We start from the raw sequence: 226,041 nt of genomic DNA on the forward strand, positions 1-226,041 counted from the left end.
ACTGACAACAGGCATACAAGGCTGAACTTGTAAACTATGCACTTGCAATCATGTAAAAGATGTTTTATGTAAAACTTTTCATACAAAACCATTTTGTATTTTGCAGAGTTGCAGTAGTAAGGCTGTAAATCTTAAGGTTACATGAGCTTTTCATCAGTCCTGCCTCCTTGTGTATATTTGTTAACAATTTTCAGAAATACTCTTCCTGTAGAACCTTCTTCCTCACTAAGATAACTTCATGAGACAGCTATTGACTGTATCAGAACCATTTCCTTCATTTTGCTCACCAAAAAAGTCTCACAGTGAATAATGCTTCGCTTTGTAGAAAATTAGTGATTTGTTTTTCTTGTGTTTATACACAAGGAAGCAGACTTGAACTGTATGGACATGATCGGTGTCTGATGCTTCTTCATTATCTGACTGTTTTTGAACAAGGGCACAAGTCTTTGTTTCAAACACGTGGAACTGTTTCCTGGTCAGCAATAAAAGATTTTGTTGCACTGTTCTTACATTGCAAGATACAGGCAATCTTTTATTCAGTGTGCTTCCAAAAAATTGAGGGGCTTTGTAAAGAACAGCCTTGTTCCAACTTGAATCTTCATTTACAGATAGGGTTTGGCATCTGGATTGCTGCTGTAATAGTGAAAGAAAGTAGTTCTCTAGAAACTGAGGAATTCATTTGTTCTGGTCATGTGTGGTGCCTGTTCAACATTGGTAGATTTAGGGGTTTCACACTGTAATAATGTTTCTGTTCATAAAAAGGCAACTGCAAGGCAGTAGCTGCTGGGATTTTTTGTTTCATTTCAGCCAACTGTTGTGAATCCAGTCAATTAAAAAGAAAAAAAAAAAGTAGATTCTTGTGCTTTTCAGTATCACATGAATAAAATCCTCCCCTCCTTCACCTTTACAATTTCAAATCAAAGAAAATGTGGAAATGTTTGCTGAATGTGTTTTACTTTAAAAAGAAACAGGACTTTATGTTGATGAGTGAAAACCCATTCTGTCATCTTTCTGGGGATGTCTGCTGATCTGGATGATGGATGCTAATGACATGCTCTGCTCCTGACATTTAAAGGGTAATGACTCAAAGTAAATTTGACAGCAGTAATGATTATTTGAATACAAGTTATTCTTGCTTAAACACACATGCTTTGATTAAAGCTGATCTGAATCTTCTTGGTTATTAAAGTATTCCTGATATGCTGGGGGAAGAAACATTGCTTTGCCTTATATCTTGGTATTCAGGCTGTCAATAAGACATCAGAGTTGCAGAGATAGTATGTTTTTTTGTTCAGAAGAAAAACTCTTTGTGGAGTTGTCAGGGAATTCAGTGTGAGCTGACCATCTGTAGTGATGGGTAAAAGCATTTGAATATTTCACAGCCCTTTGAAAACAAGGAATCAGTCACTGTTATTTGCATGAACCCAGGTTCTCACTGATCCCAGATACGCAGCACCTATCTTTCTCAGCTTCTTGCAGGGAAGGGAGGAGGAAAGGGAAGAATGGTGGGACTAACTGGTGCACAGACAAGTGTGCATGATGGAGCAGCAGCAGTGCCAAGTCACACTGTCAAACACATTTAAATTTATAATAGGCTTACACAGATAACGCAGCAGTGTCCAAAGGAGTGTGAGCAATCCAACACAAACTTGCTTTATCTCCTTCCTTTAAATAATGTTACTTTCAAAAATAGAAAACGTAACCTTTGCCCATTTTCTTTTTGATTTCTGGGAAAATAGATGCACATTAAACAGACTAGAATACGTAAGTGACTAAGCAAATAAAGGAGTGAATTGCATTAAGCATCTGAATTTGTAAGCCTTTGCTTAATTTAGACCTCTTTGTTTGGTATTTTGTTGCTTCCCCTGATTGACCGTTTTGTTTGTCAAACTGAAGTAGTGTGAGGTAAGCACAGCTGCTTGTTGAGTGTCTTCCCATTCTTTAAATGTATAATTTCTTGAGCAAGGGTGGGTAGATGATATAAGAATCACAAGTTACCACATGAAACACTGAATAATGCTTACATTTCCTGGAAATGGGAATCACTAGAGCCAACTGAAGTTAAATACCACATGTGATGATGAAAAGCAGCCATCCTCCTTTTGAGTAGTGACTTTGACTGGTGAAGGGAGAATGACTGTTGGGGTGTGCTGTTCCATGAAAAATTCTCTTTGTGGTTTCAAGCAGATCTTTTTCATTCCACAAGTTGTTTCCTTTAATATTGGGTTATCAAACATGATGTGGAAAAACAATTGATGCAATTCATTCTTAGTTCAAATCTTCGAACTCGGGTACTGACTTATGGGGAAAATAATCCTATTTGTTGTTAAAAGAACCATTTAATTTTGCTATATACCCTTGTAGAACCGTTCCTACTTGGGTTTTACTTGAACCTGAAAGCACAAGGAGGCTACATGATAGACTGTAAAGATGGTCTCAAACTGCTGGGGCTGCTGCTATGTGCTACAGCTACTGTTGTAGAGTCAAGTGCTGGAAGCATTTATGCCTTGCTGATTGCTTTCAGTGTCAAGCTTGTGTTCTGTAGAGAATAAATCTGTCCTGTGTTCTTGCAAATATTCAGAGAAGGCTGAGGTCCAACATTAATTTCTGAGCTCCTGCTATCTTTATATAAGTTACAGATTCATTTATGCTGTGGATTTTTAGGAGAAATTTCTGTTATATTTGTGACTGATTGTCTAAGAACATGGCTAATTTCAGGTGGACTTGAAGACAAAATAGGCATGTTTCTAGCATACTGTGTTCCTATGTTAATCTTCCCTCCCACTCAAATTTGTGTACTCCATGGAATAAGGATTTGTCCATGAAACGTCTTTCAAGTTGCTTAAAAGACATTTTCAGAAGCAAGCAAGTTACTATCAACTTGCAGTGTGCGTATAACAAGACCTTGTTCTAGAAGTGTAACAGCTATTCATAATGTATTGCTAATATATTTTGAAAGGTCAGTAGCTGAGGTCAGAGGACCAACGTCTATTGCTGAATGTATGTTGCATTTTGAAGAAGGTGTCAGGCCAGTATACAAGGTGATGCAGTGTTGACATGAACTTCTCGGGACATTCCTTCCAGCATCTTTTTGCTTTATGGCTTTTTAAGAAATGGTACAGAGCCTGTCCACCAAGATGTATGCAGGGAAATTTGGCAAAGTATGGGATATTTTGCTTAGAATCTATTTTACAGGGTCATCACACCATCTAGCAACAAGTGTCTGACAGAAGTGGCACAGAATTAGAAAACTGATGTTTCACTGAAATGCTTCTACAGTAAAATCTTACCTGGAAGGTGCTGCTGGAGTCTTTTCTGCCTGTATGACAGAAAAGGAAGGTAAGATGCAATCTCATTAGAAGTATCCAAGGATATCCAGATCTCAGTCTGCAGAGGCTGTAGACACAGGCATTTATTTCTGTCTATTGTAGAAAATACAAATGGAAACTTAAATTGTGTGTTGTGATTCTGTTACTGTAAAGGCTTGATTTCTTTTTCATACCCTGACTATTTTGCTGTGTTTCTTTTTATGTGTTTGTTTTGTTTCTTTGCTGTGTTTTAATTATATATGTTTCTAGTGGACAGAGCTGTACTTGTCTTTCATGCACAAGGAACCAGCCTGTTGTATTTCCATCTGGTTCATACCAAAAACGTACACTGTCCTCAGGTATCACCTTAATGTTCCCTTGTATTGCAAAAATGTTCATGTTTTAATATTAACAGGTGTATGTTGAAAGCATGTGTTAAGTACCTTTTTTTCTTTATATATTTTTAATATCTTCAGGTTCATACCAGACTGGACATAATTCACCAAGCCTGTGCCCACCCATCAGTCCTAACTACATATAGTCCAGAGGTGCTTAGAATGCTTTTAATTTTTTTGTTTATGATCTCTTAATTTCTAGCTGGATATATGAATGTTGCTTAACCAAGTAAAAATTTTTGTCACTGTAAAATGGGTTATTGAAAACTATATTTCTTCATCTCAGGTTTTAATTTATGGTGCTGCTTTATTTTCTGAAAGCCATTTTGAAATCCTGGAGGTACCCTGGGGTTGAAACACTTCCTTTTTTTGCCATTGAAAGGCAACATAAAAAGAAGATAAAATTCCTTTACCTTCATTCTTTTTTATATATAGAACAACGTTAAGAAACTTGAAAAGATTTGATAAAAACCTTGCTGCTAAGCTAACTTAAATATACATTTAATACTAAGCTAATGGGACACTTTTGCTTCTTCACTGTCAGATGCAAAGAAATAAAACTTTGTTTAAAAACAAAATCACTACTTAAATTGCCAGCTTTGAAACAATTGCTGTAGTTTTTTCTCTCAGTGCAGTTTATGAAGAGGGGTAGCGGTAACATAAGGCAGGAGCACGACTGAAATTACTTAGCCTGTAGTTCAGTTTCTGCATGTTAAATGCCTCTGCTAGAGTTTTGCAGTCTGTGTTTTGGCACGGGTAACGCTGCTGGAGCTGGAGGTATTGAGGAATGTTCCACAAGACTAGGGATAGAAGTTGACCCTGTGAGCCTCCTTACAGCAGAAAGTATTGCACAGCAGTGAGTCAGAGCTTTCTGGGAGTTCAAAGTGAGGCGTGCTGGGCGAGTTCCCCTGATGGACTTGGGGAAGCCTGAAATAGAATACAGTTCTCTACCAGAGTTCTCTTCAAAGCTCTTTTATTCTGTGCACTGTACAGGAAGGAGATGTTTGTATTTTATCTGTGTCTTAGTAAATGATCAAAACCACATTTTGATACTTGTTCTTTTACTGTGGTATTTGTGAATCTACAGCTTCGTAAATGCGTTTATCCAAGACATACAAAATTTGATTTGAAGCTTGAAATGGCATGCTGATTTAAGGGCAGTACTGCTAAAAAGCAACTTCTGGCTTTGAACTGAAAAAAAGTACCAGATCTTAACATGAAATCATGTTTCTTTCTCCAAAAGGAGCAGGTTTAACCACACTAGTGTATTCCAGCAGTGAGCCTCTCACTGATTTCTTTGTGTTTAAACTGAAAACACAGGAGCTAAAATATTGAGATTTTTTTAAAAAATCATAGAATCTGAGTCCCTCTGGGTTCATGATACTCTGCGTGCATTTCAGCATTGGCTTATTTGTAAGGAAAAACTTTAAAGCTGTGTTTGCCAAACCATCGTGAACACTAAGATGAATGTTCATAAAGTTTGAAAGGTGGTTTTATACACTGAACCTCGGGTGCTTTGAACAGTCTGTGATTTTTATGTGTGTATTCTTGTGGATTAAAATGTCTTGTGTTTGCTGGCCAGAACACAGTTTGCAGTGGGGCATCTAGTACTATTTTCTACTGTTGCCTATAACGTCACGTCATATGAGGCTAGATTTGCCCATCTAGAGTTTATTAACAGATCACTTCTCTTTAAATTCACGTGAAAGATATTTGGGCAAAATGCTGAACTGTAAGCAAGATTCAGAAAGTCCTTTGAAAGGCATAAATTTAAGTAATGTTGGACTTTGCTTTCTGAATCTCTTGTAGAAGTGAGGGTGAAGTGGTTAGTCCTTGGGTTTGAGTGAAAAGAAATTTTCTTAGAAATCAAGAGTCAAAAGCTTGCTCGTTTGCTTTAGAGATTTTGAGGTAACTTAAACATCTTGTCCTCTTTCCTTTCAGGTCATAAAACCTCATTGCCAATTATGAGACAAGATTGTTAGAAGGAAAAAAACCTAAAACTCTTGCAAGGGGATGCTCTGGCTTTAGTAGTACAAGCAGGAAATATCCAGTAGAAATCCCAGTGCATGGGCTTTTGAATCACCTCAGCTCTAGTTGAGCTTCTCACGTGAGTTCTGTTTTTTCATAGTGTCTGTTCTACCACTTGCCCTGGCAAAGAACATGGTGCTGGGGACAGTGTAAGTCTTGAGGGAGCCTGAGGACGTTTCCAGGTCGGACAGGAATGTGACCCGGCATCTGGAGAACATGCTGAATCAGCAGCTTCTACCGCTGAGCTCCAGTAGGAGTCAGAGCTGTTCCTGGGTAACTGGAGGAAACTTGGCAGCAGAAACACTATTTATGCTTGTTGAGTGTCGCCTCCAGAGCAGGTGGCTTCAGTATAATGCAAACCACGCAGGGTCTGTGAATCTGGCCTTTAATGTCTATAGTAGCACCTGTGCACTGCTGTGTTCTTGGACTGCTTTAGAAACAAGTGGAGTGTAACTGGAAAATAGGCTTTAAAACTAGATGAAAAAGGATTGGGTTTTTTGTGTAGCGCGTAAGAGTTTCCTACTTTGAAGGCCTCTCATTAACATTTCAGATTCTAGCTTCTAGCTGAAATCAATTGCATTACGTTGGTGTAAGAGATGAGGGCTTTAAATGAGCTGGGTTTCTCATGCTCTGTTGATCAGTTTGTCTGTCAGCTGCAATTTGGCATTGAAGTGAGCCATATCCTATGAAGATAGCCATGATGCTCTCTGTTCCAGAATAGATTTTTGCAATTGCAACAGCTAAGCACAACTGCCCCCATTTATTTTCAAAACCAGCTATTTTAAAGGTAAGTCCACTGATTACACTTCAGGATACAAGTGAAATTTTAAAATAGAATCTTTAATATCTTTGCCTGAAGTCATGGACTTATCAAGTGTGCTTATAGCTTTTTGGGTGTCTTGCACATTCTCGCCACCACCCCCCACCACTTGAACCCCTCTCATTCCTACTGGTATGTGAAATCATGTATGTGCAGAACGGAGCAGGAGATAAAAGGCTCATGAAAGCTTTTGTGTTCAGTTTTAAGTGAACTTTACTATTTGAGTAGTGTTGGAGGCAGAACTGAAAAGCTGAACGTAAAATACGATTTGATGATAGGGTTTGGCATGCGGGCGCTGGCACAGGACGAATGAAATCATAATTAAAGCTGCACGTGGCTACATCCAGGTGTTGCAGCCTATTCACAGGAATGCCAGCTGTGGTCCAGATCCTGTTGTGCCTGTCTCGCACGTCTGCTGGGAAGCACCACGTGCAGCTGGTGAGCAGGTCCCTCAGCAGCGCAGCAAACTTTTGTTTTAATCCACACCGAGGGCCAAGAAACCTTCACCAGCTAACACAGCTTTTGGCCCTGGTACTGAAGGCAGAGGTCCAGTGGTACACAGGCCAGATCACTTCAGCTGGAAGGTATTGTGCTGTTGTTTATCGTGGAGTCACAGATGCAATGTCTTCTTGTGTTCAGTGTTCTGGTGTCACCAGTTCCCAGGAATGAAATCTTGGCCTGGGCGTGTAAAGTGGGAAATACCCATAGATTTCCAGGAGATGAGGAGCCCCTCTGGGTTCCCTCTGTGAACAGCACCAGTGACAAGTGTGTTTCTGCGTGTTTAGGAGGGGATGTGGCTTAGGTGGAAATAAAACAAGTGTTGACTTGTCTGCTAGTGCTGGTTTTTCTGACCTTTTGAGTATCAGTGCTATTTAATTTTTTTTATTAAACGTGTCAGTAAATAAGTGAAAATCCCTTTGTTTAAAATCTTGATTGTGCTTTTCGTGTTGAGAAATAATTGTTCTCTGCTGTCTTGGAAGAGCAGAGGAGTCACTCCAGCACAAGAAACTCAGGCATTTCTGTTTTGGTAAGAATATTCATAAAGGTGACCCATCTCAGGGAAGTGTTTTTGTTTCTTGCACCTGCTCAGCAAAGACTTAATGGTGAACGCTGGGTGGAAACAAGGGGCTGGTGTCCCAGAGCGCGATGGAAGGAGCAGGCTGGAGCCTGGGAAGAGGCGGGAGAGAGGAGATGGTGGCGGGGAAGGGGGATGAGGTGGAGGAGGCTGGAAGCAGAGCAGCCGGGGCACACAGCCGAGGGCTGCGGCGGGGAAGGGGAAGGCTGCTGTTCCCCGCAGGCACTGGAGGGAGGCTGAAGCCTCACACCGTTGCCACGTTGCAGTGGACGGCTCTGCGCGCCTGACGGTACCGGAGGGAGCGTGGGGGCAGGTTCGGGGCACGGCCAGCAAGGGCCGCTCCTCCGCCGTGCCGGCCTCCCCGGGGGCGGCAGCGGCAGCGGGCGGTGCTGCCGCCCCCTCCGGCCGGCGGGCAGGGCGCGGCCGCGGCCCGTGAGGAGGAGGAGGAGGAAGAGGCGGCTGGGGGGGCCCCGGGGCCGGGGCGGGGGGAGCGGGGCGGCCCCTCCGGAGGGGAGCGCGGGCAGCTGGGGGCCGCGCCGCCGCCCCCGCGATGTTCAACCGCGCCGTCAGCAGGCTCAGCAGGAAGCGCCCGCCGTCAGGTAAGGGGGCTGGGGGCGGCCCCGGCCCCGGTGGCTGCTGCCCCGGCCCCGGCCCCGGCGGCGCGGCGGGCAGGGGAAGGGCCGCGCGGCTTCTCCCGCCGAGGCGGAGCGCGGACCAGCCCCTCCCGGCGGGGAGCGGGGCCCGGCAGCCCGGGCTGTCCGCGGCGCGGGGAGCCGAGCCCGGCAGCGCCTCTTGCCCGGGTCCGGGAACTGGGCCGCGCCGGTTCCCCCGCCCGGTCCCGGCGGGCTGGGGCTGCGCTGTGGGACCTGCCCCTCGGGTGTCCCCTCGTGTCCGAGCTGTGCTCGGGGTGAGGGGCAGAGACCCGACCCGCCGTTCTTCCTGCTCCAGCATCTGCACCGAAGAGGGAGCGGGAAATCTGCTGGGGAATGACGTCTCACGAGCCGCGTTTTTAATTGCGAGCTGCTGCCGGTCGCTGTTCCCGCTAGCGAGACGATAGCGCAGGGCGTCAAAACGTGGTTGTTCAAGCTCTTTAAGTTGCCTTTGAAGAGTTTGGCTTGGGGGGGAGAGCCTAAAACGGGAGTGGAAGGCGCCGAGAAGAGTGCGGCTGGACGGCTCCCCCTCCAGACAGACGGCGCGGGGTGTCCGTGCTGCTGCGGGTGCCCCAGGGCGGGTACCTGTCGGTCTGTCGGCTCCGAGGGGCTTCTCTGCCGCCTTGCTGGAGCCGCGGGGGCCAGCCCGCCACCTCAGGATCCCAGGAAATACTGCTGCGTTTTGGGAGGTGCAGTAAGAAGGCACACCCTGCCTAAGGAGAGCCGAATGTGGTGCTTGTCTAGACTTGGGGTTGGGTTTTTGTTGTTGTTGTGTTTTTTTTAAGGATATGTGTCTGGTGAAGACTTCCAGAGGTGCTACAAAAGCGGAACGTCCCTTGGGTTTCCTTCCTTATAGTTAAAAGTGGAATCCAGTAGCCATCTGTTGTTAGAGGCAGTCAAAAGAGGATGTTGAGGCTCGTGCTTTGAACAGCCCGAGGAGGAGAAGGACAGCCCTTCTGTAGGTGGAAAGGTCTAAAATCCAGCTGCTGCTAGGAATAAAGTTGTTGTGTGAGGATTCATCCAGCGGCGCTTGGATACATGGAAAGTAAGGGGGGTTTTCCCTTTTTTCAGCTGCCTTCTTACGAAGTTTCCCACATAACCTTGGATTTATTCATTCCAGACTGGTGATTGTTGCTGGATGGGCATTCTGGTGACTGTAGGAAGAGAAGGTATTCAGAGTACTCTTAAATTGATAATAAGGGTTCATAGCTTTATGATCCAGGTGAGCAAGAAGGGGAGGAGGCAGGTGGTGTCATCAGAAGTTCTTCAAGAAGAAATCGAGGAGGCTTTTCTCAACGCTGCATGTTCACGTTGAAATACAAAAGAAGGTATTAACATGCTGCTGTTGTCCCATAGACTGTGTGTGTGCTGGTTTGTCTTTTACTGAGGAGTTTCCCAAAGGTGCGTGCGGGGCAGAGGGAGCTAGAATAGGCGTTTAGGAAAGGGATGCATCCAGCAGGGTTCTGTGCAGGCTGTGCTGCTCGGGGTGGTGCCTTGCTGCTGCTGTACCAACAGTTTGGGAAGTACAGCAGCTTGGGAAGCCTCTGCAGCACCGAGCCCGTCTGGAAGACAGACGGATTAGCATGTCTAACTCAATTAGCTGTGCCTTCATCTCTGAACGTTTGGTGGGTTTCCACATATATTTTTTTTTTCCCCTGTGTTTGTTGACAGTAAAAGGCCAAAACTGTAAGTTTTGACCTGCAAAGTTGTATATTTTGATAGTAGTGACACTTTATGTGGTTTCAGTCCAAGTTCCTGGTTGGAGAATGCAAGTATTTGCCAATTTTGATACCGCGCTTCAACTGATAATTACGTTGTTATTAGTGCTGCAGTTACTGTGGCATCTGTTCCTTACAAAGAGCTTTTATCCACAGTGCTGTTGTGTGATAGGGGAAGGCAGCTTCCATGAGATTCTCCTCTTGAAATCGTGCTCCAGCTAATGTAACTGCCTATTTGTGGGCTTCTCTAAAATAATGGCACTGTTAAAATGAGCACTTCATGGTTGTTAGACTCAGTGGAAAGTTTGCTTCAGCAGAAGCTCAGCAGCTGCGTCTGCTTTGTTGGCTTTGCCACTTGGTTTCTAACCCGTCTGAAAGATACCAAGTGCTCTCCTGTGACAGTAAGAAATGCCATTAGCACGTTGATCATCTGTTGTGCATTCTGTGCCTTACTTTTACAGAAACACTGCTGGAAGAGCTGCCCTTTAGTAATGCCTTTTTTGATGCACAAAATTATCTCCCAGTTTTCACCAACAGCAAGTGTCTGCCCTTCCTCATTTAAATCAGCATACTAATGTGTACAGTTTGGTTGTTAAATATTGGCATTGAGCTTGTTATTTCCAAGTGTATAATACATCACTTTGTCACTAGTTTATTTTAACTGGAGAAAGTTACCTTTATAAATAGCAAACAGAGATAAATAGGTTTCAAGGGGGTCATTATTGTAATTACATTTATTGCAGTATTGCCCTCTACAATTCATTGTTTCAGACTTTCACTAAATTCTGCTTCAGTGGAGGGACCCTTTTTAAGGTAATTTAATAACATGTTATGGGGTGTGGATTTGGGGATTACCTTTGTGAGTAATTTGTGGGGAAAACCTCTTTCCTATCTTCCAAGCTCCTAAAAAAGTTCTAGAAATCACACACCACATCTGCTAAATTAAACCAGCGTGTGGAGTGGGAAGTTATGGTCCTAATTGGGGGTGGGGGGGGGGTGTGATTTTCCTATTAGAAAAAATGTTTGCGACGGCGTATTTAATGGGATGTAATCAAAGTACCCAGCAGGTTTAATATCCTCGTAAAATTTCAGGGTGTTTCCTGCTGTCCTGTGTCATGTGCAGCCTATTTACATCTGCGCTGAAGGGGAACATTCCTGTTCTGTGGTGGTTGCAGAGGAACACTGAACGTGGGGATTCATGGTACTCAGCCTGGAGGGAGAGCTTTGTCAGCGCCGTGCCCAGCTCACAGACCTGAGCCCTCTGGAGCTGCTGGCATGTTCCCTGGCACAGCTTTGGCCCTGCCAGCTGTGTTGCCCCTGGCACAGCAGGCAGGGTGGTACCAGCCAAGGGGTGTCCCCAGCAGGCTGTTTGGGTGCAGTTTGGGGGGAATGCTCAGGACAAGGGATGTGCTGCACTGCCTGATGGCAGCACCCGAGAGTGTTCTTTGGCCTTTTGTGTTTATCATGTTTGGGCAGTCTGGAGCGTCTGGCTCCATCGTGACACTGTGGCTGGTGTCCCCTGCCTCTGCAGGAGCTGATGCTGGGAGCTGTAGCCCAGGCTGAGCTGGGGCTGTGGCTGCCAGTGGCACCCGTGCTGGCTGGGCAGAGCTTGCCTGTGCCTGCACCATCCCGTGGCTCTGCTCTGAGGAACTCCCAGCTTTATACGTGAGGCAAGGGGGAATGGAAGGGTTGTATTGTACAAGCAATGGGCAGGCAAGCATCCCTTCAGGGCCACAGTACTTTGGGGGTTGTGTGGGGAAAGAGAGTAACAGAGTCCTGTACTTAGCAGAATGGATATTGGGAAGGAGTTGTGTAGGTTCTCCCTTCAAAACCAACATTTACTCAAAGGAGGAGGAAGAGGTAGAGAGAAGGGGCACTGGGTCACAGAAGAGAGCTGTAGGGTTTGGAGGGTGATGAAGAGCAGCAGGGGAATGTAAAAGGAGGATGGAGTTGCGTTGGGCTAGGTAGGCTGGAAGTGGGAGGAAGCTGAGGAGAATGGAGAGACAAGACACCAGTGAAAGCAGCTGAGGGGAAGCAGATGGATGTATCCTGGGTGCATGGAAGCACTTGTTCTGGCCTTTGTCTGCTCACCTGCGATTTTTTTTAGGTTCTCATGGCACTGAGTCTGCCCTATTTTGCACTGGCTCACTGAAATACATGCTTTTCACAGTAACCATTGAAGTCCACTTATAATTTGGCTGGGAAAGAAACACTAGAACAAAATCTCACTCCCATGTGTTCTGTGCTAAGTCATATATTAAATAAGGGAATGGCCTTATTCTTCAGGCCATTATCTGCCATACACACAGAGCTGCTTTTCTGCTTGCAGGTGAGAGCGGTCATAGCAAGAGATTCAAGCTTCTCAGAAGTAATTGTGTTCTGCTCCAACGTACTTGGCTATTCCCAATGAAATCTCACAGAACTTACTGAGATTAGATGCCCAGATACTTTGAGTCAGGTTCCTAACCTAAATTTTGCAAGCGATAAACAAGAACCACATCCTTTTGCATGAGGGGAGACCGAGGCACAGTTAACTGGTTGCTCTCTAGTGTCATGTGTGAATTCTGCAGTAGGGGTTTGGAGACAGTCCTCAGGTTCTGACCTTGGCCTTTAACTAGCAGACTGTGTGTTTCTTACCCAGAGCTATAGGTACACTTGCTGCTTTGGAGCCCAGGCTGTAACAGTCCTTACCCAAATTGGGTGTAATTTTGGATCCTGAAAGGTTTGGTGCAGACACACAGTCCTCCTGTCAGTGTGTAAGAAATTTCAGGTTGGTGCTGCAGCTGCAGAGGAGAGACAGGATTTACATGTGAAAAACGGATCCTGCAGTGACCATTTGCTCAGTCATTTGAGTTGTGTTCCTTTCTTTTACATCTTTATTTACTTGGGGAATGAGTGTAGATCTCTCAGTATTAGGCAACAGGTGTGGAACCCACAACTCCAGAAAGTTTCCCTCTCTTCCAGCTTTGAAATTTCTTCTGAGTGAAAAAACCCCTCCTGTCAGGAGAGAAAAGAAGATGTTAATTTGTTGAAAGCAGTGGTCCATCACTATTAGAAAAACAAATAGACTCAACAGGTCCCTACCAACCAAAACTCAGTAGGCTTTGCTGTCGTGCCAGTATTTTGTAGGGCTTTAACCTTTGTATTTATCATTCTAGCTACCAGCTGAAAAGGGCATCTGATAGTATAGCTCTGCATAGATGGGGTTTTGAGATACTTGCTGAGGTTTAGTTTCACGTTGGAGGAAGGGGTTTGTTTAACGGAGCTTAAGCAAAAGTTACTAAGATCCATGTAAGTTGGTAAAGGGGTTATAAAAATAAGCAGAAGCTGTATTGATTACAGTTCAGAGTTTTGTGCACCTTTCCAGTGGGTAGTGGTCTGAGGTGGAGGAGCTCTTAGCCTGACTTCTCATGGCCTGTCTTCCCTGGGCATTTTGGGTGTGAGAGCAAAGGAGGCCAAGCGCTTTACGTCTGTTTTAAAGATTTTCAGATCAGCAGTAACATTCCTGGAGCCTTCCCAAGTAAAAGGTTTTCTGATGGGCAGCCAGCCGACAATGTTTTTTGGCATCAACAGCCTTGGGATAGAAACATGTAAAAATGTCTATGTTCCATCTTTCCTATCTGTGAGAAGACTGGCTGGCAGATGTGTCACTGACAGTGCCAGAACAAAAGGCAAACGGTCCTTTTACTACACAGGCTTCGGTCACTGTGTTCCACATGCTTGAACTCCTATAAAACAGTGACAGTGCCCACTTACACGCTCATGAATTATCCAACTGCAAGGCATTTTTGCCTCCTTAAAGGCAAAGCAGAAATAAAATACGTGTGTGTGTTTATTTTCAGTTTTATGGTGTCTCCTTCCAAGAGAGCAGCTGTAATCCAAGGGTGCAGAGGGCAATGGGGAAGAACTTCACATGATGTTCATCACTTCTAATGAAGATGATTTTTTTTTTCCAATCTTTTTTTCCAGAGATAAATGACAGCGAGGGTCACCCAAGCAGCAGCCAGCAAACCTTGAAAGGAACCTCCAAATGGGCTACATCTCTGGAGAACCTCCTCGAAGATCCAGAAGGAGTGAAACGATTTAGGGTTGCCGTATTAACTGTGGATATTTCTATAAACCAAAATTAGGATTTAAACCTGAACGGGTCTCAGCATAACTGGTGCAGCTGTGCCAGTGCTGCAGGCACACAGGCATGCATCCTGCTTGATGCCTGCCCTGAGCAGAGGTGCCAGGGTTGGAGCTGTGGCATTTGCTGAGCTTCTCAGATGGTGCCTTTTGCCTGCTGCCACTGCAGCTTGCTCTCCTAAGCTGCAGAAGACTTTTGGTTGCATGTTTGTAAGAGGATCTATCAGCTGTTGCAAGGATTAACAAATTACTCTTGGATAAACTACAGCCCTTGAGGCACTGATCTCTCTTACCAATCATTAATTATCACTGAGGACTGATCCTGCTCTCTGTGTTCTCATACATTGATATGACATATTTTCCTTCCTTAAGCAATGAGTTACCACTAACAGCTCCTGAGCCTGATAACTCTGTGGGGCTTTTACTCTGTGTTGCAGCAGCTGTTGTGAAAATAATTCCCTTTAAGTTTATGGCAAAGTGGGCTTGTGCAGCTCAGAATACAGGCTTGAGGCTTAATTAGGTGAGGGTGGGGAGTGGATTTTTCAAGGCCTTCTTGCCATTTAGCTACAGGAATAGAAACTAGCTTACTTGAGTGTGGTTTTGCCATACCAAGCACTGGTAAAATGCACTGGGATAGAATTAATTCTTGCCAGTCTGGTTTGAAAGGTGATGCAAACCAGAATTATAAAACACTGATTTAGAAGACTTAAAAAAAACCCCACAACAACAAGTATTTTTTTTTGTGCTATTTAATTCTTGGCATTATGTAATCAGTGTTTTCTAACACTTGAAAGTGAAAACTGATGATCTCAAGAGCTATAAATAATTTATGTAATTATTTTTTCTAAAGAAATCTAATGTGCTTTTTTTTCCCCATTTTAAAACATGCCTCACTTTTGAAGGAATGTGCTTTGTTTAAACACTGTCAAGAGAATGCAAATACATCTTCTGCTTTAGTTTACTTAAGTTAATTTATTGCCACTGGTGTTGTTTAGAAACACTTTTTTTGGTAGAGATTTTGCTCATTAAAAAACCAGAAAGGTAGTGGATGAGTATCTTAAGTAATCTGTGACTGTCATTAAAATAGTTCATTATACTCACCTGCTAATGAATTAATATTTTTTTGGATTTCCCTTTGAGTAATGGCTATGAAATTGCTTGAGTTATTTCAGGGAGACTGAAGAAACTCTCCTTGTTAGTTACTGATACACTCTGAGATTTAATGTAACTCATCCTTCTCCTGGATTCCAAGTGCTGAATATATATATGATTGTTCATTTGTGTCTTGGTAGTGTGCAGGGACCTTCCTGCAGTGGTTCTGTTGCACTGTGTTATGTAAACCCACTCCCTGGTAAAGCCGGTAGGCTTCTAGTTTTAATAACTACAGTTAGGAAGAGGGGAAAAAAAATTGAGGAATTGGATCCTCACAATTGGTTGTTTGTTTTTCTTTTCCCTAGGAGTTTTTAAAGAAAGAATTTAGTGAAGAAAATGTTTTGTTCTGGCTAGCATGTGAAGAATTTAAGAAAACACAGGGAAAAAAACAGGTATGTTTCCTAAATCCATTTTACTTGTCAACAAAGTTTCCCTAGCAGAGGTGGAGCTCGTAAGGTTTCTGTTGCATAACCTGCTGCATGTGAGTGCAAATAAAGGTATTTGAAGGAATTGCACTGAAATCACAGTGGTGGAATTGTTTGGAAACAAAGCCGGTTCTATTTCAAATCAAAACAAAACAAAATGCTGAAATTGTCAAGTTTCCCATGTTTTGAAAACTGTGAACTTTTTTGTTGTTGCTTGGGAATAGCAAAAAGTTGAATTCAGTGATGTTGCATCATCTTGCTTGAAAATATAAAGACGTTTCATTCAGGACTTTTTTGAAAGCATAGCAGCTATTCTATGAAAATATACACCATTATACTATTTTAGTGGAACATAGAAACAACAAACAATGCAATCAAAATGTTTTACAAGACCAAAGTGAAAAGTTTTGTCTCAGCAAATGAAACGTGACAAAACAAAAGATAATTTAGGCTTCTTTGCTTAAATATTTATTCAAATTGATGTATACCTGCAGAGCATTTGCATTTTCATGAATGCTGTCTTTTTCCAGTAGAAAATATTCTATTGGAAATTTTTCAACCAGCCACCTCCAGTGAGGTTTTTTTCCACAGCTTGGGTCTTGGTCTACACTTAGATCCACCAGGAACACAGGATCCACTTTCACATTTAGGCTTCAAAGCCTATAGAGTCAGACCTAAATACACACTGTGGATTTTTTGCCTGTTTCTGAAAAGATTTTGTGATTTATTTTTTTTAATTATTATTTTTTTGGTGAGAAATTCCGAATGGATTTATCTGTGAGATGCAGATTCTATGAGCATGAAATGAAGTAGTTGTAAAACTCCAGCTGAATATCACTGTCCTTGAGACTCAGGCTCCTAAATCCTATAAGCCCTTTTTCTGAAATCCCAGTGTGATGCTTTTGATGTGTGCAGCTCTTGCTGCCAAAGGAATCATTTGTGAAGGCAACGGGTGGAAATGCACAGCCCATTTTGTCCTCTTCTTCCCCAGGTTGATGGAGTGCCATGAGGATGTGAGGCTGGGAAAATCCCAGTTAAACCTCCTTCAGATGGGACTCCTCAGCTGGTTTTGAACTGTGCATGCTAGGAGAGGAAACAGTAAACTGATGTTTAGAGGTAGTAACTTAGGGAATTCTTGAATGAATTGCCAAGTGAATGGACAAAGACCTAACTAGGTTTCACTTAGCTTAATTATGGAGTACCAATCATTACACACTGTGGACAGTCTGGGGGCTAGGACTGCCAAAGCTATTTGAGCCAGCTAGAGTAAATATGCTTTAGAATTACACAGAGTTACAGTAAATTTTTATAGCTACTTCTTATGGATGGCTTTGTTTAGATAATTTACAAAGCTAGAAAAAGCACTAAAAATAGAAATCTTTCCAGTGTTTATGATAGCATGAAGGATGGATTTATCCTCTGAACATGACTCTTGAAATCACTCTATGTCTATCTAACGTGAGTAAAGTATCCTAAAAGCTACTTTTAATTTATTTTATAACCTGCTTCTCATTAAAACTGGTTTACCACAGAAACTAGCTCGCAGACACTTAGACTTTTGGTCAGATGAAGCTGATCTCAATTTAACCCAGATTGAAGGGGATTTTTTTTCCCCTGTTTTTGAAGTATAAGATAAACTTTTCATTACTTGATGTGAGGATGTTAGTGTGGAGTTTTTCTTGGTCAGTTTAAGCTTGCACAAAAGTCACCAGCTGGTCAGTGGATCAAGTGTCCCTTGTGCCTAGTGTTAATGTCATCCCTTCAGTGTCAGCCTGGAACAGGGTCTGGTTTGGTGTAGGCTGGTAGAGCATTGAGGTGGTTGGCTCAGTAAACGTGCTCTCCTTCCTTCATGCCCTTTCTGGTCTCCTCAAGTAGATGCAGGCTCCTCCTGCTCCTGCTTTCTGTTGGATGCAAACTGTCTAGCTGTGTTAATGCCATTCTAAGAAAATATCCTCGGCCTTTCCTCAAAGCTTATTAAATTTGGTTCAGTGGTCACAGTCACGTGGGCTCTGCCAAGAAGCTGGCATATCAAGCCAACACAGGCAGATCTTGCAAGATGCTGTGCTGATAAATCTTGTCTGTCTCCTTCCTCTTTAATGTGAACCTCTGTGCAGCCAGGATTGCTGGATCATGGGAGCAGAGGGAGCACAGGCAAGAAGCAGCCAGGCTCTTGGCTGTTGTGTTGGCTGTAGGCTAGTGCTGGGAGTGCTTGGTCAGAAGTAGAGTTCAGACCAGACTGGTCCAGGAGTTGGTGTTTATTTTCCTGTTTGGGTGAACTATAACAAAATGCATGCAAATTTCAGGGAGTGGGGGAGATTTTCAGCAGAGCTAGGCAGCAAGCAGGCTACATTACTGGTTTAGGCAGGTTTTGGATGGACTAGATTCAACCTGTCTTCTCACAGGATGGAAGCACAAACTCCTCAACTCAAGGCACATCTCTGTAGGTTTTTGTTTTGTTTTTTTTTAATAAGGATATTCTTTCTTTATCATTCCTTTAAAATTGAAATGAAAACAGAAATGTGTTTTTTAGTGAGGATTGAGGAAGGAATTAGGTCAAGTCCACTGTTGCAGTAAGCTCTGCTGCCACCCATATGGTCCTCATCTTAGGACACATTTCATTATTGAAATGGGAGTGGTGGGGATAAGTGAATAAAACTTAACTTTAAATATTTTATTGCAGTTAGTCATATGCTGTTGTGTTTGTGACTGTTAATGAAATAAACAACATGTCCATGGTGCCACTTCCCAAGGTTTAAATGTTTCTTCTCTTGCTGCTGAGCTTTAAAAATAAAATACAGATTGAAATAAATGCTGTAAACACCAGGAATCTTTTCAGCTATCACTAAAATCCACCAAAATACCCGTGTCAAGAAATTTGGGGAGAATAATTTGGGAACAAAGTGTACATATTCAGGAGTTTCTTCTGCCACTTCCCATGAGGAATGTGGCAATGATTAAGCAGGACTGGGTAATGCTGCACAGCTGCTAACTGCTGGAGCCTGTTCTGATGAGCATCTGGGACTTCCATTCCACCTCATTTGGGAACCACACATGCTTGAGAGCTGGGTTTGACCTTAGGAAAGGAAGTGGGAAATAATGTTGTATCCACTTGAAATGGTGTTGGGGATTTCTGTAGACAGAACTTCATATTCCAAATGGGAATTTGGCAGGGATGCTGGGGCGAGCACACAGATGTAAGCGAAAAATGCCAGAAAACCTTTAATAACCACCTGTGAGCAAGATCCCAGTTTAAGTGTTGTTTAAATTCCAGAGTAGAGTCCCCTGTGCGGAGGCATTAGTTCAGGCTGACACAGAACAAAGAATGCCACCCACTCTGCTTGGACGTGGCTCTCCCTGAATATTAACTGGGGGATGTATGAACACACTGGCAGCTTTAACTGGGCTTTTTAAAAAAAATAAATGTATTGTAGTTAAACTGATGCTGTGCTACTGAAGCATGGCAGTTGCTCCATGTGCAGCAGAACCTGTAACATCTAGCTGTGCATTCCATATTTCCTCATTACTGTAAAGTCAGATCCCCTGTGTCTCTCCAGCGACCCCCTCTCCCTGCCACGGCGCTTTCACTTCCTTCCTTTGTCATTCTTTCCCAAAAAATTCAGAGATCCTTCCCATTTCACCGACCTCCCACACAATCCTCTTGTTCCCCACGTGTTCTTTAAACTTCCTCACAGTACTTCTAGTTTCATGTTTCCCCTCAGGCTTTGCTCTGTTCTTTCTCTGCAGTGTCCAGCTTGCTCCTGTGTTCCTTGAGCAAGCAGCACCTTATGTTGTGGCTGATAGGAGCTCTGTGTGCATGGATTAGGCAGCAGCTAAGCACATGCTGGCAGTTCAATAGAGTAGATAACTTTTGAATGTACACTGTGGCTTTTCCCTTGGTGCATGTGCTGCTTTTTCTCTCCCTTTCCTTTCTCTCACCACTCTTTTTGCATTGAATCAGTAGGAGGGTAATTGTATCTCAGTCTTTTGCCCCTCTTTTAAATATGGTTGAAGTTAGACAGCAGGTTCAAAAGTTATCCAGGTAGAATTGACAGTACAATCACTTGTGCTTGCTCATGCCATAACAGCTGAAGGTACCTGTACTGTATCTGCATTAGGGTATTAACTTTACCAATTAAAGCAGTCACATCTCTGATTGATTGGATTAATTGCTCATTGCTGACCAAGTCCCCCCTGATGTGTGAAACTGAAAAGATCACAATTTGTTCTAAAACACTTCATTATGACCTAGTGCACCTGACACATGATGAATACTCTGTATTAAAAAGGAATACTTCTGGAAAATGGGTGCTCCCATCAGCAGTGAGAGAGTTAACTCCTTAGGCCTTGTGAGTTGTCAAACACATGTAGCTTTTCATCTAATTATCCCCAAATGTTGATCCTCAGCTGTAAAACATGAAAGGAAATCTGTGACTCCTTCATGGGCAAGAGTTTAAACGCTTCCTTCTTCAAGCCCACTTCCCGTTAAAGATGCAGCCCTTTAGTTGGGGTCTGGAGATGTGGTTGCTCGTTAGGTGTTCCATGGGGAACATGGACAAATATCCTTGGCTCAGGACTGTGCAGAGCCTGCTGCTGCACAGGGCTTGTTTTCAGTGGGCAGAATTCAGATTGCAGCAGGGCAGCTTGCCTCCTGCCTGGCTTGGCTCTCCTCTCCCCCACTGGCTTCCTCTTATCCAACCTTCTGGTCAAAGGGGAGCTTGTATTGTCTTTCAGAAGGTTGTGGCCACTTGTTTAGTGCTTTGAAGCCTGAAGATACTGGGTAGGGTCAAAATGTTATCGCTGTTACTGGTTTATCAAGAGAAGACCACTGAAAAAGGATTGCTGAAATCGGGGCAAACACTCACAAAAACCTGCTTTATGCAAGTCAAACCTACCCTTATTTATCAGCTTTCAGAGATCCTTGAGAGTCTTTGCCATTGGCCAAAAAGATACTTGCTGGGTTTTCTTAATCATGTAGCCAGTGTTGCACATGAGATGCTCTCAGCTAGCATGGATTATGCACTAACTTTGCTTAGCAAAGCCTGGCAGTAAGAGTAAATTCTCCCAGTGCTTTCTCCCCTCTGAGTTCCTTGTGCATGCTGGTTATCTGTTAGTAAAAACAGTCTTCTGAGGAGAGAGGACAAGGCCCAGATAATGTTGAGCAATTTTACATGGATTCTCAGATTCAGATGTCATAACCTCCTGTTTAACCTAGAGTGCCAAATACTGGTACCTTCCACTCATGTCAGTGCAGGAGTTGGCCTGCAGAGATGTTTTTCCTCCAGTACAAATGAATATGCACAAATAAGATATTCTATGCACATTTGTTTTGTTGCTTGTTTTCTTTTTTAAATTCAGACTATGTTTTGGTTTTAAGATGTAGAACCTCAAGAATTAGGTGACCCAGAGAAGTCTCCAATGTAATGTTAACAAATACTCCCCCAGCAAGCAGTTCCTTAAATAAATCTGTTCTTTTGCAGATGCAAGAAAAAGCTAAAGAAATTTACATGACTTTCCTGTCCAGTAAAGCTTCCTCCCAAGTGAATGTTGAAGGCCAGTCCCGTTTGAATGAGACCATTTTGGAGACACCTCACCCTCTCATGTTTCAGAAGCTCCAGGACCAGGTGAAGTTATTTTCTTCAAGAACAGGGTTTCTTTAGTTTTTGTCTGCTTTTAGTGGACTCTGTTTTCTAAGCAAAGGCTTAGAAAAAATGTAGGAAAGTTGGGAATTTGCCTACTGCTGCCTGTGGTGTGAATTTAATAGGTAGGCACAGACCTGGGTTCCTTCCATATTGGGGTCATCAGTGCAGCTGCCCTGAAGCTGGATGTACAGTACCCCAGGTTACTGGCCCTGTCTAAATAGGACCATTTAGTTAAAATACTCAGCACAACTGTGCTGATTCCAGGGATTAGTAATACTTGGATTGGAAACATGCTAGAGCAGTGGTGGAGGAATCCCATTAGTATGGGAAGAAAGTCTGTGCACTTCTAGAACCAAATGCAGAAGGGGTTATTGCAGGTGTCTGTGGAGTTAAACTTCTGTTTATTGCTGTTAGGTAACAGTTCTGATCTTTTCTAGTTTTCAACCCTTATAAAGTTATGAAGAGTGGTATAATTTATTCTTTAAAGAACAGTGTTAACTACTTCTGGCACTGTGTGTCTGAGGTACAAAAAGGCAGAGCTTGAAAGCCACAGGCTGGTCCACAATGTTACTGGTACTGCACTTCTGTTCCCTGGGGACCTCCTGATTGAAATGGGGCTGGTTGTGAGGTCTGGTGCTGTGCTCCTGGGATGGCCTTGAACAAATAGCTTGGAGGCACTTGTTCATGGGGGATGAGGTGGTGTTAGAGTGCTTCATAGAAAGGTGTAGATTTCAAAATACTTACAGGGTAAATGTTCCTGCTTCATGGATGCAAGGAGAGGAGGAGAGAATAAAATTCTGCCTTTGCATGCTGTTACAAAATCTGTCACTTCTGTGCATTTGGCTGGCCAGCCTCCAGCAGATTTTTTTATCTTGCTCTTTCTCTCTGGGAGATGCTTTAAATGATACCAGGAACAAGAGGTGTCCAAGTTCTTAATGCTGACTTAGGACATTTTTTCAGGCAATGTCTTCCTTACAATTTCTTTTTCCCTTAAATGTAGTTAGGTTGTAGTTGGCAATGCCAGGAGGTGTAGATTGACTGTGCTTAACTGCATTGATTTGGGTTTACATTGAGAGGGTGTCCAGAGATTTTTAGTCTTTCCACTATGTAGCGTATAAAGCAAGATTTCCACTGTTTTAAATGTGAATTTGAATATGTAAAGAAACAGTGGTTAGTAAAATGCATTGTGTAATTTATTTGCAAGGGGGATATTTCAGCAAATACAGACAAGAGCAGTCAAGTTTTCCCTGTTTGTGTTTGCCCAGGTTCCTTGAGGATGTGAAGTGAAAAAGCAGCTTGAGATTATTATTAATTTTTTTTTCCTCCTTACAAACTGTTGTATCACCTATTTGTACTATCAGTTAAAAATGAGGCCAATAAAGGTAAAGTTCCAGTTACCCACACATGGATTATCCACACATGAAGGTCAGAGACCAGAAATTCCTCTTGGGATTTCAGTTCCTCTGAGTCCCATAAAATGTAATCACTCATGAAACCTGACTCAGAGAGGCTCCACCAGTGAAATAGTAGGAAGAGGGTGATGTAGGCTTTGGTTTAGCCTCAGCTACAGTTTTGAGGTTTACATTTTTCCTTCCCCTCTGCTCCAAGACCAAGCAAAATATAGTCCTGACCTTGATACCTGAAGATATTCCAGGCTCTTCTCCTAAGCCCTTTTGTTTTCAGAAAACACCAAATGGGTTCCAGCTTTTTTTTCATCCGAAGTGGGTATAAATAGAAGAGCAGTTGTGTTGAGGGACAAGCCAGAACTCAGCCCTGGGAGAGGAGAGCTGTGCTCAGTGCTGACTTTGTGCTTCCCCACTGGCTGTGGGAATATGGGCTGGTTCTGGGCTAGTGCAAAGCCTGATGGCACAAGATTTAGCCCATCACCAATTTAAAATCACACTTTAACTGGCAAGTTACACCTGTACCAGATCAGCTTTTTGTGGCAGGTACCTGCAACATTTCTGATCTAGCCTGAGACCAGTCTTGTTAATTGGCTGTGTGGTAATGTAAAAATCACCAAAGGCTTGGCCTAAGTTTAAGAAACCTTGGTTAAACCAGTTGTTTCAGTCTTGGTTCAGTTTGCTGTTTCAGTATCTGTGTAAATGATTTAGAGGCTTTTCTTGATGATCCAGTGCTCTGTGTGTAGAAGGAGCTATTCTGTAATGTTCAAGAGTAACTGCAGTCAGGGAGTTACCTAAAGGGACCACTGAAGGAGCAGCCAAACATTGGAAGAGGCTGCCCAGGGAGGTGGTGGAGTCACCATCCCTGGAAGCTTTCAAGCAACGTGTAGACGTGGCACTTCAGAACGTGGTTCAGTTGGCATAGTGCTGCTGGCTTTACAGGTGGACTTGATGATCTTAGATGTCTTTTCCAACCTTAATGATTCTGTGATTCTATGAAAGGTACCTCTTTTTCTTCAGCTCTGCATTATCCCTCTGAATATCTTCCAGCTACCCTGCCAGAGGACACCCTCACTAGGTGTCACTCCTGGTGCCTCTGCAGAGCTATGGCTGCTGTGGGAGGGGACCAGGGAATCTCCTGGTTTGTCCACATGTGCAGTTACCTGATTGTCAGCCATAAAATACCACCTAGTGACCATGGCATGTGACCTCCCCACCTTCAGTATGAGGTTTCCAAAGTTGGTTATTGTGAAAACCATAATCTGATTCTTAAACTGTGGAGCCTACAATAATGTTTGCTACATGCAGCCCCTGTTGAGAGTTTGAAATGTATTTTAATGTCATGCTTTTGAGTAATGCTTTAGTACCTCCAGAACAAAAATACTTTAGAATTCATATACTGTCCTTCTCATGTAAAATCTGGTTTTACTCAGGTCATTGTTTTTGTGTTCCCCCCCGCTTGCCAGATCTTCAATCTCATGAAATACGACAGCTACAGCCGCTTCCTGAAGTCAGACATATTCCTAAACCATAAGAAATCCGAGGAGCAAGAGGAGAATTCATCAGAGGCTCAGACTGCAGCTAAAAGAGCATCGAGAATTTACAACACATGATACAATGAATCTCTTCAGGAGAGGCAGTACAATTACTGAATTACACTCAGGAACAGTTAAGGTTTATAGCAGTTGCATTTAGGGCTTGAAAAGCTCAAAACCTTTTTAGGAGATACTTACTTTCTTAATTGCTTGAACAACTAATTGTTTTTTGCATGATAGCTAATAACCAAGCACCCAGGGAAAGACTGTTTCCTAGTTAAAAGGCTGAAGTAATCTTCCATAGCATGAATTGCATTTCATATTTCACAAGTTAAAGTGCTTTCAATTTTTGTATTTTCTTGTGTGAGGCATCATGATGATGAGAAATGGGAGACAGGATGGTTGTTTTTTTTACTTTTGCCTTGTAATTTTTATTTGTGACCAGCTTTTACGTTCTGGATTGCTGGGAGAAGCCATTACTTTGTGGATGAGTAACTCATAGCAAACTTAGTCATGAGGGGATAGAATCTTTCAGGGTTAGCCTCAGTAGAATCCAACCCCTTCCTGTGTAACATTGTTCGTTCCCGGTGATGTCTGTTTTGCTTTGTCTTTATTGTTGAATCAAAACACTTCTGTAGTCATGACTTTCATTTCTGTATTTCTTAAATTTCCCCTGTGTTTTTGCAGTAGACAATCATGTTCTTCAGAAGATGGAATGACTTGCATTCCCTTGGGAACAAAAGCTCTAAGATAGACAGAATCTCTGAAGAACTTCTAAGAGCCATTAGGAAATATCCCACTCAGGGCACACAACTTTCAGCAAAGCTTGACCTGGGCATGTCCTGCATGTCAGCAAAATATCAGCATCAGGTGCTGGCACTGGGAGGCATCTGATTTCCCTAGGTCTCCTGGGCAATCCTGCCCTGTGGGGCAAGAACACTTTGGCAAAGGACCAACCAACAAAGTCTGGCTTTGTTTTACTAAAATCTTTCTACTAAAATCATCCTGCCTAATGTTGTTTGCCCAGAGAAGTATCTCAGGGTTTCTTAATCCTAACTTTTGATAGCTGCAATGGAACAGGTGGTTGATGTGATTTAGCCATTCTCACATCAAGCTTGAGAGGAAGGGGAATTTATTTCTGCCCAGAGCAATCAGATGTCAGGGAGGTCAAGGAAGACGCTCCCAATGAGCTTTCCATATCATCCTGGGACTGTGTCAGAGCTGCAAAGCACATTTTGGTGTACAATTTTTCCTGTGTTCATATAGTTTTGAATTAATTCACTGCTGTCTTACTAAATTGCAGTTGAAGATGGGAAAGCATATTGGCTCCATGGTCTATTTCCAAGCTTTGCAGTGTGTAGTCTGGCTGTTTCACATGCTCTCATTATTTACTCTTTCATTTTGTGCACTGCTTTTCTTGAACATCTGTTTATGTGCTGTCTAATCTAAATGCACAGTTAGCTTTTGATCATTTTATAGTTCTTTTTTTGTCAGAAAGGCCAGATGTGTTTCATGCATTACTGTCACTATCAACATTTTTAAAACAAAGTCTAGACTGTAATTTTTGAGGATGCAGACTCACTTGGTAGACTTGATTAGTTCTTTTAACTCTGAGCCACTCTTGCAGATAATGTGTAAAGGATATGGTTTCCATGGGCTCCTCCCTAATTAGATGGAAGTGTAGGAAGAGGAGTTCTGATTCTTCCCCCTGAATGGCCTGTTAATTTATGGAAAATCAAAGAAGAGGTCAGTGCCTCCATGTGCACGTTTTAAGGTCTAATTCTTATGCACTGCGTTCATTTTCCTTTTATGCTCTCAAAAGATTTAATGGTGAAGTCATAATCTTGCTCCAGGCACTTTCAGTGCTATTTGACCTCATGCTTGAGTTGCATTTAAATGTTTTGCTGAAAAGGATGAAGTAAGCACGTGCATGAATCCTTCTGTTGTGCTGGGAAATAGGACCATCCAGGTCTGGACTTGCCAACTCTTTGTAATCTCAGGATTGCCTCATTTGAAAATTCACTCTAATAATGAACTCTTAATGTCTGCCACAGCAGAGGATGGAACTTCTGATACCACTGAGGTCCTTGGGAGCGGGCTACTTAAACACATTGAAGAGGTGGGATTTCTTTCCAGTTAATGCAGCAGAAGTCTTAGTGATACAGGAAAAATGCAGGATGGGGACCTTCATGGGAGAAATGCAGAATGAGCTCTTACCACATTCATCACATGGATGCACAGTAGGTTCATTTTGAATCATATTGATTTTAAAAATGCATCATTAAGGGAAAAGGGTCTTTGACTATTGTGTTTTAAAATGATAATAACAAAAAATTAAACCAGAAGCTCTATGGGTAAGGGTAGGGCATTAAAGAGAGAAGATACTCATTTGTAGCTGCTTATAAACAAAGTTTTCTTTGGCAATATGCTCCCTGCCAGGTACTGTATCATTTGCTTCTTAAGAGATGTGCCATAGGAGTAGACAAAAGGTGCTTTACACTTCTGCCACCCAAAAGTTTATCAAATGGAAATGCATTTTTAGCAGCATCTCAGTGCCTATGATGTTTGTTTCAATCCCTGTGATGTTTCTAAGGTTATCTGCCTAAATGCAAAAAATTCTTAATCTTTGAATAGCTCTTTTGCCTCAGCAGGAAAATTTTCATTGCTCCTTTGTCTGTTTTGTTTGTAGCATCTGGTTTTGGTTTGTTTTTAGAAGAAAATCAACAACTGGCAAGGTACAGAAATCAAAGGTGTTTTCCCCCCCATCCATTAGATTATTTCTATTTTCCAGTAAAAGAGCAATCAAACCATGTAAGCAGATGTCATTGCAGCATGTTTGTAAGTGGAGAAGGTTGTTTTGCTTCTGTTGATCTTGTCACTGATCAAACTTACTTTGTGAAGGATGTGACATTTTCTCTATGTGGCATAGAACAAATCGCACAGAGTAAGAACTGAGTCTCCCTCTAAGTAAATCCTGCATTCCAGGAACAGCTGTAAACGTTGCATTGAACCTCGGGCTGTAAGTGGATACTTAGAGTTGCTTTAGTTAGAGATTAAAGATAGGATCTACTCCTTTTCATAGAACTTACACTGAAGATAGGAGCACAAAAAGCAAAACAAGTTTCATGCCTGATTGCATGCCTTAAGCTCTACCCTAGTGTGTGTTTCTGAGCTAAAAATTAAAATATTCTACAAATACACCAAGTCCATGTGCTGTTTTATGTTCTGAACACAGTTTGGGCCAAGATCACTTTGTATTCCTTAGTTATCCCATTTTCTGCTTTCAGTCCCTGTTAATCCAGCTGCTTACATTCTGTCACAGTATGTTTTTCTCTGCTAAGAGAGGAAGATGGAATGACACAGTGGGTTTCACTTCTGAGTGAGCTGTTGTCTGAACTGCTGGAAGTCACTTCAGCAGCAGAAGATGCTGCTTGTGCCTTCTTCATCTCCTCCCATGTCTTGGTTCCCATTGCATTTCTTCCACTGCCCTTGCTTCAAGGTGCCAACCTGTTGATGTGGAGAAGGAGTGTTTGAAAAACTGTAGGGAGGGAGAGAAAAAGGTTTGAATATTCAAGTTTGGGTAAGAGTTTGGAACATGCTTCTATTTTGACTGAAGGTTCAGATTGATTTTAAGTGGGTAGCATTTGCATCTTGGCTTAAAAACTGTTTAGTTCTGTGATTCAGAGAGAGGTCCCAGGTCATCCTATGATTCTATGACTGGTTCAAAGCTGAAAAGGGCTGTATTTCCCTTTGTATAAACTGTTTATAACTTTTTTGCTAGCAGAAATTTCTACAAAGTCACCCAGTTGTGCCAAATGTCTGCCCCTGACCCACCAGAATGGTTGTTTACATGAGGGTGGTCGTTTCCCTGTGGCAGAGGCAGTCCCTCTGGTTTTAAATCCAACACAGCTAATGTCCAAGGGCTTCCAATGCCCTTTTGGCAGAGCCACAGTTGGAAGCAAGCCGTGGGACATCCTTTATCCAAAGGATCCGTGTGACTTCACTCCGTTGCCATACATGACTTCTTCTGATCACTCTGGTTTAGGAGCTTTGCTGTCATGAGGCTCAAGATGCTGGTTTCATCAGTGCTGCTGCTCATATCCTGGCTGGTGAGTGACAAACCCCTCGGAGTCTGGAGTTCAAAAGGGCTTGGGATGGTGGGGGAAGAAATAGGGAAAGGCATTTTACAGAACGGGGTTGCTCTCCGGATAAATGAAATTATAGCCAAATTTACCAGCACCCTCTCCTGGCTCCTGGCAGAATAACATGTAGGGATGCTGGTCTTAAGGAGTACGGCTGCAAGCACAGCAGGGTCACAGCTGCTTGGTTCCTAGAACGCGATGGACTCGGAGGACTTTTTGTAGATGATAAAACAGCTAAGCTAAAATACTAAAATGGCTCTGGTTTTGGTTGAAGGCAGTTGGTGTTGCTTTGATCAAAATCTACAAAAAAAAAAAGGAGGGGGGGGGATGGCTGCGTATAAGAAAACTGATGAAAAATGGCTTTAAAAGCTGGCATTATAGAGTAGATAATGTCTTTCACCTGGGCATGCTTCGTCTTCAAAAACAGCTTCAGAAAAGGTCCAGCAGTTGTCCCTGCCCCCACTGCTGTTCCTGCCTTGGGCTGTGCTCACTGGAATGGCTCAAAGCCTGGCATTTCCTAAGGGAAGCAGTGACCTGAGTGCTGAGTGTTGTCTCCCAGACACGGGGAGCAGATGCTGTTACACCCTTGGTTCTACCCTACTGTTCTACTGCTTTAGCTCTTCAGAGGTAACACATTTCAGTGCCAAAAACATTCCCTGTCTGTGTCCCCTGACACTCTCTGGCCTTGACCAGCTTGTTTCACTTGAAAAATAGGTTGGCAGTGAAAAGCCAGGAACAGGGGAGGGGGAGCATTACCTTGGGCAGACACAGAATTGGGGTGTCCTGACACTGTGCACAGGGGCTTTCTGTTCTCTTTGCAGTATGAATTTCCAGCTGTTTGTTTCCCTGCTGGAGCAGGGCTGCAGCAGCCCCTGTGTGTGTTTTCCTGAAGGAATCCCAGGTTTGTCTGCAAGCTCTTCTGCCTGGCCAGACCCCTCAGCCATGGGCAAATCGTGCTGATTAGGAGGGCTTCAGCAGCAGGACGTGCCAGGGTGCAGTGCAGCTGGCAGGAGCAGAGCTGGGGTTTTATCAGTGTGAACAAACGTGGTTTCCGTTTTCATCAGGCCTATCTCAGCTGCCCGTGGGATGTGACTGCTTGTGAGTCTTTGATTAGATAGATTTCAAGTTTTTTTCCATGTCATTAATGACACAAGGTGGGAACTTGAAATATTTGAACAAGTTATGCTGACAATAGCACTAAAGCTATTTTTTTTGTTACCAAGAATACACTAACTTGGAGGTAAGTTAAAACCCTCACCTTTCCCATGTGAAAGGGGAATCCATTTCTGCTGCTTCTCTTGCACTGTTCTGTTAACCACTAGTAAAAGCCAGGATTCTCAACATCCTGGACCAGGCTACTTGGCAAATCCACAGGCCTGGAGAAGACCTCTTGGATTGAAATTCCAAGATACCATGTAACGCAGATAATCGGGCTCGCAGAACCCCTGGGACTGGCACTCATTCCACATCTTCAACATGGTTTCCCACTCAGGAAGTATGAAATTACCAGGGTTTTTTTTTTTAGCGCAGAGTTTTCATCCTGAAGCCAGAGGAGTGTGATCTGCATGTTTCATCCTTTCATTCCTTTTCCCCACCCACTTCCTTTTCTGCTGCAGAGAAATAAGTCAAGCCTTTGTGATCTCTGCTCTCGTAAGGTTTCATCTCCCAAGCTGCTTAATAGCTGATCAGGGGTGTCCCGGCTCACAGATGGCTGGAAGTGACAGCAGTGCTGCAAAGAACTGAGTAAATTGTTTCCATCTTGGGATTGGTCTCATTCACTGTTGTGGAGCTTTTAAGCATTTTCCACCCGCTCGGGTGAATATTCGTGTATCACTTACGGAACCACGGACTAAATCTCTCTGAACCAGAATTTCCAACCTCAAGGCGATTTGTTGTTTCTGGAGTCATCCTTAGGCCCCGGGCAAAGACTGAAGGGAAATCCTATCCTCTGTAGTTGGGCCAATAGCACTGTAAACTTACAGAGGAACTGTCTTTTTCTGAGCTCAGGGTTAGGCAATGAACCAACCTCTTACTAGCAGCCGTCAGAAAAACTACTGAGTGCGGCGGTTTTTTTCGTAATTGTTTGTGTTTGTTATTTTGACTTTCTGCTCTGGTCTGCTAAAAAATCCCTTTCATGTGCAAGTGTGGAATGTTCTTCTGTGAGAGAAGCCAAAACCTGAATCAGTCTTTTTTTTTTTTCTTCTTTCATTTTTCTCCCCACTTCAGAAGGGAGGCTACAAGCTAGAAAAACAGAACTGAGATGTGATGAGTTTCTTTCAGGGCTCAGCATTTTCAAAGAGGGATTCCCAAGGATGTGACTGACCCCCCCAGCAGGGTGGGGTGGGAGTGGACAGAAAGGGAAAGCCCCACAACTGGGTGCTGCCAAGAGTAGCTTGTGTCCAAGGTTATGCTGTTAAGGTTCAGCTGTCCTTGTGTACACAACTGCTGTCCCAGCAAAGCTCTCACACTGGATAGGAGAAGGGAGGGGAAATCAATCTACATGCTAAAAGGTCTTCATGGTGTGCTAAAGAACTCTGAGATGGCCAAAGCAGTGAGCACAGTGACATAAATCAAGAAAAATGGCACCCAGCCATGGTGTTCAGCCAAGCTTCAGTTTTGGTCCCCTGTGAAATGACCAAAACTGTTAGAGCAGGGTGGCTGTATCTACGCCCTGAAAACCATTATTCACTTCACCATCCTTAGGTCACCTATGGGTGAGTTCAGCTGGAAGCTAAGGTCTCCAAAAGCATGGCAGGGGTACATCCTGCAGACTTTAATTTTGCTTCTGTGGCAGCTACCTCATCTTAAGGAGCATTTTTCTTCTGGGCATGTCTTGCATCACCAGGTTGGGAGATTTATGAGCATCTGGACTACAGCAGAATGAAGCCCCCACTTCCAAGAGATGTGCAGCCCTCATACCCTCCCTCTCTTCACTCTCTGTGGTTTCTCCCCTGCTACTTCACCCCTCCAATTTTGTGTAGGCATAACCCACACCGGGCTAATTACTTCCCCCCCCACCCCCCGCCCCTTGATATTTTCCTTCAAAGCTTATAAATGCAGTGGATAGGGATGGTTGTACCTCTGGAGGACTTGATGAATCACAGGCTCTCCTAAATAACCTATAAAAATTAACCAATTTTCGTCACAGGAAAAAAGTGCTGAGAGAAAGAAGTAACTGTTACTGAGCTTCTCAAAAAAAAAGAAAGGAAAATCATGGCTCCCAGTAATGTGAGTATCCCTGTTTTCCATTGAAAAGCATGTTGACTTGCTACAACATGTAACCTGTTCCATAATGTGTTCCATGATTCTTTATTTCCCTGTCACTCAGGCGTGTTACACAGTTCTGCTGCATCCATGCAGCTCTGTGGTGACTTGTAAGAAGTTAAAGCACAGGTGGGTCACATCACCCCCGAGAATATAAGGGATGTCCCTACATGCTGTAGGTGCTTGCCTGGCTCCCTTAGCTCATCAAACATAGAATCACAGAATTGTCACAGCTGGAAAAGACCTCTAAGATCACCATGTCCAACTGACAACTCTCCCCCCAAAGAAAGCCCACTAGAACATGTCCTGAAGTACCTCCATCTACACAGTTTTTAAATACCCCCAGGGATGGTGACTCCACCACCTCCCTGGGAAGCCCATTCCAGTGCCTGACTACTCTTTTCAATTAAGAAATTAATCTAAATACGTCGTCTAAACCTCCCCTGTGGCAACTTCAGGCCATTTCCTCATGTCCTGTCGGAGAGAAGAAGCCAACACCCGCCTCCCTACAACCTCCTTTCAGGTAGTGGACATTTGGTCCAAGCTGGGTGATGCTGAGCCTTGGTGACCCCTGAGAAGAATCCCTTCCAGGGAGGGAGTCTCATGGAGTGGGAGATACTGGTCAGAGCTTCAGAAACATGGTGGGAAAGTGTATGAATCCTGGCTGGTCTGGTGAGCTCCTTGGGAACTGCAGCAAGGGGGATGGGGCAGGCGCCTGGGGCTGGGAGTCCGTGCCTGGAGGGGAGAGCTGCATTCAAAATGATGAGATTCTGCTTGTGGGTACTGCTTTAATTCTATCCTTTGCCAGTGAGACTAGAAACTAAGTTGTTGGCCTGTTCTTGTTGCAGCTGTACTGCTGCAGCTGGGGCTGTGGCAAAAGTGGACTGGCCCGACCTCACGGGGCATCGATCCGCGCAGCCTGGACGTGCTGCAGCTTTCACGGCTGAATTTGCTGGGTAGGCTTAGGAAAATGCCTGTTCCACCAAGGCCGCAGGCCCGTTTATTTCTGCAGATAACAGAGCTAATTAAAAGGTGATTTAGTCGGGTGGCAGCTTTTACATCTGCTGCAGGTTTCATTAGATCAGCACCATTAACAGATCTGCGTTTTGGGGGGCCCCGTCTTGGACGCCCATTTGAATTGGCAGAAGCCAGAGAGGTACAACCCCCAGCCCTACAGGGAAGCCGGGGTTTTCAGAGGCTCAGGCAGCACCTGGAATTGTAGCCTGGAGCCAGGGAGGGGGGTGCCAGGTGCCCTCCCTGCCCTGCTGCGGGAGGGAAGGCTGCTGGCCAGCTTTTGTGTGCCACATCTTGGAAGGCTCAGTCAGAAGAGCATAGTGCCAGGGGCACGGCAGACAGGGGGCACTGCCTGATATTCACTGGGTGGAAATTAATAATAATAATAATAATCATCATCATCATCATCATCATCATCTTCCCTCCCCTCCCTGTGACATTGGGGGGGTCAGCTCCTGGGAAGCCCCTCTGGAGGCTGCATGTGGCAGGAATCCAAACAACCCCTGGGCTCCAGCCCAGCTCCCGCAAACCCCAGGGCCCCCCAGCAAACCCCGAGACCCCCCCAAACCCTGGAAGCCCCTCCCCAAACCCCGGGACCCCCCCAAGCCCCGGGACCCCCCCCTCCCCAAACCCCGGGTCCCCTCCCGCCGCCCTTTCCCTGGGCTGGGCTGGGGTGTTTTTTGGGGTGTTTTTGGGGGGGATATTTTGGGTTTAGGGGGTGCTGTGCATTGTCCTGGGCAGCCCGAGGTGGAGCCACAGGCATCCGGGGTGTGGGGGGCAGATTTTTCAGAGATCACCCCTGTTTTAGTTTGTACCTGGAAAGAGCAAACAGGCCTTGGTTCCAGAAGGTGCGGGTGATGGGAGCGCCGGGCCCTGGCTGGAAGGCAAAGGGCATCGCTGGTTAGAGCGTCAGCCCGTTGTCCCTGAGGTGATTTATGTGTCGATACCTCTCTCGGCTTGTTTGCCACCCTTTCTGCAGGTGTCTTGGCTGACTGGGGGAAAGAGGTACCAGACAGGGTGGTTGTGGGAGCGGCGGGAACTGAGGGGACGGGGGCAGTTTGCGTGGCTCTGTGAGGAAGGGGAGCGGGAAGAGAAGGAGCAGAGCTGAGGGGAGGGAAGGAAGCTTGTTACCAAGCACAGCAGGCAAACATCAGGAGGAAGAGAGTAAATACCGCCCGGAGACAAAGGAGACAGAGAATCAGAGCGTCTGTGAGCAGGTAAGGCAAGAAATCACCTCAGTTTTTGAGGTGATTCCCCAGGAGAGGAGAAATAACCTCAGCTGAGGATGCAGGGGTCCCAGGAGGTGGATCCTCCCCACCCTTGGCTCTGTGTTGCTGGTGTCACTCGGTGCAGCTGATGAAGCTGTCAGCTCTTCATGGCTCTCATGCTTTTGTAGCTCAGTTTGCCCCCGAGAAGCAACACCTGATGAGAGCAGAAATCCAGAAGTACGGTAGCCCTGAGCCTGCTGAGATGGACACGGGAAGGTCCTTCATGGACACTGAGCTTCAGCAGGGGTAGCCTGCACATGGTTTGTAGCTCAACACAGTACAGATACTGAACAGAGATGAAGATATCTGGTGTGACAGATCTGACCAGATCTGTGTCTGGTGACAAGCAGTCACCTTCCTTATGACTTTCAGTACAACTTCTGCTCTGTTTTACCTCTACCCTCGATTTTCCTCAGCTGTAGATTTGTTAATGCCTCCTTGTGCTTTAGAGAGTGCCATGAGATGAAGGTGGGTAGGTGAGGCACTTTGGGCTTGTGGGATAGGCACATTAGCTTAATGCATCTGAAACACCAGGCAGTGACAGCACTGTCAGTAAGTGTCCACTTTTAGTTTCCAGAATTCATCTCTTATAGAAGGTGGAGGCTGCTTTTATACTCCTTAGAGAGCTTTCCTTTAAGATGTGCATCGTTGCAAATGTGCTACAAAACTGCCACCAGGGTCAACAGGTTCAGGTAGATTTATTCTTAACAACAGACCAGCTGCAAGCAGAGACAAGGAACATCCCAGGCTGAACACTGCTGGCCCTGAGGGAGCAGTGCCTCCTGTGCTTTTGCTCACCCAACAAGGAAGCTCAGAAACCTCACCTCAAAAACAGGAAAAGAAACAAAGAAATAAAACCCCCGAGAGCCTTCTTCTGGGGAACAGAGTGGCAAAGCTCACAGCTTCCCAGCTGCTTTATTCCATGACACAAAGGGTCCCACCTGCCTGCTCCACTTGAGGTGCTGATGTGGGAAAGCTTGTGCAGAAGGAGAGCAGAGTTAGCAAATCAGAGGATTCATCACAAATGCCCCCAGCACTGCTCCCAAGTCAGCTTCACAGGTACTGAGAAAAGTGAGTCTTCTCTTGTAGCTCAGCTCTTAGATTGCAGTTCCCCTCCTTGGAGAGCAGGAGTTGCATTTTTCATTCTGTTTCCATCTCTTACTGAACATCCACTTCTAATACTCTACTTCCTGAACTCTAATCACCCCTAATCCTTTGCCTGTACTCCAATCTACAGTTGATTTAAAAACGAATCAGAAGCACTGAGAGATACAAATGTAACTGTGGCTCAGGCTAGTCAGTGAATGTTTGCTTCAGGTTTAAAGCTGGTGATTATGACAAAAATCTGGCTATATGGGCCAGGAGACTCTGGTGGGAATCCAACAGTAAACATGCCACGTGAGGAAAGGGTTTGACATCTGCAAACGGGTGCCATCTGTTTCTTCTTTTAAGAGTATTAGTCATCTAAGACAGGAAAGGAGATGCATGAAACTTGCTCTGAGGTCAAAAGAGTGCAAGTGAGATCAGGGGTTTGATTGCCAAGTAAAATGATGTATGGATTCACAAAATCAGATTGCCCAAGTTGGGGGGCAGCCTGGATGCAGGGTGATACAGCCCAGGCATCTTATCGTGCCCAGACCAAAGCCTTTTCTAAATGAGGAACTGAATATTCTCAGAAGGCAACAAATTTTGACTAACATTTTGCAATTCTGCTTCTGTGCCCACCCCCAGCCACTCACCTCTGGGTGAGGAGCAGCTCATTGCACCTCTTCGTGACGTACCTTGCTCCCAACTAGGAAAACCTCTAACTCATTGAGCAGAAGGTAACGGGGTTGGTGGGCTGATCTCTCCTCTTTCCCATCTCTTGGCATTGCCTCAGCCCCCTTGGTTGCCACGGGAGCTTCAGCACTGCTTGTCTCCTGTGCAATCCCACCAGGGTTTACCAAAGATTTGGATTCCATGTCTCTGTTCTTAAATATTAAAACCCAGCACTTTTCACAGTGGGAGGAGAACTCTTCATAATTTAAAGGCTTTGCTTCACGTAATGCTGGAGTTCTCCTGGTGCAAGATTGATGGCTGCAGGGAAGACCAGCCTGTCCTGTAGGCAGCAACCACCAGTGCAGGTGGCAGCTCAGGGAGGTTTGGTGGGCTGCTGCAGCAGGATGGTTGCTGGTCCTTGGGCAGTGTGTGTAGTGGTAACATCCCTTTAACTGCAAGGAAGAAGGGATTTGCTGTGTAATTCACTTTCCTCATGCTCTCAGTCCTACACTAGAGCACCTTTCTGGTGAAGGAATTAGATGGAAACTTCCAGCTTAATTTAAAATTGAAAAAAAATAAATTAAGAGAGCAGTCCTGAGGAAAAGGACTTGGGGGTGGTATTAGATGAGAAGCTTGACATGAGTCACCAGTGTGTGCTGGAGCCCAGAGGGCCAACCACATCCTGGGCTGCATCAAAAGAAGTGTGGCCAGCAGGGTGATGGAGGTGATTCTGCCCCTCTCCTTGGCTCTGATGAGACCCCACCTGGATTACTGTGTGCAGTTCTGATGTCCTCAGCACAGGAAAGACTTGAAGAGGGTCCATAGAAGGGCCACCAAGGTGATCAAAGGGCTGGGGCAGCTCTGCTCTGGAGACAGGCTGAGACAGTTGGAGTGTTCAGCCTGGAGAAGAGAAGGCTCCAAGGAGACCTTAGAGCACCTTCCAGTGCCTGAAGGGGCTGCAGGAAAGCTGTGGAGGGGCTTTTGATGAGGGCTTGTGGGGAAGGGACAAGGGGTAATGGTTTTAAACTGAAAGAGGGGAGATTTAGGTTAGACATCAGGAAGAAATTCTTCCCCATGAGGGCAGGAAGGTGCTGGAACAGGTTGCCCAGGGAGGCTGTTGATGCCCCCTCCCTGGAGGTGTTCAAGGGCAGGTTGGATGAGGCTTGTGCAGCCTGGTCTGGTGGGAGGTGTCCCTGCTCATGGCAGGGAGGTTGGAACCTGATGAGCTTTAAGGTCCCTTCCAACCTTCACCATTCTATGGTTCTGTGATTCTAAAAATAAACAACAGCAAATGCCCCTCGACTGTGGTTAGCTCTAAAATATTAATGACACCATCACTGAATGGATTCAGCTCATTTGGGATTTTTGCCAGACAAAGCAGCCTGTGTTGGGAGCAGCAGGTTGCAGAGCAGGGCAACTGCCCTGCTGTGCAGTGACAAGCCAGGGGGAGGCGTGGGGGGAGCACCAGTGGCCCTGGAACATGAATAGCATTAGCTGAGTAGGTACAAGCAAAAAATTAGTCTCAACTTAGTGGAAAATGTGGTCACAGATGACAGCTTGGCTGCAGGAGTGGTGGGGTGGAGAAGACCCAGAGGAACCCAGAGCGAGCAGCAGGCTTAGGCCTGTGACCACTAAGAGAAGGCCAAAGCACATGTGAGCATTTGTTGGGTGCCCACTCCAACAAAAAGGGCTGGTTATGTGGATGGAGGGATGTAACACACCTTGACTTTGGTCAGGTCAGGAGATCAGAGTCACAGAAGTTACCCTAGTGGAGATAGTAGGGGGAGAGGTTCTTTCCATCTGGTGCACAGAGCTGTGCAGCCTTCAAAGTGTTCTAACTTCATGAAGGTCTTACTATGGGAATGATCCCTACTTCTGTAACACAAATTAGTTATCTTTAACTAGGAAAAATATTCATCCATTAATGCAAACTATCATTAAATGAGCATAGCTTTCCTTTCTGCTGCAAGACATTGAATAATTTATATAAGAAGTGTGGCACCAGGTATTTGTTACTTGGGTTTAGATCTGGTTTTGGGCCCCACATCCAGTTTTGGATTTGGACTTGGACTTTTATTAACATCTGTGTCATTCAATGGCACTTTGAAAAAGAAAACACTTGTGTTTTGCAATTTATGAATAATTGTGAGTGTTATCAGTCGTTCATCTTATTTACAATCCTTAAGTTTGGATATAAAAATAGACCAGTTCTTATTTTTTCAGGGATAGTGCAGAAAAATGCAAATGTTGTAGGGGTTGTAGAAACCTAAATAATCCCTTGCTTGGTTTTTATTTTATTATTTTTTAATTTTATTTTTTTATTTTTGAGTGATTTGCTCCCATGGCAGAAGAACCAAAGTTTGTGGCCACCACCTCTTCAGGCAAACTGCTGTAAACAATGCTGGCTTATCAAAGATGAAGAATGGTATTATCATGTGAGCCAATGCTAAAAAAAAAATAATACATAAAACATTCTTTTTTAAAAAGTCTAAAGGTCAGGATATAAGGTGGGTGTCTAATTAAGCCTACACAGTGCTGAAAAGTCGTGTTTCTTTTCACCAGAGGATCAAAGGATAATATAAAGTTTCATGTTAAACAGGCTGGAGAGCTTTGCTGAAGAGAGAGAGTTCCCTTGGCCTGCTGTATGCAGGAAGGATGTGGTACAAGAAGGAGCACGGGATTATAAAAGAACAGAATCCATGAGCTCTGCTGTGAGGCTGTGGGAGCAGAGTCAGAACCTCCTGTTAACACAGGAACGGGGGATGTTTTTTATAAAGCTCCGTGCAAGTCACACATGGGATGTAGCACTGGCATGTTTGTTAAGCACAATGAGCAATTACAGATTCAAAGCTGCTGGGGTCTCACTTCAACCAGGCAAATGCTTCCATGGGAGAAGAGGGAATGAATTTTGATAATGAGAGGTTTTCAGGCTGCAAATTTGAATGGAAAGAGGGGACATGAGTTGGGGCTGTTCAGCCTGGAGAAGAGAGACCTTGTAGTGGCCTTCCACTACCTGAAGGGGCTGCAGGAAAGCTGGGGAGAGGCTCTGTACAAGGGCTTGTAGTGAGAGGACAAAGGGTAATGGATCAAAACTAGAAGAGGGGAGATTTAGGTTGGACATTGAGAGGAAATTCTTTAGTGTGAGGGTGGTGAGACACTGTCCCAGGTTGCCCAGGGAGGCTGTGGCTGCCCCATCCCTGGCAGTGTTGAAGGGCAGGTTGGATGGGGCTTGGAGCAACCTGGGCTGGTGGGAGGTGTCCCTGCCCATGGCAGGGGGTTGGAACTAGATGATCTTTAAGGTCCCTTCCAACCTAGACCAGTCTGTGGTCACCAGAGAAATCAGTTTCACTCCTGCTGCTGCTGTGTTTTGTTTTATGTTACAGTTTCTTTTCTGTTCACAGGGTAAGGCACATTCTGCCACCATCACCTCACACACTCCTTGTCTCTGCATGGCTGAAGCAGTGTAGACATGGATGTTAATGACTTGGCCTAAAGATGTGTGGACCAGACCCACCTCCTGCCTGTCCACAGTGACTTACTGGACCTGGTTTGTCTGGAATACACCCCAAAGACCACTTTGGCTCTGTGAATATCTAGGAAAGATCTGGGAAGGCAAGTGGTAAGTAATTTTTTTTTTTTTTTTTTTTTTTTCCTGCTAAATTGGATGGGGAAAGTCTTTTAGGGGGAAATGTGGTGCCAAGAAGCCTTGTTAGTGCTTTGCTAATTTTTCTCAGGTACTACTACCAAGGCCACAATGTACTTATATATTAAGGTACTATTATGTATAAAACAACAACGCAAATAATCAAGGCTGCATCAGGGATGACTCACAAGTTCTGTTACTTTGTGAGCATCGTGACATCTCTCCATGCAAATTGTTGCCATCAGCCTCATATCTGAATGTGTGTGGGGCTCACACAGAGCTGTGGTTCGCTGGTGTGGCTGAAATGGTCACTCACCCTGGCAGCTTTGCTGTCCTTGTGAGAATTGTTTTACCCTCAAAAAAACCCACAAAACAAATGCCAGAGGCAGGGCTGGTAAAAAAGGGTGTTGCATCTTTGCATTTGGCCAGTGAAGAGCTGGATGTCACTGTTTACGTGAGTTCTTTATCGACTCCTGACCTGGTTTTGTCCAGCTGCCAGGTGGGTGCTGCTCAGCCCTGAGCCTGCTGAGATACCATCTGCCAGATGGTCCAAAGCACTAAGCCCAATCCAAGTGATGGTCTCATGGATAAGATCCAAAGCTCTTTACAGCTCACAGTCAGTGCTCTGGATACGTGCATGCAAATACTTATGCATACCCTGGAGGGACAGAGATTTCTAGCTCATCCAAGACATCAAAAAATATTTGCATGGATGAATTCAGAGTGTGCAAATATTTATGGATACATTGGATGAGCTAGTAGTCCTGGAGGTTAAGGGGACTGGCTACCTCCTCTGTCTACCTTATACAAGCACCAGTGAGCACAGTAATTACTCCACAGACTGGCCCAGGTTGCCCAGAGAAGCTGTGGCTGCCCTGTCCCTGGCAGTGTTGAAGGGCAGGTTGGATGGGGCTTGGAGCAGCCTAGGCTGGTGGGAGGTGTCCCTGCCCATGCAGGGAGGTTGGAACTAGATGAATTTTAAGGTCCCTTCCAACCCAGACCAGTCTGTGGTTCTATGATTCTACAATCCCTCAGAACCAGTGGTTTGCATGCAAAGTGTCATTGGCAGGGCAGAGGATGGAGGTGCTGCCCTCCAAAAGCAGGAGACATCCACTGCTGCTGTGGGCAGTAAGGAACCCCACGCTGCCAGAGTTCATGACATGCCAACTATCACAAGTACAAATATTAATCTGTTTCTAGCAGATGATGCCTCCAAAGTATCTTTGAATCAAACCCACAGAGCTGGTTCCCTGGCTGGGCTTCATCTGTGGTATTTAGGTTGTAAGTGCCGGGGGCAGCTGTTGTTTCTTACTGTGAACATTTTCACAGCTTTGGCTGAAAGGAGTCTTGCTCTTGCCAAACCTGGGCTGGTGCCAGGCTGTGTGAAGGCAGTTTGGATCTCCTCAGATCTCCAGGGCTGTGGTCCATCTCCAGCCACACTGAGGAAGCCTGGTGGTAAGGGACTTCTTGGAAGGAATGTTTTATTACAGCCGTCTACACTGTCTTTGTTGACCTGTTGGTTGTGCTGACTTGCTCACCTTTTGCCTGCTGAGCAAAAGCCCTTGGTGTTGTGCTGTCAGGGTTCCCTCATCAGGAGAACAGTGACCTCCTGCTCCCATTTAAGCCGAGTGACAACTCCTGCTGATCTTCCCAAACTGCTGCTGCGTCAGCAGCCACGTGAGGCTGCCTGGGAGGAGGGGGTGAGACTGTGCAATCCCTGCAAATCCATTTCACCTGAACCATTTGCGTTCATGGTGTGGATTTACTGACTTTCTGTGAAGAGCTTTCTGAGGATAAAAGCAGCATGAATGGCTGGAGGGTTCCAGTCCTCTCTGAAGGCATCACCTACCTAGATTGTGAGCTCTAACAATCCAGGTGAGCAAGAGCCATCTTCCCCAGAGCTGTCACACTGTCTGTCCTCCAGAGCTCACCATCACAGCTCGCCCAGGAGCTCATCAGGGTGAGATTATGAAGGAAAACTAGGAGAGCTAGTCCGGAATACACACCCCTTCCAAGATCTTCTCAATCGTGCAGAAACTGAGGGACCTGCCTCAGGGATGTGCCTGAGGACTTGCTGTAAAAAAGACTGGAAAATCACTCCGTTCCACTGAAAATCCATCGGAGCTGGGACAAGCCCATTGCCCCTGGAGCTGCGTCTGCTCCCAAAGGCCAATGAAGCACAGGCGGTCAAACAGCACTGGCATGTGCACCTTGCCCATCATCCCGGAGTACCCAGGCTTCCAGGACTTCAAGGTGTGTGTGCAAAATCTCTCTTTGCAGTAGATAACTGTTCTCCTCTTACTGCAATGACCCTTCTCCCTGCTAAGCTGGTATTTGATTCGATAGCAAGTTTTGGGCTGTGTTTTGGTATAGAACAGCTTAACTTGAAATACTTTTTATTCTGCTGCATTATGAAGTTGATTAGTAATTTTTAAACTTTTTTTTTTTTTTTTTTTTCACATTTGAGGTGGATGGGAGAGACTACTTTTTAGCCAAGTTTTAGTGTTCTTCAGCATTACTCCAAGAGTACAACCACTTCCAGGCAGGGTCATTAGATTTGCTGGGTCGCTTCCAGAGTGGAGTGTGATGGAATAGTGAGAGATCAAAACCTTGATTACTTTTCAGTTTGCCTGGCATGTCCAACCCACTCTTTCTTGTTTGCACTCAGTGTTTTTCATTCATTACCAGTAGGCAACATGCCAAATGCTGGTGATGGAGTGCCCTGCTGAGACATTGCTGGGCTCTGAAACCAGATTTGTAGCTGGACTCTTTGCAAGTATCTAGACTCAATTAGGAGTTGTCAAAACCTGCATGAATGATGGCTTTTTTTTTCTTTTTTAAATACCAAACGCATTGTCAGGCATAATAAATGATTGCAAAATATTCCATGATCCTGCTGTGGCTGTCATCTACATAGGGTGTAGTCTTTTTATTGATTTGAAACTTTATTATGATATTGAGCAGTTCTTCCTTCAGGCTCAACTGCCAAAATTTTTCAGAGAAAAAGCCATGGTCCAGTCTAACCTGGTGTACAGAAACCAGCTGCTGCTCCTGGGAGCTTGAAGCAGGCTGAGGTACCTTGGAATAGCTGTGAGAATGGTGGAAATGGCAGAGCAGTAACTTTTGAAGATCCAGGGGACACTGAAATGTGGACATGGAAAAACAACCTTTGACATGGTGCATTTCTGGCAGAATTTTCTCTCGCAGCCAATAAAGGACTCACAGGATGGGGGTTCCCTTGAAGTCAACCTAAAGACACCCACTGGTGTCCACAGGGAAGCCTTTCTTTGGTCTGAACCTTTCTTTGGTAGTCAAGTGGCTCAGGTATTAATTAATATTAACACTGCAATTCAGAGCAGAGTCACCTGGGAGTAAGGAAAGGGGGAAAAAAAATAAAGGTGAAAAGCGAAAGGGATTAAGGGAAAAACATCTCTTGCAAGTGGGATCTGGTTTTACCCTGGGAAACAGCAGCTACAGGGTAATGAGATTTGAAAAGCATAATCCTGAAGTTCTGTTAAGACTGTCAGGTGAGAGATTCTTTCAGAAAATTGGCTTGTCAGAGAGGCTACAGGGAACTGCAGCAGTGCTTGATGGTCAGTGGGGGGTGCCAACACTCAGCTCTGTTTAACCTCCACCCAGTAGACTCCTTTTCAGAGGAGTACTGGTACCAAACTGCAAGGTCCTCATGGACTTTGGATTAAGAACCTAAAACCTTCCCTAACAGCTGTTTACTCTGTGGAACCATGTACTTAATATCCTTTTTCTTCTTAAGCCAGCGTATTTTAATTCAGATTTCCTTCTCTCTTCTGTCCCTATTCTGCCTCTCATCCTGACCCCCTCCCCCAAAAAATAGGTATCAAGAAAATATTTGGAAACTCCAGCCTTCAACCGACTTTTCCCAGATTGGGAAAGAGGAAAGAGCTCCTCATCAGAGCTGAACTGTTTTCCAAGGAGACCTTCATTAGTCCCTTGCTTGGGGAGCTCTTCAAGAAGAGGCTCCTTGAAGGGCCACCCAACAAGCAGCAGTGGCTTCCGTGACAAACCATTGGAAGAGTATTTCAAGGAGAGGCTGATGGAGCTCAGGAACTATGATGGTAAGAGGTCTAATAGGAAGGCAAAAGTATCTGCTGATCAGAACCAGGACCCTTTGCTCAGCCACAGAGGATCTGGGCGCAGGAGCAGTTGCAGTGCTGGGACTGGGCACAGCAAGGAGAGCAGGGAGACCTGTGGCTCAGCACATCCAGAGAACAAAGAGGTGATGGATTCTAACCATCAAGAGGAAACCCAGAATGTCCTGGACCTCTACACAGGTGACTTCTTGGACTTTTTGACAATGTACATCACTGCTCCCTTGGAAGCATTTGTGCAAAAAAAGTGATACTGGAGCTGGTTGCAGCTTTTCATGCAGTCCTGAAAATCAGGAAGAACTGTTCTTGTCCAGCACCGTTCTGACTGAAGTAGTTCCTGTATGTCAGTCCCCTCTGACACAGAAATGTGCTTGTTTGTGGGAGAAAATCTCTCATTTTGTGTTCTGGATTTCTTTTCAATTATTTTCCCCAGAGTCAGTGTAACTGAGGCATGGTTGTGACCTTATATACAGAGAGCAGTGTGCTAAATGCATTCACCTATTACGTGAATTCTTAAGTTGTCTTAAAAAAAGGTGATGAGTGTGAGAGGAGCAGGTTGGATCCCTATTGTGCAGTTTGTATGGGCTTATCTGAAGAAAGACTGTTGAGTTCTGCCTGGTTACTTTGCTTCTTTTAAGCCTCTTGGTTTGAATTGTGTCACTTTGGCTCGACTCATTTATGGTGGCGTTTTGCACAGATGCAAATATTTGATGAGAAATGGTTGATTTTTCACTCACTGTCACATCTAGGCACTGGGTGGGTCACTGGAAGTGTCTGAGGCATGAAGAAGTAAACACAGACCTAAGTTTTACTTTAAAATAGAATGGGCCATTATGGTTTCATTTGCGGACTCAGGGACCTTTGACTCAAGAAGCACTAGGAGGCCAAAAAGGAAAAAATGCTAATTTAGATTAGAATTAAGGAAGGCTCTTTCCCCATTTCCTACTGTAAATAAGAGAACAACATAGCAAATTCCTAATGTAATCTGAACTTCAAATTGTTTGTTGTATTTCAGTATTTATTGTGGTCAGCTAAGTATACAACTTCAGCTGCAGCTGAACCTTTTTGTTGTGTGAAAAGCCAGTGTTCAGTGCCCTGAGAGAGGGCCAGGCCCTAAGCAGGGCCATTCTTTTCAGTTTCCAGAAAGAACTGCTGCTTCCCATGGTATCGTTGGCAATAAATCCCTCACTGCAGTGTTGGTTTAAGTTGATATCTCTCTCTTTGCTTCCAGCCTTGGTTCAATGTGAATCAGCAGGTGAGCCATGCCCCTGGCTACACCTCATCCCTCCCAGTGCTGGCTTCTCCCCATCACTTTCATCCTCCCATTTCTTCAGCCCCCGAGGTGTGTCTTGTCCCTCCTGCAGTTCATTCTTTCCCTCTCCCCAATACTCACCTGTTTGCAGGAACATTTCTTCTCCTGCACTGCCTCCCCAGCTCTTTGGGTTTGTATTTCTGTCTTTGCTTGGCAGTTCCCTGTTCCCTCATTTTTTTGGATAGATGAAGTCCGAGCATGAAGATATGCTGAGAGGAGAGGGCAGATTAAGGAATCCCTCACATCCCTCCTGTCAGGCCTCTCAGAAAACAATCAAGAGTTTCACCCCCCAAAAAAAGGGAAGGGAAACAAGTAAGACTCATTCCACATCCCTCCCCCAATCCTGGGATCAATGGGATCTAGGAAAACCATGATGGGATACTGAGACCTCTCAGTCCTTTGTGTGTGGGAGAGAGCATTCTCCACTTGGGCTAGATGAATTTTCCAGCATTCCCATTGGCCTCCCTGCTGCAATGGAAGGGAGCAGCCAATTAGGTGAGATTTTCCCTGAAGGAAAATATTTTTTTTTTTTCAGATTTATATGAAAGTCTGAAGCACATAATGTATCAGCAGATGCCACAGAGGGGATGCATCTGGTTTTAATTGTAAAGCTGCCAGAGGTTAGTTTCTCCTCTAGGAGTGAACGCATAATAATAACATAATATTATGTGAGGGCATAATAATAACAGTGCATAAGGCCAAGGGAACAATATTAATGGAACACAGGCAACCTTAATTATTTCTTTTCATAAGCACGTGGCTCTGCACCCTTGAATGTCTGCTTTTGACATTTAGGTTTGCAAGTCATTCCCTACCTACAGGCATCTCTTTTCTTCCCCCCCCTGCTCCTGGCATGTGAATCATGATCCCATTGCAGTGACCACAGGTTGGCAGGTCGGGAGCTCCCTGAGCCTCTCTGCAGACCTCTGCCATGTGAGCTAACACTGGTACATGGAGACTCCCACTCTGAAGGTGCTGCTGATGTTTGCTGAGCACAGAGGAAGAAACTTGCTTTGAATTAAGACAAAACAATGACAATGATAAACTTTAGTTTAAAAAACCCAAAACAAATAACATTTACCCAAATGTCTGCAAATGGGCTTAATCAAGCTGTAGGATCAAGCTTCTGTGGCAGAGTTAGTCTTCTCCACTCAGGACAAGCCAGAGCACCAATTTTTAATAGGTCCTATTTTAATTGTATTTTTCTTTTTTTACTGTATACAAATATGAACCAGAATTTAAAAGCCCAACAAATTAGACACTGACTTGGCAGAAACTGGTATTGATTTCTCCTCCAGCAGCACCCCATAGACCTGAAATGGCACAGTCAGGCCCATTTATGGTATTTTTCATCTGTGAACACCCTCAGGGATTAAAAAAGTTTACTCTTTTAATTGGATTTCCTTCAAAATAGTGTAATGACTTTCCTCTGACAAGCTCCTCATCTCAGGCCAGAGATAGTGGAAGGAAGATTAAATCTCCCAAGAGGGAACATATCTAGCTGTACAGAAAGGACGTAGAGTTACAGAGAGAACAAAACCACCAAGAACTGTTAGAGAGGGAATAAGATTGTTAAAATCTTGTGAAAAATGGCTTGGGTTTGTTTGGAATGTGATAATATGCATGACCTGAATTCATGCAGTCTGTTACCTTAGCTTTGCTGAGTGTAGCTGTTGGACATGGCTGCTGCTTTCACACAGATCATCTGTTTTCACAATGTTCTTTCATGAAACTTGACACAAACAGTGTTTGCCATTAGCAGGCTCATAAAAATGTCCTTCATGCCTCTTTGAAAAGTTCTTCTTTCTCCTCTTAAAGAAAAAGCACTGCCACTTTCCTCCTGGTGATGCTGCAGCTACTCTTTGTCTTTCTTAGGGATCTTTCTGTAGGGAATACTGAGCACACTTGGTTGCTGTTGTTCTCCTCTAAGTATGTTCTCCCTGCCTAATTGGGGCTTAGGGAAGGTCCCGCGTAGAGCTTCATAAATCAGACAGTGCTCAACTTGAAAAAAAATAGTCTTCTGTGTTCCTGCTGGTGATTTTGTCATCCTTCCTTGAGCTTATTCTTGAGGTGGTGCAGAGTCGTGCTGTCTGGCAGTTTGCAGAGCAAGGCTGGGGATGTGAGGCAGAGGAGGGACATCCCAGGGAAGCACAACCAGCTCCCAGTGGGAATCTGAACCTCCAGCAAGTGAGACTCAACCTCAGGCTGGTTTTCAGGCCCCTCAGTCTCTGTGAAGATGTGATGGGCCAGAAAACACAGAAGACAGAAATAATAAGATGTTTGAAGCCACAAAGGCATCTAGCAAGATATGGGCTGCATCCCACTCTCACTGTCATCATCAAGAGCCCAAGGCCTTGGGAAAGCTCTGTTTGATTACATCCCTCAGTAAAGCAAAACAGATCGTTTTCATGTATTTAAATTAAGGAATTTATTAAAAAAAAAAACCCAAACAAAACAAAACCAAAGCCAAAAAAACCAATCAAAACAGTGGTTTGATCTAGATACAGCAGCACTGTGACATTACTAGGACATTATGTACGAAGAATCCAAGCAGCCATAGAACACAGAAGCCTTTATCTTCAGTAACAATCTCAAAATGAAACTAGCTTCATCAAACAATGTTAAAGATCTCCCTGGAAAGAGAAACAAAACCAAACAGACCCTCCCCACCCCTAACCCTTTGGATACTAGTATGATTTATTTATTTTTTTTTACAATACCAACAGCCACTAGCTCTTCTAATTGAAAACACTTGCTTTAATTGATTACAAAAATGATCTGTTGACTCAGTTATGAAAGACAACTTTTAACATTGCTTTAGAAGTGTCTGCTCCTCTTATAGACTACAGTATTAGAAGTGCTTAAAAACATTTAGTCCTGGATATGCTCTTGAAATTCAATCAGAAGGATATTCTGTGTGTGTTTATATACCAAATATGATTTTTAATTTTTAAAGCAGGTGAAAAGCCTAACCCTAATATGAAACTGTAATTTTACAATTTAATTATTAGTCAGATATGGGCAACCACATGAGAGTTCATGAAATCTTTAGGTCTATCTACATTGCTCAGAAAGACAAAATAAAGTTTTTACAGCTTTCATCTTCAAAAGGCTGAAATGTGAAGTCTTTCAGAAGAGTGTCCAGTGTTCAAAAGAAATGCAATTAAAGGAGACCACACTCGAGACATGACTGGTTTCAGCTTGCTAAGGAACACAGTTCACAGCTGCATGTGGGGTGATGAGGAAGGAAAACCCATTTGTCGTCCAGCCACTACCTGAAAGGTTTCTTCTCTGAGAATGACTCTTCTCTACAGGACCACTGGTTCTCCAGAAAACCTGGAGCTCCCCTTTGGAGCCTGTGGATCCCAGGTATGTGATTGCCTCTGTTTCCACAGCAGGGCAGTGAGTGGAGCCAACTTTAGCCTCTTTGTGACTTCAGGCAGCAGCTCACTGAGCTGGTACCCAGGGACTCCTTTGCAGGCTTGGCCAAGAAGCATCTAACTAATTAAAATCATTTTGTTCCCTTGTTCATAACTATTTCTTTCCAATATATATATATTAAAAAAGAGAGGAAGTTTTTGTGTGAATGCTGCAATGACTAGCTAGCTCTTAGACAAGAAAGGAAAACTTTATCATTTGCACTGTCATCTTCTGTTGGAGATGGTGTTACAGAAGCACAGTGTGTTCTGTTTCAGTATCTCTAAGGAACTAAGACAAACCAATAATAAAAAAAAGAGCCCTAATTTACAAGAGTCATCTCCTTAGTCCTGTAAATAAGAGCAGCTATGTTAAGCCTATTTCACTTAAATAATAACACAAAGAGTTGATATTGATCTGTTTTTCGCATGGACTCCAAAGTGCTTTCTATTGACAGAGCATTCCCTCCATGTTTCAGAATCAAGAAAAATGTGGGCAGAAGAGGAACACAAACCACCTCTTCTGGCTCCAGCACATGAACCAAGAAGAATCCATCTGAGCCAGCAGTAACACTCATTTTGGTGAGCAGGCAGCAATCTGTTCAAAACTGTTTCATCAAGCCAGTACACCAGCCCAGCTGACCCAACCACAGCAGCTTGTATTTGTATTCTCACAGAGACTCTGGGGGAGGTGAGGATATAACTCCCCAGCACATTCTTGGCTTTCACCTTCTTTGGTGGTTTCCCTCAGGGAAATAACCTGTAGATTTCTCTGAACTGATTTATTTCTCTTTTCCTTTTGCAGTTCAGGACAGAAAGTTATTACCAGCCAGCACTGCAGAAACAATATTCTTTAGTATAAAAAGAGATTGTGTCCTGCCCAGCACACAAAAGCAAAGAATTCTTTTAAACCCAGGCAGTTTTGCTCTCAGCTTTGGCTGGCGGGCTTTAGTCATTATTATTCTTACTCTAAATAATTAGTGGTGTTCTAAAGTGCAGGTTGTACTTGTGGAAAGCTTGGCAAAGACAACTCTGGAACCTTCTGTTTTCCATGGAGCCACTGGACAGACCAGTCCTCCCAGACTTCACTGCCAAATGTACCCCCCTGTAGCCTGAGACAGGCAAGGACCATCCTCAGGCAGGAGAACCTGTAAGTGTCCCACACCATTCATCACTGGACCTCTTTGTTGCAGGACCAGAAAAAACGTGGTGCTTTTAGGAAGCTGGAATCCCTTACCTAAGTATTACTCATTTTAGTCTGGACTTCTAGAGCTCCTGCAGGCTACTTTTCCTTGGTGCTACATGGATGAAGGATGATGGCCTACATCCCAAGGGGCAGATTAACCCAAGGATGTTCTTTGAAAGCAAAGTCCTGTATTTCCAAAGATTGTATGGGAAATGCCTAGAAATGTCTGCTGTATGGTCTCATCTGCACTGAGAGACTTGACAAGTGAGTATGACAAATAGGAACTGACAAAAAATAAATCACAACTACCTGTGAAGCAGAGGTAAAAAACACCCATATCTTGTCCACAATGAAGTCAGGTCCTGCAGCCACCCATTCCATGGGGTCCACAAGGAGCAGCTGTGCTATGAGTGTGTGCATTTTATTGCTCTTCCAGAGACATCTACACAGGGACCTCCCGGCCAAGGCTCGACTCCGTGGGAGCAGAGGCCTGTGATGGCTGTTGCTGCAGGCTGAGTGGATACCTACCTGCCTCATCAAACCATTCCATCTGGCCCCCACAGAGATCATCTTGCCTTTGAGCCATGGGCCAGACCCTAGTATAACCTTGTGTGCAAATTCCAAGGCAGGATGAGCCAAGGAGGAACGTGCAGCAATGTGTGATAACAACTGCCACTGGACACCTGCTGAAGATACACACTTTGTGGTAGATTTCATGCCATCCTCCAAAGTTCACAGCTTGTCTGTCTTCCTTGTCCTGCCCATGGTTTTATTAATATTACAGATTGGTTTCTTAACACACCTCACTCCTGATAAAGGCCCCATCTCCCTTCCTTGACTTTTCTCTGACAATTGCTTTGTGCAAATCCTGGCCCTGTTCTGTCTCCCTCCCTCGTGACCTCAGGCTAACATGTAATTCCTGTGACTTTCTCACTCAAGCGTTTTGTCACTACTAACCTGCATTTCTCTTCTGCATTGGCCAGATCCTGTCTGCACTTGGGAGGACAAAGGTTTTCCAATTCCTGTTGAAGGGAAGAAACCACACTTTTGATCTGATGTTCTTAATAAGAAAAGAGAGTGGCACAGTTGAGAAGAGCACGATTCTGATGCCTGAGGTACTGCTGCTGGTCCTCAGCCATCCAGTTTATACTAGTGGGAACAAGGTTTTTGTCACTGAGTAAAGGGTCCTGGAAAGACTGATGGAACCAAAAATGGGAGGTATTACTTCCTAACCAACATTTTATCCGGTTAATTCAAGGACCTAACTGGGGGGCAAGTCATGGTGTGCTTGGCATGACACACTGAAGGACTCAAAGTGCAGAGCCAACCTAGAGGCTACTGCTCAAAAGCAGCTCAGATCCCACTCTGAACCCGACAGCTCAGCTCCAGAAAGCTGGTGTGAATCTCATGGTCACACTACTGAATTTCCCCCCTGCTACCTGTTTGGAATGAACAACTGTGGAAAGGCCTTGGACTGTTGACTGCAGCAGGAATTTTGCTCTCATTTCAGCAGGTGCAGCTGTCAAATGCTTGAAAAACAAATGGTCATTTGCTTTCCTGGTCACCTCTCGCTCCGTTTTGTTCTTGCTGTCATTAGAAATGGCACAAAAACTAGTGAAGGGGAAGGCTTAAAATAGGATTCCCTTTCTAACCAAAAGTCTTTTGATGAGCTAACAAAGGCAAGTAAGTGCAAACCTCAGCTGTGCTGGTCCCATGACATCACAAACCTCAGGCATAGCAAGTAGCATTCTTGAATGCATCACAATCTTGTCTTTCAGCATTTAATGCCAGACCTTACAAGCTCATGAAGAGGAGAAATGTATGCAGTGTTGCTGTAAACCAAATATACAGATGTAAAAGAATTAAGAATCAACTGTTTCATAAAAATGCATGTCAATAAAACCCAGTCTGATCAAGTGATTTATGAATAATTTCCTAGAATTACTAAAAAGAATGATTTCTCATTTGAGGCTCTGGAAGTCTTGAGTCACATTATTATTATTTTTTTTTTCTTTAAAAAAATGTCTTAAAACACATGGCTTTACAGCTGCTGCTTGGAAAATATACACCTCCAAAGTCTGACTTTCATTTAAATACAAATGTACAAAATGTAAACTGAGACAATAGAGAAATTTACAAAACTTTTCTTTAAAAATAATAAAGACAAAATTCAGTTCTAGTATGATGCTATTTAAATACGTGCAAGTAGTCATGTTCATTGAATTTCTATTGCAATGTTCTAAATAGACAAATTTGATTCCCACAGTCTTGAGTGCCACCTCCAAAAACAGACCTGAGTGGAAAAATTCTTCTTAAAATGTGAGGCTCCACTGGAAGGAATGGATAGAAAAATCTCCATTTTGGGGAGATCCTTTTCTCTTTCTTTCTTTTCACTCAATGGTGAAGGCTCTCTCATCCATAGAAGCTCCATAGATTATAGTGGAAGGATGCAACATGTTGCTTCATAAAACTGAGTTGGAACTAGCTGCTTCCAGTGGAGTTTGAACTGACATGATTTGAATTAATATGGTGATTTAAACTGGCCTTTGAATTTGGAGAACTCTTTGAATTGTTCTGATGCTGTAGAAAAAGGAAGACAATGAAAGTGAGATTCCCCCAATATGCCATGTTTTCTTTTAGCTCAACATTATTCATTTTATCCTGATAACACACTGACTGGGCTGCAAGATTTTCGTTTGAAGATCTTTGGATGTAAAGTATTCTCCACTTTCTTACCTGTGTTCTCTCAAGGTCAGGAGGACCATGGCAGTTCTTGAGGAATGCAGCAAAGAAGACTCACTCGAGCTCCAGGAGTCAAATCAATTCACTGCAAAATGTCAGTATCTGCTAAATCTGACTAATCCAGAGGACACCTGCCAATGCAGGTTTGAACCCTACAGAAATAGATGGGTCTAACAATGTTATTTAGCTTTGCAAATGGTGCCAGGGTGCCCCATGAAAGCGCTACAACACATATTCTCTGGTCTGCTCTCCTCTCTATTATCTTGGTTTCCTGCCATGACCACTTCACTCAACAGTTGCATTTTCTTTTTGTTTGTTTTTTTGTTTTTTTAACACACAAATCAAGGGTTTTCATAAGGAACTTATCAAAGCCATATCATCATTTCAAAAGGCATTTCAGCATGCCACTGGAAAATAGTTTGGGGAGGAAGTTTTCAACCACTGGAAATAAAAGTGATGAAAAATGCTGGAACTTCTGGCAGTAAAAAAAAAAAAATAAAAAAAAATGTAGATAGCAAATTTGGTACAGATGGGAAACAACTAGGTAACTGTGACAATAAGTGGTCTCTAAGATGTGCTGCTTTTCTCCTACAAAAATTTCACCAGAAAATGTCTGGGACACTGGGTATCTAAGGGAGGTTCCTTGTCTTGGTCATCAAAGAGCTCACCTGTCTTTTAAATATCCTCTGCAGCAATCCTTTCTTGGGTGGCTCCGGGGGGTAGCTTTTGTTTAGGTCTGGTGAAATAGTACCATTTGGTCCAAATACATTCAGTTCTTTGAAACACTCTGTTTCTATCATCTAGTGGAACACAACAAGAAAGGAAAAAAGAAATTATACATCTGCTTTAAATATATTCCAATAGTGCTGGGCTGTTCAAAGTCAGGACCAGTATTGGCAGGTTGAGCAGTATGTTAGGGGAGTTAACAGTTGAATTTCTGCTGGTGGATAGAGAAGGTTGTATGAAAAAGAGGGGGTGAGTCTGCTCTGCATGTTTGCACATCAGTCCTATTAGAATTTGCCCCAAAAAGCTTTCTCTTCTTTCCTTCAGCACTGTGAGGAATATTGGGTAAAGACAGGCACACTCACAAGCTCCCAGTTATCAGCACCCCTCTGGCCAAGTGAATCTGGTGTTTGATCCAGACTTGGATTACAAAATCCACTGCTGGCTGTGTTTTGATAGCAAACAGGAACAAAGACCCAGATCTGGAAACCCTGGGGCAGCTGAAGGCCCCGAGTCAGCTGGGACCTGCTGCAGCCTCCACACAAGGAGTGTGACTGGGACGGCCAGCGGAGGAGCCTCCCGTGAGGACTTCCATCCATCCCATGGAAGCTCCTCAGAGCTACTGTTGAAACACCTGACTGGAACTCCAGGAGAAGGAAGCACAGTAGGATCCTTGCCAATTTACACAAACAGATGCAGACACCTGACCCTGAGAGCTGTGGCACAGTGGAGACCCCAAAAGAGGCCGTTTATACCTTATGGAAGCGTTGAATTCTGGCAAGTTCACCAGTAGCTGTATATTACTGGAAATAGCTCCTCTTGAGCCATCTGTGTTAGGGGGTTTATTGCAGTCATTTTACTGTGATACATCCTTACCTCATTTTGCCATGGAATAGACACTGATCCTGTGGAAAACTTGGAATAGAAATCATCGTCTGTTTGGTCCAAGTTAACTCCTTTCACGGTGGAGAACTGTTCTATGTCCAGCACGTCCTTGCAGTACACTGCTCTGGGCTATCTCAGCAGAAATAAAAAAAAAAAAAAAAAAAGAAAAACAGAAAGAGAACAAATATTTCTGAGTCTAACCCTGTGCTTCATTCACAGATGCAGTCAAGTGAGAATGCCCAACAAGTGACTGTCCACATGTTTAGCATCAAAGGCTGACTTCACTTCAAGCACGTTAAACTCTGAAGTCCTTAAAACACCAGTGCAGAAAGAGTGGGTTTGAGTCATCCATGTAGCGTGTGGCTGAGAGGTGAGAGGGACAGGACAGACAGAGCAAGAAAAGAAAAATCAAATCCTTCAGTAGTCTTCTCTTCTAGAGAAGGAACAACAGAACACCAGAGGGTTTACAAGTAACAGCCCTGAAAAGTGACCTTGGATAGAAGTGTCCATCTGCTCAGAGAGCTGTGGAGTTTGCAGCTTAGAAGTTTAAAGGAATGTATACTAATTGCTAAAGAAAACAGAAGAGGTTTGGCCATTTTCCATTGTTTTCATTAATAGCTCAGCTGCTGGAAGCTGTCCAGAATCACCTCTATTAACTTTTTTATCTTGGGAGCCTTTCTTCAAACAATGAGACAAATGGCTTTGCCTTTTTACACTGCTTAATTTTCTGAGATGACAGAGACAAGACTCTTCACAGCCACGCTGCTTTTAGCTGGCATTCCACCAGCCAGCCAGAGAAAGCAGAAACAGTCATCCCTGGCTACCTGTCATAGTCAGTGTGGTCACCTGCATGCCTAGAGAGCTCCCACCAACACCACAGTCACCCTTTGATGTGCAGGAATAATCGAGGGGTGACCTGTGGGACCAGCCTGACCTGCCGAACTCAAGCACATGTTGAATCCTGCTGCCTAAACGTGGTGCCATGACTGCACCGCCCAGGGCTCCAACCGTGCAGTATTTTATCTAGAGCTGAGCTGTGTGACCAAATAAATGAAGCTGACTTCTGACAGAAGTCCTAGTTGCTGGAGGCTGCATCCCTCTGCATTCCGGATGGCTGCAATCCACAACATTTTTGTGGAGACAGAGCAGTCTAGAAGAGGATGGAGAGACATGGGTCTGGCTATATAGCTTTGGGTGATTCAGCTGACTTCAATAAAGACTTGGAAATCTATAGATGAAGTGCCAAATAAATTAAATTAGAGGCAGCTCTTGAGTTCCCAATAAATAGCCATAAAATTTTATGGGCCTGTGCTTCAGCAAATACGTCTCTAAGAGGTGCCTTCTAGGCCTTACATGCCACAGTTAAGCTTTTAATACACTCCGGTGGATCCCAAATTTGAGCCTGGAATTTTCTGATTTTCTACATCAGAAAGAAATAGTAGCTTGTCTCCTATTTCTTCCCACTAAAGCAGGTCATAACACCACGGGCTAATTGGCAGGAGTAACTAGGCCACATAGTAAAATGTAAAGCAAAACCAGAGCAGCTAAAGTAAACTTTTGTAGCGCTCAAACCACTTTGGTTTGGTTGAGTTTGCCGTGATGTGAATGAGAGCTGCCAAGATGTTACTTCCCTTAATACGTTCAGATGGCAGTGTTTACTCAGAACCATATGGGAACTTTAAGGATAGAAGGTCTAGCCAGAGAGAAAGCCCTGCAGGAGGAAAATAATCTGATAACTCTGTGCACTGGGGTAGAGACTGATACCATAAAAGGGTGGGAAAAGCTTCGTTACTGCCAGTGCAACAAAGACTTTCAGTATGTGCAAGACTGGTGTGTAAACCTCAGTGCTGGCTTCCCTGCCCCAGGAAAAACTAACAAGTTCAAAATGCTCTCTCAGGTCCAAGTCATCTCCTCTGCTTGAGGTGACACAATATCTGAACCTGGTTCAGACTCTCTGTACCAAAAGTCTGTTTTCATGACGATCCAAGTTCATTCCTCAGTTCCACAGAGCTCTGGACTTTGTAGCTCTGGTTTCACCTCAGCACATGTGTCTGCATGCACAGATGTGGCTTTCATTGCTGACTGTCCTGAGCACCACCTGGTCCTGGGCATACTTACTCTCAGTGTTTCCGAGGGTAAGGAAACACAAAGGTTCCCAGCTTAAACTCTAGGAACTGAGGCACGAACAGATCAAGAGCTGAGCCCAGCGTCACACAAGACTGTGGTAAGTGAGAATGAATCAATCCCCAGGTTACCACCCTCCATGGATGCCCACCCAGCCTGCATGCACAGGTCTACCAAGCAGCTCTCCTCTTCCTCCCAGCCTCCCCACTCCAGCCCTACTGCTTAGCACGTCTTCCTAGGGCAGCTGCCCATGCAGGCAGTGATGACAGCTCTGAGAGACAGAAATTATTTTAGAAACACATCTCTTCAAAGAGGCCACTGGCGGGGGGGAACGCTTCTTATCGTACTTACATCAGGGACAAAGGGAGGATCCAGCATTCCTGCTTCTAACCGCTTGAAATTCATGCTCTTGAAAAAAGGGTGTCTCTTCACTTCTGCTGCACCTTCCCCTTGACATCCCAGCCGCTGCTTCACATCTTTGGTGAGGAGCTGAAACATGCCAAGAGGAATGGTAAGGACACCAGGAAAACAGGAGCTCCACAAAGATGCTATTATCTCCAGTTGGTTTTGAATGTGCCCAGAACTAAGCACAGAGGGGAACTGTAACTGCTGTTACTTAATGGCCAAAGTTAAACGGATTAGGGCTGCACTGTTCTACACGCTGGTGAAACCCTTTTAAAATTACCTGTTATAAAGTGCTTACAGTCAAGAGCGAGACCACTGCCTCTGCTTACTTTCAGTGAACACTTTCAAGAAGAGGCCTGACATACTCTAATAACATATGTAGGTGCATATTCATAGGCCCTGTGTGCTTTTTCTCAGCTCTTTTCTTTTTCCACATTACTCTGGTAAGAATAATTTCCCCACGTGGCTTAGGCTGGGTGATGAAATTGCATTTCCCTCTACCCATGGCAGTATATTCTAGGACATCACACTGAACCAACCCTTTGTGCTCATGGGCCTGTCTCTGCTGCACCCAAGGGCAGTTTTGCCCATGGAGCCAGTATCAGCAGCCATCCTCAGTTCAGCCTGGTTTGTTTCCAGAGACAGGCAATGCACACCCCTACCTGCTACAGCAAGTCCTGTCTCCTGAGTACCTTTAATGGAGCACTGGAGATTAACTGAACTCAGCATCCCTGGTGTATCGGGTAAACAGGTCCACGACCAAAAATGCAAGGGTGGTAGGACCCAGAAGACCTTGTATGGATGGACTAACTGATCTGCAAGAGGGGGCAGCTCAATGGAAGAATGAATCTGGCACAGACTAGTTGGTGCATGAGGAAACAACATCTAGGCAAATCTTCACCAAAATGCCTCTGCTTTTACATCATATGCACAGGACCAAGCAGGCTAAAGCAATGTCTTAAGATATCATGTCTAAGCAGTTGAAGAGAGGCATTTCCCCAAACACAAATGACCGGTGCAAAAAGACCATCACTTGAGAGAGGGACCTTCCTAAACGTAGCACAAGTTCACAAATTAGTTTCCTTTTTTTTCCTTCCATTCATCTTTGAGGAAGCACCCCTTCTCTCTTAGAGAAAACCTCTGTCTGAACTCACCATGTTCTGCCCAGAGAGTTCACCTGCCTGCCGAGGAGATGCACAGCGCGTGCCTCGGCGCAACAGAAAACTAAACACGCCCTGCAAACAACCCAGGCTAGCTTTGCCGGAGTCTCCACTTGGGGGGGAAAAGCAGACACTTCCACTTGCAAGACCACGGAGGACAGAACACCAGCCCTCTTCCGCGCAGGAAAGTCTCCTGGAGCCGGGCACGCAGCCAGGCAGACCCCCCCTACACACACACACACTGCTTTGGGCCCCCGGGTTTCTGGAGGGAGGCTGCAGGAAAGGGCTGGGTCCTGCCCCGACTGCCCAGCCCCGCACCAAGCCCCGCACCAAGCCCCGCACGGCCGCGGGGCGGGCCCGCCGGGGGGCAGCAGAGGCCAGGCCAGGGCGGCCGGGGCGGGGGGTCCCGGCGAGGAAGCTGCTTCGGACTCTTCCCTGGGGCAGGAAGGGGCTGGGGGCCCGCGGGAGGGGGTTTCACGCCGCACCCCCGTCTCCAGCCCGGCTGCCCCGACGCGGCAGCGGGCAGCGCCCGCTCCCCGGGTGGGGTGCGCGGCACAGCCGCCCCGAGGCGAGCAGCGCAGCGCCCTGGGGCTGCCAGCCGTGCTGGGGGTGGGTGCTGCGAGGGGCTGAGCCCCTGGGAACCCCCCAGCTAAGTCCCCTGGATCCTTCCCGGCTGTCCCCGGCAAACAGCCGCGCCCGCAGCTCCGCGCCGGGGCTCACCTGAGCCGCGGGAGGCTCACCTGAGCCTTGCGAGGGTTTCAGGAGATCGGGCGCAGGTGCAGCCCTGCAGGGGGGTGTGGCCGGGCAGCCAGGCAGCTTCCCTGCCAAGGCAGGCTTGGCTTGTAGGCTTCCCGTGCCCCAGAACCCTCTGGTTGCGTTGCTGTCTCAGCTGCATCATCTCAACGAGGACGGACTTTGCAAGGGCTGCTGCTTGCTCGTGGGAGGTTGGTAACCTTCCCTCTAGGGCCTGGCTGGGGCTGGGGGTGTTCTGGCCTTACCAGGAGTGGATTTGGACTTGCCTGTAGATGGTAAAGGAGACCCCTGCAGCTTCTGCTCTACAAGCCAGCTGTGAAGGGAAAGAAAGGAGTCTGTGCAGCCAGTCATTCTCCTGCCTCTGGAGTGAGTGGGAAGACCAAGCTATTCTGGGAATTTAGGCCATAAATACTAGAAGTTGTTAGGAGTGCATGGCCAGAGGATAGCTGAGGACCGAAAAAGGATGGGGATTCCTGGGCTCCTCCATGACAAACAAGGGATTATTCAGTAACCTCAGCTGCAAGGAGGAAGTCTTCTGGAGCATGAATGCAGTTGGCAGTGAGTGGCCACTGCAGGCTGAAAGACACAAAAGGGAACAGGCCACTGGGAACAGGCTGGGACTGAAAGACCACAGAAAAGAGAGGGTTCTCCTGCAAGGCCCTGCTGCAGGGGAGAAGCTGTCTGCCTCTTGAGGAGAGTCCCAGTGGAGAGAAAAATAAGAAATTCATGGAATTGGTAAGCTGTAGCTGCAGCCACCTCTAGAGATAGAAAAAGGTGAGAACAGACACTTTTCCTGGCTTCTGTTGTGGATGTCAAGAGATAACATGGGCTGATATTTTCCAGGAGTGAAAGTCCTACCTTTCCCCAAGGAATAATGAATCTTGTACCGTTTCCTGCAGCCCCAGCGGCTTTTTGCAACAGTAAACCTGTGTAACAGCCTGAATTATGCATCCCGTTTGGGAATCTGACCATGGAAAAAAACCCACAAAGGTAACAACTGTATGTTTTGAGTCATCTCTACACTTTTGTTTGATTCATTTTCAGAGGATGTATTTAGTATGAATAGAGATCAGAACAAAACCAACTGCATCAGGCTGAGGACAAACCCTCCTGGGACAGCAGTGCAATGACCAAATCAAACATATTTTAAGTGTAATTCTACAGCCAAAGCCCACAGAGAATTCACAGAGCCTCAGGTCTGAAGATGGCGTAGGCCATCCAACCAGGCATGAAGTTGATACCAAGCAGCAGAGCTCTTTATGTTCTGGTAACAAGGGCTCCAGATGACACTGTATGTGTGTAAATGAGGGCAGGATTTAGTCTACAGAGTTTTATGGGCAAAGCACAACTAGAACATGACATTCAAAAGAGAGTCTTGAGTAGCAGTGGTGAAGTTACATGAAGATCTTTTTCCTGATATAAAGAACTCTCTGATACTTTCCTGTCACTCATTTGATCCCTGCTGGGGATACAAACTCTGCAGTATCTGAGACTTTTTCTACAACTTTGTTTTGCTTCCTTTACAAAAAGAAACAACTGTTGTTAGGATTGCTAAAAAAAAGCCAACAGTCCCCAAAGCACTGCTTTATTTATCTTCATGTGATCAGCCAGTTCCTATCCAGATCATACCATGTAATAAATAACTCCAAGTCCTAAAATGTCAGTCCTGAAATTATAAGAGTAAAGGAAACATTTTATAAGGTAAGACTGCAAAAATCCCTGCTCATGAAAGGAGAAAAGGTAAACCCAGTTCCCTTGACCCATCTGATCAAGTAGTTTAAGGGATCACCTAGATAAATTTCAACCCTGAAACAGAAATAAACAAAGTATTTTAAAACATTTTTAGAGAACAGAAAAGTATTACTGTAGTCACCTCTCAATTGCTAAATGAGACAAGAGGGTGGTGTGGGAACTGAAGATGCCAGAGTGACATAAATGGCTGCGTGTTGTACTGCTTATGCTTATGGAACCACAGCCCAGTCTGGCCAAGTGACGAGTCAAAACTCTGTGGTTGGGTGACAATTAAGCTAATTGCAAAAGATTGCTACAGAAGATAATAATTCTTAGTATTATAATAAATAGCAACAGCACTGATAGTAATTTGAAGAGCACTTTGATGTGTGTGAGGTGCCTCTCAGGACAGATGGAAGAGCAGTTACTCTCAGGCAGCACTGATAAACTTGAGGGTGTCATAATGTTTGTGAACAAGTTGGTTTCCAGGGATGAAAGCAGAAAGCAGGGATGAAAGCAGGCAGGAATAGTAGCACTATGATGGCAAAGTTTCTGGTGGAGAGTGAGGAAGAGAAAAATTGCTTTTAGGGAATAAAGGATCCATCATCTTTTAGCTGGCTGGGGAGGCAATTTGGGAAGGGAACGGAGATCAGAACCATGGAAGAGTTGACGCTGGAAGGCACCTCTGGAGATTGTCCAGTCCAATCCCTCTGCTCAAAGCAGTCACCTACAGCAGGTTTTTCAGGGCTCTGTCCAACTTGGTTTTGGATATCCCCAAGTGTGGACATTCCACATTCTCTCCAGACAAACTGTATTTGAGTACCCTCACTAAGAAAAAGTGTTTCCTGCTGTTCAGAAGGACCCTTCTGTGTTTCAGCTTGTGCCCACAGTCTCCTGTCCAGTCAGTGGGCACCAAATCAAAAGTCTGTCTCTGTCTTCTTTGCTTCCTCCAATCAGAGTTCCCTTTTGAGGAGTAAAATGGGAACTGCAGGAATAGCAATCAGCAGGGAGGATAGTCTGGGGGAAACGTGGACAAAGAGGACACTGACAATGACAGAAGAGAACAGCAATATGGGCCCATCCAACACTGCTGACTTGGAATGCACCTCAAGTCACATCTTTGGATGTCAGACTGCACTTGTCAGGGAAAACATGCATGTACATCAATGCAGTACAAGTCCTAACAACAACAAACAGGGAGCATTTCCTAGAAAGATTGGATTTTTTCACAGAAAAAACACACCACGAAGCAGTTATGTTATATGGGAACTATGGGTTGGGGAGCTTCCCAGAAAGCCAGCTGCCCCTGTTCCTAATTACTTATTATTCATCTCTGTTTCAGTCCAAAATGAGGCCTGATTTATGAGAAGTGACTTACAAAATGATACATGGAAATATGGATTGGATGATGATTAATGGGAGCTCTGATATGTGCCTGCAGAAAGGCAAAGGGCACAGATATCCAGGAGGGTAAGGCTGACACGGGGTGACACTGAAGGGTTTTCATCTGATTTAATGAATAGAGACAATATATTTCCTGAAGAAGATGCTATTAGCTCATGGAGTAAACCTCAGCTTTGTGGAAAACATGTTGTTCCTCACTCTGGCCCTGAAGAGTCCACTACAGCAAAGCCTTTTGTGATGGATCTTTGTGAAGGCTCAAGTTAAGATTTATGTACTGCCACTTCAGGCCTCATTTTGCAGATATGATGGGTGCTTAACCATCACTTTTTTGTGTCCTTATTAAGATGTTGATACAAAGCAACAAAGCTCTGGTTTTCAGCATGAAGAGCAAAAGGAATTTGAGGGGAAAAAGAAAAAAAAGAATAATGGATTTTAAAAAATATCACTTGATAAAATAAATGGCTTTTGGATGGAAAAGGCCAAATGCCATTATGCTCAGTATCAGGAGTAGGGCTCTTCTAGCCTTCAAGCACAGTCATTTTAATGTGTTCGTGCTCAAAAAGGATTGGGTTATCTTTGGATCCATTAGGAGTTTGCACAGACCACCTAAATAAACAGGCCACATGACTGGACACTGAAGCAGTAATGATCAAGTGGTCAGGAACGATTTACATATGGTTCATGCTTCCCTGAGGCAAGAGATGGAACACTGACAACTCCCTGAGGTCTCCAGCTCCCTAAAACCAAAGGCTCCATGGCTTGAAGATGAAAATGACCACTACAGTATAATGATCTTCACTGTCTATTCCCCTGGAAGTAATAGATCATCTCCAGCACTATCTCATCAATGCTATATTTAATTCTTATCAGCTTAAAGTTCTCATGGGCTTGGTTATTTTCAAAGTATACTTTCATTCTATTATGCCTCAGGCCTGCAACTACCTCCAGAACAAGCAACAAGAATGTCATTTTTGCCCCATGACATTTTCATTTCATGCTGACAGGAGGACATGCACAGACTCTCTGCCACTCCAGCAGACACTGCTCCTCACCTGGTGGGATTTGAGATGTGCTGGAGAAGAGACAGCAGGCAGCTGGAGCACATGAAATGGCCTGTAAGAGCCTGTGGCTGTCCTAGACCCTCCCACACCGACATCACTGGGGGCTCTGCATCACAGATTAAGGGCAGTGAATGGCCCAGAGTATCTATCAAGAGTGATGTCAGTTAATGACTACCCCAGGGATTCAGCAATGGGTTGGTGCCTGTGAGTTAATGACTTCCAGGCATGATACTTGGCAATACTACCATTATTATTTTGCAAGGAGACTTCAGTGTCTCTTCATGAAGGCAGCCAAGCTGAATGTTGTTGATCTGCTGTTTGCTTGCCTGTTGCACAAGATACTGGTGAAACTCTCACTACCTCTTTGTTGACCTTTCTTTCCCTTCATTCTCTCCCTACCAGTATACACAGATATGTCATTGTCTCCAAAGGAGATTTCACTCTTTAGCACACATCAAGTAAAAGGCCACATCCCTTCCCAAATTACAATTCAGCCTTCTAAAGATGGATGTTGACAAGACACTGATGAATTCAGACACAGCTTTGCTATTTCTCAGAGGGTTTGAGGATTTCCATTGTCAGACATGGCTATTGTGCTACAAAAATGACTCCCAGCTGAAAGAGTGAGAAAACATTTTGAAGAACAGCTCAACAGTATTAGAAAAAGCTGGATAGCCTGGCACCCCGGGGGAAAAGCTGCTAACAAAGTTATTGAGATGGGGTGGGACATCATTAGAGTGTCACAATAATTTCATTGCATAATCTTTGTCCTGCTTACCCCCAGCTCTCACCAAAGACAATGGAAGCATGGAGTTTTCAGTTCCTTGCAGGAGACAATCAGAGTCTTGCATCATCAAGTCCTTTTTATTTTTTCTACAAGATTATAAAAGACAGAAATGCATTCTTGACTGCAAACTAACATTCAAAGTCTCATGAGAATAGATACTGCTCCCTCGGCCATGAAACTCTGGAGAGGACTCAAGATGACCAAGATGAATCTCATGGAGAAACAAGCCCAAATAAACACAAGTTGAATGAACAGAGAATGCAGTCATCCCATCAACAGATGAGCCTGGTTAGTCCTTGACTCTGCAGCCCCGCTATGGTACTGTCTTACTGCTCAGACCAGCTCAGATACAGCTTGCTTATGAAGTTGCCATGCTGGGCCTCCCAGCCCCTTACCATTTTACAGATGGACTTGGCCTCCTCGGAAAACTTATGGGAGTACACCTCTTCTGTCTCCAGCACCCTTCTGTCCACTTCTTCCCTCTTCACCTTCTCTTTCCTTCCGCGAAATGGTGATTGCCCAGCAATCATTTCATAAATGAGACAGCCCAGCCCCCAGTAGTCAGGGCTGAGAGTGTATCTCTGGTTGTTCAACACTTCTGGAGCTGTGGAGGAGAAAGATGTGGCTTATGGAAATGCTTGATATTTACATGGGGAAAAAATTTCCATTTCCATGTGGTGACTGAACACCCATGTGCAGAGAATGGCAAGTAAAATATAAAAATACCTCCCAATTTCTGCTGATGACATTACAGAAAATGCAGCATGCTACCTGCCATGGCTTTTTCTCTACATCCTACATGCCATGTCCATGCTGTCTTCTGACTTCTCTACCAAGTCAGAGCAATTAAACAAACAAAATTAAATTGAAGCAAAGTATTAAGCAGAGGCCTGATCTTGAGAGTCCTTCCAGTTTTCTCCTTTTAGGGAAGAGATGACATACAAGCACACATCCTGCAAACAGCAGTGACATTTCTTCAAAAGCAAACTCTTATCTTTTTTGGTCAATTTATAACATTTTTCTCCACTTTCAAAGAACATATCCATTTATTTTATGTTGTTGCCATCCAGTGTGCTGTGGGCATACAGTCACTGCCTTGCAGGCATCCTCAGTTCCACATGTGGGGACAAACACACATATACACATGCTCACAAGCACAGAGTCTTAGTGTGCAGACAAATTTATACTGAGATTACAAAATTTAGAAAGGAAAATTGATCTGCTTGTTTTCATCAAAGTCTCCATATGATGTAACAGCAAGTTTCTGTTTAGTCAAATAAGCATAAGCAGTTTTTATTCTAAAAAATATGCTCACCCAGAGAATGCATTAAAATAATTGCACTGAATTTAGGAAACAGAGCTAGTTAAATCAGCTAGTTAAATCAGCTAGTTAATCAGGTGGTTTTTATCAATGTACAAATCTCTACTCTTCTGTGCAGCCTGCACATAGGGGAAGACTCAAGATGGCCATGGTCAAGATGGTAATAGGCATAGATTTAGCCATTTTATCATAAATTTACAACTATTACACAAAGTAACAGCTAGAAAGAAACCTTTCTTTTAACATATAACCCTCCTAAAAAAAGTGGACATTAAGATCACTAGACTCTCAGTTGTTGCCTCCCCTTTTAATTTTCTTTGCTGATTTAAGATTACAGAGCAGTCTCATTAAGAGCTCCTATGGTCCATCCTTTTACCCACTTCTGATTGCCACTAGCATGACTTCTTGGTGAAGGATGATACTGTGAAATGTTTTTTCTGCAGCTTACATGGCAGAGAGTTCTCCAAAACTCAAGTCAATTCAACAAATTGTAAAAAGAGATGAGGTACTGAAGACTTACCCATATACCCTACAGTTCCTACTCTTCCACGGATTGATTCACCCTCAGGGATTTTAACAGCTAGACCCAAATCAGATATTCTAATATGGCCTGGAAGGAAAAAAAAGAAACAAAACAACACAAAGCAGATATAATAATATCACCCAAATTAGTCCAAAGCCACAACTGTTGTCACTGCTACAAAATTCTTGCAATTCACTTTTCAGACACTTTAGGAAAGGAGTGTTCTGAATTGCTGAATTGCAGTGGTTTCATTGATAAGGAAAAGAGGAATTACCAAGGGCATTGCAATGCAGTGAAATTAATTCTAACAGTGAGGCTACAGACCAGAGTGGAATGTGTTAGATATTTTAGAACCAACTGATAAAAACGTAATTAGGATTATGCTGTGGGGAAGTATCAAGAGTATCTTGAACTGATCATGGAATGGATGGGCTGTCCTGGCTTCATCCTGGCTCAAACCAGGACATGGGCTGATACAATTCTGTAGCTCTGCTGGCTGAAGGGGCTACATCTGGTCTGTAAGCCAGCATGAGATTTGATTATTGCTGCCTTCAGCAACAAGGGGGTACCTGGGTTTGCATAAAATGAGAATTGGCTCAGCAAAGGATGACAATATTTTGGGAAATGGGGCGGGGAGCACAGATTTAGAAATCACGACTTCCTTTGTGTTGTGTCAGATTTGCAACAAGGATGGAAAAACAAGGGAAAAAAGGCAGACACCTCCAGGAAAGCTGTGCTCCTGAGAGCAGACCCTGCTGAGCAGCACGGCTGCTTCACTCCCTCCACACGGGGAGCTCCAGCACTTCATCCACCCCAAGACAGGAGCATTAGTGTGTGCTGAGCCTCTTAGTCACTTCAGAGCGTTATTTGTCTTTGTGCAATATATATCCTAAAATGAACTTAATCTACTTTACTGTGAAAGCATCTCTGTAACCCTCTGAGACTTACCATAATCATCTAGCAGGATATTTTCTGGCTTCAGATCTCTGCAAATGAAGGAAAGCCATTATTTGTACAAAGCTGGTTTTGATAACACCACCATACAGCAGTGTGTGAATGCATTTATTACTCGTAATAAAGCAATTGGGTGTCAACTCAAACAGCAAGGAACTCATAAAAGCAATACCACTTTCTACAACTCACTTCACAGATAGACTGAAACCATATGTCTTCTACTAAACTGGAGTTACATTTTTTCACTAAGCCAAGCTTTTAGTTCCTAATCCACTTTATAGTGGACTCATCCATTTAGTCCTGTAAGCCCTGTAAACCAGCCCCAATAGCCCTGTGTGTTGTTAAATCTCTTAACATTTTCTGTTATAAAATCCTTTGTTAAAATGAAAAAACCCCACATTTTCAATTTTAAAATATTTAATTTGCATAGGAAAATGGCAACAACCATCTGCTGGGCTCAGATTTTCTACGCCTGGTGTCTGACTCAGACCAAACATGTGAATGTGTGCACAGGCACTTGTGCACATGGGTAATAATTTCAGTGAGTTTAGAAAATGATGGGCAGAGGGGGGAAAGCTGTGCCCAGATTAGAATTCTCCTTACAAACATTTGTGAAACTGTAGTGCCTATGTGGTTTGGAGCAACGCCATGAAAATTGGCAAGGTGGTCACTCTGATGTCAAAGATGTGCCTTTTACTGCTCCTGTGAAAAAAGAAATCCCAAATCTGGCCAAGTTATAAACTTCTGGGGGGGAAAAAAAAAAAAAAAAAAGGAATTTCAGTTTTCATATATTTAGCAGAGCCTTGGCAGGTCATTCTTCTGAATGTACCAAACCTGCTCCCCCAGTTGCTGCTTCTAGATACTATCCAGGCCAGCCACGCTCAAGTCTCCTTGCTTGACCAAGGCTGTTTTCCAAACCCAGGTTGCTGAACCCACCTTTGCAGCCACCACTGCCAATCCTGGATGTGGTGGGCTGCTGCTGCTGCTGAGGAGAGAGCCAGGTAGGCTCCTTCCCCTCCTCCCTGTGCTGCAGAGCAGGGATGAGGCCAGGCTGGGAGATGGGACCTGAAGGTATCCGTGGGCAGATGGGGACATGCTGAGCAGGGAGCATCCCAAAAGGGTGGTGATGGCTCAGGGGCCCAAGAAAGGCACCAACATGGCTCAGTGAGGCAGGGAAAACCATATTGCTGCAGTACACAATGTCATGTCCCAGCTTTTTTCTGATTGACTCCTACTGAAACACAGTGGTTTGCCTGGTGCAAAGCCAAGAAGTGCTTGGCCTAGCTTTTTTAAGTTCTCCTTGCATTTGTGAACCAGCTTGATTCTGTTAGCTCCCCAGCAAGACACATTTCTTCTCAAAGAGCAAAGAGAGGGAGTAGAAGAGAAACCATCACACCAGGAGATCAGTGCATTGTACAGTCTGTGCAGGAGCCTGCCCTGTGTTCCAAGCTGGACCACTTCACTGTCATGTGTTTTTCTATGAATGGAGAGGGGCATTTTATAGTTTTGACAATGCTGAGATGAAAATTTCAAAACTTGCCTTGTTTTTATTTACTATTTCAAGCAAGAACATAGAGTGCTGTGACCAATCTCTTCTTCTTCCTTGCTTCAGACCCTCTTGACCTCTCAAGATAAACTTCCCTGGGTGCCCAGTGGTACCAAGCCTACTTTTCAAATAAACAGTACTAAAATATGGGAAGAGCAGCTGAATGCTGAGGAGAAGCCATGCTTTTGTTTAACATACCACTGTGGGCTTTCCCTGCCTATCAGCAGAAGGTTTCCAATGCTGAAGCAACACAGTTGAGGGCATCTCCTGTTTATTTTTACAAATTTATTCCTAACCCCCTAATAACTATTTCCTTGAAGAATTCAGAGCTCATTAGTTACTTCATCTGCCACTCCAGCAGTTATTAGTCTCATATGAAGATGGAACTGTGGTCAAATGACAAGAATCCCACATGCAAGTTGGGAAATGTTGTCTTTGAGAAAATGAGAGAGTCCACAAGGACTCTGAGAACAGCAGCTCAGTCCTCAGAGCCCTCTGTGATTTAGGGCAACTAGGGCAGTCTTTCCTTCCCCCCACACACCAGTTGTCGTTTCTGTCTTCCAATTTCAGGTTCCTCAGCATCAAGGCTGGCTTCCTTTGCATGGCCAACACTTCCAAGGGCTAAGGAGGAACATGATTTTTGTACTGAAATGTCTAGGAGAAATAAAACTCCCCGCTGGACAGAGTTACAATTAAGGATACTTCCCAATGGTACAGCTACCCAAATGTAAACAAGCCTTGCCTAAATATATGGAAACATAAACAGCTGGCACTGTGCCCATGCTAGAAAGGCCATGGTCCATTGCTTGGCTGTACAGGACAGCATAAGTAACCCAATTAATCACTCTGCACAAGGCTTTACTGTATGTTTGTGTAAGGCCTAGGACAATGTGATCTTCATGCTGACTGGAGCTTCCAGGCACAGCTACAGCATATACATAAACAATTTTTATATATATATATATATATAAATAAATATATATATATTATAATAGACATATAAATAATTCTTGCAATATTTTGATACATTTTTTTTTTTGCTATAACATTGCTATTTTAATATATAAATAATCCGAGGAGAACCAGCAGCTTTTCATGTTTGTTTCCCATGAACAATTGACCTGTTGACTTTTACTAACATGATGCAGTTGAGAAATGTAGCATTAAGTGCCATGTTTAGGAAGGGAATTCTGAATTAGATAAATCTGTCTCTGAGCCTGGTTGTTCTCTCAGGTCACGTCCACAGCGTGAGTCACCAGCCCATGAGATGGAGATGTATTTTCCAATGCTGTGTTTTACTTAAAAGCATTCTGTTCATAGAAAATGAAATTAAGTCTGAGGAATAAGTGTTTTGCAAAGAATTATTCACCTAGAGAAGGCTGTAGCATTTAGCTGCTATATTTTGTTGACCTATATAGCACTTCTCATGGGTCCCCAAACACGCTGCAGTATTACAAATTAGGGGTCTCTTCAGATGCTCCTAAAATACTGCTAGAAAATGTCACCTACAAGGATATAATACCATTCATTACCAAAATGAATGTGCCATCTGAGGTGTAAACTAGCAGCTCTTTTAAGAGTAGCATGAAAACAACTGCTTAAGGAAGTAGGATGCCATTTCTTTCAGAGCCACCTACTCTTTTAGGTTGCCAGATCTAATTTGCTTTATTAGAAAGTGGCATTAGTATGGCATGTCACCAGCCATGGTTATGAATGTGCTAGTAATTTTCATCAATATAGGATGCTTTTGATCTAGTATTTTTTAAAGAAACTTTTTTTTTTGCATGTGGTAGGATGTTTTTTAATGAAAAAGGAAGCTAAACACGTCACTCATGATTTGATTTTTCAATTGACATTAAACACTTAATTCAATTTTGTTCCTTGGGAAAAAAAAAAAAAAAAATCTCCTTCCTGGGCCAGTGCCAACTAAAGCAGCCTGTTATCTGTCTGCCCTCCTTGTGCCAGCCAGCAAGATCTGAGTCACAGTCAGGCAACCAAGTGGCAGTTTGCTAAAGAACTCCTCTAAGGAACAACAATATCATCATCTCTATGTATACAAGCATATGCATAATGCTTATTATACATGGGCAAATCAAATTATTTAAAGTGTGGCTTAGTTTTTAAAAATAACATTCAATTGTCCATTAATCATTGTCCTTGGAAGTTCTTTCATCAGTTTACAGGACTTCTGCTGCTGTGCATGCCAGCAAGAATGATTTCACAAGCTGGGATGATGAACACAAACATGAAATGTTGTTTACAACTACACTGGTTGCTGATTAAAAAAAAAACAAATCCTCAGGGAGTTGCAAGAACTCTGTCTGCAATCACCCTGCTTATCCAGCAAGTAAATCCTGGGATGCCCTGGAAAAGTGCTTGTATAGAGCTGGAAGCCAGACTGGAAGCTGAGAACTTGAAATTTGTCCTTCTGGAAGCTGGCTGCCTGTCACGGCTGCAGGCAGCGCCCTGCCCGCTGGCTGCCCCCGCCAAAGGGGTGATGCTGCCAGCAGGACACCTCCCTCCCTGCCTGGCTGCCAGTGTGCCTCCTTCCTGGCTGGATTGCTATGGCCACCATCCCCATCCAATCTAGCTAATCAAACTAGTTCATGACCTGGAGAGCAAACCCATGCCCCATGTCTCAAACACCTTCCTACGCTAATTGAGCTTTCTTTGGGATAGGAGCAATGGTTTTTCCACATCGGATGTGCTGCAGCCCTGAAGGCAACAGAACCTGGCTAATTAAAATAGAGGCTTGAATGGAATGATCTCAAATTCACACCAACTGGAAACTGGATTCCCTAATGAAGTCCCTTTGAAGGAACTCCTCTGATTTTCTTGTGTCACCCAGTGCACGCTGAGGTAGGGCCTGGGGAGCCTTGTGTGAGTTTTGGGTAGTTGAGACAGGACATATTTAGTGCAGCAACTGCTTCCTTCCATGATACTGAATCATGCTGGATTTGGAGAGGCCTCTGTGAAATTTCAGCCAAAGCACAGAGGCATCTGAGCTGTACAGCACCACAACGAGTAGGGAGGATGCAGGCAATTCCTTTCTACCCAGAAAAGATGTCCTAAGAGTCTAGAGTGTGCTTACCTGTACACAGTGTTTTCTCTGTGAAGGTCTTCTAAGCCACAGAGAATCTCTGCTGCATAAAACAAAGCTCTTTCCTCCTCGAAGCCTGGGTTTCCCATGTTGTAGATATGAAACTTCAGGTCACCTCCATTCATTATGGTCAGAACTAAACACAGTGCATCCTTTGTTTCATAGGCATAGGCTAAATTGACCTAGAAAAACATTTGAGCATAGTTGTGACAGTTCAGTTAGCTACTCAGAAGAAAGCAGTAACTTTTCATTCAAGATTTTCTCTAAAAAGGAAAAAAAACCCCAAACTTAATTTGATACAGGCCTTATTGCAATAGCAAACATAAATTTTAAAAGTATAGAAAAATCATATGTTAGGATTTTATAAATTAATTTGTTGAATCCAGCCTACTTATCATCAGAAACCTTCAAGGTTAATGCTCAGCTTCACAGGCTGGAGACATCCTAGGTGCAGACATAATTTTCCACAGAAGAGGAATCATAATAGTCAAGGGACCCCAACATCTCAGTAGGTTTCCAGAAAGGCCCAGATAGCCCAGCTATCACCCATCACTGAGGTGTGAAGGTCAGCATCACCCCTGCAAAGCTCTGGTGGGTGCCCCAGGAACAGTCAGACAAGCCAAAAGCTACCCATCACTTTTAAAAATGTGCCACTGTCTTTGCTTCTGCCAGAGGTAAGTAAACATCTTGTATCTGTTGTATTCACTGTGTTTCCTAAATTAAGTATAAGGAACGTGACAGATGCTGAGACAATGACACCCTTTTTAAAAAAACAAAATCTAAGTCAAGTTTTCAAGGAGACACAGGAGCTGGCAGATGTCAGGGAAGCTGTGTCAGGGACACCAGCTCCATGTCACTGGCTAGATGCTCCTACAAGCCAGTCACTTCTGATCTATGTGGGTTGAATCTCCTTCAGTCTCCTCCAAGCTCCTCTCTCCCAGACACTGGGAATTCAGGTAATCAGGCTGGATAAAAATAGCTCAGCCTGATGCAGCCCTGATGTAAATCAAGGCTGTAAAATGCATCATGTTCCCATGGTAGAAACAGGCACCTTGTTGCATTTCCTACAGACCAGAGACTAAAATGAGACTCAGCAAAGGTGCACGGAGCAGAATTAGGATGCAAAGCAAAGGAGTCAGCTTCTGGCACCTCTGCTGTAGCCAGATTTTGGAGAGACATCAGATTCAACAAGAGACAGTGCTCAGCAGGTGAGCAGGGAGCCGTGCACTTGGGAGTTCAATACTCACTACAAACTGACTATTGACTTTTTCTAAAATCTGCTTTTCATTTAGGGCCATGGATTCGCCTTTCCTCTTTTTTATTCTCTTCTTCTCTAATCTCTTGCAGGCATACATCTTCCCCGTCGCTCGGACTTGGCAAGCACAGACCTGTGAAGGAAAGAGAACAATTGGTGGGTAAAGGGAAGCAAAGGCTGCATCTGGGCTGCACTTCACTCCTCGTGCTCTGATCTGATTTAGTCCTTTTAAGGCTCGAGACAGCAGCAGAGTGAATAAGGCCTAGGTGGGGGCAGCTGGGGAACCGACTTCTGTTTCCAAACCTGCTGTGTGATATTGGTTTAATTATTTCACTTTCCTCCGCCTGCTTCCTATCCCACCTCCTTTTGTCTGGGCAGATTGCAATCTGCTCTGCTAAAGCCTCCTCTGCCTCTGCTGCCTAGGCAGCAACCTCCAGCCATCAGTAAAATACCAATCAGGGTGTGACCCTCATTCCACTCTGAATGCAACAGTCGAGTACAAAATACTTCTCAAAACTGTTCTTTCGAGATTACGGTGTCACGAGAGGCTAAGTAAAACTGTCAGCAATTAATGAAAACAAGCCCCTATCACACATCAGTCCCCTGTAACCTGCAGTGCCTCAGAAGAAACACTCAACAGAAACCTTCAGAATTACTCACCTCCCCGAAGCCGCCTTTCCCGAGCACTCGGTACTGCCGAAACGTGTTCTTCGTTACTGGTTGCCTGGAAGAAAAGGAAGTAAAAAAAACCAACAAAACAAAAAACCAACCCATAAAAAATAGAGACACGCTACATTTAATGCACTCTTTGTGATTTATTTATTTCAGAGCATACTTTTGAAAAGCAAAATAGATAAATATTCTATAATCGCATTATTTCAAGGTAATCACATTATATAATATAATACATAATGATCTAATTACATTACTTCAATACTATGTATGGCTTGAACTTTTCAATTCCAACATATTAAGCTGTAATAAAATACAACACATTAGTGAGTCATCAGTATAATTTCTGCTAGCATCTCAGGACCAAGGAGGGGTCTGAGTCTCCATTATACAGCTTTGGCCTTTGTTAAGCAAAGTGGAGGCCTGAGAGCTTCCAACAAGATATGAACTCTCAAGGTAAAGAGGAATCTTTTAAGGGCAGTGCTGGGATAACTCTATTGCTTTGCTTGGTTTTCAAGCTGAGAAAAAAGAGATCCAAAATTCAATCTGCCAGAAAGTATTTCTGGTTTCTTGACCTTAAACAAAACAGGAAACTGATGTGAAACAAGGAGAGAAACAATCCCGGGAACCGGAGAGGTGGGCTGAGGTGCTGTTTGCAGGAGGGGAGAGCAGGAAGCTGGGCTCGAAGCCCTGGGGTACCTCCCTCCTGGGAGAGCATCATAGGCAAGAAGGGAGGAAAAGCATCTCTTTCCTTTTAAGGGCCAAACTGTGGGATAAATAAGTCTGCCTTTCTTTCTGAGAGCAGAGTTTTCCCTAATGATCACTATATAATCCCAAAAAACTCTGCTCTACCAAAAAGGCTCCAGTCCTACATCTCACTCAGACCACATTTATTCTCATCCAAGTTTAATAATGTGACAGAATAAGAAATCTAGATTCAGAGACATCCAATTTTGTATCCACTGCTCCATCACCAAAGTTTTACACTGATATTAGCAGCAGATATGAATATTCCTACCAGCTTTGTGTTCCTCTGGCGGGCAGCCAGTCGGCAGAGGGAGCACAATAACGTGGCTGTTCCCACAACAGTGGTGATGAGGTTGATGACAATAGGGAATAAATGTTAAAGTGAATAGTTTCATTTATGTTCATTATTGTTTTTAAAAGTGGGGGAAGAAAAATACGCAGAAGGCCAAAACTAGAAGAGGAAAAGATGCTATTTTCAGGCTTCTGTGAAGATCCTGCAAATGCATTTGGGTTAAAATCAACAACTAGCAGTGATAACTACGTGCTCAGCAATGTCCCTGGAATAAATGGACTGTTTGACTCCTCCATTGGAGCCAGCAGTCTGTAAGAAGGAGCTGTTGATCACTACGTGCTACTAACATCTCTTTGCTAATCCTAAAAACAGTTCTCCCAGCTTCTTAAAATGGGCAGACCCATCCCATAGCTTGTCATGTTTGTTGGGGGAATGGAAAAAAAAACAAATCCTCAAAGCATTTGAGAAAATTCCTTATCCCAAATGTGAAAATAGATAGAAAATACCCAGGCTGGTTTTTGTTTTTTTTGGTTTTTGTTTTTTGTTTTTCTTTAATTGAAATAAAAGAGTAAATGCTGGATCCAGTAAGGATGGCATGTGGAGCATGTCTTGGCTCTCCCCTCTGCCCACTGCTTCCCTTCCCTCTTGTGCAGCAGCTTTGTAGCTTTCCAGGGAGAGGAACTGGCACAGCTCCTTTGATCTCTGAGGCATCCTGCTGACACTCACTGCTCATGGATCTGGCCCTAACTCACCCGCTGTAATTAATTCCATTTGTGGAAACTGGGGCTTCTCTCAACTCAAGGTCACTGTTACCCAGCAGTGTGTGTCTGCTACAGCCCTCGTTGACAAGGAGAAGGCAAAGGGCCTTGCAAATGAATACCCACGAGGGCCACCTGGTTATTAAATGTGCTCCAAAATGTATAGCAAGTACATATGGTGTGAGTACCTATATACCATATTTTTGTCTGTTTAGAGTGATTTAATAATCATGATAACTGATCCAGACAAAAAACATCACCATATTCAGAGCGAAGCTACACAGGAGGACAACTGCAAGTGCTAAATATATTTTAATCATACCTAATGTACCTTATACCATTAAAGAGCCAAACAGTTGAGCTTTGGAAGCCAAAACTGTTTTGGGGTGGATTTTGGGGTTATTCTTCACTTTCCTAGCCAGCAGCATCTGTTTCAGTCTTGCCTGGGCACAGTGTTTGCAAATGCAAAAGCCAGAGTCTGGATGTGTATCTTACATTTTGCATTCTATGTGCACAGGGGTAGGTTATAAAAAACCACAAAGCATCCCTCAAGCTGTGCCATGAGTAGCTCATTGTGACAGGGCCTACAATTAAATTGGCCACCAACATTTCTCAGATCACAGGAGATTTCAATTCCTATTTTTTTACAGGCTGTCTTTTCCTATTCACTTGCAGTACACAAACACACTGTGCAAAGAAGGTGCCCAAGATGCTTGCTGGAGCATGTCACCCTCAGGAGTGCAGTGTCCCTAAGAGAGAAGGAAGCAGCTGGAGTGTGAGCACATTCATAGAGGATGAAGGATCACTACAAATCTCCCAGAAACAAACCATACTCGTTGGATGGTCACAGCTGGAGCCTCAGTTCATGGTTAAATTGAGTCTAATGCCAACATAACAATGACTTTTCTATATGGCATCATCCTGTGGCTAAAGCCATTATCTCTTCTTGAACCTTCTAACAATGGACACTTGCAAACAAATGCTTAAATTAGGAAAGCCTTCCTGGCACTGTCTAGAAGAGGGTACAGTTCAGGGAAATGGGGACTGAGTCTTGATAGACCATCTTGAAGTAGAACAGTGAAAAGAGGAAGAGAATGGTTGCACAGAGAAGGCCATAAATGGCAAACATTAGGATGAGGCACAGAAATGCTGCAGAAAGGCCAAATTGTCTTTCTTTTGAAGGCAAAAGGAGCAAATGTACATTCTCAGCTGTCAGATTTTTATCATATTCTTAAGGCTTTGCACGAAAGTGAAAATAAACCTTTTGTATTAATTTTTAATTAAAAAAATATTGTGACACTTACCTCTCCAACCACTTCCACTGGAGAAACCTGTCAAAGTACATGCTGTTCAGGTATTCTTGGAATGGTTCCCTTCTGAGGTGGTCAAGGACAGATCTATCTCAGATGAAAAGGATATATAAGTATTTTATAATCCTGATCTTGGAGCAAAAGTGAAACAAAACAAGAGGAGAAAATCCAGACTTCTTCCATGGTAGGAACGTTTTACTTCTACTTTATTTTGTACTTTATTTTACTCACTGTTTCAATCTAGGACCAAAGTAGTGAGTTTGATGGATTCCATAACAGGAGGACTTACACAAGCTGCATAGTAATATGTACTGGTTATGCTTGCTGAAAACTAACAGGGCGTCTCCCACTGCCTTCCATGGACTTTTACAAAAGCTGTTAGTCACTAGACAACAAATGTGTTTGCTTCTGTTAGTAAATTAAGACTGGCTTAACGCAACACCCTCAGGAACTGAGCTCCTAAACTTTGAAGAATGTTTACATCTGGATTGAAAATTTCTGGCTGAAGTCCATTCCTGTCAAAGAAGAACCATCAGAAGTATTATTTTGAAGGGGGAAAAAAAAAACCAGCAATCTCAATTCCTGCTATACAGAAGTAATAACTGCGATTAAAGGCCAAGGGCTTTTCCCAGCAGCTATGTGCTTTGTAGAGTGAAACAGAGAAAATAAAGTCTGAACAGGATTTTTTTTTCTGGATCAGGAAAAGAATTTTGGTGCTCCTTGGCTGCAAAGTCTTTTGCGTAATCAAAGGAATAAAGGCCTTGATGCAAATGTGAGAAATTAGTATGCTCCTTGTGGTAGACAACAAGCAGCCAGAGACCAACAGCCATCCCATAAGGAAGGCCAAGGGTTCAGAGCTAAGTGAAGATGGGCTGAGCTGAGAGGATGACCTGAGATGAAGGTGGTCGTGTTGTTTAACAGGGGGTTGTTGACCTGCTGGGTTTGGTTCTGTCTTGCTTACTGGAGCTACTGCATCCACCTCTGCTGGCAGCATTGGCAGGGACAAAACTTGGGTTTGAGGGAAAAATGCCCACAAGAAATGAGTATTTCAGTCTTTAAAAATGTTGTGATACAGACTTACAGATTATGCTGGAGGAGGAAATCCTCTCTGAAGGACTACTCTGGTTTGGGAATAGATAATCCCTGTCTAACCCTGAAGTGGTTCTAGACCTAAGCAAACAATTCATGTCTTCTCAGTTTAGTTCCTCCCTGTTCATGAACTGCTACTCATAAATAATAGTAATTTCTCAGCTGTTTGAATTTTTTGGGGGGCAATAATTCTTGCACCATCCATTTAGAACAGGCAGGTAATGGCACATATTCAGTGTTCAGAAGTCAAATTGCTGTTTTCATCAGCTTTGACTGGACACAGATCATAGCATTTACCCTAAGTGCATTCAAGCTTACAAAATAATAATAAAAGAGTTTTAACAAACTTTAGCAAGTGTTATTCAAAGCCAAAATTAGAGGGGAAATTGGAAGAGGGCAGAAGCAGACAGTAAAAATATTAAAGGTCAAAGCAGAAGTCAGAGTTATACATGCAATTCTCCTGCAGACTGAGCTTGTCTATGAAGATGTGGCTGAAACTCATCCCTGTTCTTGCTCCTACAGGATACCAAGCTTCATATTTGCATGTGTGCCTCCCTTTTTTGGTCTGACTGTGAACTCTTCCAAAATTAACATTATTCAGTACATTTAGTAAATACCAACAGCAAGTTTTTAAAACTTCCTTTTGACCTCGTTTCAGTCCATCTGAAATGATCAGAATATTTATTAACAAGGTCTCAAACCTGGCTCGTTTATCCATTTCAGTTGAGATGAAGGAATGGCTGTTGGTGAGTACGAGCCTGAATTAAGTGGTGTCCAACGCTGGCCTATTTCATTCAGTTAATTAAAAGCTGCATGTATTTGAAAGAACAATAGCTGCCTTTCACCACTTGTTTGCTTTTTAGTTCCCCTCTTTGGCAACAACAAAGTGCATTTTAGAGGGAACTGTCAGCTTTCAAACCCATTTGAGAACTGGAAACAGGCATCAGGGGGGTTTGTGCGAGCACAGCTCTGCCTTTGTCACTGGGACTGGCACACACAACTGGTGCGAGTTATACGAGCATCTCTACATGACACCAGGCCAATGCAAGGAAACTGGTTGTGTTATAAGAGGAGGCCAGAAATAACCCACATCTCCTACCAACGCAAAGAATAACTGAAAACAGAAAAGGTCAATTGAATGAATCAAAACAATGAATGACAGCAGAGCAAATTTTACAGATCCCCATTACATCATGCAGGGAAAACAAACCATGCTCAGCCAGAAACTACATGGGCCAGCTTGAGATGATCCCCCCTTTTCATATTTTTATTGGTTTATGATCTACTGGCATGAACGTTCCCGGGGCAGTGTTTGGAAATGCCAGTTGCATACCTGGAGCTTTAGCACATAATAGTGCAAATCGCCTTGCTGCTACACAAACTGATAAGCCTTTTCCCAGACAAAGGATGAAATAATGCACGTTTGTTTGAACGCCACAGACAGACAGAAAGCATTAAAAAAGCCCCATTCTCCTGGTGAAGATTTTCTGGAAAAGCCATGCGGAGCAAGTTTGCACATTCCTCTGTCTAAATGGTCTGTATAGCCACTTAATTTTTATTCACTTTGAAACAGAGATGTTTTCTTTGGATACATTATCATTGTAGCTCTTTTCACACAGCATGAAATCCATGGCTGGTTTGCTTGGCTAGAACACTCTGTCAAATACCTGAAACACTAAGTGCCTGTGTGTAGTGTATATAATGGCATAGAAATACGTATTATATTTTGTTCAGATGAAATGACTTCACCGCTTGTCAGCTCTGCCTCTAGGATTATGAATTTACAAGCTGAATTTACAAGCTTCAGGTTCAAACTGAAATGCCTCTCTTTACCTGACACATTCCCCACAAGCTGCTGGCTGCAGCCCTCAGATCTTTGGGTATCGAGTTATACTTACTTTCTACACTGGGAGAACAGCTCTTTGCAGGGGCTGTTTTCGAGTTTCTCCTCAGTCTGATGGATAAGATCTTGACTGACTTCAGGAACTAAGGCTGGAGACTGGGGAGAGAAGAGAGAGGCACATTATCTCTGTGATGAGGTGCAGATTCTCCTCTCTTAACGTGTAAAAGACACATTCATTATTTATGCCTTGAGCTGCTTCCATTCAATTCCAGTGGTTGTGTAAAAGCAAAGGAGCTTTACGTCAAACAGCAGTAAAATAGGATACCGTGGTAACTCGCTCCACATTCCACTCTATCCTCACATTGCTTTTTTGCCTTCTCTTGTACCTTCACCTCCTTGCCCAGCCTCATGAATATGCAGGACTCATGCCTTGCCAATCCTTTGAACTGCTCCCTTGCATCCCATGAAAAATGTGCTGGCCTGAACTGTGTACAGGCCATTCTCTTAAACAAAAGAGAATTTGCCCAATGTTTTCACTTCATTGATGATTCATTGTACTGTCTGAAAAATCCATCTTGGGTTTGTTGGTTTTTTTTTTTTTCACCAGCAAAGGAAAACGAGAGCAGAGCATTGGTATTTATTTATTTATTTATTTATACATAATATAAAATTATGATTGTGAAAGTATCTGGACACCTTAATTCATCATTAGAAAGACAAAAATAATCTAGTAGTTTTAAAATAATAATTTCAAAAGGAACTCTGCCAACTAAGCACAAACACTTCTCATCCTCTTTCTCCCTTTAGAGAGAATGTACCCTTCAGAGAGAATCAGACCCTTCAAAAAGCCCTTACCAAAGAGAGGGCTTTTGCAGTATGCCTTGATGGTTAGCCAGTTTAGGACCTTTGGGACTAATTATCTATAAAAACAATTTTTAGGCAGTCCACATTCTTACTCATTAACAGTATACTGTAATTATATAAAAAAGTGTTTATGCATGTGTGTGTGTTGTGTACACTTATTTATAGACATTTCTCCCACTCCCATGGGAGCCTCTTTATATAACCAGTTGGATTGGGGTATTTTAAATAAATTCAGCCACAGATGACAAAATCCTCTTTCCTTGCAGAAGCCTTAACACTTGGTAAGGTTCCCCATCCATGGCCACGACCACCAGATGTGTTCAGTGGGTGGGTCACAGAGCATCATCACTCATTCCTGGCCAGATGTTCTCATTAACTCACCCCAAGTTGGGGCTAACTTGGCAAGCACCGAGATGCATTGCAGGCAGAGTTCAAAAACACTGGGAATAAGGACAGAGGAAGGGGCAGAGGTGGAGCTGGAGCCAGAGAAAATCTCCAGCATGGTGAAAGATGAATTAAGTCTTTTATCTTTTCCTTCTCACTGCTGAAATCTGAATATGATCCTGGTTAAGACATGAAAAAGTAAGTTTGTTCGACTTGAGTGTTTTTAAATGGGAACACGGTTTACAGAAGTGTCTGTGCATGCTGCACAATGCAGCCTCGCTATTCAACCCTGACAGACAATCTGCAGAACATGCTGGGTATCTTTGACCTCAGTGGAATATTCCTTCATTTCCTCCTTATATTTCTCCATTTCCTCAGCAAAAGGGATCTAGGGAACACCCATTTTTAATGGCAGGCAGAGCATATTGCTATGAAGAAGTCTCTCAGTTTCTTGAGAGGTAGATGAGCCCTCCCATTATCAACTAAAAGATGAAGAGACTGAGACAAAGCCAAATTTCCTCAGCTTGACTGGCCACCAAGTTTGACAGGAACTGAGAATTGTAGAGCAGTAAATCAGACAGCTTACAGAAATTCCTAACTGTAGATGCCCATGAGGGAGGGACTTTTCACCGGAGAAGGCAGTGATAGGACAAGGGATAACAGCTGTAAACTGAAAGAGGGGAGATTTAGGTTAGACATCAGGAAGAAATTCCTCACCATGAGGGCAGGAAGGTGCTGGAACAGGTTGCCCAGGGAGGTTGTGGAAGCCCCATTCCTGGAGGTGTTCAAGGCCAGGTTGGATGAGGCTTGTGCAGCCTGGTCTGGTGGGAGGTGTCCCTGCTCATAGCACGGGGGTTGGAACCTGATGATCTTTAAGGTCCCCCTTCCAACCTTAGCCTTTCTATGATTCTATGACTAAATCTAAGTCCCAGGTTGAGTTCAGGAGCATAAAAAGGAGGAAGAGGGAAGCACTGAAAGAACTAGGAAAAAACCTCAAAAGTCCTGTTTTCCAGTCTTACAGCTGCTGCAATGAAACTACTGGGAAAGAAAAACAGAAAAACAAAAGGGGGAAAAAAAAAGCTTTGAAAGGAAAATTCAGGTAGGAACCTGAGCCTAATGCATATCAGTATTTCAGTTGACTTGGGCCAGGAACCATATGCATTAATGCCTGTACTTTATCTTTTGCACACTCAATAAGCAGTGCTACACAAGCTCATCAGCAGCCCAAAGCCTGTACGTGGCTGTGAGAGTTGGCTGGTCTGAGACCTGGTTATCTTGAACATCTCTGGTTTACAGGTACAGAAACACCATTGAACTCCCCAGGCTTTGTACTGCTACGAATGGGGTGTGTCTTTTCTGATGTGAATGGAGCTGTACTTCAGGAAAATTGATACTAGGGCCTGTAATTGAAGTTGCTGCTAATTAAATCTAGGATTTGTTCAACATTCATAGGTCTAAATTGGGATCCAAAAGTCATTTAGACTAAGTGGCCTGATTCTAGCTCACGCCAGGCAACTTCATTTCTCAAGGAGAGGTAAGCTGCCTTGAGGTTAGTGTTAAAGATCATGCACGTGATTTATGATTATAGTAACAATTCCATCAAATTTTGTCTGAGATCAAAGTATTTAAAAAATAAATTATAGGAATCAACTAGGTCTTTTTTTCATAAAGAACAAGCAAAATTCTTACAGGGAAAGGAGAGAAGAATGATCAAAAGAAACTGTAAGACAATGTGGGAAGTACTTAAAAATGGCAGGAACTGTGATTCCTCTCCAAATTTGTGGGAGGTAGAGTCACCACTTAGTTTTTCAAAACCACTCATTGCTGACCTTTGAACCTTTCTTTCTCTGGATAAATTATGAGCCAACTACCAATATCAAGGTAGGTACAGGCATAAATACACCAACATTCTGTATAGGAACTAAAGCCTTGCAGTGTAGTGCAGACATTTTGCCAGACCACTTCACCTTCTGTAACAAAACCTCACATTTTTCACAGACTGGTAATTTCTAGAGGCTTTGTAGGACCAGCAGAACACGTTGTGTCATTGTGCAGCTCTTCCTAGTGTTCAGGGCAGAGCAGCTGCACCACGTGTACGGGAGGAGCACACCCAACCCTTTCCAACTTGTCCTTTGTATGACCCTTCCCGAGATTTTCCTTGAGACTTCATAGTTCCCACTGCTCCCATTAAATAACAGTGACTGTTTGAACACTGTGCATGCCTACAGCCTTCAAACACCCAAACAAAGCCAGAATCAATTACAAGCCAAAACCCAACCCATCAACCTACTTTTGCACCCCTGGAGTACAATTAGGTACTACAGGTTATGAGTGCAAGAAAGCCTTTGGATCCGAAGAGCAAAAGCCTCCAAAGGTAACACTTTGGCCACTTATGGAAGAAAAAGTTGCTTCTTCCCTGGAGAAGTGCAAAAGATTTCTGCAGCCCCGATGAAATGGTTCTTAATGCTGTTCTCCCACTGCATCGCGGGTAATGGCCATAACAGAAAATTTGGCTCTTAATGGGGAACAGAGGCACTTTTTTTGAACATATTAAATGTCCTGTGGCAGCTAGGAGAGCCATACACCATGATTCAGAACATTACATCTGAGTGTGTGACAAAGAACACTGGTAACTCTTCAGAAACACCTGCAGAAACCCATCACATTTTCCTGCATTCAGAACAAAATGTTGGGTAGTTTTAATGAGTACAGTCCTAGATTTTCCCTAATGGCTATTCTGTTTCCTGAAGGCAAAGAAAGTGATTCCTGAGCTCAGTTGCCATAGCCTGAATCAGAAATGATGCCCAACAACAGAGTGACACAAGACTAAAGCTGATGGAAGAGAAACCAAATTCAGGGCCTAAGCCTCTGGCAGAGCAAAAAGTGCTTAAATTGATCCAAAACAAACATTTCTCTCATCACGTTATCCTTTTTGACCAGACAGTTTATTAGAAGTCCAAAAGTCCAAACTACTTTCACCATGTTTTAATGAAAATCTCTTATCTCCTGTATCTTCTCATTTATGGCCGGAAACTGAAAACCTTCTTATAAATATTTTGCTGGCAAAGCAACATCTCAGTTTTATGATGCCCTCTTGTCTAATTTTTAAGAATGCAACTAGGAAATGGATTATCTGAGGAACACAAAATGGATATTCAGTTACTTCTGAGTGCCAGAACACAATCTGAGAAAAGTCTCCACTTCCAAATTTTACTTTTCCTAATATAAAAGACAAAAGAAAGCCTCCAATTGCTCTTCCATTTTAGTAAATGGTTTCAAAACAGCTGAGGTGTCACACACCTGTTCAAGGCTAGTTGTGGTTTTGTCCATAAAAATGTGGAGATTGCAGTTCCTTCCAAAATAAGCCTCTGAGTCTGTGAGATACTTAACAGATTTTGCTGAGAAGTTGATAGTTGCTTCTGCCCCTTCCTCTCCTGTTCACCAGGATGCAACCACTGATGAGCAGCACAGGGGCTAGGTTTGAAGGTGGATGCAATAACACTCATAAATACTAGGTTCTTGGTGGGAGCTGAGAGCATCACAAGCTGAGTGCAACCTGGGGTTCCATGCACTAGCATGGATGTCCCTGGCAGTCTGAATGTCAGGAGACCCACGCCACGCAGCTCAGTCTGTGCTGCAGCTGGTACCATCCATGGCCTGGCACTTGGCACCTCACTGAAGTATTAAAAAGATGCAAAATCTGATTCAGCCCAGATGAAAGCTTCCAGGCTCTGTAACTCACCATTATCTGTTATTTTGAATGTCATGTTGCATCACTGCTTTAAAATGTAAACTCTCCTCTTCTGACAGCTCTGCAAGTTTTGCTGCAGGCTACTTCACTCAGCCCTTCAAGACACAGGATTTGTTCACCTTGACTGAACAGGACGGCAAACAAATAACCCCCTCATAAAATCATCTTCATATGTGGTACTCACAACCTTTCTCTGATGATGTTTCCCCTGTGACTGTGTGCAGGACACCTGACCTTTTCTTGATCTACCAGCTTATCAAATTCTTCATAAAACAAGCTGAAATGGCAGCAGTCCCAAGGGAAGTACTCTGAAGGCCTCTGATAATTCTACTTTTTCATGAAGACATGTTACTCATTCTAATCTTCCATAAGATAGAACTTCTAAATCTTTAAAACAGATTACTTTGGTCAAGACATAGTGCACTAAAGGGGTTGCCTCAAAGTCTGTGGAAGTGCAAGCAGGCAGCTGGCTGGCAGACAGTTGCAATTTCAATAAGTAAAAGCATTTTCCCAACAACCCAGCAGTTGGGGTTAGCTGTTGTGAAACTGGGGTGGGGTGAGTTGCTGGTGTCTCTGTGTAACAGACTGGGGCTTGGAGCAACCTGGTCTAGAGGAAGGTGTCCCTGCCCTTCGCAGAGGGGCTGGAACTAGATGATCTTAAGGTCCCTTCCAACTAAAACCATTCTGTGCTTCTATGACTCCAAATATTTCTGACAGCTGCATGGACCTCAGAGCAGATGCACACACAACACAAATCTGTGTGTGCAGAGCTGGTTTATTGAGGACATCACTGTTGTTTCATTGCGAAAAGTGCTCAAAACCCAAAGGAAACGGAGAGGGATGTGCTGAGGCTCCAGCTAGAGACGTATCCAGCTGGGGTCACCACTGTTTGAGAAAGCTATGGAGAGCTGAGGGGAGCACCCAGCATCTGGAGGGTTGAGAAACATGCTTGGAAAAATAATGCCAAAGGGAAGTGTTGAGGAACTAGATTTGTTTAGTCTGGAAAAGTAAGAGTGAAACACGATAAAGGCCTTTTAATATAGAAATGTTTTTAATAAGGAAGGCCGGGATCAATTATTCTGCATGTTCTGCTCGACACTGGGTGAATGATGTGAAGGAATCCAGTTAATTGGAAATGAAGCATTTCTTTCTAAGTTTCCACACAGGGAATCACAAGAACAGGCATATGAATATTGCGGAATCTGTTCTCAGAGGCTTGAAAGACCTCCGAGGGCAGACAGACATCTGTTGATGATCTAACTGCATTTGATCTCTCTTCAGTGCAAGAGGCTCTTGAGCCCTCTCCCAGTCCTTTGTACCAAAGATTTTGCAAAACCCTGGACTCTGTCAAACACAGGCACAAGACACGGCACCGAGAGCAAATGAGGATGGGAGGATTTATGCTGAGTGTTTGCCAAAGGAAACCTGGGGCTCTGAGCAAAGGAGTAAGTATCGTCTTTGCAAATGAACAGTCCTGCTTGAAAGACACTTGTCTCAATCGTCATTATCTCCTACAGAATGAAATAGCTTGCAAAACCCTGAACTTCAGATGAGAAAAAGGAGAAGCCTCGACTTTGGTCAGACTGACTTAGCAAGAAACAGAGCAAGCCCTTAGCCCAGAGGTAATTCTTTATCCTTACACAGTGCCTTTCATCCAAGAACCTCGAAATATTAAAGCTTCATTGCATGATTAAGTCTTCATGAGCTAGGTGGCAATCTCAAAATATTTTACTGAACAGTGAACAGGGAGGTTAAGAGTTGTGTTTTGCAGAAGAGTTGATCATCATCTGTAATTGCAATCAAAGAACTCTCACTGAGATAAAGGAAAGCTGGAGATGCTCAGATTCCTCAAATCAGTCCATTTGTAGCTTGCAATTAGTGAATAAGGAACAGAAACCTCGAAATACACGCTTTCATTTTACACCAGCTCTTGCCAGTGGGCCTGAGTCTTCACAGTATCTTCAAGCAGGACTACTCATCACTACAAAAACTGTATGAACCAGAGAGACACCACACTCCTTAGAATGAACAGACTTCATGCAAACCTTTGTCCTAAACACAACTGCTTTCTCTGGCAAGTGTCATACTTGCAGCCATGATACTGAAACACGATGAGTGATTTTAAAAGTCACTTGCATAAAACAAATAACGTGCAGCATATGTTATGTCTCAGATTATGAAAACATTCCACAACAAACTAGCTTAAAACAATTAAAATTGTTTCAGTCAATGGACAAAAGTTCAAGCCATAACTTTTCTTGAGCTGCCTCCGGTTCCAAGCACTCCGTACTAATATGTATATTTTCAGATGGTGACAACAATTTTCCACATCTAATATATTTGCAAATCTCTACTCAGATTTGCTACTGCTTGAGACCTCAAAACTATGGAAGAAACAGGCTAAAATGAACTTTGGTGTGAGATGTTGTATGATGGGATGAGAAGAGTTCATACACAAAATCCTGGATATACTGGCTTCATCCAGTTGTTATCTTACTGCACTTGACTTGCTTTCACATAGCTATGACCTAAGGTGAGCAAAGGAGAGCAATGGTTTGTGTCAGGGACAAGAAGCCTGCCATGTGCAATGCCATTCCTGCCACTGCTTTTGCAGAGTCATGTCCTTCTCCAGATGTCTGAGGAAGGCTTAGATGGCAAGTGAGTAGTTACCAGGACAGGTAGCAATGGTATGACTCTCAGTGGTGACTGTCCTCAGTCCTTTGAGGCAAACACTCATAAGGAGTCATTAGGAGGACTTTAATCAGAGCTGTTACTAGAATAAAGGAGAATGGGTAGATAGATATACAATGGGTAGATATAGACAAGTCATGCTGGAAAGACAAGTTTATGTGCTCAGGTAAAGCATGTTTTCAAAGGTACTGGAAGGCAAAACACAGGCCATGAAATTGTGCTTCTTTATGCCTCCAAGGCTGATGTACTATTTGTGCAGAGGTTCACCCCAAGAACTGGCCTGTGGTATCTCCTCTGGGGTCTGCACTTGTGCCCTCTGAGCAGGAACACACCAGCACAGGGCACAACCGAGGCTCTACCTGCCCCACCCCAGGGAGACATCCAGAGCCACTTTGGTGACTCCGATGTTCCCCCACCTCCCTGCTTGGGACAGGCCAATGCCAGCTGAGATCCAGTCTGAGCTACAGCCTGGGAAGTATTGACCATGCAGCTGGAGACTGACAGAGGGGAAATGTGAAGGGGCTGGTGGTGAGAATCAAATAATCATTTAGGTTGGAAAAGACCTTTAAGATCATTGAGTCCAACCAAGAAATGCAGAGGAAAGCAATGGAGGAGGAGGCAGAGTGTCTTGGTGGTACTTGGATTTTGGGAAGTCCTGGTTAGGCTTGTGTTTCAACCTGGCAAGGGAAAGGTTCCCAGCACTGTCACAGCACACGCAGTCTCCTGACGCTGTTTGGTGTTATGCACAAAAATGTTGGAACATTCTTTTTTCTTGCCCTGTGTCTGATCTTGCCTGCTCGGTTTTAGCTGTATAAGTAGTAAACAGCCAATTCTACATCAAGAGCAGCTGCAACATTTTAAGTAATCAACTTCTGCATTTTCTTTTTATTTTTTTTTCCTACCACAAAGTCATCTGGGTCTGTATGAGGCAAACCAGTAAAGCACAAGGCTTCATAATTCCAGGATATTTGCTTTGGGATGACAGATGTAGGAATTGGCAGTGAGGTGGATGGGGAGCATGGAGAGCAGCTGTGTTATTAGTAGCAATTGATCTATTACGACAGCATGCAGACATTATACCTGAGAATGGGGGCCTGTAATGCCAGGCACTACACACACACGTCATGAGACCTCAGCTTCCCCAGCCAACGGATCACACTAGCTCTGGGAGTGGGAACAAGAGCCAAAGACAGGAAACACCTCGCCCAGGATTGCAGAGTGGGTCAAAAGACAGAGAAAAGTAAAATGGAAACCAATCCTGTTCCCTGATTCAAATGGTATTTCAGGACTAAAGGCAAGCTCACTTGCTGGTAGCTAAATGAAGCAAATCAACAGTGCCTGTCAACTGTGGGGTTTGTTTTGTAGCTGCAAGCTGATCTGGAGTCATGATTAATTTATTTTCCCTCATATAATAGTAAACTATCAAAACACATGTTGACATACTGAAAAATACAATGACTACAATAGAGTCCTCATCAAACAGCTGAACATGTTCTTCTGCCTGGAGGGCTTGTACTAATCCATCACAAACAGCAATGCTAACCACCTCAGTTCATGAACTCATTGACTGTGGTAGATCTGATGTATCTTCAGGCAGACTTCCTTGCTCTGGACTCTCAGGGCTGCCTCTTAGGCCTTGACAAGCTCATGGATTAAAAAAGGGTAAGTTTCTTCTTTGGGTTTCCAGCATCCTTCCTCTTTGGTGCTGGAGTACAAGTTGCAGTCTTGAACTATGACTTTCCCTGGAGACACTCAGCAACCACTAAGGTTTCCTTTCTGCCAAGTGCATAGGAAGTATATGAAAGATTTTTCATGGCTCTCCTGCTAATCAGCAACAGGGTCTGCTATCTAGATACACCTTGTTTTTCCTGTTCTCAATAGAGCTTTTTGTAGCTACTCCTTTCTAGAAACCACATTTCTGCTCCTGATAGTGGAAACCAAGCAACTGCCATGCAAATGGTGTGAGTCAAAATGTTTTCTAAAGCTCTTCAGTGCAAGATGTGGTTTCCTTGGAATGTTACAATTTTTTTAAGATAAATTTGGAGATGCAACCACAACACGAGCTTTGGAGCAACAAAGGAAAAGATTGCCTTGATCAAGAAGAAGATATTTCTTCCTGGTTTCTATAGGTGACCAAAGGAAACTGACACACTCAATGCACCATAGAAAGTAATTTTGAAATAACAGATTGTCCCAGGAGACAGTATTTGTTTCATCAGCTTCTTTTGCAAGCCCAGTGAATCAGCTGTGGACTTCATACCCTCCAAATACACAGAAACACTCAATGCAATCCCAACCAGCTATGGGGTTTTTGGTACAGCTGAATTTTAGAATCCAAACAGGTCACCACCAAAGATAAGCTTTTGACTTCAATTAGTGAGAAACTGGGCCACACAACAAGCGCTTGGCAAGATATTTTTCAGTATCTTTAAACCCTAATCTTTCCCTACCCAAACTTTTAAAATAATTCTTTGGAAACCTCCTTGTAGAGGTTTCTTTGCCAACAAAACAATTTTTTCCTGCTTTCTGTAGACACACAGGTTTATTGGTGTAGGGGTGTTCATAAATTAGCCAGCTGAAATTGTTTTATAAAAGCTTGCTTTAAAAGTGGGGAAGGGAAAGTACATTTTACTTGTTGTTGCCTTTTTTTCTGCTTTAAAAGCATTTTGCACACAGAGAAAAGGATGAAAACACAGATGAAATAACCAGTACCAGTAGCTGTTGGCAGGATGAGGAAGGCAGCTTAAAAACAGAATAGAAGACTAACTAATCCTAACCAGGATTTTTTAGCAACCCAAAAGTTAGACTACTCACATAATCCTGGGAAGTGTCATTAGTTTAAAAGGTAACCTCTTTTGTTAGCAGCCCAACCAAGCCATTGCTTTTGGGCATTCCTGCAAGCAGCCCAATGTTTGACAAAGCATTTTTGGAAAAGAGCAGTGTTCTCAACATTAGTGGCAACAAAGACAAGAGGACAACCCTGAAAGCTTCTGTTCATAGGTTTCTTTCTCTCATCATGTATGCTTAATAGGTTTGTATGGCATCCAGTGTCCAGCCTCTTATCAGAGCTGTTCTACCTCTCAACGTCCTCCTGCACTGATGGATAGCCTAAACATTAGCAAGCAGCCTTATGTTGCAATAGTCATAGCTTGGCTTCCTCTGGTAAACCAAATGTCATTTGTTCCATTAAAAAATAAATAAATCCCTAAATCTATAAACACTCATTTACGACCTCAACATTATTGAATGGCTTTCTTGAAGGAAAACAAACAGATCACTGCTTGAATTCACTCCTCTGAGACATAAGCCTGTAAACATGAGTAACCCTTCCCTTCCAAGTGATCTTAGCACTGAAGCCCACGAGCTATTTGCTCTGCATCAAGGCAGCTCATGCGTGAAGGCCTGACCCAGGCTTCACTCCAGAGCTCCAGTGCTACCAATTGCAGTGGGATTTTGCAGGATTCGCCTCCATCTTTTTCCATTAGCATGTCAAAATCCTCAGGAAACACTTCAATGAAAAAATGAAAATCCAAAAGAGACTCTGGGAAGGTCTTGAAAAGGAGTAGGAAGTGAATTAAATAAACATGAGGCAGGAACTAGTGGCCCACTCACAGAAAGAGTGAAAACACCCACTAAAGCAAACAAAATCACTACCTAGCACTGCTGGCAACAGGGCATTCCCTCATCACCTGTGTCACACGATCCATTAACGATCATGTGGGAACAGCCATCAGCAAAGCATCCAGGGGGAAGACATTTATTGTAGGAGATGACACACTGTTTGCAGTGGCCTATTCCACTCTTCCTCAGCTTTGCTTGCTGGACAAACAGCATCTGTGCTGGGATAATAAACTTGCTATAGGCTTGACTTTTTGCTCAGGTCAGTGTCTGGCTTGATTAAAAAATAAGTTAACACACAAGCTGAGGCCTGGCATGCAGGCCACCTGAGTTTTATAAATATAGTTGCATCACTGGGGAAAAAATATTGAACAGGAGTAGGATGAAGTGCCATATATCCACAACTTAAACATGCTGGTTATTTTTAAATCCATTTGTAATCAAAAGACCTTTTTTTTAAAAAAAAATTATTTTCTTACTTTTCTCACTTCTCTAGTGATATCTTAATGAATTGAAATATATTTATTTTCTGTGAAATTTAAATAATTCCTTATGATAATGCTGTGATTCCTGGTACCAAGTTAAAATAACACAGTCCAACATTATTGGCTTAGTGATTCTTTTAATTGCATCATCCCAGCCAGAGATGACAGCTCTGAATTTCCCTGGCCCATTCTTGTGAGGCTACTCAGCTACTGAAATTTCTAAATGTTTTTCTGTATTATAGAATCCTAATTTCTGTTCAGAGGGTGTCAGGTGAGAAACAAGGTATGTTTAACTTCCATTTTCAGCACATGCCTCTTCATTCTCTTCTTTGTTGGGGTCAAACATACGGTTGCCTGCTACTGTTTTTGAGTTTAGCACAATGAATCCTGACCTCAGAGAAACATTTGTTGACCCGTTATGCTTTTAGCTTCAGAAATCCAAAGCTGACTCAACCAGGAGAGTTGCTGCAAGTTGCAGCAGCTGGTTAGAAGGCCCATGGAGGTGAGGTGTTCAAAGGGCTCCCGTACCATTGAGAAATGGTGCACAGAAACCTGTGTGGGTTTGCCATGCAGTGTGATTTGATGTATTCTGCATTACACCTAGTGTGGAGTTCACCTCATAATTGCACTTTAATCATCTAAAAAATGAGACACACAAAGTCTCCCTGGGCTCCCTGTAGTCAGCGGGCAGGAACAGGCACCTCATCTCTCCTATCCAGATGTCTTCCCGTGTTTGGAAAATCAAGGCTGCAGTCTGTGAGTTGAAAGTTTAAGAAGCTGGACTCAGAGGTCTATTTTAGTGCCATTTTGCACAAATGCACGCAAGCCATCTCCTGCAGATTTCTGGATGTCTTGCAAGCCAGTGTCTCAGACAGCTGGAAAAGGCCCATTCCTTTTTTCCCCATGTGGGCAAAATTTTCAGGCAGAAGAGGCTGTTTCTGAGGAAGCTGAATGAGCCTTAAGTGCTTAGAATTAACTTCCCTGGCCACTGGATAACCCATACAAATTGAGGATAAGTGATGAGGGGTGTGCAGAGGGGACAGGGAAAAGATGACCCCCTGATGACAAGAGGAGGAAACTATAAAGAGCGTATTCATTAGCCATGGGCAGACAAGTACATCCTTCCTGTTCTCAGATAATCCTGAGCAGACAGCTCTTTATTTGCAGTGTCCTCAGCCCTTTTGGATGCCCTGGCTAGTCTCTGAGAGGAGTCAGAGCAGGCTGGGGGGCCTGCCCTTCCTCAGCAGACAGATGTGAGCCAGGTTTACATGTGTGGTTGACATCAATTATTAGCTGAAGTTTCCATTTTCCTAAGGGTCAAGTCAGTAATTCCAGCAAACACAGGGAAGCAAGAAGGCTTTTGCCCACTGACCAAGTAATCCAAATTATTTTCCTGACCACAAATGACAAACAGTTAAAAAGCATGTGACCTTGGGCGAGTAACCTCTCCAAATCAATGAGGGAAAAGTAGAGCTTCAACTAATAGCACTGTTTAACGTAAAACCAGTGCAGTTAATGAGTCCTGCCCAACCAGTCTGAGCAAATGCCTTGCAAACACAGCCCTGCTGAAGTCTAGAGGACAGGACACAGGATTGGCCAAGGACCTATTCTGGGACAGCATCACCAGGACAGAGCAGGCTCCATGTTGTTTCCACAGGCTCCCGTGCAGTTTGGCACTATTGCAAGAGACAGAAATCCTCAGTAAGTGTTTAGTTAACTAACATTTGTACTATAAACAGTGGGTAAAGGATGAGGAAATAGGACTTGAGCAAACCGTGAGAAAATGCCTTTTAGTCTGAGACCACAGCAAAGGGACTCCTAATCAAGGCAACCCTCTGATTTTTCAGATTCCTCTGCCACACTATATTACAGCCAGGCCCCAGTGACAGAAGAATGCTTATTAAAATAAATTCTGATTAGAAAGCACTAATTTGAGTAACAAGGTTGCTGTTCTGCTGCTCAGATATTTTCCCAGAATTGAACTTTGGAAAGATGAGCTTATGCAGAAAGTATGCTAAAAAGGTACTTTCCTGGACTAAGACAGAGATCAGCAAAGATATTGATTGTGCTGTCTCTGAAACAACAACAAGAATTATGTATTGATTTCTCTGGAGACTGGACTGTGTATTGATTATGCTAGCTGCAAAGCAGAGGCCTAAGTAATGTTATCATCTCTGGCTAAAACGGTGCTTGCAGAGTAGTGAAGTCAATAGAAAGGGGAGATGAAAAATCCACCGAGTCAAACGGTAAAGTCTCAGGGTAATTAATTAAATGGCAAAACTCTCCTTGGCTCAAGTAAGGCCAGGATTTCTACTTAAGTATTTGGCAACCTGAAAACTGTCCTAATAGGAACCCGAAGGACAGAGTGAATAACGCTTTGAGCAAGTAAATAATTCTAGCCCATCCTGAATCCATGTAACACAGTGTTCAGACAGGCACTTCATTCATTGCTTACTTCAATTGGGTCATTAATGAAATGCATAGGGCTTAGAAAAATCTGAAAGCTAGCTGTGGAGATAACTCTTGGGCCAAGCCTTAAGGGACCATCTACTGTAGCCAGTGAAAAGCGATATTGTGTTGGCCTTTAGCAGCAAGATAATAAGCTTACAGGGGGATGGAGATGACTTGCTGGATATAAGTGATATAAGCTGAATTTGTACAAGAAGGGTAACAATGTAGAAGAGAGTCCCTGAAGGCTCACCTTTCAAAACACAAAGCCTCTGCCTTGTATTAAACTCTGCAGATTGCTTTACAGAAGCTTAATGTTTCTTTCTTTCTTTCAGAGGTTCCTTTGCAGTGACATTCAGCTTTTGTTTTGGCCATTTCAAAAACTAATTGTAACATGTTCTCTAGAAGGCATTTAGTAAAACTACACAGTTAGAGGAAAAGGTCTCAGTACTTGAATCCAGTTCTTGGTATGGTATGACCTGCCCTTCCAGGATTCATCCAGAATCATCAAAAAGTGACACAAGAAACTTTCCTTCTGGGAGATGGAAGGCTTTAGTGATCAGCAAGGATGATGACGCAGAAGCCTGAGTGCTAAAGTTTGCATTTCTTTTGGTGGTGAAAATAGGAAGGAGAAAGGAAATCTCAAGGAGAGAGCAACCAAAGGCAAAGATCTTTGGCACCAAGATTAAAGCAATGGTGTGCAAGGAGAAAACTGCACTTTGACAATGCACAGAGCTGAGAGAGGGTGTTTGTGAGCAGGAGCCTGGGCTCAGCAGTGTGGTTTTGTCCAGCAGAAGGGCTCATCTATCATTTTAATTTCATCTCACCCATATTACATAAATGTTTTCTTTTCCATAAAGAACTGATTTGACAGAAGAGCACATTTTAGCCAATACACGAGTGAAAGGTCAGGCACTGCTGGTCAGCCAGTTTCCCATTCATGGGACTTTTCCCTCCCTTCCTTATCCTATAATTGTTCATAAAAACAAAGACATATTTTCATTTAGCAAAATACCCATTGCTAAGCCTTAGACTGGAGTAAGGAGGTTACTGCTGTGTCCAGCTACCCTCTTGCAGCAAAGAAATTGCAAACATGGCCTTTATTCTGTGTATTTCCTGGAGGAAAGGAGACCAAACAGGAATTCAGATAAGAAATGTAATGCTGTCACTGTTCTTCATATTCTGTGAAATATATTAATGGGGATAACAATGCACATTAGGCATCCTATTCAGTAACATTTTTAGTACCCAGCTGAGTCCAAATATAAACTATAATGGCACATGGAGACTGCCTTAAGAGCCATTTCAAATCAATTTAGTTCTATACAGTGTCTCTCAAAGTATCTCAAGGTGATTTACAGTGAAAAAGAAAACAGTGGGCTAGTGATTTAGTAGAGTAAGGCATGGCACCTGTCAGGCAGGAAGGCAGAAATGGTGCACAGAGATGCAAAGCTCTAATTTACAAGCAGTACAAAGGTGAAAACATATCTCTGCTCTTCTGGTACAAGCAGCAGCCAGGTAATGAAGCCAGGCTGGGTTCACTTTAACTCAACTGCTCCACAAAGCACTGAGGGTTTTTCCATTGACAGACAGAACTGGAACCTAAAACTGAAACACTCCCACTCGACTGTTGAGATTAGGAAAAGCCAGGAAAGAAATACTTGTGACTGATTCATTTTAGCAGTTTTACCATCATATTTCACAACCTCAGAAATTTTAGACTTCCTGTGGGTTGGACTTTTGCCCTATAGGCTTATTAAGTCAAGAAGGCAGCTTTAAGTGCCTTTTTCATGGAAACTGTTAAAATGTCTCTTGAAGAAGCAAGACTTTAGTCAAGAAACCTTGATCTTGCCAGCGTGGCAACCACTGTGCTGCTCCTGTTCAGCAAAGGCCATGTGCAAGTGGAGTTCCCTTCAGATCATAGCTCTGAAGTGGCACATGCCTCAATGGGTCTCTTCCTCTCAGCAGACAAGGCCCTCTCACCTGAGCTCATCCCCATATAGCCCCTGAGGATTAGCCAACTCATAGTTGGAGCTCCTTGGAGAAGCAGGTTAATCTATCTTCAGAGCATTTTTGGAGGGTGTCTTCAGCTACAAGACACCTTTTCTGTTGGCTTTGACTGCTCACCACTCAAGTGAAGCTGCTAAGGATGCCATGAAAATGCTTGTATTTTGGTATCCTCAGTGCGAAGATAACATAATCCTGACATTTCACTTCCATCAAGTAGTTCAGAGTGGCCTGTTGGATATGAATGTTTCAACTAACTTTAGGCAAGAGAGAGGGAATACTAATGTCTTCCTAGGTGATGATCTGACTACAAAGAATCATAGGGTGGCCCAGGTTGGAAGGGACTTTTCAAGATCACCTGGTCCAATCTTCCAAGGAAAAGGGAGCCTAGATGATACTATCTAGCACCACATCCAAAAGCATCTTGAAAACCTCCAGTGATAAGGACTCTACCACATCCCTATGGAGGTTGTTCCTACGTGTCATTTCTTTGAGAGGCCTGAACCACATATTTTCCCTTCCAGGTGCCAAGACACATTCAGAATTTGTCACTGCTGTTCCCTGTAGGCCAGGAAGATGGTGGCAGCCTGACCCACTCACGCTGTCCTTGGCATCAATCACAACAAAAGGCTGTTAGACCTCTCCTCAACCTCCTCAGCAAGCACATAGGTGCCCTTCAGGATGTTAAAGCTGCAAAAGAGCCTGAATTGTTAATACTTTAAAAAGTGCCTCCTGCCTCGACCATCTTGGCAAGTGCTGAGCGTGTTTAGCAGCCTCAGGGCTAATGTTGAATGTTCTCACATTTGGGAATTCACTGCTCCCACACCTCCTGAGTCTGCTAACAGCACAGCACGGTGTGGCCCCATCTTGCCGACAGCAGCTGCATGAGCCACATGAGGCTGTAAGTACTGGTGTGATGTCTTTTCATCTGGGAAAGATGTGTTTTCTTTTCCTTTCTGCCGTGCAAGTAGTATGTTTTATGAAATAAAGTGCATGTTTCCTATGCAAATGAATGCACTCTAGAATCATGATACACTGACACATTGTATGTTAAATATGTATGACATTTAAAAATCTAGGCAAGAACTAAAAATCATTTATAAATATTAAAGAGCATGAGGTCTACTTTTTGTTTTCATTTTGCTTCTGATCCTGTGCTCTGGGAAAAATACTTTTCTCATTATAAGACTGAATTATCTGTCCAAGAACTAAACCTATAATTTTATTCCATCAGTCAAGCTGTATGTCACACTATTTTTATATCAAGATAATCAGGTTTTTTGAAGCACAGACACACACCTACTTAAAATAAGCATTCCTCTGAAAGCAGAAGACTTTGGAATCAGCTGCAATTTGTATCTTTCAAGGGACTGATAATTAAATGGAGAAATGCAGCTCTTAATGAAGAGGAGGTTTCTGTGCTGGCCAGGATGACATTCCATTAGGACATCTGATGGTCCAGATTCATCCCTCTTGACTGCAAGCATCTAAATTAGTTTTGAATCACCAACTTCAAATGGCTTAAAATCTGTCCTTTGGAGGTTCTTATTTCTCTTGACAAGAAAGGACAGTGGGCCAACTAAAGTCCTAACCTGAATACCTTAGTTAGATATCTAAAAAAATTAATCCAGGCCTTGCTCTAGTTTAAACATTTATTGTGTGGGAGACCTTTTAGAGAAGCCATTCAAGCCATTGCTATGGCACAGTCAGCCTCGCCTGAAGGAAGTATTTTCTGCTACACAGAGCTTAAACATCCCTCTTGGAACAAGCAGAAGTTTCCCATTAAGAAAAAAAAGTGCAGCAAGACCAATGCAGACATTAAAGCAACACCAGAGTTGGGCAGTTTTAGATTACAAGTAAAAGAGTACAACTTTGTGTTTCCTTCTCTCCAAAGACCTTAAGGTAACTTGCAAATACCAGAAAAGTTTCAGAACAGACTGTAAATATCCTAATGTCTTTTTTATGTACCAAAAAACCAGGCACACAGGTCAAATATGAAGTGCAGAGAAGGGAAACTCCAGCTCTGGATTTCCAAAAATTTCCCTTCCTGTAACACCACCGCTTTTTCTTCATGAAGAAGCAACTGCTCTCAAATTGGTATTCACTGCACATTTACTTACCTCAATAAACTATTCCGTGTGCTTCAGCTGCACTATGAGGTTGCTCACAAATAGACAAGGATGGCCATGGGACAAGAGTGCCATGGGACACCAGAGAAAGGATCTGGCACCTGGAAACCTGCACCAAGACTGGCTGAAACAAGGCAGTACTGTCATTCTCTCACTTTACTAGTCCTGATATCAGCAAAACACTAGAACTAGAACAGTGGGAAATATTTTCCCTCAGTATTTGTCCCTTTTTCCTCTGTTGACAGAAATTAAGAAAAATGGTCATTCTGTTGGATTTAAAAAGCCGTGGAACTTCATGCCCCTACAGAATGGGCAACAGGAACTCACACTGGCAGTGCTCAATGGCTGCACATGAAACTAGCCAGGCTCAGTAAATGAAACCAGATCCCAAAATGCAGCCTGAGATAACTGAAAGTATGCATGGAAATTTATTGTAGGAAAATGACTGACTGGAAGGAAAGTGGTCTGCTCTGCCCCTGCACCTCCCAAACATATTGTACCATTTAAATGCTCTAGAAAGACATGTGCCAAAAATGCAACTAATTCTCCTGAAGGTCAAATGTATTTCTCTTGTAAAACAGTTGAAGCAGCAATTGTAAGTCTTGATTAGTCTTACGAAAGCAACTTAAGAGAAATCCTAGGATTGTACTTTTCTTTAAGTTGGATGTTGATTGCTTACTGGCAGTGACTTTTGTTGCAAAGTTAAACATGGTCAGCAAATGATCAAAGCACTCCCCTGAAGGTTTAGTCCCAGTGCAGCCTGTCCAAAATTCTTAAAGAAGGTCTGTAGGTCTGTTTGGAGTGCCACCCTGTGGACGTAGCTCCTACCATGAGCTCCTCCCTTTCCCAACAGCCCCAAGAGACTCAACACGGAGGAACCAACAGCAGTGGGAATAAGAGTGGGAGATAGTATCTCCAAACTGTGCTGTCCCATGTCAGTCTTGCATATCCTTGGCTACCCCGGGGCAAGCGGTGCTGGGGAGGAGTGGGAATTTTTGTACCAAAATACAGCATCTGTCACCAAAGACCATTTTTGCCACTGGTTTCTACACTACAGTATATGAAACACTACCACCTCTTTTGAACTGGATAGGAAGTAATTGTGGCATCTGTTGGTAACAGCTGAAGTCTCCTGCATTACACTACAGATGAAGAGCCTTGCACATCAAGAAGAGACCAGAGAAGCCCCCCTGTTTAGATTAAGTCACAATGGGCTCAAGTTCATCCATAGAAGTCAATTTCTGGACTGGTTTATAGTTTTCTTCCTCCCTGTTTGTATAAGACGTGTAGGTTTATTCACTGGAGATTGCCACCATAAATTTTAGGACTCTGGTTTACAAAGCCTGTAACAATCTTGTTTAGCAAAGATGTGCCTTGGAGCACTCATTCAGAAATGCCACTTTGGCTGCCCCTTACCTCTGGGGTGAGGTATTTCATCATGATTTCCTTTCCTTTCTCTCCCAGCTTTTCATCTGGAGCAATTTCATATTCTGCCTGGAATAGATATAAAAAAAAAGTCAATATTTGCACTCATATTTCACCATTATCACTTCATTTTGGATGTGGCCTTAACGGAATGCTCTGTCTCAAATATCTGAAGGATAAATTCTGTTTTCTCATGGAAGTAAAACCAGTACACACAATCCTATTAAAAACTTTCCACTGGATTTTGACTAAACCCTAGTGATGAATTTTCCAAGATGGTGTCTCTTAATTAACACCAATAAAACATAATTAATTTGTATTTCATAGCCTTGCCAAGTCAGCTTTTGAAAGCATTCATTGACTAGAGATGGCAACTTCATTTGGTTTTGCTCAAAGATGGACACAAAAGGTAAAATTAGTTCTTTGCATAGCACAGAAAGTGGAAGTGTGTTAATTCTTTTCACAGTGCTATTTCAAACACCAGGTGAATTCCTTCAGTAGACTGTCTTTTTTAATAAGTTCTTCCTACTTATTTATATCTTTCCCTTGGTCTGACACTGCTGCAGAGCAGAGAGATTTGCCCATCACTGTTAGTGACCCTTGACTCATTCCTCCCAGAAGGCTGATCCAAGAGATGATTTCTTAGAACCAAGACACCACAAAAGAGACCATTTAGAGGAACAGACACTACAGGCAAAATTCTCCTTGACTTTCCCAGGGCATTAAAAAAGAGAGCACCACATTCCCTCACACATAGTTTACCTACATTTTAAAATTCTATGTATTGTAGCAATACTGACTTTTGATGACTTTCAGGACAGCTTTTACTTAAGAATTAAAGGAAGCATTATTTGTGCACCACAAAGACATTAATCCAGGGAAATTTGGATCCTTGGCAGGCATTTGAAGAAAATGCACCACATGGGACCCCAGTGGCTGAGTGACAAGTTCTTAGAGACATTCCCACTTGGCACTGTCCAGGATACAAAGCTTTAGCCTTAGGATCAAAATATTTTCCAGAAAAAAAAAAAAAAAAAAAAAAAAGATGACAACTGAGCAGCTTTCCTGACTGCTTGTATTAGGGAAAGGATCCCAGCAAATCCTGCCAAACCAATTAAGTAACCTGGTCCAATACAAGCTGCCTGCAGTGATAAATGAGGAGGAAGTTTAGAAAAAAAAAAGGTAAATCAGACTGAACTGGCAAACACATGGAAGAACACACTTCAGAACTATTGCCCACTGGAAGATGTATGTACTGCTCCAAGGTTGATGCAATAAATCCAAAGGCAGGCTGTAATGGATACCCCAGCTAAGCAGAGCTGGGAATGACATGAAAACCACAATGTAGTAATAATGTTATTATACATCTATCTGGCCAGTGCTGATTTAGCTATTGCTGCTTAAGTCTGGAGACATATATTTATACACACACATAGCAGGTTGCTTGAACAATCTAGAACTATGATCTGATTTGACATGAGAAATGACAATCACCACAAGCAACAGAGAAACCTGTATGGCTGATGAAAAATGCACTGAAAGCTAAAGTCCACAAGTGCAGTACTTCTGCACTGATTACCTTCTCATAAAACTTAATACAAGGGCTTAAAAAAATCTTTCATCCAATTTCCTGCCCTTTTAGATGGTATTTGAGCATAGGTCATTCCAGCTCTTAAAGCACAAACAGTCTCAATGTTTACAGCATCGTAACAGCCTTTTTATCCATCATTCCTTGCTAGGGAATAAAGCAATGGCAACAGTAACAGGAGGAAAAATCTTTTACAAGGTCAAAGCTGCATCTTACTTTGGGCCTTACATTTTATGGTTACGTTCACAGACAAACTAGGTTTTTCTCATATAAAAGAACAGAAACAACATATTTTAATAATAGAAAATATCTGTACTTAAAATGTAATTGTCTGTACAGAAGACTGCATAGAAAGGAGAGCTCCTTGGCAGGGAAGCATCTAGGAAATCTTCTGAGTCCTCCAGTCAATGCTAGTTATAATTTGTCTAATGACCATTTATTTCTCTTTCATTTCCTTTTAGGCTCTGGATCCTGGTAATACATTAGCTTCCTAGGAAATAAAACCTGATTCAAAGTCTTAATCTGCAATTTGAATGCACCGTGGGCTTGTAAAAAAATTCAGTGTCCTTTTGCCACAGATATCCTATTACATCCCTTCCAAATTGCAAAACAAGCAGCAAATCAGGACAGACCAGTAGACGACAGACGTTTAGCAGGAACTGGATCAGTGTTTTGAAATGCAGTTCCTGACAGATTCCACCATATGCAGAGCTAAATGCACACATACACATATACAGAGTATCTAATTCTATCTCAAGGTAGCTGGGAAAGGAAAGTTTAATTACACTTGCACTTGACTTTCTCAGAAAATGTGACACTGTGGTGGTGAAGGTAGGAAGTGACAGACAAGGGAGAGTGTGAGAAGGAACCATAAGCTCCAACTGTGAACAGTGTTGATTTCACTGTAGTTCAAGTACTTGAAGCCCATTTCCTTTTTGCTACAGTTTTAGCCAATAACCGGGTGACAGATGCTCTGTGTTATTCTGGGAATAATATACATACAATCCCAAGGGAAGATAAAAAGTGGAATAAGAGAGAGAGACTTTAAGGTTGGGAAAAATATCAATATAATAAGTTTAAAGAAGTAGTAATAATGATGGTGAATTACAAATATATACAAATATGTCAATAGGGAACCCACACTCCTCAGTTGGTAATTACTTCCCAACCAGAAAAGTCCCAAACTGGACTCAGCTGCTGATGGAGGAGCCAGGGTCCCAGTGACAGTCCCCAGCAGCCTTGGAGCAGCCAAGCTGGTCCTACCTGGGGCAGCAGCAGCAGGTGACTTGTCCTGATGACCAATGTTCTTCTCCAGCAAGACAACCAGCCTCAGGAGCAGCAGGAGAGACAACAAGCAGGCAGAGTCCAGAGCAGGGCCCTGCCAGGAGCCGTTTCATCCCGAGGGCCCCGGGCAGGAGCGCTGGGACTGGCCCGTCGGGATCACCTGCCCCCGCTCCCCCAGGCAGCACCTCAGGGCCTGGCAGCCCTTGCCCTGCTGCCCTCGGGTAGTTTTACTTCTAACTTCACAACTATTTCCCCTTCCATTGCCACTTTAGAGCCACTCAGCACCAGATCCAGGTACATTTTTAGCCACGGACTGCTCTTCAAGGGAGAGTTGCCCATGTAGACAGACAGAGTGACTTCCCCCTGCTCGCTCTGCCTGGGAAGCACACCAAGCTCCTCAGCTCTCAAACTTGTGCTGAAATCACAAGATGCATCCCCTTCTTCCACAACACCCAACAGCACAGCTACAGCTTGCAAATCCCTAATTGCTAGAAATAACATCGTTACTTAAAATCCATGTGGAACAAAATATTTTCCATTATTCCTTTGATGAATCCAGGCATGTGTTTCAAGGCTCTGAAGTCTAATAGCTTCTCCATGCCCTAGTTAGGCCAGACAGGGCCTTATTCATAGCTCATAAAGGCGGGAAGATTTACGATCACTCTGACTGCCTGGGACGAGCTGCAGGGAAGGCTCTTCCTGCAGGCAGGAGCAGATCCTTCGGTCCCGATGGTGAGAGGATGTGGGCTGGCTGCCGTGTGTTGCTAACTTTCCTTTTGGCTGCTGGTTTGGAGGTAGTAGTACCTTGGGTGGCTCCTCCTTCCCAGGAGAACCCACGGCTGAATAGGGGCGCGGGGGTGCGAAGAGTCCGTCCCTTCGGAGCAGCTGCCCTCAGGATGGGCTGAGCGGGGCTGGATGGGAAAACAAACTTCCACCAGGAAAGGGAGCAACGTCCAGGCTGTGGTTGGATGTGGGACTGGCTGCGGGCTCAGGGACACCTGAGCAAGAGGTTTGAGGGCTGAAGAGGGGTGTCTGTGACCGATGGAGGCAACAGCACAGGGCAATGGCACAGGGACCCAACGAGGGCTCATACCAGCAACCTTAGTTCTGGCACATTTACCTACTGTTTGACTTCCAGCTTAATATTCTTGGGGCTTCTGAAACAGCATGGCTTGAAAATAAATTACTCTGCATATCTGAGAGAACTCTTTTCCCACTGCAGGTTGCTGCTGGTTGCCTGTGGGAGCATGGCATGGCCATGGGAGTTGGTGCCTTGTTTTGGTCTTAGTTTTGGTCTCAAATTCACACCCCCGCTTTCTCAGCTCCCTCTTTCGTTAGCCCCAGCATCTCTCTCTGCTCCAGCTGCCTTCTTCCTCCAACTCCAGGCTCTGCCCCATGATTGCTCCATGCTCCAGGGACTGCCCTTGCACTTGCCTCCACTGGAGATTTAAAATCTGTGACTGAAAATTGGAAGGCAAAACCCAAACAGCTGCGATTCATAATAGCTCACATTTCTAAATGAAAAGTGAACTTGAAACCACATTTTTAATATTTAAACGCAGGACAAAAAGAGCTCTTTTGACTGTTTAAAAACACGTTTTGAGTTAATGAGTTTGTTGATATCAACAAACTGGCATTTCTGATGGAAAAAGCCTTGAACAGCTTTAAGGCACACATACACAGATGGTTTATATATCATGTAAGGGACTTAACCAAACGAAATCTCCGTAACAGCCAGACAGGGTTTTTACAAATGGCATTAAATGGATGCTCAGTCATCCTTTTACCCCAGATAAGTGTAATGTCTAGTGAAGCATTCAGCTGAAAAGTCCACCCAAGGCGATCATGCCTCTCTCTCCTAGCCCCCCTGGCCCGGATAGCACAAGCAGAAACAACCTGGAGAGACAGCAGGATATTTTCCTCCAGAGGATGTATCTTGATGTGTCTCCAGTGCAAAAGAAATAACATCATATAGAACAGAGAGAAAATAATGTCAGGTTATTTTCTCCTTGACCGGAATTAGCCATGTTCTCCTCTGGTCTACCTAAATCTGGTCCATGTTAAAATGTTAAAAGCCCTTCTCTGGGAAAAAAAAAATAAAAAATAAAAAAAGAATAATAAAAAAAAAAGAATGTGAGTATACAAAACAGGAAAGGGATTCCAGAAGAGAGGAGCAGAGCAGAGTAGAGTGTTGAGGAGAGGAATGTCACAAGCTAGCACATGGGGAATGTACTGTAAAGAAGGGGACATGGGCAAGACATCCCTGCTGAATTGCCACGTTCTTGTGCTGGAGACACGGGCTGCAGGGAAGGAAGCACGTCTTGCTCGCAGATTCCCTGCTCACTGATCTGCCTTTCAACACAAGAAACATATTCCCTAACACTTTATTTCAACAGCTGTCTTTCAACAGCCCCAGAGTTGTATGATGTCACTAAAATATTTGTAAGCACAGCAAAGTGTGCTTTAGGGCTGCATGGGCATTCTTTGCTAAGGGCTTCTAGGGAAGCTGATTTAATCATAAACCATCTCCATTCAATGATAACAGTTTATGTTTGCATAGTTCCTTCATCTGAATGGCTACATAAGGGTTTGGTGAACTAATTATGGGAGATGTTGGTGTTTATGTGCACACAGATAAGCACAAGCTGCAGCCATTGGAGCTTCTTACTAGATATTTTATCTAGTTAGGTCAGGACCTCCATCATGAAAGTGTTTGCACGATATCCATAATAAGAGATGGCTCTATGACCTTACAGCCTTACTGTTCCACCTAGAAGAAGGGGTTGCTGTTGCCCCATTTCCCAGACAGACACACAGATGGCCACTCACTGGTCCCAAAGCAGTGGTGGGAACCAAACACCCACAGCTCCACCAGCACTGCATGGCAAAGCTCTGCATCTCTTTTTATCACTTTTCTAGTTTAATGTTGGGGCCAACTGCTCACAACCCACATATCTTTGTAGTCTGTTTTACAATTGACAATTCTCAGAAAACAGGTAGAAACTTCAAGCTTCTGAGCATTTTAATCTCAACTATTGATTGAAATTGGTCAAGGTATTCACAAGCTTCAGAGGGAACTGACAGATACACACCTACATGCATGAAAAATTTAATGACACAAATCCTTTTTATTTTTTTCAGAAAGCAGCCTAACAACTGCTTAACTGCACAGACAAAAAAACCTCAGATGCTGCTATAATTAGATTTGCAGGAGACTACATCAGACCAGGTTAGTTATTTCACCCAACAACTGAAATAAATGTCCAGCAAAGAGGAGATTTCTTTTTTTTCTCTTTATGTATTCTGCTCTACAAGGTCTGCTTGATTTTACCAGCCCTTGAAATCAAAGGTGTGAGAGAGAGCTTGCAATGCATGGTAATGGAGGCTGCTGGTAGGTTGTTGAGTGTTTGACTCAAGTTCTGGTTTTCTCTCAGGAGCCCTGATCACTGCTTTCTTTGCAGAAAGTTGAGTGCACTGGTTAAAAATCTGTATTAAAAATGGAGTGGCATCAATTCCTGGCTTCTGCCAGTGACTTACTGTGTGATCTGGTAAAGTCACTTAGCTGTGCTCTGTAGAAGAGAAGTGGTCCTGCCTTCCAATGAGCAAAGAGCTCTCATGAACAGCTAAATATTTTCCATTATTATCTTTTTCCTCTTTATTTGATATTACACAAAAGCTAAGTTTTACATCTGATTTTAGAAAAAATAAGTCAAAAGAAAATGAAGGCTCTTGGCTTTTTTCTGCTCCAGGCTTGTTACACCAGGTGGTCTCCAAAAGGTTTCACATTCCTGGTGGTCTTAGCATAGGGCTGTAAAGTCAAACTTCTGGTCTCATTATAGGACTTTGCCTAAAGTAAGACTTGGCCTGAATCCCACAACTCATTCGATGCTGGGTGACCCTGCTGGGTGAATTTCAGTAGCAATCAACCAGTTTAATGGCTATGGGCTGTGTTGCTCAGGGATTTTCACAGGCTGGGAGCAAGCCTGTACAGAATTTGGAATCAATAAACAAAGGAGACTGCTGTTAATTAGCGTTAAAAAGGAGAGAGAAAGAGTAAATATCCAGACCCTCACACAGCCAGGAATTTTGTTCCTTAAATCCTCCTACTGTCAGTCTCAGCCTAACTGGGAATGGATTGCCAGCCCAGTGATGGTACACAGGCCATCTCCAGTCTGCAAAGTGAACCCAGGGGTGGGTGCAAAGCACACCCTTGGAAAAGGATTTGGGGATATCAGTTTGGGATTGCTCAGAGAAGGAGCTTTAAAACAAAGCCAGTCCCACCATGACCTTTTGCAGGACCAATGTCACCTGTGCTGCATGGATGCTGGGAGGACACGGAGTTTCAGTGCTTGGCATCACTCCACAGGGCTTTGGGAGAAGTAAATGACACAGTGCCCTCAATTCCCATAGCTGGAGGTGGGCTGGGCAGCCAGAGCTGCTAGGAGAAACTGGCAGATGCTGGGAGAGGCTGGGAGATGCTACCAGACAGCACCACAGCTGTGACCCCACGCCAACCCGAATGTTATCACACAGTGGTCTGGGCTGGTGGCACTGGGGACACACACAGGAGGACAGTTGTGCTTCCTTTAGCCCAGATGCTGTGACAGCTGAAGTGGCTGCTGCTGGGCATGTGCAGGGGCTGCACAACGGGGGCTTGTTCTCCTCAGCCCCTGGGCGCTGCTGGAACCAAAATGTGACGCCTGCCGCTGCGAGGAGGCGTGAGAAAAGAACAGAGCCTCGCTAACCCTCTCCAAACTGGGGATGGATCTGTCTGTTCTGCCTGAAATTAAAACCACTTGGAAGCAAGCTTTTGTTGCTGTCTCCAAAAGGATTTCTGTGGCTTCCTAGAGGGATGGCCATCACCCATCTCCTTGGGGCTGTGGGTGTCATACATTTTGTGGCATTTCTGCAGGGATGCCTCCCCCAGGATGGGTGTGTGGTGCTTCATCAGTGGCAGATACCTCACTAGGAGATGCTGGTTTGGTGCAGGACAAACACATTCAGGGTACCCAAACTGTCCTCCTGCTTGCTGGCCTTGAGCCCAGCTACACGGAGCATTTGTCAGATGTAGCAGTTTTACATACCTTGATGGCTAAACCTTTCTTTCTCCCAGGGAAAAGCACAATTAGCGCTAGGAATATCAGGTAAAACTGATTTGAACTGGGTTTTATCCAACGCTTTCTGTGATGCTGTAAATCTGCTGTGGATGCTGCAGTGCTAACATAAACCTTCAGTGACCATATGTCCTCTCCCAGACTCTTACTTCTACAACTTCAGTGCAATCCTCTCGTCTTCCTATACTTCAGAATAGCTTCACCACAGTACAAACAAAACTGATGTTAATTCCTGTTGGTATGCAACTCTTTGCTTTTGACTGTCAGTGTCAGCCAGAGAGCAAAGCCCCCTGGACACTCGCACTCAGCAGTGACCAGTTCATCTTCCTTTCTGGTACAATTTAGCCTTTTGGCTCGTCAACACCCAGCCCCTCTGCAGGCCCCCAGCAAGAAAGCCACTGAGAGACTGTTCCACTGTTAACAGCCTCTCCTGCTGGCACTACACATGGCCAAGTGCTGTCACATTGGGAAAGAGCATCAGGTCCCCGCAGGGTTGCTCAGGGTCGGGTGAACTGATAGCTCAGTGGGGTGGAAAATGGAGCAGATTTGTTTCATGGTGACCTCAAGCAGTCACCTCTGTACCTTGTGCGTCTGTTTTCCTATTTGAAAAACCTGGATAACAATCAGGATGTCCTTTGGAAATCACCCTGAAGTCTACTGATGAAAAGGCTTGGTAAGAGATCAATATTAGTATTATCACACTCCTTACATCCTCTCTTGTCAGTTCATTCATCATCTTCCCTTTCCTCCCAGTGCCTCCCAGCACTGCAGGCTTCTCCCACATCAAAAGACATTATTTACAGCAGCTCAGCTGCTTGGGTGTTGACATGAAGGGAGGCTGTGGCAGCCCCGTGCTGAGGTGCCTGTCCTTCTCCCTGTTCAGTGTCCTATGTTCCCCAAAGCTGGGACAGACCCCTCCAGTGCACTGCCCCTTTACTGCCAACAGCGCTGGGACACCGACAGGGTCAGCCCCATCAGCTGCTTGCTCAGGCATTTTAAAGAATCATGTCGCATGAAACGGTGATTTCTTGGGGGCAGGGGAGTCTCCTCTGCCAGGAGAGCATGGTGAAGCACCCCAAAATATTACAAGAATTGACTTACCACCGAGTCAAGGAACCTAATGCAGCACTCGAGCTCGGGTCGAGTTTCACAGAACTGCCGAAAGAGAAGCCTTCCGATCGGCTGCTTTTCACATATGCTGCAGTAATCTCTCTCTAGAGGCAATAAAGAGAAGAAGAGAAGCATGAAAATGAGAAGAGCTTTGCCTTTTGGGTTGATTAGGAGTTTAAAAAGCACTGCAAGTGAACGCACAGCGGTGACCCCAAATCAGAACTGCTGCCTTCTCCCCACCACTGCATTTCAGGTATCCAAATACAAAATATAAGTAATGGTTTTAAGACCTGCATAGAAAAGGCTTCATTGTATAGAGCTCATGTTGTTAAAATTCCCACAAAAGCCATTCAGCTATTATGAAAAAACAATTTCATTTCTGTGGTGGAAATACATGCACTCTGCAAAGGTACTGCTCAGCCTGGTGGTGTCTGTGGGAATGTAAGGAGCAAATCACAAGTCCTTCAATGTGAGTCACACATGAAAGGGAAGGAAAACCTGGATTTTGTGAAGATCTTCCTGGAGGCTTCCTAGATATACACTGAAGTGCCCCGAATATCTGGAAATGCTCAACCCACTCCCTGCTAAACAATTTTTGCAAACTATATATTTTCAAAGGTTTCTGAATTTCTGCAATTTGCTCACTGAGCATTAACAAAGGGATGGAGCATATGGCATCTAACTGGTTTCAGTTTCAGCTATCCTCTACAGAAGTGTATCTCCCCTTAAACATCTTGTTTAAATGCCATGCCCTGTGCTGGTGCATCCAGAACCATCACCCCCAGAAAAGCAGAAGGTCCTTTACCCAGCACAGGGACTATCTGCTGGAAAACACAGGAGAAGGGCAGGCATTGTTTATTGGCATCGTACCAGTACAAATGCCAAGGGGTTTGGATATTTTTCTGGTGAGAACAGCAAATCCCCCAGCCTGTTTGGAGCAGCAGTACTCACTCAAGACACGTTATTCCTCTGGAAGCACACACATGTCAAACAACATACTGTGTTTCCTTGAGTGTTCCTCTCACCACCCTCCTCGTTGCCATATGGCACTTGCTGTTATTATGGAAACAACCAGCTTCTAAACACATAACATAGCACTGCAAACAGACATATGAAACCCACACAAGTTGTCAGAGCCTTGGTTACTTCCTTCTCAGGCCTGGAGTTGCTCCTGCAATGTCTTGTATTCCCACTTGGCTTTGTCCCTCTGTGCTCTCTAGCTCCATCCACTCCAAGGGCATGTAGTGATTGGACAAGGGGTAATGACTTTAAACTGGAAGAGGGGAGATTAGGCTGTACATTGGGAAGAAATTCTTCACTATGAAGGTGGGGAGATATCTGGCATAGATTGCTCATAGAATTTGTGAATGCTCCATCCCTGGAAGTGTCCAAGGCCAAGTTGGATGGGGCTTGGAGCAACCTGGTCTAGTGGAAGGTGTCCCTGCCCATGCAGGAGGGTTGGAGCTAGATGATCTTTAAGATCCATTCAACCCAAACCATTCTATGACAATCTGCAGGCACACGGCTGCGAAAGAGCTCACCTTTGCCATGGAGGCACTGAGCCAAAGGGCTTGCTCATCACAGGTCATGGCCTGAGGAACACGTCCTCCAGAACCAGGACATCCCTCGAGAAGGTTAAATGCTGTATAATGTGTTGGACTTGGTGACCTGTAGCTGGGAGGCAGGTGGGCAGAAGCACCCAAGGCTGCCTCTGGAGCTCTGGAGGTTGAACTACATTTGACTGATGTTTTCTGCTGCTTCGACTAACTCACTCTTCTGAGGGCATGAATAAAATACCCACCCTGAACACCAGCTACACACATCCTGCCTGATCACTGTCCCAAACCCAGTCCCTCCAGAAGCCCAAAACCACGGCCATCTTCCTCATGTTAAACAAGCAGTGCAAAAAATGCAGCTGTCTGAATTTGTAACAGAATAAACCACAGAGGAACACATGCATCAATCAGCCAGTTCATCCTGTGTTTTCTCCTGTACAATGCTCCATGATGTACAGTGGCAATGCTTGTTGTGCAAAATGCAATTAGTTCATCAAAGGTGTTATGATATGCTGACACTCACTGTAGCAGAGGATGCTCTTCTAACACAAAGGCTGGTGGTATCAGCTAAATAAGTGTGCAAATTCTTCAGACATTAACTGTACTTTATAGCACACAGCAGATAAAGAAAACAAGCAGCTAAACACTTTTACATATGTGGAGAAATGGAACATGAAGGAGTTACGAGCACAGACTTCTTCCTAGGGTACCTAAGTTGGCCAACATGTGAGAAGGGTGACTGGTTCGTAATGAGGAAAAAGGAAATACCAGAAATAATCTCTGAAAACACAAGAGGCAGAGCACTTCCCTGGAGCCATCCACTCCTGGGTCATGTTCGTTTAAGTGCTGGATAGACCAATGCAGACAATAAATACATGATGCAACTGCTTTCATTCCTTCTAGGTGACACACAATATTTTCTTAGGCCCTGATCTTGCCATTGGCCTCACTGAGTCAGCTGAAGGAGTCTGCTTTCTGCTAATTCTTGGGATGCATGGGCCCTCGAGGGGACTAAGAAAGAAAAACACCTCTCTCAGCTAAAGCAGAAAAAAAAGAGCGCATAGTTTTATTATAGCAAGGAAAGCAGCAGTGGTTTAGCAGTGTGCTGCACCCCAGAGAGGTGGCTGAAGCACCCCGAGCTGTGCTCAGGAGGGAAGGGGATGAGGAACGGGCGGGTACCACGCCAGGGGCTGCCTCGGGCTGGGGCTAATCGTGTCGTGTTGCTCTCCCTCTGCCTGCCAGTAAAAATATCCACCCAGTTTCAAAAGTTTAAAAAATAGAAAGAACGATTTCCTGAGGAAATGGAAATGTTAAACACTTGGAAGTGAAACCATATGCTTACGATGATGAAGTGTAACTAAAACAGCTCTGAGAGCGATATCTTTGGTAGTCAGATCCTCCTGCTTCAGCACAATCCGGTTTGACACCTGCAAAGTCACCCAAAATGGGAGTGAAAAGCTGGGTGGGTCCAAGCCCTAGGAAAATCTCTTCTCACTGACACCAAGCTCTTTATTTACAAACTATGACTGGCAATAACGTGCACGTGCAAGTGAATTCTTTATCTTCCTAACCAAGTCATGACACAGATTAATTTTAAAAAGGTATTACATAAAATGTCATCATAAACATTCATAAGCTGAATAAAGATAAATAACATTTATTCTAAATTCTGCTGACTCATTTTTCCCTTTACTTCATAGCTTATGTGTTGAAATACTGCTTTAAAGAGCACCCAGGACACAGAACACACCAAAATAGTTACACCTGCCTACAGGTAACGCCATCATTATACAAAGTCTTTGACCAAATTTGTTCCCTGACAGATCTCTGGTGAGGTTCTGAAAAATACCTAAACACACACCTGGAAAAAACAGTCCTATTGGTAAAATTTCAGACTGATAAAAACATGCCATCAACGAAGTGAAAGGACTCCAACAAAGTCATAAAGTTGCTGCTGACGATAAAATTTCTGGCTTTCAAGTAAAAGGGAAATATTACAATATTTTAATTAGATTAAAAAACTTCCTGTGATTTGTGAAGATTTTTAAATCTTAATCTTCCCATTTAACTAGCATTTTTTCCTGGGTCAAAATAATATCTTAGCAATATGGGAGAGAAACAGTAGCTTGCAAAGAGACCAGGTCCCTCCTCCTCTTATCCGTTTGCAATGTACCTGTGGGTTTTGGTGGGTTAGTGGGGAGCTACAAAACTGGGTGAGGACTCCTGGCTGAAACCCACTCTTTTCTGAAGCCGTTTCATTCTGTGTAAACTGCAGGTGTCTAAGCAGGACTGCTACAGAAAGTTGTACTTCTGTTTCTGGGCAGAAGACCTCATTTTGAAGGGCTGCTCACCCAACACCTGCAGCCAGCTGGTGAGGGTTCCTCCTGTAGGTGCTTGAGGTGAGGGACAAGCTCCGTTTAAATCTCCCTATTCAAGTCTGCAAAAGCCAGGAACATCTTTTCAGCTTTTTGGTCATTACTGATGTGGCCAATGATTGCACTTAATGTGCTGTTTACTAAGGAATATTTTAGTTTCCAACATAATGGAATTCCAAAAGAAGATCTTTCAAAGAAATGCATTGAGGATCACCAAGAAGACATGAGCCATGTTGCTGCACAAGCAAACCTGGACAGGGCCTTTTGATCTCTGCTCTCCTTGGCGTTAAATCAACCTGGATTAAAACTGAGCAAGATCCAAATGCAATGTAATTCTGCTGCCTTGAAAAAAACCAAACCAAACAAACCAACAAAAAAACCCCAAACAAAAAACAAATTAACCAAAACCCCCTCCTTGCTACCCCGAAACCCCACAGTGGATGTAGAAAGAATTAATTGTTCTCTTCCTGCTCATGCTCAATGACACAACATAAGAACTCATCTTCCCTTTTTTTTTTTTTTTTTCAATTGAGGTGAGTCAAAATCTTTCAAACAGTTGTTCCAAGTAAACTATTTATTTGCTGTTCTCTTTCTCCAGCCTTCTCTATTCCCAACAAACTCATGGAAGAAAGCATTGGAATACAAAGGAACCCTCAGTCCCTACACTCAACCTGTACCATAGGGAGAGGCACCAGAGCCAGAAAGGCCTTGTAGTCAGTTTGCAAGACTCTTGGCAAGCCAAGAATAAGACTTTATTTTTCCAGGGGTCTGAGGGTTCACAAAGTGATTCCCACCAGCCCTGGGATGGATGGAAAGTTCAGCAAGAGATGTCCCAAAATCACACACCTCCCTCCTCATTCCAACTCTGCTAAAAGAGATCCTAACCAACCCAGCCCAAATATAAAACAACTTCTGTTTTTTTCCCCCATCTCTGCTTTCTGCATGTAAATTCTCTTACAGGGTGACACAGTGAAGAGGACAGAAGCAGAAAGTAAAAGCAAGATTAAAAAATATTCAGCATGACTGACCTAAACAGACACTCACAGCCCATTGCACAGAGTGCAATTCAATCAATTTCCTCCTTTTTGTCAAAAAAAAGAAGACCAAAGCCTTTATAGCTTACAGAAATATTTTGTGTCCAGTCAGAGTACTAAAAGAAAACAAATTGCATCTTTTAAAACTGAATAACCGCATTAATACAAATACATTTCTCATTTAAAACCAGCAAGTCTAACACTAGTGCTTATAAATATAACTTATAATTTACTGCTGCTCTTCTCCAGCCAAAAGTGGTATAAACTTAACAAACAGTACACACTAAACTGCCTAGTCTTTGAGGCTGATGAAAGTTGCTTCTTATCAAAGGATCCTTTGTGGATGCTTTAAAAGGATTTAAATTGCTTTGATTGCATTATTAACAGTGTCTGTGTTGCTCTTGTATTTCAGAATAATCTGGAAAGCTGGAACATTAGCTCTTGCACTCTACAAAAGACAGCTTTCCATCTCTAATAAATATGCTTCAATGCAAAAGTTAATCCTTGTGTTCAAAAGCCAGATCCCAAGATTGGCCATGTTAAGATTTCTGCAGACCCACTTACTACCTTCTGATTTTTTGATGGCCTTCACTATTGGAGATGTCATGGCCAGTAAGAACTTCATAAATTTTGCTGAGAACCTGTGTACTTGCAGTGAAAAACATACCAGGTTTCTTTCTTTCTTTCAGAATCTAAAAAGAAGGGCCTATTTCTAATGAAGAAACAAAGTTAATGCTGTTTAAACTGTAGAAACTGGCCAAGTACATATACAGTAAGGGAGTGAGGGATCTCCTTTTCACGGTGACTGCTGGGGAATGTTGCAGAATGGGAAGAAGAAACAGAAAGGAAACTTCTTGTCCACTTGTCTGCTTTTTTGTTTTGTTTGGGTTTTTTGGGTTTGTTTGTGGGGTTTTTATGGTTTTTCGTTTGTTGTTTTTTTTCCCTGGGGTTTTGGGTTTGTGTGCATTTATTTTGTTGTTGTTGTTGTTGTTCTTTGGGTTATTTTAAAATATGGAACTCTGTTGTTGAGATGCTGAGGAATCCCCATTTGCCCTGTCCCCAGCAATGCATTTAAAAAGTGAGGCAAGCCAGATGGTTAGAGGCTGCAAGACCAAAATAAAACCTCCTCATTTCAGTGCATTCAAAAACTCCCAGGAAGTGTAGCAGTTACGTCAGGTTATAAAAGCCTAACACAAGCATCTAGGCTCCCCTGGGAATTCAGTTACCAGCACAAGTAACATTCTGTGCCCTGCAGACCCCAGCAGCTTGCTGCATTTCTACAACGGGGTGAAGAATCCTGCCCCACCTCAAAGCAGAGTGGCCAGAATCAGGACATTAAAGTGTGTGAGCCCAAAGTGCTGCTGGATAGCCCTGTGCCTAGTTACTTGCAACGCAAACCCCTGGAGTGGAAATGTAGTCCAAGAGAGCACAGCAGAGGCTTTTTCTACATGAACCACTCTCCTGCTCCATAATGTCACCTGGCACTTCACCCAGATTAAAAGTGACGACGTAGCCCCTGTCTTAGAGAGTGTTTATCTTGGCAGGGCCAAAGCTGTGCAGGTGCAGGTCAGAAACTCTGAGGCCAAGGGCTGTGATGAAGTTGTGCTGCTGGTAGCAAAAGCACACTCCTTCTAACAATACATATTTCATCTGTTTTCTTTCTTTTTAATAAAATACAGGCATTTTTACAATTTATGACAGGATAATGGCGTGATAGATTTCTTATTTTAAACAGCAGCTCGTCCTGGTCTGCAGTGAAAACCAGCACTTCATTGCTGTAGAAAGCCGTAGACCTTCCACATGAAGCTCCAGGGAACAACATGGTCTTTGGTCTTGGCTGATTTTCTCCCCCTGAATTTAAGTTTTTCTACAAAAAATTCGGAGACCCTCATCTATGCAGTTACAGTGCTTTGGCACTGGCTATCCAAGTTTAATTAATTAAAATACAAATCCAATCAAGCTTACTTGACACAATGTAATTACCCCAAACTGGTTTTAAGTCCTGCCAACAATTCTCTCTGCTTGTCAGCTGTCTTTTTTAAAACAAACAAAATTTAATCTCCTGATCATCAAACATCTAATGTAATTATTCAGACGCAGACAGTGCTCGCTTTGTATAACTTGCCTTATTTCCACTCTTTTCATGGGATTAGGCTACAGGGATGAACTCCACACATCACAGCAACATGACACTGAAGTCCAACTTTAGAACTGGACCAATATGGAAAAAAAATTTGGAGAATATTATGAGAAATTCTCAGTTAAATACACCTAAGTGATATAGATGGATCCTCTCACTTGGTTTTTGAAAGCAGCTGCATTGAAGTCTTGCTTACGGAATTTTATTTGAAAGTCAGATCCCACAAACAGTTGCATAAATATGTTTGCACAAGTACTTGAACCAGAACGTGCATGAGGCTTTGTTGATTTTGGACAAAGATTTTGGCAGAAGGGATAAGAACCCACCCGCCCCTTTTGTAGCAGCAGCGGGAGGATCAAACGAGATCCTGTGAGCTCAATATAGTCACTGCACACAAAACACGAGTGAGGTCCAGTGCCTGGGGAGGGACCCTCAGCTGTCTCTGGGGGAACATTTGGTCACCTAGTCTTGTGCCAGGAGCACAGTCAAATGGCAAAGAGCAAATGCTCTCCCCTGAGACTAGGCTGTTTGCCAGTGAACAACAAATTCTCATCCTAACAAAATCTGAGTTACTCTGCTCAGTTATCCCAGCCCTCCTCCAACACTTCTGGTATCTTCTAAAAGTTACTTGTTCAGGCAACTGCATCCTTTCCACTGGGATCACTGATCAAGCCCAAAGTTCAGAAGCAGACTGCAGATACTGCAGGGACCAGAGCAGGGGTTTGGCTTGAGAAGATGGAGCTTGCCTTTAACGTTTGAGACCATTTTTAAATCACAGAAGCAAAAACATAAATTGTTGCATTAAGTACAAAGAAAGACAACAAATAATTGTTAAAAATCATGAAGGCGACCTTCAAGCCTGCTGAAATGGATGGAAAGGTTCCCTTCAATTCCAGTGGGTTTTTGATCATAACTAGTTTTCCCACCTTCATCAAACAGAATCACAGAATCACAGAATCACAGAATGTCCGGGGTTGGAAGGGACTTCTGGAGATCATCAAGTGCAACCCCCCCTGCCAGAGCAGGACCACCACAGAATCTAGGGCAGGTTGCTCAGAAACACATCCAGATGGGTCTTGAAAGTCTCCAGAGATGGAGACTCCACAGCCTCTCTGGGCAGCCTGTCCCAGTGCTCCATAACCCACACAGTAAAGAAGTTTATCCTCATGTTGAGGTGGAACTTGCTGTGCTCGAGTTTGTATCCATTGCCCCTCGTCCTATCACAGGCCATGACTGAAAAGAGATTGGCCCCTCCTTCTTGACAACCACCCTTAAGATATTTTTAAACATTGATAAGATCCCCTCTCAGTCTTCTCTTGTCTAGACCAAACAGCCCCTGGTCTCTCCGCCTTTCCTCATAAGACAATTGTTCCTGTCCCTTAATCATCCTTGTCGCCTCTGTTGGACTCTCTCAAGTAAATCCCTGTCCCTCTTGAACTGGGGAGCCCAGGACTGGACACAATACTCCAGATGTGGTCTCACTAGGACAGAGTAGAGGGGGAGGAGAACCTCCCTCAACCTGCTGGACACATTCTTCTTAATGCACCCCAGCAAGATATTGGCCTTCTTGGCCACAAGGGCACATTGCTGCTGGATTGTGAATGTGCAAATGGAGTATTTTTAACTCTTTTTTAAAACTGAAATTATTAGGTACCGTGTTTTTAAACACATTCTCTCTTTTGCACTTGGCTACCAGTTAGAATAACAGTGCATAGAAAGGAAACAAAAAGCAAAAAAGAGCAGGGAGACAGACTGACTGACAGACAGATGGACACTCTACTAGTTAAAAAAAAAACAACAAATTACTACTAGTAAGTAGGTTACCAGTGCCATAAATTACACTTGAAAAGCACATGCCCCTGGATCAATGCCTTTGATGAGGTTTCCTGAGCAGTGTCTCAACTTGGCTGTCTTCATGGCTGGTCACAAAGCTATTCAGGGGCATGGTGGACTTCCAAACTACTTCACATACATCAGAAAAGATGCACCATCACCAAAAATTTCCCAGCACTTGAATGTGGTGCTTGTTCTGCAGCCCCAGGGGCAGGGCTGCCCGCCCCATAAGCGTGACCACCACCCAGACTGGAAAAGGAGTTGGTCTTTATCTTCTTAAATGACTTTCAACAATTGTGTCTGCGGCAAGGCCAGAGGAATGGAAAGAATCCTGCAAATAAATATGAAGGCTCACCTCAGAAGAGCCCTGGTAAATTTGGGGAACAAACACTCGGTTGTTCTCATTTTGTTCTGCTTTGGATCGGGATGACAAAACTGGATGATTTGTCCTCAAAGAAGGTAGCTATTGAGAATTTATTATTTTTTTTATTTGGAACTTTTATGTCCGGTCTCAAAGATTTTAACTGAAATACTAACCTTATTTTCTGTCTAGTGCTGTTATTTAGACTCCTGCCTGGTGATAGCCTGAGTAATACACACTGAAAGAAAATTTCAGTCAAAGTTGTAATTTGAATGTTTAAGGTTATGAAATCTACAGAACTGTTGCTGTTGTACATAGCACAAAATAAACATCTCAGTTCCAGGAAACCAAAGGAGACATCTTGTGAATCGCTTTCTTAAGACAAAAAGACTTCTGCAAAACTATTCCTTGACTTCTAAACTAGCCTGGGTAGAAACTGGAGCAGCTGTTAAAGACTAAACCTTCAGCAGGTCAATAAAATGGCAGAATGCACACAGCCACCAGCACAGCCCCTCTGCAAATGCATATTCAAGAAGCATACGTTGCTGACATGCACATAATACAACTATTCACAGGGATGACTAACTCTGCATGCCATTCAGGAGTCACTGCAAGTTCTAAACATCTCAGCCATTTTATTAGTGACCTTTAACAAGATGCTGTTGGTTGTTATTTCATTGCTAAATGTATTTATTTTTTCATTTTTCTTCTGATGTTTTGAGAACCCCCAAACTTCAAGTACAAGAAACCCCCACAGTCTTACACCAGTAAGTTATTTTTCTATGAGTTTGTCAATCCCAACCTTTTAAAAAATTGCAAAATGAGCTCAACCATCAACTTAAATATTAAAAGTGACAATAATACTCTGGAAAAAAACAATAATTCTCCTCAGCAATTTTAAGGGGTATCACTGACATTTGACAGTGCTGCTAAACTACCATTTAACTGGATCTTCGGCCCACGTACAAGGAGCCTCCTTGTAATAACACAGACACTGACTTTGCCTTGGTTTATATTCACAGGCTGATTTGCCTGCCTGCTGAGTGACAGCCCCCTCTGAGTGGGTGTGAAGGAGCTGAGCTGCTGAGTAAAATTGATATGAATAATGGAAAAGAGATTTTAAAGTAATTTAGAAACCTCAAATACACTAAAAGGAACTTGTGCAAGAGGGAGATTGCCAATGGAAAGTGTTCTTTTCTCCTTCTTGACAGAAGGCTGAAGTACCAAGGATCTCTTCATACCAAATTATTGAGATGGATGTAGAGAGTGTGGCAGCTGGTGTCCAGACACAAGAACCATGAACACTCTTAGTCTGGTCTAAAACAAATATGCCATTTAAGACAGAATTTCCTCTTCAGTCTTATTAAAACTGGTTTGTCACAGGGAAACTGAGTGAGTACTTTTGCAATCTTAAAGGTTATTCTAAAATATGCATTTTTTTCATTGTATGTTTTCATTTTTTCCTGTCACGTCTTGGTTTAGTTTCACACTCTATCACACTAATATCTTAGCTTCATAAAGTGTTTTCTTTTTCCCCCCATAACATTTTGTTTCCTAAATTTTAACCTACAACCACAAATGTTCAGCAACACAAAATGATGCTGTTCAGATCTGCAAACCAAGAAGCCCAGACTAACACCTCCAAAGCTGCTGAAATAATTTTAGCAGACAGAAGACAAAATTAACAAGAAATTCAACTAGGGTTGCCTACATCATAATCAGTGCTATGGTATTTAGATACCAAAAACCTATTTAGACTTCTCACTTGGAAGATGATACTTCAACACCCCTATGATCTACATTTTGGATCTAAAGGAAATATATATATATATAACTGGTATCCTAATGCATGTCTGAGGAGTTCTCCAGCACCCTTCCAGCCAAGTGCTGATCCACTTAGACATTGCTTCACTCAAGCAATATTAACAGGAGGTCTGCACACACTGCTTGGTAAGATAAGCAGAGTATTCTCATAAACTTCTAGATCAGACCAACACATGGCAAGGAATAGCACTGATGTGGTAAGAGCAGCACCACAACTAGAAACCATTAGTCCTTTGAGAAACCTTTTCCCAAGTTATTCTGGTCAAGAAAGTACAGGGATGTGGGGTGGATCAGGCTCAAAATAAGGATGGGCTTATTTCCCCCTGTGGGAACTCGGCAACACCTCATGCTGTTTTTAATCTGCTGGGTGACATCCTCTTCTCTCTGTGTGAACCATCAGCTCTGTGTCCATAAATGAGAAGTGATGCTCAGAAATAAAGTGCTCTTAGGGCCCTCTCCCTGGGGAAAAGGATCACCTGTGGGGCAGCCACTTAGATTCTGGTTGCCCTTTCAACTCTACCACCAAAAATAATAGTTTCTTGTACCTTCCTGCTGATCTTCAGAATGGGGCAGGTTGATGCTGTATTATGGGGTTTTGGTGCTTGGACTTTTAGACCAAGCTCTTGCTTCACTAGAAATATTCTGTGACCCATCTGCACAGCTAGACTGCTGCTGTTACTTCAGTAGTGAGAACAACAGTTGCTGAGAGGAATTCACAAAATGTGTCAGGCAAGATTGCCCTGTGAAATTATACCCTCAGAGATATGCAGATTCTTGTATGAGAGTGAGATGTGAGAACACTAAGCACAGTGAGCTAGGCTGGAGGAGAACCGTCAGCTAAAGGCTAAGACCTACATTCCCAGGACTGGGGTGCACTGTCCTCCAAGTCGTCAGGTGAGCCCAGGAATTTCACAGGGATTTCCTCTTCAGCAGACACATAAAGTGTACTTCTATGAAAGGAAAAGGGAAAAAAGGGATGGGAAAGAAGAGCCACATGGCAGATCTGAAAGGGAAGCATGTTTGCAATGACACAGAAACATTAGAGACATTGTTCAAGTGCAGTTCATCCTTGCAAAAATATTATCCTCATTGCCATGCCAAGGTTGGTGAAAGTATGGGCTACTTGCCATGGAAGGGCTGGGTATTTAGGCTAGACTTGTCATGGGGCTTATTTACTCTCTGTGCCCAATGTTTCAGACACACTCAAGCATAGTGTTCATGTCTTGGCAGGACCTTCTCATTCATGCATTTTCTCCTGGTCCCCTTCGAGGAGTCTTCCTCCTCCGACCCTGCAGTGGTTGAAATTTCATTGCTTGCTGAGAAAACCCACACTGATTAATTTCATCCTACTTGCATAGAAGAGGTAAAGTATGCAGGTCTCAAGCCAGGGACAAGGAAATCCCTGCTGCTTACATGCCACATTGAATAAGCAGCCCATGGTTGAGGCCACTGGACTTCAACAGTCTTCATTCCACCCGCAGGAAAGAAGCAATTAACCGTAGCAGCATGGGAAGCAAACAGGAAGTAATGCAACACATTCACTTTTGATTAGAGAATCTTTTTTTCTATGAGACATAATATACCACAAGGAAGCATTCAGCTGCAGTGCTGCATTGACACACACCAAATTATTAAAGGAACGTGACTGAGGTTTCAAAGTTAAGCCTCATAACTGAGGAAAAACTTAAATTAGAGTTGTGCGCGTAGCCTGAATGCCATTCCTCGCTGTGTGTGTGTTCTGGTGCAGTCTTTAATTACATCACTGCAAACTGTGTTTCCCACAGGACCTTTGCCTCATTCAACACTCAGAACGGACAGAGCTTACTTAATGAGCAGCTATTCAGCCTTTCGTTTTCTCCTCTGCTTCAATGTGTGGCCCTAGACTTTATTTACTGCACACCAGCCAGGCCTGCTCTGAAGAGAGAGTGATTCCTTTCCCCATGGACCTTTCCATGGCATTCTCCACTGGAGCCCTTGAATACTTCACATATATGCATGGATTTATTTTTGCACCACCTCTGGGAGATGAAGAGGATGTCATGAGTCCTGTTTTACAGATGGGGAACTTAAACCATTCAAAGATGAAGGTGAAAGGTATCCATGGATTGGTGCAACCTGATTTTCCATGTATTTAACTCTGTATGCTGTTCACTCTGTTGACAAACAATCCATTGGCTTCAGCTGCAGGTGCTACTACTGAGACCCAAAAATCTAAAGGCAGCTACTCTGAAAATGAAAAATGCACAATTAGAGGCCATCTGTGAAAAACTCATTTCCAGTGACTTGCCTGTCATCACGTAAGACCTAGTTTGACCAGAGTGTATGCCTGCCCAGTTCCCTAGTGTGTTATTCAACTGCTTTGGCCATGAGACAATCTCCTTTGATGCTGCAAATCCCTATTTAAACTTATAACACAACTTTTACCTCATGCAATAAATGAGTCAGTCATTCTATCCTCCTTTATTAGACAACCCAATTTCATCCCGAGACTAGCTCAGTCTTTTGAACTGACTGCATTAGGGCTCCAGGGGAAGAAAATGAAGCCTGTGATATATACAGAGATAGGAATTTAAGGTGTAAACCTTAATTCAAAATCCATTGTAGGTGCTCATCATTTAAAGATGTATTTTTGCATGCTTAATTTCCAAGCTCTTAAGAAACTGGAAAGCTAGAGAAAAAAATTGCTTTGAACTACCAGAGAAGCCCTTGCTCATTAGGAAGAGCTCACACAAAAGGCTGGGAAATTTCAACTTGGCAACTTGAAGAATGTTCTTTTATCACAGCTTTTCCTGAGCTCTTTCCTAAGTTTTCTTTAAAACAGAAATTGCATCATGTTGACACCCATACTGGCACTCATACCAGCAGAGCTGGAACAGGGATGTCACTGTATCCACTTGTGCTGTTGGGAGCTGGGAAAGGAGCTGTAAATTGTGTCAGGTGATCATTCTCCGTTCTAGGTTCTCTCTGGACCATGATTCTCCTTTTTTCTTCTTTCACTTTCACTCCCTAGCTTCGGGCCATCTTTCCCAGCAGCACTGCTTCTCCATTCCGGTTCCCCTAAGACAAGCAAGTTCCCTCCACTCCTACAATTAATCTCCATCTTTCTAGATAATGGGTCCCAAATCCACCCCTTCCATCTGATCTCAGGACTTGTCCTACACCACCAAGATAGTCTGCTGCACTACAAGTGGGATATGAATTTACTGTGTATCAGCAGCTCTCCAAGTGACATCCTTTAGGAGACATCTGCTAAGACTTTGCACCTCAGTCTGAAGTGGCTTCTTTTATTGGAGAGAAAAGCATTTGGGGATCCTGAAGATGGGACCCATCCCTAAAACACCCCTCCATGTTACCTTTTTTGACTAAGAGGAGGTATAGGTAGATGAGTTGCAGCAAAATAAAGTTAAAGTTAACCTTTGTGAACCCCCTCAGCAACATGCAATGTGCCAAACCTCATCTGAAAGTGGAATAAACTATCTTGCACTCCGCCTGAATATTTAAGGGAATAGCTACAGTTAATGATCATAATAATAATAAAGCACAGGAAAAAAAACATGGAAAATTTCACTCTACATAACTCTGGCAAAATATTAATCTTCTAATGTTCACTATTAGGCAATTTTAATAATGGATGGTACCCAGCTGGTACCCAGCCCACTAGTAACAGCAACCCTTACTTAGAAGGCTTGGGAGTTTTGTCTTTATTATTTATGATGTGTTACAGGGCCAGTGCTGTCCTGCTTGCTGATGTTTTAGAACCTTGACCTGTGAGTAGTCTCACTGAATACAGAAGGCTTGGCTGGAAAATTCAATGAGGATGCTGTGTCTGGGGGTTGTATGGGAATCAAAACACAAGCAGCTCTTTTTTTTTCAGCCTAAATAGATAAACATAAAACAGAAGAACATGATGAAAAAGAAGAGAGACTCTGTAAGATTTTTGCAATGTTTTGTATAATTTTATGATTCTTAATGATTAAGCATCTCTAGCTGCTTATCAGGGATTAATACTGCCTCACTTTCTTAGCACCCCATTTAGTTCTGACGTTATGCAATGTTCCACATGAGTGCTCTCTTCTCTCAAAATTTCTGGCACAAGTTTGAGCCTCCTTGGTGAGGACTCGTAAGGTTATGAATGTCTGGACAGCCTGAGTAATGAAAGGCCATTTGGGGCCGAACCATTGACCACAGCTTTAACTTGCCAGGAAGGATAAAACAGAAAATGTAAATTAGGTACTAATAACCCATTTTCCTTCTAAATCCTTGGGACAGATAGGCATCATGAAGTACAGATTATGTTTTGAGAGAGATTTTGGAATCATTTGCAGTCAAAAAGATTGCATGGGACCTTGTGTTGTGGCCTCAGAAGAGACTGAATTGTGAGTTGTTACTGCTGCCCTTGAACCCACTTCAGTCAATGGAAAGTTTCATTGGCACCTGGATTTGTTGCTTTGGGTAGCTGCCTAGCTACCAGCAAAACCCAGCACATAACACTGTCATCAGGGAAAGAGGAATGTGCAGCCCAGAAAGCAAGACATGCATGGAAAAGTACGTTTCTCCCAGCATGTTTTGCAATCTCCATGCTACTCCCTCTCCATCTCCCTTTCCACTGATCTCATCTGTGGAGATGAAGTCAAGAAAAAAATGTAGGAAGTAGCACTTGCAGTACAGGACAATTTCACTGCCTGTTGCATGATCAAAACCGGTCTCAACGTAACTTTGACCCTCTTAATGCGGCCACCCCTGTGTGAAAAGCAGATGTCCAGTTCTACTGGTTGTCAGCCAAGGGATAAGAAGGCAACTTGAGGTTGGTTGGGTGTTTTTAATTCTCACAGTGGGTTTGGTATTAAAGCTATGGTGTTGCATTCTGCTGGTAACAGTGCGTTAAACTGTTGGGAAACACGATTACATGTTATGCAAGTTATAAGACAATATTTCTCTTGTGTTGCTTTCAGAATAGATATAAAAACATGTTCTTTATGTGTGAACTCCAGCCTCCAATTACATTATGTAAGAAGGCTGGAGTCTCTGGTCCTCCCCTTGGAAACGATTGTTTTGTTCAGTTCACTGCAACCCAACTATGAGGAAATGATGAGCTTTCCTTTTCTGCACTGGGCCTGGGACTACCTACAAATATAACCTGTGGAACTAGCTTCTTGAATTAATTATGTTCTAGGTAAAAGTAAACCTGAGATATAAAATGGCACACTCATGTACTTGGCCTTAATGGGCTCTACAACTGCTTTTCAACCTCATGGCACATATGTCTCTGATGTGAAACCCAGAATCTTGCTACCTTTCAATAGGTCAGGATGCCTCACATGGCTGACTCAAGCAACCATTCTACAGCTCAGTAATTTCTACCATTTTTTGCACTTAGAAAATAAGATGGCTCAATCAATAGTTTTAAAAATTAAATAAATACCATGTTTTGGCCTGCAAAGACGGAGAAGTGTTAGCAAAGCAGACTCTGTGGAAGAAGAACTCTGTAATGCATCAGGGTGTGGTTTGGGTTATCTGTCAGCCTGAAGTGGGAAGGTCTGAAGGGAATACTCAAACACTCCTACATACGCATTTTAATACAGGAAGTAGTGTGAGCAGTGGGTACAGCACACTGGGTACCCCACTCTGCCTCTTTACAAGGAGAAATCAGCAGTTACTTTCGCTGATACGAGACTTAAAAAGAAGAGGGGAGTAGACCTCTGCTCCATCCCTGCAGAATTGCCTTGCTAGGATAGACACCTGCCTGATGAATCTCCCAAAGAAGCAAAGCAGGGAAAGCAAAGTCCTGCCTCCTCATTCACTCTTCCTGTTATTAATCTGTAACCTTATTACTAATTAAGATTATTTTACTGTGCTAATGCCTAATCATGGCAGAGGACCAAGATGATATGAGGGGGAGCATGGTGCTAGGCACTGAATAAACACAAAAAAACAGAGCAGTCCTGCCCTAGTGAGTGGAAAGGTTTAGGAAATATGAATAAATATTCATTGCTTTTGGATGCCTGTAAAAGCCACCTTCCAAGTTTTCTCAGGTTCAACCGCTACTATTGATGTAGCCAAAAAGAATCATGATTTATTCAGGTAAAGGAAGACTCCCTAAAAACACACGTTCTGGCAAAACAGAAGCAGACTAAACAAGCCTCTTGAAGAAATAGCATTTGAGAAACTGCCTTGATTTAAAAGATATGTTTCTTATCCTTCACCCATTACGTGGACCCGTGGTGTGGCAGCATGCTGAAGATACACCATGTGATAATTCAGGGACACCAACGCTGCAGAAGAATCCATGATGCTGCAAGAACAGCAAATAAACCTTGAGATTACAAAGAACAAAAATATTAAAAAAAAAAATAATCCACAAGGTCTGGTGCATGATATCATTATTAACATTGAACATGAATCCATGTCCTCAGAGGAGAGCTGATGTGTCTCCCCACAAAGCAGGTCTTAGGGTCATACTCACTGCTAGCTAAGGACAAGCTCCACAGTTGCTTCCATACAATGATCCAACAGCAGCATTTAAGTGGGGAGAACGCAAACACCCAGGCAGGAATTTGGCCAGGACACTACATTTAACATCCTGCTCCTAACAAGATATGCCACATAGGCTGCAATGTCCAAGCAGAGCAGACACAAGCTTAATTAAAAGATGTCATCTGATAATCCCACACATGGCAAACTACACCGACCAGAATTTACAGTTCTGGGCAACATCAAGTGCTGCGTTGACCCTGGCTGCAACTGCCAAATGTGGTCTAGCACTTGGAGAACATTTGTTGTGGATGAAAGCAAGTGTGTTTTGCCTTGGAGGGTCCCAGGTATGTCCCACAGAAAAAAACCCAAAACCAACCAACCTGCACAAGGCCTCTCTTCCTCCCTGTTCTGTTGGCTCACCTCCCTTGTGTGTACCACTGTGCTCTCATATGAACTCGCTCATGAAGTGACGACAACCTCCCCATTTTTTGGATGCCAGACTTTAAATGAAAGGAAATTAGGGTGTTTGGAAGATTGTCACCTTATCCTCTGCCAAAGACCAGCAGAATTTTCTTTCTTTCTTTTCTAGGAGCGGCCAAACCACTTTTGAATCACATAGTCAACATGGTGTGTATGGCTGCCTTGCCTTAAAACAAACCTAAACACATTTACTGAATTTCATAATTGTCTACTCTTTTTCTTCTTTCTACCCATCCTTTTTTTTCAGCTGTCTTCTTATACTATCACTTTACATACTCAGGCCATACTATTACACGTTTTGTCTATCTATCTGCCTTTATCTTTATTTTCTTGCATGCTAATGTACTATAATGTAATGGGATGTAATCTAATCTAACATCTCCTCTTTCTTCCATTGTTCATGTTTTTATATTTCCTGTTCAAATAGGAATACAGGCTGGCTCCTTCCAGCCTCAGTGTTATGATACTAGTGTGTCTTATGGCAATGCACCAATCAACAGAGAGATAATATGATCTTTAAGAAGAGAAAAATTGAATGCCCTGCTCATCATGGTGTTTACTTGAGTGTTGTTGGTCTAACTCCATTGAATTCAGCAGAGCTGCAATGACTGGAAATACGTGATAAGGAAAAACGTGATCACCAAATAGGGTTTGAGGCTTTCACTTATTTTGTGTGACCTCTGCTAGTCCAGACACGACCTCAGAGGCATTTGCAAACTAGTGCAGATATGCCTTGTATGTGCCTGTTTTTACTCATACCATGATATTCCCATCCTGTTCTATCTATAAACTCACAGGGACTAGTCAAACTGTTTATTTTCCATTGATAACCGTTGAAGGTCTCTAACAAGAATTCCATTTCTCTTCTGAATGTCACTATCTGAAATGAGCTGTAAATCTCTTGTGCTGCTTAAGCTCAAGGAAGTTCACTGATCTTTAAGTCTGGGATCTAGACAACAATTTTCCTTAAATAGCCCATCCACAATTAAACAGAAAAGAAGTAGACTTGAAAAATGTTCCAGAAATTACTTCAGGACACTCTGCAGGCAAGGTTGGTGATTCTGCCACATCATTGACTTGTTTAATACTTATAATTCTCATATTAATATGAAAATATTAATAATCACAATTATAGTGAAGCATTTGGGAAAAAAAGAATCATTTAACTTCTGTCTGCCATAGCAGTACTGGTAGCCAAACAGATGTAGCACAAGGAATAGTAGTACAAGGGAATATTCAGTTTATCAGGGAGGTTGGAATGGAAAATATTAAGAGCATCTGGAGACACTATTTCACGTCAGCTGAGGTTAGACTGTGGAATTGTATCTAATGGAGAAACTCATAGGGAAGACATTATTTTCTTGTAAGTATCAGCAGTCTACATTGAAATTTACTATTAAAAATGCATCTTACACCATTTATATTTAGGTATCAATATATTTCACTTCTTCAAGCAAAGGTAAGTATGTTTACCACTTGGAGAAAACTTTGGATCCAAATCATAAGCTTCAATCAGTAAAAGAGGCTGTGTGAAAAAAAGTGGTGGAGAGTATTTCCAGAACACTCTTCAGGAGTGCTTCCTATCTGACTGCTGCTCCCTGACCAAAAATATTATGGCGAGCTAGCTTCAGGACTCAAATATAAGTAAAATATCTAATTATGCACTTACTTTTACCTTTATTTAAAGTGAAGGATGGAAGAGTTGTAAGTAGTAAACTCTTGGGCTTGCTGATACATGTTCAAGGAAAAAAAATCATCAATGTGGCCACATCTAATTGCCTGCACTACATCCATCACCACTTATTTGCCTTCACAGTCCATCAGGCAAGCAGGTGAATTAAGAGGACAATTCACCACACAGCTACTGCCAGTCTGTTTTTCCTGGATGCCAGGAAGGGTGAATGTCCTGCCCCGTGACACCCGTTTTAGTCATTGCTGACAGGCTGCTACTCATCTTACGGAGCAGGGGACAGTCTGCTCCTCTGCACTGCTCCATCACATGGCACAGCTCCACAGGGTGACTTCTGAAGAGCTCTGCAGGCACAAGGAAGTACCTGCAGTAGCAACAGTCTGATGTTGTCAAGACAGATGGACTTTGGATCAACATTGCCAAGGTCTGCGCAGCAACGAGCAGGGCTCTGCTTCTGGGAAGCTGCTGGATTCTGCAAGGACCTCAGAGGAAGCAGAGAGTCTGGAGTTCAGTGGGTAAGATTGGGCAATTCTATTCATAACTGCACAAGAGGGAATAAATGTTGTGAGGGCACTTTGTCCAAGTGCCAATTGCCCAACAGCACCCTCACTTAAGACCTGGGAGGAAGACTAAAATATGTCCTAAGCTTTTCCTTTGCCTTAGTTTTCCCAGAATCAGCCTACACTGTTCAATGAAAACAGCTTGTGCTAATACAGGTAGAAAGTCAGCAATGACAGAAGGAAGACATACAATTTCCAGCACAATTAAGAAAACTGGTCTTGGTTACTCTCATCACCCAACCTGATAAGGTCAGCAAGGGTGGCGAGACCTGGCTCTAGCATGCAGTAATCTCTCACAAATGATATTTCCACTGAAGAGACCCAAGAGAGGATTCACTTTGCCTCAGGTGCCTGTGTTGACACAGTCTGATTTAATCCGTTCTGTCACTTGGTCCTACCTTGGCACAGTATTATAAAACATTTCTGTATTCAGATATTTCCCCTCTGCACCTATCATTGTGAAAAGTTTTACAAATATTGCAAGATACTCCAAGAATTCATACAAAGTTCACACATTTCATTGGGAACTGTGATACTGTAGAGTGATTCAGATCAGAGAAGTTATCTCATTTAAATGGTTTGCTTCTCTTTTTTCACAATTCAACATTCTTGTGTGGTATTTTAACTTGTGTTCTATCTCAGTTTCTCAACAGATTTTTGCTGTATTCTCCACTTCAACCTTCACATAATTTTCTGATTAAATAACTGAAATAACGTGAAACAGACCATGTTTGGACTCAGAGGGGCCCAAAGACATCTAAAAGCTCAGCAAGCAAGGCCAGAGCCAGGGCTGGGGCTGGGGTCAGGGCTGGAGCCAAGGCCAGAGCCTTGCTGACCAACCTTTAAATTTCCCATGTGGGTATCCACGTTTCAGCTGGAATGTATTTGGGTTCCTCAAATCAGGGGAAGGTAAGAAATCACTGATTAACGAGCCCTGAGTGTGTTAGTGCCCACAGTTAAGACAGAGATCGCGTTTCATTCCTTGTATCTGGTGTGACAACTTGGCTGCACAGCTCCACATCAGTCTGGTGATACTGAAGGCACCGACTTCATTTTTGGATCCCACTATTCTTAGTGTCTATCAGCAGTTGGCAGATGAGTTCTAGGTAAAAGCAGCATTTTCAAGGAGCAACAGTAGGTCATTAATGCCTGAAATGAAGCCTTGAAATATTATTTGTCTAAAGTTAACGGGTGTAAGTTAAGCTTCCTGCAAATTACAGACCACAAGGTCCAAGTAAGATCTACTTTGTGGCACTCTAAGCAGAATAAATCAATGCCACAAAATGACAGTGCAAGTACATTTTGAGTTAGCAAACACCTACTAGGCTACCCCAGCTGCAACAGGCAACAGCATGAAACACCATGGCATGTCCATCTTCAGTTTGAGTGAAGCCCTCCGGAAATATTAGCTGCTCCTACTACTTCTTAATGAGCCAACAGTGCCACTCTTTTCAGGCTGTTCCTATGCACACTGCCTGAAACCACCTGCAATTCCACTTGTCATTCATTAACTGCTCAGGAAGGACCCTGGACAATTTGTATCTCTTTACCCAATCAAGAGCTCATGAGTGCTTCCACCAGTACAAGACCAGAGTGTCTGTTGTGGTGGTGGTTTTGTTCTTCTTGATTTGGTTTTGCCTTTTGACAATGTGTTTCCACAGTGCCATTAATGATTTACTACTCATCTCAGCCTAATACTGCCTGAGAAATTACAGTTTTTCTATGCACTTTTCATTGCCTAGAATTAGAGCATGATCTTGTCCCATGGCCATTGCTATGTGATTCTCAGACTCTTTAACCCCCATCTGTTTGATTCTAGGTCTGGGTATGACCTGGAGGCCACATTCCTTGTGTTGATTCATAACCTCCTCCAGGCCACAGATAACTATTTGTCCACAGCAGCTCTTTCAGATAGGTCAGCTATATTTATTACAGCACATTGACCACATGGCCTTCTGCAGTGACAGCAGCTGCAGAGCACTGCACCCCTTCTCTGATCCCATGGACTTCCATGGGAGATCCACACCATTCCCAGCTCTATTTCCCATTTAGAACTTTGATGGGACAGAAGGTTCATCACATCTGGACAGCACTGGATACACTCTAGAGCAGCTGAGTGACAGACCAGGGACAGATTCAGGGACATAGCTTCTAGGCCTGAGAAAGAGAACTGATTTACTTGAACAGCAGGAAAAAGCCAGCATTTATGAGAGGCCAAAATGAAGGGGGCCGTTTGGCCACACAGGGTCAGGGCTGGGCTGGATTTGCCAAGTGGTTTTCTGCCTATGACTGATGAGAAAACTATGGGCTTGACATCTGAATATGGACCTCTCTGTGGGGATTCCTGCCTGCGCCGCTTCCTGCACGTCGGCTCCTCTTCCAAATGACTGAGGTTTGCTCGGTGCTTTGCGAGGGATTTTTCTTGCCTGTGCTGCACAGGGTCTCCGTGAGTGATTACTCAGCAGTGGAGTTCCAGCTCGAGTGGAAAACACCGAGCCATAACAGATATCTGCTGTCTCCTTGCCCCAGGCCATGTCACTTGCAATCACTTGAAAAGCTCGGTGTCAGCTCAGCGGCGTGGGCTGGAGAGCAGCCTGAGCTGCAAACACTCCTGGTGCAAGGGTTGTCTCCTCTGGAATGCAATTCCCCACTTCAGCTCTAACAGTCTAGATTTCGTGACCTCCAGGTCATCCTGTAGGGTCCATCTGCTTTCCCAGGCTCTGAGAGGGGAGGAGAAATTTGGGGAATTATAAGGCTACTTGTAGGAAATGCTTAGTCGTGGCATGGCGGGAAGAGGTTGTGCCCTGAGACACTGACTCAGTGGGTAGAAACTGTCCTGATGCTGAGTAATCCTGCTCAGAGAGCAGAATGGGGAACTGTTAGTGATCTGAAGAAACAAACACTTGTTGACTTTGTGAGACAGGAGGTAGAGGATTTTTATAATCTGGTAAGTAAAATTGTTCTGATTAAGGTTTTAAAGTCTATAAATAAAGAGAACTAGCAGGAAACACAGATCTTACGGTCGTAAAAGGGAGGGGAGAAAAAAAATCCCATTAAGGGATTGTTCCAAGAGCCCACTTAAAATATTTAACACTGATCCCTTTGCCTCCTAGCTCCTTCAAAGAAATCACCTCTTACATCATGCCATTCAAAATGAATTATGCTTTCAATTTTCCTTGTTTCCTGCTATATTCGTACGAAAGTATTACACACAGGAAAGAATCCAGGAAAGGCAACTCATCTGGCCGTATGATAGGACTGGTTTGCTTCAGATGGCTTTAATGCTTAAGACAAAGGTCAACCATCTACCCCAAACAAAGCACTGGAATTTAATCTTCCCTCTGCTCATGAGCAGCATGCTTCCACGGCCTTCGCAGCCTTCTTCAATTACATTCCTACTGGAAAGTAGGGCTTAAAAAAAAACCTTTATAAAGGCTCTTCAGTTTTTGGTTTTTTGTTGTTTTTTTTTTTCCCCCTGAGAGACTTGAAGCTGTGAATACTGTATTAGGGAGCTGCCAAGTTATCTGCAGAGGTCCTCTACCATTTTACCTCTTCCAGAGATGCTTGTTTAATTAACGCATTCCACAAGCTGCAGGACTCCTCGCAGCTGAGGGTTTCTTCTGCTCTGACGTACCATCGTGCTGGAGGACCAGGGCATGGACAGTTCGTGTCAAATCCTGCAGCCCCCTGACCAGTTTTGCCTCGCACAGGGACTGCACAGCCTGGAAACCCCTCCCAGAGCAATACCAACATGAAACCAGCAAACTGTGCTTTGAAATTGGGAAGGAAGGGGAAGACAGCTGGAAATGTGCATTATTTAAAATGCTGTAGGATGAGAAACAGATGCTGGCAGGGCATTTGTGGAGCTGCAAGTTACACAGCTTCTGCTGGCAGCTGGCAAGCTGAACTGGTTTCAGATCCACAGCTATGCAAAACCCACCGTCACAACTGGCACCCAGGCTGGCAGAGACAGCCAAGGGAGAGCCATCCTGGGCACTGGAATAGTCTCTCTTGCCATTGTACCTCCTGGCAAGGACCAGAGCAGAGTGAGGGAAATCAGACTTCATCTGTCTGGGAGATAAACACAGCATCTGCCTTTCAAGGGCTATCTGTGCGTCACCTGTCACCAGGGCTTGAATTCATTTAAAGGAGGGGGGGAAAAGGGAGAAAGAAAAGCAAAGGGATGTATTTGCTCCTAAATTCATGTCTGGATGATGCATATCTCACAGGCAGAACCTCCAACTGAACTCCCAGTGTCTTCTCTGCTCTGAGGCAGTCAAAGGAAGGGGTTTCTGATCCCTCTCTGATGCATGTTGCAAGTGGGTGAGTTGGCAGCAAGATGAGATTCCCTTCCTTATTACTGCCTACCAAAAAGGGAAACCCTGGAAAACTGCCAGATCTGGGGACTTGCTAGGGAAATGCTAGTTTACTGATATGAGGAAAAAAACAGATGAGGCAGAATTCCACATAATTCTGCCAGCTAACTGCTTTGACTTGCCTCAATAGAAGGAAGCTACCGGCTAATTTACACAAAGGATAAAAGCTTTTTGGGAGATGAGACTGAGCATCATCACTCTCCAGAAATTAGTGAGAGAGAAGGCTAAAATCCCTGGGATTCAGGAAAAAAAACATAACCTCTCCTTGGGGATGGAGAAGGACAAGTTTTCAACTGATCACATATCATATGAGAAAAGAGAAAATAAAGGAATATCCTAGCAATGCTGAGTCATGGTGAACACTTACAGAGCTCTTTATGGATTTCAAGCAGCCTATAGGTGCTCCCTGGTAATTGACTGAGGGTGACAGATACTTTCCATGGAGTTCAATGGAGCTATTGAGAATAAAAACCCATCCTTTTTTTTCTTTATTTTTGAAGCAGGATGGCAGGTCTCCACCAGAGCTCCTTTAGGCTTTGGAACAGAGGCCTGTGCCAGAAAACTTGAGAAAACCACAGGGCTACAGGGTGGATCCATGTCTTCCCTCTCTCTGTGCTGGCCCTGTTGTAATCCCAGTCTGTATTAATGCCCGGAGCCCATTGCAGTGGGAGGAACCACAACCTTGTGTGACCTTTGCGTTGGCAGCTCCTCTGCAGAGTTTGAAACTTTGCGTTGCTGCCTTCCACCCCTTCAGATCTTACCTTCACAACTTGATTTTTAACTCCTAAGAAAGGCTCTGGCCCTCCAGGGGACTTTGAAGTAGATTCAAAAAAAGACATTTGTCCTAGTCATAGGACCAAGGGTTGTCCGTGGCAAAGAACAGGGAGAAAAGGCTGTAATTCTCCCTCACAGCTCTGACCACTGATTCATAGTCACACTGGCTGAGACAATAGTGGCACAGACAGTATTTTTAGAAGGCTTATTCTTTTTTTTTTTTCCCCCATAGAAGATAATGAGGTTACGGCGCCCCATGGACACCCACAGTCTCCTGGGCAGGGATGAAAGCAGTCTCAGAAGGAAAGAGTCTCTACCTTGGAGGAAGAAAATCTCAGTGGATCTAAGGACAGTCATGAGGTCCACTCCCAACACAAGGGTTGCTTAATAGCTGCTCTTTTCATGCTGGCTTTTTTCTCTTCTCCCAGGCAGTCGAAGCCTTAGGAATATCTGCACTGACCATGTCAAGGGGATGTACCCTCATGTCTTCCATTCTCCATCCTCCTTGGGCACAGACCTGGGGCACACAGAGCCCTCCAGGTGCCAACAGTGCTGGCCTGCTCCCAGCCCAGGGACAGGTTAGCTCCCTTCCATGTGGAAGCAGCATGGACTTCTTTCCCAAAGATATCCCAATGAGTTGTTCATGCTCAGGCTTAGCAGGTTCAGCCAAAGAGATCTGAAAAGGATATTGCTTGAAGTGGCATGGCTGCCACTTGGCTTTGGCTGTTGGAGAGCTGATCAGCATGGATGTGTCACACTTTGCTACATCAAGCCAAATATTCCATGATATTCTGTAAGTTCCCCACCATAGATTTCTCTCTATTTCTCTCTTTTGTCTGTTCCAGTCAGAGCTGTACCTTTGCAGGACATCCTTACTTACTGCCAGACAACCTCCTCCTAGGCCAAAAGGTCAAATGTGATGAACGTGATACTCAGGGCTGAATATTGTTTGTTTGGACTGATCAGAATATTTCTGAAGTGACTTACACCAAATTCTTCCTGTGCTCAAACCCATTTTTTTCCATAAGCCATGTTTACAAATGCCAAAAATATTTTGAACCAGGAGTTATGAAAGCCTGAAAGCACTTACTTATAGAGGGCTGTTTCAACACTGCAAATACTTATATGTAGTTGAGCCAGGTCCTGTTGCTCATGAGAACAGCCTTCACCAATCTGTCAACACTGCCTTGTCCTCATTTGTCCAAGAGAGAGCTCAGAAAATCCACATGATGTGAAGAGACCCTCAAGGTGCCACCGTGCAAATCTAATGCTGGTGCAGGGCAGGAGGATGGCGAATTTGGCAAGGAAGTTTGTAACTATTTGCAGAGATTGTATTTTTGTGAGTCATTTAATGCCACAGAGACTTCCCATCTTTTGGAATGAATCAACTATGCTTCTGGAATTCTTAATACACTAAATTTAATTGTGACTTAAACGTCCTGGCCCAAAATGTATTTTTTAAGGATTATAAGAGTTCAGACTTTTTGCTGAGCCATTTTTACACTGAACTTAACCAATTCCAGGACAACAGGGAGTTTTTCAACAAAATCAAATACCAGTCTACCTTCCTCCCCAAACTCAGGAGATTTTCATAGTTTACATTATACCATCTTGCTTTATAATTTAATTTCCCTCCCCTACATTGGGCTTTCACTCATCCTTTCCATTACTTCAGCTAAGAGACAGCAGTTTAGGGTAGAGAATATTTTATTTTCCTTGTTTGACATTGCAAATGAACCACCAAATTTGCACGTGAATTCCCCAAAACTGTGTCTTAAAACCAGAATTAGAAGTTATGTGTGGGATTATCCTAAAAACTCTCAAGCTCTCTTTTCCTTGAAAGCCAGAAATCAGGAGCACTAGGATAATTATGGGCCAGATTTGCATTAAGGAGCTTTATCTGGAGTCTCACCTTAGACATGGGTTTACAAGGAGAACAAAGCCCAACCCTGTCCATCCATGCAGTGCTTATATTATATCTAAAACCAAAATATTGTATTTATATGCATTTTATTGTTCATTTGCAATGTCAGGAAAAGGTAACTAAACCAGTGGAACTGAAGTGCATAGGTCAAGGACTTTTACAACAAAGGAGGAAGTACACCTCCTGGCAAAGAAGTGCACTTTGTGGCAAAGGCTGCTCCAGTAAAAGAAGTGCTACAAAGATAGAGCTTAAATTGAAACAAAACAAGCACAAGATTTGTCTTATTTTTTGCAGATGTTCAACACTGCATATGTATGTATATATATCTATACTATATATAACGTGAATTTTGCTTCAGTCAAAATATTTTATGGACTTTCATATAAATTAAGACTACCACTTATATTCTGGTTGTAAGTAAAGAATAGGATGTTTCTGTTTCTCCTGCCCCTCTTCCACCAAAGAAGGGCATGGAAGGAGGAAATAAGACACAAAAGTTAGATTTCTGGTGTTAACCAGAGTAATAGCTCCACTTTTCTGCTACTACACACATTGAATTTAAAAAGCTGCTTTTTGTTGCCAAATATTTCAGCCAAGGGCTGGGCTCAGTCTCCTATACTCATCCTCAGTGACCTGCAGCACTCCAGCAGGCCATATTTCTAGCATGACTGTTCCTAGCACAGCCTAAAACCAAGCCCAGCCACAGTCCTCGAGGCCTGTGTAATAACTAGCAGAAGCCAACTCCAGGTAATACTTCCTCTACCAGCTACTTCAAATGAGCTATTTTCCCTGAGAAGCATTAATTTGGGCTAATTCTGTCCCTCCCTAAAAGCCTGAACGCATCCCCAAATGCAAGGATTTCAGGCTGCTCTCCCCACGAATGCCCTTCACAGCACCTCTGTGTAGGGATGCTCTCTCTCCCCTCCCCACAGCTCCCTCCTGTCATTAGAAGAGGGCTCCTGCCCAATTAAATTTAAGGGAAACTTTCTCTCTGAGTCCAGCAGAGCTGAACAGACTGAACCAAACCAGAGGCTCCCTTTGCCCTGCCACCTCCTTCTCATTACTACCAGCAGCAAAGTTCCAAGCGAGTTCAGCAGGGAGAAGAGTGAAGTTTTTATCATAAATGTAGCCCTACCTCTTATTCTATTCCCATATCCAGCAAATGCTAAATTGGTTTGAAAATAAATTTCCTTAACAACCAAGTACTACTATTTAACAGGACCCGTGAGCACTTCTATAGCATTTTACAATTCCAAATCACTGCATAAGTATTAATTAGCCTTAATGACTTGTATTACCTAATAAGATAATGAAAAACCCTGCAGCTCATAATATCTACTTCTATTTTCAGTGAGAGATGAAATGGATCTTTTAAAAGTCTGTATTCCCTTCTAGTTCCTTTTCTGCATATCCCTGTAATAACTTCTGGAAATAATTCAAAGTGTGTCATGTAGTTTTTATTTTTTTTTAACTTCTTAATTTGCAAAAACTAATTTATTGCACTAAAGACAGTCTTTGCCACAAAACAAAAATACAGAGGTTCAGTGATTATACTTGTTCTTTAGGAGGCTTAGTGTTGAATGATGACTGGTATGGACTTACAGTTTGGTCAGGAGATGTGGATTTGCTCCCTGTCCTTTATGGAGAATAGCAACATCTTTCTTGGTTTCTTTCTGGGTTGCCACTGCCAAGGTAATACTTAATGCATTAAGTCTTGTGAAATAAATTCTGTAAATAGAACGTGGGCTGAGATCATTTCAACTCATTTCCCCTGCGTCCCCTTCCCGTCCTGGAAGCTGTCAAGTGCAAGCAGCCTGCAAGCTGCCTGTCCTCCCAGTGTTAGTCTTGAGTCTCACTAGATGCATAAACCAGCTTGTTTTTTCACATACTTTCTGCAATGGCATTAAAAACAAATTGCAAGGAAAAAAACACAACCCTTCTCAGTTCCATCCATCGCTATAAACTGGATACAGCTAATCTTGCAAGGGCACCAAACATTGCTCTGTTTGTCCACCATTAGAGCACTACAAACCTATGTTTATGATAGAATTATAGTTGAATCTGAAGGATTTTAAAGAAAGGAACTGAACCAACTGTGGGTTTGTAAACAAACAACATGGTTTTGACGTCAGCCGTATCATTTCATGTGCTGGAACAGTTTCTAGCATGCAGCCAATTCCTGCCCCTGAAGAGTATCTAATTTAATTTAGAATGTGTTCATGATATGGGGCAGCACAACAAATCCAAAAACTACAGGGTACTGCTGAAGGCAAGGTCTATGCTGGGAAGATTGCATAAGCTGTACTTATGGAGCAACAGAGACCTTTTTGGTTCAAGGGAGAGAGGGGAAAGTTGTGTCTACTGCAAAAGCAAGAAAAAAAGAAAGTGAGAGGGAAGTGTACAGAGCGGGGACTGTCAAGGGGAAGGACTTTGTTTCTTCTTTAGAAATAAATCAGCTTGAGAGTTTTTTTCTGCATTAATGGTATCCAAAAAAATCTGCATAACTTCTTTTCCAGAGAAATAAATCCTATCCACAGCATTCAGCATTCAGCCAATTTTGCTTTCAGGCCTTCTTGGGTTCCTTTTTCTCTGCCCTCTTTCTGTGCTCACCCCACAGACAACCACCTCGGAGGAGAACTCATGGTCTGTTCCATAGCATTCTGCATCAAAGGGACTCTCCACCACTAGTCCTGCTGCAGTAAGTGTCACCCCTAGGGGCAAAGCAGAGCCCCACACCCTTCTCCAAGCACAGGCAGCCTGGGCTGCTACCAAACACCTAGGTGAGGAGGTGACACTGGGGTGGTACAAGAACCCCAGCGAGGTATCACTTTCATGTTGTCAATAGTGACTGAAATATATCTTATGCTGCAGTTATCTAAGGGCACCAATGTGGGAAAATTTATTTCCATGCAGAACAAAATTCTGATTGCTGAAAAAAAACCCATCTGTTGTCATCTGAATTTAAGGGACTCCCTGTGTGGACAAAAAAATGTTTGTGAGCCTATGTGTTTATTAATTATATTAATTTCTCTGGAACCGTATTTCAACCAACTGTGTAACGAGACAGGATGTTTGTTGTCTTTTGGTTTTGTTTTGTTTTTCTTTACTAGATAGTATTTTCTACTCCACGGATTCCAGTTGCCCAGGTTTGCGGAAAACCTAGAGCCTCCCAGAGGTGTTGCAGAGCTCCCTGCAGGGTCTCAAGCTCTATTTGTATGCCCACACACACCACCAGCATCTTCCTGACACAGCTACCCATACACCTACACATTTAGGAAGCAAATAGGAGACAATTCCCCTTGCTGTTATTTCATGCCACAGAATCCTGACTACTTGATGCAAAACTATTTCCAATAAAAATGTAAATCTTTTTTCCAAGGAAAGCCAATGCTTTCTACACAAAAACAGTCTTTCTCAAAATCTCGAGCTCTAGTTTTAGCAGAAAACAGGAGAACAGCCTTAAGTGTAGAATTCAGACTGATACTGTAAGACAATCACAGAAATTATAACCAGTTGTGCTCTGTAACTTGCAGTGGAAGGCAAGCTCGGTTCTTTCCTTTGATCTATTCATTGGCTTCAGGATTACATTCTCAACCTTGCCTTTTCATCACTGTAAACATCAGAGCTGAAGAATCTGGTGGAGAGAAAACTGGCTACTTCTTTGTGGTTTTGATCAGACTGGGCTTTCAATGCCTTTGCTTTCCCAGTTTCAGTGCCTGAGGTTTCTGAGTGACACCAGACTCTGGGATCTGCATGTGCACTCAAATTCTTTAACAACATCTCTGCTCCTTGAGCAGATCCCCCCGTTGGTCTGAGGCCATCCCCAGCTGAAGTGGGGCAGACACAGACACATCACCCCTGATGAACACTGATATGCACGTGTTGTCACTTGATCTCTCAGAGGCAGCTTCCCTCACCAGTAAGCCTGGAAATGCTCACTTTTCTTTTCCAAGACCCCTCATCTATGTGTTCATCTCTGCAGGGCTGGCAAACCTCTGAAGCCAAGGAACCTGAGAATTGCGGGTGGGAACTCGTGAAAGATGTACCAGCACTGTGGAGCAGAGCAGAGGTGCTCTTTAAATGAGATAACTGGGGTATAGTAGCAGACTTTCTGCCACAGGATGGAGCTCAGTGCAGGCTGCAAAGTGTTTCTAGGAAGCTGGATAAATACTGAAGCATCTCTCTGTCACTGATGTCCATACTGCTGCACCTTGATTGCTACCAGTGCCCATGCTGGTGGCTCAAAAAGCCTCATATAGGTAAGTCTGAATCCCACTGCAGAGCCTGCTCCATCAGTATGCCTCCAGGCAGATAAATTCCAAAGTGACTTTAAAAAGACTCATGTAGGTGAAGGTCTTGATTGTGTCTGAGAAAGTACAATACAAAAACTGGGCTGGGGGGGAGCAGGAGGGAGCCAGCTTTAGTGAAAAGTGAGCAAGTGAACTCTGTGGCTTTGATTCTGTCCCACTTACCCTGTTCACCATGTCTACAAAGCATTTCTCACACAGAAGTGTATTTTTAACAAGGCTGAAAAGAACCTGCCACAATTGGAAGCTCAAGCTACTATTAATCTGGAGAAATGGAATGCAAATGCCACCTAAGAGGTTAAAAGGCAAAGGGAGGATTTTAATTTTTTTAACTTTTTAAACCAAACATGGCAAAATTAGCATTCGTGGGACTGATCCTTCTGACTGTGAAATCTCACTGAATGTAATTATTTTTACAAGACAAATCATCAGGCTTCTCCTTCCATCTGAGTACAACACACAGCCAGAAACTGCTTTACTGAAGGAGTTAAAGTTTTCTGCAATAATGCAACAAATCACTCCATGCAACAAACAGCAGACACATTCTGTGGCACTTTCCCCACAAGCTTCAATCTATGGGGAAAAAAATGTCTTGATTTATTATATAGCATTTGGACAGTTGCGAAAGAAAATCTGCCAAAGATCAGAAGAATCAACTCTTTCACCCAAGCAGGTTTTTTATGGAAGAAAAAAGCACAGAATGGGTCTGAGCAAAATAAATAAAAATTCCACACTTTTAACCAACAAGAACCTTTTGCGTCATTCAGAAATATTTACAGACATCCAGAATCTTTTATCATCAAAAAGACACTCTGGCCTTTAAAATTACAGCTTTTTCTTACATTTTTGTTTACTGATGGCCTTTCGTGGGTACCCCTAAATTGTGGCATCTCTTCAAGTTGTGTTTGTTGAATGGAGGAATTTTTAAAGCTGAGCCCTTGCTATTTTTCCCCTTCCCTCAAAACATCTCCCTTTTGCTAAGCTATCATCTGTGAATTTTAAAGATAGCAGAACATCATCTACTAGCAGCATCCCTCACATGAGTCCTTGTCACTAGTGTCTCAAACACCACTTTTCATTGATTGAAAGGGCTGCAAATTCCAATATTAACCTGGAAAGGGCTTATTGTCTTAATACAATTAAAAGGGCTGCAAATGGAAGCATTAGCCATTAATAGTATACAAGTATAGATTTACAAGCCCCTCTCAGAGCCCAGTTAAGGTATCTGAGTAGCATCCCTGTTCCACTTGCCTATATCATTAGCACACAATGAAGGCAACTGAATTTCCCTGCAAAAAGTGTTGCGTACTTTGGACAAAAAAGAAAGGAGAAAAGAAGTTGCTTTTAAGTGCAATCCAACAAAATAGCTCCTTGGCCAAATGGCACTTTAAATAAGGATGTTTCCAGTGTTTATTTATCAAAAAAAACACTGTTTCTATCCGGTGTTTTTGATTTTTGTGTCTGTGCACAAGAAGGAGGGGAAAAAAGGGTTTCACTAAGCACGGCTTTCAGTGAGACACCAGTTGATGGATAGTCAAACACAGAGTCTCCTGTAAACACAGAGGGAACCAAACGGTATGAACTGACTCATAATTGTGTCAACACAGGTCGCAGACCCTTGGTTTACTTCAGCCTTCCTGTTTTTCACAGATTTCTTTTCACACTACACCATGTTTTTTGACACACAGACTCTTTTCAGTCCACCTTAGTGGGGTGCAAGAGCACACACGTTCTTACACCCAAACGTGGGCACACACAGGTAGGCTGCACTGCCACAATGACAACAGCAGCGTTTTCCAGCCATGGCTTATGGCTGCCCTGAACTAAGCCATGCCCTTCTTCTCAGCAGTCCATGCCCACTCTAAATCAGAAGGTCCATCCCATCCCTGCCTCCAGCTTTTCTACGGAGGCTCTTGGGGAGCATTCAAAAAAGAGAAGTATAACAAAACCTCAACAGCCTCTGTTGCCAGTTCATGCAACCTTCTAAGACTTAGTGGGATTTTTTTTTTTTTTTACCAAAGATGCCAGACTGTGTCTGACCAGAAGTGCTGGGAGGTGGACACATGGCAAAGAGATCTGTGATGAGCAGAACCTGCCAGTATTTGTCTTGATCTCTAAACACACTGAAGTTGTAGCCTTTTCCTTGTATAAAATTGTTCTTCTCTGCGGGTTGTCTACTTCCATAGAGATTGGAGGAAAAAGCCTCTCTGGAGTCTCTATTTCATTATCAAATTCAATGGGCACTGACCAGTGGGCTAAGAAGTTGTTGTTAGGGGAGGGACTGATGGGCAGACACACCAAGCAGTGGGATCCTTAAGGTCACCAAGGAACTCAGCTGATGGTTCAAGAAAGATCACAAAACCACCTGCAGAAACATCTTGTCACCTGAAATCCTGAGATCCTTATAAAGGACTTGCAGAAAATATCAAATGAAGATGTGTTAATGCCAAGGGAGTTGTTTTTTCCTCAGCAGAGACAATAAAATAAGTGGTTTAAGGCCAGACTGCAATGACCAGTACTTGACCCTGGATCTCCATGAGCCACCCAGAGCTCAGTGCAATGGATCTGCACATGGACCAGATCCATCCTGAGGACCTCAGATCAACCGCACGTGTGCAAACAACTCAATGCTATAGACCCAGACAGTCTGGCTGCAAGATGTGTCGACCACTCTATGAACAGCAACTCTTTGTCTGGGATGTTTCAGCTTCACCTGGATTAACTGAAAAATGATGGAGCCAACAAGGACCACCTGGTCTAGTGGGAGGTGTCCCTGCCCTTGCAGGGGGTTGGAACTAGATGATCTTCTCTAGGTCTCTTCCAACCCAAACCATTCTATGATTCTATGATTCTATGACAGTTGACCTCAGGCTAAGGTCAGTGCCTGAGGTCAGGCTGAGCAGTGTCTCATTCCTTGTGTAATCACATCCAGCCCAGTAAAAATGAGAGTCACAGAACAAGGATTTAGACCTTCTTTCCAATGGTGTAAAAGTCACTTGCTAGAATTCTCAGTCAACAGGTAATCTTTGCAGTGAAGCCAGATCCCCCAGGAGCATCACAAAGGCTCTTGCCCTGTTACTTCACCAATTAGTTCACCAAAAAAAATGCAAAACAATTTACATTTAGGACAAATCTGACACACACACACAAACGTATTTCAGAAAAAAGAAATCGTTGGCAGGCTTAATTTTTTTTAAGATCACTCATTTCAGGATATTACACCTTTGTGAAGAGCAAGCATTTTATCTGGTGCTGTTTTCCCCCACAGGAATCAAGGCTGATGGAACAACAGACAGAATTCCCAATGCAAATTACAATATATTAAGTCAGATTTGCTTCCAGCAGGTTCTGTACCTTCAGAAATTGTTCCAGGGACTGTGTGTCTGTAGAGTGGCCATAAACTGGTAAAACCTACTCTCTTGCCTCCTGCCTCTCCTTTCTTTACCTCCTTTTAGCTCGACAGCAGAAGATGGAGGAAACAAAATTTACTGGAGGAAACTATGACAAGAGTTTCAAAACATTCCACATATTTTCTCTGCATAAACACGCTGTGCATTTCAAATGTACATAAGTGCCAGGGCACTGTCAGCCAGACCCCAGGAGTTCCCCCAAGTCAGACAAATTATGCTGCCCGTTATCTCAGCTGTTAAGAGTTTCTTGCCTTTCATTCATACATCGCCAGTGGCTGGATTTTATGCAGGGGAGAAAAGGAGCCTCAGTTGTTGAAGTTAACCTCTTGTGGTGAGATCAGTAATGCCAGAGGATTTACAAGGAGATAGCTGCTAGCCTTGTTTGCCAAGGAAGCAGCTGAGAGAATGCTGAATTTTGGCAGGTATGAGCAGGCAAAATGCTGTGTTATGGAAACGGCCACTGCGAGCTCCCTTCCAATCTGCAGTGTTTGGCCCACATTGATAAAACAAAGTCATTAAAAAAAAATAATAAATTACATGTCTTATAAAAAACTACATGAAGTAGTGTTGTGGTTTGAATAAAGGAAGGTGCTGCTGAGCAAATCTGCCTGGCAGAGGGCTATGGCTGCTGTTTCAAACAGTATATTCAGAATATAATGAATATTAACCTTCAACTACACCAGCAATCTCCCTGCTTTCATCAAGTCTCATTTCCTCCCGGTGAAAGAGCTACAAGGGAATGCAGGGTGTGATGAGATTAATTTCTGAAAGTCCTTTGACAGCCACGTTGGCTGGTAGGTACAGAGTCAAAGCATCTGTCCCATATGCCAGCTATTGTCCAACTGTAAAGTCCCTGTGGCTCCTAGAGCCTGGGCATGCAAAGCAAAGGGTCTGGCTGCTGCCAGCCCCAGAGCCCTGCCCAGCAAGTGCATGATGCCAGTTCCTCCTGCCTGATCCACAGGGCATCGTTAGGAACCAGAAAATGCTGAGTTTGCAGCTCCATGGGAGGTATATGCATTGTGTGCCCATCTCTAAACTGATTCCCTGGAAAGATGAGTACCTTTAATGCCATTCTGCTGAACCAGTTTTGGTAGCACGCTTTATTTATGCAATACTTCCAAAGAAGGGAAAAGCTCTTACCTATTGTTCTTCGGAGATCTTCACACTGGCTAATGTGAGGGAATTTCAAGATTTCCTTCCACTTTTTGCTTTTGCCTTTGCGTTTCCCTCCACCCCCTGCAGAGAAAGAAATATGAGGATTAGATTGCTTTGGGGGCAGAGCCCTATCCAGAGTTTAACATCCCAGTCGCAGTTCTTATGGATATCCCTAGTAATTAAAGCTGAGACATTGTGGGTAGATGTACAGTTCAAGCCCGAGCTTGTCTGGGCTGACACAGTCCAAGGAGGTGGCATCTGGCAGGAGATCAGGTTGGTAAAGGTTGGGAGTTCAGATGAGCCCATCAGGTCCAGTTCAGAGGACAGTGCTGAGCTGAGCATCTCCAACATCACCTCTGCCCCAACTGTCAGTCACTTTGCACGAGTCAAACAATCTTGTAAAATTACAGCTCACATCTTTTTCAACCTGGATCTCCCGCCTTCTGGCTTTGGGATGAGCCCTGTTTCCATCCAAAAGAAGCACTGGAAACTGAAGACCAAAATTCAGTTCTTGCCATCCATCCCTCATGTTACATAGACTGCCAACATGGCACCACTGCTGATGCCACACGGAGTCCTTCAGTAGGAAAAAATTAATGTAACATCATGATGAAGAGAAAACCTCTTTTGGGCTCTTTTTTCCCCTTCTCCCTCTTCCCCGAGATTTCTTGAACTGGTCCTCAAAGTGAATGACTTAGCTGGCTTCCTCCAGCTTGGGCAGAACCAGGTCCAAGATTCATCAGCCCCTCCACACTGAGGAATCACCCTCATCAACTTCCCTTCAGAAATACCCTGCTGCAGGCATCACTGGCATCTCTAGGTGCCACATCTGAGCTTAACCAGCTCCCTTCTCTTGGAGTTACTCTTTCATGCTACACACGCTTCCCCTGTCTCCCCTTCCCTCCACTCCACCTCCGCACTGTGACCCCACCACTTCCCTGGGCAGCCTGTTCCAGTGCCTGACAACCCTTTCAGTGAAGAAATTGTTCCTAATATCCCATCTAAAACTCCCCTAGCACAAATTGAGGCCATTTTCTCTCATCCTATCACTTTTTACTGGGGAGAAGAGACTAACCCCCACCTCGTTACAACCTCCTTTCAGGTAGTTGTAGAGAGCAAGAAGGTCTCCTCCCCTCAGCCTCCTTTTCCTCAGGCTAAACTGCCCCGGTTCCCTCAGCTGCTCCTCATGAGACTTGTGCTCCACACCCTTCACCAGCTTTGTTGCCCTTCTCTGGATGTGCTCCAGCACCTCAATGTAGTGAGGGGCCCAGAACAGGACACAGTATTCGATGTGTGGCCTCCCCAGTGCTGAGTACAAGGGGACAATCACTGCCCAGTCCTGCAGGCCACACTATTGCTGACAGAAGCCAGGATGCTGCTGGCCCTCTTGGTCACCTGGGCACACTGCTGGTTCAGGTTCAGCCAGGCAGTCAGATGAGCACTCAGATCTGAAACAGCTCAGCCTAAGAGCATGTGTTTAGATTTTTCTTGCTTGCTTTTGCTTGTTTGTTTGCTTTTGTTTGTTGTTTTGTTGGGTCTTTTTAACTGCAATTGGGCACTTTTTACTCCAGCCCTCCCCTGGGTTTCTATTTTATGCCTCCACATTTTTTATGCTGCCACACCAGCATTGCAGCAGAGGGCAGGAGATGTGATGTGGTGCTGGGGGGTTCATTCCCAGCTCGTGTGTGTGTTATCCTGCTCAGAGAGGCTGGGCAGCCACTGGAGAAAGAGCTTCCCCAACCAGACGTGAAAGCTCAGATGCAGACTGAGATTCTCTGAGTTGCTGTATTTACTGCAGTTCAGTCCCTGCACACAAAATCTGATTCACTTGAGTCTATTTTACATGCTCTGGCACGTCGAATGACTAATTCAGAGCTGAGTTAATTCTGTAGAGGGGCTGGTAGAGTCAAAACTGCAGACTGAGAGTGTGCTGGGTACTACATGATATTGCAGGCTAAATTAGCAGGGCATTGACTCAAAAGGTAGCAGATCATTACAGAAAAAAACTGAGCCTTGAAAAAATGGTGAATCATTGCTCTCTGTGGGGTGTTTCTGATCACACCTTTGGCACAGGAGTGTTTCTCCTGCACATCATCTTTTATTCCTCTGCTTTTAGTGACCAATGGTTTTGTCATTGCAGAGCTTGCCTTGAGTTATTTTAAACTCCTTATTGTACGTCTACAATATGCAATGTAGCAAAGACATACCTGCACTAGCCATGAAGGAACTAGCTTGTTTGGACTTCTAGGAGTACAGCTTTGCTGCCTTTTCCAGGAATTAATCTTCAGCCAAAGCACAGAGAGCTGCAGCTGCCTCAACACTATGCTGTACTACACACTACAGATATACCCTTTGGGTCTGTAATGAACTCTTCTTCAACCTCCCCTCTTCACTGCATCCAAACACTGCTGCTGAAGTCATTTCCTCTCCCATATCTCCAGCCACAGCTTGGGAGAGGGTGTCCTGCTCTTTTTTTGCAGCATATGATGCTTGGTCTTCCATGCTGAAGTCTCAGGTACGCTGCAAGGTGTTGAGGATCACCCTGCCTGGCTGCTCCTGCCTGCCAGGCTGCCACCTCCACTCACTCCTCTTCTTCCCTTCCAGGGGCCTTTCTGCACACTCCCTGATGCTCCTGACCTCATGCCTTGTCACACTGGACCTACACTTCTTTGCCTCCCTTCACATGCTTCTCTGGAGAATGATCCTTCCTCCAGGAATTCCCATGTCCTTCTCTTTTCCAGTCATTCTCTTTGGCTGCATTTTCTTCCCTGAACTATTGCTTCATGTTTTTCCTCACACTCATTTATCTTGTAAACTTTGAGTTCTGTGCCTTGATACCAAATGTCTATGGGAATTAAATTAATTAAGTACATATTTATTAGCACTGGGGGAGGGATGGGAGGGAAGGAGAAGGCAAGAAGGGAAGGAAGCAAGTGGGCTGGTGTCTCTGCAGAATGATCCCTTTGAGACATCGTTCTCTCAAGGGATCTTTGAGAGCCTTTGAGAGCTACAGGGTTTGAACCTGGACTTCTGGATTACCAGGACACAGGAGACAGCAGGTATAAGCCAGATGAAAGCACCCTTTTGGCTGCACCTGCTCAGCACTGGTACATCTTCACCCACTGAAGGTCTACACTTTAGACCAAAGCACTGGAGATTTCAGAGCATACCTCCTTCACCAGCCACCTTTACAAAAGTCCTTACAAAATGGTTTCATCTTTAGCAGCACCAAGCTGTGCAGAGCATTGCAAAATAGCCCTCTGCTCTAAACGACAGCTCTGAGATTTGTGCAGAGCTGAAATTATTCTGCTAAGCTGGGCTAGAATGTTTTTAAAATCCATTCAACGCAAAATATATATTGATGTATTTACATTGGATGATGTATTTCTGGCATTAAATTGCCATCAGAAGTGGAGAGGGGCTCTGCTGCAACCATGATCGATACAGCCAGCGTGTTCTCTCCCCTTTTGTGGCCATCCTCCAAAAATAAGCAGCCTTGCCTGATGAATCATTTGCTCTTAGCTGAGCGTGAAGTAGCGTTACTGTTTTGCCTGTGACGTCTTTATGTTAAAGATTCTGATCAACTGCTTTAATCGACCTGACCTTTCCTCTCTCAGCTTTTCTTGTGGAGCCAGCACACGTTAATTTGAGGGGGTTTGAAGGACATAATGCAGTGAGACAGCTGAGACAGGGTAAATTGTCTAGCAGAGCTAAAAGCTAAAAGAGGAGGTTTCTCTGAATAGGTCAGTAATTGTGCAGGTTGCGAAGGGAAGCTTTTCACACATTGATTGCTGCCTTTGCACTGTCTACTCTGGAGAGGTGGATTTGCAGTCTTCAAGGCAGCTTCTAGGGCAAGACTTGATGTGCCATGTTTAAGATCAGAGTTCCATCATGTGGCATTGGAGGGTCTGAATGCTTCAAACTCTTGGTTTGCTGAGGATGACAAAAGGTGGGCTCCCAGCAGCAGCAGGAAAGCTCAGCTCCACTCCCTTGCATGCACTTAACAACTCAGCATTTGTAAACCGAGGAGTGAAGCTAATTCTCTAACATGTCAACCAGTCCTACAGGAAATAAAATCATTTGCTCTACATCCTACATACTGAAAAATGCATGGTGTTTTTCATATCATCTTGTGAGATTAGGTGGCAAATCTAGCTCTGATCTCTGCCTGCCAGGAGACAGACACAACCAGAGGCACACATGTAAAACATTTGCAAGTAGGAGATACGTAGCCTAAGGCATCCACTTCTTTTGGCCTCCATTATTCAGAATATAGTCACTCCCTTAACACCTAGAGGAGGTAGTAAAGTACCTGCATATTGTTTATCCAATGAACTATTAAGTGGCTTGTCCAAAATTACATGAGAAATCAAAGAGAGAGCAAGAAGCTCAAGCCAAGGCCTTGAGCCTGTTAATTCTGCTAATGACAGGATCAAGCCATGCTTCTGCTCAGCTGATTAAAGGTATTTCATAACCCAGAGTTAAACACAATGATGGGTGAATTCATTCCAGCATCATGCCTGTAGCATATTCCCTTTGTGTCTCATGCCACTGTGCAAGGGGGCTTTAAGCATGGCTGAGCTGGCTTCACACTTCGCTCTGTCCTTGCCTGAGTTGCTAAGCCTGCATCCCACCCCGTGCTGCCAGGCTTGGCTCACCCAACATGGCCAAACATTTCATTGCCTTCAACTGAATTATCTGCAGTTTAGTTAATCCACAGTTTAGGAAAACTATCCACAAATCACTGAAGGACGACTAGAGTTTGTGTCTTCCATTTCACAACAGTAGCTCGGCTCTCCTGCAAGTCCTTCCCAACAAGGGTACCGAGCTCTGTACACTCTGATTGCAAGGCCTTGAATACACAGCACATGAAAGCAGTGAAAAAAACCTCAAAAAAATATTAAAAGTCAAACAATAATGGTCAGTGTCCTATTTCCACCCAGAAAAAGTTTATATTTCTTCTCCTCTGCCTCTTCCCAGCTTTCCTTTCCCGACTCCTGTCACAGAATATGCAGCTGTATGGAATTGCCATATTCAATTAAACAAATGGTCTGTCTAGTACAGGACACACTGCAGGCAGCTCCAGATGAAGATCTTACGAAGATGTTGATGAAGTATTTGGAAATCAGGAACTTTTCCCATGCTGTATTAATTAGATTTGGCTAACAAAACATGAAGGAATATTGCTTCTGAAATTTCTTCTTCCTTTTTACCATCTATGCTATTTAAATTCAGGTTGTTCTTATGCTCCTGGTAAATGCCCTGGATTGTTGGATGCCCTTTTGCCTCACATAGATTTGAGTTCCAGAGATTAACCACGTCTTTGTGCAGGAAAAGAATATAAATTTTAAACACGGAACTGCTTATTCTCCTGGAGTGTCTCTTCCTAATATGAAAGCATGAATAAAACTTTTCCCTAAGAATTTTTTGTATCTAACTCATCTATCTTCACAGTCAAACAGTTTCACCATGTCCAGACCTGTTTCACATGGAAGTTCACCCAAGATTACCATTCTTGTTTCACATTGTTCCCACCTACGTTTGGTTGTACTAGCAAGTGAAAATGGTTTGTTTTCAAAGAATGAATGATAATGCTTCCTCTCTGTCTTTCATCCTGCCCTTCTCACCTGGGAAAGCAGAAAAAAAAAACCAGGAAATTTGTTTTATCCTTACAAAGTCTTAGATGATACTCCTGAGTAACCTGTGGTTAAAACAAGCACTTACAAGACCATTAGGAACCTCTTTATGAATCCCGTTCCACGTCATCCCAATGAAAAGGAGGGCATGAGGCTGGAATTTCAAAAGCAGGTAGGTGCCCACCATCCACTGGGATGCAGTACTTCCACAAAGCAGTCTTTAAAGGCTCTGGTTTATAAGATACAACAGAAAGCCCACAGCATGCCCTCAGAAGAGAATCACATTACATAGCTCCTCTTATCCATGCTAATCTGTCTTTATCTCCTGCAGCCTGTTTTCATGAACGTGACTCTCTGAATAGCCACGGAGCGTGATAATGGTTTTGTGCCCATCTTCCCTGCTGTCACGGCATGTTTGCACATAAATCATCTGCACGTTGCCACGAATACACGAGCCTGACAAGTGCTGTGTAAACCATCCCATTGCTTTTTAGAAATGAACAGCAGATGTATTTAATTTTTAAGCCTTCAGAACCACAGAGATGGGGATTTCACAAGCAAAAATGCAAGCCACTCCCCAGCAGAGCCAGGCTGGCTTTGCTATCTGGATACCAGAGGGCATACAACTGGCATCTAAAGTCCTACCAACGTTGGCTTACAGAAGTCACTCTTTGGAAACAAATGTTTATTGCAGGAATATCTGCCTACTATTTAAATAAGAGGTCAGGCAGTACTTGATGAGTGGCTGAAACTTGACTTCATTAACACATTTTATATGTTAAAAAGAATGTGTATGTTAATAACAGGCTTTAATAACATCCCCTGCCCTGAAGGGACAGAGGAAGCGAAGGCATTAGTCTTTGAAGTCTGATCCCCAGGGCTTGACTATCATATGTCAAGGCCATTGGTGCTACTCTGGGAATATAAAACAGTGTATGTCTAGTCAGAGCATATTAAAAGGATCTTAACTAAATTGAAAAAAACACACCTTGACTTCCTTCTGGTGGTGTCGAATGGGCATCCCCAATTGTGGCACTCTCTATACACGTTTGCTTACATCCTCCATTGGGTATTTAAATGCACATTTTAGATTATTTCAACAAGTTGTCTTGGGTGTTGTGGGCCACTCTATATAGGCTGGGTGCATGTTTCACTGCTACACATGTTAACAGGGAGTTGTTTGGTGCTGTGACTTCCCTGGATGCAGCTGAATTTTCCCTTGCGTAAGCACCCTTAGTTTGTCTATTACGGCGTCTCTCTCTTTTTTTGCCTTGTATTTTAACTGCATTGTGTTTATCTGAAGCTGATGAATGAGCAAAAAGAAATCATTGGCCTTTATGCCACAAACAAAAACAATCCAGATGATACAAAGTATACTGAAGATATACAATCCACTAAAAATCCAAACAAGCAGTAAATCTCATAAAAATCAAACCAACTATCATCTAAAATAGTAAAACTAAGCACAGCCCAAATGTTTTACTTCTTATTCTTGACCTCAAAGTCAGCTAGGCTTCTGGCACAGATCCAGGCAGTTTAGTTGTGTTTAAAATGCACTACCATGTACTGGATGGTTCAACAGGCTGTTGAGATGAACTGAGTTTGTGGCTTCGGACTGAAAGGTGCCTGGATAGCATTTAACATCGTCGTTGGCAACAAGAGCAAAAGAGACAATGCTTCCCTTGGAAGCATTTTCTGGACCCATAAGGTCTCTTGGAGGAACATGCAGAGGCTATGATGTCTGAACCTGGGAGGTATCAAGAGATTTTATCCATCAGTGGTGTAGGTAACAGAAAACATTTGTCTGTAATGCTTCAGTATCAGTAATTTCTATGGGGGACCCACCTTTAGAACAGAGCTCTTAAGAATCAAGGTTATCACCTTGCTACAAATGTAAAATATCTCAGTGGAGTTTTCCTCCAAACTGGAGCTGAGAGTCAGTATTTCAAAGTTCTAGAAAATTCTGATTTAAAGACATTGCAATATTTCATTTTGATAACATTTGAGTCATCTCAGTTCTCTAACGTCAAAACATTATCATAGAACATATCAAATAGAGTATTAAGATAGATTATATCAGGGAAACAAAATGAGTACAGTAAATTGACATTCTTTACTTTGTTAAAATGATGTTTCTATAGTAGACATTTTCCTGCAAACCCCTTAATTTTTGACAAAACTTCATTCTCAGAAAGGAAGATTCTTTTGTCAGAAGTGTTCTCAACCATCCCATAGTCTGAAGCACACAAGAATTAAACAATGAATGTCACCTCCCCATATCTGAATGTTCAAGTGAATCTAAATTCCCACATTTTTTACTAGTTCCCTTAAGTTAATTTGCACAGCTGCAATTTACACTGAATGTAGGAGACCTGCTTCTCATATCTCCAGAGAAAGAATGCAATTCCCTGCTCCAGAAATCTTGCTTCAATAGGGCTTGATAACATTTTTTCCAGGCAGAAACTCCTCTTTAAGCAAAGGCTCTTCAGCTTTTAAAATTTATTACCCTTTCTATACAGTTATTACTCCATTTTACTAACACGTATGCAGGCTGCTAACTAATGCCCCCAAACCCAAACCTGTAAACTCAACTCAGCACCCATCTACAGTCCCTGTATGGCCCATTGACCATGCAGGTTGCCCAGGAGCATGTGTAAGTGGCATTCCTCAAGCAACCCAGATGTTCTTAGGGATGGCCCCTAAAGCCAAAATACCTTGAAGGGGACTTGTGGGTCCTAGTTGGACACAGAGAAATGACTAGAAATCTAAGAAGGCTCTGCCAACTTGCTGCTCCACATTGTGCAATTCTCATGTTTAGTGATACAAAGGGAAGCATGAGACAGGCAGAAGGAGCACACAAGGGAACGTTGCCCTGGTACAGGTAAATACTTGGGGCTTAGCTCTTCTGAAAACTCTGGTGTCAGTTCTAGAGGGAGAACACGCAGAAAACCCAGCTCTGAGCAGGAAACTGTGTGGGTTCTGTCTGTCCCTGTCAAAGAGCTGTGTGGGCTTTTTCTCCTGCAAATAGTTCTGCAGTCTCTAAAAAAAGAACTTAGTCTCTGTGTTCCTGACATTTGAGTTTTATAAGGAGTATTTCTGAACTGTGGGGAGAAGATCCAGCTGGATGGGAGGTGAGAATCCAAGTGTGTTCCTATCAGTCAAGCTCTGAGAATTATGCTCTTTTTTGGGGCTTTTTGCCATCCCCTAAATAAACTAACCAACAGGGCTAAAGAAAAGAATTTTAGCAAACCTAATAAAAAATTAATGATTTGTGACAGGCTGTTTTATTAGGCCTGACTGATCTATTAGTTCCACCTAACTGACAGAACTGGTAAAGCCTTGAGATGCTCTGATAAGAATCCAGAAATCCAGATGTGTTTTTCTTTCCGGACATAAATAACAGCACACTCAGTTTAGATGGTTTATGTCTGAGTCAATAAAACAGTCATCAGAAAAGCAAGAAGGAACCAGTGTAGTCTCCATGAAGGAGACAGAAGAGTAAGTCCCCCAGGCATCTAAATAACACACCTGAGTCCCCAGTCCTGCTCTGTGGTGCACAGACTGGCAGACCCCAAATCTTTGGAGATGCAACACAGAGGTCTCAGCTATACAGAGCCTGATGCCAAGTGACTGCAGCCCCTCTGTGCTCCCTATGCCTGCAAATACTCTACTGAGTTGCTGCATTACCAGGTTTATTCCTCCAGTACTACATTTAAACCACAATCTCTTCTCCCACATTTAATCCTACCAGAGATACTAGCCCAGCAAAGGTGCTGATGTGGAGTAGGAGGGCACTGAGCAAGTGTTATCAGGTGCCCAGTATGTTTTTGGCTTATGGTGTTTCTGTATTTTTGCAGTGGTCTAGAGGACCATTAAACCAGGGAGATAGCCCAGCAGACTTAAGAAGTGTCCTTCAATGATGCCTTGCTGGATTCACCCTTCTCACACAACTCTTTTCAGGCAGTTGACATAAACAAGCTAAAAATTGTGAAAATTAGGCCGGGAACCTCCTGAGAACATGTGTATGGGCTATAGTGCCAGAACTGTTGTAGAGGAACATCTCTTCTGTGATCTGTGACCCTTCAGCACTTTTGCTTCCAGAGCCAGCCAGGAAGAAAAGTCCAGCATCTAAATGTGGCTTAGGCTGGATAACTTTCTGTTTGAGATTAGTATCAGCTGCATCTTTCTTTCCCACAAAAACAGATGAAGATCCTGTCCATCTTTCTGGCTCTCTTTGGTCAAATATCACATCAGATTGTCAACTACAGATGTATGCACAAAAGCATACATGAAATCTGAGATACATGGCAAAATTTCCCACACGCCATAGGGGAAATGTGGGGAGGGGGGTAAAACCATCCTGGAATGCCTAGTGACAATGAGCATTTCCAATTGCAGTGCCTGGCTGGCAGAGGGTAAAAGGTGCTGGCACACACTTTGGCTTTGGAGGAAAAATGCACTATGTGGAAAGGGGTGCACGAGGCTGATGAGATGGGACATGGTCAGCTTTAGGGGACACTTCTCCCTTACTTAGCTACAAAGCCTGGCCTTGTCCAGCAACAGCTCCGTTTTGTGGATCTCAGTGTCACACCCTGCTAAATCACCCCTGAAGTCACAGAAAACATCATCCTCCAAAATCACTGCCAGCTCAAGATGTGAGGGTACACAACTGTATGCGTCAGCATTTAGGATCATTATTGTAAAAGGTTACAGAAGAGACCCAGGTTAATGGAGGTAATCTGTGATTATCTGATGTAACAGATTGCTCTGCCAGTGACTCATTCCTTCTGCCACAATATACTGTGGGTTGCAGCTGCAAATAGTGAGCAGGATGGAGCCGGCTTCCAAGCTAAGACTGTCCCTGTTGTTTGGAGAAACCCCTCTAAAAGAGGGTGCCAAGCCACTGCCAGTGTGTGAAAGCCCAGCAGAGCTTTATGGAGGGGAGTGGGTCGTAGCACTGTGCTACAGTCACTCATTCATGGGTGTTACTATAGCTACCAGTTGAAGGACTCAACAAGAAGAGCAGAAATAAAAAGAGAAAATTAGGAGGTAGAAGACAAAAAAGAGGAAACTTGTAAAGCAAAGGAGAGGGTTCCTCTGATTAGCTAATGAAGTGCTGCTAAAGCAGGGACTGAAAAACGAGGCTTGAAGGCTGCATGGCGTAAGTGTCAGATGATGCAAGTAGCTGGCCTGCTCTTGTCTCGCCTCTCCCACCACCCACCCTCAGAGCTGGTGGTGGTAAGCACCACCTTAATAAACACAAAACAGCAGCTTCATGCCAGGGATGGATTAACTATTTCCTCATTGCTCACCAAGTCCTGCACTTGTACTTGTTCTCCCTGCAGCCCTGGGGCCAGAATTAAAGCAACAAGTTAATCTGGGCCAAATGCCCCTAGGAACAGTGTGGAAACAGATGATGAAGAACAACTGTTCTACCACGAGAGACTCCAGGAGAGAGCAAAACCTAGGTAATGTCATAGCCTGGAAGACAAAGAAAGAAGAAGGCATCAGCACACAGAGATCCCACACCACCCGGTATGACGACCCTGGCTCACGTTCAGAGCAGTGCTGGATGTCCAAGCCAGCCCAACACACCACCAGCAGCTGCAGCCAGTGACAGACACTTCTAATACGTACATAAATCTAAATAAATGTATCATTCCCACTCACATGCTTTCCTGACATCCAACTTGCTGTTATCCTTGCTGAGAGATTAATGTCACTGCCTGGAACAGCTTATTAGCAATTTTTATTATGAAGCATATACATTTGGCTGGTGGTGGGCAAAAGCTAAGTCTTTGAGTAAATAAAATACTCAGGCGGCTTGTGGGGAATGACAGAGAACAGATACCTGTGGGGTCTTTACCCTGGCTCTGAAAGCCAATAATGGCAGGAGGTCAGAGATCACCAGCTTAATTGTCCGACGAATTAATGGTGACGAACGTCTGCTTCCCCTCTTGTTAAAACTGACACCAGATATTTCAAAGAAAGCAGAAGGGCACTTGGCCACAAAGGAATGTTTTGATGGCTGGAGCTGAGATTGCTGCCAGCCCCAGCCCATCAGAGAAGCGAGGGTCAAACAAAGTCACTGTAGGAAACTGTTGCTGACTTCAGCATGAAACAGAACCTTCTGGGCCCAGCCGAGCAGCCATGGGTTATCCTGCTCACTTTGGGGAAAAAAAATTGTTTCTTTATATTAAAAAATGTATCTATATATCAGCTCCAGATCTTTGAATATAAAGAGAGTGAAAAAAAAAAAAAGTTAGTTGCACCCTAAAAATCAGTTGGAGCTTGTTTCTTCCTATTTTGAAGAAAAACAGAGAACAACCGAAAAAAAAATGATAATACCTAAATGTATTTTTTCTTTATGTTTTTCCTCTCCCAAAAATGTCCCTCTTTCATTGCCCTGTATAACCCTGGTTCAGCAATGCATCTCTGACTGGAATGTGTTATCATGGGAGAAGTAACAAAACCAGGAAATAACTAGGGGACCATTTTTATCCAGTTAGTGACATTTTGTGAAGCTGGCTAACATTTTCTATTGAAATAACTTCTTCCGCAGTTAAGAATGAGGTCTACTTAGTTATTTTCTTTCTGTTGCTCAACCTCATTTCAATTCAGATTTTTGTGTGGAGCTGTAGGAACAAGGATGAAAGCTTCCCTTTGTCTCAAGGTGGTTGTGTTAGTTTCGAGCTGTTGTGAAACAGACCGAAGGGCACATCTTTGCCGTTCATCCGAATATACGTGAACCCCTCTGGTATTTAATTTAAGCTACGTAAACAAGGAACAAGGACTTTTTGAATTTTAAAACACACAGTATCACCCTACCAGTCAGTTCCTGAGATCCATGAACTGACTTCTTACATCGTAAGTCACCCCCCTCATTATGGGATGCCAATACCTTTACTTAATAACGTTAATATGTAACACCGTCAACAAGGATGAACAACACTGAATTAGATGACTAAAATCTAAATATTCTTTGAGCAGTGTATTTCCATAGAGGTCACGTCAACCAGGGACCAGACACATTGGTTTTCAAGTAAATCTATGTGCCCAGTCTCCGGCTGAGCTAATTATAACGGTGCCTTCAGTACTGCTGTCTTTAAGTGTCTGCCAGCATGTCCCTAACAAACCACCAGGTTCTTGTTTTTGTAGCCCAGATGGAAAAGTCTGATTATCAGGTCGGAGTCAATGCTAGTTCCAAGGCCAGTGTACTTATATCCCCTGTGAATCCAGCTTGCTGAGCTTCAATTAACAACAGAGAAGTTAGTGACAAGCCACCAAAGAACTATCTGTTTGCTTGCTTCTCACTTTCATCATTCATCAATACCCAAGGGAGGAAGGCTGCTGGGTCTAAACAGGCTTCCCAAAGACATCACGTGGTCCTAAAGGGCCCAGGGAGGCATCTGGCTCAGCACTTCCAGTTTGCCTGACACGCCGCAGAGCAAGTCGTGGTTTGAGAGTGGTCTGACCTGCACAGAGGTACCTGACCACCCAGCCAGCTGGCCCCAGGGCTCATGTCCTACCGGTCCTACACAACTAACAGGGGCTTTTGCAGCAAAAGCCTTTGAGCTGCTGCTCCGGCAAGGCAGTAGTCAGGGTGCAGCCCACGCCGACTGTGACGGTGCTGGCACAACAGGGCAGTGCACCCCTGCAGTGCTGAGGGCATAACTGGGTACGGAGTCAATCACACAGAGAGTGATTCTGATAAATGAGGTAGATACACTGTTTGTGTGGCACTGAGAGTCATGCTGGAACTGAAAAAACCTACAGGGAAGACACAATCTCTGCTGCAAGAAACATTTTCTGTTCAGGTGTTTTATAAAATCCGTATTTTGGGTTGTTATTTTCATTCCTTTCAGGGTGCCAGCACAGAAAAAAAGAAATTCAGCTCTTGCTTTAGATAGTATTCTAATTTCTTAAACTCATGAGAGCAAAATCCCAGGCAATTACACAGACAATCCAAGCCTCCTTATCCCATTCAATTCCCCCAGTGATGCATGCTCTGCACTGTGCAAAGCAACACAGCAGCAAACACTGATCTTCGTGTCTAGGCATCCAAGCCCAAGTGGCACATGTGCTATTTTAGCACCTCTTGGGACCTCTCTGGGAGATAATGTAATTAATATTATTTTGGTGACAGCTATTTACCACATTCCCACTGGGAAACTGCAATCTGTGCTTATGGAACTTGAACCCAATTAATACTCAACTTCCTACCCGTTTCAGGTGTCTCCTAATTTAAAGCTACGTTTACAGACAAAACAGGTCAGTAACTCTTCCCAGTGAGCCAAACAGTATCCTAATCACTTGTGTTTAATAGGAAACAAATGACTGAGCACTGATAAAGTTTGCCATTATGCTTTTGAGGAAAATAAAAGTGACTACAGAACAATCTGATAACAAGAGAATTTGCTTCCTGCGTAACTCGATATTTATAAACCTTCTCAGCAAGGGGGCAAAAAGGAAATAATTTCAGCTGGCTAAAGTTAACATTCTAAATTACATTTTAAAACGACAACAAAAACAGGGCCCCAGCTGAAAGCAGACCTTATGGGAAAGCTAGGCAGAACCAAGAGGAGGCAGGAAGCCCCACATTCAGGCTCCCTCTGCTCCTGTGGCTCAGGCCTGTGGACACGCTCTGCACCTTGCATGGCCTCGCCAGCTCCTCACAGCAGGGGGAGAAGGTGGAGTCAGGATTGTCCTGGCTGGCTTTTCTGTCTTCAGTGGAACGACTGGATTTAATAGCAGTAGAGACACAAGTGGCTCAGATGTATGAAGGCATGGGATTTTTTTTCAAGCTAAGGGCTAGACCTTCAGCCTCACCATACTAAGAATTTCAGTTATTTTCCATGCTTTTGTATATTTAATCCTCTTGAAGTGCAGGCAATGATTGCCCTGCAGCCTGACTAGAGTCTCAAGAGCAGAACCAGTTCTCAACCTCAAGTCCAGCTATGTCAAGCACCTACAACTCCAGCTGATTTTAGGGGGAGCCCTGCATGCCAGCAAGCCCTTAAAGAAGCCCCATGAGAGAGGGAGAGATAAGGATCCTAACCGAGGATTTCCCTCTGCACAAAATGATAAGTGCAGATTGTTTCTGGAGTAAGTGCTGGTTTCTAAGGCTTTCTGGTACAGAAGTTTTTCATGGGAGAGTGACATGGGAGATGCTGAGGAGTGTTTACAGTGACAGGAAAAGCAAATATAAATTATTTGTATTTTATGTCAAAAATGCAGTGTTCTCAGTTATTAAAAACAGAAATGTTAATCTCCCAGAAGTGGAGAAGCAAAGAGAGAGTTAAGAAGCAGAAGGTGTGTCTACTTTGTTTCACGTTTTCCATGTTAGTAAATGGCAAAGCAGTTTGCACTTTGCTGCCTTGGCTTCAGGTATCAAAGTAAAGTATTTCTGAGTTGCTTTTAAAGTATATTAATAAAAATAACAAAACAACACATCCCTTGGCTGTTCAGCGGTGCCCTCTACTTAAGGACCCAAAAGTTTTTTGCAAACAAAAATAGCAAAAGCTTTTCCAGCTTAAAGATGAATTTTGCCCTCACATAAATTAGCATGACTTTTACAGTCCTGTTGAGACACTCCACATGTACAACTGGGAAAAGAAATTATCACAGACCATTTAAATGCACAGCCTTAATTAGGAAAAAAAACCACTCAAAAAACCAACAAAACAAAACCAGACCCATTGCTCTTGAAAAGTTTTCCAGTTGATATTGTCAGAGGACCTAAAATAACTAGGACTGCTAGACGCTAGAAGGAAAAGTATTCTAAAAGTATTCTTTAATTTCTTTTTACTCTGTTTGTTTTAAGCAGCCCAGCTTTGTAGAGAAAAACCACAGCCTGCTGCTGTATGTGCTGTGCACACACAGGGGTGGTGTGCATCCCCTCCACCAACTCTGAACTGTGGGTTGCTTCTCAAGGGGGTTGCACACCACCCTCCTACTGCTGGGAGGAGAACAAGCAGCTGGAGAGAGCAAGAGGACCTGCTGAGAAAAAGGCCCTTTACCAGACAATCCAGTGGCACCCATATTTCATTACTTCTACTGCTCACAGGAGAACTGGTTTAACATTTGTTTTTTTGCAATGCCTGGAGGCCAACCAGTTCAGGACTTCTTTGTACAAGCAATGCACAAACACAGATTCCATCCCCAAAAGGGTTTCCAGCTCACAGTACAGCAGCCAAAAACACTCCCTGTGACATCCCAGGCCTGTTGCTGTCACTGGGGATGCTGCCTTTGCTTTCAGAAAGAGCTAGGATTTCATCCCGTGGCTCCAGAAGGTCACAATTTTCCCACTCATCAATGCAACTGCTTTCTGAGAGAGAGAGACATTTTTCAAAACAGGGCGGTATTCCTGAAAAAACACAAAAAGTTGTCAGGAAAAATCAAGGCCTGTAAATTCAGTGTCTTCCAGAGCTGACTACATTTCAAATATATTTAATAAAAACATGAAGACAGAAAGAACATCAAAGAGTAAGGGGGAGTCAGACCAGTTCTTTTTCTTCACTTTTACCTTGCCATCTCTTGTCTTTCTGTCTTCCCCAGTTCTGTCCATCTCTACCATATCAAGCATTAACTACTCACTTTTATTTTCCAGTTTTGTCCTCTTTTCGCCTCCAAACTCCTATTGACTATCAACATCCACCAGCTTTTGATGCCAACTTCTGTCTCTGACCTGTTGCAAACTCAATTAGTGATTCTCCATATCCTTCCAACTGTTGAAAGCAACCCAATGAATAAAGGGTCTAGAGCCTGCTGCTCTTCTCCCATTTCAAGGAAATACCTCTAGGAGTGGACGGTAAAGTCCTATTCTCTCTCACTTCTCTCTCTCTCTCTGGTCCATGAACCCTAAATTCTCTTCTGCATACTTGCACACCTTTGACAAGCAGAAAACCCTCACTACAACCCTCACCACCAGCCTAACCTGCTGTCTGGTGTCTAGAACATGTAGGACTCCCATCAGGATGAGGCAATGTCTCATGTTTCCTGTATGCAGGTTCCAACCACCAGGATACATAACTATGGGAGTTTAGGAAAGAGTTTCTGGCCTATATTGAATAGTCCCTGCACCAAGTCGTGCCTAAGCCCTACACAGACCTGGTGTAGGTCAAAATCGTATCAAAAATGTCCTAACCATAAACAATGTGTGCCAGTGCTCCACCCTCCTGCCGAGGCTGGGCTTAGACCACTAAGACATTCTCTACGATACAAAGAAGAAAATCTTTGTTGGTTTGCCTTGATCATGGCCAAAGTTTCAGCATGAACTGGCCAGAACCTCCAGCTCACACCGATGAACTCAGTCATATCTGGATGTCTTTCACCCAGTGCTGGCACAGGCATGGACCCATCTCTGGAGAGAAAAATATAAGGGATGCAGCCTGGCATTTGAAATCGCTGGCCACAGGCCTGCTCACCCTCTTCAAGAGCTGACACATTAAGACAACTGAATAAAAGGAATTCATGGCAATTTGCTCACACAAAAATAGCCAAGAATAGGACTTAGTCTTGCCCTGAAATCCAAGGGAGATACAATGCAGATGTCTTTCATCTATATGACCTTTTCCACTAAGACAAAAGGGAGACAGGATATTAAATCACAGTTTAAGATTTTTATTACTCTTGGCAAGCATTTACTTATTATGGGTTGGTTTGTTTTGGGACTTTGTTTTTGGGTGAAGGAGTGTTATTTTTTGCACTTTTCATGGAACTTCAGCTGAAATACCATAAAAAATGTCTGAAACCAGTTATTCTGGGTGATTTGCACATTTCCAAAGTCACAAGCTGACTCCCCTTCCAACTCATATGGCTTAAACAAGTGTGTTTAAACCAGGACAACCACGTGACATGAATGGCAGCAATTAATTTTTCACAAAGTCATGGAAAACCTTGACAGCACATGCAGTTACTTTAGGGGGACAGCAAACCTTGTAACTAGCAGATCCAGATCAGAATATATGCTTAAAGCCCATAGCATGTCCAATGCAAATCCTTCATTGACTGCAGTGGAGAACACACAGTGACAGCAGGACACAGCACAAGGAATGTGGGAGAAAGCACAGATTAACTGCATTTATCTCCTTAATTTGCTTATATCCTTCACTAAAGAAGAGCTCTCCCTGGCATGCTCAGCTTACCTTACAGATGACTAAGCAGACAAGAGGACAGGGATGCTACTAGGAAAGATAATCCAGAGGAAAGGACATTAACCTCTGACCCAGGGAAGATTAAAGTTTTCCTTCTAGCACAGATTTCTCATGTGATTTTAAGCAAGGAGTTAGGCTATGTAAATACCTTCTGAAACTAAAGGCTCATGATCACAGCTGGACTCAGGTGAGATGGCTGAAGCAGATAGGGGTCTGTACACCCAGCCTTTCTGCCAGGGGCTATTACCCTTGAGAAGCATAAGATTTAATGGACTGTGCTCCTAATTCAACAGCTGCTGAAATTCACATTATCATACCAGGCTAGAAACTGTGACTACAGACACACATCCTACCCACCTACAACCTCAAGGCAGAACCCTTCATCTTGCCCTCAAGCAGTTCCTAGCACATAACATGAACTGAGGGTACTTCCTAAGCTTTGATATTGTGGGGTCTAAATACATTAAAGACTGGGAAGCCCTAACACCAGATGGAGATTCTCAGTGGAACATTTTTCCCTCAGAAAATACCAATCAGCCATAAGTAAATGTTTCACAGATGTGTCAATTCTGATAATCTTTTTTTTCTAGGAAAAAAAATAATCCTTTTTAAAAGAAAACTGAAAGGGTTTTCAGTAATGTTTAAATGGTCTGGTTTAACCTTTCATTCCAATCTGTTCTTCATCCCTTTTAAAACACTGCATTATATCATACTGAATAAAGTTAAAATGTTATCATTTATTAGCAAATGAAACATAGAGGCTGAGTGAAAACATTTTTTCTCAGATGTACTTTTCACAGCCAATTGGAAATGTCTGCATTCCCTTTGTCTCAGAATAGAAATATGTTTTCTTGAATTCTGGGAAGAAAAACAAGTAAACAAACAAACAAAACCCCCAAAACAGGACAAGAGCAGAACTTTTGGCCCTCAAAACCTCCCTAAGGCCCTGAGCTCTCGCAACCACGAGGGCAGGTGAGGACAGGCTGGAACTCCACGTGTTCTTGCGGAGTGACTAAAACACGACATGGGCCAAATGCAACCACATGATGCTTCCAAAACGAGAACACATATGGCTGAGCATTTCTGAACAGTCAAAATCTGCTCGCACTGAAATCAATGGGCGTTCTACTCTTGACTTGTGTGGAAGCAGGGTGAAGTCAACACTGGAAGAGAAGGGAAAATCCCAACTGGAGATCAAGCTCAGCATTTCCCCGAGAGATTATTCATAAAGTGTGTGCAGACGTCATGAGAAAACAGAAGGTGCTACAGAGCTGTTATTTTTAAGCTGAGGGTGAGAAACTAGGCAGTGAAGCGTAGAGCATAACTTCTTACATTGCTTTGTCACCATTCTTGTTAAGGAGCACAGGGAGATTATTTTAAAGAGAAAGCACACATAGTTATCTCTGTTCCTGCAGTTCAGAACAGACCTGGTTTTCAATGTGATGTGAATTTTTACAGTTTTTTCAACACTTCTGAATTTTCTGAAATAATTTCTTTCTGATTACTGTTTTTCTAAGACCCACCCAATTTTCAGAACTGTAAAAAATGCCCGAGATTACTTCTTTAAACTACCTAGAAGATATCAGAAGATATGCTCTCCAGTCCATGTCTTGTACAGAATTTAAATCAGGTCCTAGCTGCCTGCACTGCTTTTGCAGAATTGGATACTGTGTCTACCTTCTTTGGCCAAGAGCAATCAATTTGGAAAAGCCGAGGCAGACACTGAAGTGGATCATAGGGAGCATCTGTGCACAAAGATAGATTCCAGTTTTAATCATCAGCATCACAGGACTGTAATCCTCAAATCCAGGCATGAGCAATTATCAGTATAAGAGCATAATTTATTCCTTGTAGTCAGACACAAGATGTATATCTCTTTGGGTACCAGTTAGATCGTTATACTTATTTTAGAAGGTTTAGCAAGAACATTGATCATGTAAGAAGCAGTAATAGTAGCAGGCAGTCTGAGCCACCAGATGAGTTTAATAAAGGGCTCCACTAAAGCTAGCAGTGTGCTCTTATTATGACTGGGGTCAAAAATATATATGAAAGCAAAGCAGCTTCATGAACTTCTGACACTCTAATACATTTCAAATCTCTCACCCTCATGCATGCATACATACCCTCATGCATGCAAACTTTTGCAGTATGTTACTTCATTCACCAAGGAAAAAAAAACAAAACACAAGCAAAAAACCGTGGGACTTCCACACAACCACCTTAGATTAATACTTAATGTAACTGTTGGCACTCAGGGTTAGTTCTGCCTCAGTTACTCACCTGTCTGACACTTAACAAGGAAAAAACCCAGAAACATCTGTCTGTATCTCACACTGAATTGTAGCCACCATTTCAATAAAGGCACTGACAATTTACAATTTGTAAGCACCGGAGCCGGATTCAATATCTGGAACCTTCATTTGCTCTGAGCTCAGTGCGATGTTCTTCAAGCACCAGCCCTTTCTTCCCTGTTCCTGCTCTTCCCGCCCCCAGCCTCAGCTGCCTGGTTTGTGCAGCTGGACAAAAGCAGTCACTCCATGTGGCTGTGCTGAGGTGTAAACTATATAAGAAAGGAATTTGGTTTTGCTTATTCCAGCAGTCCCAAGCACAGCTGCGACACCCGCGATTAGGGCTTGCGGAGAACACGCATCGTTACAGCTTCACCCTTGGGCATTCACTGAGAGATTTGTTTTTCTAATTGGCTCAATATTTTGAGAAGGTAAATGGTGAATAATACCAGGCTCAGCAGCGACATGAGACAGGATGAAAGCAGTACAAACTGCCTGGTTACACTCTCAGCTTCACAGGATGAGCCACAGGCTGACTGACTTCCAACCCCAGGAGGAAAGTATCCCGCAGAGACATCCTCCCTCGCGGTGCCGCGGGGAGCGCCCAGGGACACCTCTTCTGGCTTTGGTCACCTCATTTGGCTTTTGGCCTCAGCGAACTATGGTATATTTCTGTACAGCTACAAACCTCATTTGCAGGGCGATATGTTTCCCGCAGAGTTAGGAACTCACTTCCTTCACTGCACAGAAGAAATAAACAGTTCTTTGAAATGGCAGCATTTAATCTGCATGAGGTAGATGCTGTTCCAAAGCCTCGGCAAAACGTTAATTTCTGCCCAGCACTTCCTCAACAAAAGCAGTTTTGTAAGTGGAATTCAACAATAACAACAAATCTGATGCTTTCTTTTTAAACCTATGTACTTGGTCCTCTTGAATACAGGGGAAAAAAACAAAGCCGCAACATCCATCATTAGGTTAAATACAATTGGTCACACTTAACACCTCTGATAATTCAACCACGCAGTACATTTTCCTCCTAAAAGCAGCAGTAACTGTAATGCAATCTCTTAATATCACAGAGGCCAGTGATGGCTGAGCTGTGGAGTTTGACCTCCAGGTTTCTGACTTAAAAGCCCTGGGTGATGAGCACAATGTGCTGCAGCCACGACTGCTGCTCGGGTGCAGCACTGACAGATGTCCCCGTCCAGATCTGCAAGGGGGAATGAATGAAAAGCCTCCACACCACTCCTGCCTGCCAAGCAGCACAGCTTTAAACGCAACCCAGACTCACATCCTTCTACAGCCTGCTGATACAGCTCCAAATATCCCTCCTGCAAGCAGTCTACCTTTTCTATTTTTCTAAGCATGCCATTGTTTCAAGTCCTTTTTGGCTTTTATGCAAAAGCAGGGACATAATTCTCCTGTTCGCAGGGCAGAGTGTGACCTCAGTCTTCTACTCCCCCCGAAAGAGTGTATCTTCCATTGACGTCAAGGGCTTTGCACACGGAGGGAGGGAGATAAGCACATTGGAGGCAAGATCTGCTCTCTGAATGAGAATGGAGAATTTTGCTGTAGGAATTTACAAGCTTCTCACAGTCTCCTCTCTTGATTAAACTGGTGGGATTATTACAAATTCAGCTTGCTCAGTCCTGGCTATCAGAAAGCTGTCTTACGCAGGGGTCTCTGCTGTTAACCCAAGAAAAAGCATCATTGTCTGAAAAAAGCAGGTCAGATATAAAAAGGGCTGTGTCGGAGGGGAGCTGCTGACAGCTCTCTGTATGGTGTGTCACACCTGTGAGCTCTGAGGAGCTCTTCGAAAACCTACATCCTGCTTGTGGTGCAGGTTTTCAGCAACATGGACCAGAGGGTTAAAATAGTTATGCATAGTATTAACCATTGCTTTACTGAGGGGAAAAAAAAGGATATGTGTATGGGGCTCAGCACAGATGAGCTCTATATATCAGCAGTGACCTGCACAGGCAGCACAGCACAGGGCAGAGCAGGCCCACTGTAAGGGCTCCCTGAGAGCAGAGCTGCACTCACTAGCTACGAGCCCACGCTAATTAGCCTGGGCACGATGCCACCCTGACATGGCACTGCTGCTTATATGTCTGCAGCTAACCTGGCCCCTGTGGAGTCAGGGATCTTTGCACCCTGCTCCTCTCCATGTGCAAACATGCCCAGAGTCAGCAAAGGGACAAAGGCCTCGCCTGTCAGCAGGTTTCCCTCTGCAGCGGAGTTTTTCAGCCTCACTTTGCTCCTGGTTCTTCTGGGGCTCAAGAACTGGGAGGAAACCTTGAGTCGCCCAGTTTAAACATACCCCAGCACCCTCAGAAATGCATCCAGAGAATACAGGGCTCTGCACAACCAGCCTTTTGAGAAAAGCTACTCATTACAAATATCATTACAGAAACAACAGACCAACAGCACAATCTGGTAACACTATGGTATAAATTCAACCGGTATTATCTAAAGGCAAGTTGGTTTCTGAGCTTTCATCTACTCTCAAGCACAATGCTGCTTCACACTTACTTTACTGCTGCTTTGCAGCATACTGGTCACGTATGTTTTATCTCCACTTTATCATGTACAACCTTTACAGGTGATGTAGCTGTAAAACAATAATGGCTGTACACACCACTAATGAGTTTTGGTCACAAGCTAGAGATGACACAGATATGAAAAGATGCATGTATAACAGCTACATGGCAGTCTTCTGTAGCAAAATCAGGAGGGAAGCAAATGCTGTCAGTATGCCAGCAAGCACAGCCAGTGATTTTCATGGCTGGACTGCTGTACCTGGTAGAACATTGTACTAGAAACTTCTGTACACAGGGCCTAGGTAGGACCCCTGAAGAAAGTGATGCCCATCTGTGCAGATGATGTATCACATGACAGAATTTAAGAAATATTAGTGACTGCACAGTTAAAACCTTAGAAGGTGTAGACAAAAGCTGAATCTTCCATCTGACCTCTCAGACCTTCTGGTGTCAGGTACTAGCACAGCTAAGCTTGCATGTGCTGTCAAAGGCTGTAAGCACTTGGGAGAAGGGCTGGTTTAGGGACTCACGGATGAGCTACATCCACAAAGCAAAAAAAAAAAAAAAACGCCCCTTGCTTAGACAATAGGTAAACATTGTCAATGAAATATGAAGGGACAGAGATTTATAAAGGCCCTTACCAGCTCAGTCTACTTCAGGGTCTAAGCTTATTCAAAAATGTTTTGCCATCACAAAGGAAGGAACAAGGTGTTAATTTACAGCCAACAGGATCATCCTTTCCTGTATTCCTCCAGCCTAGACAGACTGGGACAGGTATGTTAGAACAATATAGTAAGTGATAATCTTTGATATACATAAGACAATGCTGATGGGGTTTTCAGATGATTCACATACACAGCCGTAAGTTATTGCTTAAGATTTCTCAGCCTCAATCACAACATTCGTTCATTGTTTCTGCTTGATACTTCAGAAAACAGCATTTGAAAATGCCTACTGAAGTGTTTAATATGAACCTGGGGAAGAGACAAATGATAGATCATATCCTGCAGTACAAGATCTAATTTTCATTTTCTTACTCTTCCCACGCAAAACCACAAACTTTATAAATCATGATAGTACCAGGTTTTTTCAAAATCTTCTTACAAAAAATATGACTCCCTGCCAAAAAGCTGCAGCAGCAAGTTCCCTGGGTTAACTGCTCTTATATATATATTTTTTTTTTCAAACATTAAGTATTGTTTAATTCTTTTCAGCCTATTGAAATATGCTTGGAAGGAAAAATGTGATGCTAAAGCTTCACTATGATTTTATGCAGTGTTTTTTCTATTCTCTAGTTACCTCTTTTATAAAAAAAGGGCACACATGCATTTCCAAAATATTCCGATCAATTAAATTAAGGCTTTTCCTCCAGTTCTGCTGCTTTTTCTCCTCTCCCCTTAGGACTTCACATAAACTGCTGGTTGTCTAGATGCCAGGGGAAATCAAGAATTAAAATACAGAGCCATCCAAAACATCCTCAAGACCGTAGCCTGACACTGCGGTTTCTGTCAGCAACCACACTTTCATCTTATTGGGATCCCCTTGAAAAAAAAAAACCTACCGCTGTTGGAAGCAAAACTTGTGCCCAATTCATGGAATACATGAATGCAATATAAACCCTCAAAGGCCAAGAAATTCCACAGACACCACACGGATTAGCTGTGATAACATCTTTTTCCCATAATATTGAATGGCGACAGAAATAAATGAGGAATGTTTTCAACATCTCAACATCCGGGGCCAGCCCAGCCCCTGGAGCAGGGCAGCGTGTGTGCTGCTGCATGGGAAGAAGCTGCCCAAAAGCTGGCTTGCCTCAGAGAGGAAAAATCCACCTCATGGAGGGAGATCTCTGGAGGGCACAGAGCCTTCACAGCATCATCTCTCTGACACTTGCTCCTCTTGCACCTCTGCTGTTACAGACCTACACTTCAGGCAAGCTCCAGCAGAGCACCCATGAGGTTTCTCTGGTTTGTTCCTTGGGACTGGACTAAGTGCAGATCCAAGGGGGCACGTTATATTTGAGATGGTGACTTTGCTGGAAAGCATAGCTGAAAGCAAAAGATGTTTATCAGTTGCTCCCTGTCCAAGAATTTGCTTTCCAAATGCCCCTTCCACATGCTTCAGGCTTGCTGCAGGGGGCAATACCTGAAGGACCTGTGCAGAGGCATATGTCTAAGATCCCCCAGCCACGATACCTTTCCCGTGTCACACAAGTACTCTTCTCATAGAATATTTATGTGAAACCCTGCAGGGCAACATAATTGCAATCCTGATAATTTCCTGTTCATCATTTATTAGCATCTTGTGTCCCACAGAGAGCTCTTCATACCCCATAGGCAGGATGTTGGTCAGTGAAGTGAGGAAGCTTCCAGGCTGCCATAATCCATCCCTGGCTGAGACTCTCCTCAGTGCCCCGACGCAAACCCAAGGAGGGTTATGTCAAGAACTCGTGTGGTCTTGTTTGTTATTGAATGTGGAGATGATACTATGCATCATATTCATCTCTGGTGCCACTCTCATCTCGGCCCAGTGATGGTCAGGATGAATTAATCCCCAGCCTGTCCTCGTCTGAGACATGGGTACCACACACAGACAGTGGAGAAGCTGAAAGCTCTTTAGGGGCTCTGTTCACATTTCACGTAAAGCAATGGTGTCCCATCCCTTCCCAGATGCTCTCAGAAGTTTTCCACACTCTGTTGATCTCCTCACACCACACACACCGGGCATGACAGCTCATTGCAAGGGAGACTTCCCACAGCAAGCCCAGAGAGCTCAGTGGAGAATTTATGACATCTCCCTCCTGAAGCCCAGACAAATCAGGAGGGAGAAGAAGTGACTCACAGAGACCGTTCCCCACACTGCTGGACAACAGCAAGTTCAAACAGACATGTGATGGCCACAGCCACAAAAGACCATGGAGAGCAGAGTTTCTAGCCTCAGTTGTGAGCTCCTTCCACAGAAAACAGATCTCATCCTCCTCAGTGGTTTTTTGGCATCCTTTGCTGAGGCCTGTTGATGAGAATGGCAAGATGCCTGGTCGGGAGCTGGCTCCAGGCTTGTCCCCAGCCAGGCATGCCAAGTCAGGTGTGGCTGCACATCTCAGACAGTTCCTCACCTGCAGCATGGGGAATGGTCCTTCCTCCCACTACACGTACCTCATTCCATGGAAATACATGTGTTCAGACATCCCAGGCCAGGACAGATTTGACAAATGGGGGGGATACAAATATGGGACTCAAAAAAACCAAACCAATAAAGTCTTATGCCTGAAATGGCAGGTGGGTGAATGCAGGGACCTCATTTCTATGTGAAGACTTCAGGCTGGTTATGAAGAACTGGAGCATGTGGAGAAAAGGACCAGCTTGACCTGCCCAGGGATTTGTGTCTGCAGGCAGGATGATGCAGTCACCCCACAGAGGTTACAGGGATTATTGTGAAGGGAATTGCTGTTGGTATTCAAAGGATACCCGACATGAGACTGAAGGAGACAGGCCATTAGGCTGTTCCTCAACAGTCAGCTTGGGAAGGAAAACCACTTGTACTGATTTGATGAGCCCATAGAGCAAAGTGGTGCTTCCACATGAGAAGCAGCAGTGTGACACACTGTTCCTGGTGCCCCAGCTCCCTCCAGGTCTGTTTCCGTCCCTGGGCTTGAGAGCAAAATGGATGCTTTGCACTGAGATGAACTGGAGCTCAACTCCTGCTGACAGATTCATCGCTTCAACGAGAGCGTTTGGTTGCTGGGCCCCCATGAAGCTGTACAGCAGCAGGGGCAGGTCCCAAACAAAAGAAACATTTTTCCTGTGGTGCTGCCTCCAACACCTGATGAGATTTCAGCATCGCATTCCTGAACCAAAGGCACACACTTCAGGAGAGCCCACGCAGGATAAGGAATGCAATCACAGGGAAAGGGCAACAAGCACTTCATGCGCTGTGACTGGCGCGGCGCAGCCATTGTGTGCAGTGACTGCAGCACTTGGAAGTTTAAATCTCAGTGACAAGGAGGGGATCTGGGCTTTCTGCCTACGGAGGCACTTTAAAAACCTTGCCCAAAGCCTCAAGGATTATTCTTAAGCGGACTGGATGAGTCAGGGCTACCAGTGCTGACACACAAGATCTCCACCCGTTTAAAGCCAGTTCAGACTGGCAGACTATCGTTTCCATGCAGAGAGCCTCCTGCTGTAGCCCCAGAGGCTAACTTCAGCACTCATAAAACTCTTGTTCAAGGACTAAATGTGTTATTTTGAAATAAAGGGGAGACATCATGCAGATGCTACTTAGAAAACACCCTGAACAGGATTTAAGAATAGGATTCTCTGTTGAATTGGGCTAGAAGGTACTTGCGGTGCTCCTGGTGTGTCACTCCTGGTCCCACCAGGACCACCACTGCCCTTCATGAGCCTACTCATGCAGTAGAAAGGGGAGGGAGGTTTTGCTGTTAAACCTCTAGTGAAGATTTACACAGAATGACTGAACTAAAGAGAAAATTCACACTCACTGGCTGATAAAGCGCTAAAAAGCAATAAACTGTGATGTGCCAGTGGTAGGAATTAAGGGTGGCTGAAGAGAAGGAAAACATCTAAAAGGCAGGGAACAGCAGTAAGGGAAGGAGACAGATCCTCTACAAAGACAGCGACAGGCAAATTAGAGAAAGTACACAGAGGCGGATGTTAGAAAAATGCAATGTTCCTGTGGGTGTATCACTTATCAGCCATTCTTGCACATAAAACACTTTTTTTTTTCCAACATTTAGAAAAGAAAAAGAATGACTGATGTGTAATTAACAGAAATAAAGGCCTGGCCCAGATCCTAGGCTAGAATAACATTCTTGCAAAAGTGAATTTTGCTGAAATATCAGCATTAGACAGGGCAGGGCTGCAGCACAAAGAGGGCAAATCCAGAATAATTGGACCAGTCTGCCCACTAAGAGCCACCCACCTGGGGACCCCAGTTAATAAGCCATTTAAATCCTATTTAACAAGTCATTTAACAACAATATGACCCCACTGAAGGGAAATCCTGGGGGAACAATTTTGCATATTTGATACGGGCACCTTTTGCATGTCGTGCTGCCAGTGTTTCCCTCTACGCCTCCTTCCTGGGGCTCACTAAGGAAAGCAATCCCATGGCACAGCTGCAGACACTGTTTAAGCAGGAATTGCCTTGGCAGTCTCTCTTGTCCTCCTCTCTCACTGGCACAAACCCACACTCCATAGGAAGAAGATATCAAACCTTATAGTTCCTGTGTCTCTCAGCCTGCAGCCTCACTGGCCTGTTTTCACAGCCATCAGCTCATGTGAAGCCATGACAGTCTCTTCCCTACCATCAATCTCACCCCGAATCCCCTGATTCTGAACAACAAACTGCAACCCTAAGCACTCTAGATGACACCATCATCTGAGCAGCACCCTGTCTACAGCACGTCTTTAATTACCCTGCCAACTTTACTATATGGTCTTCTACCTCCTCCTCCTCCTGTCTCAGCCTCCTGTTTTCATCCCCAACCTGTGCCAGCCGATGGAAAGCCAAGAATGCAGGCAAAGCTACCACCCCCATAAGTGGGCTGATTCTTCAAAGCAACTAGAACAACAAAGGGCAGCAATTTATCAGGAAAATATCAGCTGTCAAGAAAAGCAAATGCAAATAATTTCTCTGCTGACTGTTCTTTTCATGACTGCTGTGCAATTGTCTTGTTGATTCCCACAGCTGGATGCTGTAGCTTTCTCCTTGGCATATCTAACTGAAAACAATGCTAGAAGAACTTGAGTAAATTGAAATTTATTTCATCAACCGTGTATGTGTGTGTCAATGACACTTGTGTCTTTTTTTTTCCTCCCCTCCCTTTGTCCACTCACATGTTCTCCAGCTCAGCAGCTGTTGACATTTTGTTTGATGGCCCATTTTCCCACTGGGAAATGATGCTTCCATTAAACCCAAGTGTTCCATGAGAAGGTCCACAATTTGTCAACATTTTCACTAAAAATGATCAAAACCATTCAGACTTGACTGGTCTGGAATACTACAATTTGATAAGGTCAAAATGCATCATCTTAGCTTCATCATTTAGGATTCTATGTTATTATAAAGTCATTAACTGAACACCAGCTCATAGAGGTGGAAAGCTAAATATCTCAGTCTCATAAAAGTATTTCACTGAAATACTAACCAATGCAAAAACGTGTGAGAGGAGAAACCTTTCCTAACAGGAAATGGCACAATTCGTGTCCCTGAGAAATTTCACAGGGTTCAGTATTTGTTATACTGGAATTTCAGTACTGCCCATGGAACAGGATTTCCATGTCCCAACCAGACCACAGCAGGCTGCAGTCCCAAGCAGGGGATTAGCAGACAGGGAAATTTGCAGAATGGATTGCTGAATAACCTTGTCTCTTGTTGCCCTCAGATGTAGACACAAATCTTCACTGCTGCAAGGCAAAAGAAGAATGGATGCACTCTGTCAGGGGGTCTGGGCTTTGCTGCAATGGACTTGGCCTGGTGCCTTGCTGCTCTCCTCCTTCTTTTACTTCCTAATCCATCTCCTCCCCCATCCTTCCCTCTCTTGTCCTGGTAGCCACAATCTGCACTAGATTGTTTCACTCTTGGTCAGCTCAGAAGTGTGCTGGGGGTCTTGCAGCAGGGTTTCTGGATGTGCTGTGTCTGCTAACCAGGTGAAGGTGAAGAGTGGGCAGTGTCACACAGCCACATGCTCAGCCAGCCATGCCTTGGGCTCAGTGAATGCCAGGCATTTAGCTGCACTAGTCTTGCATCAGCTTTCATTTCTAATTTCACCTTTCCACACCCATTTCACAAATTCTCTACATCTTCAGAGGACTCCCTCTGACCCTCCAGAAGATATTCTCTAACTAACAGTTTCTCTAACAGCTTTGCAAAACTTCAAAGAATTTTCATTTTAAATAGATTTATAGGCACCTACCCCCTGCTACATTAACCTCCATTTTCTTCTCCATGTTTTGTGGGTGCAGGCACTGCCCTGGGCAAATGAAAGCTAAGCTTGTCTGTAGCTGTGGGCTTCTCATACAGCAGTGTCAAGAGCCTAACTACCTATGGGGTCCTTCAAGAAACTTGTCAGGTACGAACATTTTTCATACAACTGATGTTTTAACATGTAATAGCTGTATTTGAAACAACAAGTAAACAAAACACCAATTGTTTTGGTGCACCTGAGCAAACAATTGAAGTACAACCTAGATCAAAAAATTTTAATTACAGTATTAAAAGAGGCATTATCAACTAAGAACAGCAACTGGAGAAATTATAGCTCATGAATATGCAAATTACCTGCCAAAACCTTTCTGTAAATGCTTCAGTAATTTTCAGAGATAAACCTCAAACAAGCTGCCTCTTTCATTTGCAGTTTTATTTGTTGATAAGTATCCAGTGCTCTCTACAGCATTTTTAGGAAATATTTTTAATGCAGCCATCCTTTAAAAGCACTTCTTGTAGATGAAATGCATTAAACGTCCCCAGGATTCTCCTCCTGCATTAAAGGGCATTTTGAAGACTGAAGTACAAGAATTTTTATTGCCTTTTAACATTCAGCTTAGTAAGTGAAGACAAGTCACCTTGGGCCTCAAAAGCTGGCAGTCCATGATGTAGCAAAAGTCATACAACTAAATCAAACATGCAAATTTTATGGCCATCTGGGACAAAACTTGGGCAAGTGAAGACCTCAGGGAATTTTAAGAAGCTACACTGATGCTGCCCCACAGACTACAATGGGAGCTTCACCCATCTGCTCAACTGAAAGAGTGGGGAAAACTGAAGACAGGGAACAGCGAGTGTCACAGGTGGGCTCAAATTCTCCCCTAAGGCTGTTCAGATTGTCCCAAAGATGGGCATCAGGCTGTCCTCAGCATGGAGACATGCTTTGGTACAAGATGACTGAAGTCAATGGAAAGCCTTCAATCACTTTGAAAGGAGACTGGTTCCTAGCTGACCTGCCTGCCCAGAGAGTCCCAGCATCATGATCAAGTGCCTTATCTCCTATTCTGCTATTAATGGCATGCAGACAGTCTGCCTGAGATCAAACATACAAGATCTCACTTGGTGGAAAGGAGCTTTGGAAGTTAGTTTGTCTGAGCACAGACACTTCCCTAGTGCGGACCCAGGGCCTCCTTGGAAACCACTCAAGGGTCTTTTGTTTCCACATTTCCTCCACTGCACCACAAACAGCTGTCAGATATATAATCCCAGCCTTTTTTATCAGTACAGATGAAGCACACCATTTATATGTGTATTACATATACTCATATACGTACAAAAGGTCAAGTATTTATTGTTAGAATAACTGAAATCTTAAGACCCCTAATCAGTATTAGTCTGGACCTATTTTTTAATTTGAACATATTTACAGAAAGAGAATTAATATTAGCATGGTTAGAAGTGTTAAACAAACACTTAATTTTGACCCTGTTTCCTGCCTCAATCTTCTCCCTTTCCCAGTCCATCTGGGTTTGAAGACAAGAGGGTTCTTTCTGCCAATTGGGGGTATTTCAGTGAATCCCCATCACCTAGAATCCTTCCCCAGCTGGAATAAAAAGTTAATTTTGATGTTTTCTTCTTCCTCACACTAGGATCCACTTGGGGTCATTTTTATACGTTTGCTAACATGCTTTGACACCTTTACTCTTTCTTCATTGGTCTGTAGCTCCACATTACATTTACTATACATGATGGCTGCTATGAGATACCATTTCTTTGTTACCCCTAAAACCAGTTTTGTCCAGCTTCAGGTCTGCCTTTCTTTAACCACCTCTTTAAGGTGAGTTGTTGATGGCTGTGGGGGTCTCCAAAGCCACCCCTGTTCCCTGCCTGCTTATCATCCCCTGCCTGTCCTCCTCTACACCACATCCTACATCTCCACTTTCCAAGGCTCCTCTTATCACATCCGCCTGTATTTTTCTACACTACCGTTGTGGTAGAGTCATAAAACCATGGTGGTATCATACAAAGATAAACATAAGTAAAATAAATTAGACATAGACATGTGGCCCCTTAGAAAAAAAATGCTGGTACAACTAAAGCAAGTCGAAGAAAGCTGTGGGCAGGTCAAGAAAAGTTTAACACAGAAAAAAGCCTGACAAGCTTCCCTCCTGAGCACTTGCAAACTCAGTGCAAAGGATGTACATTTATGAGGCCAGGTCAGGGCATTTGAGGGAAACCAGAAGAGGTCAGTGAAGCATCTGAAAACATGAGTCCTGCCCCAGAGCATCAGCGGGGTAAGCAAGAAGGGAGAGAAGCACAGTTTGAGTCAGAGGACAGTTCTGGCACAGCAACAAATGGGTATGAAGTGGCTGTGGATAAATTCAAGTTAGAGAAAGATGAAAAGCACTTAGAATCTGGAACAGTAAGAGCAGCAAAGACAAAAAATGTAAGTAGTTTTAGGAAGGTTAGATAGGGAGTGCTGGGACAGTAGCAGGGACTGGACACAGTAACACAGGAATGGCTTCTCCGGGCTTCCTGATTTGGGGACAAGGGAGAGGAGGGGAACCAAAGACAAGTTTTCACAAAACATTTACAGAATATAAGTAATGGTCCATCCCTTAACCTGGATGATTTTTAACAAACTCTTTGAATGTTTATAAATCCTGCATAATAGAGCCACAGGAGCTGTAAGAACATAGAAAAGGAACAAGGCCCAAGCATTAAAAATGCTGTTGAAATCCCTCTACCTAGAGACTGCTCTTCTGCTAGCAGGTATCAGGTACTAGTCACAGTTATAATGTATTTCATTTCATGAACATATATTTTGCACAGAGATTCTTCACCATTTCTTCTAGCATTCCCTCTTATGGAGTCTACCTCACCCCATCATCTCCAGCAAAAGCTTTATTAAAAGGATCAGTGCCTCTAGAAAATCAACACCTCACATAAATCTACAGCTTTGTCAAAGAGCTGCTGGGCTAGGCTGTTGTGGAGCTGAGGTACACAGGAAAGGATCCCAGATAAATTGCCTCTACTTCTGGAAACTTGTGTCTTTCTATGTGCAACTATTGTGCACATCAGAACATTCAAACTTGTTTGTTGAAGCTGCTATTTTACAGCTTGACCACAGCCTCCCTCTCTACAAGAGGAAGCAAAGCTGCAGAAGGTGGCAACTAGCTCTGTAGCCCCAAGACACACATGGCTTTGGTGATTTTGTGGACACTCTCCATGATCTGGAAATGCCTGCAGCCTGTATCAGGGGGATGCAAATCCAGCCCCCATGTGAGGGGCAGGGAGGGAGAGGAAGGAACTCTGGTCTAAACCAAGAATAGTATGGAATGCTTTGGGATTTGAAAAGAGGGCAATATTTCACCTTGCCCTGCCATCGTTTCAAGGCACTGGATGATAACAACATTTGAAAATACTAAAAAATATGGGAAAAGACAATATTCACAATGGTTCTGTTCCTCCTCTAAGCAAAATGTGCACATCCACACATAATGCACAGACATATGGATGCTTGAACAGATCCTCAACCTGTAGTTATTTTTTGGTTGCCACTGACTGAGAACTATTTGGTCATAAACAGTTTGTCCCTATGTCTTTCCACAGCAACAGGATGGCAGGGCTCCAGTTTTGTTTAGGTCTTGGAGTGACAGCTTTGATGAACACACTACACAAAATAAAAACCTCCATAATTTAGTAACACCACATTTATGTAAAAACACACGTGAGATCCAGAGGAGACTGAGGCAGAGCCTGTGATGATGCTCATATCAGCAGGATCTGAGACCAGCTTCTCAAGAAATGAATCTGTGTGCAATTGTCACGCTGTCCAGTAGACATTTTTGTTCATTTTCCATCTCTGAATTAGGATGTGCATTTCCCACCTCACAGAGATGAAAAAACCCCCAAAACTCAGTGATTTTCTTTTCCTGCTTTAACTGCCAGACAACTGTCAGATCAAGGGATTAAGATACATTTTCCTGAAGATCCAGCCAATCTCATCTGGCTCCACACACAGTTATTTGTAATTACTTTGCTTTTCTTTTAAAGCCAACATAACTTCCCCCTAGAATTAGAGTCAGTTAGACTTCCTAATGCAAGCAGCAAATGTTTTTAACACAAAGTTCATTCTGCTCTTAAAAATAATTAATTTTCAGCACTAAGGAGAGAACAAACAACTTCATAGCAGAGCAATAACGTAACAAAAAAAAGGACTACAGTGCTGAGGCAAAGGCCCCGAGTAACAAATAAAACATCAGAGTTGATTTTTTACATTCTATTTTACCATTTAGCATCCTAAGGCAGCACTTAGTATACATCTGAGCAGTACAGTAAAGTTAACAGGACTTAAAGGTCTGGCTGTAAGTGGCACTGGCACGAAGCAGAACACTCCGAGCACTCCCTGTCTCCCAAGGAAGAGAAATGACTTTTCAGCCTCTTTCCAGTAAAACCTGGCCCATGCACGTGACTTCCTACCAGTGCCATGCGTGTGTGGCAGCTGAAATGCAGAGATATTGATGGGTAATTTTATGAGTGCTTCTGCCAATAGATGCTTCTACATTGCATTGGGTGGGGGGAGTGCTGAGCAATGCTGACCATCACCGACGCCTCCTCAATTTACCGGGATGAAAAAGCACTCAGGACCTCTCAGGATGTGTCCTCGCTGACAAAGAGGGAAATGCCATTTTCAGCTTGATGGGGAGGACAATAACAAAAGGCAAAAGCAATCCTTGAAACAGGGTAAGGCCCAGAGAGTGGCTGCAAGACCCTGCAGTTAAAAGTCATCATTAGCAGACGAGTCCCTGGCATCCACAAGCTCTGACTGCCTCTGGTTGGAGACAGCGTTGTCACTTACTTGTGACTCATTTCCTAATAGGGAAAAATAAATGACACCGGAATCCCCAAATACCTATTTTCAGCCTTCTGATTAAATTAAGGATGTGGAAGAAGAAATCTCTCCTGTCTTGAAAGATGACAACAAAAGAATGAAACGTTTGAAATTCTAATACAGATCAGTTCTTAAAAAATAATAAAATTGAAAGCTGAGTATTAAACAGGTCCAGCTGGCCCTCTCCCAAGCAGTGGGGATCTGCTGTGCTCCAGAATGGCCTGAAGATCTATTTTTGCAAGCAGAGGATTTTTTGTTTGTTTATTTGTTTACAGCTTTCCTAAAATCCTAAAACACTTCTGAATGGAAAGGACACTGTAAGTGCTCCTGACGTTACTGAGGGATGAAGGGACAGGAAGTGTCAGCAGGGAGTGAAATTGGGGGCCTCTGCATGGCCAAACACCAAGGCAGAGCCAATACACCAGTCTGTAGAAGGCCTGTTCACTCTGGTGACTGCACTGGGGTTCCTCATAGAGCAACATATAACACAGCATCAGCTGGCTAATGCTGGCGTAAGAAATACAAGGTCTCTCCCTATATATACACACCCCAGGTGTTCTTTCTGGGGGGTGGGAGGAGGTGTGTTGAGAGGAGGCAAGGTGAGTTTCCTTATATACATGAATTTAGCAAATCGAGATTATTCAAGCAAAACTTGGATTCCAGGATCTCAATGTTGATTAAATTAAAGGCATTCAAGCCTTTAAATTCACTTATTGCTGGATACAACGTTGCCTTCAGGTCATTTTGAAAAGGCTCTACCACAACGCAGGGAAATGGAAAATGCTAAAAAAAAAATAAATTAAAATAATATAAAGCCTGCAGATGTCCTAAATTATTCATTACCAACACACATATGCTCCCTACTCAATCTGTGGACACCGTAACTTTCATCCTCCTTCTCCTCCTCAGGTTGTATAACACTCCAGCATATTTACTTTTGTTGAAGTCTGGTAGAACTAACCCTGGGCCAGAAGACCTTTACAGAAGGTGGGGCTGGTGGTGACCAAGCCACTTGCACCTTGCAGCTGAACCACAGGCAGCCCCACTCAGTGCCCAGCCACTGGCAGCCAGGCATGGGAGCACCAGGCTGCTGCCAGCCTGCACCCAGGCACTGCTGCTCCACCAGGCTTTTCTCTCCTCCACCCTCACGTTCTTGTTTTCCAGTGATAACACGGAAGAAAGCACAAAGAAGTGTTTAATTCTCTCAGTCCAGCCTCACGCTGCAGAACTTGAATGTCTTTCTCTCACTCTTATTTAAAAAAACAACCAACAGATAGTCCCCTCAAAACAAAACAACAAACCACCAACAACCAAACAAACAAACACCCTGAATTATCCCTACCAGCCAGAGCTGGAAGGGTGAGCTCATGAAGCACCACAAAGCCCTCACCCAGCGCAGCAAAAGAAGCCAGGCAAGTAGCTCACAAAAATTCACACAATTCTGGGTATTTTGTTTCCAGTTTGGATTAAAAAGACGAGCCTGGACTGTGAAGCAGCTTGGTGTAAGGGAACTCTGGCTACAGAGACCCAGGGAGAGGGACAAACAGCAGGGTGCACTTGGTTTTTAAAATGTGCAAAAGGCACAGAAGGACTCCTGTAGGTACAGCCTGAATCCCACCAGCAACGGTAGCCACAGAATAAACATGACAACTCGGACTTGACATTACACACAAGCAAATACTTCTAATGTTCTCAAGCAGTATCAGAGAGCAGCTGTGCCAAGCTCAATCAGCACATACCACAAGGTATGTACACACACCGTGCACTCAGAGGGTACAGCACAGCCTGCACCTAAAATATGGGCCATTAAGCTGAAAGTTTTTTGAGGGGCTGTGGATAATGAGAGGAGTTTAATGTGGCAGATGCTAGTTTGGGTCCCTAAGTAGCTGTAAATGACAAGATACCCTTTTGGATGCTCATGGAGATCAGCTGGAGACCATGGGGGCTGGGAGCACAGCCTCATGTGAAGGCTCAGGAAGGGTCTCTGGGGAAGCATCCCAAGACCCTTGATGCAGAGTGCAGGGCAGCACTGATCATTGGGAAGCTGAGGAATGGGACTGGCAAGAAGGGGACTTCTGCAAGCAAGGTGAGTCAACAGCTCAGGGCTATAAAATGCCAAGCCCTCCATTACAGGAGTAGCAAGTAGGAAGGATTTATTGCAGCTGGCATTTCTGGAGGAAAATAATTTACCTTAGCCTTTCAGTGTTAAGCAATGTGTACAGAGCTTGTCAAAAAAATCACCCCAAAATGATGTGAAATATCATGGTATTATCTTTAGGAGAAGATTAGTTGACTGAGCCCTTGTTGTTTTGTTCAGACTGTAATGTCTGCATGATTCATTACAAAGCACGCTTTTAAAATATTTTTTTCCTCAGACATGACATGGAAAGGTATGTCTAGAACATATTCCTATGGATGTCTACCACCCTCACATTATCAACACGATGTACCAACCTCTGTTTGTTCCTTATTTTTACCTCTTTTTTTTTTTTTGCTAGTGGTGAAAATGTCAAGGAACTGAAGCACTTGGGCTCAGCATTACAAGAAGCATTAACTACGATCTGTCTGAGCTGATCTGGCTTCCTCCTGACAGCCCTCTAAACTTAATACAAATATGAACCTCACAAACACTGGGATGAAGACCATGGAGAGGCTCCTAAGCCCAAAATTGAGCTATGAATCCCCTCCAGGCTTAGGAATGTTTTGTGTTTCTTCCAGTTACTCAGGCCAGGTCTTCAGCAGCTGCAAATAAGCAGCGGTGGGGTTGCTGTGCCCAAGCTGCTGCTCCCCATCCTCTCCCAGGAAAAGGCACAGAGCCAGGCTCCGCCGCGGGTCAGGTCCAGCCCACAAGCCTCCAGCTGCAGCTCCGCGGTCTCTCCCAACCACGGAGCATTCCCAGGACTCTCTGCCGAGCTTCCTGCCACCCCAGCGGGGACAGCCAGGCTGCCAGGGTGCCCGCAGAGCAGAGCCCACCGCGGGGCCGGGGGCTGTGCCAGCCCCGCCACGGCTGCCGGTTGGTGCAGCACCGGGGCGATGCTGCTGCTCAAGGCACACGGCAGCCGTGCAGGGCTCTGCAGACAGCCAGGCTGACCGGGAGGCTCTCGGCAGGGAGAAGGAGCCATGAGCAGTGCTGCAGAGAGAAAGGAAAACGCACCCCGCGTTTCTTTGCCTGTGCCAGTCTCGCACATCCCTGCGCCGTCCTAGCACACAACTCCTCCCACTCGCCTAGATCCAGGCACTGAGGCCCTCAAAGGACTTAAACATTAACTTCCTGGGGAGGTCCCCTTAATCTTTGTTTATAAAGGGGGTAAACAGAAAGGTTAAGAGAAATGCCTGTGATCCGACTGTTGGGAAAGGCAGCATTTGGTTGCTGCAGAGGAGCGCTGAAAACGCTCACATTCGCCTTGAAAATAACCAATCAGGAAAATGAGGCTGTCATCTGTCAAGGAACAAACCAGTATCAAAACGAAAAAGATCAGTCCTCAAGTCCTTCTCTAGCTAGTGGCAGCATTACTGCTTTCCCCAAACGTGGCACACACACTAGGGATTCCCCTATAAAATATAGAGCCTGGCACACAGTGAACTTTGCATATCAAAGATTCAACAGCTCAAAAGTCCCCAAAGGGAAAGCATTACATGGACACTTCAGATGTTTAGCTTCAGATGACAGACCAATTTCAAATTATAAACTTATCACCAGTATTTTTTCCAGGAATGGCATAGAAAAGTATTTATCTATCCATGCAGCCAAAAAAAAAAAAGGCTAGAAGTCTACAAACACCAAGTCTACAACTGTGTTAATTCTTCTTCTCACTACAGAGGTGAAAACACAACCAAAAAATCAAAGAGGAAAATGCCAGCTTCCTCTATATGAGAAGACTATGAAGCTAATACACATATATCAAAGGATTTGGGATAAAACCCGTGAAGAAACCCCACCTGTATTTGCAAAGTCATAAGCAGCACTGCAAACAATAGAAATCTAAAAAAATTAAACTCTTTCAAAAGAAAGTAAAGCTTCTGACTCTAAAGGATTTTTCATCTTAGACAGGTTTGGTTTCATGTCATTAAGAGCTTGAGCCAAGCCACAAAATTTGGGTCTGACCATTTCCCAAAGTTCAGAGCGTTTTGAATCCAAAGATTTTTGGTTTGGAACCAATGCTAATGCTGTTATTGTATGGGTCAAATATCTTATTATAATGATAGTAAACAGCAAGAGAAAGCTCTCAGGCTGGCCAGGGCTCCCTCTGCCAGTTAATCACAGAAAACATTCACAACAGTGGAATGAATGATGATGCCGTGGATACCAGAACTGGCCGCAAATACTGCAGCACTTACGTGGCAAATCAGGGAAGTAGTATCTGTAGCCCAGGTTAAGGAAATTCAAAGGCTGAAGCAAAAATTATATAATCATAAAATGTCTTGGGTTGGAAGGGATTTAGTCCAACCCCCCTGAAATAAGCAAGGACATCTCCAACTAGAGCAGATTGCCCAGAGCCCCATCAAGCCTGATCTTGAAGGTCTCCAGGGATGGGGCCTCCACCACCTCTCTGGGCAACCTGCTCCAGTGACCCACCACCTCATATTAAAAGACTTTCTTCCTAATGCCCCATCTAAATCTACCCTTCTCTAGCTTGAAACCATTACCCCTTGCCCTGTTGTTACACACCCTAGTGAACAGCTCTTCCCCAGCCTTCTTAAGCCCCTTTCAGGTATTGAAAGGTCACTATAAGGTCCCCCTGGAGTCTTCTCCAGGCTGAACAACCCCAGCTCCCTCAGCCCATCTCCATAGCAGAGCTGCTCCACCCCTCTGATTTTGTTGCCCTTCTCCATACACTCCAACAGCTTCACACCCTTCTTGTGCTGGGGGCTCCAGAGCTGGATGCAGAACTCCAGGTGAGTAGAGGGGCAGAATCACCTCTCTCATCTGCTGGCCACACTCCTTTTGATGCAGCCCAGGTTGTGATTGGCCTTCTGGGCTGCAATTGCACACTGGTGGCTCATGTCCAGCTTTTCATCCACTAGTACCCCCAGGTCTGTTTCCACAGGGCTGCTCTCTAGCATGTCTTCCTCCAGCCTGTATTCATCCCTCTGGCTGCCCCAGCCCAGGTGCAGGATCCTGCCCTTGTTGAACCTCATGAGGTTCACCTAGGCCCACTTCTCCAGGCCCCTCTGGATGGCATTCCATCTCTCTGGTATATAGACCACACCACCCAGCTTGGTTTCGCTGCAAACTTGCTGAGGGTTCTTTAAATGCCACTGTCAGTATCATTAATGAAGATATTAAACAACACTGGTCTCAGTACAGACCCCTAAAGGACACCATTTGTTATCATTTTCCATGTGGACATCAAGCCATTGACCACTACTCTCTGGATGTGGCCATCAAGCCAATTCCTTATCCACTGAACAGTCCACCCATCAAACCCATACCTCTCCAACTTAGAGAGAAAAATGCCCATTAATTATTATTACAAAAGTGTGAAAAAGAACCTTGAAGCTATTGTTATATTCATACCTACTCCTGACCCCACCACTTTTGGCCACCTGCTTTCAGAAGTTTCCATTCATATGTCTATGCAGAGGAAGACATCTTCCATTTATCTCCCACCACCTTACCAATACTGAGTGGGAGTGAAAATACGGCACAATTTAATTTAATTTTAATTAAACAGCATATAAACTGTAGAGCAAGGGGAATGATAGTCCAGTGCGGAATGGCCCTGTTTCCTGCAAGGACAGAAACAGAAGAAACTGCTACAAGAAGGTACTGCTGTAAACAAGCATCAGAGAGGCACACAAAGCTAAAGAATGAATCACAGCAACCACTACATACAGAAATAAATGCCTTTTATTCTTCTGTAGAAGCAGAAGCTTTGCTATGAAGATCTTAAAGCACTTCTAAAATGTCTTCTGATGCATCCATCCTGGAGGCAATCTGGGCTTACTGTCATTTTGTCGACAGGGAAACAGAAGCAAAGGTGACAAGATGCCTTGCTAGAGGCTCAGCAGGGCACTGATAGAGTTTGGACATGGAACAGACCTGGACCTCTCTCCAGCCCTTCAGACACACCACTCATACTTCCCTAGGTGAGATCTAGCTATAATATAGGCAAACCACAAAAATGTCAGTTGCCTGAAAACTTCTTGTCAATAAGCCCAAACCATGACCTCTAAACCCTAATTACTTAACTTTTCATTTCATTTGTATGGATTAGCAGGAGTGCAAATTTTAAACCTTGCTTTAACTTGTGAAGGTCCCCCCGCAGCAAGCTGGTCCAGTGGAGGGTCTCTGCCCACACATAAATGAAGAGCTTGACCTGATCTGGTGAGTACAAATGAGCACTAGGCTTTGTCTGCAGGAACAAGTTGTTATAGTTCATTTCAAAACCTTGAAGGAGGCACAGGATGTCTAAGGAAAATATACTGTAAGGCTGGATGAATGGGGCATCCATTTCCTTGACAGAGATGTCCTGCCTGGCTGCTTTGCTCTTCTTGTATTTTTGATACACAGTTTAGTGCCTTCATTCTGTGATAGTGGGACCTCTGCCAGGTGTTGCTACAGACTTTCATAGTGAATGGTTTCAAGTGTGAAATCAACCCAGTTTTCTTTTTACAGAGTAGGGAACTCTTTTTGTGATCCAAATAAACCTTGAAGAAGGCTTAAAGCCAGCTTCGTCACTATTTGCTCTTATGTAACTAGACTAGGAACACTCAGTACTCAGAAGTAACAATTCTCCTATATACCTAAAAAACTGCATTTACTTTGAACTTATCAGCAGCAAAAGCCTGTCATCTTTGGACATCATCCACTAGAACTGCCCAAGACAACTTATTATTTTTGGGTGCCAACAACAATGGACTTTATATTGTCTGCATTTATCAGAACGGATTTGTTACCCGAGATGTAGATAAAAAAAATTCCTTGCCTAGTGGGTCCCAATATTTTTCTGCTGAACTAAAGAGACTTTTTATATTATATCCATGCATGAAATCTGTGGCTTTAAGAATCCAAAGCAATAATACTCTGCATTCATTCTTTGGGGCACAGATGAGCACAGCCAAAACCTGTCCCCATAGATCAGCTTCCACCTTTGCGTCTGGTTAGAGCAAACAATGCAGCAGCCACAGTTACCTCTTGTCTCCACAAAGGTCTTCTTTTAGATGGCATTGAATCCTAAATAGCTGTGCTACCCTCAGCACCAGAATTGCATGCACTTTGCAGCAAGATTTCAAGCTCAAGCACTGTGGGACTGAGGTCCTCCACGAGGAGCTCCAGTATGATAGATCCTGCCAGCATCAGCCCCAAACTAGATAGTTCTGCCACTGAGGGACTCCCCCAGCCACATCCCCTCCAGTGCCCAGAGGGGTCATCCTGATCACTACAGCCATAGCCTAAATTCTGGCTGGCATCCACTGCTAGAAAATACAGGAGAGAAAAAAAAAAAAATAATCACCACCCATGTTGTGGAGTTCTCACAGGGAGCAATCTCCCCAGGTAAGAAGGGAAGCAGAGGAGGAAGGTCTCCCTGCTCTGACAGCAGAGCTCCTCCAACCCCAGCCAAAAGGAGGTGGGCAGAAACAGGCATAGGCAGCTCAGGGGAGCCACCCAGTTTAACCATCTCCCTTTGGGGTCATTGGAAACACACCAAGTGAACCAGCTCTATTTGTCTTTGGGGAACTCATGGTAGAATCCCCATGGGTGTGGGGTGGGTGCCTGCAAATGGGGGCTTCAAAGGTCTACACTGGACACCTGGCAGAGCCTACAGCAGACTGGATGTCCTGCAGTGAAGCAGCCCTGATCTCAGACAACAGAGCAGCTGTTTGCCAGGTATTGCAATTGCTCTTGAATTGCCAGCTTGTTTTTGTCCCGAGTGGCTTACAAAACTCTGACCAGCATCTGTAAGCAGGTGCCACCCTGTGCCAGAGGCACCACAGGGTGACCCTCAAGCACAGGCTTCTTCTGGGCAAGCTGCAAAGCCAGAGTCTCCTCCTGAAGCTGTTCACAAATGTGTAACTGCTCCAGACCAGACACAGAGGGAGAACTGTAACACATACTCACCACCGGGTTACGCATACACAGCCCAAACTGCTGGGTGACAGTCAAGCACAAGTCCCAGAATGTTTAACCTGCATAAAGGGCTTTAAGTTTAAAATGAAATGAAATGAAAACAGCATTTAACTGCACATACAGCTTGCTACCACCTCTGGTGGCCAAGCCAAAAGTATTAGGTAGAGTTAACTTTGGCTGACACCGCAGCATTTACTGTTTAATTTCCTGATACTTAAAAAATAATTTTTTAAAAATATCTGTATCTTGAATATATCTGTGTTACTGGGAACAGCTCCTTATTTCTTTAACAACAGCTGTGTTTTTCAATTCACATTTCACAGATTTTTCTTCTTCTAAACTCCATAAAGCAGCACCCACAGCATCTTGGCAAAAAACTCCCTCCCTTGGACAAATATGTCACCAGACATTTCTGGCAGGCTGTTCTCACAGATAACTAGCATGCCAAGCTAAGAATAGGATTAGCTGCTTCCCTAGCTACTTCATCCAGGTGCCTGCAAAAGGTCACTTGGTGTGGCAGTTCAGCTTCTCAGAGGGAGAACACAGCACGAGGCTGTATCTCTAGCCAATTATTAGGAACATGTGGAAGCACGCGTGGGTGTTTGGGTCTAACACATCAAAAATCAGTGCTAAGCATTAGACTCCAGCTGGCTGGTGATCCCTGGCTAGTGCAACCAAAAAAAAAAAACCCTTCTCAACTGTTTTATTATGGGACAGTCAAAGCATTATGCCTTCCTCAGTCATCTGGCTCTCCTTATTGTCACCAAAAAAGTATCCAGATTATGGAGATCAGCAGTACAGTCCAAGACACCACTTCTTTTTAGGCACAATTGCCTACAATTCTCATGTGCCTGCTACGATACACAAACAGCCCAAATTATATATATATTATAAAAAAGTAAAGCATTTCAGGAAAACGAGCCTTCATTGGAGAGCCAGATGCAGTGCAGGTGTGCTCAGAAGATTCCTGAATAGTATCTATCAAAACATTTACAAGAGGTCTTAAATGCTCGTGGTCTGTTGTAGCATTCTGCAAAACATCATCCTTCTTTTAATTGGGAACATATCAAGTGGTGGGAGATAAAAGGTCATACTCCTTGAAGAGACATCTGTGGGGAAATAAGAAGAAAGGGGCTTTGTACAGGAATTAAATATTACAAAAGGCACAAAGGAAAGAAGAAAGTTATGGATATGTCAAACTGTACCGTGATGCAAATGAGAGGCAATGGCACTGGGAGAAGAGCTCGTGGACCTTGAGATAAAGAAGCAAGAACTGGAGTTCATGGCAGCAAGGCCAGCTGACAGCTCCAAGAAAGGCTGCAGCAAAAGAAGAGAAGTTACAGCTGGGAAAAAACCATTGGTGTCTCCCCCAGGAGTTTCAAGTGTTTTCAGCCTTTAGTGCAAAGGGACTAGTTCTCTGTAACTCTCTGTTCCATAGGTGACTGCATATTCCTCTGTGTGTCCTCCACATGTGTCATACAGAGACAGCATGGAAATACAGTTAGACAGTGATTAGCTGCTGTAAATTCACTTTCTCTGACTTTCTATGACTACTTTTAATGAGATCTGCAGTCTCTTCACCAACACACAGTGGTGAAACTGGAAGAAAATCACTTCATGCAAAAAATATCCACTCTGTCAAGTGGAGGCTTCCTCTCTCTGTGTGCGTGAGTATGTAATTCCCCTCTTATTGTGTCGTGGGGACAGCGATTGTCCCTCAGAACAGCCAACCAGCCAGTCTCTGATTAGGGTCCAGCCACCATATCAGCTTGCCAAGCACACACAATTAAGATCTCAACACCAGCCTATGTCCTCATCTTATCCCTGATTCAGTATTTCCCTAATGCTTTTTTTCTTACACGACAGCATGATACACTTGAGGTCCCACGTTTTGGTGGGGACATAAGCCCGACAAAGAGAGAACACCAAGCAGGAGCTCCCTGCAGCTTGGCCCAGCTCCAGGCACGATAAGGGTCCCCGAGCAGCACCGGGAGGGACGCACCCACACTTGCCCTTAGGGCACTACTATCTGCTGTGACCAGCGAGGCTCTCCTTGCTGCTGCTGGGCTGCACATCGGGGCTGCTCTTGACTTGATGATAAGCATGTGGCAACAGCTGTTTCCACATACACAAAAAAAACCAGGGATGTGATAAGAGGCTGAAATTCCCCACACCAAAAAGGAGACGCAGACAGAAAAGCTTGAGGGGGAACCACTTCAGATGGCCAAACACACACAGTTAAACAACTGTCTCCAGCAGGTAGGAGGAAGGGATAGAGAAGTGACCTTTCCCATTAAGAATTACATATTTGTTTTGTTTCCCTACAAGATATTATTTCTGGCGTCATGACATAGAAAACATTTTGAACTTTCTAAGGAAACTGTTATTAAAGCACTGAACATTACTGTGAGGGCACATTTGAAAAACAGAACAATTAGGCACTTCAAAGTTTATCTAACTCCGTCACTGGTGCCTTTCAGTTTTGTCACCACTAAATGCAAGCAGTTTGGGGGCCAGTGTAATGATTCCTGCATATGACACCCCTGCCTATGGGAAGAAGAGACCTCTTGAAAATTTATCATTGTCTATAAGCTTCCCTGCACCTCCCTGCTGCAGTCTACTTGTGTACATCCTGGAAAAGGAAAGCTTTTCAAGACAAGGGTGTTTTGTTTAAGCCTCAAGAGCCCAAACCTTTAGGGACTCACTGAGAGTTGCTCTGCAGAGCTGGGGATCCAGCAGCCCCAGGTAAACACACACAGAGCCACAATGCTGGCACAGCCACAGCAGAAACTGAGTCTCACGGGGAATGACGTGATGCTATGGGCTTTACTTTCATTATAATTCACCATTTCAGTTCAACTTCTACCAAGTTCCCCAGAAAAAATTTTGCAGAGCCACTGCCAAGGTATAAAGCTCTCCAAAAATTCAGCCAGACAGAAGAGGAAATTCCACACAGTGTGCAGAAAGTCTGAAGGTTTCTGCTAGATAACAGGAAAGACGTGGCTGAGCTTGGGCTAGCACTTCCCTAACCACTTGCATGAACTGCTCAAAGGTGTTCAAAGAGGAGGTTTCCTATTGATGCCAAGGGACTGCCTGAACAGAAAGGTAATTGATAAAAAAGCACAGAAGAATGAAGCAGGAAACGTTTCACTAAACGGGAAAACTGCTTTCTTCTTAGTTGCTCTACAAGAACAGTAATGGGGAATTCATTAGCTTGTTCCTACTAGGAGGGTATTGAAGGCAGGATTCTGCCACATTTCATGCAGTCTGCATAAGCCAATCTATCCTGTCTTATCTGAAGCCAAATCACCTTTCCTCCTCTTAAAATAGAACGCAGAAAGTCTGTTTGTATTTTATTCAAGGTCCTGAAGAGCACAGGGCACCATGGTGAATCTCCTGCTATGCCTGGAACGTGAGGCATCTCCGACCAGGAACACTATGAAGGCATGGAGATAAATGCCTCAACTTCATTGCACTGCTCGTTAGTCTCTCCAAACAATAAACTCGAGAGTAACTGTAGGTGAAGAAAGGACAGAGAACATGATGGCATTTTTCACAGAGGAGCAGGAGAGAAGCAGGGGGCTGGCCATTTTAGCTGGAGAGGTGCAGGTACCCTGGAGGAGCCACAGCATGGTGCTCAAGGGCACTGCTCGGAGCCTGCCCAGCCTCTGGTCCAACGTTGTTTTTAGGAACTGAGGTGAGAAATTAAAACGGGAGGGTAGATAACAGCAAAACAAACTGGGACCTAGCTTTGACGTTAGGGGTGGGAAGTCATGATACAGGGATAGAGGCTCCCTGGCTGCCAGCAGGAAGAGGAGCTTTGGTTCCAGAACAAGGGGTGGTTGCTGGAAGCAGAGCACACCAAAGACGAGGCCTGAAATCCATGGAAGAGGAGGGAGCTTTGGCATGTGCAGGGGCTGCAGCTGTCTGTTCAAGCATCTGTGCAAAGAAAAGCCTCTCCTGGAATTTTTTTTGCGTGGAAAAAAAGTCATTTTGCTCCCAGGGTACAGTGCTTGAGAAAGAAGGTAAAAATTCACTTCATGTTTGGCAGCCAGCTGGCTCGCAGCAATTCTTCAGCCCTGCAGCCCAATTCCTGGGCTGGGCTGTGTTGCTCTTCACCAGGGTGCAGAGCAGCAGAGCTCAGCCTTCTCCACCACAGCCCTGCCAAAGGGCTGGTTGGAGGCTCCCGTGGAGGGGTGGGTGATGCACATCTTCATCTAGCCCCGTGGTGGTCCAGTCCCTGCAGTGAGGGTTCTTTTAACAACCATTCACAGGCACAGATGAAATATCTCCTGAAACAACCTGGAGGCAGCTGATTTATCTCAGAACGATTATTTCAGGATTCCCCTACCATCAGGCACATGCCAGCTCAGATGCCTCTGACTGAGGTTTGAGAAGGCTCAGGTTAGGGTTTTGACAACCCTGGCCATCTAGAAACAGGAATTTCAACACAAGCTTCGATCTTTGCAGCAAATAACACAGCTACAGAACTCCACAAACAGGATCCCATCTCCTGACAGGCCTAAACAAACACCAGGCACAAAAAACCCCAAGCAAACCCATGGAGACACCGCACCCTGTATGGAACCACAAAGGGCTTCAGAGCCCAAAACCCAAACTGGGAACCCAAAAAACCTAGGATTTCCAAAGAGTCCTATTGCTTTAATTCCTATTCAATGCTAAAAGTCTTTTCCACACAGGAAAAGGATCTATTTATGTTTCATTAGTGCCAGTTTTGTATATACCAATAGAGTGTGTGTATATAGGAGAGAGGGGAGTACGCTATGCAGCTGTGAGCTTTCTTGGCTAATTACTTGTTTTCTCTTTCTGAGCAAAATAAATACAACAACAAAATTCAACGGGGTATAACAGCACATCTATTAAGGCTGTACATTTTCCATCTGATTCCACTAGTATTTGTCCTAGCCATGCTTCAGCTAAGAAACCCAGTCTATGGTATCATTCATAAACAGGAGGTGCAGTGACCTGCACAAATACATATAATAAACCAAATAAAATCATACCCTGCTTTGACATGGAGCAATGTACAGTAATGATGCCAGAATGCCAGTTAAACAGACATTAAAGTATTTAAGAAAGCATCCCCTCAGCAGCATCAAAGCATTTTGTCCTAAGTATGGAAGCCTGTTACATCTCCTCAACTTCAAAGATTTTATAGAAAACCATAACGTGAGCTCGTTACTTGCTTTTTTTTTTAATAATAATAAAAAAGCCCCACAGTTTATTTCAGCCTCAGTTTCGGAAGTGATAAGTGTTTCATGTTCTGAGAATGCTTTTGGAGTGTAAAGCACCTAAAACACATTAGAACTGTGCTTCTAAAACAAAACCACTGCAGCACTTATTACCCTCAAGCTTAACAACACTCTGGGCAGCAGCTGAGTTACAAAGTTTTACAAGATGAAACAAAAGGATTTTGTCATAAATGATTTGCAAACACCAACTTCTAAATCACAGACTGCATGGTGAACTTGCACCAAGAAACAACAGATATTTCAGGTCCCAGGCTGCCAACTGGCAAATTCTACTTCTGTTCATATACTTTCAAAACAGGTCCCAGATTGGCCCTTAAGGCAGACGTACTGGTGGATGATTGCCTCATGGAACAATGATCTAAGATGAATTCTTGAAACTCCTACAGATTTTGCTTGCAAGTCACCTTTCAGAGGCTGACTCTGGAGTCACATGTGTTCTACTTTGAAGCCAGATGGACCATTCACATGTACACATTCCCCCAAGCATAAGAATTTGGAGAACAAATTCATTCTCATAGACGAAAATCAAGTATCTTTAATAACCTGCCCATACAAAAGTTATTTTCCTTTGCAGTAAAGAACACTGCTCCTAAATGTTTAAATGAAGTTATAAATCAGCAAACAGAAAAGGAAATATTTTCCATATGTTTAATTTTATACCATAATTATTTACTAAGCAAGTCTACAGATACATGCTGTTACCCTTATGGGAGTTCAAACAATATTCTTATTATTTAAAATATATTATTCAATTTGCCACTAACTGGAGACATTTATTAGTTCCCTATTTCGCTAGCAGTAATTATTGCTTGGAGCAATATATTCACAATCTATACAGATCACAGGGAGACACCTGTGTGGATTTAAAGCTTAGCTAGCCCTAACATTACTGAACTGTCTGAAAACATTCAATCCACTTAAAAGAGCAAGCTGCAAATAAAACTTGACTATCACCAGCTTGGTTTTTTTCATGACGTGCCAGTATTTGACACAGCCTCATGGAAGCCAACATGATTAAGAACTGTAACTAATAACAGGTCGTAGCAGTACTTAAAAAGAGGGGAAAAGCACAGACTTGCTCTCAGCACAGGCACAATCCACTAAATATGGTGACACCCCCCAGGCCACATATAAGAAGAGTCTTGAGTCTTCTCATTTGAGAAGACATGTCCCCAGTCTCTCTCTCTTCCTTCTTTCCACTTCCTCCCTCTGACCTGGCCATCTGACCTCCCTGGGGAGCTGCGACCTGTCTCTAAAAGGGCTTCACTGCGCAAGGGTATTTTATCATATTTATATTTTGAAAAAAATGGATCTTAATACACTTGAGTAGATTATCTGCAGGAAAAATAAGCAGCTCTCTACAACCAACATACACTTTTTTCCTACAACATCATGTCATGGCCACTAGGTAAATGCTGTCACAGCTGCAGAAATATATGCACAATCTCGAACAAGCAGAGGTTTGCTGCATTAGAGAACAACTTTCTCTGCACGCTACAGTCCAGAGGTGAGGTGAAATAATGTGAATTGTTTGCAGCCCGTAATGCCTGTTCCAACAGAGAGCTGAGACCAGCAAATGTGACACTTAGCAGGTCTCAAGAGACCGACATACTGCTGCTGCCTCTTGCCCAGACCCCCCGTGTGACCACGTGGAAGGTGCTTCTCCTCACCCTGGCTCTGCCCACCAGGGTCCATTGCCTAGTTAAGCTGGATGCTGCTTAGAGGAGACACTGCATCTTCCCTCCCCATGCTTGCCAATACTGATTCTGCATCTGCAGCACTACTATCATCCGGAGTAAACAATGAATATTTTCAAAGTTCATCAGGAGGACAGGAAACACTAATGGCTACTTCTGTGACATTACTGAGCTGTCGACATAGCAGCTGACTTTGCAAGAGAAGGTTCAGTGCCTACATAAGGCTTTTTATATCTATATGCTTTTAACTATTGCTGAGTGCAAAATATAAGTGTTTACTGTAAGGTTATCAACTCTGCAGGAAGATATTATCAACTTAAAGGTATGCACACGTTGCCTTTCACATGCAAGCACAGAGCAGCCTGAAACTTAGAAGGCAAAACAGGATTTTCAGAAGTTTTCAGAAAACTTCCCAGAATTTAATCAAGCCATTCCTATAAAGAACCATAACAATTTGGCAATCAAATAAGGATACTTAAGAAAGTGCAAGGCGTGCTTGCTTTCAGTTTCTCAGAAGAAACATGATATGCTACAAAAGAGAAAGCTGTCATCTCAAAGAAATAGCATGGAGAAGGAGAAAGAATTCACCTGAATTACCTAATTTTGAGAAGAAAAAGATCTGGACACAGTCCTGAGGTTCTCAATCAGCCAGAGTTCACAGTGACTTTGAAAGGAAGTTTGCCTGAGTGCCAGCTATAGGAATGTTCTTTGATGTGCTTGGACATTAGTGTGGCATTAATCAAGATTGCTCTACAAGATAATTAATGGTGACATTCATTTTTTTTACTTCCCTACATAGCACAGCTAATAGAAGAACCAGGCTGAAAATTAGTCACAGCAACTAAATAGGGTATCATTCCTGAATAATTAGGGTAAATTACTGTAGAATAAACTGATCCATGTATTACAAATTGCTACGAAACAAATAAAATATGGTGATTTATACACAGAAAATAAAAAAAAATCAGCAAAACAGAACTTCACTGCATATTCTATGTTTTCCATGCAACAGAAACACCTGCATTAATACTCCCTTTATTAGATCCTTGAGTTCAGCTGCTTTACCAAATATAGGTCTGTTGCAGAAGAGATTTAGACCATGAAAGATCAGTCAGAGTCAGATGTGCAAATCTAACTGGTGGTAGAGAGCATTCTCCTGTTCTCTAGTCTTGTCTATCATGACTTACAACTTGAAAAGAGCAGTCTTATATGCCAGTGCTGGGATACACAACTCAAAATGGAGCTTGATGGCCTGCTCCAACTCCAGTTTCGGTCCCCTGAGTCCTTTCCTCTTTCCAGGTGCAAGATTTACTCACGGTTAGAAAATTGCTCACCTTCTTACTGACCCCAGCCCCCTCATAAACAGCTGCAAGTCCCTGCTACATCTCCCAAGCTTGCAAGTTTCTTGTTTTCCAGGGCCTGCAGGAAGGGGCTGCAGCACTGAGCCCTCTCTCCTTGCCCCTCCCCAGGCTGGCAGTGAAGGGTGCAGAGCCGGCACCAGTGCCAACGGGATCCTGCACGACCCCAGCTTCAGCATCCTCTCTGGGAGCTTTACTCTAAATTGTAGAGGGCTGCAAACACTCAAACAATTCAAGAAGCTGGATGATCCCTGTGCAGCTCGGTTTGCCTTGCAAAGACGCAGGAGTTAGATGCACCAGGGATTAGATTACAGCTCTAATGTTCAGCTGGAGGAAAGGGCAGGGGCTGTAGAGCTGCTGCAGAGGAGGACAAGCACAGGGTCTTTGCTAACAGTGGAGAGAGGGGCTCACCTGAAACCGTGTTTTGCCTTCTGGAGGTAGTAAGTTACCTACACTTGGCTTGCTTCTCTGCAAGGGACTGCAGAGGTGACAAGTCCACAGCACTTGGGAGCACCTCACAGGTCCTGCGTGGCTGCACAGCAATGTGATTAATGTTTCAATTCTAATGACATAGTTACCAGAGAAAAGGCCATTTCCAAACAATCTCTCACCAGAGCACAGCTGGACAAAGGAATAAGCCTCTGCACTACTAGAAGATACACCATGTTACTACACCTTCATGAAAAACGTGTAGAACACCACCCCCGGCAGACGTAGATAGCTACAGACAGGAACATTTATAATCCTAGTGTGTTCACAATCACAGGTCACAGCCTGGTGGAAATTCCCATCACTTCTTACTACTTTGTAATGGTTGGTGTGTGGAAATACCCTGTCCAGAGAGCTGCTTGTCATATAACACTGCTGCACTGTTAAAAACAAGGCAGAGTCAGACCACAAGCTACCATTGGGTCTATGTCAGTTTTTATGGATTTTGTCATGGAAGTCTAGGCATTTGATTACCTTGTAACTATCCAGATATTGGTCTAATCAGCTAGACTGATTCTTTCTATAGGCAGGTTACTGTACAGAGGTGAGTTAATGGATTCTTGTCTTTAATCTAAATATAGAGGTTAGGGATCCTACAAAACAGTACATGGAAGAGTTGAGGAGAAAATTGACAAAACCTACAGGCTTCAGACAGTTCTATGGCTCTGGTTACATCTGCCCACTTCCCAAAGAAATAATAATTAAAAAAAGGTATATTTAGTATTTTAAAAAAACATCAGGTATACAAGGTAAATAAGACAGGTCTTCCTAGAGAGCCCAGAGGCTGATAGTGGCCACGGCTCACATCTGTGCCACTGCACATCACCAGCTGCAGCCCAGGATGGAAAACTTGTAACCCTCTTCATTTTGCTCACCACTTCCATCTTTCAATGAAGGTTTCAGGTGAGTCCCTATACCTACTCTGACCTGCCACCTGCTTGCTCCAGCCTGGAAGGGTTGCTGATGCAGACAGACCACAGCAAACTGTATTTGTGCGCACCTCATTGGCACCAAGTGATTACTAATATTCCTGCATAAACAGCACGCTGAGCCTTTGGCTTTTTTGCCAAAAGTGAAAGGGGGTAGCACCTAAATACATTTGCTTGTTCTTTCAGCTTGAAAAAAAGACAAGACCTATGTGTTCAATAGAAAATGGTGATTTGGCTGTGTTCCATGAAATAAAAATTAATACCATTGAGCTTGAATTGAGCTTTTGGCTCCTGCCCAAATTTTGAGGCTTCCCTCTTCTGAAAGAAAATAAATATACGCTTCATGCAGAAGATCAAGACAGTGGAGTTAGACAAGAGCTATTGGTAAGATCACCATGAAGCTGCATTGAGCTAAAGAAAGCTTCGCTCTGACACTGAAAAGAATGAATAAAAATGACAAGACCTGAGGTTATGAAAGAGAAGAGGAAAGTCATTGCCCTTCCTTCAAATCAAGAGTGAAGTGTAGCATCAGACTAAGCCTTAAGCACAATCAACACTGGAGGAAAAAAGAAAAAAAGGAAAAAAAAAATCTTTTTAGTGACTCACACCAAGGAGTACTTTCTAGACTGCAAAACCCTGAGGTAAGTAGGTAGAAAAGGAGGGGCCTGTCAGCTGTGGCTCCTTTTGTAATTGCTTTTGCTGACTGACTGCAGCAAATGTACCAAGCAGGGTTTGCAGTGTAAAAGATGGCTTAAAATGGGAGAGATTAATATTTCATACAGTAAAAGTATCATTAAAATATTTCAAAGGATGGGCAAAGCATGCAAACAAAAATGCAACCATGGCCACTTTTAAATACCATTTTAAAATCTACTGAATTTGTACCCACTGAATAGTGTCACAGAGTGCAGGGGCATTATTCTCAGACAAAGACAAAGAGTATCAGATTCTTGTCCTAAAATTAATAGCTATGTTTACAAGCTCTTAAAGATGCTGCCTATTTTTACTCAGTGAATCATTGCCCTTCTTTACAAATTATATTTCATTAATCTTAGCAGTGCACACAAATCTCAGTAGAGTTGCTCTGCTTACATACCAAATCTGAAGTTCAAATTCTAAACTATTTGTCACAGTATTCAACTTTAATAAAAATCTGTATTATTTTGAAAGATGCCATTTCCTCACATTCTCTCAAATCAAAACAACTGATTCCTGTCAGGCTGTTCCTCTCTCTTTTCCTTTTCCCCAGAGGAAAACAGTAAGACTTATAAAGAGTAAAAATTCTCCCCTCTGCAAAATTATGCAGTTCTAAAAATTAGCTTTATCTTCCAGCTGAAATTCATCAACTAAGATCAAATGAAACTTCATTTGCAAGGAGATATTAGAGAATTTAATATATCACTTGTGTTTTTTAAAACACACATTCATCAGGAGTTGCAATCAACCCAGATTAAAAGATTCAATGGTAATAGTGCAGATCAAGAGAAGTATCTGCAAACCTCATCATGTTTTTAATGAAATAAGCAAAGCCTCCTTTAAAAATGCTCTTCCCACAATTATTTCCTGGAATTAGGTGCCAGGCCCTCAAAATACTTACACAAAATGCAACACTTTTGTTTTTTTAAACACAGGCAGGCAATAACCTGGAATGTGAAGCATTTACTTTCACTGATCAGCAATTGCTCACATTGCCTCTGTTAACAAATTGTTCACCTTATGGGACTATTCACATCTGAAATTAATTTACCTGCTTCAGTGTTGATAGAATGGCATCTTCAGCTTGCACCTGCACTAGCAGATTCACACAGGCAGCGCTGCAATCTTCTCTGCCTCCCCTTTCAAAAGGTGATGCTGAATCCTAACATCTGAGTGACAGCCTCAAGCATGGAGGTTAACAAAGGGCAGAGATCAGAGCTTTGCTGCCTGCCCTCCTCAGAACCTGGTCTAGACACATGCCAGACCTCTCACATTTGGCTCTTCCTTGCACAGAATATACATTTCAACAGAGTCTAATACCCAGGTTTTCATTCCCAGTTTTAGTTCCTTCTCAATTTATTGTATTTAAAAAGCAAAATACAAAAAGATATCACTAAGTATTTTTGAAAATTTAGGGCAGAGACTCTAAACAAAAGCATATTCTGTCCTTACCTTGTAAAATATTTCCAGGTTTCTAAACAAGCTTCAGGCCTTCACACAGCTGGTAAAAGTTTGCTTAAAAATACATTCAGACAACCCTCTTGCAAAGCATTTGTAACATATAGACTTGATCTTCATTTTGGAAGGGTCGTTTACATAGCACATCTATAAGTTTTTAAAAAGCTGCCTTCTATTTATTCTAAGCTTTCCAATTACCCGCTTGTTTATACCAACCACCACAAGGAGGTTTTAGAGAGGTCACTCAAGAAGCAACGCACATCTCTATCCGCTTCCTCAACTGTGCTCATGAAGCCAGAGTTTGCTTCCTTCACTTGACTCAATGAATAATCCCAGCATCATGATATTATTTGACCTGTAAGTTGCTAATGAGCAAAAGTAAACTCTTAGGAACTTACGCCTTCTCCTTGGCAGTGTTGAAGGCCAGGTTGGATGAGGCTTGTAGCAACCTGGTCTGGTGGGAGGTGTCCCTGCCCATGCAGGGAGGTTGGAACTAGATGATCTTTAAGGTCTCTTCCAACCCAAACCATTCTATTAATCTATGACCTTGAAACCATAGCAAGGTTAAACCTGAGTGTTGTGCAGTCATAACGTGCCACTACTTCTAGGCAGTCAGTTTGCAGAGCAGGCTGCCACAAAAGGGTTGCAAGCAGAGTGTGGCTCGTACCTGTGCTACACACATTGGCAGTCACTCCAGGCGTCCAGTATTTATGATATACAGAAAAAGAGATGTGTTCCCCATGAGAGCTGCAGGCAAACAGCCTTCCAAAAAAGGAAGAGAAAATAATATGCTGAATCCATCAAAGCTTGTTACTTCATAGACTTTTCACAGCCAAATAAACATCTTGCAGCTGGAGGTCTGAATGAGCCAGAATAACAAACGTCCTGAGACCTGCTAGAGATTTCAGATTAGGCTGTCTGACGAAAGAGGTTGATCCTGTGCACGTATGCATGGACAGAGGCAAGTATCTAGTGTACAGGTCCTGACAAATAATTACCTAGATCCACCTTTTTTTTTTCCTTCCCCCACCCCCACCAGGACTGGCAGGGTTTGGGAGCAAGATGGGAGATTTGGGTTGGGTTTATTTTTTTAAGCACATTGTGGCAAGTGGCCTAGTGGTATGTGTCACGCTCCTCCATGACATTAGCAGTGATCACTGACCTTAAAACAAGCCTCACATAGTCTGAGATTTGATGGGTGGGTTTGAATGTGGCCCATTTTAACAGTGCTCACCAGGGACCTCGTCATCTTTCAGCCTTTGGTGCACCTTTGCCACTCACCAAGTGTCACAGGGATGGCTCCTTCAACTACTGCCATCAGCTGGCAAATTCCAACATTTCTCATTCACAGGTTTTTGCTTTTCTTCTCCACCTCTGGAACAAGTTGGCTGTAGTCAAAGCTGCTTGGGCAGGTGGCTTTTGATGCCTTTGAATGGTGTTTTTTTGGCAGTGACCTTCACCAACAATTCTCAAGAAACTAAACTGTTTCTGAAGAAGAGACCCTATTGTGAGTCAGCAGGAGTTGATAAGACAGGAAATCAGGGATAAGAACCTGACAGGGGAACAAGGTGTCACAGAGATCCAAGATAGGACTCGGACTATTCACTATACTCATAAATGGTCTGGAAAAGAGATAAATAGCAAGATGACATTTGCTGCCAAGATGAATTTTTTTCAGGACAGTTGTAACAAAAACAGGCTGTGAAGAGTTGCAGGAGTATGTTGCAGTATTGAATCACTTTGAAATAGTAAAAAGAATGATATTAAATTCTGTGTCAGACAGCCCAGCATTACATGTGAAGGAAAACAACTCTTGCTATGTACACCAAAAGATGGGCTCTAAATTAAACACTGCAGATGAGGAGACAAATTTCTGAGGTTGCTGTCAGTAGATCCAGTAATGAATCCCTATGACAGTGGGGATTAAAAACAAACATCAAGTTAAGATTGTGACAAGAGCAAAGGACGAAGTGGTCAGCATCACTGCACCACTGCCCAGGGTGCACACATGTGCTGTGTAGTTTTGGTCACCCATCTCAAAGAGGATACAGAATTAGAAGATGCAAAGGGATAGAGATGATAGACTTAGGCCTTTCTGCCTAGAAAAAAACTACTAAGGAGATGTGATAAAGGGTTTTAAAATAATGAACTACCTAATAGCAATTAGGGCAGAAGCAATGAAATCAACATGTTAAAAAGCAAAAACAAAAAAACCCTACAGAATTATTTGATTGATTTGTTGGTAATTCCCTTTCTTTCCCCTCCAAAACAATTCCACATCTTCACAGTGACTGCTTTCTTAAGTTGCCAAAACATAAGTCATACATCAGCTGAGAGCCCCTCATGAAGTACACATGTGGGGAAGCTTGCACACTCTTGTGACATGATGGAACTCACTGCCACAGTTAGCTGCTCAGGCCAGAACTATAAATGCAGTCCAAAAAAAAAAGCATTGAATTCCTAATGGATAGATTCCCCTATTAAACACCACAGGGCAAAGCTACCTTCTGCTCAGGGAGTCTCTGCTGTGGAAGGCTGAAAGTTAGGCTTGGGGAAGGATTGCCTACCCATAGGCACCTGCTGCTATTCAGTGCTGGTCAATGACATGTGGCAAGAAGGGGAATTTGCTCTAAATGCTTTTCTGTTTTTGCATTGCCAGTTCTCCAAACCACAGTACAAAAGGTTGTTGTTTGGGTTTGTTTTTTTTTAATTCCTGAACCATTTCTTTGTCTCTCATTGAGAAAATAGCAAAAGGAGATGGAAAATAAATACACAAGTCTTCCAGGAAAGGTGTACTGTAACCTTGAGAGAAGCTTATATCATACATAAGTCATCTGGAGAGTTCTTCCTAAAACTTAGCTGATTGTGAAATAAACAAAGCACAAACTTTCCCAGATGTGTGCTTCATAAGAAACTCCCAGTCAACATATAATTTATAACTAAGCATCCTCAGAAAACAAAAAAATCATGATTCAGAGATGAAAAGTTGATGTGGGATTGCTATGGAGGGAGACAGAAAGGGCTGATTCATAGATTAGTCCCAACTCCTGCATTTGTAAGTTTTTTCACTGCTTCCAAATGTTGCACTGGACAACTATTTTTCCTTTAACAGTAAGATTTTGGTTGAATGGTCAGATTCTTTTAATTTCCCAGAACTGTTACTCAAGTAACATTTCCTCTGCAAAACTTTCAGGGTGAGCAATTAGATTGTTGCCCCATGCTTCTCAATAAAAGAGGAGAGGTAAGATGTCTCACTGGATTTCTGTTGGTGAAAGGTTTGCCATGAAAGTACCAAGGTCATCCCTACTGAAGGCAACCCTATTGATTGCTAGCATGCTTATCACTAGAACCCCTCCTGCTGGACCAAAGACAACCAACTTCATGGAGAACCAGAGCACTGGGAAAAAAAATAATTAAAAAAATAAAAATCTGTAACAATCTAAACTTAAGAAGATGGGAAAAGGCACCATTGGCTGAATAGAATTCCCAATCTAACCTTCATGCCCAGTAAGAAATAAAACCAAACCTAGGAGGGAGCAGGAAGGAAAGCAAAGGGAAGATGAAATCAGCAGAAACCCAGGTGAAAACAGCATGACAAGCATTGAACAGCACCAAGAAGATACATAGATATACAGATATATATGTATCTTTCACAGAGATTTTGGCAACCTTGGCTAAATGATGATTTAGCCCAGCATCCCTTCTTCCCAACTCATCTGCTTGTTAAATATGTCAGTTCCCTTGCATTCTCTAAGGGTTTTTTTGACAGGAACGACACTGAGGACTCATTGGTGTAGTTCTCACTTGGCATCATTCACATCTTCCCTTTGTTTCTGAATCTCCTCTTCTTCCAGCTGCTTTTCCCTCTTTTTTTTTTTTTCTTTTTTTCACACTACTCAATTCTCCATCAGTGCCTTCTGCAGATGATGCCAAGTGAACACAACTGTAATATCAGAGTCTCTCTATTCTCCTGGCAGGTAGCCCCTTTCCTGAGACACACTTGATGGCTAGAAAGAAACAAGGGAACACTCAGGCAAGTAGAGTCTAAAGCTCTCATAAAAAAAGACCTCCTGTAGAATCATGAAGGTCTCCTATAACACATGCACTGAGGGGGAAAAAGAACCTTTTCAGTCATTTTAGATAGGAGCCTTGTCACACAGACTAAATGCTGAACAAAGAACAACCAATGACAATACAAGAGAGAAAATACATAAAGCCTTAGATGTGTCCAGTAAAGTGACATTTAACCCAGTCTAATTATATATGTTTTAAACAGTACATCAAAGACTTCTCAAATTCAAAGTTGGTGTCAGAAACAGAGGACAGGGAAAATAAACTAGAAAGATTAGAGAAGTGGGAAGAATAAAATAGGGGAATTAGTCTAGACAAATTTAACTTCTGCAACAGGGAAAGGAAACAAAACCATCCAAATTTATTCACTGGGAGAATGATGCTAGGAAAGTGGAAATGGGACTTAGTAAACAGCATCCCAGAAGTCACAGTGCTGCATATGCCCACACAAGGTAGAGATTGGCTCTTTGAGCAGTTAAGCAACAAGATACTGTACGAAAAATAAGGTAACAATAAGGTAACTTCTAGAACTTGTAATATCATTACAGCCTAGTGGGAAAAGCCAAGCCCATAGTGAAATCGTACACTTGGTGGGACCCAAGTGAATATTCAACCAATGCAAAAATACCTGCTACTGCTCATTAACTGCTTCATTGGCATCCTTAGTGCAACAGGCAACTCTATAAGCAACTTCACAGATGGAAACTACTCAAATATCCTTATGCAATCCCCGTTTGGTACTGTCTCTGTCCTAGGGTGCTTCCCCATCTGACCAGTTCTTACAGCTGATTTTGAGGTGGGGCAGAATGAGGAATAGATTCAGGACTGACTCCATCCCTAGGCACACCTCCTAGGGACCCACTGCTTGGACAGAACTTGCCCTGAGGACTGACGGTATGAAATTTGAGGTAGACCTTCAAAGCTGACAAGTTAGATGGAGGCAAGAACAAAAGCTGTTAAATGTGGCAAGATGATAACTGGTGAGAAACCCAAAGTATCTGGAGAATTAAAACAGTACAAAAGGATTAGATGAGCAAGAATCGTAGAATGTCTTGGGTTGGAAGAGACCTATAAAAGTCATCTAATCCAACCCCCCGACAGCGAGCAGTGACATCTCCAACCAGAACAGATTGCCCAGAGCCCCATCAAGCCTGACCTTGAAGGTCTCCAGGGATGGGGCCTCCACCACCTCTCTGGGCAACCTGCTCCAGTGACCCACCACCTCATATTAAAAGACTTTCTTCCTAATGCCCCATCTAAATCTACCCTTCTCTAGCTTGAAACCATTAGCCCTTGCCCTGTTGTTACACACCCTAGTGAACAGCTCTTCCCTAGCCTTCTTAAGCCCCTTTCAGGTATTGAAAGGTCACTATAAGGTCCCCCTGGAGTCTTCTCCAGGCTGAACAACCCCAGCTCCCTCAGCCCATCTCCATAGCAGAGCTGCTCCACCCCTCTGATTTTGTTGCCCTTCTCCATACACTCCAACAGCTTCACATCCTTCTTGTGCTGGGGGCTCCAGAGCTGGATGCAGCACTCCAGGTAAGCAGAGGGGCAGAATCACCTCTCTCATCTGCTGGCCACACTCCTTTTGATGCAGCCCAGGTTGTGATTGGCCTTCTGGGCTGCAATTGCACACTGGTGGCTCATGTCCAGCTTTTCATCCACTAGTACCCCCAGGTCTTTTTCCACAGGGCTGCTCTCTAGCATGTCTTCCTCCAGCCTGTATTCATCCCTCTGGCTGCCCCAGCCCAGGTGCAGGATCCTGCCCTTGTTGAACCTCATGAGGTTCACCTGGGCCCACTTCTCCAGCTTGTCCAGAACATTAGAGTAAGGAAAAGTTAACCAGAAAAATCAAGATTTCTTGGACTGCAAAAAGCTTTGAGAGATAGACCCATAAATTTAATCATTTTTATACCAAAACTGTTTCAAACCTTAACAGGTGCATGGAAGACAAGGGACAAAATAACACAGCAGCCTTTCCCAACAGCTGCTAATTGTTCCATTTTATCAGTGCAGTTTTACTGACTGGAACAACATCACTTGCACTTCCTAACACACTTCTAGGTGCTGTTGGATATACCAATTTTCAGCATTCAGTCTGGCACTGAGAAGTTAACTTTGAATACCTAATTTCATCCTAGAGCACAGACAGCTGCCCTTCCTTCATTAACATTATTTGCATTATTCACTCCCGAGTCTGAATTGAGCCTCAAGCACTTGTGTGGATTTCTACCCCTTTTAGCCTTTGCTTCTTCCCTGAATAAATACTTGTGACAGTTTCTTCAACTATATCTGAAGAGATATTATGTGAACTAGAAACAGTTGAGCCAGTTCTACCAACTTCTACACAGCCTCAACCATTTCCCCCCCTCACCTGTGTTTTGTTCCATCCTTTCACTTAAACAGGCAACTCCATGAGCATCTTTTTAAAATGAAAATGCCCATCATCTCTGCAATATTTTCATTAGAATGTTTAATTTTGCTTTCCCTGCTTAATCTGCCTCACAAAACAGTATGCATTTTTAAATCCTCCAAGCAAAATAATTACAAAGATAATCCAGCTGAGTGTAATCAAACTGCAGGGTTCTTTATTCTCCTGGCCTTTTAATTTCATTTCACATCCTGTGGTCTTAAAGAAATACCAGGATTATATAATCTTGTTATTGTTTAGATGATGTGCCTGTAAACATAAGGAGCATTGCCATGCAGAAAACTCATACAGCATATAGAATATTTATGAAATAGAGATCCAGGAGAGGATCTCATATGAGCATGAGTTAGATCCCTAGCCACCATTTTCTTTGACAAAAAAAAAAAAAAACAACACCCAAAAACCCAACAATGGATGGAAGGCTAGTATATCCCACCCAGCTGACAAGGAAGAGGAGCCCTTGTTTATTTTGTTCATTTTGACTAATATTTTATAAAGACAGTAACGGCTTTGATAAAATAACTTGCTTTTAAACTTTTTCAATGCACTAATGTGGATCCTGATGTAATTCTGTGGCTATTTTAGCCATGGAAATCATTCTATTGACTTTAGCACCACTACTTGCACTTAAATTCGAGCTTCAGTAGCTCCATTTGGATCAATAGAAACCAGAAGTCATTCACAGAGTAACACTGGCATAAGAGCAGTACAGAAGAATCAGCTAGATGCCTAAAAACTTGAGGTCATCCAAGCAATAAAAAGACATCTTGTGTCTCTACACATGCAGAAGGACTGTGTCTACATCCTGGCAGTCAGCTTTGAGCTTTATGAGGATCAGAGCACATCAGTAAGAATGAGTCTGAATACATGATCAGGGCTTCAGACCCTTCGCTGCAAACATCAAAGTCCTCAGCACGTAGATGTTCATCTTCTGAGCTGGGAAAAGAGAGATCATTAGGAGATCTTAGCTAGCAAAGCAGAACCTGGAAAGTGAGTTCATCTTCCAAGAAGTAAGACTGAAACAAGGCAGGGGTGGTTTTGTTTGGGTTGTTTTTTTTTTTTTCCAGTAGTATTCCATAGCTCTGTCCGTAGGCATGAAGGAAAGAAGCAGCAAGGTCAGCCACTGAACAGGTATGACATATCCCCAGGGCCCAGAAACAGCCAAGTCAGAGCTGTTGCTTTCCTCCTTAGCTGCTACTTCTTCATTGCCTTCAAAACGAGGCAGAGCACACCCACCCCCCACCTCACTGGTGACAAAGGCATGGACACTTGTGCCAGAGTCCATCTCATGGCAAGGCTGTGCTTGAGGCTTTCATTCTGGAGTTGTTTATCACAAGGACATGTTAGTCTGCCCCAAGAGCTGCTGGCCTGGGAACACCCTCGGCACAGCATCCTTAAAACCACCTCTTCCTAGTTATCTCAGAATATTCTTCATTCATGCACAAAGCTAAATACAGTCACAAAATTATGCCTACATCTTGTATAAATACTGAAAATACTTTTCTGAGTGAACGATTCCAGCAACATCAAGTTAAAACCTCAGAAAAGGAACATATTGATAACTAATACAGTCTGTCTCTTCCTGAATTTATGATTTTGCACTGGAGGAAAGCAATCACATGAGGTTAACGGAGCAGATATAAGTAGCTCTACTCAAGCCTTCATAGTTAACATTTGTTCTAGAAGTTTTACTAGCTAATAGCTTCTATGTGTTAATAACCTGAGAGATCATCACAGCTCAGCACTCAATATTTTTTAAAGTACCCAGAAACCCAACAAGCTAGATAGCGATTTTGCTATAAAATCACAGTTCCACAGCAACAACACACATGAAAGGGCATAGTCCTCTCTTCAGTACAGAAGTTTGGGTGGAAGACCTCTTGGTTTCTTCAAGATCTTCTGCCCATTAATACAAACTGGTGTAGTGGGCCACAGGGAGAACCCCCACAGAACAGAATGCCCACCAAGGACACAGCTATAGCAGCTCTAACTTGCTGTGCATCAGTCCTGCTATAAAAAAACCACAACTATGGAAAGGGGTTTCAAGCTAATTCTATGCACACTTCCACACTTGCTTTAAGCCAGGGATGGCTACAGGAAGAAACCCCTTCTGTAAAAGGAGATCTTGAAGTCATTCAGGCTTACACATTGTTTTCACAAAGACCTGAAGAAGCCTATTTTCTGAATTTCCTTGATTAGAATACAATGAAATATTCTAGACTCTTTGGGATATTTTTTTTCTTCCCCCAAAAAGAAATCGTTAGTCTGGAAAAAAATCTCATTTTTTTTAAAACTCTTGCTTAAAAGCACCCTGTCACATCTGGAGTAATGGCCAATTCCATTTTTGGAATATACCTATATATTAAACTATTGCAGTGGTGAGAGCTTCTCTTGACCTTGAAAAGAGAAAACTAAAGTGAGTCACTGCATCCAAGCTTTCTCTGCTTATAGAGACAACATTTTCCTTACTTTGTTTTTGTATCAAGGGATAGAGGACAGGACCTTAGATTCTGCATTCAAAGCACCAGTTAATGATGTTGATAAAGTTAAGTTGCAATAATCTTATTCTCCATGGGGTTTTGGCTGTCGCTAGTCACCTTCTTTCCTTCAAAATGTGCTTCTCATTGTTCCACTGCCCTTTTTCCAGTTGCTTTGCAGCCAAGTTCTTGGAAAGCAATCACGCTTCTTGTTTAGGATTTATTGCTAGTCTTTTGCCAATAAGGACATGCACAAATCTCTTGTGATCATCCTGCAAAAGCAAGCTAAAAATATAGCAATTTATGAACAGGCACATTTCTCATGTTATATGGCATCACTGTGCACTTATCAAAAATTCTGAGAGCCATAAAAGAAGGCTGCCCCTTTCAGCTAGGCCAATCAAAGTCTCTGCTTGGGTGCCATAAATAAGTTTATTTTAGAACTCTAGTCTACCTTAAAAGTAAAAAAAAAGAAAAAAAAAACAAGAAAAAAAAACATTTGCATTGTGTTTTAGTGGTAGAAGGATTTTTTTTTTCCCCTTTTACCAGATTTACATGGTAAACTGCATTTTAGGAGCTCCGTGTCTGAGAAAAATGATAGCTTATCTTTCAAACTAGCTGTTCTAAAACTAGTAACTGCAATGACTATTTTAATTATCACTGAAACTTTAAAGTGATGGGAATTGTCTGTCTGTACAAATTTGTAAAGGATTTTGCAATTTCAGATTCAAGTTGTATTTGGGTTTTGAGATGTGTGTCATGTCTGAGATAGCTCGTGCACACAGAAGCAGCAGGTAACAAGGGAACCTGATCTTATGCCTAGAAAGGAGTGGGTTCTGATGAAGACTATCTGGGTTATCACCATATCCTGGTCATGCTTATCTAATGGTATTGTTTGGTTTTCATACAAACATCGTAGCTTAATCACCAGCTGCTTTGAAAGACTTGTCTTTTATCAGCCTGTTGCTTCTGACAAGCAGGGGTAGATTTGAGATTCTATGGATGAGTTCTAAAGCTTCTCTGGGCTATGGTTCTTCAAATTCCTCTGAAATGTTGAGAGACTCAGTCCTTGGTCTCTCCTGGACCCCTCCATTGGCTCCTTGGTGCTGCTAACATCCTCAGTGAAGCAACCTTAAACTGGGTGAATGAATTCCACTTCCTTTTCCAACCTGGATTCACTGCCAGCAGCGTGGTGTATCCCAATTATGGATAGCCAGGTGATTCTGTGGTTCAGACATGATTGCTGAGACTCAAAAACAAGGAGGCTAATTAAAAGATCCAGCTAAATGCTTCACCCCCTCACAATTTGGGGTACTTACTCCACCTGAAGCAGCAGCAATTGTTATTATTTGGCTTTTCTTTTTATGATTCTCATCTTGTCTTCCCTTCTCTGCTTATTCTTTTCCCCCGGGCAATAAGAGATGGTCCCAAATACCTATTTGGTTCCTATAATTAAACCAGATGTGTTTTCTATTCAGTCCTTGAAGGAACTAGCGATTTGTGAAATGGGATTTCACACTCAAGAAATGAGAAATGACAACTGAGGGAACAACATAAATTCATTCCTAATAAATAGGAAGTGAATTTTCAAATGCAATACAACTCCACTTTTTATGTGCTCAGGCTGGCAGATGATATCAAGTAACTTGCCTGTAACTTTTGTGTCAAAACTTCATATTCTGCAAAAAGATGAAAAATTCCTGAGTTTTATTCTCTGCTAAAAATTATTCCGTGAAATACATTTTTGTACGTGAATTGCAATTACTCTTTTTGTTGCTCTAGTAAGATTACTCATGTATCACATGGCATCTGTTAATTCTGGGTGTGCTTCTCATTGTAATCATCAGGATTCAAGTGCAAGTATTTGTATAACAGTTATAAAACTCGCTTCCTGCTACTTCAGCTAAAAAAGTTACTTCGCATCGGGGCTTGCTTTAGCCTAACAGAGTCACAAAGGAACTTGCACCAGGCACCACAGAAAAGCTGCTAGCAAGGCCAAAGCAAACGAGTTGCAAAATTTAAACCAATATTTGCTAGAAAATGTTTGTGGTGGTCACTCAGCCCTACTTCCGAGTCTCTTTCAAAAGTCCTCCCTGTTGGACTCAATGTTGCAGGTCTACCTAAGCCTCCCTTTGAAATTAATCTGAAATTTCCCTTTTGCTACTGATACTGGGTTAATGTTCCCTTTGCAATTGTGACAAAATTTCTGCTTTTACTGATGCCTGCAGCATAGATGATCCCATTATTTTCCTTCTTCCAACATTAAGCACCACATCACAGGCACCAACCACCATGTAACTGAGCTACTACAGCTTTTACTTTTGCCTTAACAAGTGGAAACACACGTGCATGAACTTGGCTTTGGCTACACATGTGCCCAGCTGAATCTGTTGGTGGAGTCTACAGGAGCTGGAACAAACTTATTTTTAGATACCATAATCCTCAGTATAATAATTTGCTTTTACTTTTGATCTTCCATATGCTATCTGTCTTCTTCACAGGCAATGACATCCACCTACGTTACTCATTGCAGGTTTTAAAAACACTGCACTCACCAGGATAACTAATGATAACTTGAAATGATAACTCAAATGTTCAAACATCCACAATGCAGACAAAATGCTTCTGGCTGTGATGTCAGGTACCTAACTTGCCCTTTGTTCTTTGTTTCAGAAGATTTCACACCCTCTCCAAGAAAACTTTAAAAATAAATAATCACTGGGCCTCAACAAAATAAAAATTGTTGGAGCTTCAGAGGTAGCTAAAAGTTGGAATGTAGTTAAGAGTGAATCTTGATAAAGTTCTGACATCTGGATTACAGCTAAACAGCTTCTTTAACATGACAATAAAACAACATTACTGTTACCATCTAGCTGAGGATGATAGAAAAAGACCATAAAACTGAGTGGCACATTTCAAATTACTTACAAAATATTGGCACTCTGAAATCAACACACAATAACAGTAATTAATACCAGTTCTTTAGAGTGCTCCTAAAGTCTACTGAAATCTAAACCAGCACTGTATTGCTGGTATTGTAGCAAAAACTGCATCCTAAACAACACTGAAAATGACAATAGAAAATAAAAAATTCTCCATCAGAAGTTAGAAAGTAAAAATTCATTGATCAGCTGAATGGAATAACACCTTTGCCCTTATTATTTATAGAGCTTTTTTAGGAGGATCTCAGGACTTTACTCCTTAGCTGACCCTCCCAAGTTCAACAGCCCATGAGTTATATAAACATGATTTTACAATTTGAACTATTTTCCCAGCAAAAAGATCACTCCAGGGGAGGGCTATTTGAATGACTGCTTTTACTACACTGATCTTGCTGTCCTCGGACTCCTCGTAGCTTCAGAGTGACCAAAGCTGAAGCCCATCCCAGCGGTCCCTGCCCTCACTCGCAGCCGGTTCCAGGCACTTCGGAGGAGAGTGGGGAAAAAGGCTGCAGGTCGCACCGCACCTAGAAATGCCGTCTAGCGAGTGCTTCCAGGGAATAGAAGCTTGAGTAAAGGCTTGGGAAAAGGTCTTATTTCGAACAGTACACAAATAAATAAATACAGGCACAAAACCGGGATGCAACTGGCAGAAAACATTTGCATCTTGGCAGTGATGCTGCAACAGTGAGACGTGTTGCTTGTGCGTGGTGCTCGTCTCCCAGCCAGGGGAGACGGTCCCGCATGGACCGGGGCCCCGCGGGGAGCTGGGGAAAGCCCCGAGCAGCACCCGGCTCCGCGCCCGCGGAGATCCCCTGGAGAATATATATCCTCTGTCGGGCACGCACTGCGCTGCCCGGAGAGGGAAACCCACGTCCCTTCCCGAAGGAAAGGAAAAAGCCCTGGAAGCCCGATCTGCTGGCGGTTACCGGGGTCCGGCTTTGCGGGTTCTCTGGGGCGGGAGGGGAGATGCTCAGGAGAGCCCCGCGCCGCCCATCCCGGCGGATTCCTCAGGCGCACCGCGCCGAGCGGCGGCTGCTCCGTGACGGTGGTACCAGCATCTCCCGGAGCATCCGGCTGCCCGTCCACAGCGGCTCCGCGGGAGGCAGCCCTCGGCTCGGCGAGCCCCCGCAGACCGCCCCGGGTCCTCCGGGGCATCCGCAGCTCCGGGGGGGCTGAGCCCCCGGCCCCTCTGCCCGGCTCCGGCCGGGGACAGACACACTCTCAACAATGGTCATGTTTGCAGCAACATGATATCACCTAATAACGCCGAATAAGGCGATGACTGGTACGTTGAAGCGACACGATCCCGCCGGTCTCACCACCCGGCGCGGAAAGCTATTTGCAGATTTGCTAAGCCCTTTTGAATGAATGCATCTGCAGCTGACCTTTAACAATAGACGCTGAAATAGCACAATCTGTGGGACCAGATTTGAGGGGAGGGGGGCGGGAAGGGGGAAGGAAGAGATGGGTGAATACTGTAATCTCGACGATCTCCTTCACTTCCTTTCCCAAACCTCGGCACACAAGGGGGGAAAGCGGTATTTTCCTTTTGACCGGGGCTCAAACAAGCCCTTTCCAACGCCGGCTCGGCCACATGGCACCCCGCAAGCCGCCGCCGGCGGGACGGGCGCGCAGCCCCGCCAGTGCCCGCCCGCACCCCGCGGGCACCGCTCCCCGGAGGGGCGACTGCGACAAGGATGCTCCAGCCCCCCTTCCCCTCCCGCCGCTCTCTCACCTTCCCTGGCTTTCAGCAAGACGGTGTTGGCAACGATGTTTTCCAGCTCCATTGACGAGCTCGGGCAGCGAAGGCAGGCAGCGGCACTGCAGCAGGGCGGCACTCCCGAGGTGCGGAGTCTCCGGGCGACCACCCGCCTCCTGCCCCTAACCCGTTACGCCCCCGTGCATGATCCCTGCCTTCCTCCCTTCTCCTCCGGGCGGAGCCGGCGCTCCCCGCGCTATCAGCTCCGGCTGCTCCTCGCCCCGCTACTCCATCCTCCGCCCCGCGGGCTCCCCGCCGGTTTGAGGGCTCGGGCGCTCCTGCCTCCCTCCCCCGGGGGTGTGGCACCGCGGAGCGGCCCCGCAGCCCCGCGCAGGCGCCATCCCCACCGACGGCTCCGCGGGGCTGGGCACGCCGGGACGTGTAGTCCTGGGGCGGCCCCACCGCACCTGGCGCTGGCCCCGCGGCCGCGCAGGGCTCCCGCGGAGGGGCGGCGGGCGCCCGCCCAGGGCAGGGCGCAGACACGGGCCGGCCGGCGTGTCCCGGCCGGCGGGAGCCCGGGGGGCGATGTCGGAGCGGGGAGAGGCCGCGGGGCGATGCGCGGAGAGATGCGCGGCCCCCGGGCCCCTCCGCGGCACGGTGCCGGCGGCAGCGGAACGGCGCAGCCCGGGTGCCCGGCGCCATCCCGCGGCGGTGGGCACGGCCCGGCCCGGAGCCCCGGGACTCCCCTGCCCGGCCCGGGGCTCCCCTGGCCGGCCAGGTCCTGTCCGAGGTCCAGGGGTTCCCCTGCCCGGAGCTCCAGGTGCCCGTCCCGGCCTCACAGGTTGGCACAGCCGAGTGAAGGAGTCCCCGAGAACCCGCTGACTTCATGCGATTGCACACCCCTCTGCCCGGGTTTCTTGACTTTCCGGGAATCTTAAAAGTCCCCGAAGGAAGTCCCCGAGGGAATCCCATCTTCTCTGCCACACCATTTGATTTTATTATTAATTCCAATAATCAGCTGCGTGGGACAAAAGCCGCTCGTGGGAAGTTTGTGAATTTTACACGCTATATCGCAACATAAATTCTGCCTGTATAGGACAGATGCTCGTGTCAGCACGGCTCTCACTTTCCTGGCAACAGGGTAGATCGATTCAGCAGGTCAAACAAAGAAAGAGGAATAAAACCGACCCATTACTCTCACTAACACTCTTCCCCATCTGTATTTACATTGATTACACCCGCGTGAAGGAAATCAAATTTACATGCAGCTTCTTTTAAGTGGAGCATTGACGTTACTTTTTTTTTTTCTACTTTTTTTTTTTTTCTTTTTAATTGTACCAATTGTATTTCTTTCTACAGCCAGGCAGGAATGACTTGCAATAGCAGGATTTTTTAGGCTGCCTTTCTGAAGACAGGAAATAAATAAGAAATGCACTTAATGAATAATACCTTGGGCATTAGGAGAAAATGGCTATAATAAATGCCTTTTGTACCTGATTATCAAAGGTTAGAACTTGGAAAGTTACTGTGCATAGCAGGTGGCACTGCTATGTACAATTTTCCACATGTTCTCTCCTACTGCTTCAGCAAATGATCAGGCTCCAGAAGCTGTGCCTTGTTGTGGTTACTTTCTTTGTAATGCCAAGTTCTATACAGCAGCAGTTGGGTCTGTAAATACCGGAAGATTTTTCTCTGATTAAATAATTCTTAAGGGAAAAATTGCTTCCTGGAAACCACAGCCTTAGCATAGAGATGAGGTTCCTAAGGAGTGTCCACCCTGCTTGTTGTTTGACCACTTCTGTGCAAAGACTGATGCTCACTTGTAAACAGAGCAAATTACTCTCCGGTTCTAAGTGCATTTCACATCCCTGCCCAGCCTCCCACTAATGGGCATCACAAAGACAACACCAGCAGCACGACATGGCAGATGTTGGAAGACATAGATATGCCTTTTATTACATACAACATTTTGAATGCTAAAAGCAACCTCTCTCTCAAGAGGGAAAACAAACACACGTCTCAGTCCCTATTTTGTGAAGCAGCACTCACTCAGCTTCTGCCGGCAGCAAGACTGGTGTGCTTGCCACATCTTAGGCTGCTTGGTGGGGAGGGATTTACCTTCACTGCAGACTCCACAGAGATCACTGCCTGTGTTTGGTGTGTAACTTTTATAGAGGTGACCAAATGAAGAGTGCAGATCCCGGCAATCTTAGTTTGAGTTGCACTTGGAGATCAGCACAAGAACGTGGGGGCTCTACTGCTCCTCTTTTATCTAATATCTGTATGTACCTCTAGACACGCAAGGGATAGGCACACAGAGTCACCTGCAGTGTGGCCCTGTGGGACTCCAGCATGCTGCTGTTGTGCTGTATACTTTGTGAGCATTTATTCAACTCTTGAAAGAGTAAGCAGATTTATCAAAAGAGTTACACCAGATCTATACAGTGTTCACAAAACCTAGTGCTCGCGAGCGGCACAGCTCCAAAGCACTCCAAGTTCCTGGCACAGTTGCACAGGCCCTCCAGAAACAGGGGAGAAGAGTGTTGTGCTGCTGCCAGAGGGGTTATTCCAGCTAAGATGGATTACTTTGCATTGAATTGGACTAGGAGTAGTCACATTACTTAACTGTGGCTGAGTACAGGGAGTGGAGAGCTGAGCTCTGCTACCAAACTTCTGAGATTCTGCGGTAACGTTTGTCTTAGTTACACATCTACACGGGGAGCAGCAGTTCTGACTTCATCTTTATTGGTAAGAACAATGGAGTGGGTTTTCTTAATGATTCTTACAGTATTTAACAAAATAAAGCTTGTTTGCAATAAATCTGAGTCAATGGGGTGCACTAAATAGGACATGGAAGGATGTTCATGAGCACAATGCCCCACTTTGTAAAACAAAATCAAGATAATCAGTCCTCACTGCATCTCTCTTTACTACTACATTTTTTTAGGCCTGAATATGACACTGATACATGACAAGTGCTTCAGTGCAGGCCTCAGATGGATGGCCTCTTTCATGGATGTGGCTCCCCCTGGGCTGCCAGAGCAAGGGACACAGGACAGACCTACTTGCCTTAAAGTCCCTCAGTTGTTCTTTGCAAAACCCACTGCAGCTTTTAGAGTCTTACCTCATGATGACTTCATAGCTGTCAGGATCTTCATTTTGTGTCACCTGGAACACCTGGACAAAAAAAAACCAACACAAAATTAAAAAAAATTAGGAAAAGGTAGATATATCTATTTTCTCTTGTAACAACAGTCAGTTCACTTCAAAACATGTCCACACATGATATAATGGAGCAGTCAGGTTCTCTGGGAGTGAGGAAGAAAGAAACTGGAGATCTGTGAGTCTGCTTGGCTCCTTATCTTATTCTATTCACTGTCTATTCTACTCACTTTGCTGCTGAAATGCTCAAGCATGGACTCAAAGAGAGGATGGCAGGGAAGGAATACAGGCCTAAAGATCCTGATTTAGTGCTTGCTGGGATAAAAGGGAAAAATTAGTCTGAATCATATGCAGAAGCAGGCGATTTTGGAAGGAAAAAAAATAATCATCTGAAAAATGTGCTTTCTGAGGTACTTAATGTATCTGGTTGTTCAGCTTTTACATAAAACATTCGAAGTGATTCAGAAAAGGCTCACGAAAAAAAACCTTTCTGTGCGCTGAGCACCAGGACACAGCAGGGCTGGCAGCCATCTTCCCTTTATGGGAAAGAAGAGGTTTGTAGATGAAAGGCCAACACCGCGAGACCCAAGCGCATCAGTGCAAGAAGCCCAGGAGAGCAGCGAGGCAGAGCGCGGTGCTCCAGCTGCCGGGAGGGATGAGTCACCGGCAGGGTGGGCTCCCGCCGCTCCAGCCAGAAACACAGCAGCAACACACCCAGCCTTCTCCTGCCACCAGAGAAAAACCCCTTAGCCTCCGGACAGCCTGCTCGAAACGTCAGGATAAGACCCCCAGCGAAGCACAAAGGCTTTTGCCTGTTCCTACCGATTGGAAACACACCTCACAGCGGCTGTCTCCTAAATCCACCTTCTAATATGCAATGAAGGCAGTGAAGCCTGTGCGTTGTTAGCTCTAAGCTGCGTTGTGTTAGGAATTGCGCCTGAAACTTATTCCTACAAATGGGGACATGCTTTTGCCTCCTGCTGAGATGCGGTATCAGCAGGTGGGAGCACAGAGGCCTGAGAAGGAGCATTTGCAGGCAGCTGGAACCTTTTCCAGAGAGCCCTCTGCGGAAGGACGGAGGCTGCCATCTATCAACAGCCATGGGGTGATGCATCCTGTTGGCTAAACTCATCTTCTTGCTTTGGTTTAGACAAAAATGTTGATGCTTCTGTTTTTTATTTCCATTTTCAAACCTTTCCCCCCTCCTCCCTCTCCAGTTATCTGTTTCCTCAAGGTAGAGGACAAATAATTGTTACACCATTTGAGCACGTGGAATAAAATAAGCTTCTAGAAGATGAGCAGATTTTATTTTTTAAACAAAGATATTTGCATCCCATGGTCTGCACAGAACCTGCCATTCCACGACCTAAAGCAGCAGATCTGATTTGGGATTTGCTTGCCCCTTTCAACAATTTTAGAGAGAAGCAGTTACCTTTTCGCTAGTATTTTGTGGTGTTGACGATTTTTCCAAGAACTCTTTAAAAACTCTCACAAACCAATAATGGCAGCAACACACAAGTGTTATTTAATACTTTTTATCAACAGAGCTCAATGTTTTTCACCAGAAAGGCATATTTAATTATTCCCAGATATGGTAAAAGAGGCACAAAGTGAGAGCAGGCAGATAAATATCCTGACCAAAAATGAACTTCACATTTCCTATTATCTGTTCAAGTGCCTTATCTACTGCTCTGCACCTTGCAACCATACAAACTTCTCCCTAACGCCTGCTGAAATCCCTGGAGAGCCTTCCTCCAGCTTCAGAGGTCTCAATTTGACTCAGGCTTAAATGAGAGCATATCTGTACAGTTTGCACTGCATCATTATGAACCAGCACTCCTTCACTGCAGGATGAGATATGAGAGTGGGGCCTGTCCCACCAAGAAAAGGCCTGTGGGAGACAGCAAAGCAGACAACCAACAAGATTTGGAGAAAGCTGCACATATGGTACCGCTCAGTAGGTTTATTTTGAAATTCAGATGGCAAAAAAACCTGAGTTTAGCAGCTGCTCTAGCCTGTACCAGAGCCAGAGCTGAGGGAAAAGGAGCAACACCAAAGCCAGGTGTGCTTTGGCAGTAAAAAGGTCCATCTTCAAATTGTAGGGATGCCCAATAAAAAGCAAAATGGAAAAGAAACCCTCTGTTAAATGGCAGTAGTTCAAGTTCTTGCCCAGAGTCTGAGAAGCTGAATTGTGCTGCCTTCATAACAAAGCATGAACAACATTTCCCCACCTGCAAGCCAAGTGTTTAAACAAAGAGTTTTAAACAAATAAAACTTTCCGGGGAGGGGGGAAGGACATCGTTTTAGAATACATCAACTTAGAAGCTGTGAATAATCATCTGTGGGTGAGACAACCATCCTCAGGAAATCCTAGCAATAGCCCTTTTTTTGCTGCCACAATACAGCTTCCACAGCTGAAGGAAAGGAACTGCTGTGGCCCAGCTGTCCACGGGTAGACAGTTTGCTGCCTAGCCATGGGGGACTTGCCTGGGCACATCTCCCCATTCCAGGGGATGTGCCAGCCTGGCAGCTATGCCATTCTGCACTGCTGTTCAGGGAATGGACCCAGGTACAGCTGATGTGTTTTTGCTGCTCTTCACCAACAGTCACTGTGCTGCAGGTGTCCCAGGCTCAGCTCCACTCCTTGCTGCTCCACTGGCAGCCCTGAGCAGCGGCAGGAAGACCACCCTCACCTCTACTGCAGATGAGTCTCTCAACAGCTGCTCCTTCCCTCTCTGCCTCCCAGGTCTGCAGGCTACAGCACAGCTCACCCACACTGCATCTGACGTGTTTTTTAACATACAAATAGTTTCCTTGCTTCCACTTCTAGGCTTTGAGGGGGTTTTAAGCAGGAATGCCCTTAACTTTTCGGCAACAGACATGCAAATAAGCCAAGCAGCACAGCCAGCTGACTCCCCTCGCTCTGCCAGTGACCTTCCCAGCACAGTCCCCATCCAGCTACACTTTCAGGCAGCCCTGGTCAATTGACAAGAGTAAAAACTGAACTTTCTCAGACACCTTCAGGTTTCCCTTAGCAAAGTGCTAATAAGAAGCAAGGGGTTCATAGGGCTCCTTAACAGAGAACCTGCTGGTTCAGTGACCCAGCACTGCGCCTGTGTGCATGTATGCACACGTGCTCAAGTGCAGACACACAGCTCATCAGAGGCTGTTGAGCCTGAAGGGAACAGCTTTGAAATCAAAAGAAGAGCTATGTCTACTTCAAGTCAAATAAATCAGTGGATGCAGGAATCAGTTAGTGTGGGTGGATCCCATACAGGGGTATCTGTATCCTTTAGCATTCAGATTTTCTTCCCCCTCATCTTGCCATAGCTATAACAACAATCCATCTCCTGCATCTTTGTGCACAACACTTCCATCTTTATCATCTACTTCCAGGCACCCCCATCTTCATCACCAGCTCAGCCAGGCATCCAGTATCTCTGTGCATGTAAGAATGAGTAGGTAACGTTACTCTGGCTGCTCTGCTGGGCACTACAGTTTTTGAGAAGATTATCAGAGCCACATTTCCAGCTGTCATTGGCTACACCTGGATTAATAAATTTAGGTGTGCCAAAGAAAGGCACTAGCAGCTGAAATTAGTGATGATGGTAAAGGCTTAGAGAGGTCTCAGCGTGTTTCTGGACAACACCAAGTAACACTGCCTCAAACAGTTCCTGAGCACAGTCAAGAGTTAATAGCAGCTAGTGACCAACCCTAACAGGCAAATTGCCTGTTTTGAAGGCTCAGAGAGTTTACTGTTACAGAGGTGACTGGACCATGCCAGAGAGATCGGTACCAGGAATAAGTTTGCCAATTTGTTCGGTACAGATTCAGCACCCACTGAGCTCATTCCAGGGGCATGGGATGTAGCTGACATTGCTCTGGCTGCCTGAGGGCTGAACTCACCCTGCTAGAGGAGCCAGACTTATCTCAAGTTCATAAGCTGGAATCTCCCCTTTGTAAAAGTCTGTAGAGAGTTACAACATGAATAGTAAACCAGAAATTACCGAACCCCAGAAGTGAAAGTGGGTTCAACTCTGTTTGACTAGTTAGATGAAGAAACCGACAAAAAGAAGCTAAGAAAAGAAAACCCGGACTTTTAGAAAGTGTTTGGTTTTCAGCACTCTGGGTCATGCACGCTGCTTGTGCTGCCCCAGAGCATCTGGCCTAGAAGACGGTGGACAGCTGGCAGCTTCGTGGTGAAGGCAATCTCTGCTGCTGCCACCATCAGGTATTCAGCAACAACAGCTCGAGAGAACCTTTCACTGCGCGGCAGTCTGTCAAAGTAGCTCCTTTAGCTTGAGTTGTGGGAGCTTGGGCTTCAACAGCAGAGTCTCTGAAAACGCCAACATCAGGGACACAGCTTTGTATGCATCGGGTGTGGTCCCTTCCACCAGCTGCGCACCTTTCCTGCCCTGCTTCCACCTGGCAGGAGACAGGAGGCTTGTGACGGGGTTTTATGACTCTCCTGCCTCCTCCAAGAGCTCTCGGAGCCGCTCTTCCTAGGGCTGGACCGCTGCGATTACCCCGAGATGGTCCGCGCGGCCAACAGAACCGGGACAAACCTTCGCCGGGCACGGACACGCACCGAGCTCAAGGCAGCGCTGCCCACGGGCGGCTCCCAACGCCGAAATGAAGGGATGACTTCGGTTTGCAGCAGCCCCCAGCCGAGAGGAGCCAAGCTGGGCACACGACGACGGCTGCGTCCCAGCACACACCAACACCAGCCCGCACAGCCGGCCCCGCCAGGCACAACCCCGCAGCGCAAACCCGCAGCCCCGCCGCCGGGAACGCGCCTGACGGCCCCGCCGGAGGAGGAGGGGCCGGGGCCGTCCCGCCCGCCCCGCCCGCAGCCCGAAGATGGCGGCCGCGCTGGGGAGGCTGCTGCGGAGCGCGGTGAGTGCCCGACCCTGCCCGGCCGGCCCCGCGCCCCGGCCCGGCTCCCGCTCACCCTCGCTGTCCCCCCGCAGGTGCCCGCCGCCGGGAGGAGCCTGACGGCCCGGCCCCTGCCCTGCGCCCGCCGCCCCTTCAGCCTCGGTAAGTGCGGGGAGCGCGGCCACACACACCCGTCCCGCACACCCCCCCAACCCCAGCCCCAGCCCCAGCCCCGGGCTCGCCGCGAGCGGCGGGAACGTCCCCTTCGCACGCCCGGCCCGTGGGCTGCGCCGGGAGGAGGCGCCGTCCCCGGGGCTCGGCCCGCAGCCCTGTCGTGTTTCCTCCCCCGCAGGCTCCTCGCGGCTTGCTCCCGCGGTTACGCAGCACGCCCCGTTTTTTAAGGGGACGGCTGTTGTCAACGGAGAATTCAAGGAGCTGAGCCTGGATGATTTCAAGGGGAAGTACCTGGTCCTCTTCTTCTACCCCCTGGACTTGTGAGTGCAGGTTTTTCACCTTTCAGATGGGCCTTCTGCCTGGCTGAAGGTCATCAGAAGTGCTGGAGATCATCGGGGTCAAAAGCGGCTCTTTTTACCTTATCCAGGCTAGTCTTGCAAGGCAGATGTGTCTGTTCCTAGAGCGTGACTGATAAGATTCGGTGGCACGTGGCCACTGTGTGCTAACGCGCTGGACCTGGTGGCTGAGAGCATCTTCGAGCTGCTGGAACTGCCTCGGGAGATAGATGTGGGCTTGCAAGTCTGGTTCCTCTTACAGGCAGATAGATCCCAGGGGTGAGGGCATTCATTGCCTTGCAGTTCAGGGTTGCATGGGGGACTCTGTCCTTTCAAGCAGCAGGGCCAGCAGAGCTGCAGGAGACAGCTCCAAAGCAAAAGGTGACCGGATGGGGCTGAGCCTGACTGGGAGACTGGAATCATCAGGAGCATCCTGGGCAGTTCTGCTGACATTTAGTGTAATTGGCGCATGGGGGAGAATTTAACCTGCAGTCTTGTCTGTTAGTTTCCCAAAACTCTGTCTCTGGAGTGTCTAGCAGAGACAGTTTCTCCATCTCTGCAAAAAACAACCTGACTAGAACTGAGAGTTGAAGACTGTGTGCCAGCAAGGTGGCTATGGCTGTTGTGTGGAGACTCACTGAAACTAATCCTGAGCAGGAAACATGGTTAAAATTATCAGACTAAAGAAAATGTGCTGCTGCACTAGTGCCTAGAAACAGACACAAAGAGTCTTTTCCAAAAATAAATCCTCTGAAGAGATTGCAGAATCACTACAGCCTGTTCTCTCTTCCCATCCAGCACCTTCGTCTGCCCCACAGAAATTGTGGCTTTCAGCAACAAAGCAAATGAATTTCGTGATGTGAACTGTGAAGTTGTGGCAGTTTCTGTGGATTCTCATTTTTGTCATCTGGCCTGGATAAATACACCACGAAAGGTATGAGTTGAGCAGCTTTTGGGGCTTTTTCTGTTTTGTTTTTTTCTCTCCACGTGAGCTCCTGAGAAGAGTTGAATAAACAATTCTACAAACACTGATTTCAATAGGTTATCTAAAGTTATTTAACTTCTGCATTTGATGACATAATTCTGACCTCAGTCTTTGCTGTCTTGCTCTTTTTCTTAATAATTTTTGTGGTTTTTTTATCTTATGTTTTGCTCTTGATAGTCTTGTAGGTTACATCACATCCTTATGCGTTTATCTTGAATGACAAATATTCAGGATATGTGTCACTGTCCTAAGGTGCATCTTATAGCTGATGATTTGTGTGCACCTTCACAGAAAATGAACAGCAGCTGTTTAGTCATTATTTTTAACCAATACCTAACAGTGGTAGCTTCAGAATGGAAGCAGTAGAACAACGAGTATATTGGAGCACTTGTGTTATCAAGTGTCACTTGCTGAAATGGTTCCACTTCTGGGATAAAAATGGAGGCCCTCAGCTTTCTTCAGGGAAAGAAGGTGATGAAGACAGCCTTTTACTGGAGAGGGGCCTCTGCCAGATGTACATAAAATGCCCACTTTGATCCCACAAAGCACCTCACAGATGGGGTTAGCTGTAGAGGATCAGAGGTGTTGCAGGAAGGTGCAAAAGCTCCTGTGCCATCAGTCATGACCCATGTGGTGGCGTGGGCAGCAGTCTGCAGTTCTGCTCGCAGGCTGGGGTGCCTCCAGGTGCATAGCCCTGCCATTGCAGCATTTGGGGCAGGGAGGAGAGTTTGCTAGATTACATATGGCTCGGCTGAGCTTATTGAGAGTACTGAATTTTCTGCATGCTCTGTTCAAAGCTCCAAAGGGTGACTGGGGGCTGAATCTGCTGCTTTATGCAAAAGCATGAAGCCAGTCAGGTGCTGCTCAGTGCTCACATAGCAAAACACCCTGCAAGGAGTGGAAGGAATTCTGTGGTGGTGCAGATGGGAAACTGACACCCAGAGAAAGGAAGGCCTTGGTTTCTCTGACATCTGCACTCGAAGCTCTGCCTGTGAGGACTCTGTTGCAGACAAGCATTTGCAGGATCAGGGTCTGAGTGACTTGAGATTGCACAATGATTTACTGATGATGACAGGAATAGAAAAGCTAACAAACCCTGGGCTTGTTTCAAGGATAGAGAGCTTATCTCTCCTGCACTTCCAGTAGGTTGCAAAATTGAACCAAATCTTGATAAACAGTATTTAAATTGATTTGGGGGAGGGAAAAAAATTAATACGTGCACTAAGTAGAGAAAGTAGCAGAACTCTGGCATATCTAGTGTGTCTGTCAGAAGCCACGTGTTTGTTCATATTCTGCAGGTTTGTTTTCCCTTCCCCACCATGTTCATCTTGTTAGATTTTGAACACTTAAAATACGCAGTAGAAATTTTTGCGTTCAAAGCTTCTGAATAGCATACAAGAGAAATCTTCCTGCACATGTATGACTGTTGTCATAGGTAGTCTTTTACCACCAAAACAAGGAATTATAAAACCCTCAGTGCAAAAGGAGTTTTCATTTTCTGAAGAAATGGAATGTTCCTGAATACTTCAACCAACCAAAACCAACCAAACAGCAAAACCCTTACACCCCCTTCCCACAATGGTTCCTTTCACAGAGCAAATGGCATGAATGTGTTTTGTTGTCAGTGTACCTTCAAGAGCACTGAATCCAGTGACTCAAGAAGGATAATCCTAAAAAGCATTTTGTAACAAAATGGCATCTTGCTCTTTTTCTCTAGAGTGGCGGTTTGGGCAAAATGAATATTCCAGTCCTGTCAGACCTCACAAAACAAATCTCCCGCGATTATGGTGTGCTGCTGGAAGGACCTGGCATAGCACTGAGGTAATGGATGATTGCCAGTGACTCTGTTACCACACAGCCCAGCCTAAGGCAACGTGACAGAGCTGCAGGGGAAACTGCACACGGATCAAGTTGAAGGCTGCAAGGTGTCACTTGTTCTGCAGAACAACTGCTGGATCCCACCCTAGGAGAAGGGCATGTGGCCATTCAGTTGAGAATGGTTCCAGCCCTTTCTGAAAATGCAGGGGAACGGCAGCTGTGCTGTTCTGGGGTGGGGGTGTGGAACTGTGTGACTGAGGAAAACAAGGAGTAGGATAGAAAAGTTCTTACACTTTTTTTCCACAATTTAGGTCTGTCCCTTTTTTTTTTTTTTTCCATTCTTCTGAAGGAAGAGACTGCCTTAACTTCTGTGTGAGAAGTTTCTAAAGCAGTAGTCCTAGAGGCCACTACCGTCAATCCCATAATTACCTAGAATAAAAATATTGACATTTCCTTCTCCACCATGGGAATACTTATTAAAAGCAAACAGTGGTCCTTCCGAGCCACTGGATTGGGCAGGAGTCTCCTGGAGACCTTCAGTTCCTGATCTCTTCAGATCAGGAACTTCTGACCTTTGTTGACAAATGAAGTTAATTAGTATGGTAAGACTGGGACTTTGGTTTTCACAAATGTCTGTATGCAACAGGATTTAATTTAGTAGCTTAATGTGTAAGGAACTCTTCACTCTCAGTACCTTTGGATTTTCATATCAAAAAGGCATGGGAAGGATGCCAGCTATCCGATTGGAAATACAGGTGGAATTAGAAGTTCTACCTTTGTTAGACACCTGTCTCAATTTAACAGTCTTGAGGTATAGTTGGTAACTTCACAATACCATACCAGGGGACTGGTTCTTGGCTTTTGCTCATTGCACTAACAATCTATCAAGTGCTGTATTGCTGCTCCTAACTCTTGACACATCTGAGAATAACTGCCTCGCTGAAATAATTCATCCAGTTTCTTGCGTTTGGTCTCGGGACGTGATTTGCATTCCCTGAATTCTTGCTCAATTACAGAGGTCTCTTCATCATTGATCCAAACGGGGTCATCAAGCATCTAAGTGTCAATGATCTCCCTGTGGGTCGTAGTGTGGAAGAGACCCTCCGCCTGGTGAAGGCATTCCAGTTTGTGGAAACACATGGAGAGGTTTGCCCAGCAAACTGGACTCCCGACTCCCCTACAGTAAGTCTCTGCTAAATACCACTTCTCTAAATATAGACACTGGCATGTTTGCACATGTCTGAAGGGCTGAGAACCACTTTAACCAGAGGTGCTTTACTTAAATCTCTGCCTGTTGTAAATCTGAGGTTTTTATCAGCTGGACCAGTTCCTTCTAGGATACTAAATACGTGATTTCAGTGAAGAAAGTAACTGGTTTTCTTTTAGAAGACACAAACTGTATTCAGAATTCTAAATTTGAGTTGCACTCTCCACCAGTTGTCTTCAGATTTTTAATTTACTTAATGCCCTGCTTGATATTTAGCAGGAAAAATGTGTTATATACTTAAAATCTGCCAGTGGGAGCTTGTACATCATTTAAGCTTTCATCTTTCAACCACATGCAAAACCAGAAATAAGCTATTGTTTTTATAAAGTATGCTTGGGTTTTCTTAGTGTCAAACCTGTAATTTTTTTAAATCTTAGTTGTAGCATGTAATAATTAATTATTTTTTTTTGACAGATCAAACCAAGCCCAGAAGGTTCTAAAGAATATTTTGAGAAAGTGCATACATAAACACTCAAATGTGTGGACAAAACTCCTAGTTTCCATACATTGAAGACATTAGGAAAGAAGCTGTGATTATGAAAATAATAAAAGTTCTTATTTTCTGATGCCTAAAAAGAAAATAAACGTTGAAATATTTACTGCTGCCCTTGTCCTGTTTTAAAAAGAAGGCTAAAAGCTAAGACTTTTTTCTCCCCTTTGCAAACTCAGTTTCATGAATGTCTGTGACCACTAGTTTTCTTCCTGAATATGACAAGTACAAAAAATACAGTTGTATTCTACTGGCTGTCTCCTCTTCCCTTAACCAATTTTTGGACTGCAGAGTGTCCTGCTTTTTGTGTTGTTAGAGAATTTATCATTAAAAAACAAGAGTTTATAACCATGGGTACAATACAGAAAATAGAATTTCAATACATGGCTTGGTTTTAATGAATTTTGCAGAGGAAGAGATGAATGTAACAAGAAAAAATTAAGAAAAAAAATCCCTTTTTTTTCTGTCTTAAAAGCACTGTAACTCGTAATGAATCTAAGAATGTGCCATTTTAGTCCTGCATATACTCAAAGATGCAGCGCAGCTTCAAGGGAGCATTGACAGGCATGAAGAGCTTTCATTCTGCTTGGGAAAGGGTAAAAACCTGAACCCCAGTAGTGTACTTACTGGAGCTTAATGACAGTCTTCAGTCATTTAAAGCATTGCTTACTTGCTTGAATCTGTCTCCAGGAAAAACTTAAGAGGTGAAATGTACTGCTTGAAAACAATGTGGCATTTCTCTGGCTAGAATAATAAATCTTAACACTGACTAGCAGCAGGTGTGTTGCTTTGCTTCTTTCTCTCACTTGATCCCCAAAGATTCCTGTTTCTCTTGAAGGAGCTGGGTAAGTTGCATTGCCTTGGAAAGTACTGTCTATACCCTTGTTCCCAGCCAGCACTGCCTTTGTGTGTGCCCTGTGGTGAGTGAGGTGGCCACCAACAGGGAGTAGCAGGTGTGCTGAACAAAACAGGGTTGCGTTTTTCATCTTCCTCCCTTTTGAGCAGGGGAAAGGACTTAAGATAAACGGGAGCACGAGGGAACCCCCCGGGGAAAGCGGGTGTTGTGCCCTCGGTTTGCTTTGTAACAGGTGTCGGTGTTGCAGTGGAGGTGAGAGGATGGAAAA

General features: G+C 43.8%; 3 protein-coding genes across 4 annotated transcripts; 2 read left to right on the forward strand and 1 right to left on the reverse strand.

Moving 5' to 3' along the window:
• The first annotated feature begins 8,125 nt into the window (after positions 1-8,125).
• Positions 8,126-27,476, forward strand: RGS10 (regulator of G protein signaling 10). The gene is made up of 5 exons (XM_051620141.1): positions 8,126-8,225; positions 13,964-14,082; positions 15,580-15,666; positions 21,177-21,320; positions 24,208-27,476. The coding sequence occupies exons 1-5, from the start codon at positions 8,177-8,179 to the stop codon at positions 24,352-24,354; spliced, it is 546 nt and encodes a 181-aa protein (XP_051476101.1). The 5' UTR covers positions 8,126-8,176; the 3' UTR covers positions 24,355-27,476.
• A 19,731-nt stretch (positions 27,477-47,207) lies between these two features.
• GRK5 (G protein-coupled receptor kinase 5) lies at positions 47,208-212,121 on the reverse strand. 2 transcript variants are annotated; one of them, XM_051620120.1, is made up of 16 exons: positions 211,848-212,121; positions 143,748-143,843; positions 107,481-107,593; positions 98,385-98,462; positions 78,647-78,747; positions 75,654-75,746; positions 72,541-72,604; positions 71,873-72,013; positions 70,617-70,807; positions 65,974-66,011; positions 65,023-65,112; positions 63,577-63,785; positions 56,232-56,369; positions 53,748-53,885; positions 52,817-52,948; positions 47,208-51,986 (listed from the first exon to the last, which is right to left on the reverse strand). In XM_051620120.1, exons 1-16 carry the CDS (start codon positions 211,897-211,899, stop codon positions 51,888-51,890), a joined length of 1,773 nt encoding a protein of 590 aa, XP_051476080.1. In that variant the 5' UTR covers positions 211,900-212,121; the 3' UTR covers positions 47,208-51,887. The 2 variants fall into 2 exon arrangements, with proteins under 2 accessions (XP_051476080.1, XP_051476081.1); XM_051620121.1 differs by lacking the exons at positions 98,385-98,462; positions 107,481-107,593; positions 143,748-143,843; positions 211,848-212,121 and having other exon boundaries at positions 75,654-75,750; positions 78,647-78,716.
• A 7,658-nt stretch (positions 212,122-219,779) lies between these two features.
• Positions 219,780-225,031, forward strand: PRDX3 (peroxiredoxin 3). The gene is made up of 7 exons (XM_051620140.1): positions 219,780-219,869; positions 219,944-220,010; positions 220,201-220,342; positions 221,156-221,291; positions 223,060-223,163; positions 224,177-224,342; positions 224,842-225,031. The coding sequence occupies exons 1-7, from the start codon at positions 219,834-219,836 to the stop codon at positions 224,893-224,895; spliced, it is 705 nt and encodes a 234-aa protein (XP_051476100.1). The 5' UTR covers positions 219,780-219,833; the 3' UTR covers positions 224,896-225,031.
• Positions 225,032-226,041: the final 1,010 nt, after the last annotated feature.

Source organism: Apus apus, chromosome 4 (assembly GCF_020740795.1).
Source record: "Apus apus isolate bApuApu2 chromosome 4, bApuApu2.pri.cur, whole genome shotgun sequence".
NCBI lineage: Eukaryota > Metazoa > Chordata > Aves > Apodiformes > Apodidae > Apus > Apus apus.

Excerpts from the sequence above, each read along its gene's own strand:
- RGS10 (XM_051620141.1), top strand. The coding sequence starts at position 8,177 with ATGTTCAACCGCGCCGTCAGCAGGCTCAGCAGGAAGCGCCCGCCGTCA. Across the intron at positions 14,083-15,579 it reads AAGGAGTGAAACGATTTAGG|GAGTTTTTAAAGAAAGAATT; the intron begins GTTGCCGTATTA and ends TCTTTTCCCTAG. Across the intron at positions 21,321-24,207 it reads TTCAGAAGCTCCAGGACCAG|ATCTTCAATCTCATGAAATA; the intron begins GTGAAGTTATTT and ends CCCGCTTGCCAG.
- GRK5 (XM_051620120.1), bottom strand. The coding sequence starts at position 211,899 with ATGGAGCTGGAAAACATCGTTGCCAACACCGTCTTGCTGAAAGCCAGG. Across the intron at positions 72,014-72,540 it reads GGAAAGGCGGCTTCGGGGAG|GTCTGTGCTTGCCAAGTCCG; the intron begins GTGAGTAATTCT and ends TTTCCTTCACAG. Across the intron at positions 66,012-70,616 it reads AGAGAAAACACTGTGTACAG|AGATCTGAAGCCAGAAAATA; the intron begins GTAAGCACACTC and ends CTTCATTTGCAG.
- PRDX3 (XM_051620140.1), top strand. The coding sequence starts at position 219,834 with ATGGCGGCCGCGCTGGGGAGGCTGCTGCGGAGCGCG. Across the intron at positions 219,870-219,943 it reads GGAGGCTGCTGCGGAGCGCG|GTGCCCGCCGCCGGGAGGAG; the intron begins GTGAGTGCCCGA and ends GTCCCCCCGCAG. Across the intron at positions 220,011-220,200 it reads CCGCCGCCCCTTCAGCCTCG|GCTCCTCGCGGCTTGCTCCC; the intron begins GTAAGTGCGGGG and ends CCTCCCCCGCAG.